The sequence below is a fragment of the Giraffa tippelskirchi genome, chromosome 1, assembly GCF_054371585.1.
Source record: "Giraffa tippelskirchi isolate mGirTip1 chromosome 1, T2T-mGirTip1v1.2.pri, whole genome shotgun sequence".
NCBI classification, from domain to species: domain Eukaryota; kingdom Metazoa; phylum Chordata; class Mammalia; order Artiodactyla; family Giraffidae; genus Giraffa; species Giraffa tippelskirchi.
The window spans coordinates 157,547,456-157,774,924 of NC_137275.1; the positions used below are offsets into that span (position 1 = coordinate 157,547,456).

A 227,469-nucleotide genomic window follows, 5' to 3' on the forward strand; every position below is an offset into this window, starting at 1 on the left:
AGGACACTCAGGGACCACCAGAAATTGGTGGGAAAATATTTGTCCATCCCAGCAACGAAGAAGTACTCAGGTGAATCTTTTGTAACTGTTTTTCCAGTAGTACCCAAAACGGTACAAGTTTGGGAGGACAAGGCTCTGGAGTAGGAGGTCAGGACAGAGTAGGTAGCCCCTGTGTCAACCAAGAGATTCTTGAACCTACCTGATACATCCAGTTGTACCCTTGGCTCCAGCCCCATAATGGTTATCTGTGACAGGCGGGCTGGCTGGAGTGGGCCGCTTCAGTCCTATGGAACCATAGTGAGGGAAGGCTTGGTGCTTGACCTTGAGGCTCTTGGGTCCCAAAGGCAGAGTGCCGCCCAATGTCCCAATTGATGGCATTTGTAATAAGCCATTTTAGGAGACTTGTCATGGTTTGGACACTCTTTGGCCCAATACCCAGCCTGTCTACAGATAGGCATTTGCCTGGTGCCTTGTCCTTCAAGGACTCGGGGTTTGCTATAGGGCTTCCCTGGAGGGTGGCCAGCATCTGGGCATGCCTTGTCTCTTTCCTTTTCTCCTTTTCATGGGCCTTGGCCTCCCTCTCCTGTTTTCTGTTATAAAAGGTATTGGTGGCTGTCTGGACCATCTCATCTAAAGAGGCAGCAGAGTCCTGCTGCTGTAGCTGTTGTAACTTTATCCTGATGTCTGATGCTCATTGGGAGAGGAATTTGTCCTTTAAAATCACATGTCCCTCATAAGAGTTTAAGTCCAGGTTGGTAAACTTTTGGAGGGCCTATTTTAGCCTTTCCAGAAAGGCAATGGGGTTCTTGTTGGGCTCCTGAGTTATTGCTGAGACTGGGCACAGTCCCACAAGTAATAGACTTCCTTCTATTTCCATGGATCGACTTCCTTAGGGGTGAGTCTTTCTGAAGCTTATCTTACCCAATACTGTTGCAACTTGAGAGCCAGATGGCCCTGGGTCAGGGTGCAGATCCCTAGGCAAGCTAAGGTGTGACAGCCACCTGGAGATTGAATCCCCAGGCAGGTCGATCCATATCGGCCTCCCGAGAATTGGGTCCCTGGGCAGGTCGAGGCATGTCGACCTCCTGGGATCCCTGGACTGGCAGATCCCCAAGCAGGTTGAAGTGTGACACACTTTCAAGGACCAGATCTCTATGCAGTTCAAGGCAGGTCGACCTCCTGGGACCCCCGAACTGGAGTTGGGCATTCCCAAGGTCTCCAGTGTGACCAGTGCTGGGTAGGATTAAGGGGTTGTAATCTTTAACTCATTGCCAGTTTGTTCACCACATATGGGAATAGATATGATGTAAAGCAATCCAAGCCTGTGCCCTGAGACTGGGAGCCTGGTGAAACAGCCATAAGCCTTATCCTCTTACTGCTCTAAGGGAATGTAAGTCACTGATTTCCTCCCCTAGTCCTCCATGAGAGCAGGTTAGGGTGTCTCCAATGGTAAACATTTCATTATCATAGACCCACTTTAGGTAATAACAGAAGTAATGACAAAGGAGTGGGTTATGTGGCCCTGTTAGGGGCATTAAGAATATTTTAATAATAGGCAGGGTGGAGCAATGTTGCCTACAAGGGGGCAGGGTTCTGGTTGTAGGAGTTAGTAATTGGCTTAAGAACAAATTGATAAGAGGCAACAGACCAGATGTTCCATAAAAGTGGAGCGTAGATTTGGTCTGGGGGTATGTTTGTAACTTTAGGAAAAAAGTGGTAAGGGTTTGGGCCCAAACAGCCTGCAGGGCTAACTCCCAAAGTGGCCAACATTATCCCTGGAAGCCCAATTGCCTTTGAAGGGATGCCAACAGATGGACTTCTAACAGGCATTGTGTGCCTATCTCCCGCCCTAGTGGGTTCACTGAGAGATGCTGACATTACACATGTTGTAGGAAACAGGGAAGATGAAGGTCTGAATATCTAGAGGGATTGGATATTATACAGTATTTCCCTCCCAAGGGCCAGCTCTTTTCTGGTTGTCCCTCCAGAAGATTGTAAAGGCAACATTGTGGGCCCGGACAAGGCTCAGGAAAAGAGCATGAAACAAGAGGGAAGGGGGCAGGGCACAACTTTTGAAAGAATGACATAGCCCAAGGGCATAACATAAACCAATTAAAATAAAATCGATCCAAGATAAAAAGCCAAATTCAACTAAACCTTGATCCCCAATCTGCAAGCTAAATGACACACCCAGAGGTGGCAGGACAGTTCCAAGACACTGTCAAAAGACAGAAGAGTGGGTGGCTCCCCAATGGTTGGAATGATCCTCCCACTCATTAGCATATGAATTCACCCAGCTGACAAAAACTAGTCACACCACATTCCATGGCCTCAGCACTTGCCCTCTGCAACTGGCCCACACCCTGCAGAGTGTGCTTCTCTCTGAATCCCAGCAAATCCACCTCTTACCTATTGCTGTGTCTCTAACTGAATTTTTGCAATGAGACATCAGAGCCTGAGCTTCATTAGGTCCTGAAGCCAGGCATCATGGGTTTTGGCTGGGCTCAAGTCCCAGGAGAGAAGAGCTGAAGGACAGGAGGAAAAAGCAGTGGGGAAAACGTGCCAAGGAATCCCTTTCATAACCTGCTGGAAAATATGCTAAATACCTGACATGTGCTCACAATTTTCATTGGCCTGATCCTTGGTACAAAGAAGATTAAGGACAGAAGAACCCCCACCAGTTTGGGTAACAGCTACTAGAGCACAGAGGATAATCTTCAGGACACACTGAGGAGTAGCCTCTCCAGAGTCCCTCAATTGCATCTACTGCTGCTCGCCTGTTCACAGGGGGTTCAAGAAAACAAGAAACGAGACATTGTAAAGGAATTAAGATTTTGTTAGGCATATGTCCTTCCAACCATAGGACTGAGGACCTCCTACCTTAACTGGAGGTCTTTTGGAATCTGAGACTGAGCTGCATGAGCTTTCTGCTGATTTCTTTTTTCACTGTCCCCATTTCCAGTATGCTGGGCTTCTTGTCACTTCCCCTGTGCTGGCTTTTCTTCGCATTCAGCTTCCACCACAGGAGCTTTCACCGAGTTGGGCTCCTGCTGTGCTTGGCCTCCTCCTTGCAAGGGCCATCCAAGGTTGTTTCAGCCAGGTTAAATCCGAGTTATGGCACCGTATATATCGAGGGAGTGTGTGATTTCCTCGGTTCTGTCTCGTCACAACAAAAATTTGAAGTGACATACCAGTGTTACAGCCCTCGGAGGGACCAGTGTTATAGCTCCGTGTTACAGCTCAGTTTTATTTAGAAAGTAAAGGAAAATACATCCTTGAGGTGTGAGGGCATGCTGACCCAAAAGACACAAAGAAAAGAGAGAGACCCCTGGCCCTTTGGCTCCTGTTTTTATATGTTTTTTCTCCTTTCCCTGGGCCTGCCCTATGTAAATTGGTCTAGCAAAGAGTGCTGTTTATTTTACCTGAGGTCCTCACTCCAGTCCTTGGACCTTCCTTTGTTCTATTTTTGTTGGCTTTTCCCTTCCTTATCTTTTGGCCACCGCCATTTTGGACTCCTTTTTTCCTATTCTAACTACCTAACACAAAGAAACAGGAAAGTGTGATAAATTGGAAAAATAGCAGGCAATAGAAACTTCCTGTGAGAGTACCCAAAGGGACTCAGCAGGAAAAGACTGCAAGAAAGCTATTAAATATATGTTCAGAGAACTAAAATGAACCATGTTTTAAAGCCTAAAAAAGCAAGATGATGGTGTCTTACCAAATAGAGAGTATCAATAAAGAGATAGAAATTATAAACTCATGGAAGTTTTGGAGGTGAAGAATACAGTAACTGAAAGAAAAATTGACTATAAGAACTCAGTAGTAGATTTCAACAAGCATAAAAAAAAAACAAAAACAGTGAACTTAAAGATAAATTGATACAGATTATGCCATCTGAAGAACAGAAAGGAAAAAAATGGACATGAACAGTCTTAGAGAAATGTGGGACACCATAAAGTATGTGTATATCTGTTTAATGGGAGTACCTTAAAGAGAGAAGAGAAAGGAGCAGAAAAAATAATCAAAGAATTAATGATTGAGAGCTTCCCTGGTGGCTCAGTGGTAAAGAAGCCACCTTGCAATGCAAGGGACACTGGGAAGATCCCACATGCCACGGAGCAACCAAACCAGTGAGCCATAACTACTGAGCCAGTGCTCTAAGCCTGCAAGCCACAACTGCTGAAGCCCATGTGCCTAAAGCCCTGGCTCCACAACAAGAGAAGCCACCTCAGTGAAAAGACTGTGCACTGCAACTACAGAAGAACACATGCAGCAACAAAGACCCAGCACAGCCAAAAAATAAGTATAAATAAAATTTTAAAGAAGATTTAGTGTTTGAAAACTTCCCAAATTCATGAAAAGTTTTAATTCAAACATCCAAAAAGCTCAATAAATTCTAAGTGGGATAAATATAGAGATACACAATGTATCACAAATGTAAAAATCCAAAAATAGAAATTTTGAAAGCATAAGAGAAAAATGAGTGATTATATGAAATGGAATTCCAATTAGTTTGATCACTGAATTTGCATAAGAAACAAGATACCAGAAGGCAGTGGGATCACATTTTGAAAGTACTGAAAGAAAGAAAGTGACTATCAGGACGTATGTACAGCAAAACTTTCTTTCATAAAAGGATAGCTTTTTAAAGAAAATAAACAGGTGGCTAAAAAATACATGAAAAGACTCAACATTATTATCTATTAGGAAATGCAAATCAAAACCATCACGTGCCACACTTTATAAACTAGAATGGCTAAAATAAAAAATAACAGATTTTTGAAGGGATGTAGAAAGTTGGAACCCTCTGATACTGCTGGTAGGAATATAAAATGGTGCAACCACTTTGGAAAACAGTCTGGAAATTTCTCAAAAGGTTAATCATAGAGTTACCATATGACCTAGGAAATCCACTCCCAGGTAGATAGTCAAGAGATGTGAAAGCATTATGTCCATGCAAAAACCTGTACCTAAATATTCACACTGACATTTGTAATAGCAAAAAAGAGAAACAACCTAAATGTCCATCAATTAGTGAATGAATTAAAAAATTGTGGTATATTTATATAATGGAATATTATTTAGCAATATAAAGGAATGAAATACTGGTGCATACTACAACATGGACAAACCTTGAAAACATTCTGTAAAGTGAAAGAAATGCATGTATGAGTGAAATTTTGTATGAGTCCATCTATATCAAAGGTCCAGCATAGGCAAGTCCATTGGACAAAAAGTAGATTAGTGGTGGCCAGGGTCTGAGATGGGATGAAGGATGAAATGGGAAGTGACTACTGATGGGTACAGGGTTTCATTTAGAAAGCATTCTAAAACTGAGTGTGGTGATAGTCCTACAACCCTGTGAATATATTAAAACCATTGAAATTTACACTTTCAGTGAGGGAATTGTATATATGTGAATTATATTTCAATAAAACTGTTTTTTAAAACATAGTGGTTAAAAATAACAACAGCAATACTCAAAATGTCTGGCTTCTTAAGTTAACTGCCAATACCATATCTCTTTCTTTCCCCTTAGACTGGATCCTGTGGGGATGACTTCTCAGCATCATCACTTGTCAACACATTCAAAGAACAGTGTCAACTAAAACTAACTTCTGGCTATCTTTTCATCCCTCACATTGTCAAACATGTTCTTCAATCTTTCTAGAAATAGTAGTAATACTATGATGATCCTTAGTAACCATTAGTGTAATATTAAAATATTTACTTTAAATTCTTTGATTGTGCCTCCTAGAAATTTAGACCACCTATTACAAGTCTCTTTTTTAAGGGAAAATAAAGTCTTCTTATAAAACACATGCAGGGCACCATATTTTAATACTTTTGAAAGCTATTGTTAGGTATTTTGGAGAAACTAGGAAAAACATAAGACTGAATATCAAAAGGCATGCTTTCCAAGCTAGTTTCTGTTCCTTGCTAGGACAGAATGGAGCAGTCACTCTTCATTTTATATGCATTTGTCAAAATTGAGGACTTTTTGATCATTTGTAATTATAAAAGTTGCAAAGCTTATGATGAAAGTATATTGAAGGATATATGCGAAAGCAAATGTCTGTCTATTCAATACTAGATTGAAACATATGTGGCAGAGAGTGGCATATTTTTATGTGTGACCTTACTAACCAAGAATGGGAGATCACTGTTGGGGCTACCCAAAGTCAAAGATCTGGGCAGAGTTTGCCCAGAGGACACTGTATGGTGCTGCCCTTCCCCTGGAACCAATGTACCCGATATGGTTGCACTGCAAGGAGTGAACAGCTGGTGCTTCCCCTGAGAGAGAGGCTGAGCTTTCCTGATAGATGGTTTTTTTAAAAAAGTCTAATGCTTGTTAGCCCTAAGAAGGTGAATAACAATGATTATCCTCCAGCCCCATCCTCAGAAGCTAAAGACTGTGGCCAAAGCCATTCCAGAAAACATAAAAAGATAGCACATTTGGGGGGTCTCCCTCCCAGATATAGGAAACCTTGTTACATTTCTGCCTTCAAATATATGTGTGACTTAGGAGTGTGTACCTTCTCCTCTGACCTTAGATTTCCTCATCCAAAAAATAAGAATGAAGGTAAGGATCTCCTCATCCAATACTGGTATCCTATAATTTTATTCAGGCTTAAACATCTTTAATCCCTAATATTTCCTCATGAAGTCCTTGCAATAATCTTTTAGTCATTTAGTCATGTTTATTTATCTCTTTTGGATTTACTTCAAATAATTCATTCCAGAGAGCCAGTGCTCCAAAGGGCTAAAGGGGCCCTATATGAAAAGGCATTTTTTTCTCTGTGAACATCTGTGATGACTCATACTAAATGACACAAAATGTGACCTATACAGATAGGTCAAAATAACGCATTCCATTTTCCAAGTAAAATTGCAAAAATACCCACTAGGATTAGCAGTAAATTGTTTGCCAAACTAATATCTAATTCCCACACTTACATAAGAACATAATTTTTCTGAGTAGAGCCCTATATTTATGATTTTAGCTAGGTTATTATGAAGTGAGGATTTAAATTTTGTGTGTGTATGTCATATATATCCTCTGGAAAGCACTCTTTCGGCAAATTCAGCTTAAATTTCCTATCAGCAACTGACAGGAAATGTTTCCTCTCCGTTTCTGACTTCTTATAGTCCGATTCTGTTGCATCTTAGTTCTTGAGATAAGCTTGTCTGAAGTAAAAATTTCTGAACTGTGTCTGTACTTATTTTCCCAAACCATGTGTTGTTGTTGTTTAGTTGCTAAGTCATGTCTGACTCTTTTGTGACCCCATGGACTGTAGCCTTCCAGGCTTCTCTGTTCTTGGATTTCCCAAGCAAGAATACTGGAGTGGGTTGCCATTTCCTCCTCCAAGGGATCTTCCTGACCCAAGGATCAAACTCACATCTCCTGCATTGGCAGGAGGATTCTTTACTACTGAGCCACCAGGGAAGCCCCAATCCATGTGTAGGCAAGTGCTGAAAAAGAGATAAACAGGAAACTAAAATTTGTTAAGTGCCTACTAAGTGTCAAGTACATACATACATACATATTATCATTTAATCTATATAATATCTCTATGAGGAATCTTGCCATCTCTATTTTACAGATAAGGAAACTGAGGCATGTTTAAGTTAGGTTACTTACCCAAAACACTGTACCTCGGTGAAAGAGCCAGGTTTAAACACAGGTCTGTCTGACTGCAGTACACCTTGCTGATTCTAAGTCCAACTCTTTGCAACCCCATGAACTGCGCCACGCCAGGCTTCCCTGTCCTTCGCTATCTCACTGAGTTTGCTCAAGCTCATGTCCATTGAGTGAATGACGCCATCCAACCATTTCATCCTCTGTAGACCCCTTCTCCTCTTGCCCTCAATCTTTCCCAGCAACAAGGTCTTTTCTAATGAGTTAGCTTTTCGCATCAGGTGGCCAAAGTATTGGAGCTTCAGCTTCAGCATCAGTCCTTCCAATGAATATTAGGGACTGATTTCCTTTAGGATTGACTGGTTTGATCTCCTTGCAGTCCAAGGGACTCTCAAGGGTCTTCTCCAGCACCACAGTTCAAAAGCAGCAGTTTTTTGGCCCTCAGCCTTCTTTATGGTCCAACTCTCACAACCATACATGACTACTGGAAAATCCATAACTTTGACTAGATGGACCTTTGTCGGCAAAGTGATGTCTCTGCTTTTTAATACACTGTCTAGGTTTGTCATAGCTTTTCTTCCAAGGAGCAAGCGTCTTTTAATTTCATGGCTGCAGTTACCATCTGCAGTGATTTTGGAGACCAAAAAAATAAAATTAGTCACTGTTTCCACTTTTCCCCCATCTATTTACCATGAAGTGATGGGACCAGATGCCATGATCTTAGTTTTTTGAATGTTGTTTTAAGCTAGCTTTTTCACTATTGTCTTTCACCTTCATCAAGAGGCTCTTTAGTCCCTCCTCACTTTCTGCCATTAGTGTGGTATCAGTTGCATATCTGAGGTTGTTGATATTTCTCCCAGCAACCTTGATTCCAGCTTATGCTTCATTCAGCCCAGCATTTCGCATGATGTACTCTGCATATAGGGGCCTCCCTGATAACTCAGTTGGTAAAGAATCCACTTGCAATGCAGGAGACCCTGGTTAGACTCCTGGGTCAGGAATATCTGCTGAAGAAGGAATAGTATTCCTAAGAATACTCCAGTATTCTTAGGCTTCCCTTGTGGCTCAGCTGGTAAAGAATCTGCTTGCAATGTGAGAGACCTGGGTTTGATCCCTGGGTTGTGAGGATCCCCTGGAGAAGGGAAAGGCTACCCACTCCAGCCCAGCATTTTGAATGATGTACTCTGCATATAAGTTAAATAAGCAAGGTGACAATATATAGCTTTGACAACTCTTTTCTCAATTTGGAACCAGTCCATTGTTCCATGTCTGATTCTAACTGTTGCTTCTTGACCTGTATACAGGTTTCTCAGGAAGCAAGTAAGGTGGTCTGGTATTCTCATCTCTTTAAGAATTTTCCACAGTTTGTTGCAATTCACACAGTCAAAGTCTTTAGCATAGTCAATGAAGGAGATGTTTGTTTGGAATTCCCTTGCTTTTTCTGTAATCCAGTGGGTATTGGAAATTTGCTCCCTGGTTCCTCTGCCTTTTCTAAATCCAGCTTCTACATCTAGAAGCTCTCAGTTCATGTATCACTGAAATCTAGCTTGAAGGATTTTGAGCATTACCTTGCTAGTATGTGAGATGAGGGTAATTGTGTGGTAGTTTGAATCTTCTTCAGGATTGCCCTTCTTTGGAATTGGAATGAAAACTTACCGTTTCCAGTCCTGTGGCCACTGCTGAGTTTTCCAAATTTGCTGGCATATTGAGAGCAGCACTTTCACAGCATCATCTTTTAGGATTTGAAATAGCTCAGCTGGAATTCCATTACCTGAACTAGCTTTGTTCATAATAATACTTCCTAAGGCCCACTTGACTTCACATTCCAGGATATCTGACTCTAGGGGAGTGACCACACCATCATGGTTATCTGGGTCATTAAGAACTATATTATATAGTTCTTCTGTGTGTTTTTGCCACCTCTTCTTAATCTCTTATGCTTCTGTTAGATCCTTGCCATTTCTGTCCTTTATAGTGCCCATCTTTGCATGAAAAGTTCCCTTGGTATCTCTAATTTTCTTAAAGAAATCTCTAGTCTTTCCCATTATACTGTTTTCTTCTATTTCTTTGCATTGTTCACTTAAGAAGGCTTTCTTATCTCTCCTTGCTATTCTCTCTAACTCTGCATTCAGTTGGGTATATATTTTCCTTTGTCCTTTGCCTTTCACTTCTCTTCTTTTCTCAACTATTTGTAAGACCTCCTCAGACAATCACTTTGCCTTCTTCCATTTCTTTTTCTTGGGGATGGTTTTAGTCATCCCTTCCTGTACAATTTTGTAAACCTCCGTCCATAGTTCTTCAGGCATTCTGTCTACCAGACTTAGTCCCTTGAATCTATCTGTCACCTCTACTGTATGACATAAGGGATTTGATTTAGGTCATACCTCAGTGGCCTCATGGTTTTTCCTACTTTCTTCAGTATAAGTCGAAATTTTACAGTAAGGAGCTCATGGTCTGAGCCACAGTCAGCTCCTGGTCTTGTTTTTGCTGACTGTATACAGCTTCTCCATCTTTGGCTACAAAGAATAGAATCAATCTGATTTTGATATTGACCATCTGGTGATGTCCATGTGTAGGGTCATTTCTTGTGTTGTTGGAAGAGGATGTTTGCTATAACCAGTGTGTTCTCTTGGCAAAACTCTGTTAGCATTTGATCTGCTTCATTTTGTACTCCAAGGCCAAACCTATCTGTTACTCCAGGTATCTCTTGACTTCCTAATTTTGCATTCCAGTCCCCTGTGATGAAAAGGACATATTTCTTTGGTGTTAGTTCTAGGAGGTCTTGTGATTCTTTGTAGAATCGTTCTACTTCAGCTTCGACATTAGTGCTTGGGACATAGATTTGGATTCGGCGGGCGTCAGTGGCCATAGGATCCAGGAGCAGCTCTGGGAGCTTGTCCAGTGGGTCCGGTGAGGCTGGATGACTCACAGGATTGGCACCGGCTGCTGTCTCATCCCTGCTCCTGGCTGAGCTGTGCGTTCTGGGCTTCTGTGTGAGTTGGCTCTGGTGTCTCCACCCCCAAGATGCTCTGGACGCCGGCAGTGCTGTGCCTGGGTGTGGCTGCTTGGTGCGGGCAGACTCTGGGGGCAGCTGCGGGCCAGCTGGATGGCGGCAATTTTCTGGACGACAAACAATAGCTCAACACGGTGTCCCAGTACAACCAAGAGGCCAGACAGTGGAACCGCTTCGGAGACGATGATTATTTCTGCACTTGGAGTCCAGGAAAGACTTCTATCAGGCTAAAGGATGAAATGTAGTCGCCGAGAAGTGTGCATCGTTCAAGGTTCTCAGACCGTGGTCTGCGTTGATAATCGGAGGCTCATGCACAGTATAAAAGATCTGGAAGTTGGGCATAAGCCCTGGAAGGGGCCCCCTCCATCCACCTGCAAGCAGTGCTGTGGGCTATCTGCCAGAACCGTCTGTGGTTCAGATGGGCAAACCTATTCTTCTTAATGCAAGCTAGAATACCAAGCATGTGTCTTAGGAAAACAGATCTCAGTAAGTGTGAAGGTCGTTGCCCATGTCCCTCAGATACAACCATGAGCTGAAGCAGGAATATGAAGAGAGAGTCCACTTACAAGGGCAGCCAATGTAGAGGAGAGGCCTGTGTGCCCTCCGCTCCTGGGTGCCATCAAACATCTCCTCCAGCCTTTCTCGGCTCCCCTTCTGGGGGGACTCCAGCAGGGACTTTGCCTTGGCTCCCTGGCAGCACGTTGACTAAAATTCAATGGCCAGTGAAGGTTTATACACTCAAGGAGGACCAGCAGTGGGACAATCAGGCATGTCATCCAGCTATGTGGAGCGACTGAAGGGCCTGTCCTCCTAGGCAGGGTTTGACAAAGTGTGGTCCACTGGAGAAGGGAATGGCAAACCACTCTAATATTCTTGCCTGGAGAACTCCAGATACAGTATGAAAAGGCAAAAAAAAAAAAAAAAAAAAAATTGATACCAGGAGATGAGCCACCCAGGGAGGAAGGTGTCCAATATGCTACTGGAGAAGAGCTGAGAAATAGCTCCAGAAGGAATGTAGAAGCTGAGCCAAAGCGGAAATGACTCCAAGTTATGGTTGTGTCTGGTGGTGAAAGTAAAGTCCAATGCTGTAAAGAGCAATACTGCATAGGAACCTGGAATGTAAGGTCCGTGAATCAAGGTAAATTGGGTGTGGTCAAACAGGAGACAGCAAGAGTGAACATCAAATTTTAGGAATCAGTGAACTAAAATGGACAGGAATGGGCGAATTTAATTCAGATGACCATTATATCTACTACTGTGGACAAGAATCTCTTAGAAGGAATGGAGTCAACAAAAGAGTCCAAAAATGCAGTACTTGGGTGCTTGATTCTACTTGTGTGTTAACAGTCCCATAAAAACTTTAATGTTAAATCACCCAGTTATTAGTCAGTGCCTAGTCAGAAAAGCAGAAGTGCTCTAGGGGGTTCAGATAAAGGGAATAAAATCCAAAGAGGCCAAAATGGGCATATGATGGTACCCAGAGCTCACAAGAGTTGTAGTACTGAGGCTATGCTATTGGGACCCTTCTGTATTTGTTGATACTTCTAGGAGTTGAGAATTTGCACTCTTACCGAAGCTGAAAGAACATGGAAGCCCACAGGTCCACTGGTGTTACTGGAGTAGCCAGGACTTCTGGAGCTTATGGTTGCCTGTTGCCACTGATCCAAATGCAGAAAATGGTAAAGACACCTTCTCTCTTCTCTTGCCTAGTCTTTCTCTAGGCCTGCGTTTGGTGGAATCGCACTGGAAACTACCTGGCAAGGAAACCTAGAATATCTAGTTTGCAGATTTCCAGCACCCTGCAATATAAAGAACGCTAAAAGGCATGATTGAAACTAAAAATCAGCTTTCCCAAGGAGTGATATCATAATATTGAGTTAATCATCTTACTTTTAGAGGCCTCTTTTCTTGTAAATTGTGTTGTAATTCAGTGCCATCACTGAGCAACTGGATTTCATCTCTCATGTACTTAAGCAGAAAAGAGATTCATTGGAAAGATAATTGGGTGACTAACAGAAGTGAAGGGAAAGCTGGAAATGGGGAACAGAAGCTGATGGGGGTAGGGTAAGGGTAGGAACTCCGCTAGGCACTTCTGTTTAGAGGAATTCACTGTATCCATTTTTCATTTTTAAATCTCTACTGAAAAGATAATTAAGTTGATCAGTCTTCGAAAGGATGGCAACTTCATTGTTGTTGTTGTTCAGTCACCCAGTCATGTCTGCCTCTTTGCGACCCCATGGACTGCAGCACGCCAGGCCTCCCTGTCCCTCACCATCTCCCAAAGTTTGCCCAAGTTCATGTCCATTGCATTGGTGATGCCATCCAGCCATCTTATCCTCTGATGCCCTCTTCTCCTTCTGCCCTCAATCTTTCTAAGCATCAGGGACTTTTCCAATGAGTCAGCTCTTTGCATTAGATGACCAAAATACTGGAGTTTAAGCTTCAACATCAGTCCTTCCAACAAGTGTTCAGGGTTGATTTTCCTTAAGATTGATTGGTTTGATCTCCTTGCTCTCGAAGGGACTTTCAGGAATCTTCTCCAGCACCGCCACTCAAAGGATCAATTCTTTGGTGCTCTGTCTTCTTTATGGCCCAGCTCTCACAACTGTACCTAACCACTGGGAAGACCATAGCCTTCACTATACGGACCTTTGTCAGCAGAGTAACATCTCTGCTTTTCAACACACTGTCTAGGTTTGTCATAGCTTTCCTGCCAAGAAGCAGTCATCTTCTGATTTCATGGCTGCAGTTACCATCTGCAGTGATTTTAGAGCCCAAGAAGAAGAGATCTGTCACTACTTCCACCTTTTCCCCTTCTATTTGCCATGATGTAGTGGGGCCACTTTCACTCTCCTCCTTCACCCTCATCAAGAGGCTCTTTAGTTCCTCTTTGCTTTAGTTCCTCCTTTGAAACTTCATTAGGAAAGGTAATCTTCCCAAGGTAAGATAGGGAGCTCTTACTCAGATACAGAAATGGCTCTTGGATGAAAATATAAACCAAACAAACATGGAGACAAATAATACCAGCTACGCTTGCAGGTCCCATTACCAGGTATTTTCTCTGGTATTTTCCCTACAGCCTTATTCTATTGTAGAGTCCTCTGGGATGATGATATCCATTTCACGTCCTTGAAAATTGCAACCCCATGTCTAACTGGAATTTTTTTCTTAGAAATTTTTGTTTGAATGCAAAGAGAAGTATTAATGAATTTTGCTTCTCTTTTTTGACCTGGTGAACCTTTATTCATATGCTTTTCATCCAGGACAGCTTCCCAAGTGACCCTCCCACCCTTATATTGTCCCTTCCAGTTTCCCTGAGGAGTGAATAAAAAGTCATGAGATTCTCTTCCTGTTCTGTCTACTCCTTTCCTTTCTTTCTTCCTCTCAAGAAATGTTTTCTGGGCCCACTCCATTCTTCTGTGTGGTTTAACCCTCCATGGTAAATATAATCATGCTTTCCATTTGCTGGGTACCTACTGTGTTCTTGAGGCTTTATACATATTATTTCATTTAATTGACACAGGACCCCAGTGAAATTATCATTACACAGATAGAAAAATTAAGGCTCATAGAGTTTAAGTGGCTGATCCAAGGTCACAAATCTGCTTAGTCGTGAAGCTCAAAGTTGAGCCCAAGATTGCCTAATTCCAAAACTTACGTTTTTTTTCATAGAACTGTGGGGTCTGTGCTGCCTCTCATATGGGACACAGAAGTTAGAAGAGAGGTTAGAAAGAGATTAGATACTCAGGCATCTTGCCAGGTCTTTGTTTTGAAAGAATGCTTTTAAACAAAACAAAAGAATAGTTCAATATAAACAGAATGAAAATCAGGAAATCCCCATCTTTATCAGATTGATTTAATTTCAACCTTTCAAGATGAATTATACACAGTGACCCTTATATTTCCTGATACTTAGGAATTTAGCCTTCTGCTTGGTTCAACTTTCCAATAGGAAATGGAAAAAGAAAATGAAAGGTTTCAAGAAATTATTCTGCAGTTTTATTCAGAGGCATGGTGCCTGCTCCCTGAGAAAGGGGTTTAGTCAGATTTGGTTTAGAGGTAGTACTCTTTACTGATTAGTAGAAATTATTTGTGAACCAAAAGAAATAATCATTTACACCATTTATGTAAATGTACAGAACACATTATTCCAAGAACTATATTACCTGCAGTTGTGAAGACAGCTGCTTTCATTTAGGAACAGCTTGCCACTAACCATGTGCTTTAATCAGCTCTTTGGATTTCTATCAACTCTGAGGGACATGGAGTTCAGAGAAAGGGCTCACATTTATTGAGTATCTACAGTGTTCCAAGCTCAGTCATAAATGCTTTAATTTATCTCATATCATTTGATATAGAATGTTATGAAGTAAGTGCTATTATTATCCCTGTCTTCAAAGAAAGAAAAACTCAAGAGTTGAACTCTAAATTCTGGCCATTCCTTTGCTCTTTGGAGAGACTCAAAATACAGGGAGATCAGGATTGTGTGATTTCATGGAAAGGTAACAAAAGATAGCTTGACTGGGTCCAAAATCCTCCAGCTCCCCGAGAAGAGGGAGCCAGGGCATAGTTTAGAGTTACGGGGACAGGGAGGGCAATGTGGAGGCCAGAGGAGAGTAGGAATCATGAGACTGACTCTAAATTTTGGCTCTCTGTTGTAATATGCTGTATCTACTTTATTCAGTAAGTTTAAGAAGGGTATTGCTAGATTCATAGACAAATATATTGTTAGAGAATTTCTGTAAAGAATCCCAAAATGTCAGCTTTAAGAAAGGACCGTTGCAGGCTTTAGTCTCAGACCATCTCTTCTTCTTACTCTGTATTCTCCCAGGACCATTTTATCCATGTCCATAGCTACAATTACCCTTTATAAACCAGTGACTCTCAAATCTATACAACAATGCAGACTCTCCCCTAAATTTCTTTTCACGTATCCAACTCCCTTGTGCAGATCTAACTTGGATGACCCACAGACCACAAATGGAACTATCTCCCTGCTGCTCTTCTCTTGCTCCTTGTTTCACATTCAAGTGAATGACAGCACTATCCACTCAGTTGTCCAAATGAGAAAACTAAGCAACTTCCTTGGCTTTGTGTTTTCCCTTACTGCTCTTCATCCACTTCACTCCGAATCTAGTCAATAACTGAACCTGTCAACTCTGTCTTCCAATCATCTCTGGAATCCACATGCTTCTCTCTGTCAGGAGCTCAAGTGAGCTAGAGAACGTTTAGCTGTCAGGTGTTGGAGTAGCTGATTAACAATGAGCTAAAATGAAAGTAACAGTCAAGTCCTTAATCACTTAACTACAATAGTACAAGGAAGAGGATAAAAGCAAACTAAGTGTTGACACCATCCATTTCATTTTCTGCTGTGGAATTATGAACCGATGGAGTTGACTCACTGTTGAGTGAGCCCCAAACAAAAGGCTCCTACAATTTTATGAACTGTGGAGCCAAAGGAGAGGAAGAGGGAGAAGGGCTAGAAGTGGAAAAATACTGAGTACTGTGTTGGAATGGGAAAAGCGTTTTCTAGGGTCCCTGATAAGGAGACCTCCAAATGAAGATATCTGGACAAGGAATACAGAGTATGTAAGAGAATGGCTGCAACTCCCTTTAGAGACTGCAGTGCCTTGGCTAGTGTGGGAGAGAGGTTTTTCCCTATGCGGCCTGCCTGGTAAAGCCTTTGTAATTGCCTATTGTAGGACCTGAAAAGTCACAAATAGGATTTTGGCAAGAAGCTGGACTCCTCATTCCCAATTCCTTGTTCTGCAACCTTAGCCCAAGCCACTGTCCTCTCTTACCTCTGAAACAGCCTCCTTACTCATCTCCTTGAAGACAGGCTTGCCATCCTCCAGGTTGTTTTCCATAAAGCTGCCTAAAGGATCTTTGTAAAATAGAAATATGATCTAATCATTTCTATATCAGTCAGATTCTCTAAAGGAAATAGACTTTAATTGAGATGGTTCAGATGAAAAGCTTCAATAGAAGAGTTTCTTACAGAGATGTGAGCAAAATTAAGGAGACTAGGAACAGGGGAAGTCATATCCATCTTTAAGGCCTGTAGGGTCAAGAAATAGTTACTCAGTGAGAGCTGGAGACCCAGGAGAGATAAATAGTCATGGCCAGAGATACAGCACTGAACCAAGAGGGCACAAGGCTAGACAACTCATTGGCCAAACTGAACCAAAAGCCAGCAAGCAAAAGAAACTGGGTGGTGGAACCTGTGGGGATCAGCTTTCCATGGCAAGATCAAGGCAGAGTGGGTTTTCATGTAAGGGAAACAGAGAAGAACCAACACAATACCCCTGCTTAAACCTCACCAATGTCTTCACTGTGCTTATAGGATAAAGTCCAAGATCCTTGATATGGTTCTAGCTGTTTCCTGATCTAGACTCGGTTGTCTTCACCAATTTTATCACATATTTCCCTCTCTTCCTGCTCTATACTTCACTCACATCCACTTTGGGTCTTTCATATCCAGGCTTTTGTAAGGACTATTCTCTCTTCCAGAAATATTTTCTCCAAACACTCTACGTTTTTCTTCAGTTTTATTGAAATATAATTGACATACAACACTGTGTAAGTTAAAGTTGTACAGCATAATGATTTGACTTACATGTATTATGAAATTATTATTACAATAAGTTTAGAACCTCTATCATTTCATAGAGATGCAAAACTTAAAGAAAAGATTCCTTATAATTAGAATTCTTAGGATTTACTCTCTTAGCAACTTTTATATATAAAATGCAATTGCATTTATCATGTTGTATACTCCAGTCAGTCACTCTCACTTTAATCTGGATGCAGTGAACTCACTTTTTCAATCTCATTAAATGTCACTTCCTGCAATAATTCTATTATTACATGACCCTGATTGGGCTTAGTGCTTTCTCATGGGTTCCCATATCCTACTTCCACATCAAAACCTTAAGAGAACTTCCTGTCACTCCCACTATACTGTAAGCTTTAGGGAGCACAGATTGTATCTATCATGTTCACTATTGTATCCTTGGTGTACTTGGTACTGGTAAGTACTTACTGAATGTATGAGCATTTATTAGATTTCATGTACTTGTCACTCACTACCTTTTCCATTGATTTCTTTTTATATCTATTTTATGTAGAGAGTTTATTAGGAGAGGCTGCTAGATTTTATCAGTGTTTTTTGAGCAAGTGTTCATATGGTCATATGGTTTTTCTCTTTAATTTTCTGTTGTAACGAATACTTGAATAATTGATTTTAGACCATACACTTGGATTCCTACAATTTTTACCATCTAGTAATAATACATGTAATTCATTTTATTAGATGCTAAATTTTGTTTGCTGATAACTTACTTAGAATTTTTATATCTAGATTCATTAGTGAAAGTGGCCTGAAAGTTTTGCTTTTTCATGCTCTTTATTTGGTTTCAGCAAAAGGATTATGCTTGCTTATAAAATAAATGGAAGAGCTTAAATTGCATCAGAATTACCTGTTATTTAAGAGTTAGAGCACAGTTAATGAAACATCGATCCTTGTTTTAACGGCTTTAATAGTCACCTGCATTAGTTTCCTATTGCTACTGTAACAAAGTAGCACAAAATTAGTAAAACAACACAAATTGATTCTCTCATAGTTCTGGAGGTTGAATAAGCAAAATCAGCTTACTGGCTAAAGTCATCAGGGCTGCACCTCCTCTGAGGGCTCTAGAGAAGAATCTAGTTCCTTGTCCCTTCCACCTTCTAGAGGCCACCTACATTTTTTGGCTCCTGGTCTTTTCCTGCATCTTCAAGCTAGTAGTGTATCATCTTCAAATCTCTGCTTCCCAGTCACACTGTCTTCATCTATGGTCAGATGACCTTCTACCTCCATCTCATAAAGATACTTGTTATTACATTTGGGGCAACCCAGATAATAGAATAAAATGCCGAAGTTACACCTGCAAAAATCTCTTTGCTACAAAGGATAATGTTCACAAATTCCAGGTAATAGAATCTGAGTATACTTGAGGGTCATTACTTATCCTACTACTGTTCTTATTATATACGAACGCTTGAGATTGCAGGAGGAGAAGGGGATGACAGAGCATGAGATGGTTGGATGGCATCACAGACTCGATGGACATGAGTTTGAGTAAACTCCAGGAGTCGGTGATGGACAGGGAGGCCTGGCGTGCTGCGATTCATGAGGTCACAAAGAGTCAGACATGACTGAGTGACTGAACTGAACTGAGACTGCATCATTTGGATCAACCAGAAAATGCAGGATAATTTCTTTATCTTCCAAACATAATCCTTTGACCATATAAAACAACTTATTCGCAGATTCAGGGACTAGCACACAGACCTCTTTGGGGGATCATTATTCAGTCTACCATATTACCTTTCAAATCTTTCCTATGGAAATTGGTCTTTTTATGTTTTATACTTCTTTAGGTCGGGTCTAGCCATTTTCCATTGTGGAAGAAAATAATCAATTTCTCTCTACTCCTAAAATTTGTTCCTGTAGATTTGTATAAAATATTCTCATAATTTTTATTTTTAATTAATTAATTTATTTTAATTTGAGAATGATTACTTTATAATATTGTGATGGCCACAGGTAAAATCCCTTTTCATTCCTCATCTGGTGTAATTTGTTTTTTCACAATATTTTGCTAGAATTAGGTTTGTGAAGGATGTTTTTATTGATCTTTTCAAAGGAGTAGCTTTTAAATCAAAATTTTCTTTCTACATCTTTTTTTCTGTTTAATCAAGCAATTTTAGGTTATGTTTTATTTTCCTAGTTTGAGTACTCATTTGTTCTAATTTTTTTGTCAAGTTTTTAATTTTTCTTCACAATTTGGAAATGCTGCTAAAATGTTTATACGTTTCCTGTCTTACTAAACAAATAAGCCTAAAAACCATTCTCATAGTTAAAATTCATTATTAAAAGCAGCAGTTCTAATTCAGCAATGAAAAAATACCCTTGAGGTAGGCAAAATCATTACTACTAAACTAAGTGGGACAAGATTGACTTCTGTTCCTTCTAATCTTTAAGATCATCTTTATATTATATATTTCTGATTTTATTGGATTATAATGAGTGTCTGGTTTTAAAAGCCTTTGTTGTTTTATTTTTTAATTTTTTCCACCAAATATTAATTTTTATAAATGAACAATGCTCAGGTAAAATATGTGTTATCAATTCTAAACATATAGGTTCTACATGTATCTATTAAGTCAAATTTTATTTACATGTTAAATTTTCTATATTATTAGTTACTCATTGTTTAGAAAATTAATTCTTGAAGAAGTGTATGAATATACTTGATAGTTATATTGCTATTAGTGTTTTCTTTGTTTATAACAGTTTTTGCTGCATGTAGATTTATGAGAGTTGTATTTACTTTGTAAATTATACCTTTTAAAATAATTTAGTGCTCTTTTTCATGTGCAATTCTTTTCATCTTAAATTCAATTTTAACTAATATTAATATTGCTATTCCTGCTTTCTTTTTTGCTTAAAATTACATATTGTCTTGCTGTTTATTCATTTTCAAGCTTGATCACTTTAAGTGTTAATTGTAAGCACAGTATATCTCATTTCTTTAAACAGATCTAGTTTTATTTTTGATGTACAATATTATATATTAGTTTCAGGTATGTAAGATATTCAGTATTTTTATACATTACAAAATGATAATCATGAAAAGTCTAGTTACCATCTGTCACCATATGAAGTTATTAACAATATTATTGACTATGTTTCCAATTCTGTACATTATATCTTCATGATTTTCAATTTTATAACTAGAAGTTTGCACCTCTTAATCTCCCTCAACTATTTCACTTATCCACCTACCCCTCTGCCCTCTGGAAATCACCAATTTGTTTTCTGTATTTTCGAGTATGTTCTATTTTGTTATGTTTGTTCATTTGTTTTGTTTTTTATCTTCCACATATATGTAAGTAAGTAAGTTAGACAGCCTTGTCTAACTCAATGAAACTATGAGGCAAAGCATGTAGGGCCACCCAAGACAGATGGATCATAGTGGAGAGTTCTGAAAAAACGTGATCCACTAGAGAAGGGAATGGCAAACCACTTCAGTATTCTTGCCTTGAGAACCCCATGAACAGCATGAAAAGGCAAAAAGATAGGATACCAAAAGATGAACACCCCAGGTTGGTAGGTGCCCAATATGCTAATGGAGATCAGTGGCGAAATAACTCCACAAAGAATGAAGAGATGGAGCCAAAGCAAAAACAACACCCAGTTATGGATGTGACAGGTGATGGAAGTAAAGCCTGATGCTGTAAAGAGCAATATTGCATAGGAACCTGAAATGTTAGGTCGATGAATCAAAGCAAATTGGAAGTGGTCAAACAGGAGATGGCAAGAGTGAACGTCGACATTCTAGGAATCAGTGAACTAAAATGGACTGGAATGGGTGGATTTAACTCAGATGACCATTATATTTACTACTGTGGGCAAGAACCCCTTAGAAGAAATGAAGTAGCCATCATAGTCGACGGAAGAGTCCGAAATGCAGTAATTGGATGCTCAAAAACGACAGAACCATCTCAGTTCGTTTCCAAGGCAAACCATTCAATATCACGGTAATCTCAGTCTATGCCCCGACCAGTAATGTTGAAGAAGCTGAAGTTGAATGGTTCTACGAAGATCTAAAAGACCTTCTAGAGCTAATACCCCAAAAAGATGTCCTTTTCATTATAGGGGACTGGAATGCAAAAGTAGGAAGCCAAGAAATACCTGGAGTAACAGGCATACTTGGCCTTGGAGTACAAAATGAAGCAGGTCAAAGGCTAATCAGAGTTTTGCCAAGAGAGTGCACTGATCATAGGAAACAACTTCTTCCAACAACACAAGAGAAGACTCTACACATGGACATCACCAGATGGTCAGTACTGAAATCAGATTGATTATATTCTTTGCAGCCAAAGATGGAGAATCTCTATACTGTCAGCAAAAACAAGACCGGGAGCTGACTGTGGCTCAGATCATGACCTCCTTGTGCCAAATTCAGACTTAAATTAAATAAAGTAGGGAAAACCACTAGACCATTCAGGTATGACCTAAATCAAATCCCTTACGATTATACAGTGGAAGTGACAAATAGATTCAAGGGACTAGATTTGATAAGACAGAGTGCCTGAAGAACTATGGACAGAGGTTTGTGACATTGTACAAGAGGCAGTGATCAAGACCATCCCCAAGAAAAAGAAATGCAAAAATGCAAAATGGTTGTCTGAGGAGGCCTTATGAATAGCTGAGAAAAAAAGAGAAGTGAAAGGCAAAGGAAAAAAGGAAAGATATACCCATTTGAATGCAGAGTTCCAAAGAATAGCAGGGAAAGATAAGAAAGCCTTCCTTGGTGATCAATGCAAAGAAATAGAAGAAAATAATAGAATGGGAAGGACTAGAGATCTCTTCAAGAAAACTAGAGATACCAAGGGAACATTTCATGCAACGATGGGCACAATAAAGGACAGAAATGGTATGGACCTAACAGAAGCAGAAGATATTAAGAAGAGGTGGCAAGAATACACAGAAGAACTATACAAAAAAGATCTTCATGACCTAGATAATCATGATGGTGTGATCACTCAACTACAGCCAGATATCCTGGAATGCAAAGTCAAGTGGGCTTTAGGAAGCATCACTACGAACAAAGCTAGTGGAGGTATTCCAGTTGAGCTATTTCAAATCCTAAAAGAGGGTCCTGTGAAAGTGCTGCTCTCAATATGCCAGCAAATTTGGAAAACTCAGCAGTGGCCACAGGACTGGAAAAGGTCAGTTTTCACTCCAATCCCAATCCCAAAGAAAGACAATGCCAAAGAATTTTCAAATTACCACACAATTGCACTCATCTCACACGCTAGCAAAGTAATATTCAAAATTCTCCAAGCCAGGCTTCAACAGTACGTGAACCGCAAACTTCCAGATGTTCAATTTGGATTTACAAAAGGCAGGAGATCCAGCGATCAAATTGCCAACATCCATTGGATCATCGAAAAAGCAAGAGAGTTCCAGAAAAACATCTACCTCTGCTTTATTGACTATGCCAAAGCCTTTGACCGTGTGGATCACAACAAACAGTGGAAAATTCTTTAAGAGATTGGAATACCAGACCACCTGACCTGCCTCCTGAGAAATCTATATGCAGGTCAAGAGGCAATAGTTAAAACTGGACATGGAACAACAGACTGGTTCCAAATATGGAAAGGAGTACATAAAGGCTGTTTTTAACTTATATGCAGAGTACATCACGCAAAATGCTGGGCTGGATGAAACATAAGGTGGAATCAAGATTGCTGGGAGAAATATCAATAACGTCAGATATGCAGATGACACCACCCTTATGGCAGAAAGCGAAGAAGAACTAAAGAGCCTCTTGATGAGAGTGAAAAAGTTGGCTTAAAACTCAACATTCAGAAAACTAAGATCATGACATCAGGTCCCATCATTTGATGGCAGATAGATATGGAAATAGTGACAAACGTTATTTTTTGTGGCTCCAAAATCACTGCAGATGGTGACTGCAGCCATGAAACTAAAAGACGCTTGCTCCTTGGAAGAAAAGCTATGACCAACCTAGACAGCATATTAAAAAGCAGAGACATTACTTTGCCAACAAAGGCCCATATAGTCAAAGCTATGGTTTTTCCAGTAGTCATGTATGGATGTGAGAGTTGGACCATAAAGAAAGCTGAGCGACAAAGAATTGATGCTTTTGAACTGTGGTGTTGGAGAAGACTCTTGAGAGTCTCTTGGACTGCAAGGAGATCCAACCAGTCAATCATAAAGGAAATCTGTCCTGAAAATTCATTGGAAAAACTGATAATGTAGCTGAAACTCCAATACTTTGGCCACCTGATGTGAAGAACTGCCTCACTGGAAAAGACCCTGATGCTGGGAAAGATTGAAGGTGGGAGGATAAGGGGACGACAGAGGATGAGATGATTGGATGGCATCACCGACTTAGTGGACATTAGTTTGAATAAGCTCCAGGAGTTGGTGATGGTCAGGGAAGCCTGGCGTGCTGTGGTCCATGAGGTTGCAAAGAGTCGGACACAACTGAGCGACTGAACTGAACTATGAGCACTTTTATGGAATATGACATTTAAACCTTAACAAGGACTCTTGAGTATAGGACAAACTGGGTGACTTAAGTCACCTTCTAAGGTGTCTCTTGAAAGGTTGGAAAGAATCATGACTAATGCTGAGTTTCCCAAAAGATAACAGAGTAGGGAATAAAGAGGCTGAGGGTAGTAGCCATGCTGAAATGAATATGTTATGTGAAACCAAAGACTCTCAGATGATGATGTGCCAAATAAGGGCTCTGAGTACATGTCGTTTCTCCAGATATTAGGAATTCTAATAAAAGATAAAAGGATATCAGGATCATTAAGAAGGTCAGTGGCAGGTCTTTTCTGCTTACTCAGGCTGTTGGTAGGAGATGCAGTCACAGAGCCATGTTCATTAATGTCATTTGGATAATGGAGCCCTTCAAGTAGTAGAAGCCAGGTGGTAGTACTTGACTATTTAAAAGCCAAATTGTCACAGTTTTCACAATGACCAGCAAACTCAGAGAGGCTGCCAAGAAAGCTTGATCTTCAGGAGGTTATTGAGATATTAATGGAGTTTGAGACCCCTATAGGCAAAATACACAGGCAGCTATTTTGGCAGGCACCCAAGAGTACTGTGCAACCAAAAAAAGAAAGGGAGGAGGCAATCATGGAAGATATAGAAGTTGAGCACAGAAGTCCCAATAGAATTATGGTACCTTGCTCAGTTCTTAGATCTGAATCAATTTTTATATACAGAACCCATTGACTGAAAAGGAAGCTAGGTCGTGAGTAGGAGGGACCCTGAAACATGATAGCAAGCATGTACTATAATGATTTTTTTCAGTTCTTCCTTATGACCATTTACTTAGATGACTGTATACTGGAGAAAAACCAGTGCCCAGTTCCTTTGACCTAAAGGAAAGAGCTATAGTAGTAGGAAAAGCCAAGTAGAAACTTTGGAAACTGCCTTCCCCCACCTGGCCAAGATACGAAGTCAAACACAGTATCACATCCTTGTGGCAGAGGTGGGAGGGCAGTGCTGGTGGAAATTAGTGCCACTTTTAAAGACTTAAAGGACAGAGCAGTTATGGTCCTTATAGTATCTCCATTTAATTTATAAGTCTGTTCCCTGCATAAACTGACTAGATTCGGAAGGATGACTGTAGCTATTGCAAACTCAACCAGGTAATAGCCTAATAGCAGCTTCTGTGCCAGACATGGTATACTTACTAGAATAGATGGATAAGGCCTTCAGTAAATAGTATGCAAACAACAATTTGGTAAATGTATTCATTTCTATTCTGATCAGGAACAGTATGATCTGGCATAAAAAAACAGACTCATAGAACAAAGGAACAGAATAGACAGCATGGAAATAAACTTAAACATATATTGTCAACTAATTTTCAACAGGGCCACCAAGAACACACACTGGAAAAAGGATAATCTCTTCAGTAAACGGTATTGGGAAATTGGACAACCACATGCGAAATAATGAAATTGGAACTATACCTTACACTATGTAAAAAAGTCAACTCAAAATGCATTAAAGACTTAAGCATAAGACCTGAAATCACTATCCTCCCAGAAAAAAAAACAAGTAAGCCAAACAATCAGCACCCACTTTTAAAATTGGGTAAATGACAGAAATAGACATTTTTCTGAAGGAGGTGCACAAGTGATCAACAGATATATGAAAAAGGTGCCAGAAAATGTACATGAAAATACAAATCAAAACTATAGTAAGATATCACCTCATACCTGTTAGGATGACTATTATTTAAAGATTAAAAAATAAGAAATGTTGGTAAGGATGTGGACAAAAGGAAATCCTTTGTACAATGTTGGTGGGGTTGTGAATTAGTTCAGCCATTATGGGAAACAGTACAGGAACTTCTCAAAAAATTAAAACTAGAACTACCATATGATTCAGCAGTCCCACTATTGAGTATATATTCAAAGAAAATGAAATCACTGACTTGAAAAGGCATTTGTACTCTCATGTTTTTTGCAACATTATTCACAGTAGAAAAGACATGGAACAACCTAATTGGCAGTGGATGAATGGGTGTAGGAAATATGGTATGTGTACTCACATGTAAATACAAACATACATAAACACAGAGAGTTTGAGGTTTGGGGGTGCACAAGCCACCCATCTCCTTTCATGGCCTTGCAATAAACTTCTCTCTGCTCCAAACTGACATTTCATTTTGTTTAACCTCACTGTGCACCAGGCACAAGAACTTGCACTAACACAGAGAGAAACATTATTCAGCCATTAAAAAGAAGAGATCCTATCATTTGTGGCAACATAGATGAACCTAGAGGACATTATGCTAAATGTAATAAACCAGACACAGAAATAAGAATATTGCATGGTCTTGCTTTTTTGTGAAATACGGAAAAAAAATTGAGCTCACAGAAGCAGAGAGTAGAGTGGTAGTTATCAGGAGGGAGGATGGGGGAAATGGAGAGGTGTTGCTCAAGGGTACGAACTTTCAGTTATAAAATGAATAAGTCCTGGAATTCTAATGTGGTATGGTTACTGTAGTTAAAGCAAGGAAAGCTTGAAATTTGTTTTTCAAAGACTCTTTCAAAGAAAGAGTGATCATTGTTATTTTTGTAACAATATCACATTGTTTTAATTATTATAGCTTTATTGTTTTTTTCAATGTATGTAGTTCAATATTCATTCTATATCATATCTAAGAACATCTATCTAGATTTTTAAAATATCTTTTTCATTTGTAATTTATCTCTTGTATATTTGTCTTGCTTAATAGTAAGAAACCTGAGAAGTTAAATTATCTGCATGATTGCTTAAAGCAAGGCTTGTCAAACTTTTTGACCTAGGACACATAGAAAACAATTGCATTTGCACAACCACCTGGAGTAAGCAAAAAAGGCATCTCAAATTCAGACTGATCTGGAGGGTTTGGGCTCTCAAAAAAGGAATGCAAAGGGATAAAGCAGACGGATTTCAATTTAACATAGGAAAGTAAGGAAGGGTAGGCTTCATTGAGAAGGTGTCATTTAAGCAAATTCATCAAGAATGTTAAGAAGTATGAGAAAGAAGAATGGAACTGGAGGAATCAACCTGCCTGACTTCAGGCTCTACTACAAGGCCACAGTCGTCAAGACAGTATGGTACTGGCATAAGGACAGAAATATAGATCAATGGAACAAAATAGAAAGCCCAGAGATAAATCCACGCACCTATGGACACCTTATCTTTGACAAAGGAGGCAAGAATATACAATGGAGAAAAGACAATCTCTTTAACAAGTGGTGCTGGGAAAACTGGTCAAACACTTGTAAAAGAATGAAACTAGAACATTTTCTAACACCATACACAAAAATAAACTCAAAATGGATTAAAGATCTAAACGTAAGACTAGAAACTATAAAACTCCTAGAGGAAAACATAGGCAAAACACTCTCCAACATAAATTACAGCAGGATCCTCCATGACCCACCTCCCAGAATATTGGAAATAAAAGCAAAAATAAACAAATGGGACCTAATTAAAATTAAAAGCTTTTGCACAACAAAGGAAACTATAAGCAAGGTGAAAAGACAGCCTTCAGAATGTGAGAAAATAATAACAAACAAAGCAACAGACAAACAATTAATCTCAAAAATATACAAGCAACTCCTGAAGCTGAATTCCAGAAAAATAAACGACCCAATCAAAAAATGGGTCAAAGAATAAACAAACATTGATCCAAAGAAGACATACAGATGGCTAACAAACACATGAAAAGATACTCAACATCACTCATTATTAGAGAAATGCAAATCAAAACCACAATGAGGTACCATTTCACACCCGTCAAAACGGCTGCTATCCAAAAGTCTACAAGCAATAAATGCTGGAGAGGGTGTGGAGAAAACGGAACCCTCTTACACTGTTGGTGGGAATGCAAACTAGTACAGCCACTATGGAGAACAGTGTGGAGATTCCTTAAAAAACTGGGACTAGAACTGCCATATGACCCAGCAATCTCTCTGCTGGGCATACACACCGAGGAAACCAGAATTGAAAGAGACATGTGTACCCCAGTGTTCATCGCAGCACTGTTTATAATAGCCAGGACATGAAGCAACCTAGATGTCCATCAGCAGACGAATGGATAAGGAAGCTGTGGTACATATACACAATGGAATATTGCTCAGCCATTAAAAACAATACATTTGAATCAGTTCTATTGAGATGGATGAAACTGGAGCCTATTATACAGAGTGAAGTAAGCCAGAAAGAAAAACACCAATACAGTATACTAATGCATATATATGGAATTTGAAAGATGGTAATGATAACCCTATATGCGAGACAGAATAAGAGACACAGATGCATAGAACAGTCTTATGGACTCTGAGGGAGAAGGTGAGAGTGGGACATTCTGAGAGAATAGCATTGAAACATGTATATTATCATATGTGAAACAGAACATCATTCCAGCTTCGATGCATGAGACAAATGCTCAGGGCTGGGGCAATGGGATGACCCAGAGGGATGGGATGGGAAGGGAGGTGGGAGGGGGGCTCAGGATGGGGAACACATGTAAACCCATGGCTGATTCATGTCAATGTATGGCAAAAACTACTACAATATTGTAAAGTAATTAGCCCCCAACTAAAATAAATAAATTTATTAAAAAAAAAAAGCAAACAAAACCTAAGCCACCAAAAAAAAAAAAAAAGAAAGAAAGAAAGAAAACTACCATCTCGGGACTTCTCTGGTGGTCCAGAGGCTAAGACCCTAACTCCCAAAGCAAAGGGCCCATGTTTTATCCCTGTTTGGAGAACTAAGATGTCCAATGCCACAATTAACATCTTGAATGGTGCAACTAAAGATTCTGCATGCCACAACTAAGACCCGGTGCAACCAAATAAAAGAAATTAACAAAAATAAAAGATTATTAGGACTTCCCTGGTGGTACAGTGGATAAGAATCTGCCTGCCGATGTAGAGGACATAAGTTCGATCCCTGGTCCAGGAAGATTCTACTTGCCGAGGAGTAAATAAGCCCATGTACCACAACCACTAAACCTGCACTCTAGAGCCCCTGAGCCACAACTACTGAAGCCCATGTGCCTAGAGCACATGCTCTGCAACAAGAAAAGCCACCGCAATGAGAAGTCCCTGCACTGCTACTAAGAGAGTAGCCCCTGCTCTCCACAACTAGAATAAGCCCGTGCACAATAATGAAGACCCAGGGCAACCCAAAATAAAAATAAATAAATACATTTGAAAAAATAAAATAAAGTATTTTAAAAAAAAATAAGGTTACTATCTAATCCTCAAGAAAAAAAAAAAAGAATGTTAAGAAGTAGTCATACAGGTATCTAGGGGGAGACTGTTTCAGTAAGAGGAAACAGCAGAGACAAAGGCCACAAGGCTAGGGTAGCACATTTGGCCTTGAGCAATAGCAAGAATTTCTTTGAAGAAGGAAGAGAGTAAAGGGAGATGCTGTGGGTTTAAAGAGGTAACTGTGGCATGTTAGATAGGACCTTAAGACTCAAAGAAAGGATTTGACTTTTTATTCAGAGACAAATGGGGAGCCACTACAGGCATTTAGCAGAAGAGTGGCTTAATCTGAATAGACTGTAGGGTGATTAGGGTCAAAGCAGGGAGACTTGAAAAGAGGCTATAGTCATAATCCCATTGAGAGGTGATGGTGATGTAGACCAGGTAAGAGCAATGGAAGTGGTAACAAATGACTGAATTCTGGATCTTATGAAGGTTGACTTGAGTGAGTCACTTAACATCTCTGAACATTAGTTATAAATCAGTAACATGAGGATAAATAATATCTACCTTGTATAGTATTATGGGACTAAAGGAGATAGTACTTGTAAGGTGTTTAATAGGGTGCATGGCTCAAAGCAAGCAACAGGGCATGGAAGCAAAAAGTCTTATTAAAAGAATTCAGAAAATCATCTACTCATTCACTTATGCCTTCCAAAAGTACTAATTGAAATAAATATTTGTATTTTGAATACAAGTTCAGATTTGAAGGGGTTATGGTTAAAATTCCTTGGGGAAGCCACTCAGATAAAACTGAGACTATAGAAACTTTTTTGAAGTACAATGTACTTTGATGTTGGCTAGAAATGCCCAATCACAATGACTGCAGGAGATTCCAACCATAAATCTTATTTACTAAAATGTCTCTTCAGGAGGACACACTTGTGAGTCTCTTTATTTTGCCACTCTCACAATTTCATCTTTCTGTATCTATGAAGAATCAGATTACCCACTAAGAGCTTTTTTTTTTTTTACTATTATTTGATCACAATTTATTTTAAAGTCATGAAAAGCCAGCAACAGTCAGGCTGGAGAAATACTTGATTGTACCCATGTTTCCATGGGGGTGGGGATGCAGCACTGAGTTACACAATGAGATAAAACTGACTTCCTTTCCACCTTCCTGGCAACATTTGTGTTGGATAAGGCAACGGATGGGCAGCTACTGAATCACTGTTGGCTTGAACCATGCAAGAACAACAAATAATAGAGTAATAGGTGTGCAATAAACATCTGATTGCTGAATCTTGGGCTGAAAAATGGATAAAAATTATCACAGAAGGTAATAATGGTTGAAAGGCATTTCAACTCATAATTTTAAAAAATTAATCCAAGCAATAAGCTTTTTAAAAACTTCTTCCTGCCACCTTTACACAGGGCAGCACAGTCCAAAGGCAATTTTCTCTTTTCTGTAATTGCTTAGGTCGATAACACAGAGTGGTCTGCTTCTGCCCTCTCTTGTTCCACATGAGGGGAAACACATAGGACCACCTAAACATCTTCCTCCAAAGCTCTGGGTTATAGAAATGATCAACAAATAACATTTATTTCACACCTAAGCATAAATAGCTAAAATGAAGATTACCGTTCACTTTCCTCTTCCATTATTTCCACTCTGCGAGGCCCGTAGAGTAGGACATAAGCTATGTGCCAGTCTCCACCACCAGAAAGTCGTAAGATATCCTCTGGTGTCACAATGCTGACCTTATCATCATCAAACTTGATCCATCCATCTTGTTTCCTTTTCACCCATGATACATAATGGCCTGAAGAGCTAGACCTTCCCTGATGCGTTAGCACTGCTTGTAAATCATAGTATCCACAATTATTGGAGCCAATGTCATCAGCAAAAGAAAAGGGTTCATACTTAACTTCTTTTTGGGGACTACTGTTTTTATCACCTGTCTTTGGCTGCTGATTTACTTTTTTATCCTCTAGATCCTTGAATTTTGATCGAAAAGAAACCATTTTCTCTTGAAGTTCTGGGGTACATAGTTCATACACATCCAACATAAAGGGGAAATTTCACATCCTTAAGAACTTTAGCATTCACAGATTCCTTCTCTTTGTAAAAAAATCAAACCATTTGAATAGTTAAGTAAGCAGGTAACTGGCTGCTCTTGGAAGATTTGATGTACAAAGCATTTCTTTGCAATGTTGGAGACTGCTTGGTGATTTCTTCCTGAAGTCGCAACTTAAGTCCTGTAAAAAGATACTTGACTTCTTGATTGATGAAACAGCTAAGCTGAAGCTGACTTTCCTTTCCTTTAGTGACTTCTTCTTCTTCAGATTCTGTACATTTCATGGTTGTCTCAAATTCAACTCCAAAGAACTGATCAGTTAAACTTTTCTTTTTAGAAGGTGTCACTGCTGATGCAGATGAAGAATCTGTCTCTTTAACAGTATCATCCTCTATAGCTTCCAATTTCTGCTGTAATACTCGCATCATTTGTACCCAACACTCATTAGCATCCTGCTGAAGATACTGTCCTTGTTCGCCCTTCTCTGCAAACTGTGGAAAAGCCATGTGCAAAAATTGCAGTAGAATAATCGGTGGAATACCAGAAGAAATTTTATCCATGGAATCAAACAAATCTCTAAGGGCTGCAGTAATATACTGTGCTGATGCCATTTCTCCTGAAGCTCTCAAGGCGCCTACATACCTTTTAAGGGCATCTTTGAGTTCAGGCACAGAACAAATACACTGAACTGTAGCATTCATGTAACAAGTATTACCAAGGTTTGTCAGTCCACATGGTAATTCCATAGCAGATGCTAACTGTTCTTCTGTCATGTCTTCTACAAAGACAGTTTTAGCTGAGGGTTCCTCAGGAAGAGCATCTGCTGACCCCATCATTAGTACAGTCATTCCATTTTTCATTTTGATGTTCCCCCAATCATCATCCTTCAGTGTTCCTCCTTTCACCATAACTTTCTGTCTGGCCAGCTGGACTCCAGTCAGTGCAAAAAGCTGAGCCTTGAACACCATCGGAGGTTCATCAGTATTCAATTCTACACCTTCAAATTTCTCCTTTCCCCGTTTCACAGTAACGGAGTAGAGTGGCATGGCGGGGCGTGGCGGCGCGGGAAGGCCGGGCCTGGCAAGGATGGTGAAGGGAAGGGGCTGCGAAGGAGCTGCGGTGGCGGCAGAGGCAGAGGCGCGGCGATGGCCCCACTAAGAGCTTTTAAATCAAGAGAAAACTGGAGGGGAGAATTAGTTATAGCTGAGTCAGCATTTCAGGGTTAAACTGTAGGCCTTTCTATCCTGACTGACCTCAATATTTTGGATTCTATTGTTTAACTTCAGTAGAAGATCAACCTTTCAATAATCCTGGTTTGTATGTAATTGAAGAAGAATAGGAACTAAGAGCTACAGACTTACGATGAAGCATTTACTACTTGAGCAAGCACATTGTTTTACTCACACTGCATTCTGCTCAACAGACATTTTGACAATGGGGAAGAAAACGTTTCAGATTAATTATTAAGAGATTATCCAGTTGGTCTTGAGTAATATGATTCTCTGAAATTAGCGTGGCAGAAATAAGTGGCTTTATGCGCACTCAGCACCTATGTCTTTATTATGTCTCCATGAGCACGTGTTGGGCACAGAGGATACAAAGAAGAATGAGACGTTCAGTTCAGTCGCTCAGTCGTGTCTGACTCTTTGCGACCCCTTGAATCGCAGCACGCCAGGCCTCCCTGTCCATCACCAACCCCCGGAGTCTACCCAAACCCATGTCCATCGAGTCGGTGATGCCATCCAACCATCTCATCCTCTGTCGTCCCCTTCTCCTCCTGCCCCCAATCCTTCCCAGCATTAGGGTCTTTTCCAATGAGTCAACTCTTCGCATGAGGTGGCCAAAGTATTGGAGTTTCAGCTTCAACATCAGTCTTTCCAATGAACACCCAGGATTGACCTCCTTTAGGATGGACTGGTTGGATCTCCTTGCAGTCCAAGGGACTCTCAAGAGTCTTCTCCAACACCACAGTTCAAAAGCATCAATTCTTCGGCACTCAGCTTTCTTCACCTTCCAACTCTCACATCCATACATGACTACTGGAAAAACCATAGCCTTGACTAGACGGACCTTTGTTGGCAGAATAATGTCTCTGCTTTTCAATATGCTATCTAGGTTGGTCATAACCTTCCTTCCAAGGAGTAAGCGTCTTTTAATTTCATGGCTGCAATCACCATCAGCAGTGATTTTGGAGCCCCGCAAAATAAAGTCTGACACTGTTTCCACTGTTTCCCCATCTATTTCCCATGAAGTGATGGGACCAAATGCCATGATCTTAGTTTTCTGAACATTGAGCTTTAAGCCAACTTCTTCACTCTCCTCTTTCACCTTCATCAAGAGGCTCTTCAGTTCTTCTTCACTTTCTGCCATAAGGGTGGTGTCATCTGCATATCTGAGGTTATTGATATTTCTCCCGGCAATGTTGATTCCAGCTTGTGTTTCTTCCAGCCCAGCGTTTCTCATGATGTACTCTGCATAGAAGTTAAATAAGCAGGGTGACAATATACAGCCTTGAAGTACTCCTTTTCCTATTTGGAACCAGTCTGTTGTTCCATGTCCAGTTCTGACTGTTGCTTCCTGACCTGCATGCAGGTTTCTCAAGAGACAGGTCAGATAGTCTGGTATTCCCATCTCTTTCAGAATTTTCCACAGTTTATTGTGATCCTCACAGTCAAAGGCTTTGGCATAGTCAATAAAGCAGAAATAGATATTCTTGCTTTTTCGATGATCCAGTGGATGTTGGCAATTTGATCTCTGGTTCCTCTGCCTTTTCGAAAACCAGTTTGAACATCTGGAATTTCACGGTTCACGTACTGTTGAAGCCTGGCTTGGAGAATTTTGACCATTAGTTTACAAGCGTGTGAGATGAGTGCAATTGTGCAGTAGTTTGAGCATTCTTTGGCATTGCTTTTCTTTGGGATTGGAATGAAAACTGACCTTTTCCAGTCCTGTGGCCACTGCTGAGTTTTCTAAATTTGCTGCCATATTGAGTGCAGCACTTTCACAGCATCATCTTTGAGGGTTTGAAATACCTCAACTGAATTCCATCACCTCCACTAGCATTGTTCATAGTGATGCTTCCTAAGGCCCACTTGACTTCACATTCCAGGATGTCTGGCTCTAGATGAGTGATCACACCATCGTGATTATCTGGGTCGTGAAGATCTTTTTTGTACAGTTCTTCTGTGTATTCTTGCCACCTCTTCTTAATATCTTCTGCTTCTGTTAGGTCCATACCATTTCTGTCCTTTATCGAGCCCATCTTTGCATGAAATGTTCCCTTGGTATCTCTAATTTTCTTGAAGAGATCTCTAGTCTTTCCCAATCTGTTGTTTTCCTCTATTTCTTTGCATTGATCACTGAGGAAGGCTTTCCTATCTCTCCTTGCTGTTCTTTGGAACTCTGCATTCAGATGGGAATATCTTTCCTTTTCTCCTTTGCTTTTCACTTCTGTTCTTTTCACAATTTGTAAGGCCTCCTCAGACAGCCATTTTGCTTTTTTGCATTTCTTTTCCATGGGGATGGTCTTGATCCCTGTCTCCTGCACAATGTCACGAACCTCTGTCCATAGTTCATCAGGCACTCTGTCTATCAGATCTAGTCCCTTAAATCTATTTGTCACTTCCACTGTATAATCATAAGGGATTTGATTTAGGTCATACCTGAATGGTCTAGTGGTTTTCCCTACTTTCTTCAATTTAAATCTGAATTTGGCAATAAGGAGTTCATGATCTGAGCCACAGTCTGCTCCCAGTCTTGTTTTTGGTGACTGTATAGAGCTTCTCCATCTTTGGCTGCAAAGAATATAATCAGTCTGATTTCGGTGTTAACCATCTGGTGATGTCCATGTATAGAGTCTTCTCTTGTGTTTTTGGAAGAAGTTGTTTGCTATGACCAGTGCGTTCTCTTGGCACAACTCTATTAGCCTTTGTCCTGCTTCATTCTTTACTCCAAGGCCAAATTTGCCTGTTATGCCAGGTGTTTCCTGACTTCCTACTTTTGCATTCCAGTCTCGTATAATGAAAAGGACATCTTTTTTGGGTGTTAGTTCTAAAAGGTCTTATAGGTCTTCATAGAACCATTCAAGTTCAGCTTCTTCAGCATTACTGGTTGGGGCATAGACTTGGATTTCCGTGATATTGAATGGTCTGCCTTGGAAACGAACAGAGATCATTCTGTCGTTTTTGAGATTGTATCCAAGTACTGCATTTCGGACTCTTTTGTTGACCATGATGGCTACTCCATTTCTTCTAAGGGATTCCTGCCCACAGTAGTAGATATAATGGTCATCTGAGTTAAATTCACCCATCCCAGTCCATTTTAGTTCGCTGATTCCTAGAATGTCGATGTTCACTCTTGCCATCTCCTGTTTGACCATCTCCAATTTGCCTTGATTCATGGACCTAATATTCCAGGTTCCTATGCAATCTTGCTCTTTACAGCATCGGACTTTGCTTCTATCACCAGTCACATCCACAGCTGGGTATTGTTTTTGCTTTGGCTCCACCCCATTATTCTTTCTGGAGTTATTTCTCCACTGATCTCCAGTAGCATATTGGGCACCTACCGACCTGGAGAGTTCATCTTTCAGTGTCCTATCTTTTTGCCTTTTCATGCTGTTCATGGGGTTCTCAAGGCAAGAATAGTTAAGTGGTTTGCCAAGCCCTTCTCCAGTGGACCACATTCTGTCAGACCTCTCCACCATGACCCGTCCGTCTTGGGAGGCCCCACACGGCATGGCTTAGTTTCTGAGATAGACAAGGCTGTGGTCCGTGTGATCAGATTGGCTAGTTTTCTGTGATTATAGTTTCAGTGTGTCTGTCCTCTGATGCCCTCTTGCAACATGGGTTGTGAAACAAACCCTCTCAAAACAAGGGTTTCTCTTACCCTGGACGTGGGGTGTATCTTCACGGCTGCTTCAGCCAAGTGCAGCTGCTGCTCCTTACCTTGGACAATGGGTATCTACTCACAGCTGATCCTCCTGACCTTGAATGTGGAGTAACTCCTCTCGGCCCTCCTGTGCCCACACAGCCACCGCTGCTTGGACTTGGGGTAACTCCTCTCAGCCGCCGCCCCCGGCCTTGGGCGCTGGATAGCTTCTCTCGGCCGCCGCCCCCGGCCTCGGGCTTGGGGAAGCTCCTCTCAGCAGCCGCCCCCAACCTCCAGCCTGGGGATAGCTCCTCTCAGCCACGCTTCTGTGTGGTCCGACGCAGCCGCCATGCCATATGCTACGTCAATTCCACTTCTGGGTAAATACCAAAGAAAATGAAAACACTAATTCAAAAACTATATGAACCCCTACTATGTTCATTGCATTATTTACACAAGTCAAGATTTGAAAGCAACCTACGTGTCTGTCAACAGATTACTGGTTAAAGGAGATGTGGTATATATACACAATGGAATGTTACTCTGCCATTAAAAAAGAATAAAATCTTGCCATTGGCAACAACATGAATGGACCTATAGGGTATTATGCTTAGTGAAATAAGTCAAACAGAGGAAGACAAATATTATATGACTTTACTTACATTTGGAACCCCCAAAATCCCAAATGAATAAACATAACAAAGCAGAAACATACTCATAGATATGGAGAATAAACATGCGATTGCAAGAAAGGAGTTCAGTTCAGTTCAGTCGCTCATTTGTGTCCAACTCTTTGCAACCCCATAGACTGCAGCACCCCAGGCCTCCCTGTCCATCACCAACTCCCGGAGTTTACACAAACTCATGTCCATTGAGTTGGTGATGCCATCCAACCATCTTATCTTCTGTCATCCCCTTCCCCTCCTGCCCTCAATCTTTCCCAGCATCAAGGTCTTTTCAAATGAGTCAGCTCTTCTCATCAGGTGACCAAAGTATTGGAGTTTTAGCTTCAGCATCAGTCCTTCCTGTGAACACCTAGGACTGATCTCCTTTAGGATGGACTGGTTGGATCTCCTTGCAGTCCAAGGGACTCCTAAGAGTCTTCTCCAACACAACAGTTCAAAAGCATCAATTCTTCGGTGCTCAGCTTTCTTTACAGTCCAACTCTCACATCCATACATGACTACTGGAAAAACCATAACCTTGACTGTACGGATGTTTGTTGGCAAAGTAAGATCTCTGCTTTTTAATATGCTGTCTAGGTTGGTCATGACTTTTCTTCCAGGAGTAAGCGTCTTTTAATTTCATGGCTGCAATCACCATCAGCAGTGATTTTGGAGCCCCCCAAAATAAAGTCTGACACTGTTTCCACTGTTTCCCCATCTATTTGTCATGAAGTGATGGGACCAGATACCATGATCTCAGTTTTCTGAATGTTGAGCTTTAAGCCAACTTTTTCATTCTCCTCTTTCACCTTCATCAAGAGGCTCTTGGTTCTTCTTCACTTTCTGCCATAAGAGTGGTGTCATCTGCATATCTGAGGTTATTGATATTTCTCCTGGCAATCTTGATTCCAGCTTGCACTTCATCCAGCCCGGCATTTCTCATGATGTACTCTGCATATAAGTTAAATAGGCAGGGTGACAACATACAGCCTTGATGTACTCCTTTTCCTATTTGGAAGCAGTCTGTTGTTCCATGTCCAGTTCTAACTGTTGCTTCCTGACCTGCATACAGATTTCTCAAGAGACGGGTCAGGTGGTCTGGTATTCCCATCTCTTTCAGAATTTTCCACGGTTTATTGTGATTCACACAGTCAAAGGTTTTGGCATAGTCAATAAGCAGAAAAGGAGAGGGTGGGGGTAATGACTGAAAAGGGTAAGAGAGATTAGGAAATACAAGCTTTTGGTTACAAAAGAAATGGGTCACAGGGATGAAATGTACAGCATGAGAAATACAGTGATATCATAATATCTTTGTATGGTGACAGATAGTAACTGGACTTATTGTGATGATCATTTTACAGTGTATAAAAATGTTGAGTCACTATGGTGTACATCTGAAGCTAATGTACTATTGTAAGTTAATTATACACCAGTTAAAAGTAAAATATGGTTTAACATTAAAACCATCCTGAAAATGAAAAACATAGCTGGAGGACCACAAATTCCAATCTTAAAGCTAACTACAAAGTTTCAGTAATCAAGACAGTGTGGTACTTAACATAAGGATATACATATAGATAAATGAAATAGATTAGAGTCCAGAAATAAACCCATGTGTCTATAGTCAACTGATTTTCTACAAGAATGCCAAGCACCTGGTGGCTATTTGTAAGTCTTCTTTGGAAAAATGTCTGTTCACTTCCTCTGTCCATTTTAATTGGATTGTTTGGATTTTTGCTATTGAATTATATGAATTATTTATATGTTTTGGACATTAACCCTTTATCAGACCTATTATTTGCCAATGTATTTAATCCATCTCAAGTTAATTTTTGTGAGTGGTGAAAGATAGGGGTCCAAATTAACATCTTTCTTTTTTCTTAATATAAGCATTGGTTTCTCAAACTTACCTCTTAGTGCTGCTTTTACTGTACCCCACATATTCTAGTATGTTGTATTTCCATTTCATTTGAGTCAAGATATTTTTTATTTCCCTTTTGATATTTCCTTAATTCTTGGCTGTTCAGGAGTATATCATTTATTAAATTTCCACATTTTTTGAATTTTCCAGTCTTCTTAAATTTGCTTAGACATGTTTTATGACCTAACATTTGATCTATCCTAGAAAATGTTCTGTGTGTACCTTAGAAGAATGTATATTCTATTCTGTTGAATGTAATGTTTTCTATATGTCTGTCAGACCTTTGTGCTAAAGTATAATTTAAATCCAAAGTTTCATTTTTGATTTTTGGTGTGGAACATTTATCCATTCTTGAAAGTGGTGTATTGAAATTTCCCACCATTATTATGTTTTTGTCTATATTGTCCTTCAGATCTGTTATTATTTGCACTATATATTTAGATACTCTAATAATGGATGCATAATATATATATACATATTTATTGTTGTTACATCTTTTTTATAACTTTTAAAATAATTTATTTATTTTTGGCTGTGCTGAGTCTTTGTTGCTGTATGCTGGCTTTCTCTAGTTATGGCAAGTGGAGGGTACTCTCTAATTGCAGTGCTCAAGCTTCTCATTGCAGTGGCATCTCTTATTGCAGAGCACAGGCTCTAGGGCATACTGGCTTCAGTAGTTGCAGCACACAGGCTCAGTAGTTGCATTCTGCAACTTCATGCTGAAGGCTCTAGAGCAAGAGCTCAACAGTTGTGGTACACAGGTTTAGGTGCCCTGCAGCATGTGGGATCTTCCCAGACCAGGGATTGAACTCATGTCCTCTGCATTCACAGGTAGATTCTTAACCATTGGACCACCATGGAAGTCCTGGTGCATCTTCTTACTGAATCAACCCTTTTATCATTATATATGACCTCCTTTGTCTCTTGTTACGGTTTTTGGTCTAAAACCTATTTTGTCTGATATAAATAAAGCTATTCCTGCTCATGTTTGGTTTTGCTTTCTAAGAATATCTCTTTCCTTGCCTTCACTTTAAGCTTTGATGTGTCCTTAAAGCTGGAATGAGTCTGTTGTAGGCAGCATATGAGCAACTCTAAGTCCATCGCCCACTTTATACATTTTGATTGGAGAACTCAATCCATTTACTTTTAGAGTAATTGTTGATAGGTTAGAACTTACTATTGTCATCTTATTAATTTTTTTCTGGATGTGTTATAGTTTCCTTGTTTTTTTCTTCATATATTTCTACCTTCCTTTGTAAATTACTGATTTCTCATAGTGGTTGCCTATGCCTTAATTACCTTTTTCTTATCTGTTTGTGAATTCACTATAGATTTGTTTTATTGTTTATGGTTACCATGAAGCTTACATAAAACATAACACTCATAATGCTCTATTTTAAGATGTTAACAGCTTAACTTTAATCACATATGTTTTTGATGTCACAACATACCTCTTTTTATATTGTGTGTTCATTATCAGATCATTGTGGTTTTAGTTATTTTTAATACTCTTTTAAGCTTTATATTAAAGTTAAGTGATTAGCACTCCACTGTATTACAGAATTAGGGTATTCTAAATTTGTCTCTACTTACCTTTACTAGTGTGCTTTACATTTTCATAGCGTTTATGTTACTAATTGGTGACCTCTCACTTCTGCTTGAGGATCTCCTTTCAGCATTTCTTGTAAGATAGATATAGTAGTAACGAATTCCCTCAACTTTTGTTTGTCTGAGAAAGTCATTATCGCTCCCTCATTTCTGATGGGCAGCTTTACAGGTAAAGAGTTTTTGGTTGGCAGCCTTTTTTCTTTCAGCACTTTGAATATATGATTCCACTTCCTCTGGTTGCAAGATCTGTGCTGAGAAATCTGCTGATAGCCTTAGGGAGTTCCCTTGTAAGTCTCAAGCTCTTTTTCTTTTGCTGCTTTTAAGTTTCTCTGTTTTTGATATTTGAAAGTTTTATTATGCTGCCGGAGAAGGCAATGGCACCCCACGCCAGTACTCTTGCCTGGAAAATCCCATGGACGGAGGAGCCTGGTAGGCTACAGTCCATGGGGTTGCTAAAAGTCGGACACGACCGAGCGACTTCACTTTCACTTTTCCCTTTCATGCGTTGGAGACGGAAATGGCAACCCACTCCAGTATTCTTGCCTGGAGAATCCCAGGGACGGCAGAGCCTGGTGGGCTGCCGTCTATGGGGTCGCACAGAGTCGGACACGACTGAAGCGACTTAGCAGCAGTAGCAGCAGCATTATGCTGCATCTTGGAAAGGATCTCTTTAAGTTAATTTTGTTTGATGACCTGTGAGCTTCATGAACTTAGATATCCAAATCTCTCCCCAATTTGAGACATTCTCAGCCATTATTTCCTTACAAAATCTTTCTGCCATCTACTCCCTCTCTGTTTCTTCTGGAACTCCAATAATCCACAAATAAGTTCTTTAATGGTATTCCATAAATCTTTACTCTTTTTTATTCTTTTTTCTTTATTCTCTTCTGTCTTCTGTCTCACAAACTCTTTTTTTTTTTTTTGCTTGATCTCCACTGCTACTGATGCTTTCTATTGTATTTCATTCACTGTATTCTTCAGCTCCAGAATTTCTGCTTGGTTGTTGTTAATTATTTTTATCTCTGTTGAACTCATTTTGTTTATACATTGTTTACCTAATTTCATTGAATTTTCTTTCAGTGTTTTCTTATAACTCATTGAGTTTCCTCAAAACAGCTATTTTAAATTATTTAAATTATAGATCTCCATGTCTTTTGGGTCAGTGACTAGAAGATTATTGTGATTCTTTTTTTTTTTTTATTTTAGTTGGGGGCTAATTACTTTACAATATTGTAGTGGTTTTTGCCATACATTGACATGAATCATCCATGGGTTTACACGTATTCCCCATCCTGAACCCCCCTCCCACCTCCCTCCCCATCCCAAGCCCTGAGCATTTGTCTCATGCATCGAACCTGGAATGGTTCTGTTTCACATATGATAATAAATATGTTTCAATGCTACTCTCTCAGAACATCCCACCCTCACCTTCTCCCTCAGAATCCATAAGACTGTTCTATGCATCTGTGTCTCTTATTCTGTCTCGCATATAGGGTTATCGTTACCATTTTTCAAATTCCATATATATGCGTTAGTATACTGTATTGGTGTTTTTCTTTCTGGCTTACTTCACTCTGTATAATGGGCTCCAGTTTCATCCATCTCAATAGAACTGATTCAAATGTATTGTTTTTAATGGCTGAGTAATATTCCATTGTGTCTATGTACCACAGCTTCCTTATTGTGATTCTTGATGGGATCATGTTCCCTTGATTTTTCATGTTCTTTGAAGTTATGCATAGCCATCTTTGCATATGAAGTAGCAGCTGCTTCCTCCAGTCTTTACTCTCTGCCTTCAGCAAGATAACTTCTTTTAACCCTGGTAAGGATTCCGAGGCTTTCTCAGAACTTCTGTGGATACACCTGCTCCATGCTTCTTGCTTCCTCTTGTAGCAGAATTCTTAAGCTTATATGCTTTCTCTGAATCCTATAACACACTAGCCAAGTGCTAACATCCTCCTTTTTGTTTTTCCACAGGTGAAACTAAGTCTTAAATTTGTTATCTCCCGCTGACCCTCAGATCCAAATTGGCTTTCTATGCATGCTCATTAGCTGTCTGCCAAAGGTCACTCTCACTGCTGCTCATAGGAATATATGGAGGGTTGAGGTAGAAGCGGGTATGGTTGAGGTTCATGGAATTCTGGGAATGCCTGTGTGCCAGTTAAAGGTATCCATGGGTGTGACATTCCCAGGAGCTCATGTGTGTGCTTATTGATGGAGTTCACACTGCAATTAGTAGGATCTTTGCCCCTTAAGCTCTCCAGTAGTCCTATATGCTATCCTCCCAGACTCTTCCCATCTCCCAGGCTTGCAGCTCACGATTAAGTACTCTGGATGAGGTGAGAGAGAAATGAGCCCCTTTGGCAATGTCCCACACAATTGGGGAAGCTGGGTGCTCGCTCAGACACTCTCCCTTTCACCTACAGGATAAATCACAGGCTAAAGAAGATCATCTCTGGCCCTGAGCTGTGCAACCTTGGGGGAGGGATGATGTGGGTAAAGTCAAGTTGTTCCTTTTACCCAGTCCAATGTTTCAAACTCACATTTTTTTTTTCTCCAACAATTTCCTAGGACTTCTCTGGAAAACTGGGCTTCCACAAAGTCTTTTGCATCTGTGGGTAATTGTCTAAGACAGAGTCTTCCAGGGGTTCCCAGACTGAGGCAGAGAAGGACCGCAGCTGGCTCGTGAACACTGCAGGGTCCACAGCCAGGACCTAGGTTTGTATGTCTATTACCTGGAAGGTATGACTCCTCCTGGGTCTCCTGGTGTATAGTACTGGATCCATAGCTCTCACAAAGACACTTGTGTCTGTGGGTAAATGCCAGATTACTGTTGGCAGTAGAAGGAGGGGACAAAAATAAAGGATGTCTTATGCCATTGTGATGCTGACATTGCTCTCCTTGTGCCATCTTTTCTTTTGGTTTTCTTATACTTTTATGATGCTTCTTAGCATATTGCAAAGCCCTCTCTAAGGACAGCTCTGCTGAGAAAATAAATAAAAATTTGGACACAGATATTTATATAAGAAAAATTTCTAAAAGCATTTTTTATCTGACAATATTTGGAGAACAGAAGAAAAGAGAGAGGTTAATGAAAAGTGTTCATGCTGGAAACCTTATGAATGAGGATGAAGGAGATACAGAAACACCAGGTCTAAGTGAATAAGCATTTGTCAGTTCCTCATTCCCAGAGTTGCTTAAGGAAAACTGGTCTTGCCTAAAGGAAGAAAAGGGATTGCAGAAGAAATGTAATTTCTCAATCTGTAATTTATTCCACATGTTGAATTTGCCTAGGTCAGTGATTCCCAGTAAACCTGGTCTGATGACTGATTTGCACTAATATAGAGGGGATGAAGTAGATGTAGAGGGGAATCAATACCCTGATGCAACAAATAATTTCTTACCAGGTTCCCAGGAAAGATTGTTTGTTGCCAATTTAATTTTATCTCAAGCACGATCTTTACCTCAGGGGGCCAGCCTAAGATGAGACTTCTGAAATAAGCAGAAGTCTTTTCTGCTCTTTATCTGCCCCTCTGTTTTCAGGTAGCCATTGTTCTCAGGTTGCCTTCTGACTCTGAGACCACCACACTCAAACATTGCCTCTTGTCCCACACTAAGTCTTCCCTACCTCAACTGTCATGCGCACTTGACACATATTCATTGAATGCATAATGTGCACAAGCCAGTAAGAAGTTCCTGGGGATATAGGAGAACATGGAGGAAAGGGGCTCATACGCTACTTCTGGATACTTACAATGTTCCGTGTTCCAATATAACTTACTAACCTATAAATGCATATTAAAAAGCAGAGACATTACTTTGCCAACAAACGTCCATCTAGTCAAGGCTATGGTTTTTCCAGTAGTCGTGTATGGATGTGAGAGTTGGACTGTGAAGACAGCTGAGTGCCACAGAATTGATGCTTTTGAACTGTGGTGTTGGAGAAGACTCTTGAGAGTCCTTTGGACTACAAGGAGATCCAACCAGTCCATCCTAAAGGAGATCAGTCCTGGGTGTTCTTTGGAAGGACAGATGTTGAAGCTGAAACTCCAATACTTTGGCCACCTCATGCGAAGAGTTGACTCATTGGAAAAGACCCTGATGCTGGGAAGGATTGGGGGCAGGAGGAGAAGGGGACAACAGAGGATGAGATGACTGGATAGCATCACTGACTTGATGGACATGAGTTTGTGTAAACTCCGGGAGTTGGTGATGGACAGGGAGGCCTGGCGTGCTGTGATTCATGGGGTTGCAAAGAGTCGGACACGACTGAGGACTGAACTGAACTGAACCTATAAATGACACCATATTGTACCCTCTGAAGAGTATCTGCATTTTAAGAGGGTCTCCAGAGATCCTCTTAAAACTCATCCTGAAAAGGATGATTTTCATAATACTAGAAATTTTAGTAGGCAACAGGCTCCTATGGGAGATGTGCTGGGTCCATAAAGTATATTTCAAACCACACCAGGAAGAGACTTTTGTACACCAAGTCAGACTGTCAAGTGATCTCCACAGAATATGTAAAATTCTTGATAAAAATGTACTGACTAGCTAAATAGAAAGATAATAAGACAAACAGAGAGAGACAGATAGATAATAAATAAATGCACAGATATTCTGGGAAGTTTGCTGAAGATAACTTAGATGACATCTTGTCACACTTTAATATAGAGAATTATATTGTTAACAGGTATTAGAGAACTGGCAAGGTAAACAGGGAACACTGAAGGTATGATGGAAATGGATATTGAAGAAAGCGGCTATCACAGCTGGGACTTGGGGAATTAAAAAAAAGTTAGGAAAGTAAATCTTAGAAGCTTGAAGGAGGAGCCTTTTGGGGCTAGGACTCAGACTTCTGATGAAGGATGCTGCTGTGCAGTGATTGGGGCTCCAGGTGTCTGAATGAGGGACTGCAGAGCTGGACTGAGATCTCTGAGGAAGGAACATGAGCTAGCTGGGGCTGGTGTCTCTGGAAAGGTGCAGTGGAACTGGTTCTAGAAGTGCTGGGAAAATTGCAAACTAGAATCAGCTCTGGCTAACAGAAGGCATGACACTCAAGGTGAAGAGTCTTTGCTGGGGTGATGGGAGAGGGATGAGAAGCAGACAGGAAGGAGCCAGATTCTTCCACTTACACCAGCCTTCCAGTCTCCCGCCAGCATCTGTATTAAGGGAGCCTAATGGGGTCCAAATGGCAAAGAAGGATGTAAAGGGGTTTGCAGAATCCTGTCCCCATCTTCACAGAGGCAAACAGAGAGGATGGATTTGAAGCTGCAGGACAGTAGCTTAATAACAAACACATATCATATCTTAATTTTAGTGTTTTTCACAAAGCTTTAGTTTTTCAGAAATCTCCTTTGTTTTAAAATAAATGATTTAAAATTTAAAATTATATTTTAAGAAGTTGCTTCTGACTGATATAATATTCAGTCTATCAGTCATTATCTTTCCATATGAAAATTAAACCTTCATTTATTGAAAAATATATCCAGTTATTAGGAGATGTTATTCCCTCTTAAGCAAAGTAAATATCATGTCCAGGGAGTTGTAACTTCATCATAAGGTTTGAAAGAGACCTTTTTTCCCATAGGGACATGATCAGGATTTGAATTGCATAATAAGAATATGGAAATTTCTCAAAAATAGACAAATCAAAGCACTAGAATATATCAAATTGAAATTTCCAAAGGAAATGACTGTGCAAAAGACTTTTGAGGGCTCCTGTATACATACTTAAAGATCTTTTGGGTATATTTATGTGAGAGCGGGTAAAACACTGCTTCAACAATGTAAATAACAGCATCAGTAGAAACTTACTGAGAGGTTACCACTTGCCAAGTATTATTCTAAATACTTAGCACAGTTTAACATATTTAATTCTTACAATGACTTAGAAAACATCTCTATTTTACAGACTAATTAACTTGCCCAGGATCGCACAGCTGGTTAGTGGCACAGCCAAGATGCAAACCCTACAATCTGGTTCTAGGAATCATACGTTTAATTTCTATTCCATCACTCCTCCTGTGAAGCAGCAACACTAAATTAACTAACTTAGTGAAAGAAACATATTCAACCTCTCTCTCAGTCATACATCACCTAATTAATGGATACAGAGACATGGGCTTGGACTCAGAATTCTGTGCAGTAGTCTGGTGCCACCATCTGGTTCCTATAGTAACACCAAGCACAGAAACAACCAGCACAAGCCTAAAGTGTGGGTAGAGATACTCACGAGTCACAACATTACATAGAGATAACAAAACTTGCGCAAAAAAAGAAACTACAAATCATTATTTCTAAAACAATGTGCAGAGTAAAAGAAGCCAAATTCAAGACAGTACATGTTGTGTGATCCCTATATGAAACGCTAGGAGAGGCTGATCTAATCTATACAGACAACACATCAGTGATTGCGTGGGCCTTGGATTATTGATTGAGAAGAGATACAAGGGAATATTTTTAGGTGATGGAATTGTTCTATATCTTGATCATCATGGTGGTTACATGAGTACAATCATTTGTCAAAACTCCTGGAATTATACATTTAAAATAGATATAATTTACTGTATGTAAATTATACCTCAGTAAACTTGATAAGAAAACATTATTGCACATTATTTCCAGAGAAGGGATTTTTTCATCCAAAAAATATTTGTTGAGTGCATACTGTGTTCCAGCTCTCTTCTGTAAGTTTTATATCATCAGTGAACAAAACAAATAAAGATCCCTGCCCCCATGGAGCTTATATTCTAGCAAGGGGAAAGAAAAATAAACAACAAATAGGGAAAAATAAGAACATTATAAAACTAAATGGTTCAAAGTAGCATTTGACAATACTAGCTCCAAATAAAATTGATTTTTGACCTTGAGTAAAATACCTGATTCATTGACTCAATAAATATTTAATAAAAGATCTATCATGTGTCAGGCATTTCTAATAGCAACCACAGTTACAAAAATATGTTTGACATAATCCTTACTCAAAAAGAGTCTCCACAGAATTAAATATGGAAAGGCAGTTTTGCACCTCAGTGTAGTAAAGACTGTGACAGCTGTAAGCACAGGGTTCTTTAAGACCTGTAACTGAGTCTTAGGTCAGAGAAGACGTCATAGAGGAAATGACTCTTAATCTAGAGCTACAGTGAATAGAAGTTATGGGCAAAAGAGAAGGAAGAAATATCAAGGAGTGAAACAGTGTGTGCAGAGACTCACTAGAGAAGAAGACTGTGGCTTGTTATGGAAACTGAAAAGGAATCAGTATGATTGCAGAGAGAGGGTTGGAAAAGAGGACGGCAGAAAGAAAGAGGTAAGAGAGGAGTCAAAACCTTCTTGAAAACCTTCCAAGAATCTTGGAAGACCTGTAGAATAGGTTCAATGTTTTTCCGGAAGCTGAGAGAAAAATTGAAGGGTTTTAAGCAGAGAAAGGATATAAAAAGATTTATACTTTTTTAAAAAGTAAGTTTTTTTTTTAATACACACAAGTATTGGCATACAGTCCCACCACCTCAGACAAGCCCTAATGATATATTGATACTAATGGTTAAAAGTGATACAGCCATGGTTTAAAGCCATTTTAAAAACTCAAACTATATAGCTTGATATAAAGTGAAAAATCATAGATCATCAACAGAGTTCAGTTCAGTCCAGTCGCTCAGTCGTGTCCGATTCTTTGCAACCCCATGGACTGCAGCACACCAGCCTTCCCTGTCCATCACCAACTCCTGGAGCTTACTCAACTTCATGTCCACGGAGTCGGTGATGCTATCCAACCATCTCATCCTCTCTCATCCCCTTATCCTCCCACCTTCAATCTTTCCCAGCATCAGGGTCTTTTCAAATGAGTCAGTTCTTCGCATCAGGTGGTCAAAGAATTTGAGTTTCAGCTTCAGCTTCAGTCCTTCCAATGAATATTCAGGACTGATTTCCTTTAGGACTGACTGGTTGAATATCCTTGCAGTCCAAGGGACTCTCAAGAATCTTCTCCAACACCACAGTTCAAAAGCATCAATTCTTCAGCACTCAGCTTTCTTTATAGTCCAACTCTCACATCCATATAAGACTACTGGAAAAACCATAGTTTTGACTAGATGGACCTTTGTTGGCAAAGTAATGTCTCTGCTTTTTAATATGCTGTCTAGGTTGGTCATAGCTTTTCTTCCAAGCAGTAAGCATCTTTTAATTTCATGGCTGCATCTGCAGTGATTTTGGAGCCCAAGAAAATAAAGTCCGTCACTGTTTCCATTGTTTCCCCATCTATTTGCCACCAAATGAAGTGACCAGGTGCCATGATCTTAATTTTATGAATGTTGAGTTTTAAGCCAACTTTTTCACTCTCCTCTTTCACTTTCATCAAGAGGCTCTTAGTTCTGCTTCACTTTGTGCCATAAGCATGGTGTCATCTGCATATCTGAAGCTATTGATATTTCTCCCAGCAATCTTGATTCCAGCTTGTGCTTCATCCAGCCTGGTATTTCACATGATGTACTCTGCATATATGTTAAATAAGCAGGGTGACAATATACAGCCTTGACATACTCCTTTCCTGATTTGGAACCAGTCTGTTGTTCCATGTTCAGTTCTAACTGTTGCTTCTTGACCTGCATACAGATTTCTCAGGAGGCAGGTCAGGTGGTCTGGTATTCCCATCTATTTAAGAATCTTCAACAGTTTATTGTGATCCACACAAAGACTTCAGCGTAGTCAATAAAGCAGAAATAGATGTTTTTCTGGAAGTCTCTTGCTTTTTTGATGATCCAGCGGATGTTGGCAATTTGATCTCTGGTTCCTCTGCCTTTTCTAAATCCAGCTTGAACATCTAGAAGTTCACGGTTCACGTACTGTTGAAACCTGGCTTGGAGAATTTTGAGCATTACTTTGTTAGCTTGTGAGATGAGTGCAATTGTGCGGTAGTTTGAACATTCTTTGGCATTGCCTTTCTTTGGGATTGGAATGAAAACTGACCTTTTCCAGTCCTGTGGCCACTGCTGAGTTTTCTAAATTTGCTGGCATATTGAGAGCAGCACTTTCACAGAATCATCTTTTAGAATTTGAAATAGCTCAGGTGGAATTCCATCACCTCCACTAGCTTTGTTTGTAGTGATGCTGCCTAAGGCCCACTTGACTTCACAATCCAGAATGTCTGGTTCTAGGTTAGTGCTCACACCATCATGGTTATCTGGGTCATGAAGATCTTTTTTGTATAGATTTTCTGAGTATTCTTGCCACTTCTTCTTAATATCTTCTGCTTCTGTTAGGTTCATACCATTTCTGTCCTTTATTGTACTCATCTTTGCATAAAATGTTCCCTTAGTATCTCTAATTTTCTTGAAGAGATCTCTAGTCTTTCCCATTCTATTGTTTTCCTCTATTTCTTTGCACTGATCACTGAGAAAGGCTTTCTTATCTCTCCTTGCTATTCTTTGGAACTCCACATTCAAATGGGTATATGTTTCCTTTTGTCCTTTGCCTTTACTCAGCTATTCATAAGGCCTCCTCAGACAACCATTTGCCTTTTTGCATTTCTTTTTCTTGGGGATAGTCTTGATCACTGCCTCTTGTACAATGTCATGAACCTCCATCCATAGTTCTTCAGGTACTCCATCTATCAGATCTAATCCCTTGAATCTATCTGTCATTTCCACTGTATAATCGGTAGGGATTTGATTTAGGTCATACCTGAATGGTCTAGTGGTTTTCCCTACTTTCTTCAATTTAGATTAAGAGAACTTGAGACATATCAACCCAGCTATAAAGTGTTTGGATTTAGATTCAAACAAATTAACTGTAAAAGAACAATTATAATATATCTAGGGAAATTTGAGCCCTGGCATTTCAAATTTGATGATGTTAAAGAAGTAGTAATTTTTAATGTAATGTATAGCAATTATGTTTTTTAAAAAAGAGCCTTTATATCTAAGAGCTGTGCTATTCTAGATGGTCACCACTAGCTACATGTAGCTATTTAAATTTAGATTTAGATCAATTAAATTTTAAAGTTAAAATGTTTAGTTTCTCAGTCATATCAGCCACATTTCAATGCTTGGTAGTCATGTATCATTAGCTATGTATTGGAAAGTACATGTGTAGAATATTTCTATCATTGCAGACAGTCCTATCGGACAGCTCTGTCTTAGCCATAATTACTGAATTATTTACTAATTAAATAATATAATGTCTGGAACTTGCTTTAAAATAATCAAGTGTAGATAAAAGTAGAATGGGTAGGAACATAAACAAATCGAACTGATCATTATTGAAGCTGGATCACGGGGAAGGAAGAAATGATCTATTCTCCCTACATATATGTATGTTTGAAAATTTCCATAGTAGAAAATTAATAAAGTCTCCATACTTCTGTCTTTACCATTCCAAGCCCTTAGCACTTCTCCTAGTAAGTAGTCATTTTATTTGAAATAGTTAGAAAATAATAAAAATAATCTATACACACATATGACAACATTTTTTATACTTTATAATTAGTTTGCCTAAAAGGATGATATCATAGATACTATTCAGTAGTTTGCATTTTTATTAAGCAAAATATTCTAGAAAACTTTCCATTTAGCACATACAAATCTGCTTTATTCTTTCTAAAGGCTATTCAATAATACACTGTATAGGTATATCATAATCTATTACAATTTATTTAAGTAGTTGTCACGGACAAATGGGCTTCCCAGGTGGTGCTATTAGGAAAGAACTCATCTGCCAATGCAGGAGACATAAGAGACATGGGTTTGATCCCTTTGTTCGGAAAACCCCCAGAGGATGGCATGGCAACTCACTCCAGTATTCTTGATTGGAGAATCCCATGGACAGAAGAGCCTAGCAGGCTACAGTCCATAGGGTTGCAAGGAGTCAGACACAACTGAAGTGACTTAGCACACATGCACACACTCCATGGACAAATACAGGCTACAGAATGGATGCTTGGTGGAGGTGAGGGTTGGAGCTCTAGAGTAGGTGGGGAGGACCTGTAAGTGACTTACCTGAGAGAAATGGATTAGAATAAGGTAATTCAGTGGGATAGAAGAAAGAGCTTAGATTAAAAAATATTTAAGAGTAAAAAATATTTAAGAGCAGAATTAAGAGAACTTGGTGATTTCCTGAATATGAATGAGGAAGTGGGAGAGGTCAGGGAGGACCCCAAGCTTTTTGACCTGGACAAGTGGTAACAACAGTCTTTAAAGAAAGAAATCACTCTCATAGGAAGGAAAAGTTAACGAGCTTTGCTTTAGACATGTTCCGATTCAGCTGTCTGTAAGTCTTCACAGTTGCCTATATGCATCCTAAGGTCAGGAGAAGGTGGAGTGAAGCAGAGGTCTTCAGCATATACTTGGTGATACAAGCCAAAAGAGTGAACTAAATCACCCAGTCTTTCTGAGATACAGTTCCCTTGTTAAAGGGTATGATAATGCTCCTCTCTCAACCTCCAGCACATGTACACAGAGAGAGTAGAGCCATTCTGGAGCCAACACTATGATTTACTGTTGTGTGACATGCCAGTGCTCACATGTGCATTATTGATGAACACAGAATGACAAGATAAGATTTGTGTTTTAGAAAGGTTACATGAAGGATGACTGAAACCTTGGAAGGTATAAATTATTATTCTAGTCATCTATGTGAGTAAGAATGAAAGGTTGATCTAAGCATGACAGTAGACTTAGAAATGAGCAAACAGATTTGGGAAATAGTTATGCTAATTTCTCTCCCAAGTTGCAAGGCACGTCGCCTCACTCAGATGATCTCAGATAATAGATTGGAAAGATGGATGAGGAAATAAGAAATATGAAGCTAAGTATTCTCAGCAGGTTTTGTAGAGAAATAAATCATTATCAGGACATGATACAACTCATGCAATTTGATATTATTTCAATTGACTCATAATTTCTATTCACTTATGATTTCCCTACCTCATGGTTTTGGCTTTTACAGTTTTCTCCATGTTACTGTTTCTGTGTTTCTCAACCACTTGTGTCCTTCTGTATATGTCTTACATTCAAATTCTCTAGAGAGAATCTGATTGGTTAAATAAACTTTTAGCCAATATAGTGTCACCTTGTGAAGAAATCTTTAATGCCTCCTGATGGATTGCCTCTGAGCAGATTCCACTCCTTGTTCAGTGGAACGTTACGTATGTCAGTACAAATATAGAGGATACATAGTCTATTGATGTTCAGAAGAAATGTTTAATGTGTTTGGGATGTTGCCTGGGAAGGCGGGTGGTGTCTTAAAACCTAAGAAGCTTCACAGAAAGTGATGAATTTCTCAGTCGTGCAGTCTTGGGTTTATCTCTCAAGGTAAAATCCAATTAAATAGGCCCACTGAGTGTGATGTACAAACCTGAATACTAATTTACCAACTTACAATGAGAAATTTTAAATTGTGGGGACTTAAATTACTAAGTCCACGTAACATATTTTCTCCCGGTGGGAAGACTCACAGCTTCATTCCATACAGGGAGAGAGGGAAAGATAAAGGGCACAATGTGCACGCCTAGACCCCTACATTCTTTTTTTATATATATATAAGTTTTAAAGTTTTTTTCTTACCTTGCTTTCTTTTAAAATTATTTATTTATTTATGGCTCAGCTGAGTCTTCACTGCTTGCACAAGGGCTTTCTCTAGTTGTGGTGCATGGGTTTCTCACTGCATAGGCTTCTCTTGATGCAGAGCATGGGCTCTAGAGCACCCAGGCTCCAGTAGTCATGGCCCACAGGCTCAGCAGTTGCGGTTCACAGGCTCTAGAGTGCGGTCTCGTTGGTTGCGGCGCACAGGCTTAGTTGCTCTGCAGCATGTGGAATATTCTCGGACCAGGGATTGAACCCATGTCCCCTCCACTGGCAGGAGGATTCTCAACAACTGGACCACCAGAGAAGTCCTACCCTAACTTTCTTAAGAGAAGTTTTAAGGAAGCCTCATCCAACAACTTCTGCTTCTATTGCACCAACCTGAAACATGTCGCATGACCTATTTATCTACAAGGTCAGCTGAGAAATATGGATTTTTGCTGGATGGATTGCCACCCTCAAATAAATCAGGATTCTGCTTGGAAATAGAGATAATTAATATTAATTAGGCAAACAACCATCACTCTCTTTATAAAAAGTAAATGAAAAAAAAGTAGAAAACATAGTACCCAGGAACTATGCAGTCTATAAAGGAGAAAAATAGGAATTGTCCATATTGACAGTGAAGGGAACACTAAGCAAATAAAAACAAAGACGGGTACTACTACAGGAAACATAACAGATTTATGAGTCACAAAATGCTATAGGGACATTCTGAAAATATAGCAGTAATAGTAGCATAATTTTTGAATCCCTCTTAATCCTCACATAGAACAGGGCAGGTAAACAGTGAACAAAAACCTCTTAGACAGCACTTATAGAAAACTAGGTGACAAGTTATTCCCATGAACCTAAAGTACAAGTAGCTATAAAATTCCTAAAAGAAAACATAGGAGAAAATCTTTTCAATCTTTGGGATAGATAAAAGTTTTTCAGATGGGTCACAAAAGGCACAAACCGTAAAAGAAACCACTATGCGGTTTTTAATTCCTGTGCAGAAGTTGTATCTTCTATTTGAACTTTCTATCTGCATCTAATAAATGTTTAGATCTAGCTGGAATTCAGTCCATGTTAAATATGATGTCTGTAGTTCAAATGGTTAAGAGCATTGATGAGGGTGAAAGAGGAGAGTGAAAAAGCTGGCTTGAAACTCAACATTCAAAAAAACAAAGATCATGAAATCTCCTGCAATGCAGGAGACCAGGGTTCAATCCCTGGGTAAGGAAGGTCCTCTGGAGAAGGGCAATGGCAATCCACTCCAGTATTCTTGCCTGGAGAATTCCATGGACAGAGAAGCCTGGCGGGCTACAGTCCATGGGGTTGCAAAGAGTCAGACACAACTGAGCGACTAACACACACAAATACTACATACAAAAATCCAGAACGGAGCTAATGGGAAAAATAAAACCCAGAGAACATGGCAAGAAAAATAGTACCACAGTGAGCCATCTGTGTGTTGAAAAGAATCTATAATACTGTGTACAATAAATGTTTAGGGAACTGGTTAGCCAGTAGATCCTTAAAACCTTGTGGTTTTGTGTCACATACCATTTTAAAACAGTAAAACCCAATCAGATTTTATATATTAAATCACATAAAGATATTAGACCATGATGTCTTAGTTAATGGATTTGCATTTTATCTGCTAAGAATTGGAAACTTTCTCGAAAGGCTAAGACTATTGTGACTTTCTGTGACCATGTCACACTTTTGTTTCTCAAGTTTCTCTGAAGTAAGTTGTATGCCTGTTCAAGGAGCCTGCCTTAGTCTCCCTGTTCTTAAAGCAATAGTACCACCCTGTGGTAAGATTAAAATGTTCAGTTACTACTGCTGCTGCTGCTGCTAAGTTGCTTCAGTCGTGGCCGACTCGGTGCGACCCCATAGACGGAAGCCCACCAGACTCCCCCGTCCCTGGGATTCTCCAGGCAAGAACACTGGAGTGGGTTGCCATTTCCTTCTCCAGTGCATGAAAGTGAAAAGTGAAAGTGAAGTCGCTCAGTCGTGTCCCACTCTCAGTGAACCCATGGACTGCAGTCTACCAGGCTCCTCCATCCATGGGATTTTCCAGGCAAGAGTCGTGTCCAACTCTTTGCGACCCCCATGAACTGCAGCACTCCAGGCTCCTCTGTCCTTCACTATCTCCTGGTGTTTGCTCAAGTTGATGTCAACAGAGTTGGTAATGCAATTTAACCATCTCAACCTCTGCCGCCCCCTTCTCCTTTTGCTTTCAATCTTTCCCAGCATGAGGATCTTTTCCAATGAGTCGACTTTGCATAAGGTGGCCAATGTATTGGAATTTCAGCTTCAGCATTAGTCCTTCCAATGAATATTCAGGATTGATTTCCTTTAGGGTTGAGTGGTTTGATCTTGCCATCCAAGGAACTCTCAAGAGTCTTCAGCACAATTCAAAAGCATTAATTCTTCGGTGCTCAACCTTCTTTATGGTCCAACTCTCACATCCATACATGGCTACTGGAAAAACCACAGTTTTGACTAGATGGATCTTTGTCAGCAAAGTGACGTATCTGCTTTGCAGTACGCTGTCTAGGTTTGTCACAACTTTCCTTCCAAGGAGCAAGTATTTTTTAATTTTATGGTGGCAGTCACTGTCCGCAGTGATTTTGGAGCACAAGAAAATAAAAATCTATCACTGCTTCCACTTTTTCCCCTTCCATTTGCCATGAAGTGATGGGACCAAATGCCATGATCTTCATTTTTTGAGTGTTGAGTTTCAAGCCAGCTTTTTCACTCTCCTCTTTCACCCTCATCAAGGAGCTCTTTAGTTCCTCTTCACTTTCTGCCATTAGAGTGGTATTGTCTGTATATCTGAGGTTGTTGAAATTTCTCCTGGCAATCTCAATTCCAGCTTGTGATTCATCCAGCTTCTCATTTCAAGTAATGTACTCTGAATGTAAGTTAAATAAGCAGATTATTCTATTATTCTAAATAATAAGATTATTCTGTCATTTTTGAGATTGCACCAAGTACTGCATCTTGGACTCTTTTGTTGACCATTTCTTCTAGGGAATTCTTATTCACAGTAGTAGATATAATGGTCATCTGAATTAAATTCTTCCATTCTCATCCATTTTAGTTCACTGATTCCTAAGATGTCAATGTTCACTCTTGGCATCTCCTGCTTGACCACATCCAATTCACCTTGATTCATAGACCTAACATATCAGGTTGCTATGTACTATTTTTCTTTACAGCATTGGACTTTACTTTCACCACCAGACACATCCACTGAGCAGTTGTTCCCACTTTGACCCAACTGCTTCATCCTTACTGGAGCTATTAGTAATTGCTCTCTGCTCTTCCCCAGTAACATATTGAACACCTTCCAACCTGGAGAGCTCATCTTCTGATGTCATATCTTTTTTGCCTTTCATGCTGTCCATGGTGTTCTCCATGCAAGAATACTGTAGTAGGTTGCCATTTCCTTCAACAGTAGACTACGTTTTGTCAGAACTCTTTACTATGACCTGACTGTCTTGAGTCACCATGCACGGCAGGGCTCATAGCTTCATTGAGTTTTGCAAGCCTTCCTCACAGAAACACATACAACTTTTTACAGCTGTTCTTTTTGTGTGTGTGTTTGTCAATTTATTTTTAAAATTTATTTATATTTAGGTGTGTGTGTGTGTGTGAAGTGTGAAAGTCTCTGTCGTGTTTGACTCTTTGTGACCCCATGGACTGTAGCCTGCTTGGTTCTTCTGTCTATGGAACTCTCCAGGCAAGAATACTGGAGAGGACTGCCGTTTCCTTCTCCAGGGGAACTTCCCAACTCAGGGATTGAACCCGGTTCTCCTGCATTACTGGCAGATTCTTTACCATCGGAGCCACCAGGGAGTTGTTTTACAACGTAGTGTTGGATTCTGCCATACATCAACATGAATCGGCATAGGTATACATACATCCCCTCCTTATTGAACCTCCCTCCCGCCTCCCACCCCATCTCACTCTAAATTGTCACAGAGCACTAGTTTGGACTCCCTGCCTCATACAGCAAATTCCCACTGGCTATCTGTTTTACTTATGGTAATGTATATGTTTCGATGCTACTCTCTCAATTCGTCCTATACTCTCCTTCCACCTCCATGTCCACAAGTCTCCGCTCTGTCTGTGCCTCTACTGGTGCCCTACAGATAGGTTCATCAGATCATTTTTCTCGATTCCATATATGTGCATTAATATTTGTTAATGATATTTGTTTTTCTCTTTCTGACCTACTTCATTCTGTACAACAGGTTCTAAGTTCAACCATCTCACTAGAACTGACTTAAATCCATTCCTTTGTATGGCCGAGTAATATTCCACTGTATATATGTACCACAACTTCTTTAGCCATTCATCTGTTGGTGGACATCTACATTGCTTCCATGTTCTAGCTATTGTAAATAGTGCTGCAATGACTATTGGGATACATGTGTCTTTTAGAATTGTGGTTTTCTCAGGGTTTATGCCTGGTAGTGGGATTGCTGGGTCATATGGTAGTTTTATTTCTACTTTTTTTTTTTTTAAGAAATCTCTGTATTGTTCTCCATAGTGGCTGTATCCATTTACATTCCCACCAACAGTGCAAGAAGGCTCCCTTTTCTCCACATTCTCTCCAGCATTTTTTGTTTGTAGATTTTTTGATGATGGCCTTTCTGACTAGAGTGAGGTGACACCTCATTGTACTTTTGATTTGCATTTCTCTAATAATTAGTGATGTTGAGCATCTTTTCATGTACCTGTTGGCCATCTGTATGTCTTCTTTGGAGAAATATCTGTTTAGGTCTTCTGCCCAGTTTTTTATTCAGTTCATTTCAGTCCAGTCACTCAGTCATGTCCGACTCTTTGCGACCCCATGAACTGCAGCACGCCAGGCCTCCCTGTCCATAACCAACTCCCGGAGTTTACCCAAACTCATGTCCATCGAGTCGGTGATGCCATCCAACCATCTCATACTCTGTCATCCCCTTCTGCTCTTGCCCCCAATCCTTCCCAGCATCAGGGTCTTTTCCAGTGAGTCAACTCTTCACATGAGGTGGCCAAAGTATTGGAGCTTGTTTTTCTGATGTTAACTGTATGAGCTGCTTGTCTATTTTGGAGATTAATTCTTTGTCAGTTGCTTCATTTGCAATTATTTTCTCCTATTCTGAGTGTTGTCTTTTCATCCTGTTCATGGTTTGGTTTGCTGTGCAAAAGCATTTATGTTTAATTAGTTCCCATTTGTTTATTTTTGCTTTTATTTCCATTACTGTAGGTGATGGGTCATAGAAGATCTTGCTATGATTTATGTTGAAGGGTGTTCTGCTCATGTTTTCTTCTAAGAGTTTTATAGTTTCTGGTCTTACATTTAGGTCTTTAATCCATTTTGAGTTTATCTTTGTGAATGGCATTAAGAAGTATTCTAATTTCATTTTTGACACGTATTTACAGCTGTTCTTTGGGAGTGGAACGAAGACTGACCTCTTCCAGTCCTGTGGCCACTGCTGAGTTTTCCAAATTTGCTGGCGTATCGAGTGCAGCACTTTCACAGCATCACCTTTGAGGATTTGAAATAGCTCAACTGGAATTCCATCACCTCCACTAGCTTTGTTCGTAGTGATGCTTTCTAAGGCCCACTTGACTTCACATTCCAGGATGTCTGGCTCTAGGTGAGTGATCACACCATCGTGATTATCTGAGTCATGAAGATCTTTTTTGTACAGTTCTTCTGTGTATCCTTGCCACCTCTTCTTAATATCTTCTGCCTCTGTCAGGTCCATACCATTTCTGTCCTTTATCGAGCCTATCTTTGCATGAAATGTTCCTTTGGTATCTCTAATTTTCTTGAAGAGATCTCTAGTCTTTCCCAATCTGTTGTTTTCCTCTATTTCTTTGCACTGATTGCTGAGGAAGGCTTTCTTATCTCTCCTTGCTATTCTTTGGAACTCTGCATTCAGATGGGAATATCTTTCCTTTTCTCCTTTGCTTTTCACTTCTCTTCTCTTCCCAGCTATCTGTAAGGCCTCCTCAAACAGCCATTTTGCTTTTTTGCATTTCTTTTCCATGGGGATTTTCTTGATCCCTGTCTCCTGTACAATGTCACGAACCTCTGTCCATAGTTCATCAGGCACTCTGTCTATCAGGTCTAGTCCCTTAAATCTATTTGTCACTTCCACTGTATACTCATAAGGGATTTGATCTAGGTCATACCTGAATGGTCTAGTGGTTTTCCCTACTTTCTTCAATTTAAGTCTGAATTTGGCAATAAGCAGATCATGATGCGAGCCACAGTCTGCTCCCGGTCTTGTTTTTGCTGACTGTATAGAGCTTCTCCATCTTTGGCTGCAAAGAATATAATCAATCTGATTTCGGTGTTGACCATCTGGTGATGTCCACGTGTAGAGTCTTCTCTTGTGTTGCTGGAATAGGGTGTTTGCTTTACCAGTGCATTCTTGCGGCAAAACTCTATTAGCCTTTGCCCTGCTTCATTCTGTACTCCAAGGCCAAACTTGCCTGTTATGCCAGGTGTTTCTTTACTTCCTACTTTTGCATTCCAGTCCCCTATAATCAAAAGGACACCTTTTTGAGTGTTAATTCTAGAAGGTCTTGTAGGTCTTCATAGAATCGTTCGACTTCAGCTTCTTCGGTGTTACTGGTCAGGGCATAGACTTGGATTACCGTGATATTGAATGGTTTGCCTTGGAAACGAACAGAGATCATTCTATCATTTTTGAGATTAGATCCAAGTACTGCATTTTGGACTCTTTTGTTGACCATGATGGCTACTCCATTTCTTCTAAGGGATTCTTGCCCACAGTAGTAGATATAATGGTCATCTGAGTTAAATTCACCCATTCCAGTCCATCTTAGTTCGCTGATTCCTAGAATGTCGATGTTCACTCTTGCCATCTCCTGTTTGACCACTTCCAATTTGCCTTGATTCATGGACCTAACATTCCAGGTTATCTCACATGCTAGTAAAGTAATGCTCAAAATTCTCCAAGCCAGGCTTCAGCAATACGTGAACCGTGAACTTCCAGATGTTCAAGCTGGTTTTAGAAAAGGCAGAGGAACCAGAGATCAAACTGCCAATATCTGCTGGATCATCAAAAAAGCAAGAGACTTCCAGAAAAACATCTATTTCTGCTTTATTGACTATGCCAAAGCCTTTGACTGTGTGGATTACAATAAAGTGTGGAAAATTCTGAAAGAGATGGGAATACCAGACCATCTGACCTATCTCTTGAGAAACCTGCATGCAGGTCAGGAAGCAACAGTTAGAACTGGACATGGAACAACAGACTGGTTCCAAATAGGAAAAGGAGTACGTCAAGGCTGTATATTGTCACCCTGCTTATTTAACTTCTATGCAGAGTACATCATGAGAAACGCTGGGCTGGAAGAAACACAAGCTGGAATCAAGATTGCCGGGAGAAATATCAATAACCTCAGATATGCGGATAACACCACCCTTATGGCAGAAAGTGAAGAAGAACTAAAGAGCCTCTTGATGAAGGTGAAAGAGGAGAGTGAAAAAGTTGGCTTAAAGCTCAACATTCGGAAAACTAAGATCATGGCATCTGGTCCCATCACTTCATGGGAAATAGATGTGGAAACAGTGGAAACAGTGTCAGACTTTATTTTTTGGGGGCTCCAAAATCACTGCTGATGGTGATTGCAGCCATGAAATTAAAAGACGCTTACTCCTTGGAAGGAAGGTTATGGCCAACCTAGATAGCATATTTAAAAGCAGAGACATTACTTTGCCAACAAAAGTACGTCTAGTCAAGGCTATGGTTTTTCCAGTAGTCATGTATGGATGTGAGAGTTGGACGGTGAAGAAAACTGAGCGCGGAAGAATTGATGCTTTTGAACTGTGGTGTTGGAGAAGACTCTTGAGAGTCCCTTGGACTGCAAGGAGATCCAATCAATCCATCCTAAAAGAGATCAATCCTGGGTGTTCATTGGAAGGTCTGATGTTGAAGCTGAAACTCCAATACTTTGGCCACCTCATGCGAAGGGTTGACTCATTGGAAAAGACCCTGATGCTGGGAAGGATTGGGGGCAGGAGGAGAAGGGGATGACAGAGGATGAGATGGTTGGATGGCATCACCGACTCGATGGACATGGGTTTGGGTAGACTCCGGGAGTTGGTGATGGACAGAGAGGCCTGGCGTGCCGCAATTCATGGGGTCGCAAAGAGTCGGACACGACTGAGCGACTGAACTGAACAGCTGTTCTTAATATGCCAAATAACTCTTTAGCACTCTGATGAAGCTTTGGATGCCTCCTCAGATTAATATTTGTAAATACACAAAATACAGGACCTAGAATTACAAACAGAACTACTCGTGTAAAGATACTGTTGTATTTTTATACAAGAAGCCAGAATAGGAGACTAGGAACATGAAATTATGTTTCCTTCAGAAGTAACTCTTCTTTATTATTCTTGTAATTGTGGATTGTAATTTTAGTTGTGTTTGCAGGTAGGTCTTTAGGAATCATATAATGGTTTTTTCTTAATCTTTATGAATATTTATACGCTTTTAAGAATGAGCAGGATTGTAGTCTGAACAGTGAAAAAATGTTGGGTTTTATACACAGGTCCTCCAAATACTTGAAATTTAGTTACCCTTGCCAAGAAGAAAGGATGGATTTCACAGGGTACTTCTGAAGGGGTGGCCTTGGAGAATAAGGGCTCACCCTGTGTGCCTTCATGAGACCCACGAAGTGAGGCAGACTGAGCAGTTGATGCTCTGATACAGCTCTGCTGGGTGATTCTGCTCTCAAGGGCTCAGAATTAATTTGTTGCTCACAGGGCTATTGAAGTAACTCTAGGTGCCATTAGAGGGCATTGTGAGGACTCTGATGCCAGTCAGAGGGGAGGCTATTGGTCAGTTTCTTGGAGGTTCAGAGCCAAATGCTAACGTCACACAGGTGCAAACTCATAATGGAATGACAGCACTTATTAATATCTTTTCTTCTTATTTTAGAAAAGGCTGTGTATATATATGTTGTGTGCGTGTGCCTATGTATATTTATGTGTGATTAGAGGACGGTAACTAATCTTTTTTTGTTTGTGTCATTGAGTGTATTTTTAGTGCCTGTTTTGTTAGGCATTGTGCTACTATGGCAGGTTTAAATTTTAGACCCTGACTAAGGATATATCAGAAAGACAATAACTATTTAATCAAATTAAGTTAGAGTCTACTCCAAAAACATACATTACTTTTTAATCAGGAGGAAAATAAATTTTAAAAATCTCTATGACCATATTGCTCAGTCATTATTGAGCCTCTCTCTGTATCAGACATCTGGAGCCCCACTTCACATTCCCAAACCTCCAACTCCAATGGCTGTGACAAACAGGTTCCTGCAGGCTTCCTCTCTCTTAGGATGAAAGCACCTCCCCTCAAGCTGTGCCTACTTTTCCTCACTTCCTGCCTCAGGGTTTCTCTGATTCCTTGTTGTTAGTGTCATAGGTGCCTGCTCAGCTCTCATACATACATGAAAACAAGAGAGGTTTATGCCCCAACTGATTACAGGCAGGAGTAGAAGAATAAATGCTTCTTCCTCTTTCTCCTAGTCCTCACTGGGGGAACAATTCTGATTTGAACCCACGCCAGTAACCAACTCAATAATACAACCTAATATTGATTTCCCCTCACTCTCTGTGCTGGACTCCTGCTCCATGGGATTACGTCTCAGATTACCTACGCCCCAGCTTTTGTCTCAAGCTGTCATCTCAAGGAAATACAGGCAAAGACACACTCCCGTCCAACTGAGTTATACAGAAGATTCAGTGGGTCTTATAAAGAACAAAGTAAATGGGGAAACCATTCCAGGCTTTGGCCCACAATTTGTGCCACCAACTGAGATGTTCATTACTTGAGCTCAAATAGTCCCTTGGAAGTTTGTAAGCGTGGAAGGATGCCCCTTTTGGGCACAGTATATTTACAGATCTGGGAATCAAGTACTAGCATGTAGTCTCACCTGTGCACTACACACCTGTGGAGATCCAACCTCCAGAAGAACAGTAGTTCCCCCATCCTAATGGAATAGCCTCCATCCTTTCCTTAATTTGGGCAGAAATGTCCACTTCTTCTCTGCTCCTATTTCATTCCCTATAAGAATACCCACCCCCCTCCCACACCACTCATACCTAAAACAATCTCCTTGATGAGTTTAAGCTTTCACAAAACACAATAAAAGCAACTTTGTTTTCAAACAACAGCTTTCTTCCTTATAATAAATCCCAAGGAAGGGCTGCACAAATGAGCTTCTTGGAAAATGAAAAAGGGGGAAAAATAGGGGAAAAAAACCCCACATGAATTAATATTTCAAAACAAATTTCTACATTTATATTTTGTCTCATTTGGATGTTACAATTACCCAGTGAACTAGGTCTTATTATTCTCCATTGAAGATGAGCAGATGGCTTGAAGTTTAGTAATTCTCCCCAGAGTCTCAAAGTGGTGAAGCACAAATTTGAATCTAGCTCTGTCTACCTTCCAAGTCTTTTCCAGTATTAATGCTATGGTATCAGGATGAACAGTTTTGTTTTGACTTTTGGCCTTCAATCCTCAACTTCTGTTTTCTTGATCACAAAAAGAATCTTGATTAATTGAATGTTCTTCTATTTGTCATTGCTATCTCTCATTTGTCTTATTTTATAGAATTAATCTTCACAGGAAGACTGCATTGACTAGACATATTTCAAAAAATTAACTTGTGTTGCCTTAGATATATCTTGACATACAAATATAAATAGAAAAGCACTTACAATCTGGACCAGCCATGGAATTTCTGCAGTTGTCACTCATCACAAATGCCAAAACAGAATCTGGAAACCTCTCCCACAAGCTGGAAGGAGATTCCCTACAGGCATAGATTTCAGCAGCTGGAAAATATAATTTTATGAACATTTCCAGATCTTCCCTGAGTCTGAATGCTTTTAATGGGCAGATGCAAGCTGTTTGGGAAGCTGGAGTCTTCTACCACAGCAGCAGTGGGACTGGATACCACTAATCCTAGAGTACTGGCTCTGGTTTAAGCATTATGGTTTATGCAGCAGCTGTGAACTGTGCTACAAGGCTCCAGGTAGGACTTCTCCTGGCTCTGAAGCTTCAATCACTGAACAGTTGGCTGTAGGTGATCTCTGTGGAGACACAGACATGCTTAGGAGCCTAAAGCCTTTACCAGGCCATCACCTTCCCCATTTTTTATACAAGTAATACAGAAATATATTGCTATAAAAATTCAAACCACACCAGAAATGTATGGGTAAAAAGTAACCACTGTAACAAACTGGTATATATACTAAACATTTTCCTACACATGTTTTATACACACATGCAGGTGTTTTACAAAACAGAATTGAACCAATGACACTGAACCCTGCCTTTTTTACCTTAGAGTATAATTAATGGATTGTTGCCACTTTGGTTCCTGGTTTCTAATCTCAACTGAAGAAAAGTTTGCAATTCTTTCTTTTTCCCTGTTTCAATTCCTAGAATTGTCTTTGTTCAACGAGGGATACCTCACTCCTCACTCCCATGGCTTCTCCAAAACCTTTGACTTTTTCCTCAAACCCTCACTGCTGTACTTAAGACCAATGGTCTCACCAAGAAAATAGATATCATGATGATCTTTATTCATCTTTATTCATCATTCATTCATCTTTTTTAAAAAAAGCCGTTCAATCACTGCCTACCTGCCATCACAACTGCAAGCTTACCTCAGGTGCATTCTCTTTCAGGCTCTCTTTCTTTGCAATAGAAGCATCATTCTTTTCCTTAAAATCTATCCCTCTACTTGTACATTCCCACACCAGGGATGGTGTGAAAGCTAAAAAGTCTAAGTTCCAGTCTTGTTTTGCACTTCCTAGCTGTATGACCTCAGACAAGTTGCCTAAGTTCTCTGATCCTAGGAAAGGGTCTGTGCTCAATGTCAGTGAATGATTTATAATGACACTAATCTAAAAGGTTTTTTTCTATTGTCCTCTAAGAACACTCAGTTGGTGATGGACAGGGAAGCCTGGAATGCTGCAGTCCATGGGGGATGCAAAGAGTCAGACATGACTGAGTGACTGAACTGAAAAACTGAAAGAACACTCACTGGTCCAGTCATTATTCTATCTCTTCATATAACATTTTCATCAATTTTGTTAATATATCATTTTCTTCATTTAAAAAAAATGCCTAGGTAAAAGACCAAGTAAATGCCACAAACATAAAATGTTGTACTAAATTGCTATGTAAATTAACATCTTTAAAATAAATTTGAAATCTTAGAAACTTTACAGGAAAACAGAAAAGAACCCAAAGAACCTAGACCTATATTTTCTTATCAGCCTGTCACTTTATTGTTATTAAAACAATAACCAGGATGGAGGAATAATAGGAAACCTACTGTAATGCAATCGACTACTATTTCTGTAAAAGTTTTCCATTAAATGACTCCCAAAACTATAGCGTGGGAATTTGAAAAGGACCCTTAAGAAGGTTCACCTAGTCCAAAGCACAGAGTAGCTCTTTCTAATATTGTTGCCATAGTTATGATGGCAGGGAGAAAACTCCACATGCAATTCTATCTAGATGATTTTTTTCTTAAAATAGGATTTGATTTCCCTGAGGAAATCTGTTGTCTTGGGTGCTTCACTTTCAAAGAAAGAAACTTTTGCTTGAGAAGTCTCCAGGAGAATGAACTTTAAAAAAAAAAAAAAGAAAAAATTTTCTCTTATATTTAAGTTTGTTGTGTTGGCTAATCTCTAGGAGATTGTGTGGTAGGTTTCTGCTGTCCAAGACTTGTGATAGCTTAAACAGCACTCTAAGAAGTCTCATCTAAGGTGCTAGTATCATTGATAGTAGAGTCTACTGTTTAATGATTGGATTATCCAGAGGTTCACCTGCTATGGGATTTCCTGCAAAACTTGCCACATGCTTTTATGCATAACATTCCTCTCACCATGATGTTTCACCCCTTTTCTGAGAACTGAGATTATTGCTGTGTGCCTTTAAGCTTAAGGTGCTTTCTTTCATGTCACATCTCCCCATAGATTCAGGTAGGAAGTTGTGGTGCATATGTGAGTCTAGATGTCCTTAATGGAAGTAGAGTAAAATCTGGGAGCAGTTCCCTCACTCCTGTCCAAGATATGTGCTGCTGCCCTCTAACCCCAACTGTGTGACCCTGGGCCAAGACATAGATTTCAGATGCTTTCTTTTCATAGCCACAGCCTGAGGGGGAAGCCTGCAATTAAACACACATCTAAGGGCTGACTGTAATCCTCTCCAGAGACCCCAGAGGACAGATACTATCTTCCTGCTTTCCTCTGTCATGCTCCAGAGCACAAGATCCCAGATTTTGCAATACTCTAAGGTATATCTATGGGCCTCCCAGGTGGCTCAGTGGTAAAGAATCCGCCTACCAATGCAGGATAGCTAGATTCGATCCCTGGGACAGGAATATCCCCTCAAGGAGGAAATGGAAACCCACTCCAGTATTTTTGTTGGGAGAATCCTGTGAGGAGCCTGGCGGGCCACAGTTCATGGGGTCACAAAGAGGCAGACATGACTAAGTGACTGAGCATGCACATGCACCCAGGGGACACTTCCAGATTGTTTGGTTAATGGCCAGGAGAGCCTGCACTCATGAGTCTCCTGGGACTGCAACAAATAGAGACAGCTCTTGGTAGCTCACTACCCCAGGGCATATCACAAAAAGATGGACAGAAGTACACCACTGCCCCAGTGAGAAAGAGACCTATCTGCTTGTCCTGGAGTATGACCTAAGGGGAAGACCCCAGGCCTGGCACACAACTTGGGGCCCACTAAGATGCCCTCTGGGGAGGAAGTCTCTCCCTCTGCCTCACTCCAGGCCCACAGAGCCATATTTTTATACAAAGTATATGTGGTGTGTACATATTATATATCCTCTTTTCCCACAGAACCATTTCAACACATCTTAAAATATCATGGCTTATGCAACAACTATTATTTCCATTGTTGGGTTTTTTTCAATTTTTTAATACTCTAATAACATACATCTATTGTGGAAAACGAACCTCCGTCCATAGTTCTTCAGGCACTCTATCTATCAGATCTAATCCCTTAAATCTACTTGTCACTTCCACTGAATAATCATAAGGGATTTAATTTCGGTCATACCTGAATTGTCTAGTTGATTTCCGTACTTTCTTCAATTTAAGTCTAAATTTTGCAATAAGGAGTTCATGATCTGAGCTACAGTCAGCTAAAACCATCCCCGAAGAAAAGAAATGCAAAAGGATAAAATGGTTGTCTGAGAAGGCCTTACAAATAGCTGAGAAAAGAAGAGAAGCTAAGGCAAAGGAGAAAAGAAAGCACATATCCATCTGAATGCAGTTTCAAAGAATAGCAAGGAGAGATAAGAAAGCCTTCCTCAGTGATCAATGCAAAGAAATAGAGGAAAACAATAGAATGGGAAAGACTAGAGATCTCTTCAAGAAAATTAGAGATGCCAAGGGAACATTTCATGCAAAGATAGGCTCGATAAAGGACAGAAATGGTATGGACCTGACAGAGGCAGAAGATATTAAGAAGAGGTGGCAAGAATACACAGAAGAACTGTACAAAAAAGATTTTCATGACCCAGATAACCACGATGGTATGAGCACTAACCTAGAACCAGACATCCTGGAATGCAAAGTCTAGTGGGCCTTAGGAAGCATCACTATGAACAAAGCCAGTGGAGGTGATGGAATTCCAGCTGAGCTATTTCAAATCCTAAAAGATGACCCTGTGAAAGCGCTGCACTCAATATGCCAGCAAATTTGGGAAACTCAGAAGTGGCCACAGGACTGGAAAAGGTCAATTTTCATTCCAATCCCAAGAAAAGCAATGCCAAAGAATGTTCAAACTACAACACAATTGCACTCATCCTCACACACCAGCAAAGTAATGCTCAATATTCTCCAAGCGAGGCTTCAATAGTACTTGAACTGAGAACTTCCAGATGTTAAAGCTGGATTTTGAAAAGGCAGAGGAACCAGAGATCAAATTGCCAACATCCACTGGATCATAGAAAAAGCAAGAGAATTCCAGAAGAACATCTATTTCTGCTTTATTAACTATGCCAAAGCCTTTGACTGTGTGCATCACAACAAACTGTGGAAACTTCTTAAAGATATGGAAATACCAGACCGTCTTACCTGCCTCCTGAGAAACCTGTATGCAGGTCAAGAAGCAACAGTTAGAACTGGACATGGAACAATAGATTGGTTCCAAATTGGGAAAGGAATATGTCAAGGCTGTATATTGTCACCCTCCTTATTAAACTTATATGCAGAGTACATCATGTGAAATGCCGGACTGGATGAATCACAGCCTGGAATCAAGATTGCTAGGAGAAATATCAATAACTTCAGACATACAGATGACACCACCTTTATGGCAGAGAGCAAAAAGGAACTAAAGAGTCTCTTGATGAAAGTTAAAGAGGAGAGTGAAAAAGCTGGCTTAAAACTCAACATTCAAAAAACTAAGATCATGGCATACGGTCCCATTACTTCATGGCAAATAGATGGGGAAACAATGGAAATAGTGACAGACTTTATTTTCTTGGGGTCCAAAACCACTGCAGATGGTGACTATGGCCATGAAATTAAAAGACCCTTGCTCCTTGGAAGAAAAGCTATGACAAACCTAGACAGCAAATTAAAAAGCAGAGATATTTCTTTACCAGCAAAGATAGTCAAGGCTATGGTTTTTCCAGTAGTCATGTACAGATGTGAGAGTTGGACCATAAAGAAGGCTGAGTGCCAAAGAATTGATGCTTTCAAACTGTTGTGCTGAAGAAGACTCTTGAGAGTCCCTTGGACAGCAAGATTAAACCAGTCAATCCTAAAGGAAATTAATCCAATGAATATTCATTGGAAGGACTGATGCTGAAGCTCCAATATTTTTGCCACCTGATGCAAAGAACCAACTCATTGAAAAAGACCCTGACACTGGGAAAGATTGAGAGCATGAGGAAAAAGGGGTGACAGAGATGGCATCATTGACCCAATGGACATAAGTTTGAGCAAACTCCAGGAGTTGGTGAAGGACAGGGAAGCCTGGCATGCTGCAGTCCATGGGGTCGCAGAGAGTCGGACATGACTTAGTGACTGAACAACAACAACAATTGCATGTAAATTATACCTTAATAAACCTGATTTAAAATAAAAATACTTTATATTTGTGCTCCCTATGCCTGATATATGAATAAGCCAAGGTCCAGGTGGAAAAATGGAAACCACACTAAGTACTTCAAGAGGAGATTTAAGAGATTGGTTACATAGGTGTGAGAGACCTGAAGGAGTGAATAAACAGCACTGATGTAATCAAAAATGGTAACTGAAGGACCTGCTACCATCCCTAAAGCTGAAGGAGCAAAATGGAACTGGCATCTTTGAACTCAGAGCTCCAGGTGAAACCTCAGAGGAATGAGTGCCCCCAGGCTACTGTGGTTATCTCTGCAGAGACAGAAAGCGATTAGATTAAGAGGAAATTACTGTCACCAGGAGGACAGGCCACTGCTGGGGCAATCCAGACAAGAAAAGGAAAAACAAGAAGGAGCAATCTCTTTTCTAGCCTCCAGTCTCTAGAGGCTCCTATTGGTGGAAACTCTCAGGGAACAAGCTAAGAAAGGAGAAATTTTGCTTCCAGAGCCTAACCTCAGCATCAGAGAACAAATTAGAGAAAATATGAATGCGAAACCAAAAGATAACACATGCAAGTGTCATAACAAGTGTCATAAATGACACTTTTGGTTTATCCCACTTTTAATAATACTAAGATTAATAAGGAACTTCAGGTGGTTTCAGCCTAATCCTTCTATTGTCAAACCCCAATCAATGTTTCATTTAATGGTTTTAGCATCCACTGGTTATTGCTGCCTACATTCATTATTTCCTTTGGGTTACAACACAGTGATTTTCTGACTTTAGCATTTTTGTGCACTTTTTATATGGAATTCTATAAAGAAGAATGTGAATAACTGTTAGGTTGTCCTGAAATACAGTTTATACAGGAAAGGCAGGAAAAATCTTGATTATTATTAATTTTCAGTTGCTGACCTAGCATCCAAAGATGATCAATGAGTTGTGACTTTTGTTAGTATTAGATGCTTGGAACTTTTGCTGATTATATTTAAAGTCTTTTTAATTCATCAAAAACATTATTCTTTCTGATATTCTGATTATTTTAATTCAGGTTGGTGGGAGCCTTCATAGTATTTTTTGTTTTCTATATTTTTATTTATTATGGATTATCCTTGCAAAAATGCCAAGAATGTCCAGTTGAATTCTACCTCCTCCCACTTGATTCTAAATCTCTCAGATCTTGGAAGAAATTTGCAACTTATTTTTCACCTTTCTTCCTTAGCAAAGTGCTAATAAATACTTGAATTGTCGACTTCTGAGCCACTTTACATCTTATGGAAATATTTTTAAATGACCTCTCATCAGTGCAAACAAATTTAAAATCCAATTTTAATTACAAAGTTTAATAAAGTTGTTTAACCAAATCTTCAAGTCCAGTCTTGAAATCTTGAATATTATGTGTGCTCCTGGTGGGGGGGGGGAGGAAATAACAGTGCAAAAGGTAAATAGAATTGAATTATGCAATCTAGAGAGGAAGTACCTTAAGTTTTTAAATCTGTGTATCTTCTTCTAAACTGAGAACATAAATATTTTTCCTAAAATGGATTCCATTTAGCTCTTACTTTTGTAACAGTGACCATCACTATGGAGTGTGGGAGCAACTAGAGAACAAAATATGGATTTGGGGACTCATCTTCTTAAGGAAGACCTACTCCAGTATTCTTGGGCTTCCCTTGTGGCTTAACTGGTAAAGAATCCGCATACAATGCGGGAGACCTGGGCTGGATCCCTGGGTTGGGAAGATCCCCTGGAGAATGGAAAGGCTACCCTACCCAGTATTCTGGCCTAGAAAATTCCATAGACTATAGTTCATGGGGTCGCAAAGAGTCGGATCCGACTTTCACTTTTGCTTTCACTGGATACTGGAGCATTTTGATAAGACTGGGAGTAACTCCATCTTTGTTCATAAAATGTCACTGAGTGCCACCCGGTACATAACTAGGACTTCCCTGGTGGCTCAGACAGTAAAGAATCTGCGTGAAATCCAAAGACCTGGGTTCGACCCCTGGGTTGGGAAGGTCCCCTGGAGAAGGGAATGGCAACCCACTCCTGTATTCTTGCCTGGAAAGTTCTATGGACAGAGGAGCTGTTGGGCTACAGTCCATGGGGTCATAAAGAGTTGGACATGACTGAGGGACTAACACTTTCATTTGTTAGGGAATTCTTCTAGAAAGAGTTAGCAGTCTTTTGGTCTGCATTAATACTGTTCTTTCCTCATGTGTAGGTAAAGAAATAGGTAAATGACAGCATCTCCAACCAGATGCTCAGGTCAAACCCTGGGGAGATTTCCTAGGCTTCTCCTTCCCGTGTAAGGTGTTATTGATATGACTTCTTTCGACCTATCCAGTCCTTGCCCTTTTTTCTTTCCTTCCACCATTGCAATGATTTAGACTTTCAGTTTAACTGAACTAAGGTTGTGTGTGTGCTCAGTCCTGCCCAACTCTTTGTGACCCTATGGACTATAGCCTGCCAGGAACCTCTGTCCATGAAAATTTACAGGCATGAATACTGGAGCAGGTTGCCATTTTCTACTCGAGGGGATCTTACTGACCCAGGGATCAAACTCATGTCCCTTACATCTCCTGCATTGGCAGGTGGATTCTTTACCACTCTGCCACCTGGAAAGCCCTAAATGCCTCCAGTCTTCACACTTCAGTGTTTTCACTGCCATCAAAGTAATATTTCTAAATGTGGATCATTTCACAGCACTTGATTAAAATCCTTAAACTGCTCCTCTTTACCTTTGGGAGAAAAAAAGCCAAATTTCTTAACATGGAATATGAGACCCTTCACGATCTGGCTTCTATAGAACTTTTGTCTTCCTCCTTCCTGCCTCCTATGTCATCCCCAAGCCCCCTCAAGTCACATACCCAATGCTCCAGCAAGAAATACTGGCAGAACTCACCACACTAGGCTCTAAGACCTTTCCATATTTGAACACAGCTGTTCCCTTTACTTAGAAACTTCTTCTCTTTATTCAAATAGTTAATAAAGATTCATCCTTCAAAAGTCAGCCTTGGTATCACCACCTTTGGGAAGCCTTGCCTGATTTACCTTAGCTGCCTCCACAACCTCATGCGGTTGTATCACCACAGTGATTACTACACTATAGGGCATTTACTGTCTCTCATGGGCATCCTCATGTATTTAATCTTTATCCCCAGCACACAGCACCATACTTGAGTATACCCTCAATGAATGTGTGCTGAGAAAATAAATGAATAACTGCGTAATCTTAACCCAGCATTTTCCAAACATTTTTTACAGAGTGGTTCTACCAACTCACTTATACTACCACCAAAAGTATCATTGGGTTTCTTATTATTCCATATTCTCACTATCACTTGATATTCTTAGACTTAAATTTAAAACATTGCATTGGGCCTGTGGTGGTATCTCATCCTAGTTTTTGTGTCTTTAATATGCTAATGTATATGGTTTTAAGACAAGCTTTTTCCCCCCAACATGTAATACTTATTAAGATTTTCTGAAAGAGAGAATGCAAAGGCCCTATAGTTAGACTTTTTCAAAGTATGGTGGGAAAGCCATTGACTCTGGAGCAAGATGCAGAACTGTAGTCAAGACCTTGGAATCAGAAGCAAAGTTGATCTCAGCCGTGGTTCTCAAATTTTTGTATTCACATGAAAACCCAGTGTCCTTGTTAGAATTGAACATTCTTGGGTTGTATCACCCAGAAATTTTGATTCAGTAGTTCAGAGATTGAGCCCTAATATCTACATTTTAAAATAAGTTTCTCAAGTGATTCTGATGCAGTTGACTTTCAGTCCACAGGATAAAAAGCACTGTTTAGAGAATAAAGTTTCTTCCTAGACAAGCACGTGTTGTTGTTGTTTTTGTTGTTGTTTAGTCACTTGGCACCCCACTCCAGTACTCTTGCCTGGAAAATCCCATGGAAGGAGGAGCCTGGTAGGCTACAGTCCACGGGGTCGCTAAGAGTCGGACATGACTGAGTGACTTCACTTTCACTTTTCCCTTTCATGCACTGGAGAAGGAAATGGCAACCCACTCCAGTATTCTTGCCTGGAGAATCCTAGGGACGGCGGAGCCTGGTGAGCTGCCATCTATGGGGTCGCACAGAGTCGGACACGACTGAAGCGACTTAGCAGTCACTAAGTCATGTCTGACTCTTTGTGACTCTGTTGGCTGTAGCCCACCAGGCTCCTTTGTCCATGGGATTTCCCAGGCAAGAATACTGGAGTGAGTTGCCATTTCCTTTTCAAAGGGATCTTCCTGACCCAGGGATCAAACCTGCATATCCTGCATTGGCAGGAGGATTCTTTACTGATGAACTACCAGGGAACAAAATTAAAATTCAGCCAACTTAGAGAACTTTAAAATATACCCTGCAATAAGCGAAAACCTCTGATTGTATTGCACAATCAAGAGTAATTATGGGGAAGTGGTATGGCAAAAGAGCATTGGTGTTGCTTTCAGAAGAGGTGGATTTGAGACACAGGGTGTGTCATCTTAGGCAAATCCCTTAACCTTCCTGAGTTTCCATTTCTCACCTAAAATTAGTATTACACCTATCCTACCAACCTTGCAAACCTGTGTAATGGTTAAAATGATAGAGTGGCAAGGCCCATACAAAAGTAAGATCTAATCATTGTTAAAGTAATGATGATTGTTTTTTATATATAATTTTATTTATGTATTTTACTATTTATTTTTGGCTGTGCTGGGTCTTCGTGGCTGTGCAGGCTTTTCTCTCACTGCAGCAAGCAGGGTCTACTCTTTGTTGCAGTGGTCAGGCTTCTCATTGAACTGGCTTCTCTTGTTGCAGAGCGCTAGGCTCTAGGACACACAGGCTTCAGTAGTTGTGACTTGTGGGCTCAGTAGTTGCAGTTGCTGTTAATCAGGTTCTAGAGCACAGGCTCAATAGTTATGGCACAAGGGCTTAGTTGCTCCACAGCATGTGGCATCTTCTAGGACCAGGGATCAAAATTGTGCCTCCTACATTGGCAGGTGGATTATTTACCGCTGAGCCTGGGTAATTAATGAGCCTGGTAATTCCAGGGAAGCAACCCTTCCTGAATTAAAGAAACAATATTTAGCCTCAGGGGCATTTGTTTCTTAGAATAACCTCAGCTGCTCTCTAGGAAAAGGAAAACTAAAAACATTTTAAGTTTGCAAAGAAAATCTTGAGTGACAAGACCAGGGATTCAAATCAATTTTGAGAAAAGACTTACTAACCCACGTCACTTTTTATCATACATTACTCAAATACCTTTCTCATTCTTTATTATAGTCCACAGAACAAGTGATTCCGACACACACCTAAATCTGAGCACCTCTGCTCTACTGCATTAGGTGTAATAGTGGGGGTGGTAATCGTTGTCTTTATCTTTTATTGTACTTATTTGATAAAAAGCTTTATTGAGGTATTATTCACATGCAATACAATTCACCAATCTAAACTGTACAATTCAATGGTTTGAGTATAATCACAGAGTTGTGCAGCTATCTCCACAATCAATTTTACATTTTCATCACCTAGAAAGAACTTCTCTGATAGCAATCATTCTCTGTTCTCCCTTCTTCTCAGCCATTGCCAAACACTAATCTACGGTCTGTATGGATTTTCCATTTAAGACCTTTCATTTAAAGGGAATCATATACATGTAGCCTTTTGTGATTGTCTTCTTTCACTTAGCAGATTTTCAAGGAGTACGCTCTGTTTTAAAATTATCAGTGTAACAACTATAGATATAGTTTAGAAATAAAAGACGAAAAAACCCATAATCCCATTCTAATAGTCATTATCATACTTTTATTTTTTCCCCTCTGTAGGTGAATTTTCATCTTATTGGAAAACAGATGGAGAGCGACCCTCGCTCCCACCACGACCCCACGAGCCCCGCCCCACCGGCCTCCCAGCCTCCCAGCCTCCCAAAGCCCGGCCCAAGGGGAGCCCTGGCAGGGAGGAAGAAGCGGCCCCGCCCCACCCCACCCCTACTCGCCGGCGCCTCGCTGACGTCACTGCTCCGGGACACAGACCCCCGCCCTCCTTCCCCGTCGCGGTTGCATTGACAGAACGCGATGGCGGCGTCCGGGTCTGCCGGAGTACCGGCGACCGTGTCGGGAAAGCAAGAGTTTTACCAACTTCTGAAGAACCTGATCAATCCAAGCTGTATGGTGCGGCGGCAGGCAGAGGAAATCTATGAAAATATCCCAGGTCTGTGTAAGACTACATTCCTCTTAGATGCCGTCAGAAATAGAAGAGCAGGTTATGAGGTGAGACAAATGGCTGCCGCCCTGCTACGACGGCTTTTGTCCTCTGGGTTTGAGGAAGTCTATCCAAATCTGCCTTCTGATGTTCAGAGGGACGTCAAGATTGAACTGATACTGGCTGTTAAGTTAGAAACACATGCTAGTATGAGGAAAAAACTTTGTGACATTTTTGCTGTGCTGGCCAGGAATTTGATAGATGAGGATGGCACTAACCACTGGCCTGAAGGTCTGAAGTTCCTTGTTGATTCAATCTACTCTAAAAATGTGGTTCTATGGGAAGTTGCACTTCACGTTTTTTGGCACTTTCCGGGGATTTTTGGGAACCAGGAGCGGCACGATTTGGATATCATCAAACGGTTGTTGGACCAGTGTATTCAAGATCAAGAACATCCAGCAATTAGGACATTATCTGCTAGAGCTGCAGCTGCATTTGTACTTGCTAATGAGAATAATATTGGTCTTTTCAAAGACTTTGCAGACTTGCTTCCTGGAATCTTACAGGCTGTGAATGATTCATGCTACCAGGATGATGATTCAGTGCTAGAATCCCTTGTCGAGATTGCTGATACTGTACCTAAATATTTGGGTCCTTATTTAGAAGATACTCTGCAACTGAGTCTCAAGTTATGTGGAGACTCTAGACTTAGTAATCTGCAACGCCAGCTGGCACTTGAAGTAATAGTGACCTTGTCTGAAACTGCCACCCCAATGTTGAAAAAACATACAAATATTATTGCGCAGGCAGTTCCTCATATATTAGCAATGATGGTTGATTTACAAGATGACGAGGACTGGGTAAATGCTGATGAAATGGAAGAAGATGATTTTGACAGCAATGCAGTTGCTGCTGAGAGTGCATTAGACAGACTGGCTTGTGGGCTCGGTGGAAAACTTGTTTTACCAATGACTAAGGAGCATATCATGCAGATGCTGCAGAGCCCTGACTGGAAATACCGACATGCTGGATTAATGGCCTTATCTGCTATTGGAGAAGGATGCCATCAGCAAATGGAATCAATTTTAGATGAAACAGTTAACTCTGTTTTGCTTTTTCTTCAGGATCCTCATCCAAGGGTGAGGGCTGCAGCCTGTACTACACTTGGACAGATGGCTACAGATTTTGCACCTAACTTCCAAAAGAAATTCCATGAAACTGTGATTGCAGCTCTGTTGCGTACTATGGAAAATCAAGGTAATCAGCGTGTACAGTCACATGCAGCTTCTGCACTTATTATTTTTATTGAAGACTGCCCCAAATCATTGCTGGTTCTTTATTTGGATAGTATGGTAAGAAATCTACATTCCATCTTGGTGATTAAACTTCAAGAGTTGATTCGAAATGGAACCAAGTTGGCCTTAGAACAGCTTGTGACAACCATTGCCTCAGTTGCAGATACAATAGAAGAAAAATTTGTACCATACTATGATATATTTATGCCCTCACTAAAGCATACTGTTGAGCTTGCTGTTCAAAAGGAACTCAAACTTCTGAAAGGAAAGACTATTGAATGCATTAGCCATGTTGGTCTTGCTGTTGGTAAGGAAAAATTTATGCAAGATGCATCAAATGTGATGCAGTTATTGTTGAAGACACAATCAGACTTAAATAATATGGAAGATGATGACCCTCAGACCTCTTACATGGTTTCAGCATGGGCTAGAATGTGTAAAATTCTTGGAAGTGATTTTCAGCAGTACCTTCCACTGGTTATTGAGCCTCTTATTAAGACTGCTTCAGCTAAACCTGACGTTGCTCTCTTAGACACACAAGACGTGGAGAATATGAGTGATGATGATGGATGGCAATTTGTAAATCTTGGAGACCAGCAAAGTTTTGGAATTAAAACTTCAGGACTTGAAGCAAAAGCAACTGCTTGCCAGATGTTGGTTTATTATGCTAAGGAGTTAAGAGAAGGATTTGTGGACTATACAGAGCAAGTTGTAAAACTGATGGTTCCTTTACTGAAGTTTTATTTCCATGACAATGTTCGAGTGGCAGCTGCAGAGTCCTTGCCTTTTCTCCTGGAATGTGCAAGAATACGTGGGCCAGAGTATCTTGCACAGATGTGGCAATTCATATGTGATCCCTTAATCAAGGCTATTGGAACCGAACCTGATACAGATGTACTCTCAGAAATAATGAATTCTTTTGCAAAATCCATTGAAGTAATGGGAGACGGGTGCCTTAATGATGAACACTTGGAAGAACTGGGAGAAATACTGAAAGCAAAACTTGAAGGGCACTTTAAAAACCAAGAACTAAGACAGGTTAAAAGACAGGAAGAAAACTATGATCAACAGGTTGAAATGTCTCTGCAAGATGAGGATGAATGTGATGTTTATATTCTGACCAAAGTATCAGATATTTTGCACTCATTATTTAGTACTTACAAGGAAAAGATTTTACCGTGGTTTGAACAGCTACTTCCATTAATTGTAAATCTAATTTGTTCTAATAGGCCATGGCCAGACAGACAGTGGGGATTGTGCATATTTGATGATATCATAGAGCACTGCAGTCCAACCTCATTTAAATATGTTGAATATTTTCGGTGGCCAATGCTACTAAATATGCGAGACAACAACCCTGAAGTCAGGCAAGCTGCTGCTTATGGCCTGGGTGTTATGGCACAGTTTGGTGGAGATGATTATCGTTCTTTATGTTCAGAAGCTGTTCCGCTGCTGGTAAAAGTTATTAAGTGTGCAAATTCCAAAACCAAAAAAAATGTTATTGCTACAGAGAACTGTATCTCAGCAGTAGGGAAGATTTTGAGGTTTAAGCCTAACTGTGTAAATGTAGATGAAGTTCTTCCACACTGGTTGTCATGGCTTCCACTGCATGAGGATAAAGAGGAAGCTATTCAGACTTTGAGTTTTCTCTGTGACTTAATTGAAAGTAACCACCCAGTTGTACTTGGTCCAAATAATTCCAATCTTCCAAAAATAATTAGTATAATTGCAGAAGGAAAAATTAATGAGACTATTAACTATGAAGATCCTTGTGCCAAACGCCTAGCTAATGTTGTACGTCAGGTACAGACTTGTGAAGAATTATGGTTGGAATGCATTTCCCATCTTGATGATGAGCAGCAGGAAGCCTTACAGGAATTGCTAAATTTTGCTTGAAGCACTTTAATATTACTTGAATATCATCCCCCATAAAAGTAACTCCAAATAAGTGTTGTGAGTGGATTCCATTATGATTGAGAGATATGTTCTTTCCCTGCTAAGCAGTTTATATTCCTTCCCAGTGTTTCTCCATGATTAGTCAGTGTTATACCCTCTGTTTACCTTGCATGTTTTATCAAATACAGACCTTGGTGATAACCTGTGCTTCTGTTGTCTTAAAATGTTTGTCACCTTTCCTCTATTTGATGTGAAGTATGTACATTGTTGCTATTTGTCTAAATTCCTGATGCTGGACAAGCAGTGTGCTTGGTGTCAGGGTGTCCTGCTGCCTAACACAAGATGTTAAGAGTGCACAAATGGGACAGAAGAACTTCCAGGACAAACTCTTTGGAATTGTGAGTGAAGAATATAGTGGCAGGCTTATTCCTCCTTTATGATACTCCTAGTTTTCATAGTAATGGGAGGATGCTGGTATTAGAAAAGAGTTTTGAGATACTGCAGTGGATGTGGGGAGTTTTCTCCATAATACATAAGAACTTTTTAATAATGTCCTCCTGAGGCTGAGACATATCCATATTCTAGTTCCCAAAGTGTCCAGCTGATAGTTAAGAGAACTTTAAAATCTCAGCCAGATCAGTCTGTCTTTCTTAACTTATCCAGTACTCTTAGGACCACAGTTACTGTAAAGGGTATCCTGGTACATCTAACATTGGTAGCATATAACATACTGTAATACAGTATTTGACAAAGAGTAAATGATTATTTGTGGGAGTCAATCACTGTTACGTGTTTGAGCAGAATATTGCATTGTGTATGTATGCCATTTTTCCCTGCAAAGCAGTTCAACAAGAGAAGCCCTAATTCAAAATGGGGCTTAAATAGATTTCTATTTAGAAGAAACTCTTAGTTGTATAGTAGCATTAAAGAGAATTCAATTGTGATCAAGGAAGGGAAGCAAAATTAATCTTTAAACATGAAAAAGAAAACAGCTTTGAGACAACCAGTCATTTAGCAGTAAGTGTAGATTCTAAAAAAGCAGTTCTATAAATCTGGGGTTACTTATATTAATTACACTGTTGGTCTTTAATCTCAGGCTTTTTATAGGGTAGAAAAAAAAGGTTTCTACTCAGCAAATTATTGATCCAAAATTTAAGAACAAATACATCTGTCATGGATTTCCTGGGGCTGTCATGAGTACTGTGTATGTAAAATATTTAGTGAGTATTTAAGACCTAGTAAGTGCTTAATAAATGGTAGCTGTTACTGCTGTTGGTGTTTGTACCTCTTCTGTGTTCTTTTTTATGGTCTGGAATTCCTTTTACATTAAAATCTCCCTGTTTCCCCTCCTACCAGTTCATAAGCAGGCCATCTAGGCCACTGTGGACAGAGATACAAAGTTGAGATTTTAAGTATGCAATTCCTATACATTCCCTGCAATTATTTATTGTTAATGAGGGGAAAAAAAGAAAAGGACATTGGTTGGGGTTTAGTCATAATTTTAATAAGATTAAATTTAAAAGTATAGAAGAATAAATAGAAAAACCCCACCACAAAGTATTAACAGAGGTTTTCTATGGATGGTGGGATTGAAAGGCAGTTTTTCTTCTCATTTATCTTTATTTTCTAAAAGTTCAAGGACCTGATTCTACTTTCATAATAGTTAAGATCGAAGTTAATTGGCCTCTCAGTGACATGTAGCTAAGTTTCCTTCTACTCATCCAGGCGTCTTTATTAATATTCCTTATTTAAGAAGCCTTTGATAAATATTTCTACCAATTCCATATATTCTTGTGCATGAAAAATTGGAAAACCTACCATATGACTTGGAATTAGGCACCTGGAGAATTTTGAAGACAAACCTAGATTTGAATTTTGGCAAGCTGCTTTTTTAACCTAAACAGTTTTCCATCAGTGAAATAAGCGTAAGGCCTACCTCATGGGATTGTGAGAATTAAAGAAGGTAATGAATACAAAGTGATCAGTGTCACAGGGTTAAATAAATGCAAGCTAATATTATCTGAGAGTCATGAAATATGGTTGGTGGCTAAAGAGAAGGAGTGCTATCTGATGGGATGGATCCAGATTTTTGGGCTTTCTCAAAGGAAATGAGAGATGTCCAGTCAGACACATTTTTGGTTGCCAGTCCCTGAAGTGAGACTGGTCTGCCTTTGTTCCTGATTTAAGGTACATCTATAGACCTGAGTTCGATTCCTTGGTTGGGAAGAAGGGAAAGGCTACCCACTCCAGTATTCTGGCCTGGAGAATTCCATGGACTGTATAGTCCATGGGGTCCCAAAGAGTCCACAGGGCTGAGCGACTTTCACTCATGGGCTCTAAGGAGAGAGAATGCTGTAAATGCCTAATAAATTACAAATGTCTGATGAGGTAAGAGGAGATCTAGATAAACTAGATGATGGATGTGTGTTTGTGTGTGGGGGGTTGTCAATACCCTAAAACCTTAAAAGTGTCCCCATTTAACTCTTACCTAAGACTGCTATCTAACATACTGGACCACCCCCCCACCAAAAAAAAAGAAAAAGCTTTTTAGTTTCGAATTTTATCAGTGCTTTAAAGGTACGCACTGATGGGAAGTAAAACAGTCTTAAGAGTTAATATATCCCATTCATTTTTTAAAATGTTTACTTTCTAAAATTTTGATTTTGTATTCAAGTAATTCCACGTTTCAAGCAAGAGGGTCCTGTGTAAGCAGAAAAAGGAGTATGTGCATCTTCGAAAAAGAACGTGAGAAAATAGTAATATCTGCATTAAGGAACCGTTAGTTCCTTTTTCCTCATTTTTGAGCAGTATGTCAACTAATGGAATGATAAGCTCACTTCTTAGACATTCCCTAAACACAATTTTAAAATGTGGTGAGATTAAAAGGTCATGCTAACGGCTGTTTAATGCTGCAGTTTAGATTTGAAATATTTGAAGACTAAGTCCCAAAGACTTTAAAATGAGGTTCCATTCCCTTCCTTTACTCTTAGCAGATATCAAAAATTGAGAAGGTGGGGATGTTTTTTCACTTTAACGGAAAACATGGGATTAACTTCCAAAATAGGAACTGATGTTAGAAATTCGAGTTCTACACATCATCTTTTTCTTTTGCATGTGAACATATGTTCCAATTGGTCGAGTCCTTGAACCTTTCTAAACTTTACAATATTTCAATTCTACGTTGAAAAACCAGCAGTCACAAGGTGTGTGTGGGGGGGGTGTGCAAAGGGAAATTTTTTACAATAGGATAGGATTTAGATTCTATGTCTACTTACAATTCACTTTCCATCAACGAAAGTTGTCTAGCAAGCGCCTGCAGGATTAATTTTAGCTTTTAGCGCTAATATGGGTCTCGCGGAACAAATACCCTCTTGGCACAGCCCGCTTCTAAAACCCTTTCAGCCTCCCACTCAGGAGGTGGCGAGCAAAGCCCCGCGGCCGCTTCGCTTTTCTCTTCACTCCGCCCCTTCCAGTTGGCTACAAGCTGATGACATCATTGCTCCGCGCAACCTACCAGGCCTCAGGGCCTGAAGCTGAGACGAAGTCCTGGCTTTCACGTAGCGGTACGTGAAGTGGGGGGTGGTGGTGTTCTACTACGCATGCTCACCGTCGACGGCGACGGTGCCTCTTTCTTTGCTTCTTTCCACAGCTCGCCCCAACCTGGAGAGCCCGGGCGGGGGGGGAGGGGGAAGGGGGCTGAGTGCCCTCCCCCTTCTCTCCCGGCCCCTCCTCTTCCCCCCGCCCAGTAGGGCTTCTAACTGACAGTTGTCGCCAGGCCCCGTCCGCGCGCCGCCTCCTCCTGCCTGGGTCCCCCGCAGGTAGAGAGGGGCGGGAGGGGGTGTGAGGGAGAGGAGGAGGAGCCCGAGCCGCGGTGGCCCAGCGTTTCGGCGCCCTCCGGGGAGGCTAGAGAAGAAGCCCACTTTTCTCCTCGCCCCCTCCCTGCCTTCAAGCCGGCCCGGGAGGGGGTGGGGCGCGGAGGCCAAGCCAGGCCTGGCGGGTTAAGAGCGGCCGGGCGGGGCGCTGAGGGGTGAGGCAGGCTAGGGCCGGGAGCGCGCGCCGCCGCCGGGGGGAGGGGAGAGGAGGGCACCTAGGCTCTCCTCTTCTCTCCCCCCTCCCCCGCGCCCCATGTAACCCCGCCCCTCTGGCGGCAAGCTCGAGACCCCCGCGCGCACCGAGCCGAGCCGGCGGCTGAGGAGAGCGAGGCCCGATGCGGCTGAGGCTGCGCGACGCCCCTGAGCCCTGAGGAAGCGGTCCGCGCTCACGCGTGCCCCGGCGCCTCGAGCGGCCCCTGCACACCGCCCAAGCTGGGCCTGCCGGAGGCATGAGCGTGCCTGGGAAGCCGGGGGAGATGAGGCCGGCCGGAGAAGAGGAGCGGCCGCCACCGGCAGCTGAGGAAGAGGACGACGACGAGTTGGTGGCAGCGGCCCCGGCCTCACGGCCGGCCCGAAGGAGTGCCTCCGCGAGGGAGGACGCGGACGACGACGAAGAAGAGGAGGCGATGGTGGTCGGGGGCGGTGGCTGCAAGGAGCAGGAGCTGACCTACGAGCTGCAGCAGGGCTACCGTATCCTGGGCGAGTTCCTGCAGGAGAAGCACCGAGGCCTCACCGCCCCGTTCCTCCAGCCCTTGGGGGGCGTTGCCACCAGGGAAGAGGAGGCGGCCGAGGGGCCGCGCGGCGGAGGCCGGGGCAGTCGCGCCCTCCCACAGCAGCCCGGTCAGGGCCTGTGTCTGCTGAAGATGGAGGAGAAGTTCGCCAGCGGCCAGTACGGGGGCATCACCGAGTTCGTGGCGGACTTCAGGTTGATGCTGGAGACGTGCTACCGCCAGCATGGAGTGGACCACTGGATCTCCAAACAGGGCCAGAAGCTGGAGATGATGCTGGAGCAGAAGTTGGCGCTTCTTTCTCGGTAAGTGAGCCCAGTTCCCGGCGGGACTGACGGACTGACACAAACACACCCTCGCACGTGTCCGAGGATGGGTTGGGCCAGGGGCCGGGGGGCGTCGCTGATAGGTGCTGAGTCAGAGCCCCGGGAGGAGGAGCAGTGCTGGGCGGGGGCCCGCAGGGGTGTGGTGGGTGTGGGCCGAAAGAACCCCACGCCCAGACGGAAAAGAACCCGAGGAGAAAGCCGAGAACCGAGCGCTGAAGAGCAGGTAAAGTTTGTGGAAGTAAAGTGAAAAGGTCCCCGTAGGAAGAATTACAGGAGTAGGGAGAGGAAAAGTTTTAGTGGGATGGAAGTTGGCCTTGCAACTTTTATTAGACAATTTTGGCAAGAAAATTTTAAACGTTTTTGGAATGAAATATCATTAGAAATTTATTTTGGCTCTTGTAAAAGGTGGTTTCAAACTTAAGGTTATATCGTTTTACTACTCAGCTCGGTCATCGGAAATGTATAGTGTTATTAAATGGTTAACAGTTCCTGTGGCATATTCTTGGTTTTTTCTCTCAGCCTCATCTGAGAGGACTGAATTTTTGTATCAACACAAAAATTTTAATACGCTTAGGATGTTAGTGTTTATTCTCCCAGAAGTCATAGGCAAGTCAGGTGGCTCAACTCTCTCGGTACATTCTAGGTGAGTGGGTGTGCTTAGTCGCTCAGTCGTGTCCGACTCTTTGCGACCCTATCGACTGTACCCCGCCAGGTCCTCTGTCCATGGGGATTCTCCAGGCAAGAATACTGGAGTGGGTTGCCATGCCCTCCTCACACTCTAGGTATACTCCACCCGTATGTCTACTCAATTATTTTTACTTTGTAAGAAGTGATAATGTAACACAGGAGGCTACCAAAATAAACATATTAATTTATAATTCTGTGATTGATAGGAGCCAATTGAATTTCTGTAGCGGAAATTCGTCAGGAATAAAAAAGTAATTGAAAGTTGTTGGAAATTGTGGTTGAAGTGATCCAGTTGTTTGACCCTGACCCTTTACTAGTGGAAGTGAACTTGCAAGTCACTTACCTTTTTGGCCTCAGTTTCCTCATCTATAAAATGAGGATAATGACAGTACCTAATTAATGGGGTTGCTGTTTATTAAATGCATTAATAAATGTAAAGTCGAATGTGCCAGTCCCATATAGTTAGCTCAAGATAAGTTTTAACCATTGTAATACTAATAGTGGTAGTTGAATAAATTGAATATTCTCATATCTGAAACTGAGACGTGTGTGAGGGCTTTTATCCAAAAGCTCCTGAAAAGTTATGTTAACTTTTCTGTCCTTGATTTATAATTGTAATTTTAAAATAATCTAATCTGTCTCTGGCTTCCAATTATGCTGTTTTCGAGACTACCAGTGACTTCTTTCACTGAAAACAATGGTTAACTTAGTGCTTGACTCATTAGGGTGGCTCTGTTTAAACTAAGGAACCTCTTCTTGAATCTTTTCTTAATACTGAATTATTTGGTAATAGAATAATTCACAAATTTGTATATTACTTTTAATACTTTATTTAGTGGCGTTTTATTTGTGTAGTGTGTTTGTTACCCTTGTCCTCACAGTGTTTTATAGTTACGGCTCACATAAGAAACAGTCCATTCACATTATTTTTAAGTAGTAAAATATATTCCAAGTTGATGTCACAAGATTTTAGATGTGGAAGAAGCCATAGAGTTTATCTAGTCCAAGCATCTAGTTTTACAGATTAGAAACAGGAATTTAGAATGAGGCTAGATAATGACTGCATGAAAGTCCTAAGAAGTTGCAAATAGGTTTGAATACAGGTGTTTCCAGAACCGTTGTGTGTGTAAGTATTTAAGTCCTGCAAAAGAGCAGGGAGACCGTTTCTCTTTTACATAAAGATTAATTTCTGAATGTTTTGAATCATTCCTAATGACTAATGTTCAAAATACTGTATTACCATATCATCTAATAGCATCCATACTTAAAACATTCTTTTGTTTATAAACACAATAATGTATTTCTGATGTTCTTAGTCCAGGAGAGATAAAATTCTTGCAGTTTAGTAGTAAATAGTAACATGATGATCTCAAAGAGGTAATTAAAGCTTTTTGAGTCCCTCACTTTTTTTGTATTTGATATGTACAAACATTTTGTAAATAATAGGCTTGACAAACCACAGTTGTAGATCTAGGAAATCATTTCCTTTTCTGTACTAGCCTAAAATCCGAGTCGTTACTAAATAAATGCTTTGAGTGAGCACCACTTCAAGAAAAGCATAGATTGTAACTTTGGTATGCAATTAGGATATTTAGATGCTCCAGAACAATACTCTATAGATTGTCCACGTGAGTATGATTTTCAGCAAATAGATGATTCAAGATACCTTATTTCTAAATAAGTGGTGTATCATATTTTAGTAATAAAAAACACTTAGATATTTGTTCTCTTTTGTCTTCTCATATGTATTTGTAAGATACTGAATTAACCCTTATTTTCAAATTTAAGGAGAATTTTACAGCTGCTTCATATATTACTGAGCAAGAAATGAGGTACATCAGACAGAGAGGGTGTCCCATTATTGCAGAGCAGTCTGGTGGCATGTACCTTGGGCAGATTGTATAACTTGAATCTCAGTGTTTTCATCTGAGCTGTGAAAGTATTGATTGCACAAATGTGTATCTGTCAGAACTAGACATTCAGATATCAGAAGAGAGGTTTTCTACTCTTTTAAGTGATATATAGTTGAGTAGGGAAAAAGACACTTAAAAAGATTGATGATGCTACAATATAATGGAGTTAAAAGGTATAGAGAAGTTTATACTTGAACTATTTCTTAAAGAAGTTGCAGATTGCTTCTGGATTTTCTTAGAGGGTTTGAGAGAGACGTTCCAGAATATTGAACTACAGGAAATGCAAGGCATGGGATAACAAGGTGTTTCTGGGAACTACAGGTACTTCCTATGGCTACAGTATGGTCTCCAGGGTAGTGTCTGCTTTTCAGCAGGTATGCAGGATGATCAGCTGGGGAGAAGGAAGAAAATGTTACAACTTTAGTATATTTTATTTTTATTTTATCCTGTTAACATTTCTAAGTTTTTTGGTTTGCGTCTTGTGTTTATGATAGTACTACGTGTATATGATCTACAAATGACATTTTACCATATGTAATTATATTAGTAATATATAACAATATGTTTTATACATATAATATTTGTGATAGAACTACGACTAAGACTAGCATATCTAGTCTCACAGTTACATATTTTAGAAAGGATCTCATTCATGTATTTGAGACAACTGAGGGCTTCCCAGGTGGCGCTAGTGGCAAAGAATCCACCTGCCAATGCCGGAGACGCCAGAGATACGGTTGAATCCCTGGGCTGGGAAGATCCTCTGGAGTAGGAAATGGCAACCCACTCCAGTGTTCTTGCCTGGAAAATCCAATAGATAGAGGAGCCTGGTGGGCTACAGTCCATGGGGTCACAGAGAGTCAGACTTAACTGAACACGCTTTTTAAAAAATAATCATTGAATGAAGCCCACACACCCACGAGGGAAGTAGCAATTAGCATTAAGGAATAGGGAGAAAATCATCTAATAAGTGGAAAGGAATAGAAAATACGTAATAGGAAGTTATGCCTAATAAGAATTTTTGCCTCTTCTGAATTTTAAAGTATATTTTTGAATGCTTTTAAATTTTAAAATATTTTTGAAAGCTTTGAGAATATTACTATGTAGTTTTAATAAGTTGTAATTACAGAATAGGCATCACCAGTGACCCCAACAGAGCTGAACTTGAAGTTTTAGTTTTGGCCATTTAAAATAATATTTTGGTGAAAATAAGCTTGAACATGATATATCTTTGTTGATTTCTGAGTTAAGTTGCTGTGAAAGAGAGGCACATATAATGGGTTATTAAAAAAAAAAGGCTTTCTTAAAATACAGGTAAAGATAACTTAGTTTTGTAATTGCTTTTTAGTCAGGCATGAAAATACAAAAGCATCATTATGAAGCCTCAGAAGTTTAAAAACAGAGGTTTCCAAGTACAAGTAGTAATTGAACTACATATGGATTTTGTGCATTGATTTTAATCTCTTTCTTAGTTAAATTTGAAATTTGTTGGCTTGCTTATTCTCAACTCAGATCAAAACCCAGAAATTAACTGGGGATTTTAACAAGGTGTTTCTTATTCCCTAGTAGTTCAACTCCCACTGGACTGTGTAATTCTATCTTTTTTATGTAAATCTTTAAAAATTGAGTATCTTTGGTAATAGAATCTGGATTTACTTCTTGTTCAGAATTATAGAATGTTAGTGCTTGATACGCCATGTAGTTTTATTTATTATACTTGCCTTTCTTTAAAAAAAGTGCTATTTAAGAAGATTCAGAAAATGTTTTAAGTGCAGTGATGAACGACAGTGGAAGGATTTCAACTAATAAGACAGTTTTTGAGCTCCTGCTTTGTTCTGTGACTTAAGGGACGGTTCTTGGCGCAAGAGGTTTACGTACACAGTTATGGTAAAGGGTTAAAATATGTTAAAACTGATTTTCGGACTTGATTCATTGTCAAAACACCTGGAAGTCATGGGACTGTTTACAGTGAATCCTGAGATATCGATATATTTAGTTGTATGATTTTTTGCTAGAAGATACAAAAGACTTACAAAAAAATACAAAAAAATTATGGGAGGAAACCCTTAATGATGAGATTCTGCCTTGCACTTCAGATTTTTCTCCCTACAAAATGGGAAAACATAATCATTTTTGGATTTTTGGTGGTATATGTTGATTTTGATGCAGTTGGAAATCTGCATCTAACTTGACCCTGTGTAGACCCTCCATATACTTTATTGTTGTTCTGTCGCTCAGTCATATCTGACTCTTTGGGACCCCATCGATTGCAGCACGCCAGGCTTCCCTGTCCTTCACCGTCTTCCGAAGTTTGCTCAAACTGATGTCCATTGAGTCAGTGATGCCATGCAACCATCCCTTCCTCTGTTGTCCCCTTTTTCTCCTGCCCTCAATCTTTCTTAGCATCAGGGTCTTTTCCAGTGAGTTGGCTCTTCTCATCAGGTGGCTGTAGTATTGGAGCTTCAGCTTCAGCATCAGTCCTTCCAATGAGTATTCAGGGTTGATTTCCTTTAGGATTGATTGGTTTGATCTCCTTGTAGTCCAAGGGACTCTTAGGAGTCTTCTCCAACATCACAGTTCAAATGCATGTACTTGCTGCTGCTGCTGCTGCTAAGTCACATCAGTTGTGTCCGACTCTGTGCGACCCCATAGACGGCAGCCCACCAGGCTCCTCCGTCCCTGGGATTCTCCAGGCAAGAATACTGGAGTGGGTTGCCATTTCCTCCGGTGCATGAAAGTGAAAAGTGAAAGTGAAGTCGCTCAGCCATGTCCAACTCTTTGCGACCCCATGGGCTGCAGCCTACCAGGCTCCTCCGTCCATGGGGTTTCCCAGGCAGGAGTACTGGAGTGGGGTGCCATTGCTTTCTCCGCATGTACTTGGTTCCTCCCTATCCGGGGTTCTGAATCTGCAGATTCAACCAGCTGAATCCAACAGAAGACTGTGTAGTGCTGTAGTATTTACTGTTGAAAAAGATCTGTTTTTAAGTGGACTCAAGCAGTTAAAGCATCTGTTGTTCAAGGATTAACTATATATTCTAAGGGTGCATTCTTTGAGGACTACTGTGATGAGCTTTATTATAGAGTTTTATGAAAGTACAGAGGAGGGATCAACTACTCGAAGGAGGTATTGAAAAAAATACTTTATTAGATTTTATTTTAGAGGTCATAATTTTGAAAGGTGAGTAGACTATTGACAGGTGAAGTTGAAGAGTTCATGAAACAATTATTTGACCTATCCTATGATGGGTAGTTTGTGAACCCCTGTGGTTACAATGATAAACATGACTTTATCCCTTATTTCAAGGTGGTAGGTAAACAAACAGTTATATGTATGGAGGCAGGAGAGGGCATATTGCAGAGGAGTGGTTTATATCCAGTGGTTGGTTACTGTATCGAATGATGAGAGCCTGTAGTGGCAGATAAGTCTAGAAAGATAAGCTGGGACTAATTATGGAGGATTCGTTCAAAAAGACCCTGATGCTGGGAAAGATTGATGGCAAAAGGAGAGGGGGATCACAGAGGGTGAGATGGTTAGATAGTATCACCGACTCAATGGGCAAGAATTTGAGCAAATTCAGGGAGATAGTGAAGGACAGGGAAGCCTGGTGTGCTGCAGTCCATGGGGTCACAAAGAGTCAGACACAACTTAGTGACTGAACAACAACAGTACTCGCAGAGGACCTTGGTTGCTTGCTAAGGAATTTGTAATGTAGGCAGTATGGATTCATCACAGTTTTTAGCTAAGGGAGTGACATGATTGTACTACTATTTTGAGGTTTGAAGGCTAAAATGGAAGAAGATAGAATGAAGGAAACCTATTAAAAGGCTCTTGAGTTAATACCATCAAGAAATAATAAGCAGTAGAAATAAATAGGCGGATAAAGCTATAAGAGAAGTAAATTCCACAAGTAAAAGTAGTACAGTAGCAAGCTACTGGATGCGGGTGTGATGGAGAAGATGATGTCCAAAATATGAATAAATTTGTGCCCAAGTGATTGTGATGCTGAGGGAATGTGAAAGGAGGCATGCATTTGAAGATACATAGCTGAGAATTATTAGAAGGCTGAATATGGAGCTCAGCAGAGTGACTTGTGCTAGATTAGAGGTGTTTAACTAGGAATTAACCTGCAAAAGGAGAATAGTTGAAGAAATGGGAGGGAATAAGATTGCCCAAGATAGAGTCCAGTAAAAATACAAGGGGATCCAAGATAGAACCTTGTGTAAGGATTTGTCTTCAATTTGGAAAGATTAGAAAAATATGATTAAAGTGTGTATAATGTATATTAAAAGTTGAAATGCTTAATTGAGAAAAGGCAGTTAATGAAGCTTCAGAGAGTTTATTCTGGAATAAATAAGGCCTTCCCTGGTCTCTCAGTGGTAAAGAATCTGCCTGCCAGTGCAGGATAACACAAGTTCAGTCCCTGGTCCAGGAAGATCCCACATGCCATGAAGCAGCTAATAAGCCTGTGCACCAAAAAAAAAAACGTTGTGGGATAAATGAAAGGTATCAGTTGAAATACAATAAAGTTACAGGCTTTAGTATTTTAGGAGATTTTGTTCCATTTGAAAATGATTTAGATCTAATACAGTAAAAAAATGCTCTAATAGACTGTAAGGTGTTTTGCCTCAAAGTTTGTTTCTCATTGTATTTGTGCCCTTGTAATTATGTTTATTTCTAAGAAAAATAATTAGAGCAAGGAAAAGAAATCATGTTTTTGGAGAGAATTATGTTCTTTTTGTATTTGTGTTTTAGCTCTCAAATGATCTCTAGGTTCTCTCCACAAGAGTAGAGAACAAATAATAGCTGTTTTCATTTCCAAGGAACTTCCACAATAATATGAATCTTTAAAATGTATTTTAAATTACTTGAAGAGGTTGTTCTTCTTTTTTAATGGGAAGCACTAATAAACCCCAGTGGTGGTATTATCTGATAACCAAGCCCTTTGTTACATCATCTTCCACTTGGGACCAGTGAATGTTCCACAGTTAATTGTGCTTAAAATCAAGATGTTAAATATATACACTTTGAAAAAAAAGACTTATGAAAACCAATAAAGTGTTAATAGTGGTTATTCATTTTACTTTTAAAATTTTCTATGTGTCAGACTTTCTGTGATAAGCACATTACTTTTATAGTTAATAAAAGATTATATTTAAAGGAAATTAGAATCTACAGCTTTGAAAAAGAATTGGGTTAAAAATATGTATCATCAAAGTTGTAAGACAGTACAGTCATGTTAGATACTGTAACTGGGTGGTGTAACTGTGGGTGATTGATTTTCCTGTCCACTTTGTACTTTTTTTTTTTTATAATATGTGCGTGCGTGCTAAGTTGCTTCAGTCATGTCTAACTCTGCAATCCCATGGACTGTTGCCCCCCAGGCTCCTCTGTCCATGGAATTCTCCAGGCAAGAATACTGGAGTGGGTTGCCATGCCCTCCTCCAGGAGATCTTCTGGACCCAGGGATCAAACTTGTGTCTTTTACGTCTCCTGCACTGGCAGGCGGGTTATTTTACCACTAGCACCACCTGGGAATCCCTGATCATGTGTTATTGTTGTTACTTTTTATAATATCATTCAAAATATAAAATCTTCGGATTTTGTAGGTGCAGTTTGAAATGCTTGAAAATAGCTAGTACTAAGAACTCATTTCAAGCTTTCATATTTAAAGCTTTTGAGTAGAGCCATCTGAATGTACTTTCAGACAAAAATAACTCTTCCGATAGCTTGTTTTATATCTCAGTGGTAGTATATCTGGAAATTCAGGCTTGTTCATTTCTCTCTAGGCATCCCTCTAAAAGATTAAAAAAGATGAGAATACAGATTGAGATAAACTAGTTTAAGGTAAAACTATTTACCTCTTGTTATACTGGTAAGTACTACTTTACTAATACTGCTCTGTTGTGGAAGTTTAAGCCTTCTAAGTTAGAATCAGTGAAAAAAACTTTGTCAAGATATAATTGCAGAAAGTATTTGAACTGACTGTTTAGCACATAAAGTGTTTTGGAGAGCTTCTCTTTCCAAAAGATATCCCCCTTTCTCCTTCAGATATGTCTCATCTGCTAGACATAAGGTTTCTTTCAAACAGTAACATGCCGGTTTATAATTACTACAGTTTAAGTTTGCAAAAGCTTTAAAGGTAAATAGTTTTGTTTCACTTCTACAATTTATACTAGCCTAGTACATTGACTTTTATGGTAATGATGTATGTACATTTTCAGTTTTTTAAGGTTGAAATTAGAAAGAAGATCTCTTACAAAATGTGCATGTAGGTAGAATATTGGAATTACTTTCCCTGTGGCATTTCCTGCTTTATGTTCTTAAACTTGTTTTCAAATTCAGTGGTAGCTTACTTAACAAATTCAGCAAGGTATACCAAGATTCTGCTAAATATATAACTCCTAGTGAATTCAGGGTCTGTTCTTATGTCTTCATAACATAAGAACAAATCCATTTCATTTGGCACTGAGGAGAGAAACAGATCATCTCAAAAACTTATATTACACAGAAGCGTTTCCCCGTAGACATAAATGTGGATTGTTTTCATGTTCGCCCACGAGCCCAATTTTTAACATGTGAGTTACTAAAATTGGAAGATAAAAATATTGAAATATCAGTACACAAAATAGAAGGCATATTTTATATCTATCTTCAAATTCTTGTGCTTGAGAAAAAGCAGATTTAAATTTGACTCTTCCCACAGATAAGCTCATTTTCTGTCTCCCTCACTTTCTACTCTGTTGCTACCTTATATGCAAGCCTTTCCCTCTGTCTGGTCAGTCTCTATCCTTAACCTTCTTTGTCTTCCTTCATAGCATTTATTGCAACCTAATATATAATATGATTTAATTATATATCTTTTTCTCCTGTCTCACTAGAATATAAAATCTATGCAGGCAGGGACTTTTTCTGCTTGGCTTGTTACTATTGACTTCTATAAGTGTTGATTAAAAATTAAGTAGTAGGTAGCTATAAGTTGTACTGGTCATTTTAAAAGGTTTTGGGGCTGTGCCTCTCAGAGTATTTCCTAAATCACCAGCATTAGAATTGTGTTAAAGGCAGAGACCTTGTCCCCAGAATAGCATACTTTAATCTGTTAACCCAGTATCTCTGGGTGGGGATAAGGCAGCTACATTTTTAATAAACTGCTAAATGATTTTTATGGAAAATAAAGTTCCAGAACTAATACTTCAGGATATAGTAGTAACACTGTTTCATGATTGATTTCACCTCAGAATTTAAAATTTCTTTCATTGAAATTTTTTTTTTTTAATCACTGCTTTTACACTTGTCAGCCTTTAGTCAGAATGAAGGGAAGGTAGGAGAGAATTAAGAAGCAGATTTCATATAGTCATGTGTTCTGGTGAAATACGTACAGCTTGAAGAAGTAGTAACAAGTGAGGGATAGTGTTGGGGGAGGGGCAGGGACACATGATACTAGGTGTTTGCATTTCTATTCCTTTGAAAAAGAATGGAGAGACCTTGAAAGTCACATGTGTTATCATAGAATATTACACAGAGCAATCTCTAGAATTAAAATATTCTATGAGTAATTGCTGTTACATAGGGCTAATGTGTTAAATAGTATCAGAATTTTTAAAAGCCTGAAATTAAAGATCCAAGATTCTATTCCTGTCACTTAAGGACAGGAATAGAATATGCATTTAAGCCTATTTGCATGATCTTACATCATAAATCAGCTGTGGATAATAATGGTATTCTTTGTGTTTCTTATTTGATTTTGGGGAGCAATGAAAAGAGATCTAGGTTAGCTCTCATAGCTTTGCTCTGCACTATATCAGGCAAAGTAATGTACTGGTTGACCTCATAGTCTTTTGTTTTTTAAATTTTGTATTTCTCTTTTATAGTTCAGTTTGAGTTCTAAGCCTTTATAATATTTAAAAATTTTAATTAGAGTTCTAAAACATCCCTACTCATACTGTATGCAAAAGTGTGTGTGAGAGTGTGGACTGGTGCCTACATTTTATCTAGGGAGAGGGTACAAAACTTTTTCTTAGGTCAGCAGCAGAGCACAGACCCAAAAAAGTTAAGAACTGTAATTTTAAGACACAGAATTAACAAACATTCAATAAGTTATGATGATGTTTGGTTAAAGTAGAGAAAATTCCAATTAAATGAAGGAAGAATTAGGCTTTTAACAGAAATAACAGAATTTGAACAGTACCTGAAGATAGTATTACATTATGCCCGTGTTTATACTATTTGGTGTTCAGAGAGACTTGTTTATTAAGTAGTAGTTTTGCTCTGCATTAAATTAAGAGGAAAAATGTTTCAGAAATAGCCCCCTTGGTATTCTAGAGCTCTGAGTTAATATATGACTTACTGTACTGAGGATGTCTTAACTTTGGGAGTAAAGTGAGTTTAACTCTGGTTTTGCCACCGACACTTGTTTTGAACAAATCCAGTTTCCACTTGTTGCCATTAACTTCCATCAAATTCAGAGCAATTTCAAAACATCAGTAGTGTCTTCGTTTCTACTTCTCTTCTTTTTTCTATGTCTAGTGAAATCCTAGTTATTATCTGAGGCTCAGCTCCGATTTTACCTCTTCTATGAAGCCTGATACAGAATTGTTTTTTCACTGCATTCCATGATTCTTCGCTTTGCATTTGGTTATAGCTCTTAAAAATTCTATGGTAGTTATGTGTCTGTCTGTATTGTGATATTAATTGTTTGGTAATTCTTCAGTTAATGAAATAAATGAGTTTATCAAAATCAAATAAATACTCAGTTATATCAAGTCAGAATTGCTGCTTTTTAAAAAATATTCAGCAAATTTGTTGTCTCCTAAGGAGAATTGCACAATTTCTTCCTTTTTGTTTCAGCTTGGGTTAGGTATATTCCTCTGTTCTTAACCCACTTTTTGTATTCATATGATTTGTATTGAAGTTTTTGAATATCATGATATTGAAGCTATCTGTTTGCCCCACCAAGTTTAAGATTTTGTGATGCTTTTGTATTTCTAGAAACCAGCTCTTCAAGGGCAGAGAAACTCAGCATATATTAATTAAGTTGAATTCAGATACCATATCCTCTCTTGAAGGATGGATACAAGAAATAAAAGCATAATGGAAGGTAGTGTATGGTTAATGTAGAAAGATGGGTAATGTTCCTTATATTCAACATATATTTACAATGCTTATTTGATTGGCAGTGTAGAAGGGTTCAAGATGAAAATGGGAAGACAGAAGCTGATAAACTAAGTTGATGTGGAGGTCATTCCGGGCAACAAGAATAGCATACTCAAAAGTGCAGAGGCAACAAAGTCACTGTATGTAGTTAGGGAATGGTCAGTAGTTTAGTTTGGCTAGAGTGCTAGTTATATATAGAAAAGTAATGACAGCTGTGCCTGGAAGGGCCAGATTATGGAGCCAGATCATAAAGGGTCTAATATGCTGTGCTAATAGAGAGTTTGATATTCCTTGTTAGTGAGTTATTAAGTTAAAAGCTTTTAAGCTAGAGAATTACGGGAGACACATAGATGGGATGAATTAGAAGAGAAAACTAACATCAGTTTGATGTTTTCCCATCCCTTAATTTTAAGCTTAGTTAATGGATTTTAATTTTGCATTTGACTTTGCTTCTTTTAGCAGATTTGGTGAAGGATTAAATAGAAATGTATCTATTTACATGAAAGGATTTTTTATTAGGCAAAAATCTTAGAATAATGCTAGAAAGAAGAGATAATATTTTCTTTTGCTAAATAATTTGGATAATGTGCCATGTTTACATATCTAAATAATTTAAGTTGGACTTAGTTTTGTTTCTTTAAGTGGATAATTTCAGTCTTCCAGTTTTCAAGGGAAAAAATTATGTTAAATACAGAATTTTACCTATTTAAATTACTGTATCTTCCAGTTATTTTCTACAACTTTGTTTACCAGTAACCAAAAAAAAAAAAATGAATACGACAGATATAATTATTACATTGCAAGTACATATTGACAATATCAGCTAGTTATGCTTAATTTGTCAGCTTGAATTTTATAGACCCAAACCTGTATTTGTAACTGAAAGGTACTTATAAGAAATAATCTTAAAATAAACATCATAACAAGCTAAATAAAACATTTTTAGAAAAAATTAATTATGTTAAATATGACATTATTTCATGGTGAGCCAGAGAGCACTGAGCAAGTGTGCTGCTGCTGCTGCTAAGTTGCTTCAGTCATGTCTGACTCTGTGCGACCCCATAGACAGCAGCCCACCAGGCTCCACTGTCCATGGGATTTTCCAGGCAAGAGTACTGGAGTGGGTTGCCATTGCCTTCTCCAATGCATGAAAGTGAAAAGTGACAGTGAAGTCGCTCAGTCGTGTCCGACTCTTTGAGACCCCATGGACTGCAGCCTACCAGGCTCCTCCGTCCATGGGATTTTCCAGGCAAGAGTACTGGAGTGGGTTGCCATTGCCTTCTCTGGAACAAGTGTGAGAACCATTAATATCCTTCAGTTTCTCTGAATCCCTGGTAATGATGCAACTGCCTATACATTAGTAAGTTCCTCTACTTACTAATTCCATGGTAGGGAATTTGGTTGATAGTGAAATTGAAATTAACTGTTATTTTTAAAGTTTTTTTTGGCAAGTGTGTAAATGATAGGATAACTGAGATCTATTTTTAATTTTTTCAGTTCAGTTCAGTCACTAAGTCATATCCAACTCTTTGCAGCCCCATGGACTGCAACATGCCAGGCCTTCCTGTCTATCACCAACTCCTGGAGTTTACTCAAACTCATGTCCGTTGAGTCGGTGATGCTACCCAACGAACTCATCCTCTGTCGTCCCCTTCTGCTCCTGCTTTCATTCTTTCCCAGCATCAGGGTCTTTGCCAATGAGTCAGTTCTTCACATTAGGTAGCCAAAGTATTGGAGTTTCAGCTTCAGTATCAGTCCTTCCAGTGAATATTCAGGACTGATTTCCTTTAGGATGGACTGGTTGGATCTCATTGCAGTCCAAGGGACTCTCAAGAGTCTTCTCCAACACCACAGTTCAAAAGCATCAATTCTTTGTCGCTCAGCTTTCTTCATGCTCCAACTCTCACATCTATACATGACTATTGGAAAAACCTTAGCTTTGACTAGATGGATCTTTGTTGGCAAAATAACGTCTCTCCTTTTTAATATGCTGTCTAGGTTGGTCATAAATTTTCTTCCAAGGAATAAGTGTCTTTTGATTTCATGGCTGTAGTCACCATCTGCAGTGATTTTGGAACCCCCCAAAATAAAGTTGGTCACTGTTTCCATTGTTTCCCCATCTATTTGCCATGAAGTGATGGGACCAGATGCCATGATCTTAGTTTTCTGAATGTTGAGTTTTAAGCCAACTTTTTCACTCTCTTCTTTCACTTTCATCAACAGGCTCTTAGTTCTTCTTCACTTTCTGCCATAAGGGTGGTGTCATCTGAGTATCTGAGGTTATTGATATTTCTCTCAGAAATCTTGATTCCAGCTTGTGCTTCATCCAGCCTGGCATTTCACAGGATGTATTCCACATATAAGTTAAGTAAGCAGGGTGACAGTATACAGCCTTGACGTACTCCTTGCCTGATTTGGAATCAGTCTGTTGTTCCATGTCCAGTTCTAATTGTTGCTTCCTGACCTACATACAGATTTCTCAGCAGGCAAGTCAGGAGGTCAGGTATTCCCATCTCTTTAAGAATTTTCCACAGTTTGTTGTGATCCACACAATCAAAGGCATTGACGTAGTCAATAAAGCAGATGTAGATGTTTTTCTGGAACTCTCTTGCTTTTTCGATGATCCAACGGATGTTGGCAGTTTGATCTCTGGTTCCTCTGCCTTTTCAAAATCCAGCTTGAACATCTGGAAGTTCACGGTTCACATACTGTTGAAGCCTGGCTTGGAGAATTTTGAGCATTACTTTGTTAGCTTGTGAGATGAGTGCAATTGTGCGACAGTTTGAACATTCTTTGGCATTGCCTTTCTTTGGGATTGGAATGAAAACTGACCTTTTCCAGTCCTGTGGCCACTGCTGCATTTTCCAAATTTGCTGGAATATTGAGTGCAGCACTTTCACAGCATCATCTTTTAGGATTTGAAATAGCTCAACTGGAATTCCATCACCTCCACTAGCTTTGTTCATAGTGATGCTTCCTAAGGCCCACTTGACTTCGCATTCCAGGATATCTGGCTCTGGGTGAGTGATCACACTATCTTGATTATCTGGGTCATGAAGATCTTTTTTGCATAGTTCTTCTGTGTATTCTTGCCACCTCTTCTTAATATTTTCTGCTTCTGTTAGGTCCATACCATTTCTGTCCTTTATTGAGCCCATCTTTGCATGAAATGTTCCCTTGGTATCTCTAATTTTCTTGAAGAGATCTCTGGTTTTTCCCATTCTGTTGTTTTCCTCTATCTCTTTGTATTGATCACTGAGGAAGGCTTTCTTATCTCTTCTTGCTATTCTTTGGAACTCTGCATTCAGATGAATATATGTTTCCTTTTCTCCTTTGCCTTTAGCTTCTCTTCTGTTCACACCTATTTGTAAGGCCTCCTCAGACAACCATTTTGCCTTTTTGCACTTCTTTTTCTTGAGGATGGTCTTGATCCCTGTCTCCTGTACAATGTCACGAACCTCCATCCACAGTTCTTCAGGCACTCTGTCGATCCGATCTAATCGTTTGAATCTATTTGTCACTTCCACTGTATAATCGTAAGGGATTTGATTTAGGTCATACCTGAATGGTCTAGTGGTTTTCCCTACTTTCTTCCATTTAAGTCTGAATGTGGCAATAATAATAATAATGAGTTCATAATCTGAGTCACAGTCCGCTCCCAGTCTTGTTTTTGGTGACTGTATAGAGCTTCTCCATCTTTGGCTGCAAAGAATATAATCAGTCTGATTTTGATACTGACCATCGGGTGATGTCCATGTGTAGAGTCTTCTCTTGTGTTGTTGCAAGAGGGTGTTTGCTATGACCAGTGCATTCTCTTGGCAAAACTCGGTTAGCCTTTGCCCTGCTTCGTTTTGTACTCCAAGGCCAAATTTGCCTGTTACTCCAGGTATTTCTTGGCTTCCTACTTTTGCATTCCAGTCCCCTGTAATGAAAAGGAAATCTTTTTGGTGTTAGTTCTAGATGGTCTTGTAGGTCTTCATAGAACCGTTTAAATTCAGCTTCTTCAACATTACTGGTTACTTGGATTACTGTGATATTGAATGGTTTGCCTTGGAAACAAACAGAGATCATTCTGTCATTTTTGAGATTGCATCCAAGTACTGTATTTCAGACTCTTTTGTTGGCTATGATGGTTGCTCCATTTCTTTTAAGGGATTCTTTCCCACAGTAGTAGATATAATGGTCATCTGAGTTAAATTCACCCATTCCAGTCCATTTTATTTCGCTGATTCCTAAAATGTTGATGTTCACTCTTGTTTGACCACTCCTGTTTGACCACTTCCAATTTGCCTTGATTCATGGACCTAACATTCCAGGTTCCTACGTAGTATTGCTCTTTACAGCATCGGACTTTACTTCCATCACCAGTCACATCCACAACTGGGTGTTGTTTTTGCTTTGTCTCTGTCTCTTCATTCTTTCTGGAGTTATTTCTCCACTGGTCTGCAATAGCATATTGGGCACCTACTGACCTGCGGAGTTCATCTTTCAGTGAACTCTCTTTTTGCCTTTTCATATTTTTCATGGTGTTCTCAAGGCAAGAATACCGAAATGGTTTGCCATTCCCTTGTCCAGTGGACCATGTTTTGTCAGAACTCTCCACCATGTCCTGTCCATCTTGGGTGGCCCTACATAATATGGCTCATAGTTTCATTGAGTTAGACATGGCTGTGGTCCATGTGATCAGACTGGTTAGTTTTTTGTGATTGTGGTTTTCAGTCTGCCTGCCCTCTGATGGAGAAGGATAAGAGGCTATGGAATCTTCCTGATGGGAAAGACTGGCTGAGGGGAAAACTGGTCTTGTTCTGATGGGCGAGGCCAGGCTCAGTAAATCTTTAATTCAATTTTCTGTTGATGGATGGGGCTGTGTTCCCTCACTATTATCTACCTGGGGCCAAACTATGGTGGGGGCTTCCCTCGTGGCTCAGCCCCTTCCAAAGTGGCTCAGAAGGTAAAGCATCTGCCTGCAATGCAGGAGACCTGGGTTTGATACCTGGGTCAGGAAGATCCCCTGGGGAAGGAAATGGCAACCCACTCCAGTACTCTTCCCTGGAAAATTCCATGGACGGAGGAGCCTGGTGGGCTACAGTCCATGGGGTCGCAAAGAGTTGAACTCGACTGAGCGACTTCACTTTACTTCAGACTATGGTAGAGGTAATGAAGATAATGGTGACCTCCTTCAAAAGGTCCCATGCACTCACTGCTACACTCAGTGCCCCCAACTCTTCAGCAGACCACCACCGAATTAGCATTAAATCCTTTTTTACGAATAGTTGACATTTATTCATTTCTTTCTATATGCTGATTATAATACTTTGCTAAGCACTCTGTATGCTCTTTGAAGTAGACTGGAAACAAATAGAAAATTGTCAAAAAATAAAAATGCAAAATCACCTATCCCATCAGATATCACTTGTTAGTCTTCTTTATCTCATTTGTATATGTATGTATCATTTACTTACACACAAAAAGTTCAATAGAAAATTTGAATTTACCATATGTAGTTTATGTATTTTGCCATATATTCTGCTTATCACTTACTAGATTTGATTTTACTTGTTATTTGATTGTTATGTGTCTATATTGTTACATGTCAGATTACAGGATAGCAACAGTAGGACCCTTTCCTTTAGTGATGGTTTTGTTTTGCTTTGTTTTGTTTGACTCTGTAGTTTCTTCTTCTAAGGTTATTTTTTCATCATGTGGATTAGCCATCTTGTGCTTTGTTTGGCTACCAACAAAAACATGCAAACTGCTTTTAACTAAAAATTAGCATAACTTATTAAGAAATAGCTTGAAGCCATCAGTGATGGCATCATGAATTTGTGAAATTTTTAATAAGAATATATATTAAAACTATTTTTAAATGTTTTCAATCACACAAGTTAGTTCCTAATGTTTTCATTACTGTATTGCTATTCTTTTAAACAATACATGTGATTAACTTGCCAGTTTACAAGAAGGAGTAGCAGCAACCTGCCTTGGCTTCTTTATGCCAGTAATGCCACTCTGTTTGAAAGGCTTTATCTATATTAAGTTATTAATCCCCACAACTCTTGAAGTAATTAATGATTTACATAACCTATTTTACAAATGAAGAAATGAGATACAGGAAAATTAGTTTACCCAAACTAATTAGTGGCAGAACCTGGCTTTGAATCTGTTTAGCTCCAGAGCCCATGTACTTAATCACAGTGCTTGCTGCTTATGATCTAGAGCTGTAGAGATTGTGAGAAAGAAGCCTTTCTACCTGAAAGAGAAGCTGGAGAGAATAGGATCATTAGAGATTTCAGGGTGGAGGGAGCATTTAGATATCTGTGGTGGTGAGATTGACAGTATGTGTTTGCAGTATAAATTATTAAAAACTATGCATATAAAGTGTAACTACTGTGATAATCTAAAGGAAATTGTAACTGTTACACACTGACTTTGCTTAGCAATTCAGTAGTGTTTGTTTTGTCAGTAGTTTATTAATTTAAAAAATAATGTATACATCTTGGTGGCAAAAAATTAAATGGTAGGAGAAGTATTACAGTAAAAATGTCTCCTCTTCATTTGCCTGGTCCCCTACTAAAAGTTAATACTGTCACTAGTTTCTTGTATTCATTTGGATGTCTCAGTTTTTTTTTTTTTTTTTTTCCTGTTTGTGTGAAGTTTTACCAGTTTTTTCTTTTTTTCCTATTGAGGTATAAATTGATTTACAGTATTAGTTTCAGGTGTACAACATACTGATTGAAAATTTTTATACACTGTACTCCGTTTAAAGCTATTATAAAATATAAGCTATATTTCTTATGTTGTACAATATGTCCTTGTAGCTTGTTTATTTTATACTTAGTAGTTGGCATCTATTTAATCCCCTACCCCTATGATTGCCTCTCCCTACTTTCCTGTCTCCACTGGTAAATATTAGTTTGTTTTCTATATCTATGAGTCTGCTTTTGTTTTATTAATTTGTTTTATTTTTTAGATTCCACATATAAGTGATATCACACAGTATTTGTCTTTCTCTGTGTGACTTATTTCACTAAGCATAATACCCTTCAGGTGCATCTGTGTTGTTGCAAATGGTGAAATTTATTCTTTTTTATGGCTCAGTAGTATTCTGTTGTGTATATTTTATACACATACACACAAACCACATCTTTTTTAATCCACTCATCTGTTGATGGACACTTAGGTTGCTGTCATATTTTGGCAGTTGTAAACAATGCTACTATAAACATTGGGATGCAGGTGTCTTTTGACATTAGTGTTTTCATTTTCTTTGAATATATACCCAGGAGTTGAATTGCTGGATCATATGGTTGTTCTATTTTTAGTCTTTTGAGGACTCTCCATACTTGTGCCAGCTGACATTCCCACCAACGGTAGGTAAGGGTTCCCTTTTCTCAATATCCTTGCCAGTATTTGTTATTTATGGTCTTTTTGATAATAGCCATTCTGACAGGTATAAGATGATATCTCATTGTGATTTTGATTTCCATTTCTCTGATGATTAGCAATGTTGAACATCTTTTCATGTGCCTGATAGTCATCTGTATGTGTTATTTGGAAAAATGTCTTATCAGATCTTCCACCCATTTTTAAATTAGTATTGGTGTTTTGATACTGAGCTGTATGAGCTTTTTGTATATTTTGGAGAGTAATCTCTTGTTGGTCACATGGTTTGCAAATATTTTCTCCCAGTGTAGGTTGTCTTTTCACTTTATTGGTGGTTTTCTTTGTTGTGCAAAAGCTTTCAGTTTAGTAAGACCTTGTTTTTAAATTTTTGCTTTTGTTTCCTTTGCTTTAGAAAAGGAAATACTGCTAAAGGAAATATTTAAAAAACATTACCATGGATTATGTCAGAGAATGCTCTTCCTATGTTTTCTTTTGGTAGTTTGATGGTTTTCAATCTTATATTTAGTTGTTTAGTCCATTTTGAGTTTCAGTTAAGTTCAGTGGCTCAGTCGTGTCTGACTCTTTGCGACCCCATAAATTGCAGCATGCCAGGCCTCCCTGTCCATCACCAACTCCCTGAGTCCACCCAAACCCATGTCCCTCAAGTAGGTGATGCCATCCAGCCATCTCATCCTCTGTCGTCCCCTTCTCCTCCTGCCCCCAATCCTTCCCAGCATTAGGGTCTTTTCCTCTTCGCATGAGGTGGCCAAAGTATTGGAGTTTCAGCTTCAACATCAGTCCTTCCGATGAACACCCAGGACTGATCTCCTTTAGGATGGACTGGTTGGATCTCCTTGCAGTCCAAGGGACTCTCAAGAGTCTTCTCCAACACCACAGTTCAAAAGCATCAATTCTTCGGCGCTCAGCTTTCTTCACCATCCAGCTCTCACATCCATACATGACCACTGGAAAAACCATAGCCTTGACTAGACAGACTTTTGTTGGCAAAGTAATGTCTCTGCTTTTAAATATGCTGTCTAGGTTGGTCATAACCTTCCTTCCAAGGAATAAGCGTCTTTTAATTTCATGGCTGCAATCACCATCAGCAGTGATTTTGGAGCCCAAAAAAATAAAGTCTGACACTGTTTGCACTGTTTCCCCATCTGTTTCCCATGAAGTGATGGGACCAGATACCATGATCTTAGTTTTCCAAATGTTGAGCTTTAACCCAACTTTTTCACTCTCCTCTCTCACTTTTCATCAGGAGGCTCTTTAGGTCGTCTTCGCTTTCTGCCATGAGGGTGGTGTCATCTGCATATCTGAGATTATTGATTGGTATTTCTCCTGGCAATCTTGATTCCAGCTTGTGCTTCTTCGAGCCTAGCGTTTCTCATGATGTACTCTGTATAGAAGTTAAATAAGCAAGGTGACAATATACAGCCTTGATGTACTCCTTTTCCTATTTGGAACCAGTCTGTTCCATGTCCAGTTCTAACTGTTGCTTCCTGACCTACATACAGGTTTCTCAAGAGACAGGTCAGGTGATCTGGTATTCCCATGTCTTTCAGAATTTTCCACAGTTTACTGTGATCCACACAGTCAAAGGCTTTGGCATAGTCAATAAAGCAGAAATAGATGTTTTTCTGGAACTCTCTTGCTTTTTCGATGATCCAGCGGATGTTGGCAATTTGATCTCTGGTTCCTCTGCCTTTTCTAAAACCAGCTTGAACATCTGGAAGTTCACGGTTCACATATTGCTGAAGCCTGGCTTGGAGAATTTTGAGCATTCCTTTACTAGTGTGTGAGATGAGTGCAATTGTGCAGTAGTTTGAGCATTCTTTGGCATTGCCTTTTTTGGGATTGGAATGAAAACTGACCTTTTCCAGTCCTGTGGCCACTGCCGAGTTTTCCAGATTTGCTTGCATATTGAGTGCAGCACTTTCACAGCATCATCTTTTAGGATTTGAAATAGCTCAACTGGAATTCCATCACCTGCACTAGCTTTGTTCATAGTGATGCTTTCTAAGGCCCACTTGACTTCACATTCCAGGATGTCTGGGTCTAGGTGAGTGATCACACCATCGTGATTATCTGGGTCGTGAAGATCTTTTTTTGTACAGTTCTTCTGTGTATTCTTGCCACCTCTTCTTAATATCTTCTGCTTCTGTTAGGTCCATACCATTTCTGTCCTTTATTGAGCCCATCTTTGCATGAAATGTTCCCTTGATATCTCTAATTTTCTTGAAGAGATCTCTAGTCTTTCCCATTCTGTTGTTTTCCTCTATTTCTTTGCATTGAACGCTGAGGAAGGCTTTCTTATCTCTCCTTGCTGTTCTTTGGAACTTTGCATTCAGATGGGAATATCTTTCCTTTTCTCCTTAGCTTTTTGCTTCTCTTCTTTTGCCAGCTATTTGTAAGGCCTCCTCAGACAGCCATTTTGCTTTTTTGCATTTCTTTTCCATGGGGATGGTCTTGATCCCTGTCTCCTGTACAGTGTCACGAACCTCTGTCCATAGTTCATCAGGCACTCTATCAGATCTAGTGCCTTAAATCTATTTGTCACTTCCACTGTATAATCATAAGGGATTTGATTTAGGTCATACCTGAATGGTCTAGTGGTTTTCCCTACTTTCTTCAATTTAAGTCTGAATTTAGCAATAAGGAGTTCATGATCTGAGCCACAGTCCTCTCCCCGTCTTGTTTTTGGTGACTGTATAGAGCTTCTCCATCTTTGGCTGCAAAGAATATAATCAGTCTGATTTCGGTGTTGACCATCTGATGATGTCCATGTGTAGGGTCTTCTCTTGTGTTGTTGGAAGAGGGTGTTTGCTATGACCAGTGCGTTCTCTTGGCAAAACTCTATTACCTTTGCTCTGCTTCATTCTGTACTCCAAGGCCAAATTTGCCTGTTACGCCAGGTGTTTCCTGACTTCCTACTTTTGCATTCCAGTCTCGTATAATGAAAAGGACATCTTTTCTGGGTGTTACTTCTAAAAGGTCTTGTAGGTCTTCATAGAACCATTCAAGTTCAGCTTCTTCAGCGTTACTGGTCGGGGCATAGACTTGGATTACCGTGATATTGAATGGTTTGCCTTCTAAATGAACAGAGATCATTCTGTCGTTTTTGAAATTGCATCCAAGTACTGCATTTCGGGCTCTTTTGTTAGCCATGATGGCTACTCCATTTCTTCTAAGGGATTCCTGCCCACGGTAGTAGATAAAATGGTCATCTGAGTTAAATTCACCCATTCCAGTCCATCTTAGTTCGCTGATTCCTAGAATGTCGACGTTCACTCCTGCCATCTCCTGTTTGACCACTTCCAATCTGCCGTGATTCATGGACCTTACATTCCAGGTTCCTATGCAATATTGCTCTTTACAGCATCGGACTTTGCTTCTATCACCAGTCACATCCACAGCTGGGTATTGTTTTTGCTTTGGTTCCATCCCATCATTCTTTCTGGAGTTATTTCTCCACTGATCTTTTTTTTTTTTTTTTTTTATAAATTTATTTATTTTAGTTGGGGGCTTATTACTTTACAATATTGTAATAGTTTTTGCCATACATTGACATGAATCAGCCATGGGTTTACATGTGTTCCCCTTCCTGGACCCCCCACCCACCTCCCTCCCCATCCCATCCTTCTGGATCATCCCATTGCCCCGGCCCTGAGCCCTTGTCACATGCATCGAACATGGAATGGTGTTCTGTTTCACATATGATAATATACATGTTTCAATGCTATTCTCCCAGAACGTCCCACCCTCACCTTCTCCCTCAGAGTCCCTAAAATTGTTCCATGCATCTGTGTCTCTTATTCTGTCTCGCATATAGGGTTATCGTTACCATCTTTCAAATTCCATATATATGCATTAGTATACTGTATTGTTGTTTTTCTTTCTGGCTTACTTCACTCTGTATAATGGGCTCCAGTTTCATCCATCTCAGTAGAACCGATTCAAATGTATTTTTTTTAATGGCTGAGTAATATTCCATTGTGTATATGTACCACAGCTTCCTTATCCATTCGTCTGCTGATGGACATCTAGGTTGCTTCCATGTCCTGGCTATTGTAAACAGTGCTGCGATGAACATTGGGGTACACGCGTCTCTTTCAATTCTGGTTTCCTCGGTGTGTATGCCCAGCAGTGGGATTGCTGGGTCATATGGCAGTTCTATTCCCAGTTTTTTAAGGAATCTCCACACTGTTCTCCATAGTGGCTGTACTAGTTTGCATTCCCACCAACAGTGTAAGAGGGTTCCCTTTTCTCCACACCCTCTCCAGCATTTATTGCTTGTAGACTTTTGGATAGCAGCCATTCTGACTGGTGTGAAATGATACCTCATTGTGGTTTTGATTTGCATTTCTCTAATAATGAGTGATGTTGAGCATCTTTTCATGTGTTTGTTAGCCATCTGTATGTCTTCTTTGGAGAAATGTCTGTTTAGTTCTTTGGCCCATTTTTTGATTGGGTCATTTATTTTTCGGGAATTCAGCTGCAGAAGTTGCTTGTATATTTTTGATATTAATTGTTTTTCTCCACTGATCTTAAGTAGCAATTTTGAGTTTACTTTTGTATATAGTATAAGAAAATAATCTAATTTCATTGTTTTACTCCACTGTTGAAGAGACTCCCCTTTTCCATTGCATATTCTTCCCTCCTTTGTAACAGATTAATTAACCACAGTGTGTGTTGGGGGGTTTGTATTCTATTCTGTTGCATTGGTCTGTGTGTCTGCTTTTGTGCTAGTATTGTACTGTTTTCATTATTGTAGCTTTGTAGTAAAGTCAGGGAACCTGATACCTCCAACTGTCTTCTTTTTTCTCAAGATTGCTTTATCTCTTCAGTGTCTTTTGTGTTTCCATACAAGTTTTCGAATTCTTTGTTCTAGTTCTGTGAAAAATGCTGTTGGTATTTTGATAGGGACTGCGTTGACTCTGTAGATTTTCTCAGGTAGAATGGTTATTTTAACAATATAATTCTTCCATTCACTGAACATGAAGTATCTTTCCATCTGTTTATCATTTTTAGTTTCTTTCATTAGTCTTATAATGTACACTGTACCAAGTACAGATCTTTTATTTCCTTAGATTTATTCCTGGATATTTTTCCTAGATATTTTATTCTTTTTGCTTTGATGGTAAATGGGATTTTTAAAAAATTTCTCTTTCTGATAGTTAATTGTTCATGTATGGAAACTCAACAGATTCCTGTATATTAATTTTGTATTCTGCAGCTTTACTGAATTCATTGATGAGCTTTAGTAGTTTTTTGGTGGTGTCTTTACAATTTTCTGTGTATAGTATCATGTCATATGTTAACAGTGACAGTTTTACTTCTTCCTTTCCAATTTTGATTTCTTTTCTTTTTATTTTCTGGTTGCTGTGATAAGGATTTCCAATACTATGTTAAATAAAAGTTAGCCATTCCAAATTTTAGCATGTTCAAAACTGAACTTTAGGAACTTCTCTGGTGATCCAGTAGCTAAGAATCTGTGCTCCCAGTGCAGGGGGTCCGGGTTCAACCCCTGAACAGGGAACTAGATCCTGCATGCAGAAAGTAAAAAGGATCCTGAATGCCATAGTGAAGATCAAAGATGCCGAGTGCCACAACTTAGACTGGACACAGCTAAATAAAGTATTGAAATTAAAAAACAAATAAACCACTTAGCTTTAGGTTTGTTTTTTTTTTCTTTTCTAAGCCTATTCTTTCCTTCTGAGCAAATGATTCCACTATCTGTCTGTGAAGTTGCTCTGACCAAAAAACTAGCTCTTTTCATTGATTCTTCCTTTTCACTTATTTCTCATTTTAAGTATATCAACAATTTCTGAGTTTTCTTCCTCTGAAGTATATTTTAAATCTTGCCCATTTCTCTTCACTGTCTCCCCTTAAGTACAAAGTATTATTTCTTGAGTGGAATACTGCTAAAGTTTGCTGATTTGTTTTTCCTGCTTCTGCTTTTTTCTCTTAGAGTCCATTTTCTACCCAGCAGCCAGGGTAAACTTCAAAAAAAAAAATGTGCATTGAGAAGTCAGTGCCTTGCATCAAGCACTTCATTGGCACTTAGGCTATAGTGAGGAGTTTGGCTTATTGTTCTTTATATACCTGCCAAGCCATTTCTCACCTCAGGGCCTTTATACTTGCTCTTTCTTTTACCTGGAACACTCTTATCCCCAAAGTTTTCTTTGGTTTTTTGGTTTGCTTTTTTTGTTTGTTTGTTTTGATCATGGCTGGCAGCTCCTGTCATTTCCTCGGAGAAATCATTCTTGACTGTCTTTCACAGAACTTACAGTATCTTATAGTTAGGACTTATGTGTATGTATTTGTTTACTCACTTTTTGTGTATCTTCTTAGTAGGATGTAAGCTCAGCAAGGAGGAATTTTGCCTGTAAGTGTTGATACCAACACCTAACTCAGTATCTGTGAGAACTTAGTATTGAAAAAAGGAATAAATAAATGAGTCTGGTCAAGGAGTGAGGTTGAAGTTGAGCTTGATTTTTTATCTCACATCCAGCTATTTGTCACAGCATCATTTTTTTCCCCATTGCTTTGATATACCATTTTGTAATGTTAATATATTAAAGTATTTGGATCTACTTTTGAACTCTTTTCACTATACTGTTGGTATGTTTAACTCTTCATCTTCTGGCATTAAAATTCTTTATTACTGTGACTTTTAAAATCCATTTTAATATCTGATGAGATGAGTCCTCTGTCAAATGATTTTTTCTTAGTTTTCCAGAAATGAAATGTTTATGTTCTTATTTTTACATAAGGTACTTTTTATGTTTTTTATAGCATTGTGGAATCAACATTTGAACCACTCATTTTTTTGGTCACTTGGCATAAGAAATAAGTGAGAGATGGAGAGATTAGCTAAGATGAGAGTAGAAAGACCCCAAGCTCACCTCATCTCACAAGCACACCTAAATCATAACTATTTGCAGAAGAGCCATCAGTGAAAAAGACTAGAACCTTCCAGAAAAGATCTTCTGTAACTAAAGGCATGAAGAAGGAACCACAGTGAGATGGAGTTGAATATTATTGTCAAAGATAGAGAAGTCTCCACGGAGGGAGAGATTTGGCTTGGATTTTGAAGAAACGAGCTCACCAGACAGTGAGGGGAAGAAAGAACCTCTGCACCTGGTGCAGAGGTGCAATACCAAGCAGCATATCTGAATGGAAGAATGCAAGAGAGCAGTAAGTACCTGGAAGACAAAGACCACTGTCTTCGATTGAATCCCCAGGTTCCAAAACAGAGCCTGGACCCAGCAGTGCTCAATAAATGTTTGTGGAGTAAATGAGAGGCAGTACAACCAGATAGAGTTCTGTAACACACACTAAACCTTGCAAAACCCAGAGGGCATGGTAAAACAACTGAAGATTTTTTAAATCAGAAGAAAAATAAAATTCAGAAATGAAAATTTTAAATATTTGTTTTTAGTTATGTGACCCAGTGGAGGTGTTAGCTAACCCTCTGGTAATCATTTTGCAAAATATATGTGTATTGAATCAACACATCATACACCTTAAACTTATGCAGTGATTTATGTCAGTTAAATCTCCATAAAGGAGGAGATGCTCATTTTTGAATTAAAAGTATATGAGAGAAAATAGGAATTACTAGTTTGTGGGGAGTAAGAATGACATTCTTCCCATTCTTGAAATGAGCAATAGAGAAGTTGGTAGCATTACTTATTTTCTATAAACACCATGATATCCACTTTCTACATCTTCCTAATTTCATTTAAGTCTTCAGCTCTTGTCAGGTCCCTACATCTCTTTTTTATGATCTGTTATTTCAAGTAGGTAGAGGCGAGACTCACCCTAGCTTTCCCAGCTTTCTTGTTTGTGTCTTTGTCACATCTGAAAGTATTCTGAATTTACAGTATCCCACTTTAAATCCTCATCAATACTTGGCAGATATTTAGAGGAGTTAGCCAAAAAAAGGAAGCCAAAGTATCTGCCTGCCCACTTTGCAGACTTGTCACAGCTTTAGTGTTTTCTAGGGAAAATGAACGTAACCAGTCTCTGAAAGATAGTGACCCAGGGGGCCCTCTGTTCTGCCTGTACTGAGAACTCCTGACTGCTTCTGTGTGATAAGGAATAGCTGTAAAGTTAGTGAAATGTTCAACAGGGCAGCCCTAACTTTTGAAAATTCGTATCAAAGCTATCAAGGTTGGTAAGGCACTTCTCAGTATCCTTCCTCTGTAAATAAAACTTGACATTTACCTTTCTGCCTTCCTTAAATTAGAAAGGCAAAATCAAGAAATGGAAATTTATTCTAAGCAAAATGATTGATTTTCAGTGGTGGTCTTTGGTGCTTCTTTGGGGGGGAGGGGTGTTATCATCATTTTTTTTGATGCCCACTAATGGTATGAGCAAAGATTCTGAGATATTTTTTAACTTACAAAGTTATTTCTAATTATTCCTCTATTGAAGTTGCCTCTTGAATTTTACTAATGAATGTCTTCTTGCTTAATCCTTGGCTTTTACTTAGTACTTTCTCCATCTACACTGGAGGATTAAGTAGTTTAGATCACTTGATATTAAAACTTTTCTCTTTGTTGGTTATTGTGATATTTCTTGTCTTAAGAATAACTTATCTTTTGAATCTTCCTCTTCTTTTGCTATGTTTTTCTTCATAACTATGGATGACCCCTAATGTTATGCTTCTAGATCATGTCTCCTTATATTTGTTCCTCTGTGGAGAGATTGTTTTTTATGATTTTATCGCTAAGACTTCTACATCTATATCTTCAGCGTTTCCTTTTGTTTTAGTTTCCTGTTTCTGTCCATAGAACTTTCACAGATGGTTGTGTAACTGTTATGTGAAAATGTTAAAGACTAAGTGTGTTTCTAACCCAGATCTTCCCAGATTTCCTGTTTTTCTTTTCAATTCTCACTTTTTTTCCCCAGTGGTGTCACCATTGTTTCAACCTGATTATATGCAGACTATCAGCATGTCCTTGCTGAATCCCTGTTGCTCAGTAAATATTTTGAATGAATGAATTTGAATACTTTGAATGAATGAATTTGAATACTATGAATGAATATTTTTCTTCTTAATTAGTATTGCTTCTCCACTCTTGCCTATCTATCTAAAACTATTCTTTCTGCAAAGTCCAGGTTAAAGTCTTGACAGAAGAGTAATTGGATGGTATAGAGAAGTTGAGTAAATAAGAAATGAAAAATTATCATTTGAATTACATAAGTAGGAGGTCATTTGGGAAGAGGAATTTCAGTGGAGTAGGTGTAGGCAAATGATAGTTTGAAGTGTGAAAAGTGAAATGGACCAAGAGTTAAGATGTGGTACTTCTTGAGGAGAATGGTTTGTTTTTAATAAAAACTTGGACGTTTATATGCTAAAGGCAACTAGCAGGGACAGGCTGAAAATGCAGGAAATAATTAATGAAATACAAATTCTGAAAATCTACTGCTGAATTAGTTTTTGATAAGCACTTTTTTCACTGCAACTTAAAATTCAGATAAATTTTGTTTGGATTCAGATAATTTTATTTTTTGAGAAACAGAAAGTTAATGGAACTCTTTCTTTAAAACTACCATTTTCTCTGTGAAATAAGTAGTAAGCAAAGTCAGCTACTATGTGATAATGGATAGTGAGGTGAAGCTTTTGAATAATGGTGACATTTGAAGTTGCTGTTATGGAGAACCAAAGAGGGAGTTTACTTCCTTCAAAGAAGTCATCTTAGGTGAGTTCAGTTTAGGTTACAGTTAGACAGTAGACTACAAAGTGGTGATTTTTTTCTTCTACCTTCCTTAGTAGTGAAGGTATAGAAGCGAAGGACCTTTCAGCTGAGATGCAAGAGAGAGATAGGGTGCCTGAAACAGAAAGATATATTATGGTCAAGGGAGATGAGATAAAAGAAGAGGTGAGTCATGGGACTTCTCTGGCAGTCCAGTAGTTAAGACTCTGCACTTCCACTGCAAGAGGTACAGGTTCTACCACTGGGGAGCTAAGATCCCGCACGCATGCTGCAGTGTGCAGCCAAAACAAAAAAATGAAAAAGAGAGGTTTAGTCATATATGATGGATCAATGGATCCCAACTAGTTATCTACATGAGGCTGAACTATCTTAGAGTAAATAGAGCAAATAAAGAACTCAAACAAGGAACTGGAGGGTTGGATAAAGGGGAGTTAAAAATGCACAGGGAATAAGAGTAACAATTGGGAGAAAGTAAAGAAGATCAATTAGGAAACAGATTTAACAGTCTGTGATAAATGTGTGTGTGTGTGGATGAAGATTTCTTTGTTCTGAAAACTGGGGTATCAGATATATACCTGAGATGAGAGAAGTGGTCTCCAAATTTTTATGGTCTGGCTCCTCAAGCAGAAAAAGTTTCCAAGTTTCCAATATGTACCCCAATTGTATGCATATTTATTTATAAAGTATATATGGATTCTTCTGTACAGTTGTGCTGTATATATTGTAAAACATTATATATAACACATTAAACTAGATAATTGAAATAAGAGATGAAGCATATTTTTTTTTAAATACCAAGATGAAGTTATTTTTGGTAGGATGTTTTGATATTTCATTAATTTTAAAAGTCTTGTTTTAATCCTTGGTTCTAGAGCTATCTGACAGATTTATTTTAAGTTGGGGTTCTTTTGGTACTTGATTTCAAAGACTGTTTTAGTTCAGAGTGGGTAGCCTCTCCCTTCTCCAGGGGATCTTCTCGACCCAGGAATCGAACCAGGGTCTCCCACAATGCAGGCAGATTCGTTACCAACTTGAGCTATCAAGGAAGCTCATTTCAGAGTTCATAAAGATACACAAATACAGATGGAAAAAGTGCATGACAGGCTGGGCTAACTGCCTAATGATGCTTATCTATCAAACATGCAAAAGTTTTTGTTCAAATCCACCAGAAAAAGTTCTGCCTTCCCTAATTTCAGTCAGTTGCTCTTGAAAACCAGTACTAAACTGTTGTGCTGGATAGTCTTCATTCAGTTCAGTTCAGTCGCTCAGTCGTGTCCGACTCTTTGCAACCCTATGCATCGCAGCACGCCAGGCCTCCCTGTCCATCACCAACTCCCAGAGTTTACCCAAACTCATGTCCATCAAGTCGGTGATGCTATTCAGCCATCTCATCCTCTGTTGTCCCTTTCTCCTCCTGCCCTCAATCCTTCCCAGCATCAGGGTCTTTTCCAGTGAGTCAACTCTTCGCATGAGGTGGCCAAAGTATTGGAGTTTCAGCTTCAACATCAGTCCTTCCGATGAACACCCAGGACTGATCTCCTTTAGGATGGACTGGTTGGATCTCCTTGCAGTCCACGGAACTCTCAAGAGTCTTCTCCAACACCACAGTTCAAAAGCATCAATAGCCCCCTTCAGATCTATTCTCTACTCTTCTGCACTATGCTGTGTGTCCTGGGAGGCTGATCTCTAAGGACTCCTTCAATTTGTCTGCCTTGTTCTCTGGCTTCTGATTGGATTCAGTGAATTGGAGGCACTGACAGAGAGATAGGAATATTTATTCCAACAGCTTCTTTTTTGTTGTGTCGCAAGTTGTCAGTAACTGTGCATCACTCATGTGTGGCTCTCTCCTACAATAGCAGCTTCTTGGCTCTAGTAACTACTCCCTCCCCTCCCCTATTGAGCCTAGAGTGATAAAATGCTCTCTGGCTGGTCCATGAGTGTTTTTCCATCCCTTCCTAGTTTTCCTTAAGCTTAGTTGCACATTTGTAAATAGATTCTTCATTAAACATCACCTCCTTTTGAGTATTCTCTCTTCCTTGTCAGGACCCTGAGGACTGTATTACATTTAAAATTTTTTAAGTAAATGGGTTTAAAAGAGGTTGAAACTCTTCATTTAGAATATTTTTAAGCAGATTAGATGATTCTGTTTCCAACTTTTAAGTATACAGATAAAAATTTTATAGGTGTCACTTTTACATTGTTTTAGTAACATAAAGTTATGTAATAGTGGAAACCTTTTCAAGTATCTGTATTTAGTGGAGGGTCAGTGTTAGTCCATATGTTAACATTAAGTAAAACTTAATGTCAGCTCATTTCCATCTTAATATTTATTTTAGTCATTTTAAACAAAATTGCACCTCTGAATTCTGAAATTTCGAATGCATCAACACCACAGAAAAGACCTTCCATGCTTTGTGAGTGGGAAAAAAAGGGATAACTATAAAAGTCAATGAATCAACTATAATTGTTGCTTAGCTTTTACTTACAGTTAGCAGTCTGTTATTTTCAAACTACTGCCAAACTGATTTCATAGAATAATTTTCCTAGTAGGAAGGAAAAAGCTTCAATTTTAGAAAAGGGGAGTTATTTTTTGTATAACTTGAAGGTTGATTAATTATCTGACAATTCTTATTTGAAAGTGAGACTTATTTTCATCTTATTTTATTGCCTTTTATTCTCTGATGAATGAAAATGAAAGCTACTAGTTAGTAAGAGATGTTTGATAAGGATTCTTTTACTGTGAACAACAGAATAGATGACTGGAATTTTTCTTCAACTTTATTTATGTGTGTAAATTTAAAATAAAATATAGTTTGGCTTGTATCCTTTCAAGTACTATGTATATATAGTATTTGAGGCTTTGAAGGTAATGGTCATTAACAAAACAAAGTCCTTATCCTCCTGGAGTTTTCATTCTGGTGAGGAGATGGTTAATTACCAAGTAAATAGATAATTATATCATGTAGTATATGATGAGTAACATGAAGAAAAAGAAACCGGAATAAGGGAATAGAGAATGACAGGGAATCTGTTAATGGTTGTGGTAGTCAAGAAAGCCCTCTCAGATACGGTGACATTTTAATAGAGATTTGAATGAAGGGATAATGCCTAGCATACAAGTATCTAGGGGGAAAGTGCCTCACAGGAGAGAGATCAAGTGCAAAGTGAATGTTGGTGTGACTGAGAATGATAAGGAGACATTTGTGACCAGAACACAAAAAGCTAGAGGCAGAGTCATAGAAGATAGGGTCTGCAGAGGTAAATGAGAGCCATATCATACTAGCTCTTGTAGGCCATCGAAACTTAGCATTGTATTTTAAGTATAACTGGAAGGCTTTAGAGGAGACAGAGCAGGGCATTGACCTAATCTAATTACCTTTTTTTAAAATTTTTTTAATTTTTTTAAAATTAGTTTATTTTCTATTTTTTTAACTTTACATTATTGTATTTGTTTTGCATACATTGACATGAATCCACCATGGGTGTACATGTTTTCCCCTTCCAGAACCCCCCTTCCACCTCTCCCCTAATTACCTTTTTAAAAGAATTACTTGGTTTGTTGCCTAAAGGACAGACTGTATGAGTAGAAGCCAGGAGACTGTCACAAAGAGAGTGCAATAATCTAGGTAAGAGTTTGAACATGTACACAAACACACACTACTGGATGCCATATGTATGTTTACATATGCATATACTTGTATATAATTCCTTTGGGTTAAAAAAATATGTTTTGTCCAGAAACTTCTTTTTTACATTCAGCAGTGTAATAAGGACATCTTTTATAGCAAGTACATACAGATTTACCTATTGCTTTTAATATATGATGATATTGTATGGTGTGATGTGCGTGCTCAGTCATGTCCGACTTTTTTGCAACCTCATGGACTGTAGTCTACCAGGCCCCTCTGTCCATGAAATTTTCCAGGCAAGAATACTGGAGTGTGTTGCCATTTTCTTCTCTGGTGTGATGTACGTGACTTTATTTGATCTCTTACTGAAAGATGTTTGTTTCCATGTTGTCCTTTTTGAATAACAAACAATATTGTGTGTGTGTATTATTGCTTACAGTTGTGGATATATGTCTGTAGGCTAAATTCCTAGAAGCATGATTGGTCAAAGGATATGTGCACATTAAATCTTAATGATTATTACCAAAGTGACTTCCGAGAAGGCTGTGACAGTTTTACATACCCACTCACGCTGGATAAGAATTTTTTCCTTAGACTCTTTTATCTTTACATATTGATACAAGACAGTTTTCTTTGTATTTGAATTATGAATGATAAATATCAAAGCTTATAAATGCTTATTTCTGATGAGTATAAAGGATATTAATTTATCTTTCTTCTGAGAAAATAATGTTTAAAAAAGTAGTTTGAAACTTCATCTTCTCTACTTAAATGACTGAAGTTAAAGGGTAAAATTTAGTTTCTGACTTGTTTACATGACAGTTTAAGCATGACTTAATGTTTCCCTTAACTCTTCTTCTCCCCCGGTGCTCCATGCCCTGTGACTTCTGACATGTCATCATGTTTTAGTGTAATATTGTCCATTAATGTCCTCTTCCATTAGTATTGAAGAGGAGATAAATAAAATTATAGAACTAGTCAGTCTGCCAGTGTGAACACTCTACTAAAATGAACCCAGATATACCCATTCAGTATCTGTTATTGCCAGTTTATTTTCCTTGGGCCCACATTCCTTACTCTCAGACCAATTAACTATTATACAGATGTATGCTGTTGTGCTTAAAGGATCACAGCCTGAAATAGTATGGATAGATTAGCTCAAGTTCTTTAGCAACACTGGAAAACCAGTTTAAAAGTTTATGCCCTGCTGAAAGCTGAATCAATTAAATGTTATCTCCTCATAGTAAAGAAAACATGTAACAGTGCCACAGTTCAGTAGACCCTTGCAATCATACTATTCATGGGACCTAGATGGCCTGAGAGTAAGACTGTTACAAAGTTATTCTAACGTGAAGTAATAAACCACTGTGAATATAGTCCAAGACGTACAGGAGTTTATTTCATGCCGTAAAATCTTGTTTTGGTGATCCTTTAGATTATTTTGTATTAAAGAAAGCTGTGCCTGTAGAACAGTAGGAAAATATAACTACAGGGTCGACTTCTATTCTAATTTATATACATTCCTTTCCAGCATAATGAATGCTTGCTTTTAAGATTGATTTGATTTTACCATTATAGAAACAACCTGTACAAAGGTTTCAGAGGCTATGGCATGTTTTGCAAAGGTACCACAGCAGTTATTTTCCCTAATGCTTTTCACAATTAACTCATAAATTCAGAAGTCAGTTTTTGGTCTAGGCTTAAAAATTTATAAGATTAATTAAGTGTTTCTTTAGTGTAAATAAATAGTTTTTATTCAGTTATGGGTAATTAAGCAAACTGCTGAGAAACTTTTTCATCATTATCTTTAAACATTAGGTTAGTATTGTATTACTAAATATAGGGTAAGGGAGATATTTATGGTGAAATTGAAGAAGAACTCTAGATTAAGTTCTTTATCTAGTTTAGTCAGAAAGTTTCTAAATTTACAATTATATATCATAATGCTTACCACTTAAAATTTATATATTATAATGCTTCATTTGTTTATAATTACTTCAGCATGTCTATGTATGATAAATTTTTTCTCCCAAAATGTTTTTTTGTTATTATATACTTTCCCATACCAATGATAAATAGTATGAAACCTATAAAGAGATGTAAAGATGTGCTACATTTAATTTTACAATTTTTTTCATTAAAAAGATCTTTAATTCTTAATTTAGTGCTTCAGTTTTATATTTTTTAATGTAGGGAAGACACTATCACTTAGACTAGTTTTATGACATGAGTAAGGAAAATTAGAAATTATGTAGCAAGGATAAAAATCTGAAATATAGCTAAGAAAGGTTTAACTAAGTTTTATGTAGTTAGCAAAAAGGATTCTTCTTAAGATGCTGGTTGAGGGGGTTTATTGCTTACCCAGAAGATTTGACCTGTGAATGACTTATTCTTCTCCAAGGCACTTGAGAGAAAAGACAACGATAGCAGTTACATCTAGAGGCTATTATGGATTGGAGGATGAGAAGGGAACTGCATGTACTTCAACAAGGCGTCGGTCAACACCACGAAGTTTGGCAGGCTTGACAAGTGGAGTTTTTGAATCTGTAATGGTTCAAGTTTTGAGACAGGAAGAACAGCTGAGAGCAAAAGAAGAAAAAAGGTAAATGTTAAAAAAAACAACACAAAAAACAGTTAAGTTTCATGTTGTTTAAATTTTCAAGAACTACATTTCACAGAGTAGCTGTGTAACTTTTGTGTGCCCATATCAAATTTCTGGGCCCATTTTAGTAGTGTGTCCAGAATGCATTCTCACCTACATATGAGTTAATACTGATACATCAAAATGGAATTTGTTTCAAAGTGCAGTTTTAAATGTTAAACCAAATTATTTTAAAGCTATACAACAATAATTTTTATGAAAGATTTCAGGCTGCTTTCTATACTTCTGGAAGTAGTCTCAATTGAACTATAAATTTTAAATGAGAAGAATTTTGAATAGATTTGTAGAACTTTAGAACCACAGACCTTTAACATTTAAAATTAGGAGAACCTCTGGAGATAATGTAGTTCAAAATGACATATAAGTTCACTTATGCCAGTTCCTTCACTGGTATTAATTTCCTGTATAACTATGCTTACTCTGGACTCATCAGGAAAGAATGTTGTACTCAATTAGTATTAACTTTTAGGGTCAGGGAGTGCAGAGATTGATGACCTATCTATAAGGTTTTTTTAAATAGCAAGAGAGTAGGGCCCAGAGAGGTAAGTGATTACTCAGAAAAGACTGATAATTTTTATATTAAATCGTATCTCAAACTATATTAGGAACAATTGCTGACATAATGCTGCTGCTGCTGCTAAGTCGCTTCAGTTGTGTCCTACTCTGTGCGACCCCATAGACAGCAGCCCACCAGGCTCCCCCGTCCCTGGGATTTTCCAGGCAAGAGTACTGGAGTGGGTTGCCATTTCCTTCTCCAATACTACTAATGCTAATCAAAGTCAATTTATAATACATTGTTCAGTTCAGTTCAGTCGCTCAGTCGTGTCCGACTCTTTGCGACCCCATAGCATGCCAGGCCTCTCTGTCCATCACCAATTCCCAGAGTCTACCCAAACCCATGTCCATCGAGTCAGTGATGCCATCCAACCATCTCATCCTCTGATGTCCCCTTCTCCTTCTGCCCCCAATCCTACCCAGTATTAGGGTCTTTTCCAATGAGTCAACTCTTCGCATGAGGTGGCCAAAGTATTGGAGTTTCAGCTTCAGCATCAGTCCTTCCAATGAACACCCAGGATTGATCTCCTTTAGGATGGACTGGTTTGATCTCCTTGCAGTCCAAGGGACTCTCAAGAGTCTTCTCCAACACCGCAGTTCAAAATCATCAATTATTTGGCGCTCAGCTTTCTTCACCGTCCAACTCTCACATCCATACATGACCACTGGAAAAACCATAGCCTTGACTAGATGGACTTTTGTTGGCAAAGTAATGTCTCTGCTTTTAAATATGCTATCTAGGTTGGCCATAACCTTCCTTCCAAGGAGTAAGCGTCTTTTAATTTCATGGCTGCAATCACCATTAGCAGTGATTTTGGAGCCCCCCCAAAATAAAGTCTGACACTGTTTCCACTGTTTCCCCATCTATTTCCCATGAAGTGATGGGACCAGATGCCATGATCTTAGTTTTCTGAACGTTGAGCTTTAAGCCAACTTTTTCACTCTCCTCTTTCACCTTCATCAAGAGGTTCTTTAGTTCTTCTTCACTTTCTGCCATAAGGGTGGTGTCATCTGCATATCTGAGGTTATTGGTATTTCTCCTGGCAATCTTGATTCCAGCTTGTGTTTCTTCCAGCCCAGCGTTTCTCATGATGTACTCTGCATAGAAGTTAAATAAGCAGGGTGACAATATACAGCGTTGACATACTCCTTTTCCTATTTGGAACCAGTCTGTTGTTCCATGTCCAGTTCTAACTGTTGCTTCCTGATTTTGTTACTCCTCTTGTAATAATAAATTTAGCTTGCTTTGTAGGATTAAAATTCAACCCAAGACTTTCTGTACCACCATACTTTTTAATAATAGTGGTTAGTTGAGAACCCACAGTGTTCTCAAAAAAAAACAACAAAACCCACTTCTCTTCCTTGTTTAGAGCCTCATAAAACTTCTTCTGGTATAGAAAAGGGGGTTGTATGGAAGGGGCTAAAGATTAATCTGACAGTAGTATGTAATAGATTAGTGTAGAGAGAAATTGAAGAAAAGGAAGGCTTATAGGAAGAAGGCTGTAGGAGTCTAGTGCTCCGCTACTGATGACCAGAAATAGGAAGAAGGTCAGATGGTTCTGGAAACAATCAGCATGACTTAGTACCTTCCTTGATAAAGGGGGAACATAGGAAGAGACAAAGAGGAGTCTGGAGATAGTTGTAATAGTAGCAATAAGAAGTAAATAAAAAAGAATTGTTAACATTTACTGTGCAGGACTGTTTGCCAGGTTTAGGTCTAAGTACCTCATATGTATACAGTATTTGTCCTGAGGCAGATAGACAAGTAACTTGCCCAAAGCCAGGCAGTTTTTGAATGGTAAATTTAAGATTTGAACCAGAGCATTGTGGTTATAGAGTTTGTACTCCTGACAAGTATGCTGTCCCTGTGACCTAAAAATGATGGAACCATCCGAGAAAATAAAAGAGCTTGAGTCCACGGTGTGGAGACAGATCCATGAACTGCAGTCTTTAATAAGTTGTTTGAAGTGATGAGGGAAACATTTAAGCAAGTAAGCAGGAATGGCTAGTAAGAATCTGGAAATATGAGAATCCTTTTCTTTTCTTCAGTTTTATATATATATGTATGTGTGTGTGTGTGTGTGTCCTGTGTTTAACAGCAAATAAACATGGGTGAATTAAGACATGGGGGAAAACCCTCCTTTAAATGTCTAGTAACTGTGATAATTTAATATGAATTAAGCTTTCTCTTTGGGTAAAGCATTAACCTTTTCTTTTCTAACTAGGGATATTTTAAGCATGGAACAAAGAATAAAATCAAAGGCCTTGGTACCCACTACTCAGCAGTTTTTAAAACAGTTTTAAGTTTTGTTATTTATTATTCATAAGTTACTTTTGCATCTTTGCTAAAAATCAATTGAACATACATTTGTGAGTTTTTCTGGACTTTCTGTTCTTTTCCATCTATAGGTCCATCCTTAAGTTATGTTGACTTGATGATTGTGGCTTTATAATAAGCTTTGAAATTTGGTAGTGTGAATATTCCAACTTTGTGTTTTGTTTTTTGGGTTTTTTTTCCCCCTAAAATTTTTAGGCTATACTGGGATCTTTGCATTTCTGCATAATTTTAGAATCATGGAAATCCTACCCCCCAAAAAAGAACACCTGAGGGAATTTTGATTGAGATTGCATGGAAGTTTTGCTAATCTTTTTTTAATGTAGTGTCTAATCCAGGGAACTTTTTTATTTCAGAGTTTGTATTTTTTAAGCTCCAGCAGTTACATTTGTTTTTTTAATATCTTCATTTCTTATTATGTTCCTTTTAATGTCCTTTTCTGCTAGCTCCATCATCTTTGTCTTTGCTAAGCCAATTGACCAGTTTTTCTCCTTGTTATAAGTAACATTTTTCTGCTTTTTGACACATCCAGTAATTTTTTATTAGAAATTGTATGTTGTGAATGTTACCTTGTTGAGTATTTAGATTTGTATTTACCTTCTTAAAAGAGGTCTGAGCATTGTTATTCCAGGGAGTTAATTTCCTTGTGGATCAGTTTGGTGATCCTTTCAACTCCAGGCTTTAAGCTCTTATAGGATGGGTCTAGAATAACCTTCATTCCAGTTCAGCCCTGCTACTAAGATCTAATGAGCTTTCCTGGTGGCTCAGCAGTAAAGAATCCTCCTTCTATTAAGGAGACACTGGAGACAAAGGTTTGGTTCCTGGGTCTGAAAGATCCCATGGAGGAGGAAATGGCAATCCATTCCAGTGTTATTTCTGGAAAAATCCCATGGACAGAGGAGCCTGGCAGGCTACAGTCCATAGGGTCACAAAGAGTTGGACACAACTGAGCAACTAAGCACATGCTAAGATCTGACCTGTCTGGAGTCTCCACCAAATGCCCCCAAGTGATGACTGAGAACTCCACACTTCCTCTGGTCTCCCTATTGTGTCTATGAACTCCTTGATCTTACAATTTTCTAGTCATTCTTGTCCTACTTTGTACCCTTGTATAGATTTCTGAAGCTCTTTTCTGCATAGCTTCCTTGTTTTTAGAATTATCTCAAAACTTCTAGGTGCCTCACTCTTCTAATGCTGCTTTTCATCTCAGCTCAACTCCACTGGACCATTTGGGTTTCTGCTGTCTCTGCTCATGGTCTGGAAATTAATTGCTTTTAGTTAGGAGGTCAGTCAATTGTAAGGATCACCTCATTTGTTTCATTTCTTGGGGATTACGGTCTTGTACTATTTGATATTCAATGTCTGAAAACATTTGTTTCATGCATTTTATTCAATTTGTAATTGTTTACAGAGTGAGGGTAAGATTGGTTCAGTTACTGCATCATGACCAGGAAAAGGAGGTCATTTCTGGGCATTTTTTATGTATATATTAATAGATAATATATAGCGTTGTTTTGTGTGTCTTTAACCTTTATATAAATGGCAATCTTCTGTTTTCACTCAACATTATGTGTCTTAAGATTTAGCTGTGTTGAATTATTTCATTGTATTTTATTTCCGGTGCTAGTGTATAATATTCCATTATTTGACTGTATTACAGTTTATCCATTTACCTGATAAGATACACATTTTGGATTAGTTCTAGAGTTGGGTTATTATAGAATGCTACAGTAAACATTCATGTGCGTGTCTTCTTTAAGGATGAAGATATGGATAGATAGATGTGTGGGTGTGTATCCATTCTACTTTGTTTTTAATTTTATTTTTCTTCTTTATGTTTTGACTCACTCAACCTATTTTCCCAACTCTCCCCATTCTCTGACAACCACCGATCTGTTCTCTCTCTCTTTTATTTTTTATTTTTTTAGACTTTACATACAAGAGAGATCATACAGTTTATCATTCACTGACTTTTCTTTCACTTAGCGTAATGTCCTCAAAATCCATCCATGCTGTCAGAAGTGGCAATATTTCCTTCTGTTTTGTGGCTATATAGTATTCCATTGTGTATGAATACCACAATTTCTTAATCCATTCATCCATTGATGGATACTTAGGTTGTTTTTATATCTTGGCTGTTGTGTATAATGCTGCAGTAAATATGGGGATACATATATCTTTTCAAGTTAGTGTTTTCATTTTCTTCAGATAAATGTTCAGGGGTGGAATTGCTGGATTATATTGTATTATATTTTATTTTTAATTTTTGGGGGAACTTCCATACTGTTGTTCATAGTGGTTGCACCAGTTTATATTACCATCAACAGTGCTCAAAGGTTCCCTTGTCTCCATATCCTAACCAATGATTTGTTATTTTTTGTCTTTTTGATAATGGTCATTCTGACGGGTATGAGGTGATACTTCATGGTGGTTTTCGTTTGCATTTCCCTGGTGATTAGTGATGTTGAGCATTTTCTCATGTACCTGTAGACCCTCTGTGTCTTTGGAAAAATGTACAGTCAGATCTGTCCATTTTTTAATCAAATTGTTTTCTGCTATTGGACTGTATAAATTTTTTTATATATTTTGGATTTTAGACTCTTTCCGGATACATGATTGGAAGATATTTTCTCCCATTAATAGCTTGCCTTTTCATTTTGTTGGTGGCTTTTGCTGTAGAGAGCTTTTTAGTATGATGTAGTCACAGTTAGTTAGTTTTTTCTTTTCTTGCTTTTGCTTTTATTGTCAGATCCAAAAATCTTTACCAAGACCTCCGTCAAGGAGCTTACTGACTGTCTTTTTCTTCCAGGAGTTTTATAGTATAAGATCTTACATTCAAGTCTTTAATCCATTTGAGTTCATTTTTGTATATGTTGTAATATAGTGGTCAAATTTCATTCTTTTACATATAGCTGTCCAGTTTCCCCAACACCATTTATTGAAGGGATTGTGATTTCTGCACTGTATATTCTTGTCTCCTTTGTCATAAAGTAGTTGATATATATACATGGGTTTATTTCTGGGCTGTCTGTTCTTTTCCATTGATCTGTGTGTCTGTCTTTATGCCAGTAACCAACTGTCTTGATTACTAGAGCTTTGTAACATCACTTGAAGTCAGGGACCATGATGTGTCCAGCTTTGTTTGGTCTTTCACCTTCTAGGTACTTCATTCTTTTTCATTCAATTCTATATTCATTCTGCCTTTAATCTTATGGTCATGGCAAGTTCTTTAATGCTTTAAAGAGTGTTGCTACACTGATAACTGCAGTAATATGTTCTTAAAGTTGTTGTAAGGAAGTTATATTGATAAAGTAGTTACCATCATATTAGTTTTATATAAAGCATTTAATTAATTATGACATTAAAGTGTCTTATTATGTATATTGAAAGAGTAAACTTAATATACCTATTTTCCTTCCCAAGAACACATGAATATTTAAACTTGTTAACTCTAGACACTCCCCCTCAGTCTTAAGTGCCATCATTGTTCAATATTTTAATTCTTTCTGGTTCTTAACTGCCCAACTGTTGCCACAGCTCTAGTTTTTATCTAAGATTCTCTCCTTTCTCATGTGATACTTTCTTCATAAGTGATTTCATTCATTCCCATACCACCTATATATAGAAGACTTATAATATATGTCTCTTGCCCAAACTTCTCTAAGTTTGAAGCCTAATTGCATACTTAATATATTCTCTGGATGTAATATATATCAGTGACGATATCAGTGTATCTCATCTGTCAGGAAATAGGTGGCACATTCAAAATGGAATAATTCAAAGAGGGTTTATTTCCAAAGAAGTTGGAATATAGCTGAACGTTAAGACATGAAGCTGAGATACATTCATTAGGTTACTCCTTTCTGCCCATGGATGCTATCAATAAGCATCATAGAAGTCTCCCCACTCCACTGCTGTCATGTCTAAGTCAGAGTCTCCCAAAGAGCCCAAACAGCTGTGGCAGCTCTTCATCAGAGGACTGAGCTTTGAAACAACCAATGAGAGTCTGAGAAGCCATTTTGAGCAATGGAAAACACTCATGGACTGTATGGTAATGAGGGATCCAAACACCAAGCACTCCAGAGGCTTCAGATTTGTCACATATGCCTATGAAGGTGGTGGATGCAGCCATGAGTGTGAGGTCACACAAGGTGGATGGAAGAGTTGTGGAAGCAAAGAGGGCCATCTCAAGAGAAGATTCTCAAATACCTGGTGCCCTCTTAACTGTAAAAAAAGTTTTTGTTGATGACCTTAACGACACTGAAGAACATCACCTGAGAGATTATTTTGAACAGTATGGGAAAATTGAAGTGATTGAAATCATGACTGACTGAGGCAGTGGCAAAAAGAGAGGCTTTGCTTTTGTAACCTTTGATGACCATAACTCCACAGACAAGATTGTCATTCAGAAATACCCCACTATGAATGGCCACAACTGTGAAGTAAGAAAAGCTCTAACTAAGTAAGAGATAGCTAGTGCTTCATCCACCAAAGAGGTTGAAGTGGTTCTGGAAACTTCGGTGGGGGTCGTGGAGGTGGTTTTGGTGGAAAGGACAACTTTGGTCGTGGAGGAAACTTTAGTGGTTGAGGTGGCTTTGGTGGCAGCCATGGTGGTGGATATCGTGGCTGTGAGAATGGCTATAATGAATTTGGTAATGATGGAAGCAATTTTGGAGGTGGTAGAAGCTACAATGATTTTGGCAATTACAGCAATCAATATTCAAATTTTGGACCCATGAAAGGTGGAAACTTTGGAGGCAGAAGTTCTGTCCCCTATGGCAGTAGAGGCCAGTACTTCGCCAAACCATGAAACCAAGGTCACTTTGGTGGTTCCAGTAGTAGCAATAGCTATGGCAGTGACGGAATGTTTTAATTACTGGCAGGAAACAAAACTTAGCAGGAGAGGAGAGCCAGAGAAGTGACAGGGAAACTACAGCTTACAACAGATTTGTGAACTCAGCCAAGCACAGTTGTAGCAGGGCCTAGCTGCTACAAAGAAGACATGTTTTAGACAATACTCATGTGTACAGGCAAAAAACTTGAGGACTGTACCTGTGATTGGTTGTATAACAGGTAGTTTTAATTTCTGGTCTGCGTAAAGCATTCCAACAAAGTGTTTTAATGTAGTTTTTTTTTTTTGCACCCATGCTGTTGATTGCTAAATGTAATAGTCTGATCATGACTCTGAATAAATGTGTCTTAAAAAAAAAAGAGACATAAGGCTGTTAGTAAACAAGGGGGACTAATTTCTGGTACCCCAGAGAGGAGTACAAAGAAGAGACTATTGAGATATGATACCTTATGTTGAAGGACACAGCTCCCCCCACAAAACTTTTAAGTCCATTTATAAAACTTATTCCACTTACATGAACTTAATACACATGTTCTTAACAGTTATGCTTATATTGTTCAAGAAAATTTAACAGGACATTAAACAGAACTAGTCATCATCTCAAATTATTTCCCTGTTATTGTTTGTATAGTACATGCGTGTTAGGCAAATACCAAAAACTTCACAAAGAGGAGGCCAAGGGAATAAATACTTTACCCTACTTCCCTATCTTGCCAGGACTCTCTTGACTAAACCTAAGGAAAGCTAGTGGATGAAGTTCCCTACTGATACAGATGAAACTATACAGTAGAGAGTAGATCTGGAGGCAAACAAAAGATATTTGCCATAGATCTCTTCTTCAAAATGATTACATCAAAAATTAATTGTGAAAGCCTAATGCTTACTCCTAAAACTTGATCTCACTGTAGTGCTCCCTATCTTTGTGAATGGCACCACCATCTATTAGATTATTCAAGTTAGAAATCTGAGATTCATACAGGACATCTTCCTTTCCCTGATACACAAATAAAAATTCAGTCCCAAATATTGATGTTTTATTTCCTAAATCTGTCTTTAATCTGCTTCCCTCTTTCTTCTCTGTCTCCATCCAGTTCCTTAATCTCTCACTTAGGCGACTATAATCTTCTCTTAATGAAACTGTGCCCATGCTTACTCTCATTCTATTCTGTTTCTCACATTAAAGGTAGAATTTTGTTGTTGTTCAGTAGGTAAGTCGTATCCAACTCTTTGAGACCCTATAGACTGCAGCATGCCTGGATTCCCTGTCCTTCACTGTCTCCAGAATTTGCTCAGATTCATGTCTAAAAAGTAGAATGAACTTTCCTCAATGCAGATTTAATCATGCCACTTCCCAGTTCCCATTACTTTTTACCTCCCCAAAACAAAACAGGTACACACAAGAACTTTAATGGCTTAATATAGTTTATAAGACCCTGCTTTCAGCTTTTGGCCTCATCCTGTCTCTCTAACCCCATTTTACACCCTTTATCCCACATTCCTGCTATCCTTGCCACGCTAGCCTCCCTTTTCTCTCTTCTGTGCCAAGAGATTGTTAACTTTATGTGCATCCAAATTTAGAGTTTACATAAAAACATGTGAAATGTATCAAGAATAGTTAGACCTTTAATTTTAACCTTTGTTTTCTAAATTTTCTAACATAAGCATGATTTTCTTTTATAATTGAAAATGCAGCAAGTATTAAAATTTATAAAGTGCCACCTAACTAGTGGGATAAGCAGAGGCTTTTTGTTTTTGTTTTTGTTTTTTTTAATGTCTTTTGGGCCTTTCCCAAGATTTTTTGGGGGGAAAAAAAGGAAGGAAAATATGATATGTCTTCGACATTTCATCAGCAACATGTAATATGATACATGGGAGTGCTAAACAAAGTCTCCCTCCCTATGTACAGTTATTCTACCAGCTCTCATGATTTTATGAATCTGTCAATTCTGTCGATCTAATTATCCTCTCAAGAGTTAGTCAGAGACTAGCTGAGAATATGGCTACTGAAAAATTTGCTCTGAAAGGACTTTGAAAACATCATAAAGAAAGGTCAGATTGGAAGACAGGGAGGGTTGCAGAGATCATATGGTTACTGTAGTTGTGCTTAAAACCTGAGTGTAGCTTTCTCTTTTTTGTTGTTTTTTGATTAAAACTTCTGGTATAAGAAGTGGGAAAATGATGTTCTCCTCCTGTTCATTAGCTTTAAACAACTTTTTATTCGATATATTGGAAATTCAAGTTGGCAGCAAGCTGAATAATTCTAGTCCATATTATGGTAATATGGCAATACTTCAGTTAACTGACGGGTATCTAATAATTTTTAGGTGATCATCTGGGCAGACACAGACCTAAAAGTAAATTATTTTTAAATTATTTTTAAAAATCTTTTAAGTCCAACAGTTAGGTCTCTGATTTGTGATCTATTTCAGTTAAAGGAAGGGAGTCCTTACTCGGTTTTTTATTTTTATACAGTAGGTAGTTTCCCTTGCTTGTACAGTATAGGCCATAAAAACCATGGTTTCCTAGATCAGATTGCAAAAATCATGACATTCCTATACTATTATCTTTATTTACCTAGATGCATTGGAAACCAATTCAAAGGAGATGGCAGATGATATGTATTTAACAGAGAGAAATAAACATTGAGTAAGGGTTGGTGATGGACAGGAAAGGCTGGCGTGCTGCAGTACATGGGGTTGCAGAGTCAGACATGACTGAGCAACTGAGCTGAAATGAGGGGTTGGTAGTCTGGCCTTCTCCAGGTGAATGCTATTAGGGTAGCAGCCAGTCTTGGAGCTGATTAGTGTAGAGAGGCACTGTTGATTTAGAAAACAGGAGCACTATAAGTCAAAGTTCTAGGAAAATGGAATGAAAGGGGTGATTAATGTGTAGTTGCTGGAATAGTCTTTAAGCATGACCACTGCATTTTGTTAATAATGGTAACGTTGAATCATTAAGGAAAGATTAAAACTATATTTTGTGTTCCTTGTTTATTAAGCCAGAATGTATGTAATACATTTTGTATAACTGTTTTTAAAAAATAAAATTGTTAAAATTGAAAGCTAGCTTTCCTCAAGTAAATTTCAGTTAATCCAAAATATGACAGTAGTAGGTAGCAGTTTCAATCAAATAGCCATGTTAAAAATATTGGACCACTGCACCATTCTTTTCTTTGCAAAACGATTTGGATTACCAGAAGTAGTGTGCATGTTTTTAAGTTGTATAAACTTATTGGTGTTTTATTGATCTGGAAATTGCTGAAGTTAAAAGTAAAAATGTTTTCTATCTTTTTGTGATTTACAAATTATGACTTATATTTGATTTACTTTCAAATTCTTAATAACCTAAAGTAACAATGAATTAATGAAGTAGACATTTGTCATTTGTGACCACCCCACAATTTTTGAACAGTTGCGCTACATTTTGGTGATTTCCCATGTTATAAGCCCTAAATTCACAAAGCAGTTCAGTTCAGTTGCTTGGTCATGTCCGACTCTACGAGCCTGTGGACTGCAGCACACCAGGCTTCCCTGTCCGTCACCAACTCCCAGAGCTTGCTCAAACTCATGTCCATCCAGTCGGTGATGTCATCCAGCCATCTCATCCTCTGTCATCCCCTTCTCCTCCTGCCTTCCTGACTTCGCAAAGCAGTTGCCAGGAAATCTGTATTCTCATACCCACTCACAACTAGGGTAAAAAGGTTCATGACCAGTCATACTCTTCTCACTTGAAATTGCTTGGGACCAACATGAGGTGGCAGTGTTAGGCAGGGAAGTTTATCTTTTGACGAAGGTGGTGGTGGGAGCTTCTGGTTGTTCTAGGTTCCTAGTATCAGAAGTGCCAAATAATATTGGCAGTCTAATTTTTCCTGGAGAAGTTGTCAAAGTGTAGTTGCGGTTCATATCTGTTAAGTTTGGCTCGTAACAACAATAAACCCTTAACAGAGCTTAATTCCTTTTCTACTTAGCTGGAAGAGATTCTTTTGTTTGTAGCTAAGTAAGAAGCTTGACTAAACAATATCAATGATTGCTTTTCCTAAAATGTAATATTTTATGTTGAAAATGTAAATGAATGTCTTGCTTTCCTTTTTCATTGACCACCTTAAACATTGTGTTATAATGGTTTTTCAGTTAATGGATTATTTTGCATTACAGCTGCTGTATATGTTTCTTACTAGATTGTAAAGTGTGTGGCCCATACTTTCACCTCTTTGTATTCTTATACATGATAAGCATTAGATAAAATTTATAAAACTACTAAAGTTAGGATAGTTTAAAACATATAATAACTTTTTTGTAAAGCTATTTACTCATGAATGATGTTCCTGCCAAGTTATATATGACCAAAATAACCTTAGGCACAGCTTCTATTAGTATTTTACATAGTAACAGATTGATGTTCTCTAAGCCAGAAAGGAACAATCAAGAACTTGTCCAGGAAAAAAAAAATTTTGTTTATTTGGTAGTGTTTACCTTTACTTATAGATTTATTGAGAAATGATATATATCACTGTATAAGTTTAAGATATATAGCATGATGGTTTGATTTACATAAATGATTACCACAGTAGGTTTAATTATATAGATCATCTCATATGAATGTAATGAAAAGATTAAAATTCTCCTTGTGATGAGAACTATTAGGATCTACTCTCTTTAACTTTCCTTTTTCCCATTAGTGAATGTGGTTTTTATAAGTATCCTCAGGCAGTCTTATTGCATCACTCAAATACTGAAGGCTTAATTTTTTGAGCTAACATTTTAGAAAACATGTAGCACTGTATCTGATTTTAGTATAACACCTCAGAACAATTTTTTAAATTGAGAATAACTTTGAAAGCTGTTTTTTTTTAAATCCGTCCTTGTGAGCACACTGTGGTTTGCTTCAGCATTTTTTGATAGTGTTTTTTAAATGTTTTACTTATACTTTAAGTGTTTAATTTTTTTTCATGGGCAGGTTATAGATATTGACTCTAGAGGTCTTTGGCAAGCTCCCATTCCATATGTTCCACACTGCTGAGGACAGGATGGAGACTCACAGCTCCAATTCTAAAGGATTATTCCGCATTACACTGGCCTGTACCAGACCAGACTTTCTCTTCCTCCTGCCTCTTCAGTACTCATGGTTTGAATTTAGAACCCATCATTGTCTCCTAAAATGTTTAGTTTGTAGGGAACATAAGCATGAGTAGCAGCCCTTGAATAACTTCAGGCAATGTCCATATTTGGCTGCATCATAACACAACTAAGTCACAGCCTTTCCAGGTACCTGATCCTGCAGAATGCGTGAATTATTGCCTAAATTTTCTTCTTCCCAGAGTAAGCCAGTTGGTGCTAACTTTAACCTACCAATGGCAGACTGTTTATATTGCTGGTTCTTACACTAATACACTATGTAAGCCTAAGGAAATTATCTCATTGTCCTTCTATGTCCTTAATGTCCCCATCTGTAAGTTGAATAGTGTCTGAAATTGCCGTATCTCTAGCCTTTATTGGCCAAAGGTTGCTAACGCTGTTTTAGGCAAAAACAAGTCCATAAAAGTGTTTTGGTCTGCTCCAACTCCTCATTTCATTTTCTTCCCTGAGCACTAGTTATTACTCTTTCACCTATACAGAAACAGCATAATTTATTGTGACATGGTTGACCGAAATCAGTTTCAGTGCCAAGTATACTAAATGCACTTTTTGATGGTTGATATTCGAACAGGTACAATTTCCTATACCAAACCTTTAAACTCTTAAGTTACATTTCATGAGAAATAAATTGAATACCTTTTCTTTAGTTAACAGAACAATGAATAAATGATTACCCTTCTCAGTATATATTTAGTGTAGAGAAACTCAGTTTCATGTTAAGATACATAATATGCATAAATCTAACATGGTAAGAAATACAGTATCTATAAATCTTTTTCATTTTAGCTCTTTTATAGCTCCTGGCTAATATTCTTTAGCTTTTAAAAAGTTGATTCATGAAATTTTTTAAAATTTCATTGGCTGTATAGTTTAAAAGTCACATAGTACTACTGAGGCTTTTAATGAAAGACAGCAACCCTTACTTCAGCTCATCTTCGAATTCATGACTCAGAAACATCTACCTTTAACTTTTTAGGTAATTTTTCTAGTAATTATTTCCATATTTCTTAATATATGCTTATGTTGCTATTAATAGTTCTTGATTTTTCAGCTTGGCATTATCTGTTGACATCCGTCTGTGGAAGTGAAGATTTATTTCACTCTTAAGTATTTCCACTTATTTGCAAGTTACATGCTCTTTTTCTTTTAATATGGATCTTTTCTGCTTCATCTGTTTTATGTATTATTGATTAATAATTCAGCTCTATCTCACTTTTTACCCCAAACTTGACATTATTGTTACTGTTTTTTGTAATAATGTTTATTTACCCACATGGTTCACAGTTGATTTGTTCTTCAATACTTCTTTCATCTTAGAACTTCTGTGATCATCTTTTTCCTGAAGTATATACTGTAGAAGTATTTTTCTGTATCTTTAAATTTGGATAGTTTCTATTACTATCTTCAAGTTCGCTAATCTTTTCTTCTGCTATGTCTAATTTGCCATTAGTCCCATTCAGTATATTTTCATCTCAGACATTGTAGTTTTCGTCTCTAAAAGTTTAACTTGAATCTGTTTTATATCTTCCATGTCACTACTTAATTTTTCATGTCTCTACTTAACTTTTTGACTATATGGATTACAGTTTTAGTAACTACTTTAATGACCGTATTTGCTAATCCTACCATTTGTTTCATTTATGGGTCTATTTTGATTGATTGATCATTTATCTCATTATGGATCATGTGTTTCTACTTTGTTGTATGCCTAGTACTTTTGGTTTGGATGCCAAACATTATGAGTTTTATCTTGGAGGGTGCCAGATATTTTTATATTTCTATAGGTCTTCTAGAGCTTTTTTTCTGAAATGCAGTTAATTATTTTGAAACAGTTTGGTCATTTTGGATCTTTTATCATTTGTTACTTGAGTCCAGAGCAATGCTCAGTCTAGGGCTAATTAGTCTCTACTACCTGTGCAAGACTGTGCAAAGGATGGTGTCTAAGATCCTTTGAATTTTGAATTTTTCCAGTGTGCTTGTGGGAATAAATACTTTATTTTCTAATCTTTTGGGTACTTTTCCCTCACCTAGTTTTGGGTTATTTCCTTGCATGCATACACTAGTCATTGCTCTGAAGTTGAAGAGGACTCTGTAAAAATACTTTGCACTTTATGCAGGTCTTTCCTCTTGAGTTTTATCTCTTGTAGACTCTGACTGCCTTGGTATCTCTGGACTCTTGGCTTCTCATCTTGTGGAGTCTGCTAGACTCTTATCTGGGTTTCCCTTCCTGCATCATGGCCTGAAAATTCTCTGAAAGCAGCAAACTGCAGCATTTTTTGGTCTCACCTTCTGTTTCCCATCTCTCTGAGATCACTGTCCTTTGCTTGATACTTAAATTCTTACAAACCACTGTTTTATGTATTTTGTCAGGATTTTTATGATTGGTTCAGGTAGGAAAGTAAATTTGACTCCTTGTTACTTCGTCAGGTGGAAACAGAAGACATTTTAGAAGTTTTTACTTTAGAATGAGTTCTGATTTTTATCTAAATGAAAATAACTTTAATTTATCCTTATCCATGAATGATAGTTATTGTTTTGCATTTATTTTGTTGCTATTGAGAAATCTCTCAATGTTTTTGTCATTTTTGTATATGTAATCTGTCTTTTCTTCTCTTCTGACTGCTTACAAGATTTTTTTTCTTTGATGTTTTACTGTTTTATTATGATATGCCCAAGTGTGGTTCTCTTATTTTCTAGGGCCGTTTGAATTGGGGATTTGTATCCTTCACTATTTCTAGGAAATTCTTAGCCATTATCTCTTCAGATTTTGCTGTCATCACCACACTCCTACCCCACTTCTGTATTCTTATTTTCTAGTGCTCCAGTTGATTGTTAGACTTTTATTTTTTGTGTTTTATTTTTGTGTTTGTATTTTCTTCTTTTTAGAAGTTCCTTTTTAAAACAAATCTTTCTGAATCATTCTGATAAATTCTTACTACTTATTTTTAATTCTCTCTTTTGCTTCTTTAACATGCCTGTTTTATATTTTGTTTCATTAACTGAAATTTTTGAGATGAATTCTTGTGAAGGCTTTAGGACCCCAATTTTTCTATGTAGAGAAGATTTTGAAGTGTGTAGTTTCTTCAGTAAATACGGGTTTATTCAGCTTTTCGTTCTTGTGTCAGTTTTGTTAACTTGTGTTCTTTAAAAAACTTGCCTATTCATTAAAATTGTCTCTTGGCATAAAATTTTTTACAATAACATTGTATGATCTATATCTGTAGAATCTAGGATTAAATTATAGAATCTATAAACCCATTTTCATCATTTTCATTTCTGATATTGGTTTTTTGTGTGTATGTTTTGTTTTCCTCATCAGTCTTATCAGGCGTTTGTTAATTTTAATAACATTTTTGAATAACAAACATTTGAATTTGATTATTTTTCTATTTGTTTTATATCATTAATTTCTGCTATTTCCTTTCAACTTTGGGACTTTGATTTGCTGTTATTTTTCTAGTTTTTCTTTTCTTTTAATGAATATGAATATTTGATTTTCAACTTTCCTTCTTTTTTAAATATACATTCTTATCTATAAATGCCCCTCCGAGTACTGCTTTAGTTAACATGCATCCCACCAGTGTTCATTGCTGTATGTTTTTCCTTCCATATTTCTGGTTCTACTAATTTGTATGTTTAAAAGTCTATTACTTTAGTCCCTACCTTGAATTTTCACATGCCTCATTAACTTATTAAAGCCTAATCATTATTTTTACCATCTTCCTGATTAATACAAGGACCTTGAAACACTATTAAATTTAATCATCTCTAACACAGCTTACTTGCTATTGTTATAATATATTTTAATTTTATCTTGTCTTCTTTTTAAACTCCACAAAGCACTTTTATCATTATTTTATGCCCTATCTGTATAGATTAACCTATATATTTCCAGTTTCTCACTCTTTTCCCATCTCTAATCATCAGTCTAGTATCACTGACCTTTCTTCCACTTGAGGTAAATTCTTTAGCATTTCATTTGGCTGAGGTTCTGTTCATCACAATTAGGGCATTTTTGTTTGAAAGTATCTTTATTTTTGTCTTCATTTTTGAAAGATACTTTTGCTCTGAATGGAAATTTACATTGATAGTTATTTTTTAAGTACATTAAAGATATTCCATTGTCTTCTGGCTTCCATGATTTCTGTTGCGTTAACTGTAAATTTTTTCTTTTAAGTTCTCAGTTTCCATATTTACTCATTTTCTTCAGTTCTTTTTCATACTACCTTGCCATTTTAAAATAATCTCCTCTTTACCCATGTTTACAGTTTCTTTTCACCAGACCTATTTTCCACCTCCTAAATTTCCCATATCTATAGTTTTTTTAGAAGTCATACTTTTTTTTTCCTGAGCCTCACAATAACTTCTTTCCTTTTACATTTTGGGGGTTTTTTTGTTTGTTTTTTTTTTTGAACTTGTTCCTTGTCACTGTATCCGTGTGGGAGTTCTTTAAGATCCAGTTAGAAGGTGCATTGCCTTAGAGATTTGATTTTTTTCTGTTCAAGTCATGAGACTACATTTTGACATGAGACTATGTTAAACTTTTCTGAGCACCCAGGAAATGTGAATGTGGGCAATAAATCCACATTAGTCAGCTTACAGTTATAAATTCTTCGAAGAGATTTTATTTTTTTCCATCCACCACTCCTATTGTGAAGACAGTTTTCCTTTCAGGCCTTTAGTTGGGGCCTGAAGAAGGGACTGTTATTGCTAGTACACCTTTCTGCTAATTCTGTGGGCTTTTGGAATCTCAGCTTCGTACTAGGGAAGCCAAATTCTACCATCCCACCACCACCCCCATTCAGTGAAAAACTGAAACTCCTTAAAACCATAAGCACTTTTGAAAAAAAAATTTTTTTTGCTAAAATGTCTAACATTGTTTGGATATCTAGATGTAATTAATATACTTAAATGCCAAATCACACATTTTATATGTTTCTCTATTAGCTTCCTTAATGAACCAGAACTACTTGATCAGATAATTTGTTTTATCAGTAATAGCAAGGTAGTTATAGTGTGACCTCTCAGCCAGAAATATAAAAGTAGGCTTCTTCAATAAAATGAAAAGTCCCAATACTGCTAAAATAGTGCTCTTACTGTGTTTTAACAGATTATAATATGATAGTGCAGAAAAATAGCCAATGTCAGACATTATACCTCAGTTTTCATTTAGAGTTCATGAATTAATCACATCTTTATATATCTGTTTTAGAGGAAGAGTTCACTCTTGAAAAGTCAGGAATAAGAGAAGTTATTACATTTTCCCCCCTTTGTTGTCATATTCTGATGTCTCTCCTAAAACCTTATATGCTTCAACATTTTTAAATACAGATTTATTGTATCAAACACCATAGAATTCACCTGTTTAGATATAAAATCCTTTTGTTTTTTGTATAGTCACAGAGTTGTACACCCATCACTGCAGTCAATTTTATAATGTTTCATCACCCAAGACAGAAAGACTATTAAGATACTTCCCATTTCCCACACCTTTTCAATCCTAGGACACCTCTAATCTACATTTCTGGACATTTATTAAAGTGGAATTATACAATATGTGATATTTTGTGGGTGACTTCTTTCATGTAGTATTATGTTTCAGAGTTCATCCGTATTGTAACATGTATCAGCACTGCATATTTTTTATTGCCAAATAATATTGCATTGTATGGATATGCCACTTCTTATTTATCCATTGGACAGTTGATGGACATTTGTTGTTTCTACTCTTTGGCTATTTTGAGTAATTCTACTATGATCATTCATGTACAGGTTTTTGATATTTTCATTTCTCTTGGACATGTACCAAGGAGTAGGATTCCTGGGTCACATGTTTAACTTTCTGAGGAACTCTTAGAATGCCTTCCAAAACATCTGTACCCTTTACAGTGTATGAAGTTTCCAGTTTCTCCACATTTCTCACCAATAATTGTTATTATCTCTCTTACAATAATCATCTTAGTAGACATGAATTGGTATCCTATTTTGGTTTTTGATTTACATTTCTTGAATGAATAATGATGTTGAGCATCTTTTTATTTGCTTATTATTCATTTGTATGTCTTCATTGGAGAAGTTATCCTGTGTCCATTTTTAGTTGGGCTATTTTATCCATTTTTATTATTATATGTGTTCTTTCATTTTCTAGATACAGATCTCTTACTAGATATATGATTTTGAAAAAATTTTCTCCCATTCTGTCATTGTCTTTTCACTTGATGATGTCCTTTAAAAGCACAAAAAGCTTTAGTTTTGATGATGTCCACTTCATCATTTTTCCTTTTGTTACTGTGCTCTTGGTGCCATATCTAAAAACCCATTGCCTAATGCAAACTCACAAGACTTGTATCTTTTTATCTAATTTAATTTTTTATTTAAGAAAATTGAAAGCAGTGCCCATAAAGAAAACCTTTTGTTTGTTTGTTTTTACAGTTTCAACATGAGGAGATTTTTAAGGGGAAAAAAACACTCAATCTCACTGACCTAGGAGCCATTTATGTGTAGAATATTGTCATTTCCTTATTTAGTATGTGCATATATTTATTATTGATATTGTTTGTTAAGTACTGTGCTGTGTTCTAATATTTTTTGTGTTTATAGATGATATTCACAATTTTAATTTAAAGGCTATATAACATAGCCAGCTTATTTCCCAGCTATGTAATACAACTTCTTCATAGTATTTTTTTCTTATATAGAACTCCAGTTAACACTGACAGACATGTAACTTTTGCTTCTATTGAATTATCTTCCTCGTATAACTTTTTAGGAATGGAATTATGGGATTAAAGGTTGTAAACATCTTTATAGCTCTTACATGACATCATATTGCTTCTAGAAAACATTAAACTGTGCTTTTGTTTAGTAAACAGTTAAAATTTTTTTCCATTTATTTTGAAGTTGATGGACATTGTGATTTGAATTTTACTTTGAGTGGCAATGTCAGTGATACTTCTCCATCCATAAAACTCAGTATCAACTTGTATGTGTAGTTCTTCATCTGAAAAAAAAAAGGAAAAATAGCAGTACATCTAAACTGGAAAGCCTTGTTGTCTGAAGATAAATATGACATACTTAAAATTCAGTATTTTATGGTATCCTCTATTTTAAGTAGTAATAATATAATTTGTTAAATTTTTTTAGGCTTCGGGAGCAGGAAAGAAAAGAAGCAGAAGAAGCTAGTCAAAAGGAAATAGAAGAATGGGAAAGAAAACTTCTAGCTCAAGCAGCTCCAACTTGTATGGAGACCATGTGGGAAATTCCAGCTATTGGGCATTTCCTTTGTTTAGCCCAGCAGATTTTAAATTTGCCAGAAATAGTCTTTTACGAATTGGAACGTTGTCTTCTGATGCCTCAATGTAATGCTTTTCTATCTAAAATAATGACTTCTCTATTAAGTCCTCCCCATCGCAGACCTACCTTACATCGAAGACCTACTTTGCCTTATAGGACCTGGGAAGCAGCACTGAGACAGAAAGTGCAGCAGTGGTACACGGCTGTAGGGCAGACAGAAAATCCTGACAACTGTGCTGAAAAACTTGGGTTGTGTCCTCAGTTTTTTAAAGTTCTTGGAGAAGTTAATCCATTGGAAGAAAAACCTTTTCATGAACTACCTTTCTACCAAAAAGTGTGGATACTTAAGGGTCTTTGTGACTTCGTGTACGAAACACAAAAGGAAGTTCAAGATGCTGTACTTGGGCAGCCTATTCATGAATGCAGGGAAGTTATTCTTGGTTATGATTATTTGGAGAATGCTTATGTACATTTTCCGCAGTTCTGTGGTGCAGATGTACGGATTTACAAACAAAGACCTTTTCAGGCACCAGAATTTCCAATTCCACCTATTAAAATACAAAGAGTACCTCGGATTAAACTGGAGAAATTGAAGTGTGACTATGTTAGTGGAAGTAATGGAGAGCATAGGTGTAGTAGAGAAGGCCTGCCCTCTGCCTTCAGAAAAGAGCAGGAAATTAACTTTGATCCAACCTGCTGCCCTGCTAAAATGAGCTTAGATAATCGTGACATCTCTGTTGAAACGGAAGTGAAATCTAACTGTGAAATTAGAATTCGCAGGCCCTGTGAAATGAATATAACTGATTGTTGTAAAGAAAATTTAGAGAAACCAGGAAGTCCAGGGGAGGTTAGTAGCTTTGGAGAGCCTCTCAGTCCAGGTGAAATAAGGTTTATAGAAAATCAGGACAAATATGGTGAAGCTTCCAGAGTAAAGCCCGAACCGAACCCATTAAAAGAAAATGCTCTAAAATCTTGCCAGATACATGTAAATGGAAGCCACAGTGATCATCCAGACATTAACTGCCACAAAGTTGTAAGGGATATTCTATTAGAACAGTCACTGCAGAGCCACAAGAAACTCAAACTAACTAAAATGAGAGCAAAAAAGAAGAAAAAGAAAAAAAAGAAATTGAAAGATGTTTTGAATGAAAACCTACAGAGAAAGCGTGAAAGTCTTCATTCCCTTGCATTCAAGTCTTACAAACCTGAGATCCAGAATAAGTTACTGATCATCAAAAAGAAAGCAAAACACAAGAAGCACAAATCTGGTAAGCTGACACAATGAGCAACGATTGCATTTTAGCATACTTCAAGTAGTTCTTTCAGTTAGGCATCATGGAAGGCTCTGATTGACAAAATGAAGTATATTTTGTGTGTGTGTTTGTGTGTGTTTGAATGTCAAGTTTTATATTAGTCCCCATAATTAAAGCCCAGAGCAGAAGAGGTTTTACATACTAGCAACAACAAAATATCGATGTAATACATTTGAATTTAATTCTCAGTTGAAAACTTTGAACATTCTCTGGACCGGTTTCTCCATAAGTGATCCTTGCCATCCTTTTTAAGAAGGGTTTTTTCCCCAGCTTAAGGGCAGTTCCGTGCAATGGGCAAAAGCACTGATATCAGGAGCTATCATTCCTAGAACTAAAGTTCATAGCAGCTAGCTTCTTAAACCAAGGCAAGTTAGATTATCTTTCTGGGTCTTAGATTTTCCCCACATTATATATATTTAGCACTCTGAAAAGTTCTCTTAGTATATATTTTCATATCCAGAAAAAAATGTTATCTGTAAGGAAAAAAGTACATCAACTTAATAACTTATGAAGCTTATTTGTTTTAAGGATTTGTAAGTTTGTCTTACACCAAATTTAAGTACTCACTGTATTTGTCATAAGCCTGTTTGAACGTTAACAACAAGAAAATCTTACGAATAAAGTCTTCAGTGAGTGAGTGCACTGCATTTTAAATTACTCAGGTGCTTTTGCTTTTCCTATTGTTTGCCATTTAATCAATTTCTGTCTCAGTTACCAATAGGATAGATGAGATAAAAGCTTCATTTTATTAACCCTAAGGAAATGTTGCCTGATTGGGAAAAGCTTGAATGTTTTACTGAAACAGGTTGTGGTTTATCAGCATTTGTGGGTTTCAGTTTTTTACTCCTTCCCTCAGTAACAAAGATAATTAAGATTTGACAATAACTTAATGAGTTGGCAAATGAGGAAAGTGAACTTTGTTTAGTTGATATAGTTGCTGCTATACCTTAGTTGTTTAAATCATTAAATACAATTAAATATTTTAAAATGTGTATGTAATATATAATTGATAAAGAAATAGTATAAAATTTACTATCAAGAACAGGCTTAATTTATTGAACTCTGAGTGATCCACAGTGATCCATATGATAAAAAGGTACAGTTTTTTTTTTAAGATAACTGTCAGCAATAAATCCATTAAATTTTACAAGCAATGCATTAGGCTATATAAATTTAGTTTGACTGATTTGCCAAGTTCTCTTTGAAATGTTAGCCTCTAAAATAGTAAGTAATATTTTTAAATTTAAAAACTTTTTTCAATTCTAAAGTATGTAGTATTGTTTTATTAATACCATTGTCGCCTAAAACCTTTTAAGTGTTCATTTATGACCTACTATTCATATGTTCAAATGTAATTATGACTTATTTATGATGGTTTGTAGAATAGATACTGATGTAGCTCTTATACAGACTACCAGTCACAGAAGAAAAACATTAGCTCCTGAGGATTGAATTAAAAGGAGTTTACATTGTAAACACAAAGTGTTGCTACATTTTTTAAGAAAGTTCAGAGTGTGTGTAGGTCAGATAATAAAATTTGTGGGAGTTGCATGTCCAGTTCTAGACAAGTATATGAAAAAAAACTCGAAAGCAAATTCAGTGAGTACTTGTGCATGATCCCAGAGCCTGTTACTGGGAAGAAAAGACTTTCAGCATAAAGTAGAAGAAAATAATGCACTTTCCTATACACTTTCTCTTTTTTTCTTCAGAGCAAATTTAGAAAGTCAGTTTTCAATGACAGAAATACTAGGATCTGGCTAATACAGTTTTCCTCACCCTTGTTAGTACTGAGTAAGCGTAGACCAATTATTTTTCTTCATTGTACACTGAACTTCTTACTGTCATAACAGTATTACATAAAATGATATAACAACAAGACATTTGTTTACATCATTCTGTATACTTGCCTTTCTGAGACTTTGCCCTGAGCTTTTTTTATTAGATATGTAACATTGGGGCCTTTTATAGTTGGTTTTGGGCATATCCTAATCCAGTGTTTTCTTTCTTACTCTTTTTAAAAGTGAACCTCATGGTCATAGGTTTGGGAACTGTTCCTCTTATAGATTCACATTTTGCATTAATACAGGTCCACAATGCAGCTTACAAAGCTTTGTACCAGGTATTTCAGAAATTTTCAGATTTTTGAAGGGTATACTGATACATGTAATGTTTATTAAATAACATCCCCAGTGGACCTTAGGGCAACCCCTGTAATCAAATGTATAATTGCTACAGGAAAATGTATGGATAGTCTAAATGAGATGAAGACTATAAAGAACCTCATAACACTTTATCATGTTTTGATATAATATAAATTGTTTTTAAAATTTTAGTTTTCAGAAACTTTTGGACTTAAGGATTACACATATATGATTCTAAGCTGGTGTGTTAAGGACTGCAGAAAATCTTGAAGAAAACTGTTTAGTTTTGTTTAACCTAGTATTTTTCAAGTTTACTTGAATACAGAACTTTTTTTCAAGTAATAGTATTCTGTAGAACAGCAGTCCCCAGGCTTTTTTGGCACCAGGGAAGACACTTTTTCCGTGGACGGGGGTGAGAATAGCTGGGGAGGGTGACGGTCCATGTGGTAATGGGGGGGATGGGGAGTGGCAGATGAAGCTTTGCTCACTTGCCATTCGCTGTACAGCCCAGTTCCTACCAAGCCGAGAACCAGTACCAGTCCCTGCACCAGTTCCAATCCTGAGGCCCAGGGGTTGGGGACCCTTGCTGTAGAATATGCTTTGGGGTAAGCTGTGTCATCCATGGCTGATTTATAAACCTTTACTTAGGGTGGACTAAATGTGGTTGGTCTGGATTTATGTAGTCAACCTGGTCCATTTTCTGTTGATTACCCATGCCTGAAATTTGTTGGAATCTTCAGTTCAGTAAAACCTTCTTATGGTAATGGCAGATGATTTTTAGTAGAAGGGACAAAGACAAATTGGGTGAAAATGATTTGCTAATTTTAGTGCACTGAGGCAGTTTTGTGACCCATAAACATTTCAATCTATTTTCAGAATTAGACTTTTCTTTCTGCTTTTTTAAAATATAATTTTGTTTTTAATTTGTTTATGTATGGCTGTGCTGGGTCTTTATTGTTGTGCAGGCTTTTCTCTAGTTGCAGCAAGCGGGGGCTACTCTCTAGTGGCAGTGCACCGACTTCTCATTGCACTGGCTTCTCTAGTTACAGAGCACAGGCTCTAGGGCACATGGGCTCAATAGCTGTGGTACACAGGCTTAGTTGCTCCACAGCACGTGAAATCTTCCCGGACCAGGGATTGAATCTGTGTTCCTCCACTGGCAGGTGGATTGTTTACCACTGAGCCATCAGGGGAGCCCTCTTTCTGCTTTGTAAATTTTGAATTTATTTTCAATTATTTAAACCTGTTCTTTATTCTTAGAAATATTATAGAATATAAAAACATTGTCATTTTCCAAGTTGTGCATACTTACAGCCCCAGATACTTCTTCATAATACTTATTTATAAAATTTATTCTTGATAGTTGCGTTTATTTCTGGGTTATTTTGATGCTTGTCTCCCCTCTTTTCTGTAACATCCTTGAGAATAGAAGGATTATTTTTGGTTTTGCTCTCTAATACTTAGCACAGTAACTGACACATTGTGTAGGAATCTATTGAATGAATAAATGAACACACATAATATGATGCTCCAAGATATATTAATAACTAAGATTTACTGTTTAACATGTATTTTCATATTCTTTCAAAGCATTTTTACTTTTGAATAGGATTATACTATACATACCATTTTGCGGTCTGCTTTTTTCCCCACATGACAGTTTACCATGAACATCTTTGTGCAATAAATAGATCTCTGTACCATCATTTTAAATGAGTGCCTAGGATTCTGTTCTGTGTATTGTGTAGTTCATTTAACTAGCCTCCTTAATGGACATTTTGGTTGTTTTCAGTAGCATACTATTGTAGATTGTATAGAGCAAGTAGAGTTGACTGAAATGAATTATAAATTTTAAAAATGAGAGGATTTTTTAATAAAACCTGAAAAAATAAACAGAAATGATTCACAATACACTGACTGTTACGAAAAAGCTTGTGATATTTTTAAGTTACTTATTTCAACCAGTTTGGTTTGGAAGGTTTTTTCCTACTTACATGGTCATTATTTTCAACCAAATCATTTTGTGTAGTTCATCTAAACCAATTAAAATAAACAGGACAAGTGTTGTTATTTTCTTATAGGTAAAGAAACTAAGGTTCAAAATTAGTAAATAGCCTCATTTAATAATTGTTAAGTATATGGTAAAGACTATACAATCAAATGTCAGAGAGGATAAATCAATGTGTTCTATAGTGTGATTTTATAGAGGATAAAGGACTTTGAAGAATAAGGGGGATTGGGTAGATGAAAAGTGGTTAATAAGTGAGCAAAACCATGGAGGTATAAATAAGCAAAGTGTCACTGAGAAAAAGTAGAGTAATTATAGAACAACTTCAGGAAAAAGTTGAAAAGTTGACGGTTTAGAAGGTGTTTGAATGATGGAAATATGCCATTTGGGGATATGTTTCTGGGTTTGTGGTGCTATTTTAGATAATTGAATCAGGAATACAATCTGGGAAATGAGGTTGAAATAAAATATATCAAATGTGTAAAAAGTAATGAGCTGCTTATAGGGAATGACTGAGAAAGTAATGTAATCTACAGTATTTGATTATACCCTGGCCTGTATTTTGAAACAGTTGTATAATTGTGTTAATATTACTATAGATATGTGTCTTTATGGAGAAAATTCTTAGAGAACCAATTCAAAATGCCAAGATACAGGAGTGAAAGAATTGATTATATTCCATGGCCTTTTATTTTAATGCCTTCTGTGTCCCTCACCCCCCAAAACCCGATACTCTTATAATGCCTACTGTGTACCAGGCACTATTCTAAGCCTTTTAAGCCTCATCTAAGTCTTAGAATAAATAAATAAAAGTAAAATGCCAACTTTAAAAAAAAAGAATATAAATATTAGCCAAGATATGGACATTTAGTAAACAAAAATCATATTTAGACTTTCTGTGACTTTACAGTCTAACAGGCTCTTGCCAGAATTGCTGATGATAAAAATGCCCTTGGGTTTCTAATTTTAACAGTGATCAGTGTCTTAGTATAGTGGTCAGTGTCTTAGTATTCATTCACATCAGGATTCACAGAAGTATATGTGTTGAATAGTTTTTAAACATGAGAATGCTGAATCTAGGAGCATTGAAGTGGGAGTCTGAGTAGTTCAAGGAGCCAAGGAGTGAATATAGGCAGGGATACCAGGTGAAGGTAAAAATGAAGAATAAGAAACTGAGGAAAGAGTTGGATTGGGAATAATAGTCACCTTAATTTTTCTGATGAAGTGTATCTCCTTATTATAGACGACTATAATTTTATGCCTACGTTATAGTGTAAATCTATTTTTAATTATATCTTTCCCTGTTAGGCTTCCTTCTAGAGCTGATCTAAGCATAATTTTTAAAAACTTCATTAGGTTGTGCTTATATCATTAATTAGGAGGCCGTATTTAGGTTTCGTTTTCCATTTTGAGGTGCCTGTTGATACTTTTTGCCGTGTCTGTGTTTTAGGCTCAGGAATTGTGTTGAAATTCTTTATATGTTTTAAATTGACTTTTGACAGTTACATTTTTATGAGACCAGGTGACTTGGAGCAATAAGTGTAAAACTCTGGGTGTGATCAATTAAGCCCCCTAGGGGGGAGTATGTAACTTGCCCTCTATGTAGCTTGTTGTTTTTCAGTCACTTCCAGCTCTGTGACCCTATGGACTGTGTAGCCTGCCAGGCTTTTCTGTCCATTGGTTTCCCAGGCAAGAATACTGGAGTGGGTTGCCCTGGAGCAAAAACAGATTACCAGATAAAGGCTGTGTGGTTTTATAGTATTCCATTCTCCATTTTAAAAGCAATAGTTAATGAACAGTAACAGTTAATTTTTGATGAATACAGGAAACTTTGTATTCATATTGTTCCGTTGAGGACAAAGATATTAAGTAATAGTGATTATGCAAATCTTATAACCCTTTCTTAAAGGAATGTTCTGAAACCAGTCAAATACAAATTGCATCCCTGCAGAAAATCTGAAAAAATACAGTATTTTACCATAAAAAGAGCACAGCTTTGAAGTGAGACAAATCTAGTACAAATATGTGCTTCAGTGCATATTAGTTATAAGTTCTCTGTTAATTTATTTACCTGATTATAGCCTGTTTATTTCTCTGTGAAAAATGAGCTAATACTTACCTTGCTGTATTTTTGCAAAATTAATGGAATAGCAAATGCATGGTACCTAGCATGGTGCCTGGCACATGGTAGGAATCAATAAACGGTAACTATGATTTTTAAGAGGTTAGAATCACATAATGGAAAGAGCATGAACTTTGGAGTTAAGAGTCCCTGGCTGTGGGGATTACTTAGTATAGTGTAATACTTAAGTAAGTTAAGTAACCTTTTGATCTTCATTTATCCCACATTAAAATGGAGGTTTTGCCTACCTTGGAAGGTTGTTTTGAGAATTAACTGAGATAATTTATATATCACCTTACTAAGTGTCTGACACATAGTAAGCACTCAATAAATGTTAGTTTCCTTACTACCATTCCTAGGTCATGTTGTGAAACTCTTTGGTAAATTGTGTAAATTATTTAAATTCTTCGTCAAGTGTTTTCCTCATTATAAGTGAACTCAGAATTGTAAACAGTTACCTGCCTCCCTTTTCCTATCCCCAGACTGAACATTTCTGATGAAGAGTAGGATTCTTGTATTTAAAGATCTTAACTTGTATACAAAATGAATAATGGGATTTTTGTTGTCAGTAATTCCCAATCTAGTAAGGAAGAGAAACCTGTAAACAGATAATTGTAACAATGTATGGTAAGTGTTACATTAATTGATATATGTACAAAGTTGAGTGGTAACATAGAGAACATCAGAACAAGAAGAATTAAAGGAGTAAGTTAATAAAATAAATTGAAGAAGGTTAAAAATAATTAGCATTTTGTTTAAACTCTTATCACAGCCTATCTAAGGCAGATGAGAACCACTGACGTGTTGATGATTTACCCTGTGCCTAGTAGTAGTCTAAGCTCTTGGCATGCTTTAACTTGTATAATTCTCATAAAGTTGGTAATATTATTATCCCTATTTTAGTGGAGCTGCACAAGGAAATAAAATAATTTGCTCAAGGTCTTGCAGCTTGTAAGTGGTTAGAGCTGAAACTCCAATCCAGGTAGTTTAGTTCCAAAACTCAGTTCTTGAAACTACTACCCAGTACTGCTTCCAGTTTCTTATTAACATGTAAGTTATCTAAATGACATGATGAAAGGAGGTACCCAGTAACCACCTCAGCTGCTTTATTTATTCAAATAGAGTGATTGTTAAAGTTAATTGAGAATTTATTACCTAAGTTTAGTGTCTCTGTGGCAACAATATCAAATTAATTGGAAATATCAAAGATGTCTTCTGTTGTGCTTATAAATAAGTAAATACAAAATCAAATTATTTTTAAAAAGCCAGTTAGAGGAGTTCTGAGGGGTGGGGAATAGGAATGAGGAAGGATTTCATTTCCTTCAAACTGTCTTAAGTCAGCAAGCAATTAAATCTTTTCCTGTAAACTTTCGATAATAGTAGAGGTAGCATGTCTCAGAAGAGAAACATTTTGGTGTTCAGATTTATCAGTCCACTTGAGAGTTACCTATTGCACCCAGTTTAGAAATCAGTTATTAGTTGTATTATATAGTATGATAGTGCTCAGTCATGTCCAGCTCTTTGTGGTCCCCATGGACTGTAGCCTGCCAGGCTCCTCTGTCCATGGGATTTTCAAGGCAAGAATATTGGAGTGGGTTACTACTTCCTAGTCCAGGGGATCTTCCGGACACAGGGATTGAACCCACGTCCCTTGCATCTCCTGCATTGGCAGATGGATTCTTTAGCAGTAGCACCACCTGGGAATCACTTCTCAGATATTGCTAAAGCAGCCCACCCACTTACCTGTTTTTGTATAAATTTAGTTCTAATATTTGTACTGTATGAGCACATAAGCAAATAAGAATAATAAGAAAAGAAAATATATGTTAGGTTCTTAAATTTAATTAAAAGCAAAAGTCAGTAGCAGGTTGTTACCTATTAGAACAAAACACTAAAACCCTTGTGAATCTCAGCAGTTGAAAATTTGCAGTAGTTCAAGTGTGGTATACTTGGATTCTATTGAGTCAAAGTTAGAAATGATTCAAATTACAGTTTTGTGATCTGATTTAAAAAATACAAAAGAAAATACAATTGTAAACTAGAATGTGCTTATGGCTTGAATAAAATGCTGCAATGAAATTGATTGTTTTCATGCAAAGTCATCATATCTATTAAGAAAATATTTAGAAAAGAACAATAGGGATTATGTAGTATAGTAATTTTCTCTTTTGAAAAAATAGTAATTTTTTAACTGATTTTAGCATACAAATGATTGTGAGCTAAAATTAACTTTAATTTTTTATTCCCTTACATTGTAAACTTTTGGAGGGCAGGGTTTCCATTTTATAATTCTTTGTTGTCCCCATAAATTTTACTGTATCTCGTGTTTGTTAAATAAATAATTTATTAATTGATTTTGCCAATCATAAATGGGGGAAAAACATTTACTTTAATATGTTCCTTACTAAAATAAGATAGAGGCTGTATATATGCATGTATTTCTTTAGTCTGGTTAAATACATATCGTAGATTATATATACTTTATGCTATAAACTGGAATTCTTCAAGAATATGGATTTATTTTTCCCTGTGGTTTCTGATTGTACAAATGATGAGGTGCACTTTAAAGGGAAATGTTTACCTTGTTTTAAAACTGGTTATTGAATACTGCCAACAGCAGCCCATTAGGTGAGTGCAGAGCTAAAGAGATAGGAAAATCTTGCTTCATAAGCTACTGAGAGGATTTTCACATTAGGTTGAATAAAGACCATAGTCTTCATAGTTCTGTGCAAGTTCCTGACTACAGAAGTCGTTGTTAAAGGTAAGGTTTTTTTTCCCTTATGTAACCTCATTTTAAGTTGTGAGTTATATTTTAACTAAGCAGTAGTAATATGACTTTTTATTTTCCAAATCTTATTGTAATAAATTCCGGTACCATGCAACACATTAGAGATTATAATAGTTTGCCTCTTATATAAAGAAAACACCATTTGTTAATATGTCTGTTATGGGTAGTTATAGTTTGATGTTTGCTTTTGCTGGGGCTTGTTTTGATTCATCATTTTTATTTGACTCACTAGAAGCCATCTGTTAGTTATAATTTAACTTTCAAGGTTCTATGTAATTTGATTTTTGTTAACAAAATGCTATAAACAGCATTATGAAGCTTTTCTCTTTTAATCTTGAAAGGAAAAAAATCCATATCTAAAAAAGCAATCACAAAGAAGAGGAAAACTGTCACAAAGTCACCTACTGTACCAGAATTTCAGGTAAATGTTTCAATTTTGTCTCAAAGTTTTTTAGTTTAATTTTTTGTATTGATGTTTACATTGTTCCTCAAGAGACTGGCCAAGTTCTGCCATAACACACAATACTTCAATGAAATATTTCCAACTATGACTTTTTCCCTGCAAGTGCAGACATAGCAATGATTTAATCTGCTAGTATTTCAGAAATTTTTACCTCTCTTTTTGTCTCTTGATATTAAAAAAAAGTCTGTGGTTTTTTACGCTATGCTATCTTATAGAAGTGGTTTAATAGAAATATGTTAAGCTGTTAACTACAGTATAGCATATAGTGTGTGTGTGTGTGTGTGTATAAATATATATACACCCACACATATATATAAAAATGTGTAAATGAAAGTCTTCCGAGAACAAACTCTAGTTTGTACATGCTAATATTGTCTAGGTAATCTATTTTAATTTATTTGGGCACTGTAGAAATGATAGATTTATTAACTTAAAAAACAGGTTGTTTTTTTTTAACACAGCTATATATGAACTTCAGAGAGAATATTAACTGAATGGTTTTTAAACATTTCTGTGAAAAGAAAAAAATAGTTTTGTCTTCTGCTGTGTGATTATGTGAAGAGCTTTCTGTTTGAAGCTGATATTGGAATAAGCAGAGAAGTTTACCTTAATTAAGTAATACTTTTATTTTCTACTTTATAAAAGATGAGTTTTCTATAACAAATGACTCTTTAAAAATTTTCCTTTGGTAGTGTATCCTATCTATTTCTGGTTTAGGTTATAAAACTAACAATTCCAAAAAATATAAGTGATGTTAAAATGAATTTCTGCAAGTGTAACAAAGAAGAAAATAAAGGAGTAATAACTGTGAAAATATTGATAATATGTAATATGAGTTTAACAATTACATATATCCAAAAATATAGACACATCCTTTTTTTTAAGTAAAATTTCTATTTTGGAAGTGGTTTTTTGTATGGAAGTTACTAATTGGTCAAATTTAATACTTTTAAATGAACAATAAAAAAAAATACACATGTTTTTCTCTTAGTATTTTAGTTACTGACATCCTTAGGATGAATAATTTCTACAGAATCCTTTTATATAAAGTAACCCGGTTCCAGCATATTCAGTAAAAAGAAAAAGTATTTACTGTTTACTTACAGACCTTTCTGCCATTGCTTGTGCGCCTTATTTAATGCTACAATAATATATGGTTATTTATTCTTCCACTGATTTCGTGCTTCTCCCACTTATTTTTTTTCCTTAATACCTCAAAGTATTCATCCTGGGAATATGAATCTCAAGACAAATCTGGTCCATTGTTGATATTTGCCTTCATCCCTATATTAAATGGATGATTTTTATATGTAGTAAGTAACACTGCATAAAGTATTGGTTTTTTTTTTAATTACAGGTGGTACTCTTTAGTGAGGCATGAAAATTAATTTAGTATATTACATGGCCAGCATTTCTTTCTTAAGCTAACACAGTTAAAATAGAAATTTTAAGAGTGTGTCAAATATAGTAAAGGTAATGTTATTTCATAGAACTTTGGTTTCCATTGTGTGTGTTTACTGACATGCAGTGTAAAATGTATTTTTGACCATGAGTTCTGGGCAAAAAAATATGAAAAACACTGTCTCAAGTGATGCTTTTAGTTAGTTACTGACCATTTGCCTACCACTCAGAAACTGAAGGTCAAAAGTACATGTTTTGCTGAATTGAACTGTTTAAAATAAACAACGTCCTCTTCCTGGTTCTTAAGGTGTTCTGGAAAGAGGGCAGGGCTGTGGGGGGCGGGGGCTAGGGATGGGGAATAGACTTATGAGAACAGGGGTTCTTAATGCCTAATTTATAATTTAAATACCATGGTAGTATTGAGAAAGAAAATTGACAGCCATCTCCCAAGAAATAGGTCATTTGCTTCAAATAAGCAAAGAGTAGGAGATAATACTAGTCACTAGTGAACTTTGTTACATGCAGGACTTATAGTTTTGCCTCTCAGAATAATTCTGTGATAGTTTCTTTAATTATTTGAAAGTCTCCCACATGTAAGAAGACTGGTTATTATAAAACAAAGAAGTGAATTTATTTCCTTCTCAGAAAGCTCTAACAATGACATTTAGCACTTCAGAAACATCCAGGGATTAAATTGCATGAAGTTGTTTTTTTTTTTTTGTTTAAGGTTCTGGTGAATTGAAAAAGTAAATCCTGTCTTTGACCTCAACTACTTTTTAATTTGATAGTTGTTGATTTTTTTTAGCTAGATGAAACGTGTAAGCCTGTTTGCTTCAGGAAGAATCCATGTTTATTCATATAAACAAGTGATACCTATACCTCAGGACAAGACAGTAATCATCCCACCCCTATTTAAAGTATACACTGTAAGCAGTCAAAGGCCTGTTGTATTTATATTTGTGTGTATATTATAATGAGACTGACCATATCTGTACCAGTTTTTCCTAGGAGTTATATCAGTGGTTCTCAAATGTTCAGTGGCATAAAAAGAAACTTATACTTTTATTAAAAATGAAAAATCCTGGATTTCATCCTCTAAGGGCCCATCCTTGATTCAGAGGGTCTAGATAGATATTAGTAATCTGGATAGTGCTTAAGCTCGTGGATTCTGGAACCAGGCTACTTGAGTTAGAATGCCATCTTAGCACTAACTCTGTAACTTACTTAACTGCTCAAAGCTTCTAATTTCTCATATGTACAATGGAGTAATAATAATAGTTCCCACCTCATAAGGTTGTTGTCAGGATTAAGTGATAGAACTTAATGTTTTATTATCTTATTTTTCAAATAAGCATGTCAGATGCTTCAGACAGTACTGTACTTATGAGTAGGAAAATCAATTAATTATTGGTTTAAGAGCATCTGTTACTGACCTTTACCACTTTCCCCAGCAACTTAAGATCTTGGAATAAGTCTCTGATTTGGTCAAATTTCATCATTAAGCCTACAAGTATTTGAAAAGTGAAAAACCAAGTAGTAGTATTTGCATCATTATATTAGAGGGAAAACTTACGCTTAGCCCTTCTTACTATAGTGCTATCGGGGTTATGCATTTGGCATATAGGGGAAGTTGCCATGTTTTTACTTAGCAATAGTTGCAAAAAGTCAGGAAATATTTTTAGTCTTCAGCATGTGGGTGATTTAAGCTTTTGTGTCAGATTTAACAATTTTACTGATTACTTTGTTAAATTGACTAGATTATTTTGTTTTTCTGTATCAGTTTTGTAGTACAAGGAAGACTGTTAAATTGAAAAGTGAATATTGATTTTCTTAATAAAGTTAGCTTTTACCAAGAATATTAATATGTTTAATATTTGAAAGAGAAGTCTAATATTATGTGAATTTTCTTTTTGTGCACAGTTATAATAGAGTCATAGAAAGTATTCCTAAAATGTAGTTTGTCAAGTCTCAATAAGATACAGTTTTAAAATAATTTAAGAGCCTTAGTTACCATGACTCTGCTTTTTATTGGTAACCGAAATCTTCCATGTCATGTGTGCTTGCTGCTATTCCATGTGTGTGATTTATTCTAAAGGCCTCTTTGCAGAGGAAATCCAGAATCCAGGTGTTGACTAAGATTTATATAGAAGTACTGTTTGTTAGCGTAAGCATAAACTCACTGATCCTTAACATACCTCTGAAAAAAACACTGTTGCTCCATTTAACCAATGGAGAAACTAAGGGATATGAAATAAAGTACTATCCTCAATGTGACAATTTGGGATCAAAATTAAAATTAGAATTTAACTGCCTCACAGAGTTAAGGACATTTTGATTATATTGTTATTTTGAATTCAGTTCAGTTCAGTTCAGTCGCTCAGTCGTGTCCGACTCTCTGCGACCCCATGAATCACAGCATGCCAGGCCTCTCTGTCCATCACCAACTCCTAGAGTCTACCCAAACCCATGTTCATCGAGTCGGTGATGCCATCCAACCATCTCATCCTCTGTCGTCCCCTTCTCCCGCCCCCAATCCTACCCAGCATTAGGGTCTTTTCCAATGAGTCAACCCTTCGCATGAGGTGGCCAAAGTATTGGAGTTTCAGCTTGCTGCCTCTTAAAATGAGTATTTTCAGCTTCAGCTTTTGTTTCACTTTTAACATCATGGAGTTTTACTTCCCCCTAAAATTTTTTTCCATTTTTATATATTGTACCTTGAGAGAAACACCAGTCTTTACTCATATAGTGGTATAAAAATGTTTTGATTTATTAATCAGACTTGTCATGTTGCACATGATATCTTTATTTGCAGGTTTTGAAGTAGTCATTATTGCTGATAATGATGATCATAAGAAGTGAGAAGGAATGTTCCTGTCCTAATAGTTTAAACAGATGTCAATATAATTTTAGTTTAAATATAATATAGATTTTGAATTTATACCATGCATTTAGTGTAAGTTATTGGAATGTTTTATTAGAATGGTAGTGAACATGATCCATTTTATTTGGACCTATTCATTTTGACTTCTCTGCATTTCCCTTTGCTTTTTAATGTAATTTACCATATTGTTTTACTTTTCTATGCTATCTTACTTATATTCTTTTTGGAACAAATAAAGTAAATATCTCTCAAACCTATTGAATTTATACTCAAAGGCCATAACATGTAGCTTAAAATAGTGATTTACTTTGTAATTTTTCTGAGATGTGATTATGGAGTTCTTTTGATCTCTATAGGACCTCCCCTTCTCCACCATATACACTTATTTCTATAGACTATATACACACATTTCTGCTTCTTGAGTTGGAGAGAGGGCCTTTAATATTTACATTTAATAGATATGAAAGCTTAGGTATACATTAATTCCTAAAACTATAATGTGGTGCTCAGTCATTCAGTCCTGTCCGACTCTTTGTGACCCCATGGACTGTAGCCCACCAGGCTCCTCTGTCCATGGAATTTTACAGACAGTGCTGAAGCGGGTTGCCATTCCCTTCTTGAGGGGATCTTCCCCACCCAGGAATAGTACCTGCATCTCTTACGGCTCCTGCATTGGCAGGCGAATTCTTTACCATTGGTGCCACCTGTGAAGCTCAAAACTATAATACAGATTCAAATTATTGTTAGATTTGTTTTTAATTTGTTTTATTTTGCTTAGAACCCTTAAAGAATATGATGTAAGAGAAAGGAGTCCTAGGTTCCATGGTATCCCTCTATGAGTGTGTCATCTTTGATCACTTCATCTCTGTTAAACTAGCTTGTGTGTGAATTGGAGATACCCCTCTTTAGCCTTGGCCAAGGTTTGGACCAAATTCTTTTTTCTTTTGGTCCCTTTCAGCTCTAAGATTTATGATTTTGTGACTCGGTCACGAGTTGCACCAAGTGAAAGATTAATTTGAGAGAGAGTTTAACAGCCTTGAAGAGGTTCTTCCTGGGAGATAAAACTCTTCTTGTTAACCTCTGCAGTATGACTGAAAACCTTCTCTTTGAGTGTTGGCAGTGTGTCCTGACTATAATCCAAGCTGCTATGGAGCTTTCTTTCACCGTTGGAGGCACTAAGCCCTAGATTTTTTTTTTTCCCCCCAAATTTAAAGTAATGAGAAGGAGGTCTTAATAAGATGTTTTTGCTTTGTTCAAAAAAATTCATGTTTTCCTTATTAAAGTGAACTTTTCTTATTGGATTGATTTTATTTTTAAAGGCATCATTTGAAATTAAGTTGAGTTTAAAGCCCACACACACTAAAAAAGGCCACACACACACACACCTTACTTTGTAAAGAGAAGGAAGAGTGTATAAATGACAGAATTGACATAAATAATTATTTTTCCCTTTAAATATAACCTCAAAATGATAATTATGACATAAATAATTATTTTTCCCTCAAAATATAACCTCAAAATGATAAGTAACAAATTTAGAATAATGTTCCCATACAAGAATTTTCTAATAACTTGACTCTATATTTGGAGTATATGTATTACATATTACATATATATGTAGAGGGAGGTATATATTAGTACTTAAAGAGTATAAATTGTTAGGTAGGTATTGAGTCACTTTAAGATAAATTCAAAGTAAATACTGCTAAAAATATTTTAACCCTTAAATTCAACAAAATTTATATTTGAATCATGGCATTTAAGGAACGTTTGTGCATTAACATTGAACATTTGTGCTTTTAATTCAGTATTCCATCCCCTATTTGAAGATAAATCTTTTTAAATTTTATACTCACTTAGCTCCATACTACCAAATGTTTCTGTGACCATGCAGATTTGTAATTCATAATCATTTAGTACATAATTGCTCAAAAATGTGAGATTTGCAGCCCATACCTGGGAACTTGTTACAAATGTAGAATCCTAGGTCCCACCTCAGACCTACTAAATCAAAAACGTCATTTTAACAAGATTCCCAAGTGACTCTTAACGTGCATTGAAATTTGAGAAGCACTGATTTAATACAGCTTGCTAACTAGGAAAGTATTTTTTTAATATATAGCTCTTAAGGTATAGAAATCATTCCTAAGACTTCAAAACTATGTTACCTGTTTCCTTAAATGAAATATAAATATTTTCTGATCTCATGACTAATTGCTAATTAAAAGATCTTAAATTTTTTAGGATGTGTTTAGGTATAGGGGTATATATTTTCATTGTTACTGTAAGTTTCTACAAAGTACAAAATGTACCCTTATTCCATGTATAATGAGACAGCTGAGTGAAAGTGCAAGTGAAAATTGCTCTGAGCTTTGCTGTATGTGCAAATGAGAAATCTATGCCATGTCATTAACTAGTACACCAAGTTCAGTGAAAGCGGTGTAACCATTTGCAAGCTCCATGGCAAATTTGACATGGTAGTCATAATAGCAGATTATACAAGTTTAGTTCCCATTGAGTACTTACTAGAAACCTGGTGTAGGGCCAACATGGTTCTGAGGCTTTACTGATATAATAGAAGTTGAAGACATTATCTAGTTCTAAAGCCACTTACGTAATTAGCCACTTCACTACTTAACCATCAGCATTTCTTCCATAATTCTAGATATGGCAAATGGAAATGTGTATAATGTGTCAGCAGCAATATCCTACTATATAGTTGTTATACTGGTGTCTTCTACTCTGAAATTGTTAGTTTGGGTTACTTAAATACATGTTTTCCCTGCTTTGTCAGTTCTGTGAGTTTGAAATTATGTAGATGTTTCTAATCATTGTTAATACTAAGTATAATTTATATTATCTGTGATAATTCTTTCTTAGTCTATTAGGTTGAACCATATTGTCTTTTTTGTAGATCAAAGGCATATCAATGTTTCATATGGTTCAACTTAAAGTATGGAGGCTCCTAGTCTCCCATGTTTGTCACATAGTAGTCACTAGGAATGATCCTGTTGTAATCCTCTTTTGCTTTGTTGTTTTTGTTCATTTTCTTTTAAGAGGAAATATGCCTTTTAGGAAAACAATGCCCTTACCAGAAATTAATGAATTTAAAAAACGTGAAACTAATAAAAAATTGATGAATTAATAGCTTTATAAGTATAGTATTTTTTCATTTATACAGTATGTACATTATAAGACTTTCATTAAATCTAAAACTTTTCCCCCATATGTGATTGCAGTTCTGTTTTAGAAATCTTCTATTTCTTTTTCACGACAGATTTTTTAAAATATAAGCTTTAAATTATTTTAGAAAAAAAGTTGAGTATTATCAAACTGATTGAAACATTCAGTATAATTTTATAAGAGCTAAAACGTAGCTACTAATATTTTTGTTATGTTGCTAATGCTTCACTGTTTAAATATTTAGCAGTTAAGCCAAACTTGTTTGATTATTAATTAATAACTAAAGACCAATTGTTTTGGCCATTTGCCAATATTACCAAAGTGAAATAAAGTGAACCACACAGTTACGAAAGGCAATAGATGCTATCTTTGGATCTGGTTTTATTAAAGACTACTAAAGAATGTATACTTAATTTCATTAACTTCTTTCAATAGATTCACATAGTTGGAGCCCCTCTTTATTAGCAATCCCAACAGCAATGATACAATTTGTTAAGTTATATAGTTAGCAACCAAAGCAAAAGTAAAACAATAGCTCTCCAGGGGTGCATTTATTCACCTGCTTGGAGACTGCTTGATGAAACATTTCATAAAGGTGATCCAGTAACTTGTGAAATCTAGGGTGAGTTTCCAGATCTTTGTCATTCTGGGCTGAAAGTTAAGAATGTTTTTAAAAAAAAACAAAACCTGGATTATAAAGCAAACTGAAAGATGGGGACGTGGGATGAAACCACCAATGTTGAAATTTCAGCTAATTTTATACTAAGCCTGAAGTTCATACATCATAACAAGAAAATATCTTTTAAAATATCAACTGTGGAGCTTTCTTTGCATTTTACTGTTACAAAGACAAATAATTGTGAATTCAATGTGTGTTAAAACAACTTCTGTTACCACATTTTGGGTGTTTTATATTATGTGTTATCAAGCTGTGTTTTTGTGTTTTATTTTAGCTTATTTGCACTAATCTTGATGAACTCAGGGAATTAATCACAAAAATCGAGAATGAACTCAAAGATCTGGAAAACAATAGAAAAAAATCGGTAGGTGTTGATCCAAAAGTTCTATCTATTATTGTCAGCATTAAAATTTATTCCTGCTTTTTCTAAAGCCTTTTTAAATCTTGTTGTCCTGAATTACATATAAATTTGCTTGGAAAATAGAAAGATGTTTCTTTTATTTTTCCTATGTGGTCTAGTTTTCACTTTTAATAGACAAACATGGTGCTGGGGCAAGTAAATTAATTTTGTTTACCTGGTTTCTATCAGGTTTAGTTTTATGTATTTCCCAATATACTGGTTGGTTGTTTTCTGACTGGTAGTTTTGGGGTAGTGCTTACCTTGCAGATATTCTTAATTAATAATTATATGCTTTTAATGGATTAGCTCTGACATAAATAACATGTAAATTATTTAATCTTGCCCCAGATGTTTTTGATACATGTTTAACAGTATATCTTAAGAACCTTTAGCATCTAAATCACTATACTAAATTCACAATTAATCTTTACCTTCGCTTTTAACTGTTCTTGAGAGAAGTATAAAGGGCATTATTTTTATTCACCCAGCACTTGGTAAAACACTCAATTATGTTATTTATTAAATCAGTAATACCCATTTAACTGACACTTACAGTTCTATTATATCATATATTTGAAACACAAACACTAATAAATAAATGGAGAAGGCTTTAAGCATCGAAAAAAAAATCAGTCACTATTTTAAAAAATCCCTTTATTTTATGCCTCAGGAATGTCATGAAACCACATTTAGGAATTTGTTCGGAACCTGTTAATCTAGAATTGTGTATGATAATAAGGTTAGAGGTACAGCAAGCTTCATTCATATCAGCAGATTTGTAATACTCATTTTATATGTTGTTCAGAAAGGACACATTGGTAACACTCTGAAGGAAGGAAATTAAAGTACTCTGAGTTCATATAATACAGAGGTAAAACAGCCTTAAGCATTTCAGAAGTCTCTCACATGATACCCCTGAGACTGTTGACTATAATCTAAGAGATGAGATAATATTCATAAGGACAGCCATCAAATGCATTAAGAAAGCATTATGTTCAATACACTTTGTGTACAATATATAATCTGAGAATGCAGAAAACTTTATTTTAGAATTATTTCCATTAAAAATGGTTTAGATCATTTAGACTGTGAGACATTATCTGTTTTGTTTTGCTTTGTTTTGTTTTGAATATGTCAGCAATCTCTTGGTGTGGAATGAACCCTACGTGTTGTTTTAAAACAACTTCTGTGATATATTTCTCAAACTATATTATATTAAAATATTTTTTCCTCAACCAGTGTTTTTTTAATGTATTTTATGTGTATGTTTTTAAAGGATTGATTCTATTATTTAATAGGAAAAAATCTTTTAATCAGGATATTTAAAATTTTTCTTTTGCAGAAGCCATTTATTTTTAGTGACTTGTCCATACTTCATGACTCTAAACAGAATTCTGTTAAGTAAATTTGTTATTTGTTTTTTATTAGCTGCAGTTAAACAATAACATTCATCTTAATTTGTTCTCATATTATAAATTAGGATTTTGTTTTTAATGGATAGTTCAAAGCATAATAGGCTTATGTGCTTACTTATGGTATGTAGTATAAGACAAAAAGATTTTTGCAAGCATCCTAGAGTTTTTTTGTAAGCCATCCACCTCATTTCCATTGGTAGTATAAGGGATTAGCATATTGCCTTCCTTCACAGAAGTGATTATAAGAGTAAAAGAAAATATAAATTACGAATATTTGACTCTATAGTACTTGGGGGTATGTTTTATCAGAAAATTTTAGGTTATGTATGGGTTTTAATTGTTTAGATTTTGTGTTTCTAAATTTTTGATTTGTCCATAACCCTTGGTATTTGCATATTAGTTTTAAAATATGTTTTCTGCTCTTCAAGAAATAGAAATTCTTTGAACTTTACTTATTGGGAATAATTGAGATTACCAATATACAGGTTACTTGCCCTAAAATAAACTGAGTAAAAAATTGTTTTCATGAATAACTTATCTTAATCAGTGAAATGGCCAGGAATAAAGGAATAGTGAAAGTTTGCATCTCAGTGTCATTCCTTAGTTTTTACAAAAGCTGATACTGAGTGTGATAAACTTTATTGAACTTTTATGTTGGTATTGAATACCAGTTTGTCATCATTTGGGAGTAGGGCCTCCACTTAACTGAATTTTCTAGAAAACCTAAACATTCAGTACTAAAATCCTTACTTTAATCATTTAATGAAAAAGGTTTCCCTGCCTCCTGGTACTATACTGAACATAATTGAACCCTTTTCTTGATAACTCAGGGATCATTATGAATATCCATAATTGTACTGATACCCCTAAAAATCTGTTGATGTCAATAACTCTCATTAAACATTCACAGATAGACCTTTAGGTTATATATTTTGAAGGTTTTCGTTTGTTTGCTTGCTTTTGTTCTGTCTCTTCATTGTCAGTCTGTCATTTCTTGTGTGTGTCCATTTACTTGCTCTACCTGATACACTGTCGGTTGCAAAGCAAGTAGCCATATTGTCAAAATTGGGCACATGGTAAGGACCTGAGAGATTTTATTAATAATGAAATGTATGAACTTGGTGGTAGTAATAACCATTTTGTTTATTCCTCGCATAGTGAGCTTCCTTCACCATTGCCAGACAAATGAAGTTATTAATATTGTTCTTCATAAGAAGATATCACTGAAAAATAATGTCAAAACAGCTCTGTTGTTCATCATCAACTTTCATATCAATAATAATGGCTTCAGTAACAAAGAAGATATATATTCCATATAAACTTTTGGTTGTCATAAATGTTGTTACTAAAGATAGAAATTACATATGTGATAGAGGATTTTAACATGGATTCATTTAAACACCTGGCTGTTTTGGGAAGCTTCTTCTCTACAGGGCATTTCAAGATGTTTTTCTTACCAAAGCAACAAGGAAGGATTATCCCCTTTCCTCATCCAGGTCAACGTTCCATTAAAAAAGCTTTCTTAATCTCTTGGAGGTTTTGCCGTTGAACTGCTCATTGTACTGGAAGAGTTAGTCTTTTAAAATCTGGATTGTTTACTCATTATTGCAGGACAGTTAATTCTACTTATGATTTATAGTAATTTTTGTCTGTCTCATTATTATTTAGGTAATAGGGGGTTTTTTTAGTGCTCTAAGGAAGACATCATGATATTTTATTGTTTTTATCTTTATGAGTTTAATCAAGAGATAAAAGTTTTACTTTGGAAATTTATTAATTTTGCAGAAAAATAGTTTTACACCTAAGATATTGATAAATTTTCATGATCCTATTATATTGAGATTTATTAAACATTTTTGCTGTATAAATAATCAAACTTGATAGATTTTTGTAAAGCTAATACAGAAATGGTTATTATGTTTCTTAATTTTTCATGTGACCCTTTTCTCTCATATTTGCATAATTTCCTTATGTTTTATATTATTGTTTAGATCTTAAAAGAGTTTTCAGTCTTTTTGATAATGAAAAGTCAGTGTAGAGATGGGGTATACAGAAAAGTGAACATTTGGCAGAAAACAAAAAGATACAAGAAAACTTGTCTGCACTACGACATGATAAATGATAGTCATCAATATAGATAAACTAAAATTTAAAATATAATACTATATCTTTCTAACATACCTTTTAACAATTAAGCACCTCAGCACTGAGCAGGTTTTAAGACAGACTTAGATATTTCCAGATTTCATATTCAGTATGTAATAAAAGCTATAAAACTGTACTCTTGGTCCTGTAGTCCTAGTTGGTAGTTAACTTTTATCCTCCCCATTTTGCACACTACTTCCCTACCCCCCCAAAAGTAATTTACACAATATTATGTTCAATATCTCTCATAGTAGGGAGATGACTAACCAAGCAATAATATTAACAGTGGTATGTCATAAAGCTGGTAAAATAAAATGTTTGTAGATCATTGTTACTATATGGAAGTATTTGTGAAATTGTTAACTTTTAAAAAATCCACAAATATATACACAATAATTACAGTATGTCAAAAGGCAGTTCTTTTGTAAGACATGTTTTAAGAGAATTAGAAAGGAATTCCAAGTCATGAATAAAATTAATCTTTACTATGTTCTTGAAATAATTTAAATTCTTAATAATAGGACTTCTCTTGCCTAACCAAAGGCTGTGCATTAACTAGATCAAACATTAAAGAAATCAGAAGCTTAGATTAAAGATGATTACACCCTAGTTTTTGTCAGAGTTTTGTAAAAGCCAGTGGTTATCAATGAGGAAGGATTTTGTACCCCTACTATGAGACTTTGGCAATGTCTGAAGACATATATGATTGACATAGTTGAAGAGGTGGTACTGGCACTTAATGGATAGAGGCCAGTAGTGCTACTAAAAATATTCCACATTGTATAATCTTACAATGCACATTGTATAATCTTACAATGCCCCTCACAACAAAGAATTACCTGGCCTCAAGTGTCAGTCATGCAGAGATTTCAGTAATGTCCAAATTATCCTTAAATAAGTTTTTGATGATTACATAATTATATATCTTATTTTCTTTTTCTAGATCTTTTGATAAAGGTTAACAAAACTGAAAAAACTCTCAGCTGTGGGGGGAAAGGTTCTTTACTGTTAAATAGTCATGTTTAAAGCTTTCAAAAAATTAAAATATCCTTTTGGAAACTCTGTATAATAAATAAGTTCCTTTACCTGTTATATTCTAGTCTTACTCATTAGGCACATACTTCCTCATTGTGGTCTGTGTATTGTACATAAAAATACGGTACTTTTTTGTATTCCTTGGTGCATATTCAGAGACTGAAAGTCTTTATCCTCAAGGAATTCACTTTGTTTATTTTTTTTATTTTATTTTATTTTTTTTAAATTAGTTTATTTATCTATTTTTTAACTTTACAATATTGTATTTGTTTTGCCATACATTGACATGAAGGAATTCACTTTAGAGCTTAAGCTTTTTCTCCCCAGTCCTGAGGATAAATCTTTAATCAGGATTGATTGGGCTGACTCCTGTCCTTTTATAAAAGACTTGATCTTTGATTTTCAAGCCATTTTTAAATTCAGGAGTCACTACTTCTAGACACTTGTTTAACTCACTTAATGACATGTTTATGTATTATTTGGGAATAAGGGAAGATAACATATGGACTTTATGAATAATCAAATGTTAACTGACATACTCAAAATAATAGTAAGGAAAGAGAACTAGATGATGGGAAACATGAACCAAAACAATAGCTGGCTAGTAAGACAAAGCTTCAACTGACTGTAGTCAGCAAATTATCTGAGAATGCATTATCTTCATTTATCTGTGGTAGGTCTCACTTTGGAGCTTTTCTTTTTTTGACATTTAATAACTACTCTGCTCAACTGAGAACTGGATATTAATTCCTATTAATAGTGCTCACTGTTTTCACTTACTGGAATTTGGCATAGACTGTACCCCATCAGGGAAACTTTCTTAAAAGTAATATTTGAACCTGTTTTCTTCCAATGAACATTCCAATTAAAAAGGGAAAGTGTTTTATATTTTTTACATCAGCCAGAGAATTAATGCTGCATGTTCTCAGCATGGAGTGAACTTCAGGGAAGAATTGAACTAGGTGACAGATCCTTCTATAGTTAGAGCTTCATAGTGCAGCTTTTATAATTTGCCTTAAACTCTTTTGAATTACATATCATACACACTTGCTCAAATATATGTAAGTTTAAATGCCAAATATTTTTCAAAGCCCTGAGTAAATTTTTATTATTTTTTATTTAATTTATCTATTTCTGTTTAACTCTACTGCCTTTCACTGACAAGAGTTCTGACAAATTGAATTTAAATCCATGAGGTGCTTGAGACCAAAAGATGAACTTCACATCATTCTGTTTATTTATATTACAGAAGAAATCAAAATCTTTGGAAAGCCCCCAAAATTTAAAGATAGAATAGTTTAATACCTTTTGTGAACTAGGGAAGAATATCATCCAAACAATAGAGAAGATTAAACACTAATAAAACTTCCCTACCATCTTACCGACTCAATAGATATGAAGGTAAAAGTGATACATTATTTATTAAAGGAAAATTAATCCAGATCTACCAAAGAATAAAAAAAAGTCTAAATAGAAGACACAGAGTCCACATATGGATCTCTAGCACTTGAAAATAGAAAAAAATATATATATTCTTGTATAGAACCAGTTTCTTTTAATGAGGATATGATGCTAACTAGTTGTAGCAAGTGCTTTTAATTAGGACAAAAGTATTTTAAGGCAGATGTAGTTGCATGAAATACTGATAGACGATTTAAAAAACAAAAAAGGTTTTAGGGTCCAAAACTAACAGTAATCAATAACCACTTAGTATAGGAATATAGGTTTTAGCCCTGTAAACCCTAGAGTCACTGCTTTAAAATATGAAACAATGGCTTGTTCATAATGATGACCCAAGTCAGTAAGAGTTAAATTATATTCATTGTGTGCTCAGAAAATCTGGAAGACATATATTTTAGGAATGTTTTTATCAATTTTTGAAAATCTTTTCAGCTAAGTAGAAAATCTCAGCTAAGAAATTTACTTCTGTGGTTTGAATACTTATTGTGGACCTACTGTGTGCTGGGTATTGTAATGGAGCCTGAGAAAGTAAAAATAAGTAGAATATTGACCCTGCTTTTAGTATATCCCCAGTCTTAATTTCACTTACATGGAACTTTTTATGCTCTGATGTTACCAATGTAGCATTACTTAGTGATTCAGATTGTGCTGTGAATTGCTTGAGAACCCACCTTTCTGATAAAAGGTGTAGATTTGATTAAATGTTATTAACCTCTTTGCTACCACCGATTTACTAAAAAGGGTCAGATTCAGATACCACCCAGTAGTTAATTTCTAGTCCAGGATTTTTCCTTCTTTATGAATGGAAGTGGTTACATACCATCAGTTATATCCATACAGTTAGAATTTCTTCCCCAGTAATAATGACTACTTCACTGGGAATGTGATCTGTCCACTGTCTCTGCAAAGTCAAGTGACACTGAAACTTCCAGTATTATCACTGATGTAGTTGTTTATCATCATGCTTTCTAGTTAAATGCTCATTTAGAAATACAATGGAAACATTGTACGTGCTGTGCAGTGTTGGATATCTTTAAATGCTTCTTGTTTCCTATTGAATTAGTATTAAGACAAAGTGGGTACGAGTACCTAAAGAGAAAACACTAGTATATGATAGAATAGTTCATATTAAGACCTCTGGTAGTGTTAAAGTACTTTTTTTAACTTCTTCCATACTAATATTCAAACACTTCACTGTATTGTCTAGCTAGTACTTTTTCAAGAGACTGTAAACCAACAAGATGAATGTGGTATTTTACCCCCAAAACTGTGAATATGCAGGAATATATTAATACAGTGGTAGTTTCTTTAGGTGAGCAATAAGAAAAAAAAGTAAATACTTGTTACCTTTTCATTTACTATTAGATTAAGGAGAATGTGAAATAATTAAATTATTAAAATGATTAATTCTAGCTAATTTGTGCTATGTTTTTACCCATTTCCATTAAATTATTTGCAACCTATCTTTGGATATTCCTAATGTTTTTAAATAAGACATTTTTGCATATAAATCCATTTGACTTTTCTAAAAGCTATTTGAATTTTATTGGAAAAGCATGATGTATTATTATATAATCCCTTTCCACCATATGATTTATGTCTGTGACAAGAACCAAGCCTATAAAAAAAAATGCTCTTTTATGATCCCTGTTTCTGTGCTCTAGCAACACGTGTAAGTAGAAGCATGTAGAAAGAGAGCATTGATGCCTTTTTCATATACATTGTTTTTGTACTCTTCTTTTTAAAAAAAATTATTTGTATCATCACAATAACACCATTTCAATTTAAAAAATATTCTTTATGTATTTATATATGATAATCTTTTTCTTCATACAATGGTTGATAGCGATTTTGTTTAAAAATCAATGTAAGAAAATCTATAAATAACAGAATGAATTGTATAAATCAATTACTTTCACCTAATATTCAGAGTATCTCAACTTATTAAATGTGCAAAAGATCCATAGTGATGAGACATTTAATAAATCTAGAATTTATTTGTTTTCCTCTTTTCTTCCTTCTAGATGTTCAGTGTCCCCAGCATCAGTAGATTGCCAATTCCCTCTCCTTGCAACACCCCAGCCAGTATTAATGCTGGTCTGTCATACCCATCCCAGATTACTGCAGCAGAATGGAGTTTTTCTTTAGTTGTAAGGTAAGTTTCCCTCCCCACTCATTTCACACACACAGACTTAGCTTTCCATTTTACAATATTGTGTAGTTTTGTAAGTTTTTTCAGAGTATCTTTTCTCTTGTGGTTCCTTAGGTTATTAACATATCACATTACAAAGCTTATAAAACTGCATAATATAATAAAGCACTTATCTTGTGACCATAGATGAACTCCTTGTTGTAGTAATCCCTATCAGGTTATAAAAGCTTTAGCATTTGACAGTTGAGCCATCTCATGGAAAGGGAGCTGGCAATCTACAGCTGCTATGGACATTGGATGAGAAAATATTGAAAGGTAAGCCTCAAATTTAGATCATATTGTATATTTTTGGTTCCATGGTGTGTGCTTGAATTCATACTTTATGTTAAACTTTATAGTAAATATATGAAAGAAAGATATATCACTCTCTTCTTTTTAAAGTGACCATCAGTAAATATTTGGATTATTAAGTTCATGTAACACATCGGGATTATTTTGGAAGCATTTTTTATTCCTGAAAATGGAATTCTAATTATTAGAAGTAGTTCATTTATCCCCATATTGACATACCTTTTACAAAGAAAAGTCAGGACTAAACTTGCATACGTAAAGCTTATTAAATGTATTTTTAATATAGAAACAGTTACAACACTGTTCCACAAATAACCATTTACTCTTAGTCTTTCTACCTACCATCTTTTTTTTTCTGTTTTTTTTTTTTTAATTTTAATCAGAGGCTAATTACTTTACAATATTGTGGTTTTTGCCATTCATTCACATGACTCAGCCATGGGTGTACGTGTGTTCCCCATCCTGAACCTCCCTCCCCATCCCATCCCTCAGGGTCATCCCAGTGCACCAGCCCTGAGCACCCTGTCTCACGCATCGAACCTGGACTGGCGATCTGTTTCACATGTTATAATATACATGTTTCAAAACCATTCTCTCAAATCATCCCACCCTCACCTTCTCCCACAGAGTCCAAAAGACTGTTCTATACATCTTTGTCTCTTTCGCTGTCTCGAATATAGGGTTATCATTACCATCTTCCTAAATTCCATACATATGTTTTAATATACTGTATTGGTGTTTTTCTTTCTGACTTACTTCACTCTGTGTAATAGGCTCCAGTTTCATCCACCTCATTAGGACTGATTCAAATGCATTCTATTTAATAGCTGAGTAATATTCCATTGCGTGTATGTACCACAGCTTTCTTATCCATTCTTCTGCTGATGGACATCTAGGTTGCTTCCATGTCCTGGCTATTGTAAACAGTGTTGTGATGAACATTGGGGTATGCGTGTCTCTTTCCATTCTGGTTTCCTCGGTGTGTATGCCCAGCAGTGGGATTGCTGGGTTATATGGAAGTTCTATTTCCAGTTTTTAAGGAATCTCTACACTGTTCTCCATAATGGCTGTACTAGTTTGCATTCCCACCAGCAGTGTAAGAAGGTTCCCTTTTCTCCACACCCTCTCCAGCATTTATTGTTTGTAGACATTTGGGTAGCAGCCATTCTGACCTGCGTGAGATGGTACCTCATTGTGGTTTTGCTTTACATTTTTCTGATAATAAATGATGTTGAGCATCTTTTCATGTGTTTGTTAGCCATCTGTATGTCTTCTTTGGAGAAATGTCTGTTTAGTTTTCTTTGGCCCATTTTTTTTAATTGGGTCGTTTATTGAGAATTGGAATTGAGCTGCAGGAGTTGCTTGTATATTTTTGAGATTAATTCTTTGTCAGTTGCTTCATTTGCTGTTACTTTCTTCCGTTCTGAAGGCTGTCTTTTCACCTTATAGTTTCCTTCGTTGTGCAAAAGCTTCTAAGTTTAATTAGGTCCCATTTGTTTATTTTTGCCTTTGTTTCCATTACTCTGAGAGGTGGATAATAGAGGATCCTGCTATGATTTATGTCAGAGAGTATTTTGCCTATGTTTTCCTCTAGGAGTTTTATCCATTTTGAGTTTATTTTTGTGTATGGTGTTAGAAAGTGTTCTAGTTTCATTCTTTTACAAGTGTTTGACCAGTTTTCCCAGCACCACTTGTTAAAGCGATTGTCTTTTCTCCATTGTATGTTCTTGCCTCCTTTGTCAAAAATAAGGTGTCCATAGGTGTGTGGATTTATCTCTGAGCTTTCTGTTTTGTTCCATTGATCCATGTTTCTGTCTTTGTGCCTGTACCATACTGTCTTCATGACTGTAACTTTGTAGTATAGCCTGAAGTCAGGCAGGTTGATTCCTCCAGTTCCATTCTTCTTTCTCAAGATTGCTTTGGCTAGTTAAAGTTTTTTGTATTTCCATACAAATTGTGAAATTATTTGTTCTAGTTCTCCGAAAAATATCATTGGTAGCTTGATAGGGATTGCATTGAATCTATAGATTGCTTTGGGTAGTATACTCATTTTCACTATGCAGATTCTTCCAATCCATGAACATGGTATATTTCTCCATCTATTTTTATCATCTTTGATTTCTTTTGTTAGTGTTTTATATTTTTCTATCTATAAATCTTTTGGTTTTTTAGGTAGATTTATTCCTAAGTATTTTATTATTTTTGTTGCAATGGTGAATATAATTGTTTTCTTAATTTCTCTTTCTGTTTTCTCATTGTTAGTGTATAGGAATGCACGGAATTTCTGTGTGTTAGTTTTATATCCTGCAACTTTACTGTATTCATTGATTAGCTCTAGTAATTTTCTGGTGGTGTCTTTAGGGTTTTCTATGTAGAGGATCATGTTGTCTGCAAACAGTGAGTTTTACTTCTTCTTTTCCAATCTGGATTCCTTTTCTTTCTTTTTCTTCTCTGTTTGCTGTGGCTAAAACTTCGAAAACTATGTTCAATAGTAGTGGTGAGAGTGGGCATCCTTGTCTTGTTCCTGACTTTAGGGGAAATACTTGCAATCTTTCACCATTGAGGATAATGTTTGCTGTGGGTTTATCATATATGGCTTTTATTATGTTGAGTTATGCTCCTTCTATGCCTGCTTTCTGGAGGGTTTTTATCATAAATGGGTGTTGAATTTTGTCAAAGGCTTTCTCTGCATCTATTAAAATAATCATATGGTTTTTATCTTTCAGTTTGTTAATGTGGTGTATTACGTGATTGATTTGCAAATATTGAAGAATCCTTGCATCCCTGGGAGAAAGCCCATTTGCTCATGATGTATGATCTTTTTAATATTGTTGTTAGATTCTATTTGCTAGAATTTTGTTAAGGATTTTTGCATCTGTTTTCATCAGTGATATTGGCCTGTAGTTTTCTTTTTTTGTGGCATCTTTGTCTGGTTTTGGTATTAGTGTGATGGCCTCATAGAATGAGTTTGGAAGTTTACCTTCCTCTGCAATTTTCTGGAAGAGTTTGAGTAGGATAGGTGTTAGCTCATCTCTAAATTTTTGTCTATCTACTATCTTTATCTTTTATTCTGTGTTGATCAGTACAGATGAAGATTGTAAGAGCCTGTCTGATTTTCATTATATCCATATTCTCATGTATTTGGAGATAGGGAGCTTGCTGTTTTCCTTGTTTTTTAATTCACTTTTAAACTTTAGATCACCATAGTTTTAAGTACTATTTTAATTTAAGTAAATTTTAGAGATTTTAATATTTGCATCACAGAGATATGTAAATATAGGAATTAACACCATACAGTCTCTTTTTTAGGAACTGTCTGTATGTAGGCCAGGAGAAGTGGCTTTGTGCAGTGGAAGGAAAGTGGATTTTAGCATTCAGGATATCTAAAGTTTTAGTCTTCTCCCACCTACAAGTACTTCTCTGTTTACCTTAGACATTTTCCGTCTGTAAAATTATGTCTGCTAAGTTCCCTTTTAGCTTTAAAAATTTCATCCTAGAAGCATGATAGTTTTTCCTCTATCTATGTATATGAAGTTGGTCAGTCAGAAAAGCTATTGCTGACTTTCAGTTAATCTGATTGAAAGTTCAGGAAATACTTGTTTGATTTTAAATATATTTTTATTTTATATTAGGTCTAAGTTAAGTCAGATTATTACCATTTGGTTAACTTTATTTAAAAATTCATAACTTCTCTACATTAGTTCCATTGTATACTGTGATACTCTTGAGATCAGCACTGGGTAGAAAAGAACATACTATTATAAATCCATTTGGGTTATATTGACCAAAGAAGATAATAAATGAAACAAACAGTGTGAGTTTCTCTTTTACTGTCAAGTGATTAAAGTACCTTACTGCATCAAACACCAGTCCCAGAGCAGTGAGTCTGAATTTTTTTTTAAACATGTCCCACCTTTTGATCGATGACACACATACCCCATGGCAGGTATAGGGATGCCCTTTGTTGAGGTCATTATATCCCTTATGTGTATCTTCTTCTAGTCAAAAATTTTATCAGCCTTTACTTTCTGTAATTTGTGTTATGAAAATTAATAAACTTTTTTTCAAATATAGAGTGATTAAATAGGCATTTTCAAATATAAATTAGGAGCCACACCATCACTACCCCAAGTTGCAAATATACAGAATAAAGAAAGGGAAGAAGGCCAAAAAAAACATATATAAAGTTAAAAGGCCTTAGACATTTACAAACAGGTCAGTGGGTGAAACAGTTATATGAAAGTTAGGACTCTGTTCTCTGATTAATTTATATGACCCCTTCCCTGTGTGCTGTTAGTTCAGTCATATATTTTCTGGGCATTAGATTAATTAAAATTTAGTAACCAAAATAAAATCAAAAGGTAAAGTCTTCCTAATATGTTTCAAATTCTTTCCTATAAAAATTAATATTGTAATTTAGTCAAGACACAAACAGAGCTGATAAATGTCTTGAAATAGTATCCAGTTACACAGTCTCCACTTCATGTGCCTCAACTACCTAGTCCTAAACGTAGCGCAATTCTGTTAGTTCTGCATTCCCTACTCCGCCACAACTATGCTAACTTATACAGCAACCATACTGCCTGGGTTTACTCAAATCTGTCATTCTTCTTCATATTAACTCCCAGTTAATAACTGGGGGAAGGCATGGCTGTCTACTCCAGTATTCTTGCCTAGAGAATCTCATGGACAGAGGAACCTGGTGGGCTATACAGTTCATAGAGTCACAAAGAATCTGACAACTGAAGCAACTTAGCTTGCACACACAATAAAGAATTCAGCATGCTGGCTCCCCCTAGTCTTTTAATGCTTTTCCACTTAATTATACCAGGAAGAGCATATTCTCCCCTGCTTCTTCATTCCTTATATCTTTCATTTTTCTGCTCTCCTTAGCTTCAGTTCAGTTGCTCAGTCGTGTCCGACTCTTTGCGACCCCATGGACTTGAGGATGACAGGCCTCCCTGTCCATCACCAACAGGCCTCCTTGTCCATCACCAACTCGCAGAGCTTTCTGAAACTCATGTCCATCAAGTTGGTGATGCCATCCAACCATCTCATCCTCTGTCATCCCCTTTTCTTCCTGCCTTCAGTCTTTCCCAGCATCAGGGTCTTTTCCAATGAGTCAGTTCTTCGCATCAAGTGGCCAAAGTATTGGAGTTTCAGCTTCAGCATCAGTCCTTCCAGTGAATATTCAGGACTGATTTCCTTTAGGACTGACTGGCTTGATCTCCTTGCAGTCCAAGGGACTCTCAAGAGTCCTCTCCAACACCGCAGTTCAAAAGCATAAATTCTTTGGCACTCAGCTTTCTTTATGGTCCAACTTTCACACCAACTCTCACATCCATACATGACTACTGGAAAAACCATAGCTTTGACTAGACAGACCTTTGTTGGCAAAGGAACATCTCTGCTTTTTAATATGCTGTCTAGGTTGGTCGTAGCTTTTCTTCCAAGGAGCAAGCATCTTTTAATTTCACGGCTGCAGTCATCATCTGCAGTGATTTTGGAGCCCCAAAAAATAAAGTCTCTCACTGTTTGCACTGTTTCCCCATCTATTTGCCATGAAGTGATGGGACCAAATGCCATGATCTTAGTCTCCTGAATGTTGAGTTTTAAGCCAACTTTTTCATGCTCCTCTTTCATTTTCATTAAGAGGCTCTTTAGTTCCTTTTTGCTTTCTGCCAGAAGGGTGAGTGTTTTCTGTGTACCTGAGGTTACTGATATTTCTCCCAGCAATCTTGATTGCAGCTTGTGCTTCATCCAGCACGGCATTTTGTATGATGTACTCTGCATTTAAGTTAAATAAGCAGGGTGAAATATACAGCCTTGAGGTACTCCTTTCCCTATTTGGAACCAGTCTGTTCCATGTCCAATTCTAACTGTTGCTTCTTGACCCGCATACAGATTTCTCAGGAGGCAGGTCAGGTGGTCTGGTATTCCCATCTCCTGAAGAGTTTTCCACAGTTTGTTGTGGTCCACACAGTCAAAGGCATTGGCATAGTTAATAAAACAGAAGTAGATGTTTTTCTGGAGCTCTCATGCTTTTTCTATGATTCAACAGATGTTGGCAATTTGATCTCTGATTCCTCTGCCTTTTCTAAATCCAGCTTGAACATCTGGAATTTCACAGTTCATGTAGTGTTGAAGCCTGGCTTGGAGAATTTTGACCATTACTTTGCTATCCTGTGAGATGAGTGCAATTGTGCAGTAGTTTGAACATTGTTTGGCATTGCCTTTCTTTGGGATTGGAATGAAAACTGACCTTTTCCAGTCCTGTGGCCACTGCTGAGTTTCCCAAATTTGCTGCCATATTGAGTGCAGCATTTTAACAGCATCATCATCCTGGTGGCTCAGCTGGTTAAGAATCTGCCTGCAATGCAGGAGACCTGGGTTCAGTCCCTGGGTTGGGAAGATCCCCTGGAGAAGGGAACAGCTACCTTCTCCAGTATTCTGGCCTGGATAATTCCATGGACTGTATAGTCCATAGGGTTGCAAAGAGTTGGACATAGCTGAGCGACTTTCCCTCTTTAGCTTAGGAAAAGTTTTATTTCCACACTCACCATTTCATTTTTGAACCAAATAGAAGTTGAGATGTAGAAAAAGGAATGTTGTTGATACGCCTTGTTAAAGGGAAAAGTCTTCTCCATCTACCTATTTTCTATTTTTTATTGAAACAAAATCTTAGCTCATTCCAAAAAGGATTTAGACTGACTATTATCTGCCTTTTCATCTTCCTCAGATAGCTTTCCATAGGTTAAAAGTATTTTTTTGCTCAGTTTTATTGTTCATAGTCTAATAGTTTTACTTTCATGGGTTAGAATAAGCGCTTTATACTACCTCATAACATTCCTTTGAGAAAAATAACTTGAGGCATAACTTGTTAGTTGGGTCCTTTTAGAAAGCTTTTGACAAGATGTCTGTTCAGGTTAGTATATTATATGAAATAAAAAATTAACTTTTTTTGAAAATTTTTCACATACTATAATTTGTTATACCGCTGCTAAGTCGCTTCAGTCGTGTCCGACTCTGCGCGATCCCATAGACGACAGCCCACCAGGCTCCCCTGTCCCTGGGATTCTCCAGGCAAGAACACTGGAGTGGGTTGCCATTTCCTTCTCCAATGCATGAAAGTGAAAAGTGAAAGTGAAATCGCTCAGTTGTGTCCGACTCTTAGCGACCCCATGGACTGCAACCTACCCAGCTCCTCCGTCCATGGGATTTTCCAGGCAAGAGCTAAGAAGACACAAAGAAAGTTGGGAAGTTTATGCACAGATTAGTATATGCTTTACTCTAGGGACTGGTTATTTTTCTGCCTTAATGTTCTGCCTGTATGCAAATGTGACTCAGAGTTCCTGTGGGATGAAATCTAGTTTTATGCAGGTTAAATGTGATCTATAACATATACTTGTATGTTTTTGTTATAAAAGAAGTAAAATGAGTGGACTGTATGGTATGCAAATTATATCTCAAAGCTGTTTACCAAATAAAAAATACAACATGGTTATATAACAGTAAACAATAATAGTGATAGTGGTGGTGATGTTGATAGATGTGGAGAAGTTGCTTACCTATAATCTTATTGTTTCTATGGTATGCAAATAATTTTATGGGTACTGTGACATATATCTTTACTAGAGGTTTTTATAACCTGTGTCAGACTGAAGTTATGTGATACAGTTTTTAAGAGGTAGTGATATAGTTAGTTCTAGAACTTGGACTACACCAACAGGCAGATCTGGGTTTAAGTCAGAGAACGTTTAAACAAGCCATTTAATCTCCCTGAGCCTTAGTTTCATCATTTGTTAAGTAAGACTAAAAATGCACACACTTTAGGTTTTTGTAACTGCTGTTTCGTGTACACACTCATGCTCACTTAATCTTTCTCTCCCTATCTCTCTCCCTGTCTCTTTCTCTTCATGTATAAATGAAATACTTAGGATGATACTTAGCAAATGGGGGGGTGTCAAATTATTATCCCTTAGTATAGCATGAAAATAATGGAAATGGTGACCACTTGTTTGCTTTTCTGTGCTGAAAACATTTTTAAATAAGATAATTTCCTAAGGAAGTTTGTTAAGAGGACTGCTTTTGGACATGATAACAATTTGGGTTTTTCTCTTTCTTTTTTTTCCCCAACCTTTTGGAAAAATTACAAAAACATTACAGAAATGAGCCATATAATTTACATAATTATGTGAACATATCTTTACATGTATTTTAGTGATTTATTGAATATTTATAATTGACCCAATGAAAAACTTTAAAAAACTTTTTGTGTCCTGGTTTGATTAAATGGGTATTAGATTTCTCCTGTATAGTTGAAAATCTTTAAAGTAGATCAAAGAAGATTTATCATAGGATATTTTTCTCCTTTTTGCAACCTTCTGAAGAAGAGATATGTACTTATTTGATGGGTATTGGGATTTTGTTTTGTTTTTTACTCATCGGGATTTTGTTTTGTTTTTTACTCAGAAAATAAGTCTTGGTGTTGACTTTTAGATTGAATCTAAAGGATTTACTTTTCAAATTGTGTTTTTAGGGCAAATGGTATCATCGGAGGCAAGCTGTAAAAGAATTGCATAGTACATTGATACGTCTTTTAAACGAATTGCTGCCATGGGAACCAAAGTTAATGAAAGCTTTTCAAAGAAACAGGTAAATCAAGCTTTATTATCTATTTTACTTAGTTTAACACTCTTACTTTATGATTATGGAAGATGTCCTAAAATTAGCAGTGTCCCGTTGATTTGTAATTCAGATATTTTTGAGCCTGTGTGCAAGGCACTTCCTAAGTCCTGACAAAGTAATGTTAATTAAACGAAACCCCTACTGTGTGGTTTATATTCTTTTTTCCCCCAGTTTTTTTCATTGTGGTAAAATGCACAAATAAAATTCACCATCTTAACTAGTCTTAAGTGTATGGTTCAGTGCTATATTTAATACCATTTTTTTTTAACATTCATAATGTTGTGTTTCTCTCAGCCTATCCATCTCCAGAACTCTTCATCTTGTGAAACTGAAACTCTATACCTTCCTTCCCCCATCCCCTAGCAACCACCATTGTACTTTCTGTGTCTAGGATTTTGACTACTCTAAGTACATCATATAATACAAAATATTTGTCTTTTCATGACTGTCTTTATTTCACTTAGCATGTTTTCAAGGTTCATCCATGTTGTAGAGTTTATTTCCTTTTAAAGACTGAATTAAAAAAAAAAAAAAGACTCATTTGAAAAGACCCTGATGCTAGGAAAGATTGAAGGCAGGAGGAGAAGGGGACAAAAGAGGATGAGATGGTTGGATAGCATCACCAACTCAATGGACATGAGTTTGAGTAAACTCCAGGAGTTGGTGATGGACAGGGATGCCTGGCATGCTGCAGTCCATGGGGTCACAAAGAGTTGGACACAACTGAGTGACTGAACTGAATATTGCATTTTATGCATATACCACATTTTACTTATTCATTCATCTGTAATGGGCATTTGGGAGGCTTTTCATGTTTTAGTTATTATGAATAATGCTGCTGTGAACATGGGTATACAAATATCTAAGACCCTGCTTTCAAATGTTGGAGATGTACACCTAGAAGTGGACTATGGTAATTCTACTTTTAATTTTTTTCTAAATGAAACAAATATGAATATTTTTAATGATAGAAGGTACATTTCACAAAGAAGATAGACATCATAAACCTGATTTTTTGAGGAACTATCATATTTTCTATAGTGTCTGTACAATTCTACATTCCCATCATAAGTGTACAAGAGTTCCAGTTTCCCCACATCCTCACCAGTATTTGTTATTTTCTGGTTTTTTAATAGCCATCCTAATGAGTATAATGTTGTATATCATTGTAGTTTGGATTTTCACTTCCCTAATAATTAGTGAAATTGAGTACATGTTTTAAGTGCTTATTGGCAATTTATGTGTCTTTGGAGAAATATCTAGATATTTTGTTGTTTTTGTTGATTGAATCTCCTTACTAGTTATGTCTATTCAGACAGACTCAAATGTCAGATGATGATAAGTGCTGTGAAGAGAAATGAAGCTGGTTAAAAGGAATAAGATATACTTGTTTTGCGTATAAATTACCATATGTAAAATAGATAGACAGTGGAAATTTGCTGCATGACGCAGGGAACTCAAATCAGGTGCTCTGTGACAACTAAAGGGGTGGGATGAGGTGGGAGGAAGGTTCACGAGGGAAGGAACTTTTGTACACCTATGGCTGATTCATGTTAATGTAAGGCAGAAGCCAACACAATATTGTAAAGCAATTATTCTATCATTAAAATTTTTTACGTGTATTTTATTCAGGTATAGTTGATTTACAATGTTGTGTTGATTTCTGCTATACAGCAAAGTGACTCATCTATATACTGTATTCTTTTTTGTCTTTTTCATAATGGTTTATCACAGGATATAGTTCACTGTGCTATACAGGAAAAAAAAAAAAGAAATGCTTGTTTTGGACTTCCCTGGTGGTCCAGTGGTTAAAAATCCACCTGCCAATGCAGGGGACACAGGTTTGATTCCTGGTCCAGGAAGATTTCACATGCTTTGGGAGCAGCGAAGCCCATGGGCCACAAATATTGAAGCCGCCATGCTCTAGGGCCCGTGTGTTGCAAGTACTGAAGCCTGCATACCCTAGAGCCCATGCTTCTCAACAAGAGAAGCCACTGCAATGAGAAGCCCGTGCATCACAAGCAGAGAGAAACCCCCAACTTACCACAACTCAAGAAAGCCCAAGTGTGGCAACAAAGACCCAACACAGCCAAAAATAAATAAATACTTTTTAAAAAAGAAAGAAATGCTTGGTTTAGATGGGATAATGATTGCTCTTTTACAGGATGTTGGGTAAAGTTTCCTTGATGAGTTGGTGTTTGAAAAGAGACCTGAAGGAAATAGGGAAGAGAAGCATGTGGATATCTAAGGTGCAGAAGCTCTAAGGTTGAAAGCATGTTTGACATATATTGGAGATGCAAAGGGGTGAGAATAAGCAGAGCTGAGTGAATGAGGAGGAAAGTGATAAGAGTCGAGAGTCAGAGAAATACAGAGAAAGGTACCCAGATCACGTCTTTTCCAATGAGTCAGCTCTTCGCATCAGGTGGCCAAAGTATTGGACCTTCAGCAGAGCAGGGCTTCAGAGGATGAGATGGTTAAATAGCATCACCAACTCAATGGACATGAATTTGAGCAAACTGTGGGAGATAGTGGAGGACAGAGGAGCTGGCATGCTACAGTCCATGGGGTAGCGAAGAGTCGGAAGAGTCGGAAATAACTTAATGACTGAACAACAACACAGCCAGACCATATAGGAATTTAAGGCGTTTGGCTTTTACTCTGAGACGAGCCTTTGAAAGGTTTTAAACAGAGGAATTACATGATCTGACTTTTTTTAAAGCACTCCCTCTGCCTGCTTGGTTGAGATTAGAGTGGGACAAAGATAGAGGCAGGAAATCAGTTACGCTTAGCAATAGTCCAGGTGAAAAATGATAGTGGCTTGGATGACAATAGTAGCAGTGCAAACAGCAAAGAGTGGTTGGATTCCGGATATATCTTGAAAGTAGGATTGGTAGAATTTTCCTTAAGACTTGCATATGGAGTGTCAGAAAAAAATGAGAAAAAGGTAGTGCTATCTAAATAGCTAGAATAATGAAATTGCCATTAGTTGAGTAGAGAAAACAGAATTTTGGGGAGGGGATGGATTGAGAAGTTAGGATTTCAACATGTTAAGTTTGATACGCCTTTCAGCCATCTAATTGGAGATGCTGAGTAAGCAGTTTAGTGTATGAGTCTCAGTTCAAGGGAGTAAGCCAGACTGAAGGTATAAATTTGGGGGTTGTCAGGATATAGATTATATTTAAGCCATGAGATAATGGAAATCACCTAGTGTATGAGCACAGTTAAGAGAGACTGAACCCTGGGACATTCCAGCATTTAGATGTGGTGGAGATGGTAGGACTCAGCAGAAGAGACTGAGGAGTATTCAGCAAGATAGGAGCATAACCAAGAGAAATAGTGATGTCTTAGAAACAGGTTAAAAAAAAAAAAGGTTTCAAAAAGGAAACTGCTCATGATGAACTGAGGAAAATGAGGGTAAAAGTCTTAGTCTTTTGAAGAGAATGAGGGGTGAGGAATTGGAGTTTTTTTTATAAAAGTAGAGTAGAGAAGTAGGGCAGTACCTGGAAAGACAAGTTGGAGTCAAGAGAGAGTGCTTTAGTTTTTGTCCGTGTTTGGTTTTCTTCATGGGAGAAATAACACGTTTGTATACTGGTGGAAATTATCAAATAGAGAGGCAGAAATTGATCAGACAATGGAAGGTACTTTGGAGATTCTTGACTAGTTGAAGGAGGATGCATAAGTTGGAGGGGTTAGCTTAGAGAATATGAGGGGGTTAGATGGAGAATATGAGTACAGATGAAGGTCTTAAGTTGCAGACAAGGTGTGAGCATATGAAAGTTCTTGTCTGATTGCTTCTTCCATTTTCTGTGAAATAAGGAGGAAAGTCTTTAGCCAAGGTGAGAAGAAGACTGAGAAGGGAGAAACTTTATACTACCCCCATTTAGACAGTTCTAAAAGGAAATTAAATTTAGTTATCATTTGATAATCCAGTCTGTTATCTTGTAGCTCTCATCTGCTCTGTAAAACCCTTAAGCAATCATTGAAACATAAATAAATTGAGAGTAATTATTAACTAACATTTGTTAAATATTTATGTGCCACACATACTAGGAGATAAGTATCTTTGTATCTTTATACACATAAGTAAACTGATGCTTAGAAAGTTTAAGGAACTTGTCCCAAGTCTTACAACTATTAAGTGACAGAGGTGAAATTTAAACTTTGGTATGCACAGATAGGGATTTGTAGCAAAAGTAAATTGGAGAATGTATGTTCAGATTTTTTTAAACAAACAAAATAAATAAAGGTTAAAGTAGAATAGAGAAACTCAGTTGAAAGCAAATGAATAATAAAGGATTTCTAAAATACCATGCAATCACTTGGAAATGTTTCTATCTCTTGTAGTGTCATAGAAACGTAAGTACTATGTTTTTAGGTAAAAAGGATCACTTTCCAGCTTTGACTTCCCTATACTTAATTAAAAAAAAAAAATCTAGTGAGACCCAAGGTTTAGATAAGATTGCTTTCAGTATTAAACAAAGGATTATTTTTGTTTGTTACTCTTTGTAGGAGTCAAAAATAATAAATACTGTTTCTTAGAATTTTTTGATAAACGCTTTTAAATGACCTTTTAAACAGTATTATAATCAATTTTAAGACCATCTCAAGTCTATTTCTGTTAGTGCAGCTAGAAAAAAAAAGTTAATCTTTTTCATATTTTCACATTTAATAGGTCTCCCAGTAGCTTAGAATGACAGTGGGTGGTATGTGCAAATACTCTACAGATACAGTCTTTAAGTTTCCTCTGCCTACACCCTGTGTTGTGTCTTCTTGAACAATCATCATTGGCATCTTACACACACTTGATTAAAATATAGGTTTAGTGACTTAATTGAAAATACTGAAATAAATAGTTTGAAATGTTGAGTTAATTTAGCTTCCAAGAGATTAACACATATGTATTTTTATGCTGACTATTTTATTTCAGGAGTCGCCTAAAGAAAGACTATGATGATTTTAGAAGACAGCCTGATCATGATAAATTTGCTAGAGAACTGTGGACTAGTGAAGAAGGTGAAGGAGATCCTGGAAGAGAAACCCCTAAAGTAGAAATCAGTAGCAAGTCTATCGACAGCACAGAACCTCTAGATATCCTGGAGAAGGATCATTTTGATTCAGGTAGGCATTCAAACTTGCTTTAAATCAACACTACAAGCACAAAGAGAAATTTTAGTATCTTTTGTGGAGATAGAAGATAGTCTGGTTAATGAGGTTTATTGAGTGGGGAAATCTATTATGTTTGAAGGTGTGCTAATGTCTTATTAAAGGTTCTTTGGAGTCATTATTACTGTTCTAGAAGTTTCTGGAACCAGTATCTGACTCCAAACTATAGGCATGTTATTGCTCAGTACAGACCACACATCATTAATATACAATCCCTTTGAAATAGGTGTACCCTTTTCTTTTTATTGTTATTATTTTTGAAACAGAATATCTGGTGTTTGCTTAAATGGAACTTGGCAAGTCCCTAATAATTATGATGTGTTTTTTGTTTTTTTTTAATGTTGATTACCTAATGAGACTAGAGTGGACACCTCATTCTTATAAGGAGGCTGGATAAGATTATCTTTCATTCATTTCAATTTGTCAGATTATATTATTCTGTAAATCCAGTTAAATAACTTTGCTTAGTTATCTAATAGGTATGAAAATTTGTGCTTAGAAATATATTAACCTATTACATTTTATGTCTTTGGTGAATTGAAAAGGAGTAACTTCTCATCAGCCCAGTTTGACCAGATATGAACGTATATTTTTTACTGTAGGAATAATTGAACAGCAGAAAAAAACTGGATGTTTTTTATTCTTTAGAGTCTCTCTCTAAAAAAAAGAAAGTAGGGAGAAACATCTCTCTTTGATATGAAGATTTCTCTGTCTAGAAGGAGAAAAGTAGACTAGTAGCGTACTAGTCCACTCTGAATTCTGAGCCCTAATTGATGGCTTGCGTATCTCCAGTTGTAAAGTTTCCTTTTACACTTGTATTGGCAGCAGAATCTGACCAAAAATAATTTTCTCATTAATAATATGTTGTTCTTGGGAATGGTTACAATATCAGGATTACCATGTCAAAGGTCTCCTTACCTTAATTTCCATCAGTGGTACTGAGACTTTTGAATCCCACTACAGTTTTTTTAATAAATCGCTGGTTCAAAGATTGACTTTCTTTTTTATAATTGATCTTATCGTTGCTATTCAGTTGTTGTTTTATATAAACAAAATGCTTGTTTTTATCATTTTCAGATGATATGAAATTGTCAGAAATAGATTTTCCTATGGCCAGAAATAAGCTGTTGAAAAAGGAATTGCCTTCTAAAGATGTACTGAAGTCACTGCCGAAAACACTTAAACGACAGTCCAAGCAAATTAGTTACCTGGATAATAGCACAAAAGAGCTTTCCCCAAGGAAGAAAGCAAAGTTAAGCACAAATGAGACAGTGGTAGAAGAGAATGTAGAAGGTGATGTGCAGATGGACTGTTTGAATGAATCAAAGAATACAGAGCCATTGTTTCCAGAGTCATTTGCCTCATTGGATTCAACACCAGTGTCTACTCTCCAGAAAGGGACCAAACCTATTCAGGCCTTGCTTGCAAAGAATATTGGGAACAAAGTGACCTTAACAAATCAACTGCCCCCTTCCACAGGTAGAAGTGCCCCTGCTGTGGAAAAGCCAGTTATATCTCCTCCAGAAGCAAACCCCATAAAGCCAGCATTGACCTGCCACACCAGTACAAAAGGTCCTTTACAGATGGTATACAAAATGCCCTGTGGTCAGTGGTTGCCCGTAGATCTTCATAACAGCTCTGTAAAGATTCAGATGCAACCTATGCTAGATCCTAAATCAGGAGAAAAAATTATGCAACAGGTTCTCATTCTGCCTAAAAATTTTGTAATTCAGCACAAGGAAGGGAAAGCAGTTGCAAAAGAAGTACCACCACTTCAACAAAAAGGTACAGAACAACATGGTTCATCTTTCCCACAGACAGCAAATGTAAACTCTTCTTTACCCTCAGTTCTTGTCAACCCAACAGGAACTGTTTCTACCCAACTACCTAATACAGCTTTCAACAAGACAGTTACCCCTTTGTCAAATGTGAGTAGTGCTAGACCACAGTCTTTGACACCTGTAACCTCCATAAGTAATTTGTTAGCAACACCAGTTAAGACTAGCCAGAGTGAGGCAGGAAAAGTCAAGAATGCAGTTGCAGCCGCCGCATTCCCGCAGCCCATTGCTTCACCCACCATTTCCTCAACAGTTCAGCCTCAGTTATCAGCAACAACACTAAATGGATCTACAAATCCTGGTACTTCCCTCAACTGTTTCGCACGACAAACTGCTGATTCTTGTGAAGCAAAGCAAGAACTGAAAACTGTGTGTATAAGAGATTCACAGTCAATTCTTGTTAGGACACGAGGTGGAAACACTGGAGTTGTAAAAGTACAGACCAATCCAGATCAGAATTCACCCAACAGTTTATCTTCAAGTTCAGTTTTTACTATTGCTCCTCAGCTTCAGGCATTTCTGGTACCAAAATCAACAGCTTCATCATCATCTACTTTTTCGTCAGGAGCTGGAACAACTGCTACATCTAGTCTCCCATCTTTTGGCCAAACACCTACTTCTGTTTGCATTCCAGCTGGCTTTAATCCATCCACAGGGAAAAATCTTAGATTTACATTAAGCCAACCTTCCTGCAGTGGTAATTTGGGCCATATGATAGATAAAACTTCACCCATGCCCTCCTCTCCCTTAAAGTCCTCTGTTTCTTCTAGCACTCTATTATCATCAACAGCAAATAGTTCGGTAAGTGTAATTAGCATATCAACAGGAAATTTTGGACAAACCAGTTCAAGTGTTATTCGTACACCAGCTAAACATCAACAACTAGATTATGTCACAAAAAGTTACCCTGTTACAAGATCAGAAGCAACAGCAGCAGCAAATGGAGATACAATCAGTGGGACTCCAGTGCAGAAACTTATGCTGGTGTCAGCTCCATCTGTTCTTTCTTCTGGCAGTGGACCTTCGATTAATGTGGCACCTGCACCAACATCTCCAGGTGTTTCTGCCCAGAAATTAGTTTTTATAAATGCTGCAATTCCCAGTGGCACTTCAACACCAACTATTTTAGCAGAACCATTAAAACAAGCTCTTCCTTCTCCATTGAGTAAAAAATATGTTAAGTCTCCAGAGCAGCCCCAGATAGTACTAATTCCATCTACAGTGGGAACACCAATAAAAATAAATTCATCGCCAACTGTGTCTCAGATAAAAGATGTGAAAATTGGGCTAAACATAGGCCAAGCAATTGTTAATACTTCAGGCAGTGTGCCAGCTCTACCATCAATTAACATACTGCAAAATGTAACCTCAAAAGGAGAAGAAAAAAGTAGCAAGGGCTATGTTTTACCATTGTCAACAAGTGGCAGTTCAATTCCAGTAAGCTCAAATTTTATGAGTCAAAATATTACTCCTGTTAATGAATCAGTGGTTTCTGCTTCAAGAACAGTAAACATGTTTTCAGGAACAGGAGCAAATGTATCTTTGGGTTCTGTTTCAGTGACCTCAACCTCTGCCTCAGTTGGGACACGACCTCCTGTTTTAGTCAGTGGAAATGATACCTCTTCAAGAACTATGCCTAGTTTGTCAAACAGACTTTGCACGTCACATCTCGGAAACACTGTGGCTATATCAACTGTGAAAACAGGACATCTTGCATCATCTGTTCTGATTTCAACTACACAACCAACAGTGTCTCCGAAATGTTTAACATCAGCTTTGCAAATCCCTGTTACTGTTGCCTTGCCTACACCTGTGACTGTGTCCCCTAAAATAATCAACACAGTTCCACAAGCAGCAACAGTACCAGGAGCGACACGATCTGTATCTCTTTCTAAAAGACAATCTCGGACTTCGGCCCAGTTTCAGTCACCGGGGGTTTTAACTACAGTGCCAACAAATATAAACACAAATAAACCTCAAACTGAATTGCCATCCCTTTCACCAAATCCAGGTAAAATAATTAATGTTTCCAATTTTGCTTCTCTGCCAAACCAGCAAATGTCCCCTGCTTTCTTAAAATCAACCCCTAGTTACAGTTCTACTCCAGGTGTCACTGCCATTCACACTGCTACAGCACCATCAAATGTAACTAGTGTAATAGGGAGTCAGTTCAGTGAACCTTGTATTCAGCAAAAAATAGTCATCAATACCAGTACACCTTTGGCACCTGGTACTCAGATCATGATTAATGGAGCCCGGTTTATTGTTCCACCACAAGGTCTTGGAGTTGGCAGCCATGTTCTTCTTATATCTACTAATCCAAAATGTGGACCTCCCTTAGTTCTTAATAGTGGACAAGGCCCTCAGCCTACACCAGTAGATAACCTGGCCCAGAAGATCACACTAGCATCAAATAATTCTTCAAGTGGGCAACCTGTAAAACATTGTCTAAAAAGCTCTACAAAAATTGTAAACTCTATTGGGAATGCAAGTTCTCTATCCACAGTACCTGCAGCACCACAAATCATAAACCCAACTGCTAAAGTTTCTGTTCCACCTCCTGTACCAACAGTGTCACTGACTTCAGTAATTAAGTCTCCTCCAGCAACTCTTCTGGCTAAGACATCTTTGGTTTCTGCTATTTGTTCTAGTAATCCTCCACTGCCAAGTAACTCTTCAGTATTTCATTTGGACACATCAGTCAAAAAATTACTGGTCAGCCCAGAAGGAGCCATTTTGAATACCATAAATACCCCAGCATCGAAGGTTTCTTCAGTCTCTCCATCACTCTCTCAAATTGTATCTGCCAGTCGAAATCCTGCCTCTGTCTTCCCTGCTTTTCAGTCATCTGGCTTAGAGAAGCCTGACACAGCTGCATCTTGAATTTAGACTAAACGAGCCAGTTTTTAAATAATGGGGCATTGTTTGACTCCCATAAAAATTTTAACTGTTTATTATACTGTTGAAAACATACTATACATAGTTTGTGTGTGTGTTAATGTATCTTTTCATCAGCTTGCAACAGGCTTTGTTTTTCTTGGGGAGGGAAAAATCTGTTCCATTTCACTCATTAGTATGAGTATGTTTTCAAAGGTTAGTTGTTTAAAATAGACAGGATTTACCTGTCTGTATGACATAAATTGAACAGTCAAATTTGGCTAGTTTGGAATAAGCTAGGGTTTTGCACACTTGCATTGACATGTTTCTTCTTAGATTTGGACTGTTGCAGCGTGTATCTCCGATAGGATATTCTGTGTCTTTAGTGGAATAATATTTTTGTTTCTGTAAAAAAAAAATATATATATATATATATATATATTTATGCATTGTGAAAATGCAGTCCATTGTGTAAAATTGTACATATCCCTAAATCCTTAACAACCTGTACTAAACTATATGTACAAAGAACTATGCTGTCTTATTTATGTTTTGTTTACATAATGTATAGTTTTTTAAGTATTTTAGTAATTTTGGACCAGTGAACTGTTAGCATCAATGCAGAAGAATCTGCATGTAATAAACTGAGTTGCTGTATTTCCTTGTTTGAATACCATTTTTGAAGTGCGTTCTTGTTCTGTTGAAAAATAGCATGATATAAAATGAGGACAGATCTATACGAAAAGGAATTTTAAGCTAGGAAGTTTGAATCACTAACAGCATTTTTACAAGACTTTACAATTTACAAACTTTGTTTCCACATATCTCGTTTGACTTTCACAGTAATCTTGAAAGCTTAAATGGTGTGTCCTAGGTCACTCAGCTAATGGATGATATGTGCTGTGCTAAGTCACTTCAGTCGTGTCTGACTCTTTGTGACCCCATAGACTTAAGACCCCCAGGCTCCTCTGTCCATGGAATTCTCCAGGCAAAAACACTGAGTGGGTTGCCATTTCTTTCTCCAAGTGGATGGTATATTCAGTATTTGAACCTAAAGCTTTAAATCCTTTTTGCATAGCTTTACATGACTTCTGCTTTAAAATTTCATGCTGGATTTCATTGTTTTAACTTTTTTCTTAATCCATCACCAAGTTCTACATTGATCAAAGTAAGTAATCTTAAGCCAAATATGTTTTTTCAACTTTTGTTTTTAAGTAATTTTAGATTCAGAAGAAGTTGCAATGATAGTACGAGAAGTTTCAGGTACCCTTCATCTAATTTCCCCCAATACGTTTATTTTTACATTGAGGGGTTGGTTCATAATGATTTTCCAAAATGATATTTAAAAACATGCATTGTTTTTTTTTTTAGTTTAGAAGGACGAATGTGAGCACCTTTTTAAATTATTTATGAGTACTCCTTTTTTGCGTATTTTTCAGTACAGAGCAGTTACTTAAATTTCATGGTAAAGCAATGTTTATGGGTCAGCTTACTCTTGGGGTTTAACATTATGGTATTTCAAATTTGCCTCATCTTAAATAAAAGGTAGATTTTGTACTTGCTTAATGTTTGTATCCATTATCTTATTTGGGATAATGATTGTATACTCATCCACATTCCATTTGTAGTGATACTGAACCTCATCACATGGAGTTAATAGTCCAGGGTTGAAGATGGTAGGGAAGAGTAGACCTAAAGACTTCTTTTGAAACTACATTGAAATTTATTAGTTATCAAAATGAAGAGGGCAGTGAGAATATTCCTGGAAAGTTGTTAAAGTCTCTCAAAAGCCTATATTTATACTCTAAGGCAGTAACTTTGCTAATCATGTCTGTGTTGTACTCTAGCCACCTTCCCCATTTCCTTGTCAGTTTAGAAACAGTGGTTGGATTTCAGAGAGAAGTGGGTAATGTTTGAATACATTGCATTGTATTGTATTGATACATACAGGTGTGCAATAAATGGGTTTATTTACCTCTTCAACTTTTTAAATCTACAACAGTTCATCTTTTGTCTGAGAAGAATTCTCTAGATCACTTCCAGAAACTAATTTACTTAATTACTTATGACTCACTTTATTCCCAGTGAAGGCTCTCACTTATTAACCACTGATTCTTTTCTAATTCCTAAATCAAAATCCTAATATGACTTTCAAAGCTGTGTATGGTATGGTGAACCTTAACGTCCCTCCTCCCTGCATAGGGATCTTCAGTCTGTGCCTGCTTCACTCTCCAGCTTCATTTTAATTGACCCTCCTCCTTGCTTTCTGTACTGTAGTTTTCTTTTAGTTCCTAGAAAGTTTAAGACTTCACAGTCTTCCCAGATGTTCTCTTTGACTTAATGTTTCATCATATATGCTCTCATTATGTATTACATAACTCTCTCTCTTTATGCCAGCCAGCGTCATGTTATTGCTGCTAAGTCGCTTCAGTCGTGTCCGACTCTGTGCAACCCCATAAACGGCAGCCCACCAGGCTCCGCCGTCCCTGGGATTCTCCAGGCAAGAACACTGGAGTGGGTTGCCATTTCCTTCTCCAATGCATGAAAGTGAAAAGTGAAAGTGAAGCCGCTCAGTCATGTCCGACTCTTAGCGACCCCATGGACTGCAGCCTACCAGGCTCCTCCGTCCATGGGATTTTCCAGGCAAGAGTACTGGAGTGGGGTGCCACATGTTATTGCAGTCACTCAGTTTGAGGTCATAGTGTGAGAAGTACATGGAACTCCTTCAAAGCTGTAATAAAATTATTTGTATGCAATTATTTAAGGCCTGTCTTCCTTAGACCTTGTTAGTCATCTTCATTATTGTCACCCCAGCAATTGGCACACGGTAGGTATTCAATATGCGCTTGTTGAATGAATGAGGAATCTAGTTAGCTTATATTATTTAAGGTCTAGTTTACTTTTTAAAAAGTAATACCCCATTTTTACTAGAAATGTGACTAAATTAATGGATTTATATAATCAAAAAGTCAAATGCTTTTTCCTCTGCCTCCAGTTTGGTAAGTCATGTGGATTTCTGGGATCTTGGCCAAAGAGTACAAAGTCAAATTCCCCAGTTCTTTGTGTTCAGTATTATCATTCAGTATTCTTTAAAGGTCAACCATTAAAGTCTCCATGTAAAGGAAGAAAAATCGCCACAATGCTACCTGCAAGACTTCATGATCCTAGAAGAGTATGTTTCCACTTTTAGTATAGAATTAATAGGCCAATTGGATGTCAATATTCAGTATCATTTTAAATGCTAAGTTAAAACATGCTGAAATAACATTCCTCTTTCTCATGTATTAGCTCTTTTCTCTCATTCCTTATGACTTTTCCTACCAAAAAATTTTCCTTTGTGATTTTGTATATATATAAAATACTAAGTGCCTGTTTAGATCTCTTTTCATTCCAGGGCTCTAATTTTATTGGTGTATTTAATACGTAATTGACATCAATAGTTTTATGATCAAAGCAGTGATGGCTATAATATACGCTAAGATAAATGAAAATGTTTACGATCTAGTTTATCAATGACTTAGAATGAATTAAGAAATATTTAATATTAAAAGCTTGAGAAGGCAGGATCTGAAAGTGATCTAAAAAAATATGAGTTTAGTTATTAAAAATTATACTGTACTATAATACAGAAATGATACACAACTTACCTTCATTCCAGAAGTTGTTTTGCCATCACTTGAACCTGAAGCCTCATTGTTGCTATTAGGCTGTCATCTGCCCCAGGTATTTTTCCTCATTTTGTCAGAAAGCATTTATATATACCATGGTGCTTGATGGTTGGTTGTTTACTAACAAGAAAGCTGAAGGGGATGGTATGGTTCAGGTTCTTATAGTTTAACTTGGAGACAGACTCTGAAAATCTATAATTAAATCTATAGAAAAAAACTATAGTTAAAAATAATATATGAATTGCTAGGGAGCCGAAACTATGTGTGTTCTTACGTATATAATCTTTAATATCATTGTTTTGACGGGGGCAGTGTTAAGTCTTCATTGCAGTGTGCAGGCTCTTAGTTGCAGCATGCAGGATCTAGTCCCCTGACCAGGGATTAAACCCAGGCCCCCTGCATTGGGAGCATGGAGTCTTAACTATTGGACCACTAGGGAAGTCCCTTTAATATCATTCTTAATATATATAGTTATCAACATAAATTCAAGGCGTAATTTTCAACATAAAATCAAATTTGAAGAGTTGTATAAACTCATTCTACACGTTTATTGAGAACCAAATAATACAAAAGAGGCTGTAGTAACAACATAGATAAGTTTCCATCCCTGCCCTCAACACGAAAATCAAAAGAATATAACAAGTTAAAAGTAAATGTCAGAGGAATAAAGAACTAAGAGTTAAGTAGGGAGCTGCCAGAGGTTTTATACACCGGGTGGTTGAATTGAGATAAAAGAGTATGTTTAGAATTCAGCCTGCAGAGACTCAAGTCACAGAAAATCACAAGGAAGTTAACAACACTACTGTATATTTGAAAGTGGCTAAAAGAGTAGATCTGAAACATTCTCACCACAACAAGAAAAAATCGTAACTGTGTAGTGAATGTTAACTTAATGTGGTTATATGTCAACTGTACCTCAATTTTTAAAAAGGAAAAGCGCAAGGAACATGGAACAGAACTTTGGGTTTGAATAGAATAATATGGGTTAAGAGGATTAATGAAGAAGGAATAAAAATTAACATGTTGGATGAAAGAAGGCTGAAAAATATGCTGAAAGTAATTAGGAAGCTAAGGAAGCTTTGAAAGCAAAAGTGATGTGGGTGAAGATAATTAAATTACCATTCATGATTGCTATGAGAATTAGGTGAGATAATGCCTGCCACATAGTCAATGTTAATAAATTTGGAAAACTCAGCAGTGGCCACAGGACTGGAAAAGTTCAGTTTTCATTCCAATCCCCAAGAAAGGCAATGTCCAAGAATGTTCAAACTACCACACAATTGCACTCATCTCACACGCCAGCAAAGCAATGCTAAAAATTCTGCAAGCCAGGCTCCAATAGTACGTGGACGTGAACTTCCAGATGTTCAAGCTGAGTTTAGAAAAGGCAGAGGAACCAGAGCAAATTGCCAACATCCATTGGATCATCGAAAAAGCAAGAGAGTTCCAGAAAAAACATCTGCTTTATTGACTATGCCAAAGACTTTGTGGATCAAAACAAACTGGAAAATTCTTAAAGAAACTGGGGAATTCAAGATGGAAACTGGGAATTCCAGACCACCTTACCTGGGATTACCAGGTATTCCCAGGGAAATACCAGACTACCCTACCTGCCTCCTGAGAAATCTGTGCGGGTCGAGAAGCAACGGTTAGAATTGGAACAACAGACTGGTTCCAAATTGGGAAAGGAATACGTCAAGGCTGTATATTGTCATCCTGCTTATTTAACTTACATGCAGAGTACATCATGCAAAATGCCGGACTGGATGAAGGACAAGCTGGAATCAAGATTGCTGCAAGAAATATCAATAACCTCAGATACATAGATAACACCACCCTTTTGGCAGAAAGAGAAGAACTAGAGAGCCTCTTGATGAAAGTGAAAGAGGAGAGTGAAAAACTTAGCTTAAAACTTAACATTAAAAAAAACTAAGATCATGGCATCTGTTCCCATCACTTCACGGCAAATAGATGGGGAAACAAGGACAGACTTTATTTTCTTGGGCTCCAGAATCACTGCAGATGGTGACTGCAGCCATGAAATTAAAAGACACTTGCTCCTTGGAAGAAAAGCTATGACCAACCTAGACAGCACATTAAAAGCAGAGACATTACTTTGCCGACAAAGGTCCATATAGTCAAACCTATGGTTTTTCTAGTAGTCATGTGTGGATGTGAGAGTTGGACTCAAAAGAAAGCTGAGTGCTGAAGAATTCATGCTTTTGAAGTGTGGTGTTGGAAAAGACTCTTGAGAGTCCTTTGGACTGCAAGGAGATCAAACCAGTCAGTCCTAAAGGAAATCAGTCTGAAATATTCGTTGAAAGGACTGATGCTGAAGGTGAAACTCCAATACTTTGGCCACCTGATGTGAAGAACTGACTCATTGGAAAAGACCTTGATGCTTAGAAAGATTGAAGGCAGGAGGAGAAGGGGACAGCAGAGGAGGAGATGGTTGGATGGCATCGTGGACTCTACGGACATAAGTTTGAGCAAGCTCCAGGAGCTGGTGATGGACAGGGAAGCCTGGCATGCTGCAGTCCATGGGGTCGCAAAGAGTCAGACATGACTGAGTGACAACTGAGAGAGAGGAAGGCCGATTGATTACTAGGTGAGTTGAGCAGGTGATGTAAGGACCTGATACCTCCTAATAATGGTAGCAAAAGAGAGGTGAGTTTAAAAAGACACAGGAACTGTTCAGGGTGAGAAGGATAAGGGTTTTTTTTGGTTTTTTTAAGGACAAGCTTTTTGACTATAAAATTCAGAGACATTTAAGAAGCAAAATATCATGAATAAAGTATTATCTGCCCTAAATTAACCTATGAAATTGTTGCTAAACTAATGGAAAATCTAATAGGTTTAGTTGGAGGTGATGTTTTGTTCAGTTTTGTTTGGGGTTTTTGTTTTTGGTGGGGTTCTTGTTTTACATTATTTTTAAATCTAAACTTACTGAATGTTTTGGGTTTTTTTTACAAATTTGTTCTGACAGTTCATAGCATATATAAATGATCTTTATTGATTTAAATATCTCTCCCTGATCATATAAAAACTCAAGTATGGATTAAATAATAGTGGAACATTTGGTTCAATCTAAGTACAATTCTTATATGGATCTAATTCTAGAAAGTCTAATGTTCTCTTGTCCATAAGAATTGTATTAAAATCATCTAGATTTGCAAAACACTATCTTAGGAATTATAATTCTGTCAAACTTCAATTTGAGCAAATGTAGCATCAATTAAGTAAAAGCAGTTAAGCTGAAAAGAGGTTTATTTATTTTTAAAGAGGGAAAATGGTCAGATATCCTTCTGTGGATGTTTAGGAGCTGGCGGTGTAAACTTGAACCTACGATGATGCTAATGCCTGAGTCCTCAGAGCTTAACCCTCCACCTTCCTTGGGGACCTGATGATTCAGAATCTCCTGATACTCTTCTACCTCTGTCCAGGGCTGCATGTGGAACAGTGTGGGCAACTTAGGAAAAGCTGGATTTAAACTGCTCCAGCCAATTTTGTCTGTTTTGATTATTTCATCTTCTTAGCTCAGTAACTGCCAGACAACTTTCTTTTTTTTTTTCAACTTTTTATTTTGTATTGAGTTATACCCGATTAACAATGTTGTAATAGTTTCAGGCAAACAGCAAAGCCATACAAAGCCATATATATCCATTCTCCCCCAAGACTCTCTCCCATCCAGGCCCCACATAACATTGAGCAGAGTTCCATTATAGGTGGAATCTAAAAAGAAATGATACAAATGAACTTACAAAACAGGAAGAAACTTACAGACTTAGAGAAGGAACTTATGGTTGCTGGTGGGAGGGTTGGAGAGGGAAGGATAGTTAGGGAGTTTGGGATGGACTTGTACCTTCAGCTGCTAAACAAATTTCTTGAGCTTTTTTTCTCATGGGAGACAATCCAGCTTTGATAAAAGGAAGTGCTTTTTTCCAGCTCTTTCTCAAGGCCATCCCTTCTAGGGATCATCCTTCTGATGTATATGACTAATATTTTTGTGCACTTTGGGACATTTCTTCTCAATTTATATGCAAGAAATTCTCTCCTTGATTTTCTGCAAATTTGCATCACACGTTCTTAATTCTTAACATAGTTCAGACACTATTTGAAGTTTTAGCTGAAGTTTTTGGATCTCACTTTCAAACTGTTTTCAGACTGCAAAGACTTTACTTTGGAGAGCCTTCATTTGAACTGTAAGTGATTTGTTCATTTAATTTTCTTCACTTTTTAAATAGTCATCATTTCTTCTACTTCAAACGTTTTTAAGGAAACATTTGTCAGGTTCAATGGATTCCTTCAAACTGACTTCTGATTGACAGTCCAGAGAGTTCTCAAGTTTCTGCTTTTCTGTTTATCTAATTTCAAGTTGCCATCAACCATGTAATCTCTAGAGAAATCAGGCAAACTTATTGTCTTTAGTGCAGTTTCAGAGATTTTAATGGCTCTCTTTATCATGGAAAGCCTCTTTCATTTGTGTTTTCAAGTTGTCAAGCATTGTTTCCTGTTCTTTTATTTTCCACTCTTTTCATCCATCTTTCTTGGATCCATCCATCCAAGAAAGTTTTAGGCTTTCTTTAAGTGTTTTCAAACCATCCATGATTTCCCTTTGAAGTTGTTCTGTGTCCTTCTGAAATGCTTTAATATGTTCTGGGACAGTCACTTGAGATTGAGGGATTTTGATGCAACTTTTAAGTGACCTGGGTCTCCTGCATTGCAGGCAGATTCTTTACCGTCTGAGCTACCAGGGAAGCCCTTAAGTGACTGTCCTTAAAATCCAGCCATGGAATGAGAGTTTAGGGGGCTCACTTTTGTTCTTTTGGGAGAAGATCTACAATGTTCTCAAATGATGAGTGGACCTGTCCAGATATTTATAAGTACTACCAAACTCAGTGTTTGTAACTTCAGAGAACTGGTCTCTACTGGAGGTGACTTGAGCACTTCAGTGGTTTGTGTAATCAGTCTGGTCTTCTCACTGACTAACTTGAGCAAAAAATCTTTTGGCTAGCTTTTTTTCATCTTTACAGTATCAGAATCTCCTCCAGAAACCCATGAAAACTTGGACCTTATCTCAAAAATGAGAAAACAGCTTCTGAGGGCTGGTGCAGGGTGAGTGGACGAGGGATGACCAGAACTGATGACCAGAGGGATGACCAGAACTGTCTAACTTTGCTCTGCTCACTGCACAAATAGTGATACTATCTGTCCAGTGCATTTGGATAAGTGGAAAACACTGATTGCAGCCAGAGGAGATCACCCATGAGCTCTGCCCACTCGAATCTTAACCCAATTCTGCAGGAAGCTTCTGAGATCAAAGCAGCTCCATGCCGTTATGTATTCTCTGCCCGTGAGCTGGACAGGCATAATGCGGGGCACACTGCAGTAGAGGACTCATGCCCACAGCCCAGGGTGAGGCTCATTTTCTTGAATTATGATTGCCTTCAGCAGGGTGGAAGCCTGACCCTGGCTGGAAAGGTCACAGAGACCTCTCTCCCCTGGAGGCTTCTGGTTTGTGTTTGGTCATTTCATGTGGGCAGGGTCAGAGCCCTAAAGGTCCTCAAAAAGGCATTAAGTAACAGCCTTGGATTTCAGTATCAAATTTGGCAATGTGTTAACAGCTCATGGATTTTCTTTGGGGCCAATTTACCCCCATTTAATCAAAGCATTCCTAGATGGGGAAACCTTTCCTCCAGTGGTGACTCAGTGACCCAGGCTTCTCCCATGTGACTCTGCTATCTTCAACTCATGGCTCCCAGAGTTGTCCTCCAGCTGATCTCCAATCCAGAGATTCATTTTCAAAAGTATAGCTACCTCTGTGAAGGAAGCAGTTTCTTCTTTTGACTGGCACTTCCTATTCCTTTAAATGGAATCTCACTCTTCTAGCTTCTCTCTGGCAAACTCAGTGAGGCCTTGTCCATCACCTGGAACACTACCTTGAGGAATGCTGTGAACAGAGCCTTTGTCCATGAGGAAAAGAGAGAACTCTCAGTGAATGATCGTCTAGGGATCTTGAAGGCATCCAGGGCTCAAGCCATAGGTTCTTTTTTATTGTTATTATTCTTTGCCAAGTTGTGGTGCAGGGTGTAGGTAATAGTAGTGGCCAATGAGTGGTGATGAAGTCTCTGCAGAAGATAGAACATCTGTGGGAAGGTGAGGGCAGGGGTGACTTTGGCCCAGAGTAGGGAGTGAGCAGCCAAAGAAGTTTGAGGAGGTCATGTGCACAGTGGGTAGGGGGATGGGGTTGGTAATCACTGAGCTAATGTTGTCAGAGCCCAGTTGTGATAAACAGGACATTTGAACAGTAGGTACCATAGGAGGTCTATGTCAGGGGGAGGCAGACAGTTAGAAGTTTGGACACAGGGTATGGACACCTGAGCAGGGTAAGGAGGGTTCCAGTTAGGGAGCTGGTTGGTGGTAGTCCACAGCAAGATGTCAGGATCTGAGCAGACTGGACGGCATCTTTTGAGGGGGCGTGGGATGGCATGGCAGAGTGATGGTAAAATGCTTACATACTAAGGTGATGCATGCAATAAGTTGGTAATTTGAGATTAACAGAAGTCATTTTCCAACTAGCGGGAAAAATGGTTTTGAAAATATGAAAAGAGTTTAGAATGAAAAAGGTTACAACTAAACCTTTGTAGTTGATTTAGAATTGGAGTTATCAGTGTGAACCCACGATTTTATATATATTTTATATATGTAGTGTTGTAAATGTGCTCACTTTTTAATTGGCTTTTTGTTGTTGTTGTTGTTGGAAGAGATCTTTATATAAACCATGTACAAGTCCCTTATCAGTTATATCATTTGCAGATATTTTCTCCTAGTGCTGTTTATCTTCTCTTTCTTGATTGTCTCCATCATTTGAAGCTTGATGCTTTCCATTTTGATGAGTTCCCTTTACCAACATCACTTGTGGTTTCCTGTCATATCTAAGAAACCATTACCAAATCTAACTTTGCAAAAATTTATTCTTCTTTTTCTCCTAAGAAAAACAAGAAGTCTTAACTAAAAAGTAGTCTTAACTCTTATACTTAGCTCTATGAATTTTTCTTTTTAGCTAATTTTTATAATGGTGTGAGATAGGGCTCCAACTTCATTCTTTTGTCAAAAAATTTTTTTGACATTCCTACTTGGACTTTGTTAATAGCAGGAAGATTGTTTATAGCAGGGGTGGAAATAAGTCTCAGACCCCTACCCCTACCATCAGTGACACACAATGATAAATAAGCAGTTGTGGTTGGGCACCGGGATACAGGTTCTTTTGTAGAAGTGGAGGACTGAGGCTCAGACAGGGCCCCACGATGAGGATAGGAGCTAGCCAAATCCTAATTAAGCTTCCTTTCTCAGAATGTGTTTGTTTGAAAAGGGGAGAGAGGGTTTATTTTAAGTAGTAAGACTGGACAGAATCAGGAAAGATGGGATGTCTTCTGGTACTTTGTGGAATGACGGTTTTTTTTTTCAATGTGTGTACTGAACCTCTACTCAGTGTTCCCCGCCCCGTGCAAGCTTGTCTTCAGTGAAAATGATGCAGTTATGCCACACTGGCATTTCCACTGACACAAGATGATGGTAGGTGGTTTACCGACTCAGCATTAGACACACAAGTCACAGAGTGAGAAAGTCATCTCTTTCTCTTACAAGCCTTCTAATTATGTCAAAAGATTTTCTCTGATTCTTGCTAATCTTCCTCTTTAATAATGAGGGCAGGTCTCAAGTTGACAGCCTGCTGTGATCATCAGTATCTTTCTAGGTTCCAATGAAAGTAATTTGTTTTCATTATTTTCTTTTTTATCTTTATTCCCTACTTACAAAAAGTGATACTGATTTTCCATTTAGAGTGGTGATATAAGTTAAGCCAAAAAACTTTAAGTGAGCTGATCAAAAGAAAAACATTAGACAAATAATAATATGTAGATGTCACATAAATTGCAATGTTGCTATACAAATAAAGACACCATTCCAGAATTTCTGATCCTTTATGATTTCTTCTGTGTGTTCTTTTGAGAGGAATTTGGGAGCCCAAAGGAGCTAAATTGCCTTTGGGACATTTAAGGCAATGTGTCAGCCAAACTAGAGTAGCTTTTACTTGTTTAAGTCCTTACACCACCTTTTGATTTAACAGGAAATCCTTGTCATTAACTATCATAGCATTGAGCATTGAAGTGAAATGTAATTAGAACTGCATGAACTGTATTACTAAAGATACAGGATCTCTGCAGTGTGTTATTATTGCACCATGAAATTGTAGAACACAAAGCGACATCACTGATTCCTGATCAGATGAATCTGACTATAATTTGTTAGGTCATTCAGCTCTTGATCTTAAACCTGTAAAAGTATCATTTTGAGTACTCCATAACACAGACTAACCTGCAACTGTTCTGTTAGAATTCATGTTGATCAAGAGGCTGCTTCTTCAAAAATCAGAGTAGTAGTTAGTTTTTAGCCACCTTTCAACTTAAAAAGAAATCCAGTGATCCCAGAACACACACTTGAATGTTCTCCCTCAGAAAATAACACTGTAGATTTATTTTTACTGGCATAGATAGTATCATCCATTACAATGTTTATTGACAAAGCTTTTCCCATTTTAATACTCCTCATCATTTCCTCAATCAGTATTGCTAGTTGCCCTACAAAGAATTTGACACTCAGCTTATTAGTAGAGATAAGGTACACTGTTTCTACAGCATTCTGAAGCAGAACATTGCATGTCCACATCAAATTCAAGCAAAAGCATGAGGGAAATCATTTCAGCACTTCTCAAGGCCTCGCTGGCTCTCATGGAGAATAATAAGGTGGTGGTGACTGTTCTGCGGACAGTTTCTCATAAGCGGGTGGAGCATTGGGAATCTGTGAGGATGAGAAAGGAGAGCATGGGCTTGACAACAACACACATGGTTCTGGAAGAGGGATTAAGTCAAAATAGTTAGCGTCATGTTTATACGTTTGCTCTGGGTTGAAACTTGTTTGTTTAACTGTCCATATCTAATTTCCACCCAATGAGGTAATTAATGTTAAATTACAAGTCTGTATATTGAAGCATTTGGGTGGGGTGGGGTGGTGGTGGATAATAGCAGAGAAAAAAAGCTAAGTAGCTTTCCCAAAATCTCCTTGGATTATCTTTATCAGTAGAAGCCCCAAGCCCTAACTTATGAATTTTTCAGTCCTGTTACAGACACTGATCATACTGCATCTTTACCACAAGCATAAATCCTGATAGCTGTGTCTAAAGGCCATTGCTTCTATCAACAGAGAACAAATGTATCAGGCCCTCAGTTAATGCTCACAACAACCTTAGGAATATTTCTGTTGTTTTTGTGTTACAGGTCAGGAAACTGGGCACAAGGAGGTTAAATCACTTGATGAATATCTTGCAACTGGCCAGTCATGGAGCTAAGAGTCAAATATAGTAATTTGGCTCTGGAGCCAGTGCTCTCAAAAGCTATAATTACTGCATCTATACCAGGACTGTCCAGTAGAAATAGAGTGTACCACATATGTGATTTTAAAATTCCTAGTAGCTGCATTTTTAAAAATTAAGAGAAACAAGTAAAATTAATTTCACTAATATATTTTATTTAACCCCACTTTCATGTTGAAGTGAGATATTATCACTTCAACCTGTAGTCAGTATAAAACTCATTAGTGGATTTTTATGTTATTTTCCTCATACTAAGTTGTTGAAATCTAGTATGTATTCCAGGATGTCTTAATTCAAAGTAGTGTGTTTCAGGTTTTCAGTAACCACTTGTGACTAGTGGCTACAGTGCAACTATTGGACAGTGCAACTCTATACAATTAATAATAGGCACTTTTTTCCTCTGTTAGATATGTCTATGTTCAGGACAAAAGCAATTATACTAAAAAACATGAGACAAAAGGACATTGTATCCAGAACCAAGTTTTTCCTTTGGGCCTTATAGGTAGATGTTTCATTATTGAACCAGGAAACTCTGGATACGAGAGGACACAATTTAAGAAAACCCTTGTGAATTCCCTTGTTTTTAATCTTACTATTTACTTTTTATTATGGTAAAATATACCATATAAAATGTAGCATTTTAACCATTTTTTAGTCAGTACCATTAAGTATATTCATATTGCCCTTGCTTTTTAAATGGCAATATTTTATTCATTAGAGTTAAAAGTAGTCATATACAGAAACACCAGGATGCAGGATCTCAACCTACCACAGGTTCACAATTGTTCTCTTGAAAAGGCAATTTGCTGTCCTGTTGACCAAGCCCCTCATGTGAACATCTTCCTGTTAGGGTACTTTGAGTACCAGCATGAATGTTTTTGTCCTGAAATGTGAATTCATGAAGGTCAGTGGGTGAGAAAAAATAATTGAATCCGTTAAAGAAAAAGAGAAGGAAGCTGACATTTTAAGAATGAGTTAGTTTTAATCTCGGCCCTGCCACTTATCCTCAGTGTATCCTCAGGTAGTCACTTAATCTCTCTGAATTCCAGTGTTTTCATCAGTAATATGAAGATAATGTCACCTACCTCTCAGAACTAGGCTTTCCCAGTGACTCAGTGGTAAAGAACCCACCTGCCAATGCAGGAGATGTGGAGTCGGAAAGATCCCTTGGAGGAGGAAATGGCAACCCACTCCACTATTCTTCCCTGGAAAAATCCCATGGACAGAGAAGCCTGGCAGGCTACAATCTATGGGGTCACAAAGAGTCGGGCATGACTGAGTGACTGAGCACAACAAAACACCTAAACAGTGCCTGACATCTATTAGTTAGTCAATGAATATTTTTGAAAGGAAGGAGAAGAAGAGTGAAATATAGAACTGGATCTCAGAGAATGATTACAAGAGGAGTAGATCAGAGGTAGGGAGGCAGGAGGTGGTTTTACAGTGAGGGGAAACAGGAACAACTTGATAGCAGGGACACTGTCTATTTCTGCCTTCCCCATAATGATAGCAACATATCTGAAACACTGTGAATGCTTGTGTTGTGATAGAAATACTGTGGTTGTAGTGCTGAGCTTCGAAGTCACATCACAACAATGACAAGTCAGCCTAAGGCTGTTGTGCACTTTGAATTATTGGGGGAAGGGGTGGTAAAAGCTTATAGTTTGGTTATTTGCATAGGTTGAGGGGGTGATGCTCTCCATCCCTAGAATAGAATGACAACAGTTTGTGCAAGACAGAGACATGTACCAAAACAGGGACTGCAGATACCGTTTGCCCAAGTGAAGAGGAGTATTTCATTACTGGCATTGTTTTAAATATCTGGCACATTGTGATCATAAAAAGCAGACTTTTAGTTGCTCTTACCATTAAATTCTCCACAGTAGTCATTTCTCAGACTTTAGAATGCAGCAGTGTCACCTGGGGGGCTTGTTAAACACAGATTGCTGGGCTCACACCCAGAATTTCTGACATAGTAGGTATAGGGTGAAGCCCTATCAATTTGCATTTCTGGCAAGTTCCCAAGTGATACTGATACTGCTGGTCCAGGGCTGTCAGGCGATGCACTTCCTTATTGCCTGTGCCTGGCATGACCCCGCTACTCTCTTACCCTTAGAGGAAGGAGGAGCTCAGGTGGGGGCCATAGAAAAGGAGGGAGTATGTGTCCCTTCTAAAGGGACAAACCACTGCATAGCTGCCAAGTTTTGCCAGATCTTTTGATTTTTTTTTTCAAAAAATAAACTAGAAATTAAGATTTTTACGTAAAATGTTACTTTTAAATGTTTGCACCTAATTCAGTTTTTTAAGTTACAGATCCAAACATTATCTGTGAACCAAATCCACCAGTAGGGCATGAGCAGCTTCCTGGGGTCCTGGCTGAGGGGAACTGGAACAGGAAGGCTGTGCCAGTGTTCAGTGGCTCCTCCACAGTCTTGTCTGTAGACTGTGGTTGATTATTGGTGTTACTGGGTTGAAAGAGAATGGCATCTGGACAGGTCTCCCAGGGAGGAGAAGTGTTTGGATTATCAATTAGATGAGACCAGACGTGGTTGGGGCTGCTACCTATAGCGTCTGCCAGCTGTAAATAACTTTTCCTAAACTCTACTCTGAAATCATTATTGACACTACCTTTTGGAAGGATATAAGCACAAGGACCCCAATCTTGACAAGAGGATCCAAGGAAGTTCTGCTCCCCTCCACAGCTCCCAGTGATATACTTCCAGTAAGGTGCTTAATGGGCTTCCTGGGTAGCTCAGCTTGTAAAGAATCTGCTTGCTATGCAGGAGACCCTGGATCAATCCCTGGGTCGGAAAGTTCCCATGGGGAAGGGATAGGCTAATCACTCCAGTATTCTTGGGCTTCCCTGGTGGCTAAGAGAGTAAAGAATCTGCCTGAAATGCAGGAGACCTGGGTTCCATTCCTGGGTTGGGAAGGTCCCCTGGAGGAGGGCATGGCAACCCACTCCAGTATTCTTGCCTGGAGAATCCCCATGGACAGAGGAGCCTAGCGGGCTACAGTCTTTGAGGTTGCAAAGACTCAGACATGATTGAGCAACTAAGCACAACATAGCACAGCACAAGATGTGTTAATGTTAATGCATTCTCTCCCTTTACCTCGATTATTGGTTTTATTCCTTATTTTTTTAATCCTCACTTACCGTAGGTTAGGAGCATGATTCACTTCCCCAGTTCACTGCCCATGCTATGTATTTGCATCAAACTTCAGTGTGTGTGTTCAAACAGGGTCCTGGGTCCCACCACCAGAGATGGTCCCAGACTACATTTTAGCAAGAACCCTAGGTTATTCGAGTGCCAGGCATTGTGCTAGGCTCTGGAAGTAAAAGGGGAATAAAAAATACTCTCTGCATCAGCTCCAAATGGGATGAAGAGAAGGGGTGGAAGAATCAAAAAGCAAATAACAAATTACAAGGCAACATCATAACCCTGTTCTAGAGGTACACATGAAGTGTATGCTGCTGCTGCTGCTGCTGCTGCTTAGTCGCTTCAGTCGTGTCCGACTCTGTGCGACCTCACAGACGGCAGCCCACCAGGCTCCCCCATCCCTGGGATTCTCCAGGCAAGAACACTGGAGTGGGTTGCCATTTCCTTCTCCAATGCATGAAAGTGAAAAGTGAAAGTGAAGTTGTTCAATCATGTCTGACTCTTCGGGACCCCATGGACTGCAGCCTACCAGGCTCCTCCGTCCTAGCAGAGAGCAAAGAGTTATATTCCCTAACCTCTTAACCCAAGGCTTTGCTAAGGTTGGAGTGTTATTCAGACTCAGGAACTTCTCCTTCCCATAAATGCCACCACACTGGAGGGCTGCTGCTTGGTGACTGTGTCTCCCCACGTTCACCCTGTCTTTCATGATTTATATTTGGGACACCATGGCAAGATGGGCGTTAGGAAAAGGGTCACATGGGACGTCCCAAGCTTTCCAGCAAGAAGAATTTGAAGCTACCATTTTCACCTTCCCCTTCTCCTTCTCAGACTTCCAGGCTCTAGCCCTCCACCCAGACCAGTCCTCCTCTCCATCACAGAACCACTTTCTCTGAATGAAATGTTGCTAAATGAGGAAGGGGACTTTCCAACATGTTTTGTAAAGATAAATTTTTTCCCATTATATATCAACCTCAGAAGCTTTCAGATCTGTAATAACAAAGAGAGAGGAGAGAGAAAAATTGCAACTCTCCTGTTGCTCACTGTGGAGAATCCCTTTGGATGCTTAAGTTCCAAACTGCCACCTGTCTTTGAAGCAAGGTTTCTGAAACCTGTAGTCTTCACAGGTTAGCGACTCTGTTGATGTTGCTCATTTGTGAAGGATCCTGCTACCCCAAGACTGGACATTGTCATTTATTAACTTCCTGCTCATATGGGTAAAGGAGCAAAAATAATAATAAAACCACATCGAGCATCAAAGGAGGGAGGAGCCTGTTAAAAACCTGGCGGTCCTTTGTGCTGCTGAGGGGTGGGCAGTTTCCTCACTGCACTGATGGCTACATGGGTCCTGGCTATGCTGGACTGCTTGCTAATAGAGTTAGAAGAACTTGGAATTCCCAGGAACCTGAAAAGAAAGGGGTGAAGAGGTAGGGTGAGAAGAATGGGCCACCAAGTGGAGTAACAGAGCCAGTGGGAATCCCCAGAAGGATTGGTAAGATCTGAAGTGTCTCATGTACTTCTGTTCACTGTGCAAGAGGACCACGAAGCCTTCCCCCTTGCTCCCAAAACCATCAGCTACATACGCAGGCCCTCGAGTTTGCTGTGAGTGGAATCAGAAAGATGGGCCAAGTTCCTGGTTGGGATTCACGCCTGGGCAAAGGCAAAGGAAGAGTTATAAGATGTATAGTGTAGAGAAAGATGCATCAGAACCATGAATCAGTGCTGGAGGTGATCATGAGACTGTCACCCGACTCCCCAGAACTTCAGAGAAAGAAGGAGAAGGGAGGTCCTGGACCTAGAGGGACTCAGCAGTGGGAACTTTACTGACCTTCAAGCTTTGGTATCCACTTCGTCTTCTGCAGTACCAGCAGCTGAGAAGTAGTAGAATTCCCAGAATCACTGTCAGGATGCCAATCCCTGCAGCCCTGGCCCGAGAGACAGACAAGTCTACCTTGGTATGGAAACCTTGCTCCAGATTATGATGAAACATGTATCAATCTTCTCTCTCCACAGGGGCTTTGTGATCAGAGCAGCATCTCCCAGTCCCCAAGGAGTGTTCCGCCCCACCCCAACCCAGGCATGCATGGACCTCCAGCACGCGTATACAGAGACAGAACCATCTCTAGGAGCCTCTCAGGTGTGTGTCCACAGCAGCAGTGCTAACTGTCGTGGGCCCCAGCACCCAGGCTCCAAGTGCAACAGGTGCAGTGGCAGCTGAGTCTTCTGTGGACTGAGTTATCTTCCCATCAGGGCTAGTTTAAAACATTTTCCCCAACTGTCAGTCCACAAAAAAGAAACGGAAATTCACTTTGACTTAATGTCTGCTGTAAGCTGGGTACCATGATAACCATTCTGTATTCATTAGATTATTTAATTCTCACAACAACCCTGCCAAGCACTGTGGTTAGCACCCTGCTATTGGCTCTGTCACAACAATCCTCAGGAGTAGGTATGACATTCATTTCACATCTGACATCCCCAAGACTTTAGGTTGGTAAAATGCACAAGGTTGCACAACAAGAGAGTGGCAGAACCAGCATTCACAGCGACTGGCCTGAGGTACCCAGCCAGTGCCTTTCTGACCGCATCACCCCTTCCTGAAATGAAGCTGCTACGAGGGCATTCAGTGCGTTCTCATGACTGAAGGCAGATGATTCCATTCCCAGCATGCCTATGCTGTCATTCTACCTCCAAGGTCTGTGGCCACCCCCTCGGGCATCTTGACACACACAGAGCTCTGTTTGAACTCCTCACACCACAGTCACATTGTGCTCACCCCCAGGAAGTGAGAGCCAAAAATGCTGGGATGTGCCAGACACACCATAAGAACCCATTGCCCAGCCAGGCATTGCTCCTCAGATGTCACCCAAATACCTCCTACAAGGGAGTTGCCTGAGATGCATGTTAAAGTACAGATCCTGGGCCCCTGACCCCAAGACCTACTGAGTCAGCCTCTTGGGCAGCAGTGCCTAGGAAGCTTCATTTTCACAAGCTCCCTAGGTGGCTTATGCCGCCTCAACTGAGAACTTCTCAACTGTGGTTTCACAGAGATAGTCTGTTGAGTCATCATACAAATCCTGAAAAATATACTACCTAATACCATGTGCAGTTGCACCCCTCAAGAGTATATTTTTGCTCTTGGGACATTTTTTCAGAAGATCTCACCACCACATCCCATTTGACCATGCAGGGATATTAGAGAATCCCACTAGGGTCTTATGAAGAAATGCTCCAGCCTGAATTCCTCTTCAGTGCCTTTGACAGGTTCTCCATCTCTCTTGCCCCTGCTAGTTCACTCCAGTAAGGAAATTCAACAGTTCTCTCCCAAGATAGCAGGTTTGTGGGAAGTTCTGAGCAGGTCACTTAAGAGATGGTCCAAACAAAACCCAGATTCCTCATTTGTCCTGTTGGAGTCTCCACTCAGAGAGGGGCCCCTCCCACCGCCACCACCCCTTGCCCACTCTTGTCCTTGCAGAGTATGTCCTGTGGCCTGTGTTCCCATCACACTTATACCTGATGAAATTACTCCCATGCCTAACTCTCCCAGCAGGTTGTAAGATTTTTTTCAAAGGAAAGAATAGCATCTTGTTCTGGTGTACATTGCTTAGCACTTAGAAATGTTTAATCATGCAAATACTTATTTTAAAATAATTCATAATACAAAACACCTTTCTTTAGGGTAAAGCATTGATGCAAAGGTTATGACCACCCTCTTCACCTTGGACTCAGTCAGCAGGTGGAGGGACACACCTGCCCTTCAACCTTACTGTCCTTTGGCAACTTGCCTCTGTTCTGTCTGCAAACCACCTCTGGGATCCTGAGTGGAGTAGACAGGCAAGGCTTGAGGACAGAGGCATCATGCTCTTGGACAGATGTTTTTCAGCCTAGGAACCCACGGTAAAGGCCTCATAGCCAAGAATGCAAACAAAAATGGCAAGATCCAGGTTTTTGCCTTCCCTTCCTCTTTGCCTCTTTGGCCTCAGAGAAACCTGAGACCTTCTGTAGGACCTCAGGGTCTCCTTACCTCATTGCCAGGTTTATTTCTGGAGAAATAAACACTAGAGAGATTTACGGACAGACATGTGCTGGTGGAAGCCAGAGGCTGTGTCAGCAAACGGCAAACTGTAACCCCGCTGGGTCTGGTTTTGAACTTACTCTTCAGCCGTGACATAAGAGTGGCTGTGCCCTTTCCTGGGGGAACCATAGAAGAAGTGAGCCTCTTCTCTTGGCATCTTGTAGGGTCAGGCCACGGGACACCTAGCAGCAAGGGCACACAGGTGTCATTTCATGCATCCACAGTGTTCTTACAATGTCAAAAACACCCACAAAGACATTCTTGCTAGGTGACCAAAAATGACATCCAAACCCTCTGTTTTCTCTCTGTGACAGGACTCGTACTTGTTTCGTTCACAGATATCAAGTGGGAATTGCTCAGGTTTTTAACCCCTTTCTACCAACTGAAATTTGAGTTCAAAGAAGAAACCACAAACAAAAGGAAAAAACTTTCAAACTGAGTTGTGATTTGACCTTTAATTTGACTCTATACTATAAACTTGGAGAGAAACAAACAAAAAGCATTTTTATTCATTGCTTACTTTCCCTGGCTCAAGACAGATTAATAAGAGGAGTTATTTCTCTCCAGAGGTATTATTTTATATCAATCCTTAGACAAAAGGCTAAGATGATATAAAGTGCGTGTGCCTTAGCACAGCATCCTTCAAGCCCACTTTCCAACAAAGGAAACTGTCCCCAAAATATGAAATTTTAAACTATGATACAAACAAACAAAAAGTTCATGCACTTCAGCGGTCATCATTAGAATGTCCTTATTAAAAACCAACAATGATTTCTCTTCTCTCCTTGCTATTGTGTTTTTTATTCCTTTTATTGTTCTCGTGAATTGCATAGGTCTGATCCCCATAGAGCCCGTTTAAAACAGCTGAAGAGAAGTGGGAAAGGGGAGTGGAGAGTTCACCCCATGAACCCTTTCCTTGGGGCATTTCATGTGTAATTTGCACTTCCCAGTTGTAAAGAAATCACACTTGACCTTACTGATCATCTCAGGTGAATAATGTGGGGATGAACTCTGTTCAAAATGACAGACACAAAACGAATTCTGCGTTAAGTTGTTTTCTGTAAATCTATACCTCCAGTTTCCAGCCTTGGCAAGCTGTGGGGGGATAGCAAATGTACCTCATCCTACATGAGCCAAGAAAAGTGGTTCTTCAGGGGACTAGACACAGCTGTTCATGAGCCAGTTACAGCCTGAATAACTGCTTTTCCTGGTTCTCTGCTTTGCTTACGGGCAGTCTAGAGGTAGGACCTAGGAGGAGACTTTGTGAACTCTCAAAAGTCGGAGAATTGTGAATATTGAGGAGAATTCTGCCGACATCCAGGTATCAAGGAAGCTGGAGGAGTCCACTGGAATCTCCCAAACCCTGTTCTGTTCTGAAAGAGTGGGTGAAAAGGCATTGCTCTTACCTGCCTGCCTGGGACCAACTCCGTCTGCTGGCTGCTGTTTGTGTGAAGATTGCTTCTCTGGCTCTTCAACTTTTTAATTTTTTTTTTCCTCCTGGTCTTGAGTCCCATGTTAATCACGAGTTTGGATTTCTGATGGGATCGTTTGTGATTGCTTAATTAGCATGAAAGAAACCAACTTCATTCCTCTCCTCAAATAGTCATGGCTCACTGTGGCCTCTTTTTTCCCTTAATCCCAGGGTTTCATCTTAGGGAAGTCATTAGTTTTAATGCTGATCCCTCCTCTGTAGGATTGCCAGATAAAATATAGGCTTTCCAGTTACATTTGAATTTCAGATAAGCAATGAATAGATTTTAGTATAACTGTGTACCATGAAATATTTTTAGTGCAAAAAGTTATTTGCCGTTTACTTGAAATTCAGTTGTAACAGGGCACCCTGTACCCTCCCTCATCTTCACCTCAAAGTGTTGGCAAGCCTTTGGTCTCAGGCCTGAAGGTCATCTAGGAGCATGACCTCCTGATCAAGAAGAGGAATTAGAGGATACCTGAAACTTCCTGAGCTAAGCTCCCAGCTTTTTTGTGACACCCTCAGAGACGACTGTCCTCTGGGAAGAGTGGGTTTCTTGCATTGGCAAGGAGCAGAGAAAATTTCCTCTTTGAAGGTGGATGTGACCTACCTAGAATTTAATTGAAACCAGGGCTAATTCAACCTACATATCCTGCTCTGAGAGTCAAATGTGTACAGCCCAGAAGCATTTCAGTGGGACAGAATTATCATTGCTCACCAGCTCTCTGTAACCATTGTAAACAAAAACTAAACAAAACACCCACCAGAATTAAGGAATGTGAGAGTTCTCATCAGCCAAGGACTTAGATTAAATGACCGCTAAGGTTCCTGTTTACAGCTTCCCTGGTAGTTCAGATGGCAAAGAATTTGCCTGCAATGCAGGGGACCTGGGTTCGATCCCTGGGTTGGGAAGATCTCTTGGAGAATGGAATGGCAACCCACTCCAGTATTCTTGCCTGGAGAATTTCCACGGACAGAAGAGCCTGTTGGGCTACAGTCCATGGGGTCCCAAAGAGCTGGACATGACTGATCGACTAACACAACTACAACACGAGGTCCCCTTCCTCACCTTGCAGATCTTATGGTTCTTTTCAGTTCCCATTGGACTGTCTTGTGTGAGGGCATTATCGGCACTGGATAATCATCAGTGGAAATGACATGGGAGAAATGAAACAGCAAAGTGAGGTTGATCATTATTAGGTGAGATCCTTGTTCTCTCCTTTCTGAAAAGGAGAGAAAATGCAGACAGATCTGAGTGACAAGAAGGAGTCAGCCATTCCAAGATGGATGGAGAGTGTTTCATAGAGAAGAACCAGTGCAAAGGCCCCACAGCAGAGAAAGAATGAGACTTGGTCTGGACTCCCAGAACTGAGGCTGATTTAGGAAATTTCATAAGAAAATCAGGAAGGATAGAAGCCTTTGGTGTCAAGGGATTTGAGGAGATCAACTTTAATCTGAGGCTCAGGTTTATGCCCAATAACTCCCAGGAAAGCCTAGTGGTGGGTGCTAGTCTAGAAAGAAGGATGCAGTTCTTTTATTTACTTTATTTTTTTTAATTTTTAATGTATATTTTATTTTTTAGAACAGCTTTAGATTTACAGAAAAATATGAAGATAATACATAGAAACCCCACACCCAGTTCCCCTATTATTAACATCTTAAATTAGTTAACAATAATGAACCAGTAACTAAAGCCATATCTTACTCAGATACCCTTAGTTTTTTACCTATGTCATTTTTCTGTTCTAGAATCCTACAAGATGCGTTAACTAAAGGATGCAGTTCTTGTGTATTGTCATATGTGAAACAGAGCACCATTCCATGTTCGATGCATGTGACAAGGGCTCGGGGCCGGGGCAGTGGGATGATCCAGAGGGATGGGAGGGGGAGGGAGGTGGGTGGGGGGTTCGGGAAGGGGAACACATGTAAACCCATGGCTGATTCTTGTCAATGTATGGCAAAAACTATTACAATATTGTAAAGTAATTAGCCCCCAAGTAAAATAAATAAATTTATAAAAAAAAAAAAAAAAAAAAAAAAAAAAAAAAAAAAAAAAAAGGATGCAGTTCTGAGCCTAGAGACTGAAATGTGCCACTAACGTGGCCCCCTGGATGATGAGCAGCCAGACCAGAGAGGAGGAAGGTACTGACCTGGATCTCCGGGCAAACGGAAGCTCCTGGGTCTTGCTCAAGTCCCTCAGTGATGTGAGCTAATCCGGGGGCCCTGAGTGTACCCGGGCACCATTCCAGGGTGGAAACTACAAGGTAGCTGGCATTGTCCACTCCCCCAGAAGAGGCTCTGGGACCAGGCCCAGCACACTGGGGATACTGTGACCTGTCTTGGCACTTTCCCTCCAGCTACTCTGCTTTTTGGAGCTCAGCAAGGGAGCCTTGATCAGATCTTACAGGGGCATCTCTTTAGGTCTTTGAGTGGTTTTGCAGCCTCTGGGGTACCCAGTTCTGTTAGGGTGAAGCACTCAGGATGAGCTGGGGTGGCTTCTTTAAATAAGTCACCAGGGAACCTCAGCCTCAAAATCCTACACATCCCGTTTCCTGAAAGTGCCTCCAGGAGTTTCCTTTGCCTCAGGCTCCTAGTCATTGTCCTTGGACTGGCCTAGGCCCCAGGTTCTGCCCCAGAGCCAGTCCAGCCCAGCCCAGGCTCCACTTGCCCTCACCCTACCCCCAACCCCCTAGTGATTTCTCTTCTTCCCTGGCATAACATTCTTCCCTGGTGTAACATCTACCCACCACCACCACCACCAACAACAACAGGCTCACAGTTGGGGCTCTAAAGTCCAAACTGCCCGCACTTCCTCTCTTCCGTCTGTGTGACCTTGGGTAAATCATAAACCTCTTAGAACATCATTACATGCATCTAAAAAAAAGAGAGTTATTAATAGTATCTACTCCCTAGATTGGTTGTAAAAGTTAAAGGAGATAAGGCTTACCACCTGCTTGGCACAGAATGAGTTTAACGATAGTGTGAGCTGTTACTACAAGGTTGACGTACCCACTACCCCTTTGGCCCAGTTCAGACCTGCCTGAGTGTGGATGTGACACTGCACTTCCTGTGCCCCAGACTCCGGATTAGAGTTTAGCACCTGGCCCACCACTGACTTGTTCTCTGCTGCCACCTGGTGGGCCTTGGTCCCCTTGCACCACAGGCCACCCACCACATGATGAAGCAGCTGGGAGGGATTGCAGAGATGCCTCTTTGATCTTTTCAAAACCCTCTTGTTCACAGTGCTCAGGAACCAGAGTCCCCTTCACTTTTCCTTCTTGGGGATTAGAACCTTCTTCAGTGCCCCACAAGACTGTGAGCTCTTGCTCTCTTACCACACCTCAGTAGAAAATGCTAGAATATTATGAAAGGCATCGTTGTAAATGGGAGTTGTTGGTGCTGCCCTTTTGTAGGAGAAGCTAAACAAACAGAACTTGCTTACCAGAAAGTAGAGAAGACAGGTAGACATCTCTGCAGTTATTGAAGCAGGCCGCAGACAGTACTCTCTCCCTTCCCCCAGTGGAGTCCTGGACCCAGTCAGAATGGCCTTGAATCCCAGCTCCCATTATTACCTGTGCGACCTTCAGCAAGTTTCTTAAGCTCTCTGAGCTTCGGCAACCCCATCTACAAAATGGAAATGAATAATTATTACAGAATTGCTGTGAGATTTAAATGAGACGAAATACATAAAATCGTCCAGTGCAGTGCCTGGCAAATTACTAAAAATTGAGAAAGGCTGATGCCTCCAGGAATCTCCTGTGGATGTGCAAATAGGCTTAAGAGGGTGGGATAGCAGCATAAACCTGTGAACTAATAATGATCAGCTGTGGTATGATAGTTGCTCAGTGCTAATCAGTGAACAAGTTATACTGCCTGTGGCATAAAGGGCTGTTAGTCAGAGACATTCTGAGGGTGGAAGTGGCAGTGGTGAGGTCCAGACGGAGCAGAATGAAGGTGCATCTACACGGGGGGGCCTAACAGGGAAGGTCCAGCCGCCTGGGGGCCACTGGAGGACAGCAGGACCACCACCTCCCCCTTTCCGCTTCTCCCTTAGGCACACAAGAGCAAGAGTCGACTTCTACGGGTCTCAGGCTGGACTCTCACGAGGGCGTCAGGAGACTCCATCATTCCTCGATCCAACAGGTAAGTTGTTCGGGGAGAACTAGCGTCAGTCCCAAGGCTTGCACAGAAGCTGGTTGTGTAGGAGAACAATGGCCCAGTTCCTGAGGCTGTTCAGGTGCAGAGAAAAGAGCATTAATAAATCAGAAATGGGATTTAACAATCCCGTGGCCACTTCTGACCAGTCAGTATCAAGAGGGATGGGCTCGCGGGACTGATTGGAATGATCTTTGGGGTAAAATGCTATGTTTACCACCATGTCAGATAATATGGGAGTCACCCCAGATTCCTGCCTAGGAAGAAGCGGGGGTGTGGGCTCTTCTCGGGGACAGGAGGCACATGAGAAGTTTCTTAAAGGAAGATGAGTTTCCTCTGAGTCTGGAAAAGTGAGCAGGGGGTCGCCAGACATGAGATGGGGAGAGCGCGTTCAGTGCAGAGGGTAAGTAAATGTTCACGAGTCACGACTTGGGAGCCAGGTTGGGAAGGTGACATCCACATGGAGGGAGGGTGCACAGGTGTGGGCCTGTGCGGGTTTGGGGGACTGCTCGAAGTTCTGTATGGCTGGAGTTCAAAGTACAGAAAAGGAGTGTAGTCCTGAGGTTCTGAAGCTCAAAGCACGTGAACGCCATGCCGCGGCTTTTGACCCTTGTTTGCTGGTTGCATTGAGTCACAGAAAGGTTGTAAGCAGGGAAAAAAACACTGAGGCTGATCAGACTCGGGGTCAGTCTGTTTTCCACTGTCATGGTATTTAATCTACCTCCTAGGTGGCTGTGAGGATGACCTGTGCTGTCGTTGTGTGTGGAAACATTTTGTGAACCATAAATCATATTGACGTGAAACCTAGAAGCAGCAGTTTGCCCTTAAATGTTGGGGCAATGTGTTGGCAACATGGAGGGATGAATAGGAGAAAGCCTGGGTTTCGGATTCTGGTTCTGAGTCAAATGCTGGCTCCGCCATGGACTGACTGTGGTCCTCAGGTATGCAAGGTTCCTGGCACTAGTCTGCTCATCTACAGAATGCAAACAGCGTCTGTCTCTCTGGGGGGCTGTCAGGCTCATGGGCCTGGCATGCAGTGAACTCTTGTATTAAGGTTCTTTGCTTGCTGGCAACACAAACTTGACTCTGGCTACTTAAGGATATAAGAAAATTAATGGAAAGTTATAGAAGTGTCCCACATAATTAAAATACACACAAAAAACTAAGCATACCAGATCTTAAGAAGGAATAGAGCTGAGTTCTACCTGGACACAGGTGGTAGGAATTAATTAATGGATGACCCTTCAGGTTGTTGTTATCAGGAAGAAATCAGCTCTGACTACATTCCTCCTTGTTTAAGTATGAGATTTAAATTGATTGGAGGATCTTGCTTGGGGTCTCATGTTCAGGCATGGACTAACGGTAGGGGCAGGGATGCTTAATACCCCACCAAGGCTGATAAAGCAGAGAAGGAGAAATTTTCAGAGGGCATCTGGTGTTTTGTTACTGATATGAGAAGGAAGGGATGCAGGAAAGACAAAGACAGACTTCAACAACATTTGGCAAATGATGGCTGTCACAAGGCTCCCCAAGTGAGGATTTATCCCTGAGAAGTCTCCCTAGTTTTTTCTGTTTCCCAGTCGGCACTGTGAGAGGAAGTCCTGTGAGCGGAGACTGTGGAAGGCTGCCAGATGCTCCCTGTTTGTACTCCCTTCCTACCACTTACTCGGTGGTGTTGACATGTCTGTTCATCTCTGATGTGTCCATGGGTTCCCGAGCCCCACTGTGGGTGGGATTCACGTGTCTCCATATCTCTAGTGCCTGCTACAGAGCCTGGTGCATGATGGAACCTCAGTGAACTGAACTCGTGCTCCATCTCATCCGCAATGAAGTTTTTAGGAGGTACGGTCATCAGAGAAAAATGGGATAACATCTCAACATTAAGGACAACACAGCTGTCTGCTTCAGCATATTTTTATCTTTTAAATTTTGAAAGAAATCCTCCTTTCCCTACACAACTGTCTCCTAGAGCCTGGTATCTCTCTTGGCAGGTATTGCCCTGAAGACTTAGTGGGGGGTTAGTGATGGGAAAGGGTCTTAATCACTGTTCACAGCTCTTCAACAGTGCCTGCCACATACAGAGGAGTGTTCAGAGGAGGAAAGGGCTCTAGAGTGTAGCCTTGAGGGTCCTGGGTGCTGGCACATTGAGGGGAGAGAGCCATGATCTCCAAGCCTCCCTCTTCCCTTTTAGTATCAAAGAGCTAAAAGGGTTAAGAAAGTTTTTGCAAATAATAAACATTTGAAGTATTAGCTGCCATCTTCCTCTATGTCTCTGGAAGCTCTTTTTCCAGATTTCCTTCCATGGCCACAAAATCTACAATCCCATGAGAAATTCTGGCTTCTAAGGGCTGACATTTTGATGTTCCCATAGTTTTTTGTTTTATTTTTAAGATTTATTTATTATTTATGACTGTTCTGATTCTTCATTGCTGTGCATAGGCTTTCTCTAGTTTCAGCACATGGGGGCTACTCTTCATTGCAGTGTGTGGGCTTCTCATTATGGGGGCTTCTTTCATTGCAGAGCATGAGCACTAGGCTCAAGGGCTCAATAGTTGTGGTTCCCAGGCTCTGGAGCACAGGCTCAATGTTTGTGGTGCATGGGCTTAGCTGTCTCAAGGCATGTTGGATCGGAACCTGTGTCTCCTGCATTGCAAAGTGGATTCTTAACCACTGGACCACCAGAGAAGCCCCATAGTTTTTATATTTTGAGGGAGTGACCATTTATAACGAACTTTTGGCTATGTTTCAGTAAGAGAAGGTCATTTGGCTCACCCATAAGACGTGCTCCGTTCTGCCTTCCTGCTAGTCTCCCAGAATGCCTGGAAATAACCCCAGACCTTAGACAGATAAAAACACAAACTGTCTCTGTGTAAAGAGTATTTTCTGTGTGTGAAGCAAAAAAGAACAAACTCAATGGGAATTTAAGCAATTTCATTTCATCCATCGGGGGTGAGATCCTGGGATTTCAAGAGCAATGTTGGGATAACAGGGAAGAGGTGGAACTTGAAATTGCCGAAGGTCAGAGTCGTGCTTTATCCCTTCTTTCTAACTGTTTCTGTGGAGATGATGGGTGGATATGCTGTCTATGTCAGATATTTTAATTGTTAAAGAATTGAATCTTGATTTTCTTTTACAAAGAAGTTTCTACATAGCATTTTGATTTTAATTGTTATGTTAAAAATAATCTGATTAACTTGAGTTATCATCTGAAGGGGAGGTCCCAGCTCTGGGCCTTTTTTTCTTTTTTTTTTTTTTTTAGCATAGCCATGGATTGGATAAATCCATCATTTCTAACATTCTGCTGGTAAACAAGCCAAAACCTCAATAGACTGACCTTGTGAGTCAAATCATCCAGTTGCCTTATCTCTGTGTTACCTTCCTGTGTGTTATACCTGAGCTTATTTGACTGGACCAGCCCAGTGTCCATTTGTCAGTTAGTTTAGGGGAGCTTCAGGGGCCCAAGTTAGAACCTCTATTTTAAAGAGGCAGTGCTTGCTAAGTCGCTTCAGTCGTGTCTGACTCTTTGCGACCCCATGGACTGCAGCCCACCAGGCTCCCCTATCCATGGGATTCTCCAGGCAAGAATACTGGAGTGGGTTGCCATGCCTTCCTCCAGGGGATCTTCCCAGCCCAGGGATTGAACTAGCATCTTCTGCATTGGCGGGCGTGTTCTTTACCACTAGTGCCACCTGGGAAGCCCCAAAAGAGGCAGTAGTGGCCCCCAAGACCAATGTGGAACCAGTGTCAGGTGCTGCTGGCTTTCAAGATTAGGGTTGAATTTGACCAAGAGAATACAGACTTCATATTGCCAATTAGTGTGCATACAGGTTTATGCAGCTTTTTGGGGATCAAAAGAAGATTGCTCAGCCAGGGTTTTAAGGAGACTGCCTGAGAGCATTAGGCTGTGGTGGGATCAGGGGATTGCACTCCAGAAATTGTGTTTCTTGATGTTTCTTTGTATTTTTCTAGAGGTATTTAGTAAAATTTTTGTAATATTTCAGCCAGTATCAGCTCTACCAGGAGAAACCAAAGAATTTTAATAAAGTGTCAGAATAGCCCTTGCAATCAATAGGATAGCAACACATAGTAAAGTCAGAGGACCCCAAGGGGAAGGAAAAGTCCCAGAGGTGAGGCTGGCACTCAAGGCCCAAGCAGCTCTCTTTGCCCAGAGTTTCCTTCCAAGTCTAAATTCATGAATTCAGGTTTTTCCAGTGTATCTTATTGGCCTGAAAGATTGGAAAACACTGATCTAAACAAGCTTAAACAGATTGATTTTGTTTTAACTATAACTCTCTGGACATCCTTAGTTTTCTAATGCACTTTATGAGTCTTCAGGGAAAGCCAATGTCCAGTGGAGTTTCTCAAGGCATCTTGTCACATAGGTGAATCTCCATGGTGCTCCAAGAACACCTTGGAGCTGTGTCACCATGAAGGGTCATTATCAGTCCAACTTCTCATGTGATTGGCCTTTCCCTTCAGGTAGTTAACAAAGAGCCTAAATGAGTCCCTTTGCATGAAGAGTTCAGGCCATAAATGTACATTAAATGTATTTTTACTGTGTGTCAGAAACTGAGTGAAGTCATTAATGTAGGTTATCTCATTTTCTCCTTGAAGCCCCGCAGCAGAGCTGTCAGGTGGGTGTTATTATTACCTCCACTTAACAGAGGAGACTGAGGCCTGTGGAGGTTGGGTAACTTACCCAAGGTCATTAGATAGTAACTGGCAGAGTGGAGATGCCCGAACTCCCATACTTAAATATGGTGCTTCCCTTAGAGGAAAACTGCCTAGTAATTAAACACAGTCCACCATAGGAAATGTTAAGACTGATTACCCTTCCCCAGAGTCATTTATTTAGAACATGTGTCCAGGAACCCTCTATGTGGATTATTCTTTGACCTTCTCAAGGGCAGAGACTTTTGCATTATCAGTTGCTGGCACAAAGCAAGGTCTCACAGATATTTCTTTCTTTCTTTTTTTTTTTAATTGATGTGTAGTTGGTATACCGCAGCTATTTCTTGGATGAGTGAATGAAATAATGAAGAGATGACTTTACAACAGATTTTGATGATCTGTTATTTCCTAATTGAAAATTGCCCACATTCTTTCATCTAATCAATAAATATTTGTTGAGCACCTATGATATGCCAAGGACTCATTAGTCACCAGAAAATTTTAGTTGCTTTTTCCCTTACTGAATCCGATATGTCATGTGAGAGCTATGTGAGGAGTATGCCCTTCTCAAACTATATGTGGACAAATGAGATAGACACCCCTTTCTTTCTTTTCTTTTTTTTTAATTGGAGGATAATTGCTTTACAGCATTCTGATTGCCTTCTGCCATATATCCACATGAATCAGCCACGGGTATACATATGCACCCTTCCTCCTGAAACCCCCTCCCATCTCCCACCTCATCCTACCCCTCTAGGTTGTCACAGAGCACTGGGTTGAGCTCCCTGATACATCCCTTTCTTGTATGAATTCCTCAGTATTATAAATCATATTGGTTGCTTGGGGAGGTGTGTTCTGTGCTAGTGGTTAAGAGTTGGAAGGATAATGCCTCAAAAGAAAGAATTGCATGCACCATTAACACTCACAGGCTGGGAAACACAGAAGGTATTTAATAAATGCTTATTAGAGAAATGCATGCAGACATTCAGGATTGAGTCCTGTTCTGGGCCCCAAAGGGAATGATCACCTTTAAGTAGCTTGTCAAGGTCACTACCTGCTAGATAACCTTCCCTGGGGCCCATGGTGTGGCCATTTTGTGCTCTTTAGAGGGCATTGATCGAAATGAGAAAAGTTAACATGAGAATCTACCCATGTCAGGAAATTCTACTTGGGCCTTTCCCATGAGGGATGAATGAATTGTTGTCATTCGGTCACTAAGTCATGTCCGATTCCATGACCCCATGGACTGCAGCATGCCAGGCTTCCCTGTCCTTTACTATCTCCCAGAGTTTGCTCAAACTCCATCCAGTGAGTCAATTATACCATCCAACATCTCATCCCCTGTCGCCCCCTTCTCCTTCTGTGTTCAATTTTTCCCAGCATCAGGGTCTTTTCCAATGAGTTGGCTCTTCACATCAGGTAGCCAAAGTATTGGAGCTTCAGCTTCAGCATCATTCCTTCCAATGAATATTCAGGGTTGATTTCCTTTAAGATTGACAGGTTTGATCTTCTTACTGTTCAAGGGACTCTCAAGAGTCTTCTTCAGCACCACAGTTTGAAAGCATCAATTCTTCAGCACTCAGCCTATTTTAATGGTCCAACTCTCACATCCACATGACTACTGGAAAAACCATAGCTTTGACTAGATAGACTTTTGTCGGCAAAACGATGTCTCTGCTTTTTAATATGCTGTCTAGATTTGTCATAGCTTTTCTTTCAAGGAGCAAGCATCTTTTAATTGCTGCAGTCATTTTAATCATAGCTGCAGTCACTGTCCTGCAGTAATTTTGGAGCCCAAGAAAATCAAATCTGTCACTGCTTCCACTTTTTCCCATTCTATTTGCCATGAAATGATGGGACTGGATGCCATGATCTTATTTTTTTGAATGTTGGGTTTTGAGCCAGCTTTCTCACTCTCCTCCTTAACCTTCGTCAAGAATTCCTCTTCCCTTTCTGCCATTAGGGTGGTATCATCTGCATATCTGAGGTTGTTGATACTTCTGGCAATCTTGATTCCAGCTTGTGATTCATCCAGCCTGACATTCACACGATGTACTCTGCATATAAGTTAAATAAGTAGGGTGACAATATACAGCCTTGATGTACTCCTTTCCCAATTTTGAACCAGTCTGTTGTTTCATGTCTGGTTCTAACTTTTGCTTCTTAACCTGCATACAGATTTCTCAGGATACAGGGTTCAAGTCCCATGTTTGCTGTTTATTAGCCATATGACCTTGGATTAGTTATCTGACTTTTCTTAGTCTCAATTTACTCAACCATAAAGTGGGAACAGTATTTTTTTTTTTTTAAGATTATTCTTATTTAAGTTCTTCCAGATTGCAAAGAGAAACCCATAGGGGACCTCAGATGAGGTGGAGAAGTGTGTTGTTAGGAAGAACAGGGTGTCTCCAAGGCTGAGCTGGAAGCTGCTTCATGGAGGCTAGGGAAAGCCCCATTTTCATTAAGGAGGTGGCTGTAGCTTCAGTGACTTGTCAGCCAAAGGCCCCCACTGCTCCTTCTGGTACTTCTTGTTATCTCCCTATCATGCTTGCAGTCCTTACCTGAAGGATCTGACAGAGCTAGTTTGTCGTTGTCCAGAATGGAGCACCCCCATAGGGCAATGTTTTTGCACCAGGCCACCTCATGTCCAGAGCTCTCTTTGGCTCAGGAAGGATTCCCTGGTCTTGCCAGCTGGAGTCGTCATCCCTGAGGAACAGCAGAGTCATCTGGAGAGGACAGCTGAAGGCCATTTTGGCTTCCAGTGTGTATTAGTTTCCTAGTGCTACTCTAAGAAACTAACACAAGCTGCGAGCCCTAAACAACAGGAATGTACTGTCTCACAGTTCTGGAGGCTACAAGTCTGAAGTCACAGTATCAGAGGGACATCCTCCCTCTGAACCCTGGAGGGAAGAATCCTTCCTTGCTTTTTCCAACCTCTGGTGTTTGCTGGCAATCTTCTGCACTCTTCAACTTGTAGAAGCGTCTTTGCAGTTTCTACCTCCACTGTCACCTGTCTGTCTTCTCTGTGTCTCCTCTTCACATGGCCTTGTGCCCTCTCTGTGTGTCCAGTCATATCAGATTAAAGGCTCACCCTGCTCTGATAGGGCCCCATCTTAACTAATACATCTACAACAGCTTTATTTTCAAGTGAGGTCACATTTTGAAATACTAGGAGTCAGGACTTCACTGTATCTTTTCAGGGGACACAATCACTCGTAACAGAATTTCACAGACTGCCCAGAATCTACCCAGCAAGTTCATGGTGAATGTTACTCAAGATGATAACATATAGTTTCTGCCATGATGTCACATAAAATAAAAGTGTTTCCCCAAGTTCAGTGATCCTCAAACTCGTATGTCAGCAACAGCCCCTGGGGACAGGTTAGAAAAATATATTCTCAATGCCCCCTCCAGACATGTCAAATCAGAAACTTGGGTGGGACCCAGAAATGTGTGTTCTAACAGGTCCTGCAGGTGATTCTAACACAAGCCAAGGTTTGGAAAAAGTTTTTTTTTAACATTCAGTTCTCTGGCATGGGCAGAAGTATAGGCTGACAGAGAGAAGGTTGAACCCACTCATAGCTTCCCAGGAAAGCTTTCTGAACAGCCCCAGGCCCAGTCCTGCCAGTCCTTAGAGGCCTGTTGCTGCCCCTCCCTGGCCATGAGCCAGCCCATCCCACCATGGCCTCACATGTTGACACCCTCACATGTTGGGCCACATCTGATCTGTTACGATTATGCCTTTGTGGGAATGTTCTCCACCTCACAGTCTGGGGGTAGTAGCTCTAAGGATAGGGGCACTCCCACCCTCCCACCTGTCATAAGCATGCGCCTCTCTCTCACTGCCCTCTGCAGAAAGAGTTGGCTGGTCTGAATGATCTGAAGGTAATGAATGGTCTCTTCTGAGACACAGAGAGATGAGATGACCCACCAGGTCACACAAAGGTGTGTGACAGAACCAGACCCAACACTAGCACTGCCAGCACCAACTCAACAGTTCTTTCCACTGATGTGGCAAATTCCATCCCTGCCATTGGGTTTGCTGGTTCTGTGACATCACTCAGGCAAATGCCTAAACCATCATACTGGTTCTGAACTAAGCAATCCGTCACCTTTGGCAGAAGATGACCAAACAGAGGGAGACTGTGTTTTGGCACCAGAGTCCCTGGCAGGAAGGACCCAAGCTGTCTTTCTTTGTCTCTGCAGACATGTTTAGCTCTGAAGGCAGGCAGGTGAATCTCTGAAAGGTCAACCTAACAGGGCTTTCCCATTGTTTCCCATTCCCCACACGTCTACCGCATAGGGAAACTCGTGCCCTCCTGTTCCATTTTGGTTCTCCTGAGCAGGGAACTTTGAGGTTCAAATCTCCAGCCTTGGGATTTCTCTGTTTTGTTCATGAATCATGAACTTCTCCTCCCTCCCCTTCTCTAGGCTGCATCAACCTAGAGGTACAGGCAAGACCAAATGGTGGCAAGTTCAGGCAGAGAGCTGAGTCTGCAGCTGCTGCTGGTCCATTGCTCTGAGGCTGAGTCATCCTGGGGTGTCTGAAACCTTCACCATCCCCAGTTCTCACAGGGTCTCTGGTGGCCTCTGGCTCATGACCTCAGTAGTGTTGCTGCTTCCTGTGGTCAGAGGTCTCCTTCATGTGGCTTCTGATGCTTTTTTCTCTCCTCTGGTCTTGAGTGAGACTGCCACCTGGAAAGCCAAATGTCCAGCTTCTGGCTGGACAGAATGTCATCTTGTGGGCAGGTTTGGGCCTTCCTCTTTCTTCTCTCGCCACCCAGAAAAGGGCAGGCTCCCAGCCCAGGCAGAAGCAAAAACCCTCATCCATCCCTGGGCCAAGTCACTGTGCACCTGCTTCCTGGGATCTCCCTCCTTCCCTTTCCCTCACAGTTCTGAGTTGTCCTTCCTTCCAGGCAAGATACTCTGTTAAATGCACACATTATGTGTGTGTGTGTGTATGCGCATAAACATGTTTTATTTCAGGAATGTGAAATAATTTTACCTTTAAATATTCCTTTTCTAACATTCTTCTTTTCCTAGACCTGAATTTGTTTTGTTTTGTTTTTTAAATAAATTAAAAAAGAATTATTCGTTTACCTGAAGGCTTTGTCTGGTTGTAGGGATGGGGGCTACTCTTTGTTGCGATGCACAGGCTCTAGGCGTACAGGCTTCAGTAGTTGCAGTACCCGGACTTAGTTACTCCGAGGTATGTGGAATCTTCCTGGACCAGGAATCGAATCCATGTCCCCTTCATTAGCAGGCAGATTCTTATCTACCACCAGGGAAATCCTAGATGAATTTCTTCCCTGGATGATTCCTTCTCTCCAAAAAACTTCTTTTAACATTTCTTTAAGGCGGCTCTCCTAGCAACAGATTCAATTTTTGTTTGCCTTAGACAAAGTTTTTACTTCTCCTTCACCTTTGAAGGATAATTTCACAGGATACAGAGCTCTAAGTTGGTGTTTTTTCCTCTTAACACTTTAAGTATTTCACACCACTCTCTTGCTTGCATGATTTCTGAGGAGAAGCTTGGATATAATTCTTCTTGACTGCTCTATAGGTAAGATGTTTTTTTCCTCTGACTTTTTTGGGAGATTTTTTCTTTTATTTTCTATAGTTTGAATATGATATACTTAGGTGTAGTTTTTGTTGACATTTATCTTGCTTGGTATTCTCTGTACTTCCTGTATCTGTGGTTTGGTGTCTTGACATTAATTTTAGGAAGTTCTGTCATTATTTCTTCAAATATTTATTTCCTCCTCTTTATTCTCCTTCTGGTGATACTTTTAAAAATCAAAGATCTCTTTCCTTTAAACCTTTGCACTGATGAGGTTACTACATGTCCAACCTGGAAAAGATTGTTGGGCTTGTAAGTACCATTTCAGCCTCATCTGCCGATACACATAGCGTAACCGCTGGAACTTCACCTGTATGAACGCATTTTGGACATCAGCTGGGATGTGGTTAAACTGTTCTTCTAATCCAACTCCTGATCTTATAGGAAACCAGCCCCCTCCCCACATTTCAGCGCCCTCCCTGGCGTCACGTCTTTACACTTCTTCCTCTTATATTTGTGTCCACTCTGCTGGCCTGTTTCTTCCCCATGTCAGTTCAGAAGCAAACTCAAGCTCTCTTTCTGTGGTTTGCACCAAAAAATCCACTGAAACCACTCTAGCTAATGGTGGAGATGCATACTGAGATGTTTAGCAGTGTACTGAGGCCTGAAGCATGTTAAAAAACAAGATGGACTGATGTGGATAGAAGAATGCACAGATGAGTAGATGTGATAAGATGCTAGTTGGAAAATCTAGGTATATGGCTGGTTGCTTTCTTTTTTTTTTTTTTTTAGCTCTTCTATATATTTGAAAATTTTCCACAATAAAATTTTGGGGGAAAGATTCATTGCTGCTGCTGCTGCTAAGTCGCTTCAGTCGTGTCCGACTCTTAGCGACCCCATGGACTGTAGCCCACCAGGCTCCTCCGTCTATGGGATTTTCCAAGCAAGAGTACTGGAGTGGGGTGCCATTGCCTTCTCCGGAAAGATTCATTACACCCAGCATTTTGTGATTTTTTTGTAACTTGAATGAAGAAGGAAGGGGTTGAAAGAAATGACATGTGTGTGCGTGCTAAGTTGCTTTGGTGGTATCTGAATCTTTACAACCCTATGCACCATACCCTACCAGGCTCCTCAGTCCATGAGATTCTCCAGGCAAGTCCATTCCCTTCTCCAAGGAATCTTCTGGACCCAAGGATCGAACTCGAGTCTCCTACATCTCCTGCCTTGCAGGTGGATTCTTTACTGCTGAGCCACCAACAGGCATTTAGCCTTCTGCAACTTGCTCATTCTGTCCCCTCACTCTCTTCAAAACTAACAGAATTCTGCCCCTCTTCCAAGCAGGGCAGTCCCATCCACCCCTTAAAGCCCTCTGGAACCTCACTCGCAAGCTATGTAGAGTCACTGAAGAAACAATGCTTTGCCTGAAAGGCATCTGCAAACATCTGTCTCCTGTGAAGAATTCTCAATTCTGCATCAGGCCACCTCAGCTCCGAAGTTAACTAGGGCCTCTGACTTCTCCTAAATCTTACTCTTCTTCTCTCGATCATAGCTGCCTGGAATTTACATTTTGGTCACTTTCATGGAACTGTCAGGCTTTGGAGGAAGTCTAAGATACCATAGGAGCTGTAACTCCAACAATCCCTTTATTTCAGTGGAATCTATATTACCTTCCTGTGGCTGTTGTAACAAATTACCACAGACTCAGTGGCTTAAAACAATGGAAACTTATTCTCTCACAGGTCTGGAGGCCTAAAGTTCAGAGTCCGTTTCACCGAGTCAAAGTCAAGGTGTTGGCCAGGTCACTCTCCCTCTTGGAAGCCCCAGGGGGGAATGTTTTCCTTGCTGCTTCCAGCCTCAGGTGACTGCTGGCTTTCTGTGACTTGTGGTTTCATCACTCTCATGTCAGCTTCTGTGGTCACACTGCCTTCTGTCTTCCATCTGTAGTCAGATCTCCCTTTGCCCTCCTCTTATAAGGATATTTGTGATTGTATTAATATTTAGGGCTCTCCTCGGTAATCCAGGATAATCTGCTCATCTCAAATTCCTTAATTGAATAACATCTACAAATACCCTTTTTCCATAGAAGGTAGCATTCACAGATTCCAGGGATTAGAAACAGGATGTCTTTGGTGGAGGTGGGGTGGTCACAAGACTATATACATTTTTTGTTTCACTCTATTTAAATGGCTGCTCCGGGTGGTAGGTGCAGCATGTGGGATCTAATTCCCTGACCAGGCCCCCTGCTTTGGGAGGGAGGAATCTTAGCCACTGGGCCACCAGGAAAGTCCTGTGACTAAAAATCCACTATCTTCTGACCTATAAGGCCAATATTATTATCCCAACTTTAAAGATGAGAAAACTGAGATTTAGGAGGTCATTATCAAAGATCACAGTTAGCAAAGAAGTAGAGCATTGCATTGAACTCAGTTTTGTGACCTTGAATTTAGCAGCCTTACCTGGTACAGGATGAATCTGAGCCAAAAGCCACTAACAAAGAACAATCATTAACAAATACCACAGTCAGAGCTGTGTTTACACTTGTATGTTAACCACTGGTCTGTAGTGAAATCTCCTTCAAGCTTAACTTCTCCTCACTAAGAGGTGGAGTGAGTCCTGAAACTGCAAAATACATGCACACAGGTCTTTCCTGTGCTTGACTTACTGATCATTTTCTATTAAAATATTTGGACATAAGAAATACAAAACTTAAATTCTTACTTAAATCCATGTTTACCTTTCACTCAAATCCTGTTTTGGGGATGAGGAGGTAGAGTCCTAACCACTAGACTGCCAGGAAATTCCCCACACCTTATTTTTGACCAGTTATTCTGCATGTATAACCACAGACAAGCCACTTCTAGCCCCTCCCTCCATTTGTAAGTATGGGTAGATTAGGTGGAGAAGCTTGAAATAGATGGTCTCCAAAGGTCCTTCCAACTCTATCATGCTTTGATCCAATTGTGAAACTACAAACAGGACCAGGTATATCAGATAATATCAATCTCTGCATATTGGTATGTGCTCTTCATGTCCTATGACCCATTGCCAATCACATCATGTTTGTTTAGGGAAGCCCTGGCAGGCAGCACTCACAATGAAGCATTCATCCATGTTTGTCCAGTCTTGAAAAAATGGATCCCAATCCCTGAAAAAAACATAAAGGCTGCACCCAAACACTAATGCCTGTGATCAAGACAGAAACTTCAGCATGAGATAAAAGCACAGCAAAACAAAGGTTTCCCAAATAAATCTTTCTGAATTTTTTAAAAAAAATTTTTAATTTTATTATTTAGTATTGGCTGTGCTGGGTGTTCATTACTGCACGGGCTTGTCTCTAGTTGTGGTGAGTGGGGGCTACTCTCTAGTTGGTGGCTTCTCTTCTCTGAAGTGCATGGGCTTCAGTAGCTGTGGCTCCTGGGTACCAGAGACCAGTCTCAGTAGTTGTGGTGCCCAGGCTTAGTTGCTCTTCGGCATGTGGGATCTTCCTGGATCAGGGAGCAAACCCACGTCTGTTTCACTGGCACACGGATTCTTTACCACTGACCCACCAGGGAAGCCCTCTGAATTCTATATCATTTGAAAATAGTCCCCAAGCAATTTCTTATCTTAAAAAAACAAAAAGCAAAATAGCAAAATTATGTAAAAACTTTGCATAGAAGGAACCAGTACAATGTTTTATCCCATGGCATTATATGATGGTGATTATTATATCCTGTATCCTGTGCAGAACATTGGGTGCTAATCGTAGTTGATTGAGATGGTGCTGTGTCCAGGATTGGCAAGAACCCCCCAGGGTTGGACTCTTTGATTACCTCAGATATACTCCAGTGTTCTTCCAATTGAATCCCTTTTTGCTTAAAGTAATCTGAAATGCATTGCTAATACAGCAGCCTGGGGCCTAAAGAACAGAGGCCCCTAAAGTACAGCCTAGACAGAGCAGCCCCACATGGACACCAGAAGGTTCCATCTGTCATCACCCAGAACCTTACCTCTTAGCATCATGTCCTGATAGGATTTTTCTGGATCGGTGTCAGCCATCCCCCTCCTGCTCTTCCTTTCCAAGGGGCCTTGCAGGGGAAGCTTTGCATTCTCCCTGATGGTAGGAGAGTGTAGAACCTTGGCGAGTCCGTGTTCTAGGATTTTAACCTCAGGACATATTGGAAATACACACACATATTTAACTATGAAAGGCTTAGGGTTGCACTGTTCATAACTGTAAAAAAAAAATTGGAAATAGTCTAAATATCTAATAATGGTTAAAAGAATTATGGTCCATCCTTGTACTAGGATACTTCACAGCTATTAAAAATGTTATCTTGAAGAACATACTTAATGACATGGAAAAGTGCTAATAATATAATATGTGAAAATCAAGATATAAAATTTAATATACTTTATAATCTCAATTATATCAAATACTACTATGGATTCATAGTCAAAGGCCAAAAAGAACCACACAAATGCTATTAACTGCTTTTTTCTAGTAATGTATAAATTCTTTGCTGTCTTTTCATGTATAGGCTTAAATATTTTTATTTTGTTCATGATATATCTTAGGTGTATCTATGTTGATAATGCATTTCTTTTTTTAAAAAAATTATTTGTTTTTGGCTGTGCTGGGTCTTTGTTGGCACTCTCAGGCTTTCTCTAGTTGCAGTAAGCAGGGGCTGCTCTCTGTTGCAGTGCACAGGCTTCTCATTGCAGTGGCTTCTTCTTGTGGGGCATATGGCTCAGTTGGTCGTTGTTACCTTCTGATGGCCAGCCACTGTTCATCTTCAAGGCTCTTGTCTCCTTTGCAAAACTTCTTAAACAACCACTGCACTATACGTTCATTAGCAGTTCCTGGGCCAAATGTGTTGTTGATCTTGCAAGTTGTCTATGCTGTTTTATGACCCATTTTGAACTCAAATAAGAAAATCTCTCTAATTTACTTTTTGTCTAACATCGTTTCCCTCAGTTCAGTTCAATTCAGTCATTCAGTCGTGTCCAACTCTTTGCGACCCCATGAATCGCAGCACGCCAGGCCTCCCTGTCCATCACCAACTCCCGGAGTTTACCCAAACCCATGTCCATTGAGTCGGTGATGCCATCCAACCATCTCATCCTCTGTCGTCCCCTTCTCCTCCTGCCCCCAATCCTTCCCAGCATCAGGGTCTTTTCCAATGAGTCAACTCTTTGCATGAGGTGGCCAAAGTATTGGAGTTTCAGCTTTAACATCAGTCCTTCCAATGAACACCCAGAACTGATCTCCTTTAGGATGGACTGGTTGGATCTCCTTGCAGTCCAAGGGACTCTCAAGAGTCTTCTCCAACACCGCAGTTCAAAAGCATCAATTCTTCGGCGCTCAGCTTTCTTCACCGTCCAACTCTCACATCCATACATGACCACTGGAAAAACCATAGCCTTGACTAGACGGACCTTTGTTGGCAAAGTTATGTCTCAGCTTTTAAATATGCTATCTAAGGTTGGTCATAACCTTCCTTCCAAGGAGTAAGCGTCTTTTAATTTCATGGCTGCAATCACCATCAGCAGTGATTTTGGAGCCCCCAAAAATAAAGTCTGACACTGTTTCCACTGTTTCCCCATCTACTTCCCATGAAGTGATGGGACCAGATGCCATGATCTTAGTTTTCTGAACATTGAGCTTTAAGCCAACTTTTTCACTCTCCTCTTTCACTTTCATCAAGAGGCTCTTTAGTTCTTCGCTTTCTGCCATAAAGGTGGTGTCATCTGCATATCTGAGGTTATTGATATTTCTCCCCGCAATCTTGATTCCAGCTTGTGTTTCTTCCAGCCCAGCGTTTCTCATGATGTACTCTGCATAGAAGTTAAATAAGCAGGGTGACAATATACAGCCTTGACGTACTCCTTTTCCTATTTGGAACCAGTCTGTTGTTCCATGTCCAGTTCTAACTGTTGCTTCCTGACCTGCATACAGGTTTCTCAAGAGACAGGTCAGATGGTCTGGTATTCCCATCTCTTTCGTTTTCCTAGTCTAAAATAAATATAAAATACATAGCAAGTAATAAGTCAAAGCAAAAGACATAAAGTAAAAAACGCACATTAAAATGATGTATAACATAACCATATTTATTTAAGAATGTATTCGAATATCAAACAGCAAAGTTCAACAATGTAAAACCGCAATTACTTTTGCACTAACCTAATATTATACTTTAGTATATTATTTTTTATTAATTTAGAATATCTTTTCCTATAGAAAAATTTATTTTTCTCTCTGGTGTTTGCTCTAAGCCTTTAGCAGACAGCTACGTAGCCACCAAGAACTAGCCATAGAATTCTCTCCAAAG

General features: G+C 38.5%; 3 protein-coding genes, 1 long non-coding RNA gene and 3 pseudogenes across 8 annotated transcripts; 4 read left to right on the top strand and 3 right to left on the bottom strand.

Moving 5' to 3' along the window:
• Positions 1 to 10,663: 10,663 nt before the first annotated feature.
• On the top strand, positions 10,664 to 11,449 carry LOC145516291 (testican-3-like; annotated as a pseudogene).
• An 18,970-nt stretch (positions 11,450 to 30,419) lies between these two features.
• Positions 30,420 to 32,122, bottom strand: LOC145510205 (ubiquitin carboxyl-terminal hydrolase 14 pseudogene; annotated as a pseudogene).
• A 31,295-nt stretch (positions 32,123 to 63,417) lies between these two features.
• Positions 63,418 to 81,695, bottom strand: LOC145510213 (uncharacterized). Its single transcript, XR_014056880.1, has 2 exons — positions 81,490 to 81,695; positions 63,418 to 63,814 (listed from the first exon to the last, which is right to left on the bottom strand). It is a non-coding gene; the product is annotated as an uncharacterized LOC145510213 (long non-coding RNA).
• Positions 74,881 to 79,484, top strand: RANBP6 (RAN binding protein 6). Of its 3 annotated transcripts, none has more exons than XM_081500817.1 (2): positions 74,881 to 75,091; positions 76,148 to 79,484. In XM_081500817.1, the coding sequence occupies exons 1-2, from the start codon at positions 74,897 to 74,899 to the stop codon at positions 78,212 to 78,214; spliced, it is 2,262 nt and encodes a 753-aa protein (XP_081356943.1). In that variant the 5' UTR covers positions 74,881 to 74,896; the 3' UTR covers positions 78,215 to 79,484. The 3 variants fall into 3 exon arrangements, with proteins under 3 accessions (XP_081356943.1, XP_081356952.1, XP_081356933.1); XM_081500826.1 differs by having other exon boundaries at positions 74,881 to 75,032; XM_081500807.1 differs by having other exon boundaries at positions 74,881 to 79,484.
• A 674-nt stretch (positions 81,696 to 82,369) lies between the features above and the next one.
• Positions 82,370 to 185,069, top strand: BRD10 (bromodomain containing 10). Of its 3 annotated transcripts, XM_081500773.1 has the most exons (8): positions 82,370 to 83,119; positions 118,036 to 118,236; positions 138,317 to 139,734; positions 149,180 to 149,259; positions 157,720 to 157,809; positions 174,944 to 175,059; positions 180,020 to 180,210; positions 181,333 to 185,069. In XM_081500773.1, exons 1-8 carry the CDS (start codon positions 82,536 to 82,538, stop codon positions 184,974 to 184,976), a joined length of 6,324 nt encoding a protein of 2,107 aa, XP_081356899.1. In that variant the 5' UTR covers positions 82,370 to 82,535; the 3' UTR covers positions 184,977 to 185,069. The 3 variants fall into 3 exon arrangements, with proteins under 3 accessions (XP_081356899.1, XP_081356907.1, XP_081356916.1); XM_081500781.1 differs by lacking the exon at positions 157,720 to 157,809; XM_081500790.1 differs by lacking the exon at positions 118,036 to 118,236.
• LOC145510207 (heterogeneous nuclear ribonucleoprotein A1-like) lies at positions 125,106 to 126,059 on the top strand (annotated as a pseudogene).
• A 12,356-nt stretch (positions 185,070 to 197,425) lies between the features above and the next one.
• On the bottom strand, positions 197,426 to 206,836 carry MLANA (melan-A). The gene is made up of 5 exons (XM_081500929.1): positions 206,708 to 206,836; positions 205,382 to 205,483; positions 203,055 to 203,151; positions 198,838 to 198,951; positions 197,426 to 197,497 (listed from the first exon to the last, which is right to left on the bottom strand). Exons 2-5 carry the CDS (start codon positions 205,456 to 205,458, stop codon positions 197,426 to 197,428), a joined length of 360 nt encoding a protein of 119 aa, XP_081357055.1. The 5' UTR covers positions 205,459 to 205,483; positions 206,708 to 206,836.
• Positions 206,837 to 227,469: the final 20,633 nt, after the last annotated feature.

What these genes read in the sequence shown, in the direction of transcription:
- RANBP6 (XM_081500807.1), top strand. Translation starts at nt 74,897, where the DNA reads ATGGCGGCGTCCGGGTCTGCCGGAGTACCGGCGACCGTGTCGGGAAAG.
- BRD10 (XM_081500773.1), top strand. Translation starts at nt 82,536, where the DNA reads ATGAGCGTGCCTGGGAAGCCGGGGGAGATGAGGCCGGCCGGAGAAGAG. An exon ending in ACACAAGAAGCACAAATCTG is followed by an intron (nt 139,735 to 149,179) that starts GTAAGCTGACAC and finishes TAATCTTGAAAG; the next exon opens with GAAAAAAATCCATATCTAAA. An exon ending in AAAACAATAGAAAAAAATCG is followed by an intron (nt 157,810 to 174,943) that starts GTAGGTGTTGAT and finishes TTGTGTTTTTAG; the next exon opens with GGCAAATGGTATCATCGGAG.
- MLANA (XM_081500929.1), bottom strand. Translation starts at nt 205,458, where the DNA reads ATGCCAAGAGAAGAGGCTCACTTCTTCTATGGTTCCCCCAGGAAAGGG. An exon ending in TCTTATGTCACGGCTGAAGA is followed by an intron (nt 203,152 to 205,381) that starts GTAAGTTCAAAA and finishes CTCTCGGGCCAG; the next exon opens with GGCTGCAGGGATTGGCATCC. An exon ending in AGAACAATTGTGAACCTGTG is followed by an intron (nt 197,498 to 198,837) that starts GTAGGTTGAGAT and finishes TCATCCTCACAG; the next exon opens with ATTCCCAATGCTCCACCCGC.